We start from the raw sequence: 228,231 nt of genomic DNA, 5'->3' as shown, positions 1-228,231 counted from the left end.
CTCCTATTCATACCCTTTGTAGTCTTCTCCCACATTAGACCAGAACTGGCCTGTGTGACCAACAGACATAGCAAAGTAATGGTATGTAACTTACTAAACTAAGTCATAAAAGACAATTTGGCTTCTGTCTTTCTCACTGACCCCTGGATCACTTGCTCTGGAAGAAGCCAGCAGCCACATCTTGAGGATGCCCAAGCAGCCTATGGAAAGGTCCACTTGGCTAAGAACTGAAGCCTCCAACCAAAGGCCATATGAGTCAATCATCTTGGAAGGGATCCTCCAGCTGCAGTCAAGCCTTTAAGGCTGCATCCCCAGCTGACATCTTTTTTTTTTGTGGTACGCGGGCCTCTCACTGTTGTGGCCTCTCCCGTTGCGGAGCACAGGCTCCGGACACGCAGGCTCAGCGGCCATGGCTCACGGGCCCAGCCGCTCCGCGGCATGTGGGATCTTCCCGGACCGGGGCACGAACCCGTGTCCCCTGCATCGGCAGGCGGACTCTTAACCACTGCGCCACCAGAGAAGCCGCCAGCTGACATCTTGACTGTAACCTCATGAGCCTTGAGCCAGAACTACCCAGCTAAGCCACTCCCAAATTCCTGATCTACAGAAACTGTGGGAAAACAAATGTTTCTTGATTTAAACCACTAAGTTTGAGTAATCCGCTATGCAGCAATAAGTTTTAATTTTAAATACACAGTTTTAATTTTAAAATTAAAATTGGTAATGGGAATCTATCTGTAAAATTCTATTTAGATATAAATTACTTAAGGTATTGAAGACTTCTACAGCTTCAGAAATTTGATCTTTCAAAAAATATATTTTAAGTCAGCAATTTCTTAGCACTTTAAAACAAATTTTTTAAATTAAGTTAAAAATGTAAAATAAGTTAAGTATAGATGAGCAAAATAGAATATTGAAATGTTTTAATTAGTTAAAATTCTGAAAATTTGACCATATTTATATTTATTTATAGTTTTAAAAAACTGATTTCTAAAGCCATAAAGTCTATAATGCCTTTATTGTATCAATTTTACTGTGTTCAATTAATACCTTTAGAAATAAATATTTCTATGAACTAAAAGTTCAGTATAAAAGCCCATCAAAAATCAGACTTGCTAAATGTGAAGTTCAAAAGCCAATGAGATACCACAACACAAATAAACCTGGAAACATAATGTTAAGTGAAAGAAGTTGGTCACAAAAGAGTATGTATCTTATGATTCCATTCATATGAAATGTTCCGAATAGGCACATCTACAGACAGAAATTAGGTTAGTGGTTGCCTAGGGCTCAGGGGGAATGGATGTAACTACCAATGGGTATGGGGTATCTGGGGGCTCATGAAACTGTTCTAAAATTGTGATGATGGTTGCACAGTTCTGAGAACATATGAAAAACCAGTGTGCTTTAAATGGGTGCATTATTCAGTATGTGAATTTTCTCTTAATAAAGCTCATTTTTTTTTTTGAAGAGAAGGTTCAAAGAATAAGAGTTGCTAAATAGCAGAGGATAAATATATCTTTTGACAGCAGCACAAAGATTCTTTCCCAAGGAATATAATGTCTCTGGAAAATGATTGCTAAACAATCTTCTCTTCTATAGGCCACTGATAACTGGATGTACCCACCAGCAGCTGAAACAGAGAGGAGCAGAAAGCAGTGAGACGGCTGTGAAAGGACATCAGTGTGGCTCTCTAGGCACTTTCAAGTCTGCTTTCAAAAGGAGTCCCCCAAGCTTGGCTCTACAGTATAGCAAGCCTCACCTTATAATAAAAGGGGTTGCACTATTAAATGCTGAGAGCAGGAACTCAATAAAGATTAGCTATTATTCTTTAAAAAGCCAGGAAGGGAGGGAAGGAAAAGACAGTTAACAATCCAATCAAGTTCTCTTGAGAGAAACCTAATGCCAGATAACAAAAAACAGTAAAGATATCATATATAATTTCTATGATGATAGAAAAAAGTATGACTATAAGAGCAAATTATAGCAAAAGAAAGCTACATGTTATACATGTAGGCAAGAATCCTTACTTACGATAAACAAGTCGGGAATAAGTCATTGATTATACTGACTGAAATGAAACAACAGAAAGTTTAAAGATTAATAGTAGGTTGGATGATGTCCCCACAAAATTCATGTCCACCCACTACCTCAGAATGTGACTCTATATGGAAATAGGGTCTTTGCAGATGTAATTAGTTAAGATGAGGTCATACTGGGTGAGGGCAGGTCCCAAATCCAATGACTAGTGTCCTCAGGAGAAGGAGAGAGGACACACAGAGACACATAGGGAAGAAGGTCACGTGAGGATGCAGGCAGAGATGGGAGTGATGCTGCCATAGCCAAGGAACTCCACGGAGTGCTGCCAACAACCAGAAGCTGCAAGAGGCCACAAAGATTCTTTGCTAGAGCTTTGAGAGGGAGTATGGCCCTGAAAACACCTTGATACAGGTCTTCTGGCCTCCGGAACTGTGAGAAAATAAATCCCTGTTGTTTAAAGCCATGCAGTTTTGGGTACTTTGCTATATACGACAGGCACAGGAAACAGATAAACATGCCATGAAGTGTAGCCACCAGGCCAGCAGAGGGCACTGTCTACCACCAATTATTACATAAACAAACGGGCCCAGAATAATTGCTGAGGTTTACAGAGAAAGCCATACAAAAAGTGTTCAAATATAATTTAAACACTTGTACCTTTCCAATGATGATAAACAAGTTAAAATGTATCACTTTAAATAATTTACCACTATTATCATCTTACTGGTTAACCTGTGACCTTTGCAACAACTTGGCTGGGAGCTGCTTTTCAAGAACATCCTTGTCAGGCGTCATTTCACACCCACAGGAGGTTATCTGTAGGATAAATTCCCCCAACAATTTCCCTCCAGGAAGAGATGTATATTTTAAATTTCAATAGATAGGGCCTAATTCCTTTCCAAGGAGGTAATACTACATTACATACTCACTAGAAATGCACAAAAATGGCTGGTTTTCCCCACCCTTGGCCATACTGTTCTAGAACGAGCAGTGACGTGGGTCCCAAGAACAGGGCTAAGGGCTCTTAGATCCACATTTCTCAGCGCTGGTGCTTCACCAGCCTGATGGTACTAAAGATCCCTGACCTCCCCAAAACCCTTCTCCAGCCTAGCATGGGCACAGTCGATTCAGGCACGGAGCCCAGCCTTTCAGACACCACACTGAACTGATTCATACCACATCTGCAGGGAGAATGTCTTGCTCCAAGTCAGCAATGTTTACAATAAACAGCACCCCTTTTTATGTCACTGTGAACATAGAGGCCAGAAAGCAATTCCAGGATTCCAAAGGGACAGACACTACGGTGGCCTCAAGAATAGCTCTCTCACCCGTGCATATACACTTGACTAATGTTTGACAAGAATACTCACCAGAGAAAAGACATTCTCTTCAATACATGGTGCTAGGAAAATTCATTATTCACATGTTAAAAAAAAATGAAACTAAACTCCTATCTTAACACCATTCACAAAAATTAACTCCAAATGAATTAAAGACTTAAATGTAAGACTAGAAAGCATAAAACTCCTAGAAGAAAATGTAGGGGAAAAGCTCCTTGACATGGTTCTTGACAATGATTTTGATGGATTTGAAACGTAGAGCACAAAGCAACAACAACAAAAAGTGGGACTTGTTTCAAACTTAAAAGCTTCTGTACTGCAAAATAAACCATCAACAAAACGAAAAGACAACCTACAAGGTGGAAAAAAAAATTTGGAAACCGTTAGCTTATAGGGGTTAATATCCAAAAATACATAAAGAACTCATACAACTCAATAGCAAAAAACAAATAATCCAATTTTTAAATGGTCCAAGTACCTGAATGGTCATTTTTCCAAAAAAGATATATGAATGGCCAATGCGTACATGAAAATGTGCTCAACATCACTGATTATCAGGAAAATGCAAATGAAAGACATGAGATATCACCTCTCACCTGTTAGGATGTCTATTATCAAAAAGACAAGAGATAACAAATGCTGGAGAGGATGTGGAGAAGAGGGAACCCTTACAGACTATTGGTGGGGATGTAAATTGGTGCAGCCACTATGGAAAGAAGTACAGAGGTTCCTTTAAAAATTAAAAATAGTACTGTCATGTGATTCAGCAATTTTACTCCTGGGTATTCATCTAAAGGAAATGAAAACATTATCTCAAAGAGATGCGTGCACTCCCATGTTCATAGCAGCATTAATTACAATAGCAAAGACATGGAAACAACCTAAGTGTCCATTAATAGAAGAATGGATAAAGATGTGGTGTACATACAGTGGAAGATCATTCAGCCACAAAAAAAGAAGGAAATCCTGTTACTGTGTTTGTGACAACATGGATGAACTTGGGGGCATTAGGCTAAGTGACATAAATCAGAACGAGAAAGAAAAATACTTTTTCTTGTATTTCTTGTAGGATCTTGTACGTGGAATCTAAAAAAAAAAGAACAGATTGATGGTTGCCAGAGGGGAAGGGAGGAATGGTGAAGGGGATCAAAAAGGTTTAAAAAAAACACCAGAACCCATAACTTCTGAATACGGCCGTTTAGATGGTGGGAATTTGGATATGGCAAAAGAGCCTACTTCTGCTCAGATCCACCAACCAGGTCATGAGTCAGATGGTGTCAAGCAGCTTCTTCCCCTTAATTCATTTCTCCTCAACCCTCAGGAAGGTATCAAAGTTTTTTCTAAACCAGTATTTTCTTACGATTTGTTCACAATTCAAATCCTTTGTGTGATGCCATACTGGGTACAAGTGAGGGGTGTTTTCACTCCATCCTGGAGGTAAGGGGAGAATCCTCCGTGTTAACTGTATTAGTTTCTGATTGCTGCTGTAACAAATTACCACAGATTTAATGGTTTAAGACAACACAAATTGATCAACTTACAATTCTGGAGGTTCGAAGCCCTAAAATCAAGACATCAACAGAGCTGTGTTCTTTCTGAAGCCTCCAGAGGATAACTCATTTCCTTGTTTTCTCCAGTTTCTGGAGGTTACCTGCATCCCTGGGTCCCTGGCCCCTCCCTCCATCTTCAAAGCCAGCAATGGGAGCATCTTCAAATCAGTCTCAGTCTCCTTCCCTCCCTCCCTCTCGCTGCTTTTATCTTATATCTCCTTCTGCCTCTGACCTTCCTGCTTACCTCTAATAAGGAGATTTGGGATTACATTGTGCCCAGCAAGATAATCCAGGGATATCTTCCCGTCTCAAGATCCTCCATTTAATCACATTTGCAAAGTCCCTTTTGCCATACAGAGGGACATCCACAGTTCTGGGGATTAGGGCTGGACATCTAGGAGGGGGAAGGGGACTGTAACCTGTGCCATTTTCGAAACTTTTCTCCTCCTTTCTCTCAAAAACCCCTAGCTCTTTTTTGAACATTGTGTCACTTTTAACCAATTAACTCTCCTCTTATGTAACCCAATGTTCCCCAACCTTTGCTGCACATTGGAATCAGAGAGCTTTTAAATCTCCCAACGCTTGGGTAACACCCCAGCACAGTTAAATCACGATGTCTGGGGATGGAGCCAGGCATTAGCACATTTTTTTTTTAAGATCCCCAGGGCATTCTAATGTGAAAAATTGGGGAATGACTGCTATGAGCAACAGACTTTCTCCAAGCCACCCTAAGTACCCCTTCATCGACCTGCTGCATAATTTGAGGGGCCCAGTGCAAAATGAAGATGCGGGACAAGTGTTTAAAAAAAAATCAAGAATTTCAGGACAGTAACAGCAAAGGGTGCAGACCCTGAGGCCAGCACGTTGGTCAGTGTTTTCTTCCCTCCTCATCTCTGAGGAGGTCAGTAGCTATGTGCAGGATCCATCCAGCGTCTTGGCTTCCCAGTTCCTTGACCTCCTTCACACCAACAAGATTTCCCTGTCCCCTTCATGTGGTTCATCTGTGCAACCTCTGAGATCTGGATCTCAAAGCATCCCACACTGACCCCCAGGACCCGGCTTGGCTCCAATCTCCAAGCTTCGCCTTCAGGGGAGCCCTGCCCTCGGAGACCTCTGTTCCATCAACCCTACTGTATTTCCCTTATTATGAATTTCCAACCCTCTCGTGTCCTTTCTTCTGTCCTTAGAGGCCATAGCCCTACACTACAATCCTTTCCTTGCAAACATCTTTCCCTGTGCTGTGTGAGCCTGGCAAAACACCAACCCTCCAACTTCCTCCACCAGTTGCACTAGGGACTGGACGATGCTGGGGGGAAACTGAAAGAGACTGATTGTGCTGTCTTGACATTTATGACCACAGGTCTCATATGGGCCCCCAACTCTGCTGGTCAATGATGCCTAATTCCCTAATAAATTCACTTTCCCGTTCTGCAAGATGGCTATGCCTTCCTCAAGTTTCCTAAAAGAATCCTTCTTGCTAATGACCTCAAATCACTCATCCTTCAAAGAGAAAACAGTACCCTCAAGGAGAACCACCCAACATCCTACAAGTAGAGCCACACACGCTGATGTTTAGATGATTACTATTGTATAAAAACGCTCTTTCATCTCTCTCTCTCCCAGCTTTAAAAACTCTTTTAAAAGAGTTCAAGTCATACAAAGTATGTTCTCGACTACAACAGAATTAAGAAATCAATAACAGCAAGATATCTGGATAATCCCCAAAGAGTTGGAAGCTAAAAAATATACTTCTAAATATCCTTGGTCAAAGAAGATGTCAAAAAGTAAATTAGAAGGTATTTTAAACTGATTGAAATTGAAAACACAACATATCAGTGTTTACGGGATGCCACTAACGTAGTACAGAAAGGGAAAGTAATAGCCCTTAATGTCTATATTAGAAAAGAAGATCTTAAATCAATGATCTCAGCTCCCATGGTTAAAAAAAACAAAAAAAACCCCACAACACAAACCAACTAGAAAACCCAAGGTGAGAAGAGAGGAAATAAAGATTAGAATGGAAATATAATATAACCAGAAAAAACAGAGAAACATATCAATGAAACCAAAAGCTTCTTCCTTAAGATAATAAATAAATAAATAGTTCTAACCAGAGAGATCAAGAAAAAGATATATGAAAGACACAAAATACCAATATCAGGAATGAGAGAAGTGGCATCACTCTTGATATTAAAAGGATTGATAAGGGCATATAATGAACGACTTCACGTCAGAGTCAACAACTTAGGTGATATACACAAATTTTTTGAAAAACATGAATTAAGCTCACTCAAGAAGAAACAAAAAACCCGAATAGCCTTATATCTTTAAAATAGAGTTCCAAATAATCTTTAGGAGAAAAAAGAAAATACTGGGTGAGCCCCAGCAGGTGCCCACCTTCCTGACCTCACCTGTTGGCTTGATGGAGAAAGTGGAGTCAAGGTGACAGATACAGGCAGCTCAGCCAACCTGTGCTTGGGTAGAGCTGAGTCATAATGAGATCGTAGCTCTCCATAAATCTAAAAGTCACTAATCAAACACACTCAGATCAAATGCACTCAGATTACACTAAAGAAGGTGGGTGGGAGAGTTCTAATTGCTTGTCCACACCGTGACACACCTTTGGAGATTCATTTTCAGTTGAACTTTGTGGCCACAAATTTCACTTAGAGAAAAAAAATGCATATATGTATCCTCCTTTGACAAACCTAAAATGCACACACTTAGCACCCGTAGGAGTTGTGTAAGATGAATAAAAACATTCTGGTAAGAGGCTTCACCCACAATGAGAGTTTCATAAACATTCTCTCCCACTTGGGGGCACACACAGCTAGGATCCCACACAGCTAGGTACCCTGCCCACACCTGTAAATCTGTTCTTGGGACCTTTTTTTCTCTCATTCCTCTCTTGAGTTTCTCTTAGGCAAGGAATGGGATCTATGTCCTGAGAAGCAGTTACCATGTCGAAATAATTTCACTGTAGTCAAGGAAAAAGCGAACATCCTCATTTTGCAGTGGATGACGGACGCACGCCCAAGAAAATTACTCAGCACTTGTTTTTCTCCTTTTGGGGTTCTCGTACAAGTTTCTTCAATCCAACTGCAAGGAATCTCTAGACCCTATCGACCCGTCACCGTCCGCTTTTGCTTTAGGGGAACAACGTCTCGACCCCGCAGACCACAGCTTGGCTCAAGAGGCGGGATCAAAAGAAGGCGCATCGCGGGGGACGGGGCGGACCCGGGAATGGGGCGTTACGAAACCTTCAGGAACAGACGGCCCCTCCTCGGAGGGGAGGGACCGAGGGCCGGAGCCTCGTTCTGTGCAAGTCACAGCGCTGGAGCCTAGAACACAGTTCTTCCTGGCTTCTCTGACTGTGGCCGGGCCTCCGCAGCGCGCGCCGCCCGTGGCCCACGGCCCGGTTCGCTCTTCACCCAACGGCCCCGCGCGCCCAGCACCCGGCCATGCCGTCCTACACCCGCGTGGCGCTGGTCACCGGGGCCAACAAGGGCATCGGCTTCGCCATCGCGCGCGACCTGTGCCGGCAGTTCCCGGGGGACGTGGTGCTCACGGCGCGGGACGTGGAGCGGGGCCGGGCGGCCGTGCAGCAGCTACAGGCCGAGGGCCTGAGTCCGCGCTTCCACCAGCTGGACATCGACGACCTGCAGAGCATCCGCGTCCTGCGCGCCTTCCTGCGCAGGGAGTACGGGGGGCTCAACGTGCTGGTCAACAACGCGGGCATCGCCTTCAAGAGTAGGTGTGGGGGGCGGGAGGTCCCCGGGCGCTCCGAGGGTGCCAGACAGTGAGCCGCATACGCCCCCTACCCGCCCACTTAAGTTATGGAAGGCAGAGCCCGCCCCTCGGGATGCACTCAGCTCTGGCCTCCCACGGCTGGTTCTCGCTTCCCACGGAGTCGCGGGAGCGGTTCGTTTAGCTCAAGACCCGCCCGGGCGCCGGGCACAGTGCGCCCCGCCCGCCTGCCGGCCTCTGCGGGCCCGAGCACGCAAGGGCTCAGCCCAGGACCCTCCCAGAACAGACAGCTGCTGAGGTTTGCAAGAGAATCGGTCTCCTGCGAGGGGACCACGCCCTGCTAAGCTCATCAGCTTTCTAATGCAAGAAACATTTTCTCTGCGAACGGTCTCCAAACTCACTTTGGGCTTTCTCTTTCCTTGAAAGGGCGCATTCATAGATACGGGGAGGCATCTGCTCGGGACAGGAAGTGGATCTCGGGAGCACGATTAGTGCGCACGTGCACGCGCTAGTGGACTTGAGAGAGCTTTAATGGAGCTTTTTAATGGGGAGGTTTGATAGGCTCTGGCAAAAAGGAAGCGAGCGTGGTTCCCACCCCCAGGGAAGCTATGTTTGTTATCAAACATATATAAGTGTGGTCTGAAGTAGCACCTTCCTTTGGGGCCGGGGCGCGGGGCGCGGGAGGGGGGAGATCAAGGAGATTACTTATTCTTATTATTCGAGTAAGAAAGTTAGCCATCTGCCATGTGCCGCGGGTAGAAATAAACAGGGCAGCCTCACTTACAACCTAGTGGGGAAGAGAAATCTAAGAGGCAGAGCGGAGGAAAACGAAGTATTGTGAAGCGTTAAGTCTTCATCCCCTTGGCCTTGGGCCCTCGGCAGCGCCCTGCACCTGCAACTCGGTCTGCGGGCTTTCTGGGAGCGCGGGCGGGGGCGGGCGGTGACTGACAGCCCCCGGAGCCGACGGCTGGGGAATTGGTGGATAAATACCCGACTTCCTGGAGGACACACGGAGGAACGCTGACTTCAGCTGGAAGCTCTTGCCCCTCAGAGTGTGGGCTGTCGGCCAGCAGCGCCTGCCCCGCTGGACACTCGCTGGAATCGCAGAATCCCCAGCCCCGCCACCGCACGTGCTGCGTGATAATCTGCATTTTAACAGAATCCCCAGGTGCCTCCTATGCCCATCCAAGACTGCGAACTTTGATCACTGCTGCTCGGAGTGTGGCTCGCAGACCAGTAGCCGTGGCGTCACCTGGGAACTGGTTAGAAATGCAAATTTTGGAGCCTCACCCCGGACCTTCAGGATCCCAAACTCTGGAGGCGGGGCCCAGAATGCTGTGTTCTAACAGGTCCCGCAGGTGCTTCCCACACACGCTCCAAGTTTGAGAACCACGGATCTCGTGGTTTAAAAATTGTTTTAAAGGTAGTTTGTTTGGGGGAACTTCCCGGACTTCCCTGGTGGCGCAGTGGTTAAGAATCCACCTGCCAATGCAGGGGACGCGGGTTCGAGCCCTGGTGCGGGAAGATCCACGTGCCATGGAGCAACTAAGCCCGTGCGCCACAACTACCGAGCCTGTGCTCTAGAGCCCCCCCCCCCGTCCCGCCGAGCCCGTGCTCCGCAACAAGAGAAGCCACCGCAATGAGTAGCCCGCGCACCGAACGGAAGAATAGCCCCTGCTCTCTCCAACTAGAGAAAGCCTTCCCGCAGCAACGAAGACCCAACGCAGCCAAAAATCAATAAATTTATTGTTTTTAAAGTTAGCTGGTTTTGTCTTTCATTAGAGGTAAGATCCACTTTGTCTTATGAATTTTAGGAGGAAATGCATCACTTTGTTTCCTTCTCTTTTTTGAAAGTTGATGATCCGACACCGTTTGACATTCAAGCTGAGATGACACTGAAGACAAACTTTTTTGCCACGAGAAATGTCTGCAGCGAATTACTACCGATAGTGAAACCTCATGGTAAGTCCAGCTTTGTGGACTGTCAGGCTGCCTCCCCTCGGCAAGGTGTGACCCACCCGCCGGGGGGTGTGGCCGGGGGGCTGTCCCCCAGGAATCACCCAGGGGTGCTATTTCTCTGTAGGGGGGAAAATAGAAAACTGCATGATTTTCTCATAGTATCTGGCCCCTCATCCGAACATTTCAGCTTTATTGAAAGATATGTATACCCCACTCCAAGTTTGTGGAAGAATTAATTCCCTTTTCCCCCAGAACTTGTATGTTTGTATGCAGGCAGGCATGAGTGAACTTAGGTGTGTAGAGATGCATGTATGTTTAGATACCTGATTCATTTGAAGTTTATCCTTGTGTAGGAAGGAGATGGATCTAAATGTACCATTTTTCATATGGCTACCCAGTTGTTCCCTCAACATTTATGAAAAGTTCATCTTCTCCCCCACCTCCAAAAAGAAAGATGTGTATGATACATGGTGATGCTCTTGGGTCCCAAGTCATGAAGTGAATCCTAGAAGGATAAGGTGTTTCAAGTCCCCAAAGGCCTCTTGCCTTTGAGCAACTTCAGTGAGTCTTTCTCAGTTCCCCAAGGTGGCCGGGCCTCACCCAGTTCACCTGGGGCTTGGGGAAAGTGTCTGTTCTCTCATTACTATGAATTTTCCTCTATTCCTTTCTTCTTGCACCAACCTTTGCCAAGCTGGTTCAGAGCATCCAAAAGAAACTTTTCTTTATTAGGAAATATCTTTCCCACATTTTCAAGTATTCAGTGAATAACTTTTATTACTTTTCCCACAAACATTTATTGAGCGCCTACCATAATCCAGGCATTACTCTGGTGCTGGGGATACAGTGGTGAGTATTGTGGGCATGGACAGTCCGGTCCATGGAGCACAGAGTCCAGTGGGGAAGACCACTGCTGACAAACAAGCCTAGCTGTGTAAATTACAACTGTGCTGGGAGGTGGGGAGAGAAGCCTTGCTTCCCTGAGGATTTTCTTTCCCAAGAAATCAACTGTGATTCTTAGGAAGAAGAACTCTGTGATTCTTACTAGAAACATGCTTTTCTTAATTTAACATTTTGAAGAAAGATGATCTCCAGTGCAAAAGTATTTAAATTTAAAAAGATGCATGGTGAGAGTCCCACCTGTCTGCCCCTCCCCATTCTCCACAGGTGATTCTTGTTACTGGTTTCTTAGTGGGATGGGATCATAGAAAGCTCACAGGTAGAGCTTCAGGTACTGGCTCATAGAAGCCTTGGGTCCAGGGGCATGGAGTTGGTGAGTGTCCAGGGTCAAGGGGATAGAATTTTTAAATGCAAATCTAAGCAAAAATAAATGTGTGTGTGTGTGTGTGTATATATATATATATTTGCTTCCCTTTTTACAAAAAAAAGAAAGGACATTAAGTATAACGTTTGCCACCTTGCTTTCTTCACTTACTATATCTGGGGCTCTTATTCTTTTTTTACAGCTGCATAGTATTCCATTGTAGCTGTGTGTTTTACCAAGTATCATGAAATCTTCCTATGGATTTTAGAATCATAGAATTTGAAAGATGCAAAGTATTGAAAAAAACTTACATTTTTAAAGTACATTTATGGTATCTGTCTACACCTTCACTTTATAGAGAAGGAAACTGAGCCCCAGAGAAGTGAATACAGCCAGGTAGTAGTAGAGCTGGAAACAGTATCCCAGTTTCCTAACTTCACCCCTCAATCAAACCAGGATAATTAGTTCTAGTTAGGGAAGGATTATAGCACCAAATGATTGTGAACCAACCATTTTGAAAGGTGAAAGAAGTCTTTGGGGAGGGTGGGGCTCAGGGACCAACCCAGTGCTGGTGAATCACTGTCTTTAACCAGTTTTCTGTTAACAGTAATTCCCAAAGCGGGAATCTTGGGTTTGCAACACATTGAGAATAGTGGTGACTTTTCAATAAACGTCACTCTAGAGGGCAAAACGCTGAGCACCGCTGCCCCTTGGTTTGTTGGGAGTCACTTTCTCCACATTCAAAGCTGACTTAAAAGCCACTCTTTATTTAGCTTTATAATATCACTTTAAAGAAAGTTAACCCGCTTGCTTATTGGTTCAAGATTGAGTGAATAGGTTAAGCCACTAGGGGGAGCTACTTGCCCACTCTTGCTGGAACGCAGTAGGGGTTGTTTCCGGACCGTGGAGCCACCTGGACCTCAGCCAAGAGTGGTGGTGATAGTGTGGGCTGAGCCCTTTTCAGGGCTGATTGGGCCCATTTAGCTGTTGCAACTGTCACCCCTTGACCTCTCCCCCAGGGGTGTGCCTTGAGATCAAAGAGGACGCCTCTTCCTCTTAGGAAGATTTTTATTTCCATCGAAGGCATAGAGTAGCTCCTGTAATTTGTTTTTTCTTTACTTTCCTCCTTTCCTGTTTGAATTTAATTCCTTGTAGCAGCCAAGCGTTTGAGTACAAAGCTGCTTAGCAAGTAATGAAGAGCATAACTTCAGCAAAGCAGAATTCCTGGCCAAAATATTGAAGTGAATCTAATCATAAAAAAAAAAAAAAAATCATGCCAATCCAAACTGGGGGAAATACTATAAAATAAAGGCTTAGAGTCTTTAAAAAGATCACTGTCAACTGCTCTAGTCTAAATAGACTAAAGAGATAGGACAACTAAATGCAATCCATTTATCCCTCCAGGGTCCATGCAATCCATTGGACCCAGGATGAAAACAAACAAAAAACCTATAAAGGAAGATTATTGAGACAATTAGGGACGTTTGAATATGGACTACAGTTTAGATAATAGTGTTGTACGATGATTAATACGATCACATTTGCGGTTCTGGAAGAGAATGCCCTTCCGTATACTACAGTGTTTTAAGGCGAAGGTTTATGGTATCTGCCTACAATTAAGAGAAAGATAGAAAGCAAATGTGGCAAAATGTTGACAGTTGGTGAACTCAGCTGAAGGGTATATATATGGGTGTTTATTAAACCATTCTTGCAACTTCTCTGTAGGTTGCAAAGTTTTTCAAAGTTAAAAGTTGGGAAAAAGGGCACCCCTGGTGGTGCAGTGGTTGGGAGTCCGCCTGCCGATGCAGGGGACACGGGTTCGTGCCCCGGTCCGGGAAGATCCCACATGCCGCGGAGCGACTGGGCCCGTGAGCCATGGCCGCTGAGCCTGCGCGTCCGGAGCCTGTGCTCCGCAACGGGAGAGGCCACAACAGCGAGAGGCCCGCGTACCGCACAAAAAAAAAAAAAAAAGTTGGGAAGGAACTATGTTATTACCAGAGAGAGACAGAGAGAAGGAAGGAAGGAAATAATATACTGAAGAGTCTTGGGTCCCTGCGGGCTATGTGAGATGCTTATGTACAAGGACAGAGTGAGGGCATCTCTGTATCGGGCTGGGCCCACAAGAATCTCCCAGCATGTACACACCCCACCAACAAATGTGTACCTGTGGTGAATGCCACTCAGAAAATGAAATAGAATCCAATTATCTTGTTGGATGCAAAGAATATGGATTCAGTATAATATGTGAGAAAATAACCCCCCAAATTTGGTGCTTTTTGATGTTGGACAGAATGTGTAAATTCACACGTTCACTGGTTTGGGGATTTCTATCAATGCTTCAAATTATTTTCTAGTTTTTGGCCTTCATATTTTATTTTATGGACAGATCTGTATCATTAGTAGCTGTGAATCATTGCTAATATGAATATTAACTCACTAATTATATTTAATTATTTGTTAACTATGGGCTAAAAAAAGGAATGAAAATCAAAACTGGGATGGAGAATCAACCCATTCCACATGTGAAAGTATCCATCATTAAGGATAGACAAGGGTCATTGGCAAGGGATTGCTTAAACCTGATTTCGGCACTCAGGGGTACAGAGGTGGCCCCAGGACCCTAGGAAATAATCTAAGGGTGAGGGCGCTGTCCCCTGGAAAGCAAGTTCACAAGTACCTGGAAATGTGTGTGTGTGTAGGAGGGTGTGTTTTATAAAACTACCTGGTGATTCTACTACAGACCTACCTTCTGCTCACCTAATGAATCACTGCTCTTTAGCCCCTGTTATTGACAGAAATGTGTTCTTCCTTTTGGGAGAACAAGGGACAAAAAGTTAAAACCCACTTGTGCATTCTTGAGGCATTTTTGAATACCTTTGGAGGTTTTTTTTTAATGCCTTCTAGAATCTTTATTTTTTTTAAAGGGCTTAAAATGCTTGGCTATTTATTTATTTATTAGAATCTTATTTTTTTTTGCAGTACGCGGGCCTCTCACTGTTGTGGCCTCTCCCGTTGCGGAGCACAGGCTCCGGACGCGCAGGCTCAGCGGCCATGGCTCACGGGCCCAGCCGCTCCGCGGCATGTGGGACCCTCCCGGACAAGGGCACGAACCCGTGTCCCCTGCATTGGCAGGCGGACTCTTAACGAATGCGCCACCAGGGAAGCCCTAGAATCATTTTTTAAATCAGCAATTACACCTGCCCCATGACTCAATCATGTTTGTCAGTAGTCAACCAACGATTGTTTATTTGTGATATGCTTCTATATTTTTCTTATTCTGTTTCAGGCAGAGTGGTGAATGTCAGTAGCTTACAGGGTTCCAAAGCCCTTGAAAATTGCAGCGAAGATCTGCAGGAGAAGTTCCGATGTAAGACACTCACAGAGGAAGACCTGGTGGAGCTCATGAAAAAGTTTGTGGAGGACACGAAAAATGAGGTGCATGAGAGGGAGGGCTGGCCCAACTCTGCTTATGGGGTGTCCAAACTGGGGGTCACGGTCTTATCGAGAATCCTGGCCCAGCGTCTGGATGAGAAAAGACAAGCGGACAGGATTCTGCTGAACGCATGCTGCCCCGGGTGGGTGAAGACGGACATGGTGGGAGCTCACGGCTCCAGGACCGTGGAGGAGGGGGCTGAGACTCCCGTCTACTTGGCCCTCCTGCCTCCAGATGCCACCGGGCCTCACGGGCAGCTAGTCCGGGACAAAGTCGTCCAAACGTGGTGAATGTCTGCTTTGGCACTTGAGGCTTAATAAATGTTTGGGGAATGAATGAATTCTGGTGTTGTAGTCCGATTCTGTTTCTGTCCTTGCGGGGCGTCGATGAGAAAGTGTCTAGTTCTGGGACTTTCCTGGTGGCGCAGTGGTTAAGAATCTGCCTGCCAATGCAGGGGACACGGGTTCGAGCCCTGGTCCGGGAAGATCCCACATGCCGTGGAGCAACTAAGCCCCTGTGCCACAACTACTGAAGCCCGCACACCTAGAGCCCGTGCTCTGCAACAAGAGAAGCCACCGCAATGAGAAGCCCGTGCACCGCAACGAAGTGTAGCCCCTGCTCACCACAACTAGAAAAAGCGCGCACACAGCAACAAAGACCCAACACAGCCCAAAATAAATAAACTTATTTTTTTTTAAAAAAGGAAAGTGTCTAGTTCTGCAATGGAGCTGAGCAATTTTGCTCTGCCCAAGCTCTAGCCTGAGAGGGAGATGCACATAGTCCGGTGGTTCTCAAATATTAGAGGGCAGCCAAATCACTTGGAGGGTATGTGAAAACATTGCCTGGAATTGGGGCCCAAGAGTGGGCATTTCTATCAAGTTCCCAGGTGCTGCTGGTATTGGGATGGCACTTAGAGAACCACTAACCTCCTGAGAGGTCCCAGGGCTGCAGAGTGGGTCCCAGCCACGTTCCAGGTGTCCCTTGCTGTTTCCAGGTTGTCGACTCTATAAGGATGGTGATTTATCCTGTTTCCTTAGTTCTGCAACCCTGCTTTATATCTCATTCTGTTTTCCTACATTTGAGTACATTGAAATTGGTTCTTACACTTATGAAGTTGTGTGGCTCGAGGGACTCGGGAGGAATGTCCTTCTTTTGTTGGGTTATGGTTTTTTCCGTAATAGGTTTTCCGTTTGGGTTTTGCATCCTGTGTTCTTCCCAGAACGTTTACAAGGTTGCCCCGCCACTCTTCATCTAGTTCATGCCTGGGCAACTTTGTCCAGACCATCTCTTTGCTCTGACACATGCAGATATTTTCTCCTTAGCCTATTCTGCTCCCCTGTAAGATACAGCCCAGGGTGTTCTTCAGATGCCCCTCCCTGGGCCCCTTTTGCGGTCTCTCTGACAACAGGCAACCCCACTGCTTTCAAATGAGATTGGTTTTGCAAGCAGCCTCCTTCGTTCTGGTTATACCCTGCAGAAAAAAGACCTGGCGACCAAAGGTTCTTACAAAAGACAAGAAACATACTTGCAAAGAAAGTTTGCTAGGGAGTCAAGACTTCAGAAGGAATGGGTAGCCAAACAACAAAAATGCAACAGGGGGCTTCCCTGGTGGCGCAGTGGTTGAGAATCCGCCTGCCGATGCAGGGGACACTGGTTCGTGCCCCGGTCCGGGATGATCCCACATGCCGCAGAGCAGCTGGGCCCGTGAGCCATGGCCGCTGAGCCTACGTGTCCGGAGCCTGTGCTCCGCAACGGGAGAGGCCACAACAGTGAGAGGCCCGCGTACCGCAAAAAAAAAAAAAAAAAGATAAAGAAAAGCAGCTACAGCGTGGCCCAAAGAGAGATGGCCCCTCTTCTCACAGTGGCATCCATTCCCCAGCTTCAGACCATCCCTGAGATCCTAGGTTCTAAGAGATGCTCTAAGAAACCCTTGTATCCTTTAAAGAAGTTTCCCTTTTCCTTAAGCTGGTCTGAAGTGACTTACTGTTGCTTGCAACCAAAAGAAATCTACCGAACAGAAGTGCATGAAAACGTTTCATAGTATGCTATAAAGGCAAAAATATCATGAAGTGAGAACCCATGGCGTGCTAGTCCATATGTCACGCTTAATACTTTCCTGACATTGTTTTATTTATTTATTTTTTGCCATACGTGGGCCTCTCACTGTTGTGGCCTCTCCCGTTGCGGAGCACAGGCTCCAGACGCGCAGGCTCAGCGGCCATGGCTCACGGGCCCAGTCGCTCCACAGCACGTGGGATCTTCCCGGACCGGGGCACGAACCCGTGCCCCCTGCATCGGCAGGCGGACTCTCAACCACTGCGCCACCAGGGAAGCCCCTGACATTGTTTTACATAATTCTCACAACAGTCCTTTGAGGTAGGGATTAATGTCATTTTTTCAAGTGAGGAAATAAAGGCTTGGAGAGGCTGATTAACTTATTCAAGATCACACAGCTAAGAGCCAAGAGTCAGAATTGTATCCAGGACTGTCTGACAGAAAACTTCCTTGGTGCCTAGCACTTGGTACATCCAGCTTCACTATGACGAGTCTAAAGACCACAGGCAACTCCCTTGGTGTAAAAATTAAGGAAGATGATACATTGAATCTAAGGGATTTGTAAGCCATATGGTTATTAGATCCCCAAACCAGCCTCTGTGTGAACTTTTCCATAAACTAGATACATGAAATACGGTCTTAAAGTGGCATATTTTATTATTTATTTATTTGGCCGTGCCACACGGCATGTGGGATCTTAGTTCCCCAACCAGGGATCGAACCTGCCCCCTCTGCAGTGGAAGTGTGGAGTCCTAACTACTGGGCGGCCAGGGGATTCCCTAAAGTGGCATATTTTAAACGGATTATCTCATACGTGTTTTTAGGCACCAAATGGTGCCAGAGATCCCATCCACATCAGCTTCCCTGTGATATACTTTTCTAGGTTGACACCCGTGTGGGAAACCCACACACGGCATCAGCTTTAGACCTGGTCTGTAGACTTTGCCCTCACCTACTGAGCTGTAACAGGACTGTGACAGCCCAAGAGCCCAAACAGTGATACACTGAAGATCAAAGCAGGTGATAATGACGATCCTGACAAAGGTTTACTCGTTACTGCAAGTCAACCACGAAGTGGGAACAGCATCAACTTCAGAACTATGCAAGATTTCTACAAAGATGGGTGGAGATGAGACGGGCTTGGAGGGTCACCAGTATCTGCACAGGGAAACTCAGAATGAGTTTCCCTGGGCCAATCTTCCTGATAGGTGGGCCAGCCTGACCCATTTCCTCTGATTTACAGTGCTTTCTTCACTCTCAAAAGGGGTAAAATTCTGATTTAAATTAAATCTGAAGTGCCCTAATTAGTTTGAGTATTATTATGCAAGGAACCTATGCTATTTACATGTCTTAAACAGATGAACACAGCTCAGTACATCAAGGGTGACAAGACAGCTTGACCCAAGTAAACAGATCCTTGTAAGAATAAACTTTTAAATCTTAGTGCTGTACATTTACATATAATCCTGATTATAAATGGAGTTCTTTTAAGGGTTTACACTACGCTTATTTGTCAAAGTTAATTTATATTAACCTCCCACACACCTGGCATTCTTCAGAGCTAGGTGACCTAACTATAAGGGAAGTGTTTTATTTTATATAAATGCACTAGGACAAAGTTGTACATGGTGGTTTGGGCACAAACTGATTCTCTCTCCTTAATGGTGGGTATGAGCAGTTCTTTTATCTCTGTTAGTTCAATGCCATGTGCAGTGTGGCTAGGATTTGAGAAACCTAAAAAAAAAGAAACACCTGTTTGTCAACTTTGTTTTTGTAAAAATGGAGCTTATCGCATCTTCATTAGGAAATCAATTTTCATGAAATTAATTCTTTGTCTTGCAAATGCTCAATCCTTTAGTTTTCTTCTGTTTTTACTTTAAGACCATTCCTAGAATTGACCATTAGAGGATTTACATCTGGGTGGAGATGGAATCAGAATCAGAAGCCTGGCTGGTGAGAGGTCCAGCATCCCAAACTATTAAAACATTCTTGATGTTTGGGGGGAGGTGATAGATCCCCTCGGGAATCTGATACAAACTCTATACTCTTTCTCCAGAAACATACATAAACACAAAATATTCTACACAATTTCAACGTGTTCATGGACTCCCCACTCCCACCCCCCCCAAACTCTTTCATGGATGGCCTAGCATTTATGGGCCCCAAACTAGGTCTGAAAATTCCCAGGGGACAGTGAGGGGTTAAATTGTTAGAGGCTTCCATAGAAATCACAACCTCAATCAACAGGTGGCACTGCTTTGGTTGGCTGCGAGCCGGAGCTGGTGCAATCAGGATGCTCAGGTGAAATTTGCCCGAGTCCCGTCATCAGGTGCTTCTTGCTCTGCACCTGTCACGCCAGGTTGGGTGCGTCTGGACTGTCCAGGTCCGAAGGCTCCTGAGGATGACAGGAAGGGGTTAGAGTTTATCTGGAAGCATGAATGCTCTTTAGACTTGATGTGAGGTCTCCTTTCTTAGCCAGAGCCCACATTAAGAAGCTCATTCCAGGAATTATCCACCTCACCTTCTCAGATGCCAAGGGTCGGAAAAGTGCGGCCTGTGGGGCCGGCGCACCTTACCAGGGTCCCCAAACCTCCAGCGGCCCGAGCGTGTACAGAAGGGTTCATTTCGCTTCCTCCCCGAGAGTTTGGGTGTAGTCCCGATGGCCAAGTGCCATGGTGCCCACCTTTCTCGGGTCCATCGGTTCTCCTTGTCTGTAACTCCAAACCTCTCCTTGGGCCGGCTGATTCACTGACCGACGTCCCCTTCCATTTGGGTGTGTCGGGGGAAGGCCCAGATGAGAGGCGGAGCCAAACCTCCCCCCAACCTGTGCGATGTCTCCCCAGAAGCAGACCCGCGGCGAGGGCAGGAGCTAGTTGTTCTCGCTGAGAGCGACGCCCGCCGCCGGGAAGCTGCGGGAGACTTGGGGTGGGAGCCCTGCGCTCTGGAGTCCGCGTTCAGGACCCGCCCCCGCGCGCTGAGGACCCGCCCCCGAGACCCACCCCGCCAGCCGAGGTACCGCCTCCTGGTCCCGCCTCCCAAGCCAAGGGCCCGTCTTCCGGGCCCTGACCCGAGCGTCGAGGACACTCCCCGGCCTCTGCCCCACTCACCGAGCGCTCTACCTTAGCCACGCCCCCCACGCGCCGAGGGCCCGCCTCTCCGCCCTGCCTCGCCCCTTCCGCAGAGAAGCCCCTCCTTTGGCCACGCCCCTATATGCCAAGGGCCCGCCTCCCGGCCCAGCCCTTCTAGGCTCCTCCCCACGCACCGAGGGCCCGCCCTTGTCCCCGCCCCCAAGCGTCTAAGATCCGCCCCCCCGGCCCGCCCAGTGTCCTGGAGCCGCGGCCGCTGCGGCTTGGGAGCTGCGCTTCCTCCGCCGTTCCGGCTGCCGGCCGCGCCGCAGCTGCCGATCGTTTAACCCTTGGCGTCCTGCTGGGCTCCTCCGCGCCTCCCGTGGGCGCGCCCGCCGAGAAAGGTCGCCGCCGCCGGTAAGTTAGGCCGGCGCCTTCGGCCGCCAGGCGAAGCCGAGGGAGCCGGGGCGTCTCCTCTTGCGGGTCAGTGAGCGGCAGGTGCTTCCTCTCCGGGTGCACAGGGTTCGGGCGGCGCCTTGGAGGCGGGCCTGGTGTGCAGGTGGCTCCCCCGAGCGCGGCCGGGGCCCACCGGCGCTCACTGCTGCAGTGCGGGGGCGGCCCTAGCGAGGCCGCTAGTGGGCGTGGGCTCCGGCCCCGGCCCAGCAAGGGACAGCCCGGGAGGCTAAGCGGGGTCCCCTCCCAGTTCCCCCGGCTCCCCGCAGCGAAGGAAGAGCGGCCGGGCCCGGCGTGGCCTCTCGTCCGGCAGGTAGAGGTCAGGTGGGTCACGGCCCGGCCGCCCCTCACCGCGGCCGGCGGATGCCGAAGCCGCGGCTTTGTTTGCTCGAGGTCCTGGTCGGGGAGCAGGGCTAGGGATCGAGACCTTTATAAGATGAAGGCTTTCCTGTTAAGGGAAGACCCCCCAAGTCTTCCCGACTGTCCGCAGGAGAAGGGATCCCAGCCGTAGTGCGCGCTCAGCCGCCTGGCCCCTCCGTCTTGCAGGATTGCCAGCTGCTGCCTTCCTGGATGGTCTTTTACCAACTCAGTGCCGCTGCTTATGGGGTCTGTTACCCTCAGGTGTTTCCCTAACCTGGGACAGCTGCCCTACACTTGGGAGAATCTTTGCAGCATATTTTGGTAAGGCAGTGGAAGCGCTCCTCTCCCCCCAAGGCTTTCTCCCATTATGTGTCTTACATTTTTGCCACCTCAATTTAATTACCACTCTGAAAGACCCGATTCAAAATCATGTGCCTACTTGATTAAACCACTTATAGAGGAGCGTTTCTGTGCTGTGACTGAGGATCATTATCGACTGATGGCGCATGGGAGGGTGACTCTGACACTTTTCACTCACCTATGTTTTCATTTAACTCAGAAACGGTCCTTCGTGTAAACCTCTTTAATACTAACTTCTTTTGGATCTAGACAGTTGATTTTTCACTCAAACTTGTTTTCCTAAGAAATTAAGAAGGGTTAAGGTGAGAGATCCCCAGCTGACATTTTCCGTTTTCTGGCGGATTCATCTGGTCTGATACGCCTGTTTATACGACTACTCCTTTGGGTGTAATTGTGAGGAGGCTGTAGGACTCTGTCAGTCTTACTGAGCTATTGAGTCTCTCACAGAAAAGGTATCCAGAGTAGATTGCAAAAACATTGTCAAAAGAGGTCTATAAGGGCTGCACTATTAATTTTACCTGTAGCTTAATGCAGTCGAGGCTCTGTGGCACCTGGCTGGCCTGAGCTGGAATCCTAATTCTGCCAGTTGCTTGCTATGTGACCCCAGCCATTTTCTGGAGGGCCTGATTCCCAGTATCCTCATCTGGAGGCTGATAATACCCATCTCTTAGGACTCTTGTGTGTTGCATGAGAGAAATACATGCAGAAATGATGGATTTGCCAAGCCCCCCCCCCAGAAGACTCGCTTACTAGCATAGTATCAAGTGCCCCATATTTTGAAATAAAAGAGCTTGCATATTTCCAAGCTTCTCACCAGTGCTGTTAGTTACACTGAATAGTACTTTCTTCTTACAGCCAACCATAACATTGAACCGCTCCAGTTACCTGCTCTTACCTGGCTGACGCCTTCCTAACCGTAAGCAGTGGTACCCCTCTGCCACCTCCCCTCCTAAACACATGTTATTGCTGACAAGGCTCTCTTCCTGCTGACAAGCGCCCACACCTGTGGACTTTGAGGACGTCTCTGCTGGTAGCTGGGCTTCCTCTGCCCTTCTTGCCAGCATCACTCTGTTACATCAGCCCACCCTCCATCACTGTGCCGCATTAAACTGAAATTACATGTTTAGGTATTTCCTCTTTTATTAGGCTCTGAACTGTGAGAGTAGAACCCTGCCTTGTTCATGTTTCTTTCTCCAGTGCGTGGACACCTAATACAGTGAACAGACTGCATGGAGTACTGCAGTGGTTCAGAGACACGGGATTTCAGACCTGTACATTTCCTGGAATTAAAAAAAAAAAAAAACTTATGGACCGTTGGGATGTACTAATGTCTTATCTCTTTACTTGGCAAAACAAACTACACCTCTCATTACCATCCTTGATAATTTCAAAAAGTATGAAGGCTATTATTTCAGCAAAAGGGGCAGGCCTTTCCAAGAATGAGCAGGCGATCTTGCTGTGTGCCTATGCATAGCACAGTATATTTTTGCAGAGAGGCCCAGCATGTGCAAAGGCTCTGTGGTAGAATGAGTTGTCTTAGGACAAGCAGAGTGCCTTGAGGAGAGTCAGGTGGAGCCTTGTAGGCCACAGAGTGGGGTGGGGGGAGTGTGGACTTACTGTAGGCTTAATGGGAAGAGTTTAAACATGGTGGGGAAGTGCTTTTTGTTTTAAGAGGACTTGGAGTGCTGTGTGAAAGTACACTGGAGAGGGGCAAGAGTGAAGGAGAACCCTTAGGGAGCTTCTACATCAGGCTTGCAGGAGAAAGGTGGCTTGCACAGTGGAGAGTCCATGGGTATTTTGGAAGAAGAGCCAATGGGACTTGGGTTGAGTGTGACAGGTGAAGAGAAGGAAGAGTCCAGGACGATGTTGACGTTCCCATAGATGGTGGGGCCACTTTCTGAGGAAAAGAAGACTGGAGAAGGAGCAGGTTGAGCAGATAGAATCAAGAGTAGCGGGTTTTTTAACACGGAAGCAACTTAAATGTCCACAGACGGATGAATGTATAAAGAAGATATGGTGTATATACATGCAATGGAATATTATCCAGCCATAGAAAAGAATGAAATAATGCCATTTTTAGCAACATGGATGGACCTAGAGATTATCATACTAAGTGAAGTAAGTCAGAAAGAGACAAATACTATATGATATCACTTCTATGTGGAACCTAAAATATGACACAAATGAACTTATCTACGAAGCAGAAACAGACTCACAGACATAGAGAACAGACTTGTGGTTGCCAAGGGGGAGGGGAGGTAGGGGAGGGATGGGGTGGGAGTTTGGGATTAGCAGATGCAAACTATTATATATAGAATGGATAAACAATAAGGTCCTACTGTATAACACCGGGATCTATATTCCATATCCTGTAATAAACTGTATTGGAAAAGAAGAAACAAAGAGGGTTTTTCAAAAACAGTGTTATTGAGGTATAATTTACAGACCATAAAATTCATTCATTGAAATATACTGTTCAGTGATTTTTAGTAAATTTACAGAGGTGTGCAGACATCACCATAATCTGATTTTAGCGCATTTCCATTACCCCCCAAAAGAACCCTTGTGCCCATTTGCAGATACTCCCCAGTTCGTACTCCCCACCCTAGGCAACCACTGTTTAATCTACTTGCATCTCTACAGATTGGCCTATTCTGGGCATTTCATATAGATGGAATCATACAGTATGTGGCCTTTTATGACTGGCTTCTTCCACTAAGCTTGTAATTTCCAGCTTCATCCACCCCGTCACATGTTTCAGGACTCTGTTCCTTCTCATTGCTGAATAGCATGCCATCGTGTGGCTAGACCACGTTTTGTTGATGGACACTCGAGTGTCTAGTTTGGGATGCACCTGGTTTGAGACACGCGTGCCATATCCGGGTGGAGAAGTCAAGGAAACACTTGCATGAATTTGGGCCTTGGAGGGGGAGGTTCGGGAGGTTATAAATCTGTGGGTCATGAGCATGAAGATGGTATTTGTTAGTTAAAGGAATGGAGAGATCATTGAGGGTGGAGAGAGAGAGAGAAGGCCCAAGCTTGGTGCCTGGGAATGCCAACATTTGGCAGTCTTGTAGAGGAGGATGGGCCTGCAGAGAAGGTACAGCAGAGATGTCGGTGGGCCAGAGGAGTGTGGGCAGACAGGAGGCTGTTTGGAGAAGGAGGAAGTGGCCTGCTGCACAGCCCTCCTGAGAGGTGAATGAGGAAACAGGGTCCACTGACGTTGGCAACTCGAAAGTTGTGTTGGCCTTAAGAAGACCGCAATGGGTCCAGAGCAATCGGAAAGTGAAGTAGAAGATATCATGGGAGTCTTACAACCTCACTGTGGCCAGTAAATGAAAGATTGAGGCTTAAACATCACGTTGTCCCTGCAGTTCAGTTTCTTCCGTCTGCGATATCTGGCTTTTTATTTGACTGACAACATGCAGCTCGGTTAGCCAACTAACTCCAACTCAGGGGATTTAACCATGTCACCATTGCTCTGTATTTCTCTCTCAGACCACGTCCTAGTGAGATATTACTTAGGTTCATAAATCAAACAGGATTGTGTTTGGTTGTGAGTAACAGAAAACTTGATTGAACGGCAGCTTAAACAAATTAGCTCTTATGTGCAGAAAACAGTAAGTCCAGGGGCAGAGTGTCCAGGGTTGGTATGGCACCTTCTTAAAGCCATCTGGGGCCTCAACTGCTCTGTCCTTCCACTTATGCAGGGAAGTCGTGCCTTAAAGATGGCTCTTTCCTCGCGGTTGCAAGATGTGGCTTCAGCTCCAGCATCAAACCTTTGTTTCGGGCAGAAAGAAGGGGAAAGGTGGAGGACAACAGGCCAGAAGAGTCCCCCACCAGCAGCTTCTATTTGTCCAGCACTGTCATACGGCCATCTAGCTGTAAGGGAGGCTGGGGACTATAGTGCCGCCCTGAGCAAAATGAGGGTTCTCTTAGTGTGGAAAAGGGGGCAAGGAATTTGGTGTGGGTGCCTGCCACACTTTAAATAGATCTTCATCAGATGAAGACTAGAGAAGGGAGGCAAGTGGAAACCCTAAGGCATCACCTTTGAGAAAACATTGGAGTATGGAGCTTGGCGACAAGTCAAGAGAACGATTCGACATTTCCACGCCTTGTGGAGTGCTTTTCAGAGCTGTAACTTGTTTGAGTAGACTGATGGCTTGACCTTCAGGTGTTTTTTTTTTAAATGAAGGAGTAAAAACAAAACTTAAGCATGTATTTCTATATGTTATAATGTATAAATGGTGGATGTTTTCAAAAACGCAAATCTGCAGCATCTCATGTTTCCTTTTGTCACATTGGGGATGAGAAGAAAAGGAAATGGTTGCTGTTGGCATCGGGCTCAGGTAGTCGATGTCTCAGGCTTTGCAGTAGCTGCAGTGGTTCATATATAATGAATGCATCTAGCCACAGGAAAAAAAAAGAGAATCCATCAAAGAATATACAAGGGCCAGAATAAAATGATGACTGCTTGGGCCCTGGTGTGACACACCTCCAGGCAGACTCCTCACCCAGGGGCATAGAGCTGTCGGGGGCCTGGCAGATAATTGGCACTTAGTAAATGAACAGGCACGCCGTGGGTTTCTGACACCACTGCTGTCAGACGCTTCACCCTTAGGTCCTTTTTTTCCTCCTGGTTTTCTTGTAGAATATTTCCAGTCCTCTCTCCGAGTCTAGTTGTAGAGGATTGAATTCCTAAACCAACTGTTCAATTAAGACCATAGATGGGCTTTTCCTTAGGTTTTGTAAATGCCCTTTGCTGGGGGGGACCGCCTGCGTTGAGAATTACCAGTCAGCAACAACATGCAGTTAGCCACTTTGTGACTTGGCTCCTAGAATTCATTTTGTCCATTGAGTGGAACTCTAGCGTTTCATTTCTTTCTGCTCTGTCCATTTGTCTCCCTCGGAGTCCAGGAGGGCCGGAACCGTTTATCTTTTATCTGCCATCGTGCCTGGCTCAGCAGCCTTGCTAAATATTTGAGTTGGATCGCCCAGCACGTTTGTGCATAGGAACGTTTGTGGCCCTGTGTCCCCTGGGACTCTGGGCTGGGAACGCTTTTCATCCTCGAAGAGCTGCCTCATTTGTTTATTCACTGATTCCCTCTTAGATACCTTCTCTGCTGCGAGAATGGACCCAGAAGAGCAGGAGCTATTGAATGATTACAGATACAGAAATTACTCTTCTGTGATTGAAAAGGCTTTAAGAAATTTTGAGTCCTCCAGCGAATGGGCGGATCTCATATCCTCACTGGGCAAGCTCAACAAGGTATGTGGGGCAGGGAGTGGATTGCAGGGAGGCAGGGACACAGCTGTCCTTTTATTATTTCAAGGACTTGTCTTTTTAATATTACACTACATGCAGATTACAGCCATTAGATAAGAAAAACCACCCATAATTCTGTTACCCACCCACTATTAACCTATTGGTGTACGTACCTCCCCTTTCAGCCCTTTTTTTTCTGAGCATAGACATGCAGTGTGGATATAGTCGATAGAACAGCTGAACAGTCTGTTTTCTCAACAATATTTAGGTCTGAACAAGATAAATTTATAAATTATCCAGTTATTTAAAGATGAATTGTCCTTCGTGTACTGCTTAGGATCTTTATGGCTTTTTCTTCTCCAGTCTACTTTTTTCACCATTTTACTGCAAACTGGTAACTCCTAGAAGAATAAAGGATGAAATAATTACAGAAATCTGCCCAGAAATTGTGCATGTGTTTGGACGAGGGAAAAGGGGTTGCGTCTGAGAAAACCAAAACTCGTCGCATGTGGTCTTGACCTCGTGTTCTGTGGATGGGGACCATTGTATTTTTCCATCCTGCCCAGAAGGAGGGTGACACAGTGATGCTCAAACACTCAGGCGACCACTGTGACCTGTAGGAAGAAGATACCTGGGCTCGAAGAGGCTGTGCCTGGCTCCGTTACTGTCTGGCCAGGGCTCCTGGCTGTGATACCTGACTTTGGAGCCCGAGTGCCATACGGGAGCTGGGAGATGTCCAGCCTAGTCTGGGAGGTCCCCATTCCCCAGGTAACACACACCAGGGGACTCCATAACAAACCTCGCTAAAGAGAAAGAATCTGTCCGTTTACCTCTTCAAGGGACCAGGGTAGGGGGAGTGAGAATGCAAGCAGCCTGACCACGGGGGCAGCGCCTGGGCAGCCGTCCAGCACCAACCTCCCGAAAGCAGCTATCAGCACCCACAGATGGCAAAGAGGAGATGGGCAGTTCTTACAGGCAGTGGCCGGGAAACTGCACGGTCTCTGCAAAGTGTATTTACAACATGTGAACATCACGGCTGGTGCTGGCTGGGGTGGAGACGTATAATAAAACAGCAAATAAGGGCTTGAGAGTGCTTTGGCTGTAGAGCTCTGACTCAGGACTTTTTCTAGCTGAAGGTAACACTCACTGTCTTAAACGAAGGTGGGTTGCCTTTCCAGGGGAAAGCGAGAAGCCCTGGAATGGGACTTGGACAGATTCGGGTTCTTCTAGATGTTTCTCTGTTTTAGTACTTGACTCTCCTGGAATCTAAAAACAGCATACTTTTGGGGAGGGGGGTGTGTTCATTATTTTCTTGTTGAGTTAAAATTCATGTAACATAAAATTTACCGTTCAGCCATTTTAAAGTGTGCGGTTAAATGGCTTTTAGTACATTCATGATGCTGTGCGGCCATCACCACTACCTAGTTCTAGGACATTTTCACCACCCCAAAGGAAACCCTCTCCGTTACTCCCCTTCCCCTGTCCCTGGCAGCCACTAATCTACTTCCTGTGTCTATGAATATTTCATACAAAAGGACTGGTACAATGATGTGATATTTTGTGTTGGGCTTCTTTCACTTAGCACGTTTCCAAGGTTCATGCACGTTGTAGTGTGTATCAGTACTTCATTGCTTTTTATGGCTGAATCATGTTCCATTGTATGAACAGACCACATTTTGTTTATCCATTCATCAGTTGGGTTTCTACCTGTTGGCTCGTGTGAATAGTACTGTATGGATATTCATATACAAGTTTTTGTTTGAACACTATTTTCATTTCTTCCGGGTTTATACCTAGGAGTAGAATTACTCAGTCATGTGGTCATTCTATATTAAACTTATTGAGGAACCACCAAACTGTTTTCCTCAGTGACTGCCCCATTTTACATGCCCACCAGCAATTTATGAAGGCGCCAATTTCTTCTCAGTCTCAGTAACACTTATTTTCAGGTTTTTTGTTCTTTTTGTGTGGTACGCGGGCCCCTCACCGTTATGGCCTCTTCCGTCGCGGAGCACAGGCTCCGGACGCGCAGGCTCAGCGGCCATGGCTCACGGGCCCAGCCGCTTCACGGCATGTGGGATCTTCCTGGACCAGGGCACGAACCCGTGTCCCCTGCATCGGCAGGTGGACTCTCAACCACTGCGCCACCAGGGAAGCCCTCAGGGTTTTTTTTGATGATAGCTATCCTAGTGGGTATGAAGTGGTATTTTGTGGTTTTGACTTGCATTTCCCTAATGACTAAAATTTTGAGTATCATTTCATTTGTTTATTGGCCATTTGTATATCTTCCTTGGAGAAATTCCTATTCAAGTGTTATGTCCATTTTTTAACTATGCTATTTGTCTTTTTGTTGTGATTTGTAAGAGTTCCTTATATCAATACATTCTGGGTACTTGTCCTTTACTGGATATATGATTTGCAGATTTTTTTCTTCCCATTGTTTAGGCAGTCTTTTCACTTTTTTTTTTTGCGGTATGCGGGCCTCTCCTGTGGCCTCTCCCGTTGCGGAGCACAGACTCCAGACGCGCAGGCTCAGCGGCCATGACTCACGGGCCTAGCCGCTCCGCGGCATGTGGGGTCTTCCCGGACCGGGGCACGAACCCATGTCCCCTGCATCGGCAGGCGGACTCTCAACCACTGCGCCACCAGGGAAGCCCGATAGTGTCTTTTGATGCACAAAATTTAAAAATTTTTGATGAAGTCCAATTTTAACGTTTTTTCTTCTGTTGCTTGTACTTTTGGTGAATATCTAACAAACCATTGCCAAATCCAAGATCATGGAGATTTACCTGTGTTTTCTTCTAAGAGTTTTATAGTTTTAATTCTTACATTTAGGTCTTTGATTCATTTTAATTTGTGTTTTGTTTTTGTTTTTTGTTTTTCGTAGATGAATATCAAGTATGTAGTAAGGATAAAATTAACTCATAGCACACATGCAATTCAAACGTGTAAAATTAAACAATCTACCATTGGGAAATGCAAACAACATATGTGCCAAAACTTCTAAAAAATACATGGTAAACACAATAACCCATATTATTGTATATAACCAGGGATATTAGATATCTCTGGGATGGAAGAGGGGTGGGTTTGGGGCATGTGCATGCATTCTGATGTTCTGGAAACATTTTCTTTAAATTTAATTTTTTATTTTATATTAGAGTATAGTTGATTTACAATGTTGCATTAGTTTCAGGTGCATAGCAAAGTGATTCAGTTATGCATATATCCATTCTTTTTTAGATTCTTTTCCTATATAGGTTATTTCAGATTATTGAGTACAGTTCCCTGTGCTATACAGTACGTCCTTGTTGATTATCTGTTTATATATAGTAGTGTGTATATGTTAATCCCAAACTCCTGATTTATCCCTCCCCCCACCTTTCCCCTTTGGTAACCATCAGTTTGCTTTTGAAGTCTGAGTCTGTTTCTGTGTGTAATTAAGTTCATTTGTGTCATTTTTTTTTTTAAGATTCCACACATAAGTGAGATCATATGATATTTGTCTTTCTCTGTCTGACTTACTTCATTAGTATGATAATCTCTAGGTCCATCCATGTTGCTGAAAATGGTATTATTTCATTCTTCTTTTACAGCTGATATTCCATTGTATATATGTACCACATTTTCTTTATCCATTCCTTTGTCAGTGGACATTTAGGTTGCTTCCATTGTCTTGGCTATTGTAGCTAGTGCTTCAGTGAACATTTCAGTGCATGTATCTTTTCTTTTTTTTTTTTTCTGGCCACGCTGTGTGGCATGCAGGATCTTAGTTCCCCGACCAGGGATCAAAACCGTGCCCCCTGCATTGGAGAGAACAGTGTTAACCACTAGACCTCCAGGGAAGTTCCCCACCCCCTTTTTTTGCATGTGTCTTTTCGAATTATGCTTTTCTCTGGATATATGCCCAAGAGTGGGATTGCTGGGTCATATGGGTCATATTTTTAGTTTTTTAAGGACCCTCCATACTGTTCTCCATAGTGGCTGTATCAATTTACATTCCCACCAACAGCGCAAGAGGGGTCCCTTTGCTCCACACCCTGTCCAGCATTTATTGTTTGTAGACCTTTTGATGATGGCCATTCTGGCTGAGTTAATTTTTGTACATGGCGTGAGGTGGGGCTCCAACTTCATTCTTTTGTGTGTGGAAATCCAGTTGTTTTGCGTGTGCAAAGCCATCTGTTGAAGAGACTGTTCTTTTGAAGGGTCTTGGAATCCCAATTAACTATAGAGAGATGGATTTAATTCTGGACTTTCATTTTTTTCATTGATTTATATGTTTATCCTTATGCCAATACCACACATTTTGATTATTGTAGCTTTGTAGTAAGTTTTGAAGTGGGGAAGTAAGAGTCCTTCAACTTTGTTGTTTTTTTTTAGAATTGTTCTGGATTCCTTGAAATTCCATGTGAATTTTAGGATCAGCTTGTCAATTTCTGCAAAAAAGCCAAGTGGGATTTTGATAGGGATTGCATTGATTCTGTAGATCACTTTGGGGAGTATTGCCGTATTAACAGTATTGTCTTCTAATCCGTGAACACAGAATGTCTTTCCATTTATTTAGGAACATGTATATTTTGAGGTAGGTAAAATTATAAACTTGGAAAGTGCAGTTCTTGAGCACTGAGGTATTCTGTGAAACAGGCTTTGTTTCAGTGTCCCTGAAAAACTTTCAGAAATGCTTAATCATTTTAACCCAACCCAGGTTATTGAGTACAGTTGAATCTTTCTTTAAGGAGCTTTGAAAGCATTAGCCATTCATTCTTTCAGTGGCCATCTGAGTGCCTAAAATGTGCCAGTAGGTGCCAGGGTGCAGCAGAGAGCAAAATTGACAAGACCGTGCCCTCATTCTGGTGGGGATGGGGGAAGCTGGATGATAAAATAGACGTGTTGTTAGGTGGTGATGAGTGCTGTGGGAACCGTGAAGAAGGGAAGGGAGGGTGAGGGTTGCTGAGACGATGCCGTTTGACCAAGCCCAGAGGCTCTGGTGTGTCTGAGGCCAGGGAGGTTGCCCAGGCGAGGGATGGGGAGAGTGTAGGAAACGAGGCTGCAGAGGAAAGGGGTGGGGAGGACGTCTGATCGTGTCGGTCCTTTAAAGCTGGAGTCTGACAGTGGCCCCTGAGCTGGGGGCGGCTGCCCGGCAGAGTGCCACAACCTGGCTTCCCTTTTAGGTGCTAGAACCATTTCCAGCTGCGCTACTGGGTGGGGCCGGGCAGAAGCAGGGAGACCATTTAGGGGCTGTTGCTGTAACGTAGATGGGCCAGCAGGGACGTGTTTGGATTCTGAATGTACTTTGAAGGTGTTGCTAACAGGCTTTGTTCGCGGAGCGGATGTGGGATATAAGGGGAAAAGAGGAGTCCAGCATGACTTGCAGGTTTCTGCAAGGTTTTTGGCTTGAGAAGCTGAAAGGATGTGATAGGGAGGCTGGGCAGGGAGACCAGGGGCTCCTGTTGGAAGGTGTTAGTTTTTTTTTTTTTGCGGTACGCGGGCCTCACACTGCCGCGGTCTCTCCTGTTGCGGAGCACAGGCTCTAGACACGCAGGCTCAGTGGCCATGGCTCACGGGCCCAGCCGCTCCGTGGCACGTAGGATCCCCCGGACCAGGGCACGAACCCACGTCCCCTGCATCGACAGGCGGACTCCCAACCACTGCGCCACCAGGGAAGCCCGAAGATGTTAGTTTGAGCGTCTGGAAGATGTTTCAGTGTGACGTCCATGGGCTGTGGGATACGAGTTGTATTGGATAAGAGTTTTAAAAAGACAACTTTTTGTTGTCAGCCAATTCCATGTAACCCCGCTCCTGTGTCCTCTTTGCTCCAGCTTCCTATCCTCTGCTGCAATGATTAGGTAATGAGGGTGAGTGGCCCCCTTGATGAATTTGCAAGATGTCGGTGGGATGAGGGCGACACCATCATCTGTCCCTCCCCCAGCCTTGCCGATGACAGCTGACATCCGTAGAGAGCGCACTGTGCTGAGGACCTGGTGTGCATCCTTGTATAGACTTACAGCATGTCTTGAGATTGGACCCAGACTAAGCAACTTGTGCAAGATCATAGCCGGCAAATAGCAGAGGGAGGACCCAGACCCTGTCTGCTGGCCTCCAACACGGTGCCCTGGAGCAGGGCCCCCAGCTATTTTCATGTCAATATCTGTGGCTCACATAAGGGGTCAGGGATGCACCTCTTTGCTTTCTTCATTAGCCAAACGAGGCAGATCCGATTATTAGCCCCATTTTACTGGTGAAGTTAACTAACTTGCCCCATGTCATATGGCTGCTCAGTGGTTGTTAGGGGTTGAATTGTGTCCTCCAAAATAGACCTGTCGTAACCCCCAGTATCTCAGAGTGTGGCCTTCTTTGGAGATCTGATCTTTACAGAGCCAGTCAAGACGAGGTCATTATCCAGGATGACTGTGTCCTTATAAAAGGGGGAAATTTGGACCCAGACACAGACATGCAGAGAGGGAAGATGCCATGAGAGAATGAAGGCAGAGATCCGGGTGATGCAGTTAAAAGCCAAGGAATGCCAAGATTGCCCGCAAACTGCCGGAGGCTAGAAGAGCAGCCTGGAGCAGATTGTCCCTCACGGCCTCGGAAGGAGCCGGCCCTGCCGACACCTTGATCTCAGACTCCCGGCCTCCATTTCTGTTGTTGTAGGCCTCCCTGCGGGTGGTGCTTTGTTACAGAAACCCTAGCAACCGATACAGTGGTAGAACCACTGTGTACTGAACACTGAGGTGCTTGGGACCCAGCACTGAATACACGATTCCTGCTCTCATGGAACCTAAGGCTTTGCTGGTAGCAGACAGACAGCGGATAAATACGTGCCGTTGGGGGCTGAATGCTAAGAGGAGAAGTTAACGAGGAGAGCTGGTAGCGAGGAAGGAGGATGGGATGCTAGTTCAGGCAGAGACGGCTCTCTGATAATGTGACATTGGAGATTTGAGCAGAGGCCCAGATGCGTCGAGCTAGCTGGTGGGGAGGCCATCTGGGGCTCGGGCCCGAGTCCAAGGTCCAGCAGGGGGCGGGTGTGGCTGGAGAGGAGAGGTAGCCAGGGCAGGTCACCGGGCTTTGTCCTGCGATGGAGGGACGCCACTGAGCTTCCAGGAAGGCTTTGAGCAAGGTGACCCATCGCTGCCTTTCTCCCCAGCTGATGCATGGGGAATGAGCCTGATCACGAGAGCCTGTGGGTGGGAGTGGGCAGCCTCAGCACCCGGATCAGAGTTACTGGACGTGGAGGGTTTGGGAAGGTGCTGGAGAGAGCAAGCCTTGATCAGCTTAGCGATCGCTTACTTCTGGGAGACTCGCGACTTCTGCATTCAAGGGTACCTGATAGGAGTTGATGTGAATAAAAAATTTTCTTAAGGCTTTTGTGATGCTTAGACTTCTTGGACTCTTGTGTGGACACACAAATTCAGTGAGTGAATTAGTGACGAATTAGTAAAAAATGCAAGCAGAAACAATATCGTGGTGTGCAAAGTTAGGTGCAGTTGTGTTGTAATTAAGGTGGACGATTGCAAGTTATAAAACATAAACCATATACTCAACAGCAGAAGTGTATCTGGCTCAACTTGACAAGAGAAAACTGAGCCCCAAGAGGTTTTGGTTTGTCGGACTATAGACAGGTTCTAATTATATTATTTCTAAAACTTGCTAAACTTTCAGTATCATTTTTAGAATCTTTCTGTATTATGGAAAAGTTTATCTTTTATAGCTTTATGTGTATCAACCTGAACAGGGTAATTTTTGCTTCGTTGTTTATCTGAGACTTCAAGCTGTCACCTTTCACGGATCATTTTTAGATAAATTTTAATCAAGTGCATCTGAGCCCTATGAACCCAACCACTGTACCAAGCCTGGGGTAGAACTTTGATTATGGAAATGAAGGATAGTTTATTTAAACTCTGTACATTTAAAAAACCTTAGCACTGAAGCTTCTTTTAAAAAAAAATCATAATGGTTCTGAATGGCCAGATAGCAGATGACATGCATGAGTAGCAAGGGAAATAGGTCTTGGGTGTTGTTAAGTGTTTCATCTTCTAAAGTCTTAATGCTGAACGACAAGCACCTGCTTTTTAAAGCGGAGCCTCCTTGTTGTGGCATGATGGGAAGAAGGTGGCTGGAGCTCGGAGACCAGGTGAACTGTTCCGGCTCTTTACAGATCAGCTCCAAGACCTCGTCTACCTAAAAACTTGATGAGTCTCGCCTGGATCCTGACGTTTACCCGCACCCTGATAACTGCTTCTCTGTTAAATAGCATTAGTTCAGATAAAGCCTCTTTAGTTTGGGGTCTTTGTTAGTTTGCTAGGGCTGCCATAACAAAATACCACAGACTGGGTGGCTGCAAGAACAGAACTTGATTTCCTCGAAGGTCTGGGGGCCGGAAGTCCAAGATCAAGGTGTCGGCAGATTTGGTTTCTTCTGAGGCCTCTCTCCTTGGCTTGCCGACGGCTGCCTGTCGCTGTGTCCTCTTCTCCTTGTGTGTCTGTGTCCTAATCTCCTCTTCTTAGAAGACCACCAGTCAGTCATATTGGACACCACCTATATGACCTCATTTTACCTTGGTCACCTCTTCAAGGACCCTGTCTCCAAATACATCCACATTCTGAGGTACCGGGGGTCAGGGTTTCAACATACGAATTTTGGGGACACAGTTCAGCCCATAACAGGGTATGATAATGAACTGCAATTTGTCCCTCCACATAGCAACTGTTTAAAAAAGTTCATTTCTGGTGAAGCCCAGGTGGGTTTTCATCACGTGCCTCATGGAAGAGTAGAGCGTTATTTATTTAATCTTTTTTTACTGCCCTGGAGCACTGTGGAGAACTTCAGCTCTTGTAGTGTAGTAATACAGGATGTGCCCAGAACTTCCTGTAGTAATACAGGATGTGCCCGGAACTTCCGAGTCCCTCAGGGCAGCCTTCCGGACTGCCTCAGTCCCCTGGGGCTGCTGTGACAGTACCACAGCCTGGGGGCCTTATCGACAACAGACATTTATTTCTCACTGTTCTGGAGGCTGAAGCCAAGGCCAAGGTGTAGGCAGATTCAGTGTCTAGTAAGGGCCCTCTTCCTCGTTCACAGTTGGCTGTCTTCGGTTGTGTCCTCACGTGGTGGAAGGGGCAGAGATCCCACTCTCGAGGGCTCCACCCTCATGACCTAATCACCTCCCAAAGGCCCACCTCCTAAGACCATCACACGGGGGGACACAGACATTTAGACCATGACCCTGATGACTTGTGCCCCACGTGACTGCACCTCAGCGGCTCTGTACCAGCTTCTTTGTGGGGCTCTTTGCGGGGTGTCTTTTAGGGGAGTCCAGCCCTCCAGGTTGGGCTTCCCCATCTGTCTCCCTGTGAGGACTCTTGCAGTCCTCCTCCCACTGAGACACAGTCAGAATTGCTGCCCGTGATCCCTGCTGGACCAGACTCTGCTTAGCAAGTGAGCTGGAGTCAGGCCATGAGCCCCTCTCAGCCCACGTGATGCCTGCTTCCATCTTGTCGACTCACTTTTGGGCCCCCATCTGGTAGAGAAATGGTGTCTCAGTTTAGGGCATTTATTTTAGTCATTTTCCAGCAACCTATTGCTGCTGTCTGGGGTGGTGACCTTGAGGGTAGAAGGTGTCAGATAAATGGGGTGTCAGGGTCATATTGGAAAGACATGGGCCTAAATGCCTTCTGAGAAGAGACCAAGCTTAAAGGATATTGTTGGCAATTACTGACTCCTTTCACCTGTAAATAAAGTAGATCCTGCACCTCTGCCGGAGAGTGGCGAGCACAACGCCCACTTGTTTCTGGCAGTGTTCTGATCTTCTTGGCACTGGGACTTGAGAGATGCAGCTAATAGAACTCCCGTTCCTAATGCGTGAAGGCTGCCCCATCCTGTGCCACTGTTCTATCATCCTTCTTTTTGTGGGTGATGCCCTAGGTGGCATCATTGCTTCTTACCCTACCCCAGGTTCTCCAGAAGGAGCTGAGAACTAGCAGGCGCTTTGCTGTTCAGTGTTGAGAGAATGGCCTCACCGTGAGCCACTCAAACACCATAAGGCTGACATGGTCCTTCTGGAAAAGTGCATTTCTTTTTGCTGAAGGGAGTCTGATAGGCTGCCAATAATTGATAGCTAGGATAGTCTATTTATTTTGCATCTGAGCCAAGGATTTTTTTCTTTTTCTCTTTTTTTGCTGGTCTTCCTTTCAGATCTGCTGGAGGGATGGAAATAGTTCAGATTTGGACAGGTGAATTAGTCTTCCAGTAATCTCATGACAAAAGCTCATCTGAAAAAAAAAAAGGCTCATCTAGCAGAAGTGAGTTTATGGATAAGGAAAAGGGCTGTGGTTTCCTTGCGTGTTATAAACAGTATCAAAAAAGCTAAGAAACCAGAAATATCATGTCAGGACTGAACTGTGTCGTCCCCCCCAATCCCCGCCTCAGCCACCAAATGCATACATCAGATCACCCCCTAGTGTGACTGTATCTGGAGATAGGGTTTTCAGGAGGTAAGGTTAAATGAAGTCATAAGCGTGAGGCCCTAATCCAGTAGGACTGTGGCCTTAGAAGAGCGAGCTCTCCCCTCCACATGAGGACACAGCGAGAAGGCACCATCTACAAACCAGGAGGAGAACTGAGTCACTCAGTACCTTGATCTGGGACTTCCAGTCTCCAGAATGGTGAGAAATACATTTCTGTTGTTTAAACCACCTAACCTGTGGTATTTTGTTACGGCAAACTAACACAGAAGGAAATAAGTTTAAGCTGGGCTATTTTTCAAAAAGGACGACTGATTGAACATGAACACCAATATACAAGCTTGCATCTGAGCAGGCATTCCCATTTAGTTATCTTTTTAAATGATCTTCTCTTTTTTCCCTTTTTTTTTACAATTTTGTTGTACAATAAACTACACGTATATAAAGTGTATAATGGATGAGTTCTGATGTGTGGATATCCCTATGAAACCATCACCATATAAGATAATGAGCATGTATCCGTCACCCCCAGAAGTTTCTTCCTGGCCTTTTGTGGTCCCTCCTCCCTCCCTCCCCTCTCTCCCCCATCCCCAGGCAACTGCTGATCTGCCTTCTATCACCATCGACTAGTTTGCATTTTCTAAAATTTTATATAAACAGACTCATACGGTGTATACTCTTTTTTTTTTTCCTGGTCTGCCTTCTTTTCGCTCAGCCAAGCTTTCTGAGAGTCATCCAAGTCCCATGTATTGATAGTTTGTGCCTTTTTACTACTGAGTAGAGTTTTATGGATATACACCATTTATTTATCCATTTGCCTGTTAATGGACATCGAGTTGCTTCCAGTAGGTATATATTTAACTTTAAAAAACTGCCAAATTGGGCTTCCCTGGTGGCGCAGTGGTTGGGAGTCCGCCTGCCGATGCAGGGGACGCGGGTTCGTGCCCCGATCCGGGAAGATCCCACATGCTGCGGAGCGGCTGGGCCCGTGAGCCATGGCCACTGAGCCTGCGCGTCCGGAGCCTGTGCTCCGCAACGGGAGAGGCCACAACAGTGAGAGGCCCGCGTACCGCAAAAAAAAAAAACCTGCCAAATTGTTTTCCAAAGTGTCATTTTACACCAGCAGTTACAAGGACTCCAGTTCTTCCGTATTCTTGCCAACACTTGGTATGGGCAGTCTTTTTTTTAAATTGAAGTATAGTTGATTTCCAATATTTTATTAGTTTCAGTTGTACAGCATAGTGAATCAGTATTTTTACAGATTATACTCCATTAAAACTTATTACAGGATAATGGCTTTAATTCCCTGAACTGTACAATATATCCTTGTTGCTTATCTATTTTATACATAATAGTTTGTATCTCTTAATCCCATACCCCTAATTTGCCCCTCACCCCTTTCCTCTTACCTTTGGTAACCACTAGTTTGTTTTCTATATCTGTGAGTCTGTTTCTGTTTTAGGTATACATTCATTTGTATTTTGTTTAGATTCCACATATAAGTGATATCACAACACTTGTCTTTCTCTCTGTCTGACTTATCTCACTAAGAATAATATTCTGTAGGTCCATCCACATGGCTGAAAATGGCAGAAATTCATTCTTTTTTTCAGTTGAGTAATATTCCATTGTGTGTATATATGTGTATATATCACTGTGTGTATATCTTCTGTATCCACACCACATCTTCTGTATCCATTCGTCTGTTGATGGGCATTTAGGTTGCTTCCATGTCTTGGCTATTGTAGACAGTGCTGCTGTGAACATTGGGGTACATGTATCTTTTCAAATTAGTGTTTTCATTTTATCCAGCTATATACTCAGGAATAGAATTGCTGGATCATATGGTAACTCTGTTTTTAGTTTTAGTTTAGGGACCTCCATACTGTTTTCCATAGTGGCTGCCCCAACTTACATTCCCACCAACAATGTATGAGGGTTCCCTTTTCTCCACATCCTAGCTAGCATTTATTTGTAAACTTTTTGATGATAGCCACTCTAACAGGTATGAGGTGATACCTCATTGTGGTTTTGATTTGAATTTCTCTAATAATTAGCCATGTTGAGCATCTTTTCATGTGCCTGTTAGCCATCTGTATGTTTTCTTTGGAAAAATGTCTGTTGAGGTCTTCTGCCTGTTTTTTTGATTGGGTTGTTTGTGGGTTTGTTTTTCTTTCTTTTTTTTTTTTTTGATATTGAGTTGTCTGAGCTCTTTGTATATTTTGGATATTAACCTCTTGTCAGTGATATCATTTCCAAACATTTTCTCCCATTCTGTAGGTTGTCTTTTTGTTTTGTTGATGGTTTCCTTTGCTGTACAAAAGCTTTTAAGTTTAATTATGTCCCACTTGTTTATTTTTGCTTTTATTTCTTTTGCCTTAAGAGGCAGATCCAGAAAAATATTGGTATGATTTATGGCAGAGTGTTCTGTCTCTGTTCTCTTCTAAGAGTTTTACAGTTTCAGGTCTTTACATTTAATCCATTTTGGTCTTTAATCCATTTTGAGTTTATTTTTGTATATAGTGTGAGGTAATACTCTAATCTCATTGTTTTACATGTATGTGGCTGTCCAGTTTTCCCAGCAGCACTTATTGAAGAGACTGTCTTTTCTGCATTGTATAGTCTTGCCTTCTTTGTCATAGATTAATTGACCATAGGTGTGTGGGTCTATTTCTTGGCCCTTTATTCTGTTCCATTGATCTGTGTGTCTGTTTTTGTGCCAGTACTATGCTGCTTTGATTACTGTAGCTTTGTAGTATAGTCTGAAGTCTGGAAGGGTGATTCCTCTAGCTTTGTTCTTTTTTTCTCAGGATTGCTCTGGCAATTCAGGGTCTTTGTGGTTCCATATGAATTTTAGGATTATTCTAGTTCTGTGAGAAATGTCCTGGGTAACTTGATAGGGATCACATTCAATCTGTAGATTGCTTTGGGTAGTATGGCCATTTTCACAATATTAATTCTTCCAATCCAAGAGCACGTGGGTTTGATCCCTGGTCGGAGAACTAGATCCCATATGCATGCCGCAACTAAGAGATCCTGCATGCTGCAACTAAAGATTCTGTATGCTGCAACGAAGATCTGGCCCAGCCTAAATAAATAAATATTAAAAAAAGAAAAAGAAAGTTCATGATCATTGTAAATTTTTGTTTTGTTTTGTTTTTTAAATTATTTTTTGGCTGCATTGGGTCTTCGTTGCTGCGCATGGGCTTTCTAGTTGCGGTGAGCGGGGGCTACTCTTCATTGCGGTGCACGGGCTTCTCATTGCGGTGGCTTCTCTTGTTGTGGAGCATGGGTTCTAGGCACGCGGGCTTCAGTAGTTGTGGCACGTGGGCTCAGTAGTTGTGGCTCACGGGCCATAGAGCGCAGGCTCAGTAGTTGTGGCACACAGGCTTCATTGCTCCATGGCAGGTGGAATCTTCCCGGACCAGGGCTCGAACCTGTGTCCCCTGCATTGGCAGGTGGATTCTTAACCACTGCACCATCAGGGAAGCCCTCTAAATTTGTTTTAATCCTATGGAAATACCGCACAAAGAGAGCTCTGAAAATCTGCACTGTTTCTTTGTATGTAATGCAAAAAAAATTGGAAATGACCACCCTCAGTAGGGGAGTGGCAGTAGGATAAAACATGACACAACAGCATCCAACTGTAGTTACTAACTCGAAACTACATATGCAGCATCCAACTGTAGTTACTAACATGAAAGATGCTCACAGTAAAGTAAGGGGGCAAAAAAAGACAGGTCAAACCGTTCATGTATAGCGGTGTTGTGTGTGTGTGTTTGTGTGTGTGCGTGTGTGTGTATGTGTTATGTAAAAGAAGAAAGGAGTGAAGGGGGATTGTATAGGAGTGGACAAGATCTAGAAGCCCTTTGTTGTTGGCCTAGTTTACTTCCAGTTTTCATAACTCTAAAGGAGGCTCTAATGAGCATCTTTCCGCCTGTGGCTATTTTTGTAAGGTATGTCTCCCGTGGTGGAGCTGCTATGTCAGTGAATGTAGAGTTAAATCTCTGGACACACAACTTTATTTTGTGTGGACTTTATTTTGCTCCACTAATTAAATTGTCTGCACGGTGCCAGAGCCATGCCTTCCAGCTGCTGTGTTTACGTCTTTATCTGGCAGGAACGTGCTCTCCACCCCAGCCTAACCACTCTTCTATTCCAGAATTTTTCTACCATTCCCAGGCAGTCTTCTTCCAGATGAACTTCAGAATCATTTGCAAAGTTTTTAAAAACTCTTATGGGGCTTCCCTGGTGGCGCAGTGGTTGAGAGTCTGCCTGCCGATGCAGGGGACGTGGGTTCGTGCCCCGGTCTGGGAAGATCCCACATGCCGCAGAGTGGCTGGGCCTGTGAGCCATGGCCGCTGAGCCTGCGCGTCCGGAGCTTGTGCTCCGCAACGGGAGAGGCCACAACAGTGAGAGGCCCGCGTACCGCCAAAAAAAAAAAAGCATTCACTTAGGTTCCTAAGCATTGAATTGTTCTTCTTATGTAAGTCCTTCTTGTGTCTTAAATATATTAGAATTGATACATGTATTTCTGCTGTTATCAGTGGGGTTATTTTCCACTATATGTTTTAACTGGTTGTTGCCACGTAGGAAACTATCAATTTATAGAATTTGGAAACCAGCCAACCTAGTGAATTTATTTCTAAGTTTTTTCAGCTAATTGTGTTGAGTTCTTTGGGTAGACAGGTGTACATATCATCAACCAGCCCTGAGTTTGTGTTTTTTCCCAGTGTTTTGTTAGCATTTTCTGGAATAAGGTTAAATAATAATGATACTATCAGTGTATCAGTAACACTAGTGTTAGCTGCTGTAACAAAGAAGTCCAAAAATTCAGTGCCACCGTACGACTGAAGTTTCTCGCTCATGGATCAGTTCTGCATGCTGGTCCAGATTGGGCAGCTCTCTTCCATATGGTCATTCTGGAGACTCAAGCCAGGGACTCTGCCGTCTTTAACACATGCCTTCCAGAGTTGCTCTATTCACTGCCGCTCTGTCCCACAGGAAGGAGGAAGAGCGTGTAGGTGCATGCTTAGACCTTAATGGCACATGTTCCTTCCACTCATATCTTCAAGGGAGAAAAATATCGGCTGGTCCAGCAGCCCTGGCCCAGCTGTACCCTTTAGCACAGGAGGGGACTTGATTTAGGTGGGCGGTCCCCATCCCTGCTCCTACCTGGCGTGCACTAATCTTAATGGGAGTGCCTCAGCCCTGCAGATCCATCGTATTGCTTGTCTCATCAGGGAGAAGCTTGTTCCTTATTTACTAACCTTAATAACTTCTTATCTTTATAGGACAAGAAATATACGTCATTTCACTACCTCATCAGTTTGTAAGGTATTCATTGTGTTTTTCCCAAGCAGCACAGTTCTGCCTTACATTTTACTCACGTGCTTTTGGTGATTATTATCTGGCTTAAGCCAGATTCTCCCAGTGCCTGAAATATGTCTTGGAAGTAAATTTGTTGGAAGGTGTGCTGATTCAGATGTTGTGGGGTGAAGGAAGGAACACCGAGCTTGGGGGCAGAGCATCAGGGTTCATGGTCAGACTCACCACTTCTCAGTTTGGGGCAGACGTGCTGGTTGCCACCCACTCACCCCCTCTAACTTCTTGTCAAAAGAACCCAGGTATGTTTAGGGGTCAGGTGGTAAAGTGCTACAGGGTGGTAGCCCCCATCTTCCAGCCCCACTGGTGAATATTATTGTTTGAGGACTTAATCCTAGTCATTCTATTTTCCTATAGACACAGGCACATGACCTTCTCTGGCCATGAGATGTGGCCGGCCGGCTTCTGGAAAGGATTTCCTCTAATACAGAGAGACAAAAAAAGGAACAAACTTTTTTTTTTACTGCTCTCTGTAGTCATGTGAGAATTTAATGCTTGATATGTGACAGATATCTGAGGTTATGGCAGGAAAAGACTGAAGATAAGTCAGTTCACCGTTGGGAGCATATAAGCATGAAAAGGTTTGGGTTCTTTTAGGATGTCGTTGAGCCCTTGCATGAACCAAACGCAGAAGTAGGCTCCTCTAGACTGGGGTTTCTCAGCCTCGGCACCGTTGACCTTCTCCGATGGGGCTGGGGTGCTGTCCTGTGCATTGTAGGGTGTTTATCAGCGTCTTGGTCTCTGTCCCCCAGATGCCAGGAGCACCCCATCTCCCCTACTGTGACAGCCAGAAATGTCTCCAGACATTGCCAAATGTCCCTTGGGGGAAAAATTACCCCAGTTTGAGAACCACTGCTTTGGATTTTTGGTTGTGAGGTGGTAGATTTCTTCACTGAGACTTGTATAGTCAGATATCCTATTCTTTTTTTTGCTGTTGTTGGGGGGGGGTGTGGGCCTCTCTCTGTTGCGGCCTCTCCCGTTATGGAGCACAGGCTCCGGACACGCAGGCTCAGCGGCCACGGCTCACGGGGCCAGCCGCTCCGCAGCATGTGGGATCTTCCCAGACCGGGGCACGAACCCGCGTCCCCTGCATCGGCAGGTGGACTCTCAACCACTGCACCACCAGGGAAACCCAGATATCCTATTCTTTACATCCAAAAGCTTCCTAACTGATCTGCCTTGGACCATCCTTAACCAATGGGGAGCCTGTTTCCTCTGCGAGCTGATGCAGGCACACTTGTTTCTTGACAATAGAGGGGTGTGTGTGCCCTTAAAAATGCACCATGTCCTGTGCTGATCTGTGCCCTTGCCGTTGGCATTCCTGTGGTTCTCGCTGGAATCAGGCCTTTCTGGAGTAGCTGCCGATGATTTCCTGTCTCCCCATCTGCACAGGGTTCATCCTAAGTACAGAACTTCCTCGTATTTCTGAGGAGACCTTGTTCTTCCAGCACCTGTTTTATGCCAGCCACACGTCTGTCTCTCGGTTCTGAGTGTCCCAGGCAGTTTTACAGCTGCTGGGGTTTGGAGAGGAGAGGCAGCGTTGGGCTTGAGTTGATCTGGAGAGAGTAAGCCAGGCTCTCAGGCCTCGGTCACCGTTCCTGGATGTGTTGTTGGCGGTCCCCCCACCCAGAGTTGGTTCTTTCACTGTGGCCTGCTTCTGTGCACAGAGGTCATCTCAGGGACGGGGCAGCCGAGGGAAAGCACCAAGGAACGAGACCACGGGTGGGATTCAGGTCAGATCTGAATGGGCGGCGCCTCATGGGAGAGGTGTGTTCTTTGCCTCCCAACTTGAGACTGAATTGCATTCCTTGTTGCTGGGACCGCACGTGCTCTACCCCCAGTCCTGGTGCCTTCCAGTTCCCGAGGACCATGTGGGCTGGCGGAACCCAAGCACCCAGGGAGGACGCATCCCAGGCCCTGAACAGCCATTCTGAAGCCCTTCTGCTCCGGCAGTAAGGATCGGGAGATGCCACTGGGACTTTCAGTCCCAACATTTAGTCTCATTTGAGCGCATGCCGGTTCTGTTCTCCCAGGTGTGAATTTGAAAGAATATCGAGTTCTACCAGTAAAACTTTTGGGACTGAAGCCTGTTTGGAATTTTAATGAACATTTTAATTTTAAAATGTTCTTTCTTCCCTTCTGGCTCTTAACAAGTTGGTTATTAGGCTTTTGGTTTGTTTGTTAAATATGTCATTTGTATGTGGATTAAAGTAAGTTCAAAAAGCAGAAAAATAACATATTTCCAGACATTTTGTCATCTAGTATCTGAATGGTATGCTTACTTTTATTAATGTATCTATTGTATAGATTGTGGTTATAAATCCTTAATTATTTCAGTATTCACTGCATCGTGTGTGTTTCAGGGTTTAGACTGTACCCTGAAGGGCATGTTTGCCCCACGTGTCCATTTTCCTTTCCTGTGGTTTACTGTGGAACTCAGTTGCCTTGACCTTCACCTGTCATTTTCCATCATGAGCCCCCCGCCAAATAGTGATTCCCTTTAGTGAGCCCCTGTTATCTGCTTCTCACCCATTATTTTTCAAACCTAGCCTCCTCCAAAATCAGTGCCCTGTGACTCCTTTTACTGATAAAGACACCGAATGAAGCTCAGACTCTTCTTCAGCCCAGCCAGCGCCCCTGCAAAGCCCATGGGGCTGGGGGGTGGCACGTGGACATGAGGGAGGGCCGAGGACCGGCACTGCATTCAGCAAAGAATAGTCTGGAAATACAGAAAGCGCTGGGAAGCATCACAGTAGCCCCTGAAGTTCCTACGTGGGAGACAGGGAAAGTAGGTGTCAATGGTGAGAGCGAGTGACTTTTACAATCTAAATGTAATAAATTCAGAAGGGGGAGAGAGCCATATTTGAGCATGTGTGTTGTAGCCTGCTTTCTGTGAGGTAGCGAAGCGTTTGCTGTGATGTTTCAAGACGTGGTTTTCTGACCTAGTGTTAGATTCCTGAGTCGTGTTAGCCAGGAGCCTGGGATGGCCCCCGGGGCTATGTCCCACGTGCATGCGCATGTGCGTGTACATGTGGGTATGTGTGTGTGATCCTGATGCCCTGCGGGGTGGAAGTGGAGTGAATACCCTGGACACCTCTGCTCTCTTTGGAGTCTGACCTGCAGGACCAGCCTGTGAGTAGGTGGTGGCGAGTTTTCTTCGTGAGAAGCTGGGGCGTCGGCATGGGCAGCAGCTTGTGACAGTCTGGACGGCTGGTGAGGGCCCGAGCCCAGCTCTGACCCAGGTCCGCCAGTCCCGAGCCTGTGCTCTTCATCCTGTTGCCCCTGCCGTTGCCTTCCTGATCTTTCTCAGGAGTTAGGCCAGCAAAGCATTCCCTCTGCAGCAGAGCCCTCCAGGTAAACTGATAAAAATGAGTTTCTGAAACTGCCAAGCCGAGGCCCAGGCCCAGGGCTCGATCAGGTGGTTCTTCCCACAGATGGTTAGTTACTGCCACCCTGTGCCCCTCGGCCGAGGCCTGGCCTGGGGGCTGCTGCCCTCACCTCTCAGCCACGTTTTGTAAGGTCTCCGGGCGTGTAGATGCTCAGCCTTCAGTTGTCCTCCTACACAAGCAGCATGGTATTTGTTCAGAAAGTGCAAGTTAATATAAGCTACAACAATAAGGTAAAACTGATGCAAAAGAAATAATTTTTAGAAAATTAAAAGAAAACAATGCGTTCTAATGGGTCTCTGATGCAGGCGGTTGAGTGAGCCAGAGGCCCCAGTGCCCTGCTGGCAGCTTCAGTGCAAGCCAGGGCTGTGGGACGTGGATGAGGGTTGACAAATTGGGTGCACGGCCCTGCAGGTTTGCTGTAAGCATCGAACAGAGGGAAGCAGCACAGTGATTCTCCAATCGGTAACCTTTTTGAGAAGGAAGCTCTTCCTTTACAAAGGAGTTGTACTGGTGTCATTCCCCCAGTTAAACCAAAGCTAGCCTCACTGGCTACCTGTGGATCCCAGCTCCCTGAATCGGCTCTCAGGGGCCTTGACGAGGTGCCAGTCTCCCCACCTGTCTCCTTCCCTCCCTCGCCCCCCAAGCTGCTGCGGTGGCTCGGTCACTGCCATTTCAGGGAAGGCCCAATGTTCTCCGGTGTGGCCTACTTTAATATGGGAAATCCTGGCCAGTTTGTTATTGCGCAGTGTCTGTTCTGTTTTTATTCTGTCTGAAGGGCAGAATTGCTGTTGCGGTCCTCTGGCAAGTATTAAATGAGTGTTCAAGCTTGTGCCAACTGGCCAGTCTTATTCACTGTTCAGCTTCCTTTTTGTGGCATGAAATGAACATCCTTATAAAGATGACTGACTTCCAGAAGGAAGACATGCCAGTACTTTACCGTTTGCTTGATGAGAGCCATGCTTTTAAATTGGCTTCCTTACATCCTTTATAGACAAGCATCAGGCATTCTGAGGTCAGTGCTATCACTGGGAGAGCAGGTCTGGGCTATCTCTTCTGGGAACTTTTATCTATCTTTCTATTTATTTATTTAATTTTTATTGGATTATAGTTGATTTACAGTGTTGTGTTAGTTTCTGCTGTACAGCAAAGTGAATCAGTTATACATATACATATATCCACCCTTTTTTAGATTCTTTTCCCATACAGGTCATTACAGAGTATTGAGTAGAGCTCCCTGTGCTATATAAGTAGGTCTTTATTAGTTATCTATTTTATATATAGTAGTGTGTATATGTTCTTTTCTGGGCACTTTTAAAGGAAACATTTAAAAATTCATTTTAAAGGCTAGAGCATTTTAAAATATAATTTAACTCCCCTCACCCATATTGTTAAATTACCCTAAGGTTTAAAAAATTGTGATAAAATACATATAACATAAAATTTATCATCTTAACCATTTTTAAGTGTATTAAGTTACTTTTTGAGTCCTCGGGCTACCCTTTTGGAATTTTTAATCATGTTTTTTACATAGAACCGTTCTAAATCATGCCGAGTCCTGGAGAATATCAGACTGTCAGACTGTATAATGTCAGAGTAAAACAAAGTGAGACGTAGACATTGCCTTGGGTGGAGTGAAGTGAGACACTTCCTGGTCTCTATTCGCGGAGCTCAGATGTGGTTCAAACTTTTTTTTTTTAAGCTTACATTTTGTATTTTATTACTTTGTCCTAAGGTCAGTCTGCTAAGCCTGTGAATACAATGAGGTTAAAAATATTGTAATTATATCTTAAGGAATACTTTTAAAATAGTATAGTGCCTGGGTGAAATAAATAAGGAAGTTTAATTTCCTGTCTAATCATATTTTTCCTTTCTGGTTAGCACGTAAAAAAGTAATTTTGAAAGCATGGCTTCCTTGCCAATTCATCTGTTTCCCTGAGATATCTATTCTACAGTTGTAGAAGAACCTTTTTCTCTCTCTTTTTTTAAGTATACATCCTTTTCATTCAGAGTTAAAACAAACAAACAAACAAAATATATATATAGGTATATATATGTGTATATATATATATAATATTAAGCTTACTGGCCAGTCACTTTGGGTTTCTGTTTTCCTGAAAAACACAACCTGGAAATATTCCCTGAGCTTTTCTCGCTGGAGAAGGCTCTTGCCAAAGCGAAATGCCCAGATGGAGGCTGGGGACAGGAAGGCAGAGTCAGGGTGGCCTTCCCTGACCTGAACCGGGTCCAGTCATGGCAGCTCTTGAACAGCTGGGAGGGGCATGAGGAGGGAGTCAGGCATTTTCAACCCCTAAAGGGTGCGACTCAGTTCAAGGGAGCTATTTTGCCAATTAAGGGTTAAAAACTCTCACTCAGGACAGGCTGGACCCAGTCCCTGTGTCCCTTCAGGATTGTTAAAAGGAGGCCCTTTGTTCTCTGGTCGGGAAACAGTTTTCAGTTTAGTCCAAGGTGTGGAAGTCACTCGGGAATTCATGTTCCTTGCAGCTCAAGGCCAGTCCGGCAAGAGCAATTGGGGAAACACAGCGTTCATTTTTTTCTTCTTTTTTGGTGGTAAAATATATGCAACATATATTCAACAGTTTTAACTATTTTTGAGTGTACGGTTCAGTGGCATGCAGCGTGTTTCATTGTTGTGCAGCCATCACCACCATTCATCTCCAGAACTTTTGCATCTTCCCGAGCTGGAAACTCACTCCCCATTTCCTCCTCCCCCAGCCCCTGGTCACACTGCTTTCCGTCTCTATGGATTGACTACTCTAGGGACCTCGTGTAAGTGGAATCATACAGTATCTGTCTTTTTGTGTCTGGCTTATTTCACTTAGCACAGTGCTTTCAAGGTTCATCCCGGTTGTAGCACGTGTCAGAATTTCCTTCCTTTTTAAGGCTGAACAATATTCCTTTGTGCATATAGACCACATTTTGTTTATCCATTCATCCATGATGGGCACTTGGGTGGTTTCCACTATTTGCCTATTGTGAATAATGCTGCAGTGAACGTGGGTGTGCAAATATCTGTTTGAGCCCCTGCTTTCAGTTCTTTTGGGTGTGTGCCCAGAAGTGGGATTGCTGGATCAAATGGTAATTTGGTAAACAAAGCAAATGTTTAACATTTTGAGGAGCATTGCGGTTGCACCATTTGACATTCCCACCAGCAGTACACAGCGCTCAGTTTTGAAACGTCCTAGGACAGGGCTGCTCTGAGTAGAATGTCTTCTTTTTCAAAAGCAGTGGCAGCTGAGGGCATCAGGCTTGATCCCACCTCCCAGAGGGGATGCAGCAGAACCCCTCCAGGTTCCTATTGAGAAGTGTCTTTGGGAGCCTAAGGTGGGCTGGCGGCGCTGGCCAGGCACTTCACTCGTGCCCAGGCCTGATGGCTTGGGCGCTGGCGTTGACAGCCCACAGGTAGAAGAGCTTCTGAATCGAGGGTGTCTGCCTGAAGAAAGCCACCGGGCTGAACCAGCACATGGAGCTTTGACTGTGTAGCAGCCAGATGGGGAATGAATCATTATATCTAACGATCTCATTCTCTTTTAAGTTTGCCCTAAAAACATGGAGCTGTTTCCCCCATGGCCCTGCTTTAGTCCTCAGTGAGACAGAGGAAAAGTCTCACGTAGGTAGAATTTGAGATGCTACTTAGTACTACTCAGGTAGAAGGTGTCTTTGAGTGGGACCCACACCCACTTCCTGTGTAAAGTAAGTCACACTGGGGGAGGTGGCACCCTGTCTAGCGGAAGCCTTTGTTTCCAAAAGTGCTTCCAATCTACTACATGGAAAACCTTTTCACCCGGCAATTCTGATCTCCAGTCTTACCACATTTTTTTTTTTAAGATTTTTTTGATGTGGACCATTTGTAAAGTATTGAATTTGTTACAGCATTCCTTCTGTTCTGTGTTTTGGTGGTGTGGTTTGTTTTTTTTTTTTTTTGGTTTTTTGGCCACGAGGCATGTGAGATCTTAGCTCCCCAACCAGGGATGGAACCCACACCCCCTGCACTGGAAGGCAAAGTTTTAACCAGTGGACCACCCCAGGGAAGTCCCTCCGGTCTTACCACTTGCAAAACGTTTCTTTAGAGTTTTTTCATTAAATATCCTTTAAGAAATAATATTTTCTTTCCTTTTTAATCTTAAATATTTATGACTATTTACCTTTCCTTTGTTGCCTTAAAAAGAAATTTCAGGTTCTCCAACTGCACCTCTTATTATATGCAGATTTTTCTCCTTGTCTTCAGTGTCTCTTGGAATTCTCATCGTCTGTTGGGTCTGCAGTTGATTTCATCTCCAAATATACAACAGTTTGAGTTTTTCTTTTCTAATACAATGTATTCCTCAAACTTTCTTGTTAACACATCTAACTAGTGTCCTTGTTCGCTTTTGTGACAGTAAAGGATATTATTTATAAATGATTGGATTTCTGTCAGTTCTTTTAAAATGCAATGCATTTTGTCTCCATTTTTAAATCTGGTACTTAACAGTCAGCTTGTCATTATAATAAGAGGAGATGCTTGTTGATTGCTTGCTTTGTGGCAGGCCCTGAGCTAATTTCCTTAAGTGTGGTAACACGTGATGCTTGAAACTTCGTTAGGCACCATTATCCCTGTGAAACCGGAGCCCAGAAAGGTTAAGGGATTTACCCAACAGATGATGGAACTGGAATTCTAGGCTCTGACCCCCAAGCTCACAAGCTTAAACCAGGCATTATAATAGCCTCAGTCTTGTTTGTTTGTTTAACCTTTGTGTTGAAGCACATATTAAGTGCCAGGCTCTGTGGGAAGTGTGTTAACAAAATCAATATGACCCAGGCACCATTTTAGCCCCATTATTCGTGATGAGAATGGTACAGAGGGGAATCAATGTCATAGCTGCTCCAAGGAGCAGCCTTGCAAATCCTGTCCGGCCAAATCCTGACTGTAGGTTGGATGAAACCAGTTCATGATCTCTGGGTGTCTCTGCTCTACTCCTGAACCTGTGTGCTTTGATCTAACTTACCAATCTGATGGGTGAAAAGTATGGCATTTCATAGTAGTTTTTTTGTTTTGTTTTAAAATTTTAATTTTATTTATTTTTGGCAGCATTGGATCTTCGTTGCTGTGTGTGGGCTTTCTCTAGTTGTGGCGAGCGGGGGCTACTCTTCATTGCGGTGCGCGGGCTTCTCACTGCGGTGGCTTCTCTTGTTGCAGAGCACGGGCTCTAGCCACACGGGCTTCAGTAGTTGTGGCACGTGGGCTCAGTAGTTACGGCACACGGGCTTAGTTGCTCTGCAGCATGTGGGATCTTCCTAGACCAGGGCTCGAACCTGTGTGCCCTGCATTGGCAGGTGGATTCTTAACCACTGCACCACCAGGGAAGTCCCTCGCAGTAGTTTTAATTTGCATCTTTTAAATCAGGAAGGATGAGCATCTTCTCATTTTTCTAAGTATTATCTGGTTATATCCTTTGTTCTTCTCTGCATTTTCAAGTCAGACAGCTTTCTTCATCTTCAGTGTACCTTTCCCTCAAGAGGCACTGACTCCCGGACTCAGATATGCTGTGTTGCTTGGATTAACATGGACAGCATACAATGAACAATCCATTCCACATGTCCTGGTCATGCCCTCAGATTTTGGTTATGTTTCTTATTCTAATTAAATTAAATGGGGTAACACATTTAAATGAGAAAGAAATAGCAACCCGCCTTGTTCATTTGTAATGAATGGTTGTGGTTCCTTGTAATTCCATTTATATGGGAAGAAGTGTATTCATCAGAATAGGAAAGGTTATGCCATGGTAACAAACAGTCCCCAAGCTCAGTGATTTTTACAGTATTGTTGAGTTCTGCCTCAGTGGGTCAGCAGGTGGTTTCTGCTCTCTTAATTTCTCAGGGACCCAAGCTGGGAGGGGCTCCAGTTCAACCTGTGTCTCCGTGATCTTAGAGGCCAGGAAAGAAAACCCACTGGGCTTTGAGTTGGCTTCTAAAGCCTGTACCAGAAGTGACATATCATTCCACTCATCTCACTGGCCAGAGTAAGTCACGGTGCCACGCCTACATTCAAAAGGGCAGAGAAATGGGATCTGCTGCTGCACAGCCCCAGTGAGCCAAACACTTTTGGATCCCATATGACCACCTTAGGAGCTGCAGCCCATCCTTTGCGCCTCAGTTAGCAAACGTCCTTAGACTATGCTGAGCAAAAGTGAGATGGTGACTTAAAAAGCAAGAGCTCGGGGCTTCCCTGGTGGCACAGTGGTTGAGAGTCCGCCTGCCGATGCAGGGGACACGGGTTCGTGCCCCGGTCCGGGAAGATCCCACGTGCTGCGGAGCGGCTGGGCCCGTGAGCCATGGCCGCTGGGCCTGCGCGTCCGGAGCCTGTGCTCTGCAACGGGAGAGGCCACAACAGTGAGAGGCCCGCGTACCGCAAAAAAAAAACAAACAAAAAGCAAGAGCTCTGCCTGACAAACATAACAGGTGAGGACAGAGCTTAGTTCTCCTCTGAGGTCATGGAGAAAGCCCACAGCTGCAGTATCGCTAAGCCAGTGAGCCACAGACATGGTTTCCTAAAAGCTGTGTCTTCAGGACTGGCCAGCTGATACTTGTTGAAACTGGGTGGTGGGTACTTTGCTGTTCTACCTGCTTTTCTGTATGTTTGAAAATGTCCATAATAAAACGCACTCTTTCCTGTGCATTTCCCACAGTCGTTTCCTCTCTTCCTCGACACCTCAGTTCTTACCCGCATGTGTTTCCAGGTCACCTCCTCAATTTTTCTTTTTGACACGAGCACATTAAAAAAATTATTTTGTTGGCTTGCCCTTTGTTTTAAGCTATCAGACTCTTACAAATAATAGTATAAGGTATTTCTTGACGACCTCTAGGTATAGCTGGTTTTTTAGTTGTAGTTTTATTGAATTTGAGAGTTCAATTAGACCACATGCTTCTGATGGAAAATATTATTTTGCTTCTTTTCCTTTTATCTCCTACATAACCGCAGGATCCCATTTCTCTGCCCCTTTAAACATAGGCGTGGCACCGTGACTTACTCTGGCCAGTGAGATGAATGGAATAATGTGTCACTTCTGGCACAGGCTTTAGAAGTCAACTCAAAGCCCAGTGGGTTTTCTTTCCCGGCCTCTAAGATCACGGAGACCCCTCCATGAGCTGAAACCCCTCCTAGCCTGGGTCCCTGAGAAGTTACAGAGAGCAGTGTATGTTTTAGAGGGGGATCATTTTCTTCGCTCCTAGGAAGAAAGCTGTCATGGCCCTAAGACCACATGGTCCGGGGGCAGCAGTTCTGACACACGTCCTGTGACGGTCTTGCGGGATGCCTGCCTTGTAGGAGGCAGGTGCAGAGGGCCGAGAACAGCAGAGGAGGAAGATCCTGGGTGCGGACCCAAGTAGCTCACCACCGAGCTCAGCCCTGAAGCTCATGGTCATTAGCACAGCACGCGAGTCGGTGACATGTGCACTTGGAACCGGGTGGAGCACAAAGAAACGTGTTCCCCGCCCTAGAGTTGGGGACCATTCTGCCTCGGCGAGTTGGGTGCACAGCTGAGTCTCCCACGAGGAAAATGTTCAGGCAGAGCCTGCACGAGGCGGGCAGGAGCCACAGGTGGACCTGTGCTATTAGGAAGCTTGAAGCTGAAGCATTAATACATGGAGCAGGTGAATCGGGCAGGAGTCGCACCGTGGAGGCCTTTGAGCAGCTTTTTAAGAAGAGTGGACTTTACCCTGTCGGCTTTCAGTAAATATTTGTGTGAGTTGTATGGATTGTTTCACTGTAATGACAGACACTTGGTATAGAAGATTGAGTCGTGAGGACCCACCCAGTGCTCTGCGTGTGGTCGCTTGATGCCATGAAGAATGGCGTTGACCTACTCCCGACAGGGAGGTGCCCTGTTAGCAAGAAATCCACCGACCGTGTTTCTCAGATGCGGCCAATGCCCAGGGATGCTCTAGCTCAGGCCAGGCCTGTGTCCTGCTGGAGGAGGCCCAGCTCAGGGGGACTGTCATTCCATGTCAACAGGGATCTGACTCCCTCCTGGGGAACTGAATGCTGAGGACGTAGGAGTCATGGCCTATAGGTGTGTCCCAGACACTCAGGGCCACCTGGCTGTGCAGCCAGGCTGGGATAATGATGGGGAAATCCAGGGCTTCCGTGGCACACAAACGAGGGTTTTCTTGGGGACAGGAGGTCTGTGTTCTGCTTAGTCTCATGTGTAGACTAGAGGCTTCCCCAGACAGAAGCACACGGCTCCATCAGAAACTGGCCTGACAGGGACAGAGTCCCTTTGAAGGGATGCAGGGTTTCCCTTCACTGCTGGCAGCTTCCCGGCCCCGTGTCCCTGATGCTGGCTCGTGGCCCCCCTCCCCAAGCCCTCCCGCGCAGTCCCTCTGTCCTCCTGTCCTGTCACGTCCCACCTCTTACAGCCACACCGGGGCCTGCTGGTGTCTTCCTGGCCTCGGCAGATGTCCTCTCCACAAACAGTGTCACTGCTTTCTTCCTTATGTGCTTTTCCTCTTGTTTTCCAGGCTCTCCAGAGTAACCTGAGGTATTCCTTGCTGCCAAGACGGCTCATTATCAGCAAGAGATTAGCTCAGTGCCTGCATCCTGCTTTGCCCAGCGGTGTGCACTTAAAAGCCCTAGAAACCTATGAAATTATCTTTAAAATTGTGGGGACCAAATGGCTGGCCAAGGATTTGTTTCTATACAGGTACGATAGCATCCCCACCGTTTTACTTTTTGATTACCCAAGTAATCCATATTTCAGTTCACAAGTTGAGAAAATGATAAACAAAAAAATACAGAGGGGTTGTCAGTTCACCATAAAGCCATCACAGAGGTCACCAGGGCTCACCTTCTGGAGTATGTCCTCCCTGACTTTTCTCTAAGTCGGAGTGTAACGTGCATACTGCCTATCACCTGCTCTGGGCCAACAGTTCATTGTGACCGTCTCCTGACAAGCGAGCATCTCCATCACCAGTGTAGATGGCTGGCTGGCTGCTTTTGAAAACCCCCTTGGGCTGACCAGTCGCTTGGGGCTTCTGAGCAGGTGTCTCATTTTCCCTCCTCTCCCTTTTTCTGTCCCGAAGCTGTGGGTTGTTCCCTCTTCTGGCACATGCGGCGATGTCGGTGAGGCCCGTGCTGCTTGGCCTGTACGAGAAGTACTTTCTCCCGCTGCAGAAGCTGCTCCTGCCAAGTCTCCAGGCCTTCATCATCGGCCTGCTGCCCGGCCTGGAGGAGGGCTCGGAGATCTACGACAGGTGGGTCTCATCCGGAGCTGACGGCTGTGCCCATCCAGGTGGGCCGCCCATCCAGGTGGGCCGCCCATGCGGTTTGTATTTTATTTCACTGCTGTATAAGAAACAGGGTCAGTGGGACTTCCCTGGTGGTGCACTGGTTAAGAATCCGCCTGCCAAGGCAGGGGACACGGGTTCGAACCCTGGTCTGGGAAGATCCCACATGCCGCGGAGCAACTGAGCCCGTGCGCCACAACTACTGAGCCCGCGCTCTAGAGCACGTGCGCCACAGCTGCTGAGCCCGCATGCCACAACTACTGAAGCCCGTGTGCCTAGAGCCGTGCTCTGCAACAAGAGAAGCCACTGCAATGAGAAGCCCGTGCACCGCAGTGAAGAGTAGCCCCTGCTCGCCGCAACTAGAGAAAAGCCTACACGCAGCAACGAAGACCCAACGCAGCCAAAAATAAATAAAATTTTAAAAAAAGGAAACGGGGACAGAAGCGCAGAGACCCATGAAGCAGGGCGGGTTGATGTTTACATTTCTGTGGTGGTCTGCCTGACGAAATACCGTGTGTGCCTGGGAATTACCTCACTTCCAGGTGAGGGTCAGAAGGTAAGAAAGTTTCCTGGAGTCGCAGTCAGTGGGCAGCAGAGATGGGATTCTACTCCCCATATGTCACATTCTGAAGTCCTCCTCCCTCCTGTTATACGATGCTGCTTCCAAATGAAAAAGCAAGGCCACGTTTCATTGATGGATAAGGTCAAAAAGGGGTGAGGCTAAGCAGAATAGCTTTTGACAAGTTTCAGAAGCACCTTGGAGAAATTTGTCAGACTCATATGCATAAAAGTTCATGCAGTGGTGTTTGTTTGTTTTGGTCATTGCTTAGGAACAGGAGAGAGGAGAGAGGCCGTATCCATTCTGATTGAGCATGCAGAGTGTCTTGTTTTTCTGGAGAATCATGATGTGAGAACTCACTTCCAGCGCATTAACTATTCTGAGTGATTACTGCAGTGATTAACTTCTGTTCATAGGACCCACTTTCAGAGCCCACGTGCAGCCTGACTGGGGGGTTTAGAAACCTGTGTGCTTGCAAAAGTTTCCATTTGATTACACAAGAAACTGCTCGAATTTTCCCCATGCCAGAGGCCCCGGCCGTGCCACCTTGGCCTATTTGGTGTCAGCAGTGACTGGAGGGTGCAGGGGGTGTGGAGTGGAATCTCACAGTCAATCCAAATAATCAGAATGGTTTGTGGGACAGTCGCTGGTGACCAAGGGTGCATTAAAGTCACAAGCGTCTGTGCTGGGATTGGATGTGCATTTGACCGTTGGGAGCTTTCACACAGAGCAGGTGGTGGCCATCCACTTCCCAGTGGGGAATCCACCTCGGCGGTGCACTGAGTCGCTAGCATCCACTTCCCTAGGAGGCAGGGCCTGTCTCATTGCTGTTTTAAACCTTAGGGAATCCACCTGGGCGGTGCACTGAGTCACTAGCATCCACTTCCCTAGGAGGCAGGGCCTGTCTCATTGCTGTTTTAAACCTCGCGCCATGCCCTGAGGGGCTGGGTAGGTGTGTGCGTAAGGGAACAGTCAGGGTCATATGGGGTCAACAAGAGGACCTTTACCAGACTCTGTTTCTTGACTCTTAGTCTCAGGCTCTTTCTAGAGTTCTGATCCATTCACGTTTTCCTAACAGATGTGTGTACATAAATGCTTTTTTCCCATCATCTGAAGATGAACACATCGGCTCCCAAAGCGTATTGCAGTTTTTTTAATCTGTAAGAGTGAATCACACCAGGAGCATGTCAGTAGTTGGGGTGTTGTCATGTGTTCTCCTAGTTGATAAATGTTCATTTGCACAGTCACGCAAGTTGCTTAACACGGGTGTTTTCTCCCAACGTTGTGATCTCTTGACGTTGAACCAAGAGCTGAGTGAAGCTGCGTGAACCACTGAGTAGAGGCAGGTGTGACAGAAAGCCACGCCCGGCAACTGCAGCCCTCAGAGGTAGGAGTGACTGGCCTTCCGAGGTGGAGGCTGGTCTAGGGTTGTGTGGTCTCAGAACACAGCAGTCGGGTGACCGCACGTATCCGTGTCAGTTTGAGAGAGTTCAGCAATGACTCTTCCCCAACGTGCATAGGAATTGAGTCAGACACCCTCGACCCCAGCAAATACTCTGCAGAGACAGGAAGAGGGGGGGGATCTGGGTGTGGGGGGGTCGCGATGTCCAAGGCGGTGGAAAAGGCTAAGGGGTGAGTGAGTGAGTTTGGGGCTGGTGAGGACGGGTGACTCAGGGGTCTTGTGGAGGCGGGGACAGTTCCTGGTCTGTTCCTGTCAGTGAACCATAAGGGAATGGAAATTTTGGCCAGTGTTAGGACTCGTTATTCCCCCTTGCTTTCTAATAACCCTTTGATGTCTGCAGTTCACTCCTGGCCAGAATTCCTTTCTTAAAGTGCCCAAGAAGCAGCCACACAGTTTGCTGTGTTTTGCTGTATGGAGAAAACAGAATTAGTGGTATTGGGGGCGGGAGAATACTCCACTCCTGTTCTGAGAAGACGGAGGAGAGGTGGAGGTTTCCAATGGTTGGAAAGCAGGCAAAACCCGGCTCCCCAGAGATGTGCCTTTAAATCAGTGGCTCTCAGCCCGGGGTGGTTTCTGTCCCCCAGGGGATACTTGGCAATATCTGGGGACACTTCTGGTTGTTACACCTGGGGCGGGGAGGGTGCTACTGGCATCTAGCGGGCGGAGGCAAGGGGTGCAGCTGAACTTCCCACAGTGCACACGATTGCCTCCACAGCACAGGAGCGTCCAGCCCCAGGGGGCCACAGGGTAGAGGTTGAGAAAGCCCGATTTAGATAGTAGTTGAAAAATATTTATTGACCTTTCTTTTGGCCGATTCCAGGCACCATGATGATGAGCTCTGCTGGGTCTAGAGCTTTCCCCCCCTTCTTTGACATATATCCGACTATGGTGGTGCAGAGCGCTGCTGTCACTGCCCTGCTTGTTCAGATGGTCACACCCCACGCTGTTCGGTCTTGTGACAGCTCAGCTTTCCACGAGGGTCCATTCGGCAAGTGACCGCAAGGCCAGAGTCGTGCAGCGCCTGGGGCTCACGGCGCACGGCCTGTGTCCCTCACCTGCTATCAGTTGAGTAGAGGAGAGCGTGTCGGTGTCGTTAGAATGGGCTCGTGTTTGCAGGGGGCACGAAAGCAGCAGCCAGGGTGGCTGAGGAAGGATGGGAGGAGTAGGAATTGGGGGTTGGTGTGTGTGTTTTGTTTTGTTGATTGTTGGTTTTAAATAGAAAAGATTACCATTCTGGACACTAAACTGCACACTTATTTTGGAACTTCACAACTGAGGTGCTACGAATAATTCTTATTTAGTAGAAAGTTACTTAGTTTTTAACCCCAGTTATCTTGCTCTTTACTTTGCTCTCCATAGCAAAGTCCTGTCATCATTGCCATTTTCAGACCTGTAGCATCATTTCAATTTTTAATATCCATTAATTTTTAGAATAAAATGGGAATCTTTATATTTATATATAAAGCTATGTTTCTTTAATAAAGAAAACTAGCCAGTGTTCTGTAAATATTGAAGAAAGGATAGCATAAGTGGCATTCCCCAGGCTCTCGGACAGTGGAACCTCTCTACTGTGGAACCGCCCAAGTGGCCAGTGTTCCGTGGAACGTACTTTGGGGATATGCTGTCCTAGTCAAAGGGGATGTAATAGTAGTGCGTGCATTGTAGTGTTTGCGTTGGGTTTTAGCTAAGCGGTGGTCTTCTGGGATCCTGGAGAGAGGAGCACTCCGGGGGCTTCCTAAATTAATCTGTTGCTGTGGGAACCTCTCCCTAGCTCAGGACCATGCTGTCTGTCCAGAGGACACAGTGACCCATCTGCCCGACTTACTGTAACCGCAACTGCTGAACGGCGCTTCTGCCCCAAATTAGGGCCTTTGTTTGGTTGTTTTCAGAGCTGGGCAACGATAAGCTCTATTTGTTTGCTCAGCCTTGATAGAAGACCCATCGGTACCTTTAGCCACTAAACCATTCTGTGTCCTTGTAAACATTTGGGTGTTACTTGTGCTTCTTCATTTTGTTGTTTTCTCTGTATCTTTTGCTACAAATATTTTATGAGTCAAAAAGAAGGCTTAAGGAGACTAGGTTTAAGGGGAACAAAATGTATTTTTAATATCAAAAGGAAGTAGGCATTTTTTGTATGAAATGTTTTAATATACACGGAAGTGGTTATTAAAAAGTAAGCTGAAAACAGTTTGGCGTATAGTAAAAGGGAAAGAGTGGCATTCATCTGACAGTTTTTTCAGGTGTGTGTCAGACGCTCATCTGGGCATTGGGGGGTGTCAGCCAGCAGAGCAGACTTAGTGGTGACGGTGGCTGTGTGGCCTCAGTATCAGCTGTTTTCCTGTGCTGAGTTTTTGCTCAGAGACTCTCAGGTATTTTCACAACATTTGCATCCCTTTTCCCTACCATAGCTGAGAGCTGAAATGCACAGAGGTTTCACTTCTGTGCAAGTGAAATCCCTTTGTGGGAGTTTGCCTCCGCTGTCGTATCGATAGATGCTGTCACCCGGCCTGCAAGCTTTGTGTTCGCAGTCGGCGGGAAGGTGCCCCGTCAGCTGCAGGTGCACCCCGAGTGGAGAAGGGCCAGGCCTCAGTCAGTGTCAGTGGAAAAACAAGCCCGCACCCACTGATGCTGCTGCTTCTGTGAGGACGGCCGTGAAATCGCTGACGTCGTGTCATGGGAGACCTGGATAAAGATAAAGAGGCGAATAAATGTTGGTCGTCCGCAGGAGGGCTTCCTGGAGTGGGAGCCGGTGTATGGAGGTGCTGTGGGCAGAGTGATGGGAAGTCGGCTCCAGACCTTCTGGAATGTGCCGTGCGGCAGGAGGCCCGGGGAATGTTGTCCCCAGTGTTTCTAAAATCCGGTGTCACTGGGCACATTTTTGGCTGTGCTCAGGTCGGGGGTGTCTTTATCATTACTTAGGTCTTCAATCGGTCACATTAGCCTTTGGGTTTTTTTTGTTTTTTATTTGTTTGTTTGTTGTTTTGCGGTACGCGGGCCTCTCGCTGTTGTGGTCTCTCCCGTTGCGGAGCACAGGCTCCGGACGCGCAAGGTCAGCGGCCATGGCTCACGGGCCCAGCCGCTCCGCAGCATGTGGGATCTTCCCGGACCGGGGCACGAACCCGTGTCCCCTGCATCGGCAGGCGGACTCTCAACCACTGCACCACCAGGGAAGCCCAGCCTTTGTTTTTTTTTAAATGACTCTTCCTACTTTTATACAGAGTGTCTGATCTGCTCATCCACTTTGGGCAGTGGAACCTGTAAGCACCATGTAAGCGCCACGGCATCCGCAGCAAGGCCGGAGGCGGAGACGGATCTCTGCCACAGGGTGACACAACAGGTCAGATGCTGCCTCCTGGCCAAGAAGCTGCACCCCTCGGTGACATGTTTGTTTTAGCAAATTCAGTTTCAGTGACAGCCAGCAGGTGGACAAACACAGAAGGGCGAGAGATGGCAGCATCTCAAAATGAGGAAGATGGTGCTTCCCGGCCAGGGAGAGAGAGCCGCGCCCGTGAGAGCCCGAGGGATGCGCCCTAATTCTATGATCTCCCGCCCACAGGACGGACGCGCTGCTCCTGAGGCTGTCCCTGGTAGTGGGCAGGGAGGTCTTCTACGCCGCCCTCTGGGGGAGCGTCCTGGCGAGCCCGTCCATCCGCCTGCCCGCCTCGCTCTTTGTGGTGGGCCACATCAGCCGGGGCTCGCCCGGCACGGAGCAGAAGTACATGCTGGGGACCGACTACCAGCTCACGGTGGGTGCCGTGCTCCCGGCGGCGTGGCGTGGCTGGCTGGCTCCCCGGCACAGGTGTCACCAGGGCCACGGGGCGGGGGGGAGGGGAGGGGGAGGGGCGGGGCAGCGGGAAGCAGAGGCGCTCTGAGGTTGGGCAGGCGAGGAGGCAGCATTCCTGCTTAAGCTGCGATGGCGGCGTTGGCTTCTAACACCTGCGTCACGTTTGTGTATTCACGCGAGGAGGGCCCTCCGGGAGACCCCACAGCTTCCACGTTACGGGTGGCCGTCGACAGCGCTCCGCGGAGCCTGGCTGGGGTCCGCTGTTGAGCCACAGCCTCGTTTTCTTCCCCTGCCCCTGTCACGCCGCCCACTGCCCGCACAGTAGGCTCGCTCCAGCTGCTGCCGTCATCCCTGCCAACCTCCTCGCCACTGGCTGCTTTCACACCTAGGTTGTCCGTGCCCAGGCCCCTCTTCCCTGGCAGCGACCTGCCTTCTCATGACCTTGAAGAATGGGAACTTCCCAGATCTTTATCTCTTTTCCCCCAAACTTAGCATTTGTTTAATGGCCTGCAGTCTGTCACCACCTAGTGGTGGACCCAAGGCTTTGAAGTTAAAATGTTCAGAAACAATCCGTCATTAACAAAGTTGCACCGATTACTTACCCCTCTGAGTCCGTTCCTCTTTGCAAACTGGGAATAATAGAGCTTCCTCACGGGGCTCTCAGAGGAAAAGAGTGATGAAAAGGACCTCTGCTTAGGGCAGAGGAGACCCTCAATAGTCACGTTCCCTTCTTCCCTGCCCTGTCAGTACCACTTTGTTTCTTTCTCCGTTTTCACTGCCCTGCCTCAGCTTCTTAGGTCTCGTTCCTGGACCATCATGTAATTTTCTAACCGGTTTCTCCCCATCCAGTTCTTTTTTGGTTGCTAAGAGATTCACTTTGTTGAAACATAGCTTTGTTCAGATCTGTACTGTGCTTGCAAAATACCTGTTTCCTGGAGATAAAATCCATCCTCAAGAGTATTCTAACAGTCCGCTCCCAGCTCACCAGATGCCTCACTCTCCACTTCAGGCCCATTACACTCCCAGAGCTGGCTGCCTGGCCTGGCACGTCTGTGATGCTGTCTTTGCTCCAGCCAGCCCCTCGTCCTGCGCTCACGGCCTGTCCCTCCTCTCCCCCGTCTCACCGAATCTCCTGCCTGTATTACGAAAAACTCAGCTCACCCCCAAAGCTTCACTGTTCTCCCCAGTTGAAAGATCTCTCCCTCTCTTCTTCCTGGTTCTCATAGCTTTTTGTTACCACTTGTCTTATGGCTCTTATCTATTATGCAGCTGTATTACATCTATCTATGCTCAGAAAAGACACCCAAAATGTCTGCTTAATTGGTTTGGAGTCCATTTGACTGACTGTCTTTGGAGTTTTAGTGTAGCTGAAAGTTCCTGTTGGAACCTAAATGTATTTGTTTCTGGGATTATAGAATTTGAGGTCTTAGAATCTGACGATCTGGTCCAGACCCCTCCGTCTCTGAGATGGAACAGTGAGGGCTGCAGCTGAAGGTCTTCCCGATGTCACACAGCGCCCCCTAGCGTCTGGAGCTAGAACCAAGTTTCCCATATTTAGATCTTATTATTCTGTTCCACACGATATAACACGGTGGTTTCAAGATTCCCAGGAAAAATTTTTTTCATTTTTATGACTATAAAGAGTAGCCTGCAAACGATGTCCAGTGTCTCGGGCATGAAATGTTCGTGGCTTTCTGTCTTTTGTAGGTGAAGTCCTTATGTGCATCCCTGCTGGACTCAAACGTGCTGGTGCAAAGAAATAACCTGGAGATTGTCCTGTTCTTCTTCCCATTTTATACCTGTCTGGTAAAAAACCGTTTGTGTTCTTCGAGGGGAGTCGCTGGTCTTTCCTGAGGCCGTGGGGTAGACGGGAGAGGTCCGAGCCGTCTCGTCTGGAGGGGAGGGCAGCCACTCAGTGACCAGTCTTCGCTTTCAGCCATTCAGGGTCCTCGGTCATTTCTGTGAGGGTGGTGTTTCCATAGCGAAAATTGAATAGCCTCTTTCCCTGGGCAGCGTGTGAAAAACCAACCCCTTTTGAGAACCACCTCTTTAAGATAAAGCTTTTGTAGACTGGTAAGGAGGGGTCACGTGTCAGAAAGGCAATTTACTATGTCATCTCCTTGCAGCATAGTTTTCTCTTTCCTCCTCATAGGATTCCAACGAGAGAGCCATCCCCCTGCTCAGATCCGACATGGTGCACATCCTCTCGGCCGCCACCCAGACCCTCCTGAGAAGAGATATGTCTCTGAACAGAAGGCTTTACGCGTGGTTACTAGGTACTGAGTAATACGTGGGAGTTGAAAAGTCAGAGTTAAGGTGACACCTTTGAGTGCTGATTTTTGGAATGAAGCCGCAATGTTGTTGATCCATTTCTGAATCACAAAGTGTGGAAAGATAACGCGGTGACTGAATTGGCACTGGTCAGCTGAGTTCTGCTGCCTGCCCCACAGCTTTGGTTATTTTGCAACTGTTACATAAAAAAACAGAAGTAATGGGATTTTTAAAATGTTAACCGAATTCCGTTTTAAGAAGCTTGAAAGATGACAAAATAATGGTCGCTAAGCCTTATTCAAGTAGGAGTTTCATGGGATAAGACTGTGTGTGAGAAAACCCGGAAACATGGAATATATGTAAAAGAAAGTTTTGTCTGGATGGGAACGTTTGTGGCATTGACACGTTTGGGGAGATATTTGGATGACTTTGGAAGAGCGTGAGAACCCTGGTTCATGTTTCTGTGAGCATGTGTTCTTGTGAACAGACTGCAGACCTGTAGGAAAAGAGCCGTTGACTGTTGGTTGGATGGAAGGCTTCAGGGGGACAAGTCCAGGAGATCACAGGGCCTAAAATTCCCAAGTCCGTGTACCTAAGAGAAGGTGGTTTACAGAGCGATTGTGAAAAAACTCCGTAGCTTTGTTTTTTAGAAAGACTTTATGTTTTTAGTGCAGTTTTAGGGTCACAGCAAAACTAAGAGGAAGGTCCAGAGAGTTCCCACCTCCTCCCTTCTCCCCGCCAAGCACGGCCTACCCTATCACCGGCATCACTCACTGGAGTGGCACGATTATTACAGTCGAGGAACCTACACTGACACCTTATCATCACCCACAGCCGGCTGTTTACACAGGGGTTCACACGTGGTGCTGTGCATTCTGTGGGTTTAGACAAAGGTATAATGACATGCGTCTACCGTTATAGTGTCACACAGAGTATTTTTCTGCCCTAAAAATCCTCTGCTTCTCAGCTTTTTTTTTTCTCCAACCCTCATAGATCTTCTCATACCAATGTCAGAAAGTCCTCTTAACCTTTCTTCCTCTAGTTGTAAAACTTCCAGAAGTCATAGCACAGAAGCTTATGAAGCATTTCCAGAAGGATATTCACAGGCTCTTTGAGCATTTTTGTTAAAAGGATGATTTTGTTAAATGCATGGCTGCCTTCCAGTGGGGCTTGGCACACTGTATGTAGACAGGACCGGCTCCGACTTGCTTAGCCACGACCCCAGGAGTCCAGACTCTCTGCTTAGAAAGATGCTGTTCCTTGCCCTGAGGACCTTAGAGACTTAACCAAGGCTCAAAATGAGGGCATGTAGTTGAGAATACCTTGATTTTTACGTAGTGCCATACAAATAAATACTGGTTTTTAAAAATGACACTCATTCCATTAGATCCTTGTAACCATACTTGTCAAAGACACTCAGGATGAATTCTTGGGGTAAACTAAATTGATGCCCATTGAGATGGAGTTCTGCCTGTCTGATCCCTGGCCCACCACTGTCAGGAGAAAATAGGTCTCGGTTTTGCTGGATCTGATTTTGGTTTTCTGTTGGAGGAATTCTATTTTTAATAATGTCAGAGCAAAAAAAAAACAACAACAAACCAAACAAAACAAAACCAATAGGGGCTTCCCTGGTGGCGCAGTGGTTGAGAGTCCGCCTGCCAATGCGGGGGACATGGGTTTGTGCCCCGGTCCGGGAAGATCCCACATGCCGTGGAGTGGCTGGGCCCGTGAGCCATGGCTGCTGAGCCTGCGCGTCCGGAGCCTGTGCTCCACAGCGGGAGAGGCCACAACAGAGAGAGGCCCGCGTACCGCAACAAAACCCCCAAAAAACCCAAAAACCAAACAAACGAAAATGTCAGAGCATGAGACCTTTGCACAATAAGATGTACTTTAAATGTATAGATTTCTTTACAGCTCATGGTGCTTGTTCTTTTATAGGTTCAGATATTAAAGGAAATACCATTGTGCCGGAATCGGAAATCTCAAATTCTTATGAAGACCAGTCCTCGTATTTTTTTGAGAAATATTCCAAGGATCTTTTAGTTGAGGTAAAGGAGCATTTCTGGAAAGTAGATCCCAATTAGGGCATTCCTGACCATGGTTCTTCAGTGGAGTTCCTTGTGGGACCTCAGAAATAGACAGGGGGGCTGTTCCTTAGTACACGGTTGGGAAAGTCTCGTGTATGGTTGTCCCTTGGAATCTGCAGGAGATTAATTCCTGCATCCCCCTACCCCACCCCACCCCCATGGATACCAAAATCAACAGATGCTCAAGTCCCTCATATTTATAACTTGGCCTGGTATTTGCATATAACCTATACTCATCCTCATACCTTAACCCGTCTCTAGATTACCTATGATACCATCTCTAGATTACTTACGATGTAAATGCTTTGTAAATAGTTGTAGAATACAGTGTAAATGCTGTATAAGTAGTTGCCAGTGCACGACAAATTCAAGTTTTGCTTTTGGGAACTTTCTGGATTTTTTTTTCCAGAATATTTTCAACCTGCAGAACCCACGATATGGAGGGCCAACTGTAGTCACCTCGTGCTGCATGACTGCTTTTACTTCTATCCCAGAGCATTTAACAACTAGAACAACCAATAAAGTCATACTGTACTTTATATAATACTCTAATATGTGGCTTTAAAAAAAAAAAAATAGGGTCTGGCTGAGATACTGCACCAGAAGTTCCCTGATGCTGACGTAGAGGAACGCCACCACATGTACCTGAAGCCTTTCCGCATCCTTACCAGTCTGCTTGACAAGCCAGAAATAGGTAACATTAGATGAGCTTTACCATCATACACCATTAAAATGCTGGTGAGATACAATCAATGAGTTATTTAGAGTACAGTTTAATCTTTGGAAGTTCAGAATCTTGAAGTAGTTTAGTCATGCTGTGTGTTTCAGTTTTCATCATCTGGGCACCACTTAAAAGTTTTGCACAATTACTTGAACGTTTTTGTGAAGAAATTATAATACCTTTGAGCTGTTGTGCTCGTCTGCGTGCGTGCCTGTAGGGCACGTACAGTACTGACCTTGTGAGAACGTTTCTTCAATCAAATCATTTCTTCAACTGAGCCTTGATTGTATTCTCAGGCAAATAGGGGACGTTCCTCCATCTTCTTGCCTTGTGACCCTGGGCAAGCCCCTTCTGCTGTTTGGGCCTCACTGTTTTCCTCTGTCAGATGAAGGGGTTTGAACTAGACTCTGGTTCCAAAAGGGTCGCCCCTTATATACCGTGGTCTTCTGGGCACCCATTGAGGAAAGTGACCTTCTCTCCCTTCCTTTAAAAAAAAGAAACTGGGGCTTTCCTGGTGGCGCAATGGTTGAGAGTCCGCCTGCCGATGCAGGGGACACGGGTTCGTGCCCCAGTCCGGGAAGATCCCACATGCCGCAGAGCGGCTGGGCCCGTGAGCCATGGCCGCTGAGCCTGCACGTCCGTAGCCTGTGCTCCGCAACGAGAGAGGCCGCAACAGTGAGAGGCCCGCGTACCGCAAAAAAAAAAAAAAAAAGGAACTGCCTCAGTATCCATTCACTGTAAGATCTCAACATCTCATCCCTTCAACACGGTAACAGGGAAGGAGACCCCCTTCTCCGTGGGATTCATCCCTGATGGCATCATCTGAGCGCTCAGGACGTGCCCACTGTCCGGTCGCCGTTTGCAGAGAACGAGAGCTGAGGGTGTTCGTTAAGTTCCTCCTCCCTCTAGCCTCAGGATGGGGACCCTTTGTTTATGCATTAAGAGACGGGTGTGGGGCATCTGTGCAGCAGGGAAGGTGCTAGGTTCTAGGTGTACAAAGGGAAACAAGGGCTTCTGGTCGAGGGAGACGGAAGGGAGACTGAGGTCCTGGTGTGTTTTCACTGTTGTTAATAATAATGGTGACATTTTTTTGAGCAGTTATTTTGTGCATCGTTAATACGCATCTCCTTGCATACTTCTGTACCTCCAACAACCCTGGGGAAGATTTTCTTATTGTACACATTCTACAGAGGGAGAGACTAAGGTTGAGCAAGGCGAAGTCATTTGCCAGGGGCCACCCAGGAACTGGGACTCAAACTCTGAAGTCTATTTGACTCCAGAGCCTGAGCCCTCTTTGTCAGGACTCTGATGCTTCCTTGATGGCACTCGGACGGCCCATCCCGAGATGTTACTCATGTAACACCAGTGAACTTGGGTACCAGGACAGGTGCGGCCCTGGCTGCTCTTGACCGAAGTCAAAGCGCGAAGAAGCTTTTGTGCCTCCAAGCTCCACCCTTGGATATGGGTGTTTTACGTCAAGGCCTTGACGTGAGCCAAGTAAAGCATTGAGCTAGCTTGGGCTCCAGGTCATATTTTCTGGAGGGGGTGTGAATGGCAGGCTTCTGCCCCATCCCAGCAAATTCGTCCTATCTGATCATTTAGTTTTCCAAGGAAAGACACACTTGAGGGGCAAAGGAGTGGATTGATAATGTAGACTAGAAGGCATAGGAGGGTCATAGGTCAGTCTTATCTGTGCTTTGGCCACCAGGCTTTAGCCACGTCCTCATTTCTTCCCCTGGAATCCTGACCGCAAGCTTTCCTTCACTAGTAAAAAGCATTTGGCAGTGTTATGCTGTAGATAAAATACACCTGGGGCTTATCGTGGAAAAGAGACCTTTTGTCTTTGGAAGCGTAAGAGTTCAGATTATTTGCTGATTCCTTGTTTGACAGAGCTTTTGTTTTCTCTGAATCATCCTGTGTTCATTCCTCTGAATACATGAGTGGGAAGTCACGCCCTCCCTTCAGGCCTGCTGGTTGATGTTTGTGGAGCAGAAATGTCCAGCCGCCTTCCAACTGCCTATCGGGCAGGGTCCAGTTCTTTTGTGCCATCTGAGGCTTTTCTGGGTTGGTGTTATTTCTTTTGTGTCGTTCTAGCTCAGCAGTTAAAGAATTCAGAATAGGAAGTTGCCCTACTCTGTTGGTGCTTCTGTGGAGTGACGGCCTCTGGCACTCCCTGCCTCCTCCGAGAATCTTCCTGGGGCAAGTTATTCAGCTTCTGGGCCTCAGTCCTCTTGTCCCCTTGTAATCAGGACAGCCTACCTGATCGCATACCTGGTTCTGTGGCTGTTGTGAGGATTAAATAAGTTAATAGTTACAGAATGTTTAGAACAGCGGCCAGCACACAGTAAGCACTACAGAAATGTCGGCTGTTTTCACAGATGTTATTCCTCCAGCTAAAGGTGTCATTGTCGCAACTAACGTTTCCATACATTTAAGACTATATAAATTATCTATGTGTTAGATAGAGTTACTCTCAATACGCTTTATACGTTTGTCACTGGTTTACAATGAATTTTTTAAAAAACATTTTGATTATTAATTTATTTATCTGGACATTTCCTTTTCAATTGCAGGGCCTCAAGTTGTTGAGAATTTGTTTCTCGAAGTCATCCGGGCCTTTTATTCTTACTGCAGAGCTGCTCTCGGCTCTGATCTTAAACTGAGCTACACTCAGAGTGGAAATTCCCTGATAAGGTACGGGTGGGGCTTCCAACTTCACTCTTCCTCCCTCCCTAATGCCATGATTTTTTTTCTCTGTTTACCATAAATTGTGAAGTGCTCGAGAAAGTGGGGGTGCAGAGGGTCAGGCCACGCCTTAGAATAACCTGTGCTCTTAATCGATACGAATCAACTCTTCCCCATCGAGTATTGTGATGATTAAAAGGAGTTTGATCTTGTCTCTGCCCCACACTGGGAAGTACAAACCGTATTTACTGATCAGGTGTGAAAAGTTGCTCAACAAAGGCAACTGGGTCTGGTTTACAAGTGGCGAGTGACGGGGGGGGGGGGGGGGGCCGGCGGGAGGTCAGGTCAGGAAGTGGGGCGAGTGGGTGTGAGTCTTCAGGAGACCAGTCAGAAGGAGGGTAGCAGGGAGCAAGGCGAGGGCACCCCAGGGGCATGAAGGCTCTCTAGGGCCCTGGAGGCAGGGTGAGTGGGGTTTGGGAGACAGCAGACATGGCGATAACTTAAAGTGTGTAGTTAGCCATCAGCCCTGTGTTTTGTTTTGTCTTTGTACTTTCTAAGGTAGTAAAGCCTCTTCCTTTTTACTTTACTCTTAATATAATTTCCTTCTCCCTGACTCGGCATTGGGTGTATTAAAAATTTAAATCGATTAGAAGATTTTTCTGGTTTATTAATTGTTCCCTGACTCGGCATTGGGTGTATTAAAATTTTAAATCGGTTAGAAGATTTTTCTGGTTTATTAATTGTAAGTGTACCAAGAGTCTTTAGTGTTTGCTTGTTTCTAGCAGAATGAGAGTAGTTTATTGTTTTCCTGATATGAAAGTAATAATCTTCATGGTAGAGTATACCAATATTTGAAGGCATCAAGGGAAAAGATATTATCCATAATCCCACTGCCCTTCAGAGAAAAACATAAAACATTTGTATTTCTTTTCGGATTTTCAGTGCATAAGTACACAGATGTCTATCATTTATTTTTGAGGTGGAGTTACAGTACCTGTTTAGTTGCCTGTTTGTTTTTTTTTAATGCAAGTTGTGAATAGCTCTACACTCTTCTCCTGTGGAGGATTGTCGTTGCCTTTAAGTCCTCAGTAAGGAGTTACACTTATTTAAGAAATCCTGACTGATTGACCAATCTCTTATTGATTGACTTTTGGGCGGTTTCCACTTTTTCAATATTTTAAAATTGATCTCAGAGAGGCAGCAGCAGTAAGTGGTGGCTTGAAACAAGATCTTAGTTCCCTGCCCAGGAATTGGACCTGGGCAGCCTGGATGAAAACCAGGAATCCTAGCCGCTAGACCAGCAAGGGCAAGAGACTAGACTCAAATTTTCCCTGGCTCTTGCCTCCGTTTGAAAGCAAGACTGTTTCAAGGAGGCAAAAACTGTAAAAGCAGGTGCAAAGTTTATTATTAGAGGCACAGCACGACAAGTGGGAGAGCACACAGAGAAACCGTTTATTTAAGTTTCTTTTTCCACACCTGACCTGCCCTAGGACCCTCCCCGATATGTGTGTGCAGCTTTTTTCCAGGACGGATTCCAGCCCAGAGGCCCGTGGCGGGGGCCTTGGCATCACCTATTGTGGGGTGGCGGCCCCTCCTTTCTGACCCCCAAGGAGCCTTTCTGCGCACACGCCATGTCTCCCTTGCCCCAAGGATGGGAAATATGTGACCTCTCCATCTTTTACTCAGACAGGGTTTAGCCTCTCTCTGTTCCTGCCATGACTGTTATGGTAAAGTGTCCTCAGGAGACAAAGCCTGGCTGTTTACTCTGTTTCTGCTGTTATTTCTCCTTCGAAGTGCAAACAGGAGGCTGGATGTAAAGGCCTAACCTGGAGCCCATCTATGTCCTGTCTCAGGAAATGCAAACAGGAGGCTAGTTGTAAGTGTCCAGCCTGAAGCCCACCTTTTTCCTGCCCCAACAAATGTAAACAGGAGGCCAGTTGTAAATGCCTAGCCTGGAGCCCATCTATCTCCTGCCTCGAAATGACATTGTCATGATATCCTTATGCCTACATCTTTTTTTTTTTTTTTCCTGGCCGAGCTGTGCAGCATGAGGGATCTTTGTTCCCCGACCAGGGATTGAACCCATGCCCCCTGCATTGGAAGTGCAGTGTCTTAACACTGGACCACCAAGGAAGTCCCCCTTTGCCTACATTTTTGTGTACCTCTACAAGGATTTCTGTAGGATAAATCCCTAGAATAAATTTCCTGAGTCATAGAAGATGTGCATTTAAATGTTAGCCAAATTACCCTCCTAAATGGCTGTACTATGTTATTCCACCAATAGTGTATGTAATTACCTATGGCTGGACTAAAACTGGTTTTCCATATTACATTCTTTTTTACAATAGCTCTTTTTTCTTTAATTTATTTACGTATTTATTTATTTGTTTTTGGCTGTGTTGGGTCTTCGTTGGTGCGTGAGGGCTTTCTCTAGTTGCCACGAGCAAGGGCTACTCTTGCGTTGCAGTGCATGGGCTTCTCATTGCGGTGGCTTCTCTTGTTGCGGAGCACGGGCTCTAGGTGCACGGGCTTCAGTAGTTGTGGCTTGTGGGCTCTAGAGTGCAGGCTCAGTAGTTGTGGCGCACGGGCTCAGTAGTTGTGGCTTGCAGGCTCTAGAGCGCAGGCTCAGTAGTTGTGGTGCACGGGCTTAGTTGCTCTGCGACATGTGGGATCTTCGCGGACCGGGGCTCGAACCCGTGTCCCTGCATCGGCAGGCGGATTCTTAACCACTGCGCCACCAGGGAAGTCCTACGATAGCTCTTAAGCTTACTTCTGAGGGAATGGATCAGTATAAATACTGTTTAGGATGGCACGATGCATTCTCTTCCCTGTATAAGAACAGTAACACTTTTTATCTATAACCGAGTTTGTCAGTCTCTCTAGAAATAAGTTGTAAATGGTACAATGAATTCGTTTGTCAGACGTGGCATTCCCGTAATACAGGCTTTTCATAGATATATTTACAAATACCCCTCTCCCTTTACAGTACAATAAAAGAGAACAGAAATGCCTCTGAGATTGTTAAAGCAGTGAATTTGCTCATCACATCCCTAAGTACAGACTTCCTCTGGGATTACATGACAAGGTGCTTTGAGGACTGCTTTAGGTAAGTCTCCGGTTCAGGGCTTGTGAACGTGTGGGAAGGAATTGAGGGTGTCATGGTTTCGTAGCCGCTTGTTGTGGTCAGATTATACTTAGCTCGCTAAAGCTGGGTCGTCTCTGCTGAGTACATGATTGAATTCACTTAAAATCATAATAGAACTAAAAACAGTGCCATTGAGAAGGTTCACATGATACCGAAGCTTCCTTATCAAAGTCGAACTTCAGAAACTCGTCTGTGCATTTTCTGGTTAGGTCGATCTAATCGGCTTTCTTTGCATGGTGCCCTTGGAGCGCTAATTTTTTCAAGAAGCTTAGTTTTGTGGTCCTGGGACTGGAAAGAGTGTTTTTGAAATCATCAGTCATCTTAAATTCTTATTGAAATTAGTGTGTAACTGTTCAGATGAAAGCATTCATGTTCTAAGCCACTATAATCGGCTTTCCCGTCACCTTCAATCTGGTCACTTGCACCACCTCCAAATTGCTGGCGGTGGCGTGCTCAGGACAGCAAACTTTCCTGTGGAGTCCTTTCCCGTGTGATTTTCGCTGTGAAGGAGGACTGATGTAATCTCTCAAACCCCATTTTGTCCTGCGAGTCATGCTGTGAAACTTCATTCTTGTCACGTCCTTTGGAATGCTCTGTGTTCTCACAATGTCTTCAGTACCTGCAACTGTAATCAAAGCGTGACTTATTAACGTTTGCCGCGGGCCATCCCCTGGACACCCCCAGGAGAAGCAGGGCCATCCATCGTATAAGAAAGAGGAGCTCAGAGATGTGAAGTACCTTGTGTGACATTGCACAGCAGATCGGCAGCAGCTGAGATCAGAACCAGGCGTGCCCAACATCCCAGCTGCTCCTGCCATGCCCTTTGCCTCGTCTGGTGCCAGGCCCCAGCAGGTGTTCAAACCTGTGATGAGTAAATTAATTGTAATCGGATCCACGGCGGACAGCAAGGCCATGTTATACTGAGGCTAGAGTGTATTTTGGTCAGCTTAGTTCCATTTCAGAGTTACGAGGAGTGCTTTCTTTAAAAAAAAAAAAAAAAAATTAACTGTGAAACATTCCAATGTAAGAAAGGATGGGAAATGACGTCAGACACTCACGCACCCATTGCTGAAATTATAGACCACACTTGATCATTGTTTTTCACATCTTTTTTATTAAAGGAATAAAATGTTGCTACCCAGATAGAGCTAACTCCCCACCTTCCCAGCACTTTTCCCTCCTTTCATCCCAGCTTTCATCACTGTTCTGAAATTCATGTCTGTCCTGTGATACCTGTGTTTCTATAACATGTGTATCCAGAAATGATATAGTCTGTTTTGTCTGTTCAAATTTTATATAAATACTATCAAGTTGTATATAACTTTTTGCAGTGTGTTGTTTTGGGGGGTGGGGTGTGGTCCACAGCCCTGTGGAGATTTATATACACCTAGTTCATTCATCTTAGCTATAGTAGTCCAGTGTGTGAATAAACCAGTTTCAGTCTTTTCATTGTTGCAAATAGTACCCTGATGACCGTGTTGGTCCTGTCTCTTTACACACAGATACATGGGTCTCTTTAGAGCAGGCACCCAGCAGCAGAATCTCCCAGACGTAGTGGTTACAGTTCTTCCGTCCCTTACCAAGATAAATGCCAAGATAACTAAGCGATAATTTACAATGAAGAAAATTAACTCTGGTTGAATTGTACTGTGATAGCTAGACGAATCCAAAATTACTGTTTTGGGAACTAGTATGTTGACTTTTTAACTTACGTATCCAGTTGCCTACTTCTTGAAAAGGAAGTGTTGAGCTTGAGAATAAGATAAGCCCAGTGGAGTTACACTTCTCTGTGGGAGCTGAGAAATTCTAAGCAGCTCGTGGGGATGAGCTCCTGGTGACATGCAGGGAGCTGTCTCTGGTTGCTCTGACAGCAAGTTGAACAGCTGTCCTGCATTCTGTCACCAGGCCCTTTCCCCGGGAACATGCCTTTGGTTTGGGGCTGGGGGCCTGGAATTGTTGCTGTTGGTAGCTCCAGATCTGCTGGGTAGGGAATCCCACGTGGGCATGGACCACCCTCACCTGACCTGATGAAGTTCAAGTCAGAGTGAACCTGTTTTGGAGACAAGCAGATTCAAGACTTATTGACACTTGTCTATGTTAGATAGTTTTTGGCACCAAAGCTTCATTATTAGAACTGCAGGAGCTGTCTTTCATTATGGGTGGAATAGAATAAGCAACTTTATTGGAAATCATAGGAAACGCTTGAAATTATTATAAGAGAGTTGTTTTTCTTTCCTGCGACTCACGCAGACCCGCAAAGCAGAGTCACGCTGCCGGGAGACGCGTCGGCGCCCCCCCGACAGTCTCGGAGCTCTGCACCCTCCTTGTGTTCCTCCTGGACGTGATCCCCCTGGTAGGTCCTTTGCTCTAAGGAGATGGCCCAGTGCTGGCTGTTACTTACATTCTGATTAGTGTTGTTGGCCTTTTTATGAACCTAAACTTACTGAAGAAGTAGTTTTACCTAAATACATAGCACTGTGTTAATGTGTGTTTCAGCATGGAAGATGTAGCTGGATGTTGTGTCTTTTAGGTCCTTTTAATATAAGGGGTTATAACTTTTGAGCCAGTTGTAAGCTGAGCTGAAGTTATGGAAACCAGATGATGAGCTGAGTGTCATCCATCCTAAATAACGACAGTTATTTAAGAGTGAGCGTTAATGTATGTCCTTTTTTAAAATTTTTATTCATTTGGCCGTGTTGCGCGGCACGCAGGATCTTCGTTCCCTGACCAGGGATGGAACCTGTGCCCCCTGCGGTGGAAGCACAAAGTCTTAACCACTGGCTTGCCAGGGAAGTCCCAGAGAGTAAATACATTTCTTAGCTAAAGTGACACCCTTGGCTAATTTTCTCAAAAGAAATTGATTTCTTTAATATAGAAATAAATGTGGTGATTATTTTCTGCTAGAAAGAGGAAAGCCACCTGAGAGGAGAGGAAGAACGTCCATTGATTTATTTAGATCAAAAAGAAATATTATTTTGTTTTCTGATTTGGGAATTAATGTGAAACAAACTTATGCTGTAAAAAAAAATTTGAATTTTCTACTGGTTACACATTAAACCCGTGTCTCTGTTTCACAGGAACTTTACTCTGAGGTGCAAACCCAGTACCTCCCTCAGGTGCTTGGCTGCCTGGTGCAGTCTCTGGCCAAGGAAATGGAGGCGCTAAGCTTACCTGAACTCACGCACGCCTTGAAGACATGTTTCAAAGTGCTCAGTAAGGTCCAGATGCCGCCTTCCTACCTGGACACGGAGCCTGCAAGTGGAAGCTTGGTACGTGCTGGGAGGAGCCGAAGTGGTTCTCTGGGCTGAAGGAACCTTGTACCTTCCCGCGTAGGGATAAAGACTAGAAGATGTATCGGTAATATCTAAAACACGCTTCTAAAATCCTCACACACTTAATAAAAACTTTTAGTGTAGGAGCAGCCCCCAGTCGTTTCACCCTCTGCCCTGCTACTTCCTGCTAAAGCCCATCACTAAGCTAATGGTTAGACATAGCTCACCATCCAGACCTTTCTATGTGTATGTTTGTATACATGTAATTTTGTTTTTTGTTTTTTTTTGTGGTAGCGGGCCTTTCACTGTTGTGGCCTCTCCCATTGCAGAGCACAGGCTCCGGACGCGCAGCCTCAGCAGCCATGGCTCACAGGCCCAGCCGCTCTGCGGCATGTGGGATCTTCCCGGACCGGGCCACAAACCTGTGTCCCCTGCATCGGCAGGCGGACTCTCAACCACTGCGCCACCAGGGAAGCCCTGATTTTTTTTTTTTCATATAAGTGAGAGAGTAGTCCCTGGGGCTGCCGTAACAAAGTGCCACACTGGGTGACAAAATAACAGAAAGTTATTGTCTCACAGTTCTGGAGGCCAGATGCCCGAGATTAAGGTGTGAGCAGGGTGGTTCCTTGTGCGGCTGTGAGGGAGACTCCATTCCATGCATCTTGCCTGTCTTCTGGTGTTTCACTGGCGGTCTTTGGTGTTCCTGGGCTTATGGACGCACCTCCCCAATTGCAGCCTTCCTCTTCACAGGGCATCTTCCCTGTGCGCATATGTGTGTGTCCAAATTTCACCTTTTTATAAGGACACTCGTCATATTGGATTAGGACCCACCCTGACGACCTCACTTACTTGATCATCTACAAGGACCCTATTTCCAAATAAGGTCACGTTCACAGATGCTGGAGGTTAGGAGTTCAACATCTTTTTAGGGAACGCAGTTCAACCCATGACATACATTATTCCCTGATTCACTTTGGTTTTCATCCAAACACTATTTGGAGGACATCTTTCCATATCTGTGTTCACAGAGGTATCTTACTCTTTTCTCATTTCTGCATGAGAGTCTATGGTATGGCTTTAAATTTCTTGACCTCTTCCCCTATCGAGGTTATTTTGGTTATTTCTAGTTTTTCACTGTTACAGTGCTGCACTCAGCGTCTTCACACAGCCTGTTCTCAGGGCTGCAGGTGTTTCTGAGGGATCAGTTTATAGAAATGGGTTGCAGTCAAACCCATGTCTTACCTTAGAAAGATGCTACCAAATTGTCCTCCAAAAAGACTGTAAGAGTTATGGTTCCACAAGCAGTCTGAGGCCCATGGTCTTTTTTTTGCGGTACGCGAGCCTCTCACTGCTGCGGCCTCTCCCACTGCAGAGCACAGGCTCTGGACGCGCAGGCTCAGCGGCCATGGCTCACGGGCCCAGCCGCTCCGTGGCATGAGGGATCCTCCCGGACTGGGGCACGAACCCGCGTCCCTTGCATTGGCAGGCGGACTCTCAACCACTGCGCCACCAGGGAAGCCCCGGCCCATGGTCTTTGAATTATTTTTATTTTCTACTTTGTTTAGGGATTTGAAAATTCTGCCCTTGAAATCCATTTGGTGCAATGGCAGACAGGTGTGCAAACAGACTAAAAAAGCGAAGCATTCCTGAAAGACAGCTGTGTGTGTTGGTTAGTTCTGGGGGCAGATGCCTGCCCTATGGGGCTTGCATCTCAGTTTGCAAATTAATTACAGGCTGTTGCTTCATTCTCTAAGTTAGTCTTTTTTTGTTTTTCTTCTTTTTTCCTAGCTGTTACAGCTGTTGGAAAAATATCCTAAAAAGGTTGTAAGATATAAAGTTTAAGCATGTGTAGTGTACAAATATAAATAACACTATGTTTCTAAAATTGTGTGATACTGTCTCAGTCTTCCCCAAAGAGCACAGTGGGTCAAATGCTGAAAAGTTTTCAGTTTAATGCCATATAAGCTGAGTAACAGTATGAGAGGTTGATTCATTAAAGGTTGAAGTGTCATCCTTTTGGAAAAGCCACAGAATATATATACGCATATATATGTGTATGTGTAAAACATGTACGGGGGTAAACACTTTGTTCTAGCTGTCTCCCCTTGTTTCATTCCTTTGTGCCTTTATTTTACACTCAGCCCAGTTCCCTCATTCATCTTTTTACATCTGGCAGAAGCTGTTTCTGAATAACCCTGTTGGACCCTGAAGGGCCTAAATAAATAAAGTGGGCTCAAAGCCAGCCCACCCACAGAGCACAGGGCTTGGTCAGCCGCCTCGCTGGGCCGGCCGCCTTTCTCCTGCCCGCTGCGTGCCGTCTCCATTGCATTATACACGTGTACACAGGGATCCTCTCGGGGTAGAGAACTGTGATTTTGAAAAGCAGGGAGGACGCGTTCGTAGCCTGATTCAGTTGATGTTTGAATCCCTTGGTCTTTCGAGATACACGGTACAAACTTCCATTTTTTTCAGAGTCCAGTCAAAGGTGAAAACAGTGAAGTAATTTTAGGCACAAACGCAGTGCTTCCTGGTGATGAAGACGCTCCATTTCCTCCGCTTAAATCGGAAGACAGTGGCATCGGCCTCAGTGCTTCGTCGCCAGAGCTCTCTGAGCACCTGAGGGTTCCCAGGGTTTCTCCGGACAAAGAGGACGTCTGGAAGAAGGGCGGCAGCATGCAGAGGACGTTTCTTTGCCTCCAGGAGCTAATTGCCAACTTTGCCCACAAGAACATTTTTGGAGCGCAGCTGACGGCATCCGGAGAGGAAACCAAGTCGGCAGAGCCCGCAGGCCCGAGGGAGGAGGGTGGGGTGCGGGGCATGGCGGGCAGCGACTCGGGGAGGAAGAGCTCGTGGGAGGCCAAGCCCCTCGGCGGGCCCCAGTTCAGGCAGATGCTCTCAGACCTGTTCACGGTGCGAGGGTCTCCATTCAAGACAAAGAGCTTGGAGACGCCCTCGCCCCTGCCCAGCAGCCCTGGCCGCAAGGGGCGGGAGGAGTGGGCCGTGGACCAGGTGGTCCTTGACCCGGGGAGCCCGAGGGAGGGCTGCAGGGAGGCCTTCGCCGCGGCCTGCCACCTGCTGCTGGACTGCGCCACCTTCCCCGTGTACCTGTCCCAGGAGGAGACCGAGCAGCTCTGCGACGCGCTCTTCCAGCTGCCGGGTAAGAGGGCAGCCCAGCTAGAGTCCCGTGGAGGAGCCTTGAGACTCGGGCAGTGGAGGTTTAGAGACGAGCTAAAATCACAGCGGCCGAGAAGGAACTGTGTGCCACGTTTGTTTCCTTCCTGGTTTTGTAGTTAGCCTGTGCGGTTTGGATTTGTCTCACCAGATGGGAAATTGATGAGGCGGGGTCTGTATTTTTTTTTTTTTTTTTTTGCGGTACGCGGGCCTCTCACTGCTGTGGCCTCTCCCGTTGCGGAGCACAGGCTCCGGACGCGCAGGCTCAGCGGCCATGGCTCACGGGCCCAGCCGCTCTGTGGCACGTGGGATCTTCCCGGACTGGGTCATGAACCCGTGTCCCCTGCATCGGCAGGCGGACTCTCAACCACTGCGCCACCAGGGAAGCCCCAGGGTCTGTATTTTTAAACTAGGGGTGTCTAGCAAAGCCCGTCAAAAGGTCTGGGACTGGGACTTCCCCGGCAGTCCAGTGGTTAAAACTCCGCACTCCCGCTGCGGGGGGCACAGGTTCCATCCTTGGTTGGGGAGCCAAGATCCCACATGCTACGGGGTATCGCCACAGAAAAAAGAAAAATAAAGTCTGGCACATTAAAGGTGCTTATGGTAGTCAGTAACTAGACTCTTTCGTGAGACCTGCTCTTAAAGCTTTACATATTAGTTTGCTAGGGCTGCCATAACCAAGTATCACAAACTAAGTGGCTTAAACAATAGAAATGGATTGTCTCATGGGTCGGGAGGCCAGAGTCTGAGGTCCACGTGTTGGCAAGGCCATGCTCCCTCGGAAGGTGCTGGGGAAGGATGTGTTGAAGCCTCCTTTAGCCTCTGGTAGTTCCTGGGCTTGTGGCAGCCCGACTCTGATCTTTCCATGGTGTTCTTCCTGTGTATATGTCTTTGTCCAAATTTCCCTTCTATAAGGCACCTGTTATATTGGGTTTGGGGCCCACTCTGCTCATTTTAGTTTATTCAATATTTATTTATTTGGCCACGCAGCTGCGGGATCTTGTCTCTTCCTTGGCCAGGGATTGAACCTGGGCCCACGGCAGTGAAAGCTCCACGTCCTAACCACTGGACCACCAGGGAACTCCCCATGACCTCATTTTAATGAATGACATCTGCATGACCTATTTCCCAATAGGGTCCCATTCTAAGGGGTTAGGACTTCAACATAAGAATTTTTACGAGGACACAGTTCAACCCATAACAGGCAGCGTCTTAGCTCGGGCTGCCATAACAAACTGCCGTAGGCTGGGGAGCTTAAACAAAAGCAATTTATTTTCTCACAGCTCTGGGTCTAGAAGTTTGAGATCAGGGTGCCAGCATAGTCAGTTTCTGGTGAGGGCTCTCCCCTTGGTTATAGACTGCCACCTTCTCACCGTATGTTCACGTCCTGGCTGGGGGGCAGCAGTAGGGGGCTCTCTCTGTTGTCTCTTCTTAGAAGGGCACCAGTCCCATCCTGAAGGCTGCACACTCAGGACCTCATCTAGACCTAATCACCTCCCCTAAGCCCCACCTCCAAATACCATCACATTGGGAGTGAGGGCTTCAACATGGGAATGTTGGGCAGACACAGCTGGGTCCATTGCAGGCAGTGAACACTTGAAAGAAAAAAGGGATGGAGGAAAAAGTGGAAAAGAAGAAAGAGTGATTAAGTTGGTGGGAGCAGAGGGTGAAGATTTCTCCACTTGGCATTACCTTAGACGTCCCATGCAATTTGTCTCTTGGCTCATGAACTGCAAATGACAGTATACTCGGAAGAAATGCGTTTAGAATTGATAGCTTCAGTATATTTTCGGCCTCTTTTAAAGCTAATGGCATGTGCCCTACCACCAAGAGGGCTTTGAAAACACATTTTGAACTCTGCACCAAAAAAAAAATGTGATTTTGACTCTGTGTAAATTTCAAAAAAAAAAAAAAGTTTTTTAACTCAAATTTTACTATATTTAAAAAAATTTTTAATGACACGAAAACAAACATTTCGAATCATTTCAAAACCCTGAGACCGACCTTTGCAGAATTTGAATAATCTGACAAGCGCATGAAACCAGACTTGGTCTCATTTGTCCTCTGGCCCTGAATGGGCTCAGCGCATCCTGTCACCACCAGAAGGTTATCACACTGCTGTCCAGGTGACTTCCCGGATCTAAACGTCTTAGAGACTGGCTCTCAGGTTGGTGAGCGAGTTTCATGAGGTTTTGTCTGTCTCTCTCTGTCCTCTCTGGTTGGCTTCCTTCCAGGAGCTGGTGATTCCAATTTTCCGTCTTGGCTGAAATCCCTGATGACCATTTGCTGCTGTGTGACTGACAGCTACCTCCGGGATGTGGCCATCTCCACCCTGCTCGAAGTGATAAACCACTCCCTGTCCCTAGCACTTGTCATTGAAGACAAAGTGAAACGCTATAAAAGCTCCGGACACAACCCATTTTTCAGCAAGCTACAGATGGTGACAGTTCCTCCCATTGCTCCAGGAATATTGAAAGTCATCGCAGAGAAAACAGACTTCTATCAGGTATTTCCCATCCAGAGGAGGGTAGCTGGGACCCTGGGACCCTTTTCCCAGACTCTTTATTTGAAGTTGTCCCACAAGGTGTAGCGGTGGTGACAAAGAATATGGTGCCTTGGGTGGCAGCCGGTGAGGGTGGCTGGAGACCTTGCCTGCCTTGTCCATCTCTCTAACCCAGGCTCCTGGCACAGTGTCCGTCCCCACAGCAAGTGTTCAGTAATATTTGCGTTCAGTTTTAGGCTGACCGGACTCCGTCTGGCAGGATTCCTAAGTTATCTAAATATACAGAAAAAGAGACTCTGTCCTAATTTGTGAGGTTAGAGGCTTTGAGGTTATTTAGCCTCAAGGAAAACTTAGTTCGTGTCAAGTGTAAGAATGATTGTTGCTGAAGATGGTGAGCAGGTGTTGTCCATCTTTTGGGGGGACAGAGTAAGAAAATAAGGTAGTATAGGGCTCATTTAATTGCAAGAAGCTGAAAGATACTCCAGCTAGCTCATGAAAATAAAAGTGAGGTTTATTATAAAGGTAGGGGAGCCCATGGAAGTCCAAGGGCGGGAGTGGAATGCAGCTGGGTCTCACGGGGTCTCACCTGGGAAGCTGTCAGGTCCCGAGGCTGCTTGCTCTGCACATCTCCCTGCCAACCAGGACCTAACTTGGTTGCCACTTGACCTTCAGTCTGCCTCAGGACCCTCAGGCTTGATTCTCATAGCTAATGACAGTTGTATCACTTTCTAACAATTCTGAACTAACTGGTCAAGGCTATTAAATAGGCAGTCAGCGGGGCACCCTTGGGTCAGGTGCCTTCTGCCGTCCAGTCGACCACAGCAGTGACGCAGGCCAGGGGGAAGTGGTCGTGTGGTATAGACAGGGACCAGCCCACTCACTGGGGCCTGTAGATGGAACACATTTCCCCTGCAGGTGGTCAGGACAGCAGATGCCCTGCAAATTCGGAGATGCTAAGGAAGAGACATTTTAGATGTTGTATGTGGGGATGAGGTACTGGAATTAAACTGTCCTTTCAGGTCTTGACAGCCCGTCCTCTGAAAGGCTTTTGAAATGGGCTGGCTTTTCACCTATTGGAGATGAGCTCTATCTATCAAGCAAGTCATGTAATTGAGGCCACGTCTCAGCTTTGTTTCCTTTTTTTTAAAAACAAAACAAAACAAAAAAAGCATCATTTACATATAATTCATTCATTTAAAGCACACATTTCAATGGTTTTTATTATATTCCTTGTTTTCTATATGTCATATCTTTTTTCCACCTATTTCCCTTTTACTACTTTCTTTTTCATTAAGTGAATATTTTCCAGTGTAATATTTTAATTTCCTTGATGACTTTTTCAATATATTTTGGGAGTTACTTTTTTTTAGTGGTTACTCTAAGGTTTACCATATACATCTTATCAGAATTGACTTCACATTCATACTAAATTCCAGTGAGATATAGAAACATCCCTCTTGAATAGCTGTATTCCTCTTCCAAACGTATGGGTCACGTTTCCTTGTATCTTTGCATGTCTTATAGTCTTTATTGAAGACTGGACGTTTTAGGTAACATATTGTTGTAAAGTTGTACTCTGGCACCTCCCTCCCACCCCGCCAGTGACTTCTTGTCTTTTTTGTTTGTTTAGTGACTTGACTGTTGTAGTGATGTCTGTTTCCCCTGCAGTGTGAGGCCTTTGGCGCCGCTCCTTGGAGGGTTCAGCCTTAGGAATGTGCAGCCAGTCTGAGATGATAGCGATCTTAGCAAGATTCTCCTTGACCCTCTGCTTTCTATTCTCATTGACTGTCTGGCCTCTGTTAATCTCTGTTGGTATCACACCCAGATGTTAAGGTCCACTAATCACTGGCTGATTGCTCTATTGTTTTCAACAATGCCCTGGGGCATAAATTACTCCACAGTCTGATCCAGTGAAATTTACACCCCTCTCTCAGGGGTGTAATTTACACCCCTCTCTCAGAGGCCAGTCTTTGAGATTTGTTTTGACACAGGAGGATTTTTCCTAGCTCTCTGTTTCCCTGGTTATTTCTGGTAAATGAGCAGGCCTGTGGTTTAGCTTGTTGCTGTCGTGGAGCTACCAGCCTCCTCTTAACTGCTTACCACCAAAATCTCTGTTGTTTTGGAAAGCACTCCTGGACTTGAACATACACCTGTGCTCTGTTCCAAATAGACTCCTTTCCCTTATAGAGAGCTCTGCAACTCTGTTTTAGGGCTTGCCTCTCCCGCTGGGCAAATTCTCTGAATGTTATTGCACAGGAAGAGCTGCGACTGGGACAGTTGTCTGTTTTTCTTGGTGCGATATCCCTACTGGGTGCTGGGTAAGGGTGCTAGCCTCTGGTCTTCTGAGTGTGCCTCTTGTCCTCTCCTAGCTGTAACTTTTCCCTTACAAGCAAACTGGAGCAAGAATGATCTGGACCCCAGTATTCTCAGCCTGCTGTGGATAGAGCCTCCATGGAAGAGTTGGGGCAGAGGAGTAAAATGCCGGTGGCCTGTTCCTCCCAGGGAGATGCAGAAGCCTTCGACTGGGAGCTGGAAGGAGGGGGTGCCCATCTTCTTGGCCACACCCTGCCAAGCCAAGCTTGATTGAGAGGTGGATAGGGGTCATGGTTCAAGTGGCAGAGACTATTGCTACTTGTACTGGAATTTTCGTAGACTTTCTTGAGTGTTTCTTCTTCTCTTGATAATTTCCGTCGGATAATTTCCAGCAGCTCTAAATGGCTGGCTGTTTAATTTTTTTTTTATAATCTTCACTGGTTATGGTTGTAAGGCCAACTGGCCCGAGGCAGGGGAACACAATCAGATTCACAGGTTGCATCAGACCGAAATTCTCCGGACCACCCAGTTCCAGAAACTGCCCTGGAGACATTCCGGACCACCCAGTTCCAGGAACTGACCTGGGGACTTTGAACCCAGCCCAGCCTTCCCGCCTTTCGAGGGGCGGGACTGACGGTCCCCCAGGATACCCGAAAAGACCACCAAATAAGGAATACCCTGCGCCCTCCCAGATTCACCACACCACTTTCCGTTCTTCCCCTATAAAGTCTTGCCCAACCCTCGCCCGGGTGCGACTTCTCTGGCCCCCTTTCTCTCGGACCAGTGAACCTCGCCTGGGAGCGCTCCCTAATAAAGCTCACTTGAAGCTTTCCTCTGTTTCGCAGTGCCGTTTGTTAAGATCCGACCTTACAATGGTGGTTTTGCTGGTAGAGGGTCCACAGTCTGTGCAGTCGAGCCCCATTTACGATGTTGGGTCCTGGCAGATCCTGGATTTAATTGCTCTTCAGCTTCTGCCCCTCATTCTCCGTCTCCTTCTTACCAAACTTGAGTCACAGTAAAGATCCCGAATCTGCAGAACTTGGAACCAGGAACAGTGCCAACCGTAAGCACAGTGACTGGGCAGATCTTCCCTGGTCCTGCGCACATCACAAAGCTTGACATAATTACCTCGCAGGCACAGAGAAGGAAAGAGAAGAAAGAATTGAGCCCGTGACTCCTTGGAAAGCTATTAATAGAGTAAAAATGGTAGCACTCAATACTTTCCTCTTGTTTGGTGTGAAGTGTACTTTTATGAGTTCTTTCCAAAGCCTGGATTTTTATTTTGACTCAGATTTAGTACATACCTGAGTGTCTACTACTTGCCAAGCACCGGAGCATACGGTTATATATTATCAGGTTCTCAAGAGCTGGGTGTGGCTGGTACCTGCCCACATTGAGATGCTGGAATTAGGAGTGGTAATGCAACCTGCACAAGTAGCCAGGATGTGCCCCAGGTTCTTGGATTCCAGGTGTTGGGCTGGTTCCACATCCTCTAGCCTTTTTCTCATTCCCATGGGATGGCTCACCTACCAGCTTTCCTTCTGCACACAGTGCAAATGAGGATAAGGTCAGATATCCCAAGAATACCCTGCCCTTTCTAGGTTGTAAGGCAGATTGCTAACCACTAATAAAACGTCCAGAACATAGGGATTGAGAAGGCTAAGACAGATGAAGGAGCAGGTGTGTTTTTGTGATCAGTATCAAGTCTCAGAAACCCTCCAAAAAAAACTTTAAACCTTCCAGGTGGAGCATCTTACTCATAAATTTGCCGTAGGGACTGCACGTAAGGGGACTCTTAGTCGAAAGTTTTGTATCAGAAGTTTACACGTAACTTGTTAATTGGAAATCATGGTCCCCTAGATAAAAAAATAAATAATGGTTAGTGGCTCAAACCAGTCAGTGGTTAATTTGATCTGTGCAGAGAAGACAGTTTTGTTCAAGAGAAATAAATGAGCCAAAAGAAGTTCTCTGATCTAAGATGTACATTATAAAAAGTTATAATCTGTGACACATCATCTTTTTCCACGACCTGGAAGAATGCCTTCAGAAATTCCGCTCCCGGAAGTGGCCACCAGCCCTCCTTTTGAGTCTCACTGTGGTTGGGTCAGGCACCCGCCGTGCTCCCTGGGGCTTGGGGAGGGGCTGCAGCCACTTGCAGACCTCATATGTTTAAAGCTGCTGAGTTCAGGGCTGGGGAGATGAAGGACTCTATTTGGGATACAATTTGTGCCCTGAAGGTGAGCCAGGGCATCTGCCACAGCGTTGTGCACAGAAATGGGAACAAACAAGTTTGGGGAATGAAAGCTGAACGCCAGTTTGAGCCAACCCTAGGTGGTAAGGTCCTATGGTGTCTATCTCAGGATAGCGACCACCGCAAATCCACCAAACTTCCTAGAGGGTCCGTCTCTGGAACCCCAGTGCTGGCATGTAGGGAGCCTTGGTGTATGCTTGTTGAAAGGATGCCTCAGCTGATAGGTTCTTGCTTCCAGATGATTCCCCTCTGCAAGTGAAGGTCTGGGCAAGAGCTGCAGTGTCCTGAGCTAGTCTCAGACATCCAAGTTTAACCTATAACGTTGCCCTTGCCCGGATGACTCCTGAGGGGTCTGTAATGTGGTTTGGGTTTGCTTCGCTTTGTTCTGCTTGGTGGTGGTGGCTCTTTGTGTATTGAGGACTCTCCCATAGCAAATGTAGGCAGAAGCCAGTACCTGGGGGCCGGGACTGGGCTGCCACAAGGAGGAAGTGGGCGGGAGCTGCCTGTGCTCACACTGTCTCCCCTCCGTCCAGAGGGTGGCTCACGTGCTTTGGAATCAGCTGAACAAGGAGACCCAGGAGCATCACGTCACGTGTGTGGAGTTGTTCTACCGCCTGCACTGCCTGGCCCCGACAGCCAGCATCTGCGAGGACATCGTCTGTCATGCTCTCCTGCACCCTGACAAGGTGAGTCTTTGCAGCCGACAACCTCCGTCTGACATCGGTCCTGACACCGTGAGCCCAGGCAGACTTACCTATATCTGGTCGGAGGCTTTCTGGGGCTCAGTGGACATCCTGATTAACGGGCAGGCCTATGGCACTAGTAACATTTTTTTTTTTTGCCTGTGTTGGGTCTTCGCTGCTGCGCGCAGTCTTTCTCTAGTTGTGGCGAGCAGGGGCCAGTCCTCGCCCTGGTACATGGGCCTCTCACCCTTGCTTCTCTCACCCATGCCTGGTACATGGGCCTCTCACCCATGCTTCTCTTGTTGCAGAGCACGGGCTCTAGGCATGCAGGCTCAGTAGTTGTGGCACGCAGGCTCTAGAGTGCAGGCTCAGTAGCTGTGGTGCATGCGCTTAGTTGCTCTGCGGCATGTGGGATCTTCCCAGACCAGGGCTCGAACCCCTGTCCCCTGCACTGGCAGGAGGATTCTTAACCACTGCGCCACCAGGGAAGTCCACATTAGTAACATTTTAATACATTAATAATTTCAGGACTGGAAGGCCTCCAGAAGCACGAGCTGTCCCCTGTGTCATATTAAGGCTCACCAGGGAAATCTGCCCAGGCTCCCATGATGCCTGCAGGGCTTCTAGAGTTCTCAGTGAAGTAGGCAGTCATGGAGAATGTGTCGCCTTGGAAGCCCTGGCTGGCTCTGCTTTGCTGTCGTGTCCTGTTCTCTAAGCCATTCAGCCCGGCACTGCCAAAGGCCATGAGAAGGCTATGCTCTGTGTTTTCCTTCAGCCACAGGCCTAGGTGTGACCCCAGACTCGGGCTGACGCTGAGTCTGGAATATGCACTCCCCGGAAAGCACACCTGTGTTAGTGGGAGCAAGGAAGGCAAGGACCCGGGTCCTCCCTGCTCCAGGCGCCATCGGACACCAGGCACTGATGAGACTCCAGCATCTCCGCCTGGGTTGCTGCCTCTCCGCTGAGCTTGTTTGTCACTTAAATGGGTTTACTGCCACTGAGAGCAGTGCTCTGCTAGGAAATCAGGTCCCTCACTCCCGTTTCTTTCCTGCTCGAGGGCACGAGAGTGGAAGCTCTGTTTCGATTTTCCGTCATCTGGCACCTGACGAGAGAGGTCCAAGGCAGTCGAGTGACATCTCACAATCGCTCCTTTGACAGGTGAGGGGGGACTTTTTTATAACTTACCCTTAAAAGCACAGGGACACTTTGCAGAGGTGCCGGGTCAGTGTGTCGGGCTGGGGAGAGGGAGATGTGCGCAGTGGAAAACCTGACCCCATGTTCTTGATGCAGAGCGAACGATTCCTGTGATCCCCTAAGTGAATTCCGGCCAGACGGGTGTGAATACCTGGGAGGAGTTTGCTTAATTTGGCCTTGGAGGGAGGAGAAAGCCCCACGTGCCTCAGACTCACCTGAGGAGCTGGTAGAACGTGCCCCCCGAGGGGGCTTGGTAGGGAGATGAAGATGGGCTAGATCTTGACTCGGGTGGCAGCCACACTGGGTGTGTGCACCTGCGATGTCCTCAACCACATGCTGAAGACGTGAACTGTATCGTAGGCGCATTCTGTTCTACACTGGTTTTGAAAATCCCCCACCTTATTTCCGGAGCTCTAGATGCGGGGGTCAGACACACACCCTTAGAGAGATGCCAGCTGATTCTGGTACCTCCTCCCCCCCACCATTTGGGGTGAGGCCTGGGCATCGGGATTTTAAAAGCTCCCCCCCACCCCACCCCAGAGACTCTAGCTGAGAGCAGGGTTAACATCCCTGGTCCTCGTCTGCCTGGGTCAGGAAGCCCAGGCCAGGTGAAGCTCCCCGAGGGCGTCCCAGCCGCCCTGACGGTTCGCATCCCCCCACAGGTCCCTGTTCGTCGTGCTCGACAGCCTGGCCTGCACAGACGGCGCCATCGGGGCCACCGCCCAGAGCTGGCTGGTGCGGGCGCTCTCCCTCGGCGACGTGGCCCGCATCCTGGAGCCCGTGCTGCTACTCCTGCTTGAGCCCAAAACCCAGAGGGCCTCCATTCACTGCCTCAAGCAGGAGAGCTCAACGGGTGAGCACGCCGCGCGCAGGCCAGGCCAGCTCTCTGTCCCTGGGGCAGGAAGGGGTGGACCCCAGCTGCCTGGTGCAGCAGCAAGGCACTTAGAACTCCATGGTGGTTTTGCCACATTCAGAAGGTATGAAGGTACTTTGTAGGGACTTTTAAAATTTAAGAATCGGATGAACCAGCACTTAGAAATGCTAGGTGGTGGGTTTGTTATGTTCACTGAAAAATATGATTTTTTTATATTATAAAGGAAAATGTTAGTAACCCATGTTCCAATAAATATAGCTGATTCTTGGTTCTTTTGCTAGAGAAAGTAATTCAAGTGCATCTAAGGTAGGAGGAGAGAAAAACAGACCATCCATCCAAAGGTCTCCAAGGCCAACCCTTCACTTATGAAAGAAGTCTGAGGTCTGGCGTGAAGTTCAGTTTGGGTTGGGTAGGCTAGCACTTCTCAGACCTGGGACAGGAGAGTTGAGGTTGCCTCCAGGTATGAATGATCAAGAATGTTGAAATTTGCATGTAACCTACTCAGTTGTACTTTATAAAAATTACTTCTGCTCCAGAACTGTCAAGAACAAGGTAAGTGATTTCTTTTCTGTCTGCTCTCCAAGGCGCTTTCCAGCTGTTAACATATAATCAGAAATGCAGAAGAAATAGACCTTTGGGTTCTGAGAACTTTCAGAGGCATCTTTAACATAAATTTAAAAGAGTATGGGTAGGAAGAAGAAAAGAAAGGCTAAAATAAAACCGATGAGTTCATTAAATTTCAGTGACTAATACCTAGAGCAGTTTATGATCTAACATTGCTTCCCACAATAAGTGTATTTTATGACTTCCTGCAGTTTTCTAAGTGATGGTTTTACAAGCTTTGATTAGTTTGTTTAGATCACCGGGTTGTAAATATTCAGTGTTTGTCACAGTCTTATCTTACAGAGAAAAGCAGCCTAACACCTAAATAAGCAAAGATTCCTGAAGTGGTTTCCTTTCCTTACAAGGTTCCTTGCCTAAAACTGTAACTTCTGGTTTTCCTTTAGGTGCCTCCTCAAAGAAGAGGCATTTTATTACTCCACAATTATAAGAAAGTAAAATGCAAAGAAGTATAAACTAAGCACCTTCTTAAAAGTTTGCTCTTCATTAAGGGAAGCTAGATTTTAAGCATTCCTTTGCTTTAACGAGAAAGTTTTAACTTCACGGCTCATTGGGTTTTAAAAGTCTCGTGGCACTTCCTGCTGCCCCCTCTAATTGACGTTTAATGCTACCTGCCTAGTAAGAGAAAATGCGTTTTCTCTGCCACGTTCTCTCCCTGGAAACGACTAGAAGGGTTCTGCTTACCCTGCACGCTACCTCCGTGAACCTGTAGAAATCTACTTTTTAAATACTGTTGTGCGCACCAGGCAGCTCCTCTATTTCTAAAATCTTATTCTTCCTTCTTTCCTAACCTGGCTTAGTGTTCATGGAATAGATTTGCTGAAAGCTGCCTATTACAAACGTTTGGCAGTACCAAAGACGTCTGGCTTTTCACTCCTTTTTTTAAAGAGACCTGAGCACTTTAAAGTGTTGTGTATTTTCTGATCTCAGAGATACTGGCGTGCTTATTTTAAGAACTGGAATCTTCAATCGGGAAGTAAAAGCACAAGTGAAAGTCCCTCGCGGTGCCGGCTGATAGAACGCCTTACTGTCAGTGGTTCAGTAGCTATCATTCCAGACTTTTTCATAGCTGCATGTTATAGGCACTCTCCCCTAACTGGGCTTATTCTGTACAGCTAGATTCTGCAGCTTAGTCTTTTTTCTTCAATACTTAATATACTCTACACATTGCTCCATATCGTACGTGTAGAAGTATCTTTTTTTTTTTTTTTTAAGTATCTTTAAAAAACCCAAACAGGGCTTCCCTGGTGGCGCAGTGGTTGAGAGTCCGCCTGCCGATGCAGGGGACACGGGTTCGTGCCCCGGTCTGGGAGGATCCCACATGCCGCAGAGCGGCTGGGCCCGTGAGCCATGGCCGCTGAGCCTGCGCGTCCGGAGCCTGTGCTCCGCAACGGGAGAGGCCACAGCAGTGAGAGGCCCGCATACCGCAAAAAAAAAAAAAAAAAAAACAAAACCCAAACAGTAGCCCTCTGCATGCCTGTGCCGTGAGGTTTTTCAGTCCTCTTACTGTGGATGTCTTGTTTGCTTTCCAGTTTGTTTTTATTCAAGACGTTTCAGTGATACCCTCTTAGCTTTGAAGACCTTCTGCTGACATTTCTGTAGGATACCTTTTTTTGAAAGGAAACTCCCGGGAGAAAATGATAGGCATTTTTTTTTTAAATCACCCTTCCCCTAAACTCGGGATATTTATATTTCCTATGACAATGTAACTAAATGATCCAATTTCTTGAACGTTTTAAAAGGCCTGTTCACTTTGCTTGTCTGCCTTCCATCTGTAGTGTAATCTAGACTCTAGTGTTGTTGTTTCATGGGGGAATTATATTTTATTTTGTGGTTTTTACACTTCCTTCTTTTGGTTGAGGTATAGCTGATTTACAATACGATGTAAGTTTCATGTGTACAACATAGTGGTTCACAGGTTTTAAAGGTTATACTCCACTTATAGTTATTATAACATATTGGGTATATGCCATGTGCTGCACAGTATATCCTGGTAGCTTATTTCTTGTATACACAGGAGTTTGTACCTCGTAATCCCCTATCCGTGTCTCCTCCTGCCACCCTGCCCCCACTGGTAACCACTAGTTTGTTCTCTGTGACTGTGAGTCTGTTTCTGCTTTGTTACATTCATTCACTTGTTTTAATTTTTAGACTCCACATATAAGCGGTAACATACAGTATTTGTGATTTTCTGTCCGACATTTCACTAAGCATGATACCCTCCAGGTCCATCCACGTTGTCGCAAAGAATTTATCTTGTCCCTCCTCCCACAGGAGAATTTTACTAATATTGATCTTTCTGCCTGGCTTTAAGACAAAGATCACTCTAGAAGCGACTTGTCATAACTGACCCTCCTGTTCTGAAGTCGTCTGTTGTTCTGTAATTTTCAGAAGACTGGCGTCATTGGTTTAACAGGAAGCGAACCTCATTCAAAGAGGCGTGGGGCGCACCCGAGCTTCAGGAGGGTGGTGGCGAAGAGAGCGCGCCCCTGAGCCAGTTCCCAACCGTGGACCGCGAGGCCATCTGGGCCGAGGTGGAGAAGGAGCCCGAGGTATGCCCGCCAGGCCGCGAGCCCAGCGAGGAAGACCTTGCCTGCTGCGCGGACCTGCTGGACGGGGCGGCCTGCGACACCGCGGACGACAGCGAGCGCACCGAGTCCGCGGACACGAGCCCCACGGAGAGCGAGCACACGTCCCCCTTCTCCTCCCCGTCCCACGAGCCCCAGGAGCTGAGCGGCGGCGAGCTCTGCCGCATGCCCCTCCCCGCTGCAGCCCAGGGCCCCCCAGAGCCGGTGGCCAGCCTCAAGTCCACTGTCAAGTGGAGCCTGGCGCGCGTGGACTCGGACAAGACCCAGGCTTCGGAGTCGCTGTCCAGCGACGAGGAGGCCGACGCGGAGCTCCAGGCCCTGAGCGTGGCCCGGCAGCTGAAGCAGCAGCGGGAGAGGCAGGAGGCGATCGAGGCCCTGTTTAAGCACATCCTGCTCTACCTGCAGCCCTATGACTCCCGGCGAGTGCTGTACGCCTTCTCTGTGCTAGAAGCCGTGCTCAAAACCAACCCCAAAGAGTTCATCGAGGCCATGTCCCGGACCAGCATGGACACCAGCTCCACCGCGCACCTCAACCTCGTCTCCAACCTCCTGGCTCGCCACCAGGAGGCCCTCGTCGGCCAGAGCTTCTACGGAAAGCTCCAGACCCAGTCCCCCAACGTGTGCCCTCACTCGCTGCTGATCGAGCTCCTCACCTACCTGTGCCTGAGCTTCCTGCGCAGCTACTACCCTTGTTACCTGAAGGTCTCCCACCGAGACGTCCTCGGCAACCGGGACGTGCAGGTCAAGAGCGTCGCAGTTTTGATCAGAATGATGACGCAGCTGGTCTCGGTGGCCAAGTCAGCCGAAGGGAAGAACGTGGAGTTCATCCACAGCCTGCTGCAGAGGTGCAGGGTCCAGGAGTTTGTGCTGCTCTCGCTGTCCGCGTCCATGTATACAAGCCACAAGCGCTACGGACTGGCCGTGGCGGAGCGGGGCCAAGCCCAGCGGGAGGACAGCCTGTTCGAGGAGAATCTCATCAACCTGGGCCAGGACCAGATCTGGAGCGAGCACCCCCTGCAGATTGAGCTGCTGAAGCTGCTGCAGGCGCTCATCGTCCTGGAGCACCACCTGGGGCCGGTGCACGAGGAGGCGGAACACCAGGCGGACCTGTCCCGGGAGTGGCGGCAGACCCTGAGCTTCCAGGAGGCCATCAGCGCCCTGCAGTATGTACAGCCCCACCGGCTCACCTCGCAGGGGCTGCTGGTGTCCGCCGTGGTGAGGGGCCTGCAGCCGGCCTACGGCTACGGCATGCACCCGGCCTGGGTCAGCCTGGTCACGCACTCCTTGCCGTACTTCGGAAGGTCCCTGGGCTGGACGGTGACCCCCTTCCTCGTCCAGATTTGCAAAAACTTGGACGAGCTGGTCAAGCAGTATGAAAGCGAATCGGTGAAGCTCTCTATCAGGTACGGTGAACCCTTTGATGTGTTAGCTGTTTCTTTAATGACAGCTTTAGTCACAGACGGCTGATTTCCCCTAGAAGCCAATTGGAGGATAATTTCAACCTAATCAAAAGCCTAGTTAGCATCGTCATCAAAGGGGGTAGCCAGGAACTAAATGTTCAGCTCCTTTATTTTCAATTCCACATGACTACCCAGGCTAGATGAGTGTTACAGGACAAGTCAGTCTCTCTTCATTAGTTTTGCAAAACAGAAAGAAAAATGTGGATCTTCACAGACATTCTAAAACACCTGGAAACATTTTTCGAAAACGACTGTATAAATGTAAAAACAGCACAAATCATGCCTGTCCTTCTTGTAACAGTATTTCATTATGAGAGCCCCAGTTTTTTAAGATCGTGATACCTCTGTGGTTTCCGTGTTTATATGTACGATTAAAAACCTTTATGGCCTCATTCTTAAAGATTCTCAAAACCAGTTTCTCGTTTCTTCACCAAAGCATAACCTCCAAGAGGGAAAACATTTCTCCGGATTATCCACTCACTCTTTTGGAAGGTCTAACAACCATTAGTCATTTTTGTCTTTTGGAACAACCCAACCAAAACAAAAAGGTAAATCATTTTTTTCCTGAGTTCGAGACAGTTTTCATATATTGTTTTGTTTTCATTGGGGTTACGTCTGTTTCAAAGAAGAAATGTATGTATGTAATACAAACATATACGCAAACGTTAATGCAAATGAACACACATGCAAATAATGAAGTGTATGCAAATATACGTGCAAATGTATGTATGTAAGTAATGCAAATGTATGGATGTAAGTAGTGCAAATGTATGTATGTAAGTAATGCAGACGTGGTTTTGTTCTTGCTGGTGCTCTCTGTGGGCGACTTCAGCCCTCCACCAGTATAGGATAGAATGTCATCTTTTTTCCGGGTACTTTTTACTTGGCCTTATGGAGTTTGAAGACGTTTTAGCTGTTGGTTGCTCTACCGTATCTGGGATCAGATTGTAGAACGCAGCTAGTGCTTTGGTTGAGTGATTGGAAGAGTTTGTAATGAGGAGCCTCAGATGCACAGGTCTCCCTCTTTGTTTTTTTTTTTTTTTTTTTTTTTTTTTTTTTTTTAGGTCTCCCTCTTTGAAAGAAAATCATGGGTTTAAATGCTCAGGGAGGCATTTTACTTCCAGACCACACGTGGGACTTGCTCTGGAGAGTGCTACAGCCAAGACTTTATCCCACCAGCACCACTGTCCTCGTGGAAAGGGAGATGGTTTCACCGCAGTCGCAGCCGAGTCTCACATGTTCGTTTTCGTTTTTAGACCGCTGCTGTGAGTGACCCTACCAATTTGAAAAATGCCAAGAATGCTATTCTGGAAGAGCTTCCTCGAATTGTTAATACCATGGCCCTTCTCTGGAATGTTCTCAGAAAGGAGGAGACTCGAAAGAGACCCATGGATCTCCTTGGAGCCACGAAGGGATCTTCTTCCGTTTACTTTAAAACCACCAAAGTGAGAGAGCTTCCTTTGTGTGTTTACGATTTCCTCTGTCTTGTATTGTCCCACCAAAAAATAAAAATGTACAGGGTTATATACATAAATAATCAAACGTAATGTGCTCAGAGAAACCCACATTAGAAGTAAGTTGGAAGTAGAAATCTCCAGTTCGTTTATTAGAATAAGTTTCCTATTCATGGAAAGAAAAGCTTTGTGAGTAGTTTTCAGTTTATTTTTTCCCCTTGGCCCTTTTTTTTTTTTTAAGCCAAACATAAAGTCTCTGGGGGTTCCAGGTAGGGTACCTAAAGTCCTCAACCTGTTTCTCTTAAGCACCTCTACTAAGACAGCTTAGCTCTTACGTTCTGCTTTCAGTGGTGCCTTGAACAAGTGTTGAGGTGTCCTTGAGTTTTTTATTAAACCAGAAGCTCACAACCCAGAGCATTTCTAGTTCTGTTACCGAACCAAACTTGGGTCCACTCGCCTGCACGCAGTAAAGGCAATCTACTGACACCAGGTCGTGTTAAAGGAAAGTGGGGGGTTTATTTTAAGGCACCAGACAAGAAGTGTGGGCAGCTAATGCTCAAAAAAACCTGAACTCCCCCGATGGGTTTCAGGGAAGAGTTTTTAAGGGTAAGGTGAGGGAGGGGAGTTGCAGGGTGGGTGAACAGCTCACGTACAGTTCTCTGATTGGTTGATGATGAGAAAACAGGGCCGTGTCACAGGAGTTAACATCATTAATCCTCAGGCTCCAGCGGGTCTGGGGGCTACCTGTTTATGGTCATCATGCAGTTAGCTTCTTCCATTTGGTGGGGGTTTTAGTATCTGTAAAACAACTCAGAAATATGCCTCAGACACTTATCTATGTATTTCAGGGAGGAACTAAAGATTCTGTGACTGCCATATGGCCGATTTACCGTTTAAATTGTTATCAGTTCTCCTCACCCCACTGCTACGTTTGTCATCATGTGTTCACATCCTTGCAATCATTAATTCCTGAGCCAGGCTTTTGTGACTCAGGGGAGGCCTGGGAGACTAAAGCTTTTCTACAAACAAGAGGCAGGCAGAGGACATGGTGGGGAGGGGTCTGTCCCAGGAAGGCCCCCATAGGATCCTGCTTGGTTACAGTTCACTCTCTCTTGATAGCGTCCCAGCTCAGTCTCTGATTGCTGTGTCTGGTGGCTCAGAATTATCTGGCTGTGTCTCATTTAGCTGAGCACCCCTGGTGCCAGGTGCAGCCTCGGAGCTTACACTGGCATCTGGCAGCCCGGGCTGAGCAGAACAGATAGGGACACAAGGAGCCAGATCACCTGGATTCAGCTCCCTGCTCAGGTGCTTTGTGGGACCCTGGGCAAGTTCCTTAACCTGTCTGTGCTGTAGTTTCCTCAGTTGGAAACACGAAGCCAGGCATCCTCCAAGCACTCTTCATTTATTGGCGCGTTTAGTCCTCACCTGCAAGGTGGGTACTATTATTATTCCCAGATTACAGATGAGGACATTGGGATGTGGAGAGAGTGAGTGCTTTGCCCTCAATCGTGCATCTGATAAGCAGTGATGCTGGGATGAGGGTGAGTAGGGAATGGAGCCCGCCTCTGACTTCTGTTTTCTGATCTTTCTATAGTGAGTCAGGCAGTTGCACAGGTGGCCTCCAAAATGTTCTGTCAGCTCCAGAGATACCCTCCAAGGGAAATCTGCTGTATTTCAAGCTGCCACAGGAACCTGCTTAATTTAAGCCTAAAAATTAAGCTCTAGAAAGGTTCAGAAAATCCTCAGGCAAGCAGCCTGAGCCTCGGTTTCCTCCTCTGTGAAATGAGTCTGTTATTAGTAGCCTATCTCCTGGGCTGATGGAAGGATTCATTTTGGCGATGGCTAACATTTATTGAGCACTTAGCTTAAGCCCTCCCTGAAGGACCCAAGGCCTTGAGCTGGGGCCCCCGTGGTTTCTCTGGAGCAGAAACCGCGGCGGGAGGGAGAGGATGTCTCCATCCCATGGCCAGTTGTATCTAAGGAGATGCTAAACTAAGGCAGTGGGGACAGAGGAAGCCCAAGGTAAATTCATTCATTCCACAAACATTTGCATGTCTGCTGCTACGTACCAGGCCCTGCTTATCCACTAGTGGATAAGATAGAGCAAGTAAGTCCTTGTCTGCCTGGCGGATACAGACGTTAACCATCAATTTAAAAATAATGATGAGAAGTGCTACAAAGAATGCGGGGCACTCTTACAGGCTGTGACCCCTGGTCAGGGGGTTGAGGAGGCCTTCCTGAGGCAGAGGGGCTGAGCTGAGACCCAGGAAGAGAGGATTTGCCTGGGTAGGGAGGTGTTAGAGGCTATGAGACCCACAGGATTTGTAGAGGAAGGGACATGGAGGTTTCAGGAATGGAGAAAAATCCAGGCGCAGCCAAAGGGAGGGTGCTGAGTGACGTCCGGGGCCGTGCTGTGAGTTTATTTTTAGTTGGTTACATAACAAAGTTAGTTAAATGGTACATATTTCTGGAAATTGAAAAACATCCTTCCTGATGCATATTAGCCCTTCCAGGGCTGGTTGAGACAAGTGAGGCTAGGGGCTTTCAGGCTGGGAACAGTGCCGACTCCACTGCTGGGTACCCCCCCACCCCCTTCCTCACTGTATCTGCAAAGGCTTGGATGGCTGCCTTCGAGCCCTGCCCTGCTCACAGCTGCTCGGAGGTGGTATTCATCACCTCCCAAGGGTCTCTTCCTGCTCGGCTCCGCTAGCCATCTGTCCGTCCGCCTGGGCTGCCCACCGTGCCTCTCGTCCAGTTCCTCCTCCCGCGGCCTGGTGCCCGTGATGCTGAGACAAAGGCCCGCCCTGGCTCCCAGGGTTTACAGGTGCTGGTGGTGAAGTGCACAGTCCACCGTAGCCCTGATTCTACTCTGCTCTAACTCTTCGTTTTTCTATTTTTTAGACCATACGACAAAAAATTTTAGATTTCTTAAACCCCTTGACAGCCCATCTTGGAGTTCAGCTGACAGCAGCTGTTGCAGCGGTGTGGGGCAGGAAGAAAGTGAAACGCCACAGTAAGACAAAGGTAAAGCCAGAAATGAAAGCAGTAACTAACTTACTCTGACAAAATACCAGAGGGTCATGTGTGATCAAAGGTGACGCCAGGGCTTCCCTGGTGGCGCAGTGGTTGAGAGTCCGCCTGCCGATGCAAGGAACACGGGTTCGTGTCCTGGTCCGGGAAGATCCCACATGCCGCGGAGCGGCTGGGCCCGTCAGCCATGGCCGCTGGGCCTGCGCATCTGGAGCCTGTGCTCCGCAACAGGAGAGGCCACAACAGTGAGAGGCCCACGTATCGCAAAAAAAAAAAAAAAAAAAAGGTGACGTCAGAGGCCAACACGGGAGACTGGGGCAGTGGTTCCACTGTTTTATTTATTTTTTATTCTTTTATTTTTTATAATCTTTTCTTTTCTTTCTCTATTTTTGGCTGCTTTGGGTCTTCGTTGCTGCACGCGGGCTTTCTCTAGTTGCGGTGAGCAGGGGCTACTCTTTGTTGCCCTGTGTGGGCTTCTCATTGCTGTGGCTTCTCATGTTGCGGAGCGCAGGCTCTAGGCGCGCGGGCTTCAGTAGTTGTGGCACGTGGGCTCAGTAGTTGTGGCTCGCGGGCTCTAGAGCTCAGGCTCAGTAGTTGTGGCGCACAGGCTCAGTTGCTCCGCGGCATGTGGGATCTTCCCAGACCAGGGCTTGAACCCGTGTCCCCCTCATTGGCAGGCAGATTCTTAACCACTGTGCCACCAGGGAAGCCCAGTTCCACCGTTTTAAATGCATGATGTGGGCTTCCCTTGTGGCGCAGTGGTTGAGAGTCTGCCTGCCGATGCAGGGGACACAGGTTCGTGCCCTGGTCCGGGAAGATCCCACGTGCCGTGGAGCGGCTGGGCCCGTAAGCCATGGCTGCTGAGCCTGCGCGTCCGGAGCCTGTGCTCCGCAACGGGAGAGGCCACAGCAGTGAGAGGCCCGCGTACCGCAAAAAAAAAAAAAAAAAAAACAAAAAAAAAAAAAAAAAAAATAAATGCATGATGTACTCTAGCTGTGCCAGTTACAACTAGACGGGGTGTCGGGTGGGTAGGGAGTGGAGGCCACCCCCAACTTCTCTTTTCTCATCTTTCTGTAATGAGTAGATTGTACTTCTATTTAGCCTTTTTAATCTACTGTCTAATAGTCTGCTTACGAGAATGTACTTTTTGTGTGTGTGTGTGTGTGTGTGTGTGTGTGGTACGCGGGCCTCTCACTGTTGTGGCCTATCCCGTTGCGGAGCAGGCTCCGGACGCGCAGGCTCAGTGGCCATGGCTCACGGGCCCAGCCGCTCCGCGGCATGTGGGATCTTCCCGGACCGGGGCACGAACCTGTGTCCCCTGCATCGGCAGGCGGACTCTCAACCACTGCGTCACCAGGGAAGCCCGTGATAGCTTTTTTTTTTCTTTTAACTAATCTTTTTAAAGACTTTATCTTTTTAAGGCAGTTTTAGGTTCACAAGAAAATGAGAGGAAGGTACAGGGAGTTCCCGTATTCCCCTGTCCCGCACGTGCATGCCCTGCTTCCCCCAGCAGCCCCCGTCAGGGGGTTACACTTGTCACAGTTGCTGAACCTACACTGACACGTCCATAATGTAAATTCGGCTTTTTTAATTTATTAAAGTAATGCTTGTTCATGATGGTCAAGAAAATTTAAATCATCGCATTCCTGCGCCCAGACTTCAGTGTGCATTTTGTCCATTCCTTCTCCACTGACTGGTCCATCACGAGGTCCTCCAGAAGCTTGGTTCACGTGCTTCTGCAAAACCAGCACGTACTTCTTCCCTGGTCCCCTCTGTCGACCATGCAGGTTCCTACCTGGTACCTCCCTCAGAGGGTCTGCCCCACCCCCTGGACACTATCTCAGGGCCCAGCGTAGGCCCCTGTTCCCTGAGGAGGTGTGAGAGGCTGGTGGCCCAGGCCACCCACCTTAGCACTTGCTGGTGCTTCCGGGTGAGAAACCTGATACTTGCAAGTGCATGTTACCACCCTACACAACATGCCTCCCTCACCGGGGCTTGCCTGCCACAGGCAGCTCTCGTGAACCTGATTTACCTGTTCTTCTTGCTGTCCTCATACTTTGGGGGCTGTCTCGATATCAGCCTGTTTCCTCCCAATTAAACGTATCTGTTTCTACGATGCTTCCTCAGCTTGAACATACCAGAGAGACTGCCCAGCATCAGCTACACGTTTGATTCCTTATTTGTATGAGATACTGATTAGGTTACAGTGATTAAATGCTAACCTCACCCTTCATTCCCACCAGTAGAGTCCATTACCCAGTTTTCATTTAAATATTTCTTTAAAAGATTAAAACAAATCTCTTTTTCCAGGAGCAAGTATGATAGAGTACTTTCTGTGCGTCATTCTTTTTCTCGTTTTCTCTCTGTGAGCCTTAAAGGAATGATTTTTTTCTCGGCAGATCGTCCCGGCGGCCAGCGCGTCCCAGCTGACCCTCGTGGACCTGATCTGTGCGCTGAGCACCCTGCAGACCGACACGGTGCTGCACCTGGTGAAGGAAGTGGTGAAGAGGCCGCCGCAGGTCCTAGGGGACGAGGTCAGGAGCCTGGGGACCCTCAGAGGAACGCAGCACTCTCTCTAACTCCACGTCTTATAAACTGTGTTTGGGAGGGAAACAGAGGTTACAGCAGCAACTCGGAATTCGGGGGCTGTAAAACAAAGGTGTTCTTACCGGGCTCTGCGGAGATCCATGAAATGTGCTTCATGGGCTCCTGTTTTGGGGTGCAAGCCACTTGAGGTGAAGGACAGACTTCCATCCTCACATCCCACTGCAGGGTGCTCTGCCCGGTAGTGGTTCAAATCGAATAACTCTGTTAGAAAGAAGAAATGTCACTTGCCTCAAGGAACTTGCAGCTGAAAAGGCGTCAGAGTTAAACAAAGCCAGACACTAGTTAAAGGTGGAAAAGACTGATTTTATTTAGTAACTACTGCAGCAGGGGAAGGAGTTGTGCTCTGCTCCAGTTTGTGCAGAGGTGAGTGGGTAGTTTAAGCAGAGAATGAAGAGCAGGGAGGGTGAACAAGCAGGGGCTTCAGCAAAGTCAGGGGAGTGGAAAGTTACAAACAAGCAAGAAGCGGGTTGGTGGATGTAATTAGGCCATCGGGGTTTGCTGACTGTAAAGTGCAAGGTAGGTTCCTGTGCTCCCTTGGATACTGGGAAACAGGGGCCCTATCTTTCTTGATGATGGTATTTCAGAGGGATGGCTGCCAGGTCCTTGAGAAAGACATCCCTGGGTTGTAGGAGATACATATGCATCTCACAAGGGACAGAGCAAGGACTTATAACTGTAAGTTTTCTTAATAAATGCTCAAAGAAAGGGAGGTCAGGAACCTATCAGGAGTTGGCTAAACACACAGCAGATTCCTTCAGAAGCCTTGAGCTTTCTTTCTTAGGCAGGCATTTTCAGGGGGTTGAGGTCATCCCCGTAGGGACGTGGCCTTGAGCTGCTGGGAACCTGTTGGGACACCCCTGTTAGCACAGTGGTTAAGAATCCGCCTGCCAATGCAGGGGACACGGGTTCGAGCCCTGGTCCGGGAAGAGCTCACATGCCGTGGAGCAACTAAGCCCGCGCGCCACGACTACTGAGCCTGCGCTCTAGAGCCCGCGAGCCACGACTACTGAGCCTGCGCTCTAGAGCCTGCGAGCCACAACTACTGAGCCCGTGTGCCACAACTACTGAAGCCCATGCGCTGCAACAAGAGAAGCCACCGCAATGAGAAGCCCGCGCATCGCAATGAAGAGTAGCCCCTGCTCGCTGCAACTGGAGAGAGCCCGCATGCAATGAAGACCCCATGCAGCCAAAAATAAATAATAAATAAATAAATTTTTTTAAAAAAAGGCTAGGAAATTGTAAATACAGACCCTACAGTCTGACATAAGCATCTCAGGATTTGGGCTCTCCTCAGAAACATAATTCTCAGTTTTTTCTTGCATTTTCAGTAAAATGTTTTCAGGAGGGCAGGAGAGAGCGGGGAGAGGGAGGGAGAGAAAGAGAAAGGGACTGTTGAGTAATGGGAGATATTTTAGAAGCTCTGGAATCTAATGATTAACCCTGTCATTGATTACCTCATTCATTGATTGTTAAAAAAATTGGAGTGAGAATATTGAGGAATTCCGCAAAATGGCTTGTGACCAAGGGCCAGATTCTTGTACCATTTTTTTTACTGTTGGAAAGCAAAAATATTATAGGAGGAAGAAAAACTATATGATTTAAAATTCAAAAAAAAGGAGAAGAAAAAGAAGAGGGTTCAGAGGAGCCTGACTAGGTCAAGGAGAGCATCTTTGTCAACGGGCGAGTTAAAAGTCTGCATAGTTTTTACAAAGGTACAAAATACACGTCAGAGGACTTGACTCATCCTGGACGTGCTGAGAAAGAAGAGATTTCATCTGGCTGCAGGGAAGGCAGTGGCCTTTGAAGGGTGACGTGATTGAACCACAAAGTTCTTACAGTTTTTCTGCCCAGTTTTGAGGGGGGCACCTTTTCATTTATGCACAGTGACTTTGCAACAGAACAGACCATGTGGTTTAACAGTTTCCTGCCTGAGAGATTTTTGGTTTTACCAAAGCAGACCTCTTCGTTGAGAGTGTTGGAGCTGTTTTGTTCTTAATTAATTTGATAGAAAGCAGGGATTTGTTCCAACTTTGAAATAATTGCCTTGTCTTAGGTAATTTAAAATTATACAGTTAGGATCAATTTAAGAATAATTCCCTAAGTGAAAATTAAGGGAGTGGACCAAGTGATTTTGCTAAAAAATAGTTTTAATCCAACAGATATTTGTACGCCAGGGTTCATAACAGCATGAATCGCAATAGCCAAAAGGTAGAAACAACCCAAGTGTCCATGGATGAATGGATAAACAAAATGAGGTCTGTACATGCAATGGACTGTCTGTCATTCAGCCTTAAAAAGGAATGGAATTCTGACACATGCTGTACCGTGGATGAACCTTGACAGCATTATGCGAAGGGGAATAATAGACAGTATTATTGTATACTGTCTATACTGGACAGTATACTGTCCAGAAGGACAGTATTATATGATTCCACTTATCTGGGGGACCCAGAGTAGTCAACTGCATAGAGACAGAAAGAAGAATGATGGTCACTAGGGACTGCGGGGGAGGAGGGAATGGGAGTTAATGGGGACAGAGTTTCAGTTTGGGAAGATGAAAAAGTTCTGCACATGAATGGTGGTCATTGTTGCCCAACAATGTGGATATACTGGATGCCCTGTACACTTAAAAATGTTTAAAATGGTAGATTTTGTCAAGTATATTCTACCCAAATAAAAAATTTTTACAGCAAATAAAAGAAATCTTCTTTTTAGATATTAAGGTCATAACACTAAGGGTGGTGAACAAAAGCTAAACCTTGGAATCAGAGATGTGTTCAGCCATCCTCACCCCAGAGTGAGAAAGCTGACCGAGTATACCTTTAGCAGTTTTGGCTATGCCTGCCTTGGAGGAGAACTCCCCACTTGAAGCTCTTCCTCTGAAAGGCAGAGTGTCCACGCTGGGAAGGCCACTCGGGGCTTCTAACCAGTCAGTTACACACGGAGCTCTGGTCCTCTTCCTTCATTCCACGTGTTTATTGAAAATCAAGTCTGCATCGTAGTGGGGAGTCCTAAATAGTTGACACTGTCCCTGCCTACGGTCAGCCTGTATTCTCGGTGGGGAAAGAAGATAAGGCAGCCTACAGATGTACACTGTGAGGCCAGATTATGGAACTGGCCACGCGCTTAAACAGTCAGATGTAAAATGGACACGGGCAACTTCATGGCATCTGTCGGACGTCTGCCCCCAGTCTCCCAAATGCCTGGTAGTCTTGTTGCCTTTTACTCTTGAATGTAAATGTTAAAGCAATGGACCCTGAAGAGAGGGAGCAGGGTGGTGGAGGCGGGCAGCGGCAGCGTCAGGTCCTGGGTGGATTGGCATTTATATCTCTGAGCAAGTCTAGCTGGCAGGAGATTGATCTTCCACGCTGCGGGTCAGCCCCCACGGATGGGGTTACAGCTGCAGCCATGGGGGAGCTGGCCCTGCAACAGCTTTACACACAGAGCAGGCTCTTTCAGGTTTTGTTCCTTCATGTTACTGGAATTTCTGCAGACACCTGCAACTCCTGAGCTTAAAAAATAAAAAAAACCTAGATGTCGTCTGGCTGAGTGGTTTTTGGCGTTTTGAATAACAAAATTACATTTTGTGGTTAGTTTAGTTAATTGGCTCGACTTCTATAACTTTGACAAATAGCCTTTTACAAGCAAGAAGGGAAAAAATGTGTGTCTTGAAACCTATTTCTAAGTAGTTCCAGCCATTTGGGATTTAGGGAAGTTGTCTGGGCTGTTTGAGGGAATTCCTGGAGCTAAGAATTCAAATTTGGCATTGTCTCTCAACTGTAGCTCCCGAGGGCCAACTTTGGCCACCAACTTTGTGTTTGGGGGGAGGTTCAGTTATAATGCCATATCTTCCCTAAATACTTGTTAAAAGCCTGGAATGGGAAGTAGGTAAACATAAAGGGAATGACTCTGGGAGTCTGATGAGAGGGGCACTAATGATTTGGGACCTCATAGGATACATTTGTTTTTGTTTCACTTGGGGGATACTTTCTATTATTGTATTTGAAAGACTCTAGCTGCAAACATTTGCTTTGTTAGGATATAGAATCTGTTTCATTTCTGTATTTGAATTCTTTTTTAGCCTTATTTCCTACCAACTTGGAGTAATTAGCTTTGCTTTAATTTTCAGAAATCGCCCCTCGTGGATGTCCCTGTGTTGCAGTTTTGCTATGCTTTCATCCAAAGGTAATGCAGCCCCTCAAAGACGTTTCTCAATTATAGATGCTATTGCAATGATTATAAATAATTCCTCTGATTGTATTTCCATTTTTTCTTTTAACTGAAGTATCATTGATTTACAATGTTGTTAGTTTCAGGTGTACAGCAAAATGATTCCTATATATATATATATATATATATATAGGAATATATATATATTCTTTTTCAGATACTTTTCCACTATAGGTTATTATAAGATATTGAATATAGTTCCCAGTGCTATTGTTTATTTTTTTAAGATTTATTTATTTTTAAATTAATTAATTAATTTTCCTGCATTGGGTCTTCGTTGCTGCACGCAGGCTTTCTCTAGTTGAGGCGAGCGGGGGCTACTCTTCATTGCGGCGCACGGGCTTCAGTAGTTGTGGCTCACGGGCTCAGTAGTTGTGGCTCGCAGGCTCTAGAGTGCAGGCTCAGTAGTTGTGGCACACGGGCTTAGTTGCTCCGCGGCATGTGGGATCTTCCCAGACCAGGGCTCGAACCCGTGTCCTGTGCATTGGCAGGAGGATTCTTAACCACTGTGCCACCAGGGAAGTCCCTTATTATTTATTTATTTATTTAATTTATTTTTGGCTGTGTCGGGTCTTAGTTGCGGCACGTGGCATCTTTCGTTGTGGCGTGCGGGCTTTCTCTAGTTGTGGCGTGCAGGTTTTCTCTCTCTAGTTGTGGTTCGCAGGCTCCAGGGCGCGTGGGCTCTGTAGTTGTGGTGCGAGGGTTCCAGAGTGCATGGGCTCTGTAGTTTGCGGCACAGGCTCTCTAGTTGAGACGTGCAAGCTCAGTAGTTGCGGCGCTCGGGCTTAGTTGCCCTGCGGCATGTGCGATCTTAGTTCCCTAACCAGGGATCGAACCCACGTTCCCTGCATTGTAAGGCGGATTCTTTACCACTGGACCACCAGGGAAGTCCCTGTTTATCTATTTAATATATAGTAGTGTGTACATTTTAATCCCAAACTCCTCGTTTATCCCTCCCTGCCACCCCCCCCCCATTGTGTTTCTTGATTACTGGAGAGGCTTAGTTCAGAAAGTATCTGAATGGTGTCCTCATTTCCTCTCGAGGCATGGGAATACCCTGATGATTTTACTTTTTCTTTCTGCAGAGATCAAATCTGACATTTTAAAATCTGGGTGCTATAGCTTAAATACTTACGTCAGCAAAGCTTTACGTGAGGCCTGGTAAACTTTAGAAGAACCAGCTTGCATTAAATTGATACCAAAAAAGGAGGGGGGATTTTAAGGACCTCTTTTAGAAAAAGGAGAAGGGATTATTTTTGGTGCTCTGCCATGTTTTCTGCTGGATGGCTTCTGCGTGGGTTTACTATGCTGAATATTTGCATGCAGGGGTCTCAGCTATAGGAGTCCTCCAGGTGTTTCTCCACGGGTAGAAAGGACGCTTTGCTGGGCCTCGTGCAGATCTTATGGCAGGTCCCGGGCGCGGCTCCCAGACCCCTCCATCGTGTGGGGTGCTCTCGGCTGCAGTAAGGAGGGTGAAGGGAGTGTAGCCCCGTCTCAGGGAAGCCTCAGTATTCTCACATATCTCAGGGGGTTCACAATAAGTACATCTGACCACCAGCTGCAAGCTCCCTGGTTAACAAGTTCATGTTCCATGGTTATTCCGGGTCACTGTACCCTGAGGTGGCAAGAAGGGTCATAGTCCCAGGAGTCCCTGGGTCTAGGGTTGAGCTCAGACCAGCTCTTCATCCTTCACCACAAGCATCCCTGTACTTCTTTCCTGCAGGAGGTAAAGATGAGCTGGTCCCTTCTCGTGGTAACTAATGTGAATTATATCACTAGCAAGCGCCTGTTGCAGGGGCCTAAGTGATATCTGAGCCTTCCCAGCAGCTGCAGGAGCTGCGGCCTCCTTTTACAGAGGAGGCCCTGCCCAGGTCAGTCAGGAGGCAGTAAGTCAGGGACGAGGACTTGAACCTGGGGCCCTCTGGCTGCGGCCAAGCTCTGCCGTTTGTGCTGTGCAGCCTCGCTCCGTAGCCATAATCCGAGTCCTTGTTTTCCTGAGGCCTGACCTTGCCCTCTGTGACCTTCTGATGGTTGACTCTGTGTTTCCAGCGACGTCAGAGAGGCTGAATGGTAGAGCCAGACAGGCCCAGAGATCAGACAGTCCTCTAGTTCCAGGCTTTCACGTTATAGGCAAGGAAACCAGGGGCATCTGACCTGTCAGCAGGGTTGCAGGTCTCCAAACTCCAAGTTCTTGGCAGAATACCAAAATTTAGCTTGTGTGTATTGTAATTTAAAAAAGAGCAAACAGGTCAGGCGGGTATGCCATCTTCCTGTGCTTTCCAACCACCCGGATCTAAAATGTGCTTATAAGTAACATTTTGTTTTGACCTGTTCAGGGTTGGATATTTTTTCTTTCTTTTTCTTTCTTTCTTTCTTTCTTTTTTTTTAAATAGGCTCCCAGCAACAGCCTTGCAAGCAAACTTCCCTTCGCTGTTGGGTGTGTTAAAGGAGTCCGTGCAGTTGAATCTCGCTCCCCCTGGTTATTTTCTGCTTCTCAGGTACCGTGTCCCTGCACTCACATCACCGTATTTTTCTTCGGGAACATGTTTTTATTTCTGCAGCGTTCTCGGTCTGAAGCTGATTGTCTCTCAACAGCATGCTGAACGACTTTGTAACAAGAACTCCCAACCTGGAGAGCAAGAAGGATCAAAAAGATCTGCAGGTCTGTATGTGCAAGTCTGGCAGGCTGTTACTGTCCCAGGAGTATCGCCCACCTTTAGAGGGTCTCACTGGAGATAGTAAACATTGGGCAGAACCAGATCGTAGATTTGCATTTGTTCCCACATCTGATTCCCTCCGTTACTGTCTTTAGAGGACTCCGTACAATCTCCTGATGAAGGTTCTCGTATTAGACTTGACCAGTCGACCGTGCAGTTTACAAGGCACCCTCTCGCTTCCCACTGTACACAGATGTATGCGGACTTACTCTGCAGCATGATTGGAACAATACGTCTATCTTTATGCATAGATTCCTTTCCTTAGAACCTTCTCCCGTCTTTTTAAAGCAATATAGACCCACAGGAAATTTCAGAAACACTGAAAAACAAAAGTAAAACCCACCCATAGGAGAAGGAAAATCTTCTCCTTTGAGTAGAATGCCAACTATCAATAATACATAGATGGGGCTTCCCTGGTGGCACAGTGGTTTAGAGTCCACCTGCCGATGCAGGGGACACGGGTTCGTGCCCCAGTCCGGGAAGATCCCACATGCCGCGGAGCGGCTGGGCCCGTGAGCCATGGCCGCTGAGCCTGCGCGTCCGGAGCCTGTGCTCCGCAACGGGAGAGGCCACAACAGTGAGAGGCCCGCATATTGAAAAAAAATAATAATAATAAATAAATAAAATAATAATACATAGAAGTAATGAAGGAGTTAGAAAAGTCACTGTTTTGCAACCATTATAATCCTTGAGTGAGGAGCTTTTTGAGTCAAAGCCTTTAAACTGGGTTGTGTAGTTTATGGCTTTGGTGATATTACTGCTAATCGTTGTGATCCCTGGTGTTTGTGAAATATCTGTCCAGTTCCTGATTCTGAGGCACTAGAGTTCTGCGTAAAGCACAGTGACTCCTTTGGCTCAACCGGTAGAGAAGAAAGCATCACTCAAGGGCAAGTACTGCAGCCCAGCCCCTGGGTAACACCTCCTGCACTCACCTGGAAACCCTCCCCCTTCCATGGGCTGTTGCCTGCCGTGGCCCCTCCGTTTCCAGTCCATCGGCCGGACTGTGGCCACAGGCGCTACCGCAGCTGGTGCGGCTCGCTCTGCTTCTGTTCGTCAGGGGGCCAGTGGGCCTCTGCTTCCACCCCAGGATGTCCCAGCCTCCCTGACACTGACTCCTTCCTGCTGTTTCCAGGCACCCCAACTTCTTTCCCATCCATTCACTGCACTTGAAATGGGAGCTCTTCTAAGTCCTCAACCCCTTTTCTTGATCTTCTTTTAAGAATTGATTTTATTGAAGTAGAGTTGATTTACAGTGTTAATCTCTGCTGTACAGCACAGTGACTCAGTTATGCGCATATATACATCCTTCTTCACGTTCTTTTCCATGTGGTTCATCACAGGATGTTGGATATAGCTCCCTGTGCTCCACAGCAGGTCCTTGTTGTTCATCCATCCTGTATATATAATACTTGGCATCTGCTAATCCCAAACTCCCACTCCATCCCTCCCCCACCCCACCCACCTTGGCAACCACAAGTCTGTTCTCGACGTCTGTGAGTCTGTTTCTGTTTCGTAGATAAGTTCATTTGTGTCATATTTTAGATTCCACATAGAAGTGATGGCAAATGGTATTTGTCTTTCTCTGACTTACTTCACACAGTGTGATCATCACCAGGTCCATCCATCTATTCTGGTCCTTCCTCGCCGCCGTCATCCACCCCACACTTCTGCCCAGGTGCACTGCGGACAGTTCCCGCGGGTGCACCCCCCCCCCCCTTGCCACCGGCAGGCAGACGTTCTCTTGCTTCATGCCCGAACACAGCTGCTGGGCTCGTAGTGGAAGTCAGGACTGTTCAGTTCTCAGACGTCAGGGACGTACAGCCCCTCTTAGCTGGCAACGCTCGATGATACCCGCTCAGTGTTTCTACCTCTGTCCCAGCTACTTGACCAAATTCGTTCCTCATGAAACTCCTGATACGGATGACTCCTCACTTCACCCTCGAGCCAATTTAATTTGTGCAGTTTTGTTTCTTGTATTATTCAAAGATGCATTTCTAGCAAGAATCCATGGTCCTAAAGAAACCGGAAATCTAATCTGCCAGACGCGTTGTGCCGCTGTGACTTCCTATGTCTCTGTTTTACCCAAGTTGGCCAGAGAGTAGCCTGAGCCACGAGTGGCTGTTGAGCTCTTGAAATGTGGCTTGTCTGAACTGAATGTGCTGTAACTGTAAACACACAGCAGATTTCAAAGACTTAACAAAGAATGCGTAACCTCACTAACAATTTTATATTGATTATACGTTGATACTCTGTTGGATATATTGTGTTAAACATTATGAACTTGCTTCTTCTTTTAATATAGCTCCTAGAAAACTTGGTATTACCTGCATGGTTCACAGCTGCGGCTTGCATTATATTTATATCGGATGGTGCTATTTTAGGCACTTAAGATTCTTTTCCTTAACTAACTTCCTTTCCTCTTTCTCCTGACTACTCTCAGGAAGTCACTCAAAAAATTCTAGAAGCTGTCGGGAACATTGCTGGCTCTTCCTTGGAACAAACCAGCTGGCTGAGCAGAAACCTGGAAGTGAAGGCTCGGCCTCAGATCTCTCTAGAAGAATCTGATGATGAGGAAGATTTGCACGGTGGGTGTGGAAGGGTCAAAAAGTAATGCGCAGGGCTTCCCCGGTGGCGCAGTGGTTGGGAGTCCGCCTGCCGATGCAGGGGACACGGGTTCGTGCCCTGGTCCGGGAAGATCCCACATGCCGCGGAGCGGCTGGGCCTGTGAGCCATGGCCGCTGAGCCTGCGCGCCCGGAGCCTGTGCTCCGCAACGGGAGAGGCAACAGTGAGAGGCCCACGTACCACAAAAAAAAAAAAAAAAAAAAAAAGTAATGCCCAATGCCAGCTAGTGGGTCTAGTTTTGCCTTAAAAGTAAACTGGCTTTACTTCTTACAACATACACTGTATGTATACTGAACAATAGGATTCCATTGGAAGGGTCCCGAGTGGCCCATGCTACCGTGTTAAGCCCTCACTGAGCCGAGATGGGGGTCCAAGAGAGTAACTTCCCAAGATAATTTGCACGGACTCAGTGATAGAAATCTGTGTGGGATAAAGAATAGGAGAATGTATGTTTTTCTTTTTGTGGAGCCGTGGAAAGAAAACTTAGTAAATCAGCTGACTATCGTCAGGCAGTTGATGTTGTATTTCATTTCTGGCCAACACACCCCTGCCTCTCGATGACCCTTGTGTTTGGTCATTGCCTGGGTGGTGCAGATTTTATCATGGAGGCCACACAGAGTAGGCACAGCCCAGCCTTATAGTTAGTTACAGCTTCCTAGGAAAATGGTCTGGGGACTCTCAAAGGAGACTCATCTGTTTACTCGGAGGACCACTGATCAGCCAGATACTCTTGAGCAGTCTGAATTAAATGCAACAGGGTAGATTGTCAATTGCCGGTACCCTAAAGACCGCCGGACGAATGTATCATCAAGCAAATCTCAGGTTACTAGACCTGCTGCAGTGAGGGAGAAACTTGGCTGGGTCATAGGGGTGTCTCAACTCTAGGGGAAGTTTGGGGAGGATATTTATAAGGTTGTAGGGCCTTGGCTGAGCTGTTTGTGGCAGATCTTTCCAGGTGGGGACTGGGGCAGAGTTAGTAATAAGATATCTTTGCATTGGTGGGCACAGCACTAGGCGAGGGTCCAGAAGTGGATGTTGATGAGATGCTGCTCGTTTTGATAAGTGAGCCACTTTAGTTGGTTGAGTTTTTCTTTCAGAATTAGGCATATCTTAGAGCAAGTAATTATTTTTGGAAGCTCTCAGTATTATTTAACACAGACAGGAAAGTATGCCCAGTCCCAGTGTCGCTCAACACTGGACAAGAAAATCAGTTTGGTCTCAGTGTTTTTTGTTTTTTTTTTCTGGTATGTGGGCCTCTCACTGTTGTGGCCTCTCCCGTTGTGGAGCACAGGCTCCAGACACGCAGGCTCAGCAGCCATGGCTCACGGGCCCAGTTGCTCCGCGGCATGTGGGATCTTCCCGGACCGGGGCATGAACCTGTGTCCCCTGCATCGGCAGGCGGACTCTCAACCACTGCGCCACCAGGGAAGCCCTGGTCTCAGTTTTATTAACACGAGCAAAAAAATTACATCTAAGTTCTCAGTCGGAACTACATAGCACAGTGCCCACCACAAGGTCAGTGTTCAAAAGCTGCTAGCTCTGCCATATTTTATGACCTCTGTCATTATTGTTAGCGGTAGTTATATCAGCAGAAGCAAAACTGAATTTGTGGTTTTTAATATACAAAGGAAGGTGTGTCAAGAAGTCTGGGCTCTTTTCTCTTGCAAGTAAACGAAACCCACTTCAGGCGTGTAGAAGCACAGCAGCACAAAACTTTCTGGCTCATGTACAGGAAAAGCCCAGGTGTCTACATCTGGTTTTAGTCAGAGTGAGAGCTAGGTGTTCAGATGAAGTCCATCAAGTCTCATGCAAAGATTCCAGTTGGCTGTTCTGGGCCTGTGGCTGACCCAGAGGAGGAGAGGAGAGGCTGGTGCCCCGGAGCTCCAAGAAATGGGCTCCCACCCAAGAGAGGCTTCTCGTGCCGGGAGGAGGAAGGATGGTGTTAGACAGACAGGCCATAGTACCCCCTCCATTACTTCTGCCATATTTGTTTGACAGCTAGTTTTGTGGTTTACATAAGAAAATAATTATACTTTACTCTGTAATGAAGATCCTATAACTAGTATGCTATCATTTACTAATGTAAACCAACAATTATGCTTTCTCAGGCTGCAGTTATGATTATAGCTGTGGTTCTAGGGAAACAGAGCTCGTGCAACTCCTTGGCTCATCTGCCCTCAGTTATTCCCGATGTAGGTACTGATATAGGGATTAAACTGCTTCTCCACCACCAGTGCAGCTGAGCTGTGCTGAGTCAAGTGTCATTGGGCTTGGCTTTTGTGCAGTAATTAAATTTAACCTCAAGACAATACTATAGTAAAATGATTACCTGATTTTTATTTAAAAACAGAAAGCATAGAATTCCAAAGCTGGAGGTGATTTGGGGGCTCTCAATAAGACTTAATTAGCAAATTATAGAGTACCAGAAGACTCTTTGGATCATACACTATATTTTGTTTCGGTCTTGAACAAACTAAGTATGCATACTGGCCGTCTAAATCATGAAACAGAATGAAGCTTCAAATGATGTGTTTCTCCACTTAGAGTTCTTCTGTGTGCAGTGCACGTGCAGGGTCTTTCCTGTACGTTTGCGTCTGGCGTGTGCCATGCACTGTGTTCTAGATGCTGGTGATGCAGCAGGAAACAGAATGAGCAGGGCCTCTGCTCTCGTGGTGGGGGGGCTGCGGGAGGTGATCGTCCAAAGTAAATTAACAAAGGTATCTTTCAACTCTTCTGGAAATCCAAAGTTACTCCAAAATGAAAGTCTTTTTTTTTTAATGGGAGTGGGGCTGGGGGCCACTTCAGATGTTGCAGAACATGTCCCCAAGGAAGTGTCAGCTGTGCTGAGAAATACAAGGTAAGGGGGCAGCCATGCAAAGATCCGGGAAGGCGCTGCCCAGAGGGGATGGCGAGTCCTTGAGGTGGGAGTGGGCCAGGCCCAGGAAACCTGAAGATCAGCTTGGCTGGAGCCTAATGCGTGGTCGTGCAAGGTCAGGGCGAGAGCGGGGGTGGAAGGCTGTCCGGCTTGATGCAGAGCACACTTAAGAGCTTGGCCATCAGCCCGCTTGCTGTGGGACCATTAAAGTGTTTGGAGCAGTGACAGCATCTTATTGAGTTTTCAGAAAACATCAGTTTGGCTGCTGGGAGCAACGTGGGCTGCAGCAACCGAGAACAGAAACTGGGAGTTCAGTTAAAAGCATTTCATGGTGCTTTGGGCAAGAGAAGATGTTGGCTTAGAGGCATGGGCTCTAGAGAAAGGTGGACTGGTGTGAGTGCAGCGTCAACAGAACTTGCCGATGGATTGGAAGTGGTAGTTTAAAGAAAAAAAAGGCAAACAAGGATGACTTTGGGGTTTTTGTTGTTTGGTTGGTTGTTTGTTTTATTTATTTTTGGCCGCGTTGGGTCTTCATTGCTGAGCACGGGCTTTCTCTAGTTGCGGGCAAGCGGGGGCTACTCTAAGTTGCGGTGTGCGGGCTTCTCATTGCAGTGGCTTCTCCTGTTGTGGAGCACGGGTTCTGGGTGCACGGGCTTCAGTAGTTGTGGTTCGCGGGCTCTAGAGCGCAGGCTCAGTAGTTGTGGCACACGGGCTTAGTCGCTCCATGGCACGTGGGATCTTCCCGGACCAGGGCTCAAGCCCTGCGTTGGCAGGTGGATTCTTTTTTTTTTTTTTTGCAGTACGCAGGCCTCTCACTGTTGTGGCCTCTCCCATTGCAGAGCACAGGAAACACTCTCTGGAGTGTTTCCAGAAACACTGTGCTTCTGGAAAGTGCTTCTGGAAACACTCTCTTCTCATAGTTTCCATGACTCCATGTTCTCTTGGTTTTTCCTCCTACGCTGCTGACCTTTTCTGATTCCTTCCCAGACATCTCAAATGTAACACATGCAAACCCAAGCTCCATCTCCCTCTCCAAAATGTTCTTGCTTCAGACTTTTCCACCTCAATCAATTGTTTAAACCCAAAACCAAAGTCATGGGACTTCCCCGGTGGCGCAGTGGTTAAGAATCCGCCTGCCAGGGCTTCCCTGGTGGCGCAGTGGTTGAGAGTCCGCCTGCCGATGCAGGGGACACGGGTTCATGACCCAGTCCGGGAAGATCCCACATGCCGCGGAGCGGCTGGGCCCGTGAGCCATGGCTGCTGAACCTGCACGTCCGGAGCCTGTGCTCCGCAACGGGAGAGGCCACAACAGTGAGAGGCCCTCGTACCGCAAAAAGAAAAAAAAAAACAGAACCGGAGACAAGGCAGAGAACACGGATATAAATGTTCCAGGTTAATAACGCATAGCGGCCAAACTGAGGGCGTTTCTGTTTGTTTACATTAATTTTCTAAATGAAATATGAGATGAGGTTACCAGCTGAGGAGGGACAGGTATCGATGGTTATGGAGGGAGGAGGTGAAAGAACTATGTTGGAGACTGGGAAAGCCAGCACAGCGCTGAGGGACATGGGGGAGGGTTATCTAGTAGCATCAGGTCATTTTTGAGTTGCACAGTCATGAAGTAAAGTGAGATCTGTTTCAGAGTAGTCTGGTTTTCTCCAGAGCATTTAGCTGCATAGAACTACATAGGCAATCATTGGGTTTAGCCAGCTTTGCATTTTTCTAAGTGAGTGCTTCAGAGGGAGAGAGAAGCACAAAAGTGAAGGATGTTTGCAAGGTGGACGATAGACCACGGGTGTGGGTGGGGAGATAGAAAAGTGAAGACCTGGGGGGATTGATAGGTAGTTAAGGACGTGAACTCAGGGGGTTGGAGGCTTGTGCAAGGTTTCAGGAAATTGTCAGAGCAGCATTCCAGGAGTAAGTGAGCAGGAAAGGTAAGATGTGGTCACGGTGGGGTGCTGGAAATGGAGACTTTGGAAATTCATGAGGTCAAGGGTATGATGGTGACAGTGGCTGGCTGAGCTGGAACAAAATAAAAGCTTGCTGGAAAAGAAAAGACTAAGGGGCTCAGAGGCCAGGATGTTAGAGGGGATGTTGAAGCTCCAAAAATGGTGATGAGAATAGAAGCGGGGAGGAAGACAGTGAGTTGGTGCTGATTTATTTGATCAAAATACCCAGATTCTTAGTTGCTGAAGTTGAACACGTTAGCAGAGAAGAATACGTAACATGTACGTATGTACAGAGTCAGTGTGAAAGGCGGGAGCTCATGACTCAAGTTCATCTGATGCTTTGGGGGCATAAATGGTGACCTACTGTCCTGATTAAAACACACATTCCTCTTTCAGCAAATGCTGCTGCTGCCACTTCAGCGATGGTGTCTGCGTCTGCGCCTTCGGTGTACAGCGTGCAAGCCCTCTCCCTCCTGGCAGAGGTACATATGCATCTGGCTTGTCATCCCCCCACAGAAGTGAGGCTTTGTGAGGGCGTTCATTCTCAGGGGCCAGGGCGCACGGGCTGCACCGTCCCGGTTGAGTTCATAAGCCAGAATTGGCCTCAAGCTGCCCCGTGGAGTTTTCTTGTTAGGCTGTGTATACCCCGAGAACTAAATTTTGTATTGCCGCCTGCTTTAGGAGATTTCTGTTTTCTGGCGGTCCTGTCCTTCTAGGTTCTGGCATCCCTCCTGGACATGGTTTATCGAAGTGATGAGAAGGAGAGAGCGGTGCCGTTGATCTCACGTTTGCTTTACTATGTTTTTCCTTACTTACGCAATCACAGGTAACGCCACCTTCTCCATTGTACCCCACCCACGTGTGGAAAGGTAGCTTATGGGAAATGTGTCCAGCGGGGTTCCTTGCACCACCTCTGACCTGGGCCCTTTCCCCTTCCCACCCCTTTCAGTGCCTACAATGCCCCCAGCTTCCGGGCTGGCGCCCAGCTGCTGAGCTCTCTAAGCGGTTATGCCTACACGAAACGAGCCTGGAAAAAAGAAGTCCTGGAATTATTCTTGGACCCGGCCTTCTTCCAGATGGACACTTCTTGTGTGCAGTAAGAAATGCTGTCCTGATAAAAAAAAAAAACATGCCCTGAGTCTTCAAGTGGAAAAGTGTTTGGGTTTCTGTAATTAATTCTCATTCCTGAAATGGAAGCAGAGCTAGCATCAACCCAAATCATAGGACACCACTCACAGGTTAACTGTGTATTTCTGGGAACAGAATTAAGTCTTCTAAAAACTACAAAGGTGGCTTTTTTTAATCAGGAGAAGAATTTCAAGTAAGAGAGCACATTTTTCCTGAAGAGCATTGCATGGGGTTCCAGCGGTACTTGGTCTAGTACTACTTTATCTTGTAATCACAAAATGCTTGACCAGCATTAAGATGACGGGGCTCCATGGTGACACTGCGGTGTCCTTATCCCACTTCTCGGCTTACACTCCCCGAGTCCTCACTGAGACCTTGAGGCTGGCCAGGCTCTGCGCGGGCAGTGGAGATCCGTGGAATCACAGGCACGGGATGAACTAGCTGTGCCTTTTTCTAGGAGGTCAACAGAACCACTCGTAACTCTGCCCCTGGCTTGACTGAACAGGTCTTCATTAATGGCAGGGGGAGACGGTGGAGACTGGTCAGCTTTTTTATGTGGGCTGAGGGTTTGCCCAGCCACCACCAGCGGCCATGGCTGTAATCCTGTTGCACTGTGGGGAACCCGTTGAGAACTAGTGGTATTTGTCTTCACAACCCCCATTCTTTCCATTAACACAAGTGTATGGACATCATCTGTGTGAACACATTTAAGGGCAACCCTTGTGAAAGCCAAGGTACCTTGACAATTTGTGTTTTCTTTTATGGTGAGCTGGGAATTATTCATTATTCCCTATGTTAAGGTTATAAATGAAAAGCTTTTGCTTAACGTTTCCTTATATAAAAACTATTCATCCCTTTCACTAACTTTTCAGAAAGCAGTTTTTAATACATCTTAAAGGGACATGTTCTTTTCTTGATGCTTTTAATCAGACTGTCACCCTTTGCATATTTCATTAATTTTGCTTTTTTTAATATCCAGTTGGAAGTCCATTATTGACCATCTTCTGACTCATGAGAAAACAATGTTTAAAGATTTAATGAGTAAGTTCTTCTGTTATGTGCACATAAGTCACACTTTAAAGGACCGATTCCTTTTGGTCACAATCAGCTTTTACCACGTATTTCAGAGCCCAGCTCAAACCTTTTCTAGCGCCATTTCAGCCACAGAGTGTAATGTGATGTGCAGAATATGTCGGGACTACGTGAATGAGCCTTCCTATTTCCAGTCTATTGACACGAATGCCTTCGACTACCTTTTTTGCAGTTTTATAGTGGAGAAAATACTTTTGAAAGTAATGATAAGTTGACCACAATTGGTTAGGAGTACTTTCCTGTACCTCATATCCTCTTCAAATACCCCATCACTCAGTATCATGAAAGAAATAAGAACTTTTATAAATGTAAATACTTGAGTAACAACTGCATACCCTTAATCAAGATCATGATCTTTCACCAGGGAAGATAGGAATAGTAGGCGTTTCTCATCACTTACCTCTCATTGTAGCGTCCTCACTAAATGGAACTTATTTGCTCTATTTATTCCAGCCATGCAGAGCAGTTCTTTAAAACTGTTCTCAAGTTTTGAGCAGAAAGCCATGCTGCTAAAGCGCCAGGCTTTTGCTGTCTTAAGTGGAGAGCTTGATCAGTACCACCTTTACCTTCCTCTGATCCAAGGTAAGAAGGCCTGCCCTCCCCCAGCCCACCCCCCAAAAAAGAGACAGGCCCAGAGTGGCCGACATGGCTGGAAACCAGAGGGGCCCAGGGCAGGTGTTGGCGGAATGGTCAGACGTTAAATGAGTACTCAGCAGAGGTGATTGTAGAAGAACTTTGGAAATATATCAGTAAATCTGAAACTTTATTTTAAAAATCAGTTATTATGGGACTTTCCTGCTGGTGCAGTGGTTAAGAATCCACCCGCCAATGCAGGGGCCACAGGTTCGAGCCCTGGTCTGGGAAGATCCCACATGCCGCGGAGCAACTAAGCCCGTGCACCACAACTGTTGAGCCTGCGTTCTGGAGCCTGTGAGCCACAGCTACTGAGCCCACATGCCACAGCTACTGAAGCCTGTGTGCCTAGAGCCCGTACTCCACAACAAGAGCAGCCACCGCAATGAGAAGGCCGCACACCACAATGAAGAGTAGCCCCCGCTCGCCACAACTAGAGAAAGCCCGTGCACAGCACCGAAGACCCAACACAGCTGAAAATAACATAGAAATAAATAAATTTTTTTAAAAGGCAAGACAAAAATCAATTATTATAATGCTATTATTTTTTACATTAAAAAAAAATTTTTATTTATTTATTTTTGGCTGTGTTAGGTCTTTGGTGCTGTGCACGTGCTTTTCTCCAGTTGCGCCAAGCGGGGGCTACTCTTCATTGTGGTGCACGGGCTTCTCATTGCGGTGGCTTCTCTTGTTGCAGAGCACGGGCTCTAGACATGGGGGCTTCAATAGTTGTGGCTCGCGGGGTCTAGAGTGCAGGCTCAGTAGTTGTGGCGCATGGGCCTAGTTGCTCCGCGGCATGTGGGATCCTCCCAGACCAGGGCTTGAACCTGTGTCCCCTGCATTGGCAGGCAGATTCTTAACCACTGCACCACCAGGGAAGTCCTATAAGGCTATTAGTTTTTATTAAGTTGTTTTTTAAAGTCTGGCTGTGCTTCTTCAGCACTGTCTCCTGCTGGATCCCTCCTGCAGTGTGGATACTAAGTGAGGCCAGTGACAGAGCAAGATTTTGGAGAAGTACCTGATTTTTCCTTAGCAGTCTTTTCTCTTCTTCATCCTCGCGGTATTTGTCTGCCTCAAAAATGAATGATTGTGGATGTTATACGGTTTTAAAGGTTTTTCCCCCTCCTCATAAAATGTTGAGTTGGCGAAGTGAGCATTCTGTTTTAATTCATCCTCCTCCAAGATACAAAAGAACTCTCAAACAGGAATGTGTTTTCCTTAAGACACGTAGCCTAAATGGAATATAATAAAATAAACAAGCTTTTAAGAATTGTATTAAATATATTTAATTTTTATTTATTAATAATAAATAAATAAATGTATTAAAATTTAATAAAAATAAATGTATTAAATATTAAATATCATGAAGGCTAGTATAACAAACAATTTTACAAATATTAGAATTATGGTGTAAATCCTTTTGGGGGGCTCAGACTTATTAAAGTATAATTTACATACAGTTCTGGCTATACAGTTCTATGAATTTTGATAAACACATGTAGTCACGTAACCACCACTGCAGTCAAGATTCAGAACATTTCCATCACCCCAGAAAGTTCACTCGTGCCCCTCAGAAGGCATCTCCTCCCCTTACCCCCTGACCCTATCAACCACTGAATCTTCTTTCTGTTCATATAGTTTCATCTTTTCTGGAATGTCCTATAAATGTGAATGTGAATAGACAGTATATAGCCTTTGAGACTGGCTTCTTTTGTATTTGAGAGTCATTCATTCTGTTGTATTTATCAATAGCTTATTTCTTTTTATTGCTATTTATCTATAGTATCCCATTCTGTGGTTTGTTTACCAGTTCACCAGTTGAACATTCAGGTTGTTTCCACATAGAATTATGATATAAATCTCTTACTCTACCCTCTTAAAAAATGCTCTTATAAATATCCGTCGGCTCACAAAGCATGTGTTTCTCCTAAATATTTTTATTAATTCTGAGCCCGCGTCCCTACTTGATTAACCACTTGAAAGGTCTTAATTATTTTAGGTCAAAACATTAACAGCTTTCATGGATATTAATGATGACAGTGTTTTATATTTGCAGCAATGAAAATACCATTATACTTCTACTGACATAATCGCAGCCTGTAAAGTGGGTAAGGAGATGCTCCTGACCTAACGTCTTGAATACTTAAAATGTATAAAAGTGAATATTCAGATACTGACAAATCCTTACTTGAATCACCAGCAGGAGGCTGCTTAGATCAGAGGGTGGCCAGGAATGCCGTTAAAGGTGGTGGCAGCCCTCCAGAGACTTTGCTCAGTGCAGAGTCAAAGCTGAACTTCGGTGCATACTTACAGGATTTAAAGGGGAGAAAGAACAACGGGAACCACATTTCCTCTAGTTCACAGGCGGCATCTGTGATGGTGCTTTATGCACCTGGCCATCAGACAGTGGTCCAAAAGCGCAGTGTGAAGTTCACTTTCTCAGCAGGAGAGCATGGTAGGCAGTGCATTGTACAATCCTTGCCGTGCCTTCTCACTTTTTTTTTTTTTTTTTTTTGCGGTACGCGGACCTCTCACTGTTGTGGCCTCTCCCGTTGAGGAGCACAGGCTCCGGATGCGCAGGCTCAGTGGCCATGGCTCACGGGCCCAGCCGCTCCGCGGCATGTGGGATCTTCCCGGACCGGGGCACGAACCCGCATCCCCTGCATCGGCAGGCGGACTCTCAACCACTGTGCCACCAGGGAAGCCCCATGCCTTCTCACTTTGGGAGAAACACCTGCGCCTTCTCTCCCCCATGTCCCATCACACACTCTCCTAAAACCTGGGGTGAGGCCCAGAGAGCTAAAGAGACAGTATTAGATGTGTAGAACAAGAAGAGAACAGACAATGGCCTTTTTCAATCAGTGGTATGGAGAATCTGACTATGGCAGGGTGTAAACACCCAATTCTGAGAAATCATGGCTCAGAGAGGGAGAGAGAAGTAGAGGCAACATAATATTATATACATACAACAGATATGAAAGTCAGCATAATGCTGACTTTAAATAGGAGATAGTTTGGGGGCCCTTGGGGAAAGAGGAATTTCTCCAAATAAATACCCTCCACTTTGGATAGCTCAAGTGCTGTTTTTTTTTTTTAAAAAAAAATACTACATGGGGCTTCCCTGGTGGCGCAGTGGTTGAGAGTCCGCCTGCCGATGCAGGGGACACGGGTTCATGCCCCGGTCCAGGAGGATCCCACATGCCGCAGAGCTGCTGGGCCCGTGAGCCGTGGCCGCTGAGCCTGCGTGTCCGGAGCCTGTGCTCCGCAACGGGAGAGGCCACAACAGTGAGAGGCCCGTGTACCGCCAAAAAAAAATACTACGTGTTTGAAAAAGTAGAGTGGACTTCCCTGGCGGTCCAGTGGTTAGAGCTTCGCACTTACACTGCAGGTGGCACGGGTTCTATCCTTGGCTGGGGAGCTAAGATCCCTCATTCCACACAACGCAGCCAAAAAATAAAAAATAAAATAAAATAAAAATACCTGTTTGAGTCCTTGTTTTAAAAAAGTAAAAGGAAGAAGTAAACATGTTTACCCCCTTCCGTTTTTTACTAACTGACAGTTTGCAAAGCCCTTGCCTCTGTATTGTCATCGTCCCCAGCTTCCCTAAGGTCCTGGGGTGATGGGATTCAGAACGTTCTCTGACAGTCTCGGGACATTGACTGGCCCCATGGAGCAATGACGCCCCAGTCAAGGGAGCAGAGGCATCCAGAAGCTCCTGAGTTGCACACCCTGGTGAACAGTTGAGACCAAATCAAAAGAGGCAGGAATGGGGAAGGTCTGGCATCTCTCCTCTGGGGTCCTCACCCCCAACTGATCACCATCAGGTAGCACTGGAAGAGGTCGATCCATGCACTCGGTGCGGAACTGAGCAGCTACTCACATCTTGGCTCGTAGTGACATAAATTTTGCATTGATCTCAAAAGAAGTAAATCGGCTCAAAGCAATTATTTTTTAAACAGGAGGGACGATAAAATGCTGCTTGTCTGGGGTGAAAGGAGGACAGGCTACAAAGGCCCCTGATGAGGGGATCAGAAAGGTCTAGAGGGAACACTCTGTTCCCTCTAAGCTGATGTGTGGCTCATTCCAGGGCCATTGAAGTCCTTCCCATCTTTTAAGTTTTCTTCATTGTCCTTTATTAGCTCCATTTTTACATCAGGATACTGGTGCTCAGAGAGATTAACACCTGCGTAAAGTTGCATTGCCACTAACTGGCACACCCTGGACTGAAATCTGAGCCCTCTGGCTCCCAACAGTAGGCTGTGTTCTTTAGCAGGTACCCTTTGAGGCAAGTGAGTTTCACAGATGGGAAATGGGCTCAGCAAGATTATGTGGCCAGCCTAAACGAGGTTCTGCAACCTTGACAGTGGTGCAGAGATTCTGGCTCAGGGCTTTCTCTGGCTCTGCTCACCAGGACTCCTTAAGCTTGTAAGGTTTATCACTCAGCTAAGAAAGGAATATTAGAGATTCTAAAATAGATCATCTTGGCTGAAGAATAATCTCACGAATTTAGCTTTTATTTGGAGCATCAATATGAAATATGCCCCGTGTGTACAAACCACTTTTTTTTTTTTTAATACTTTTTATCTCGAAGTAGATTAAGACTCACAAGAAGTTACACAAATAGTACCTGGTGTTGCTGTGTACTGTTCGTCCAGCTTCCCCCATGATAACATCTCATATAAGCATACTCCCTCATCAAAACCAGGAAATCGATGTGGGAATATTACCATAACTCAACTTGAGATTTTTTCAGATTTCACCAGTTTCTACAATGCATTCTTTGTGTGTGTGTCTGTGTGTCTAGTTCCCACATACAAATTCTTGTAGCCAACACCACAGCCAGGATTTAGAACTCTTCCTTCGCTACAAAGCGACACCCTCACGTCACTCACTGCTTTGTATAGTCACACCCTCCACCCAGCGCTAACCCCTGGAAACCGCTGATCTGTTCTCCATCACTTTAATGTTATATAAATGGAATCATACATCATATGTATTATGTAAATGTCACCTTTTGAGATTAGCTTTTTTCATTTAGTACAGTGCTTTTGAGATCCATCCAAAGGCAAGTGGGGTATGTTCATGGGTGTATAAAGAGTTTGATCTTTTTAAATGAGTACTAATACTCCATTTTATGGATGTACCTCAGTTCATTTATCCATTTACCTGATGGACATCTGGGTTGTTCTAGTTTTTGGTTATTAGAAATAAAGCCTAGGGGCTTCCCTGGTAGCGCAGTGGTTAAGAATCCGCCCGCCAATGCAGGGGACACGGGTTCGAGCCCTGGTCCAGGAAGATCCCACATGCCGTGGAGCAACTAAGCCCACGTGCCACAACTACTGAGCCTGCGCTCTAGAGCCCGTGAGCCACAACTACTGAGCCCGCGCGCCTAGAGCCTGTGCTCCACAACAAGAGAAGCCACCACAACGAGAAGCCCGCGCACCGCAATAAAGAGTATCCCCCGCTCGCCGCAACTAGAGAAAAGCCCACGCACACCAACAAAGACCCAGTGCAGCCAAAAATAAGATAAATGAAATAAATAAATTAAAAAAAAAAAAAAGAAAGAAAGAAAGCCTCTGGCGATCCAGTGGTTAGGACTCTGTGCTTTCACTGCAGAGGGCCCAGGTTCAGTCCCTGGTCAGGGAACTAAGATCCTGCAAGCTGGGATAAATGCACAAGGGTTTGATTACTGGGTTCTATGGTAAACGTGTTTAACTTTATAAGAAACGGCCGAACTGTTTTCCAGAGTGGACGTACCATTTTGCATTCCCATTTAAACAGTAATTCAAATGGCATTATCCTTTTTTTTTTTAACATTTTTATTTTTTAATATTTATTTATTTATTTGGTTGCACTGGGTCTTAGTTGCGGCAGGTGGTCTCCTTTTAGTTGCGGCTCGCCGAGTCCTTAGTTGCGGCACATGGGCTTCTTAGTTGTGGCTTGTGAGCTCTTAGTTGCAGCATGTATGTGGTATCTAGTTCCCTGTCCAGGGATCAAACCCGGGCCCCCTGCATTGGGAACGTGGAGTCTTAACCACTGAGCCACCAGGGAAGTCCCTCGTTATCCTTTTGATGTCTTTAGAGATACTCCTTTCATTCCTGATGTTGGTAATTTGCTTTCTCTCTGTTTTGGTCAGTCTTTCTAGAGGTTTATCACTTTTCTTGTTCTTTTCGAATAACCACATTTTAATTTGATTGATTTTTCTACATTATTTTTGTTTGTTTTGTTTCCAGTTTCATTTATTTCTGCTTTTTATTATGCCCTTCTTTGTCCTTGCTTTGGTTTTATTTTGTTCTTTTTCTGGTCTCATGAGGTAGAGGCTTGGATTATAGATTTGAGTGTTTTCTTCTTTTATAATGTAAGCATTTAGTGCTATAAATTTCCCTCTCAGCAATACTTTAACTCCATCCCACAAAATCGGGTATATTGTAATTTTCATTCATTTCTTTATATTTTTTATTTCCTTTGATACTTCTTCACCCCATATCTAATTTAGAAGTTTGTTAATTTCCAAGTGTTTCTGGTTATCTTTCTGTTATTAATTTCCAGTTTGATTCCATCATGGTCAGAGAACATTTTTTGTAGGATTTAAATTTGTTGAAGTTCGGTTATATCATGGGTCGTAAAGCAGTCTTGGTGAATGTTCCACGAGCACGTAATGAGATGTATTCTGCTGGTGTTGAGTGGAGTGTTCTACAAGTGTTTATTAGATCCTGTTGGCTGAAGGTATTGCTCAGTTCTTCTATATCCTTACTGACTGTTTTCCTAGGAGTTCTATCAGTCATGGGATAGGGATGTTGAAGTTCAGCTACAGTTGTCAGTACTTATTCTTCTTTGAGTTCCGGCAGTTCTTTCTTCAAGTATTTTACACCTCTGTTGTTTGGAGCACAGACATTTAGGAATGTTATATCTTCTTGTTGAACTGACCTTACCACTGTGTAATGTCCCTCTTTGACCCTGGTACTTTCCTTTGCTCTGAAGTCTATTCTGTCCTATATTAATAGTGCCACTCCAGCTTTCTTAAAATGTTTGCATATTGTATCTTTTTCCATCCTTTTACCTTTAACCTACTTATATTGTTATATATTTTTAAGTAGTTTTATCTTTTTTTAGAATTTATTTATTTCATTTATTTTTGGTTGTGTTGGGTCTTTGTTGCTGCGCGAGCTTTCTCTAGTTGCGGCGAGCGGGGGCTACTCTTTGTGGTGGTGCGCGGGCTTCTCATTGTGGTGGCTTCTCTTGTTGCAGAGCACGGGCTCTAGGTGTGCGGACTTCAGTAGTTGTGGCACGCAGGCTCAGTAGTTGTGGTTCGCGGGCTCTAGAGCGCAAGCTCAGTAGTTGTGGCACATGGGCTTAGTTGCTCCGCAGCATGTGGGATCTTCCTGGACCAGGGCTCGAACCCGTGTCCCCTGCATTGGCAGCTGGATTCTTAACCACTGCGCCACCAGGGAAGCCATATCGTTATATTTGAAGTGAGTTTTGTGTAAGATAGCATACAACTGGGTCATTCCTTTTATCCATTCAACCAATCTCTTTTAATTGACATGTCATGTCAGGATATATTATGCCATTTTATTTATTTTCTGTTTGTTCCTTGTTTTTCATTCATTTTGTTTCCCTTTTCCTATTTTCCTGAGGTTACTTGAACATTTTTTTGGCATTCCATTTTGATTTATTTAAAGTGGTTTGGGGGTATATCTCTTTATATAGCTTTCTGCAGTGGTTGCTCTAGGGATTACAGTGAACATAGAATATACATACTTACTGTGGTCTACTAGTATCAATATTTTACCACCATTTGCTTTTCTCCTCTCCCATATGATATAGTTGTCTGAAATACTACATTTACATACTAGAACCAAAGGAGATAGAGATACACTTTTTGCTTTCACTGTCCAACATAAATACTCAAGAGGAAAGGATATTATTTATACTCATTTATTTACCCTTTCTATTGCTCTTTAGTCATTCCTGATGTTCCATGTTTCCTACCATTATCATTTCCTTTCTGTCTGAAGAACATCATTTAGCCATTCTTTTAGTGCAAATCTGTTGGCACTGTTCTCCTTCATTGAGCCTTTTTTTTTCACCTTCATTCATCTTGGTTTGGTTTTGTTGTTGGTTTTTGTTTTTCTTTCACCTTTATTCTGGAAGGATGTTTTCATTGGAAATAGAAAAATTCTGGGTTGAAGTTCTTTTCTTTCAGCACTTGAAAAATGGCAACTTCTTTCTGACTCTATGGTTTCTAATGAGAAATCTGCTATTATTCGAATTATTCTCCCTTTTAAGTAATGTATAATTTCCCTCTGATTGCTATCAAGATTTTTTTCTTTGTCCTTAGTTTTCAGAAGTTTGATTATGTGACTGAACATGATTTCTTTGGTTTTATCCCTTTTAGAGTTCACTCAGCTTGTTTTATTTGTAGATATATGTCTTTCACCACATTTGGAAAGTTTTCAGTCATTATTTTTAAAATATTTTTCCAACCTATACACTTTTTTCTCTTTTTCTGTGATTCCAGTGCACAAATGTTAGATCTTTTGTTGTCCCACTGGTCTATGAGACTCTGTTCATTTTTTCTTTCTGATATTTTCTCTCTCCTTTGTTCAGCTCACATAATTTCTATTGATTGTGTCCTGAATTCCCCTCTTCCTCTGTCATCTCCATTCTGCTGTTGAGCTCAACAGTAAGTTTTTCTATCTTACTGTTGGTGATTCTATCTATCTATCTGGTGATTCTATTTTTTAGTTCTAAAATTTCTATTTGACTTTTCTTTGTATCTTGTATTTTTTTGCTGACACTTTCTATTTCTTATTTGTTTCAAGTGTCCATAATTGGTTATTAGAGTATTTTTAGATAGCGGCTTTAAAATCCTTTTCCAATAATTCCAACCTCTGTATTATCTCTGCATCGGTGTCTTTTGGGTATCTTTTCTCATTCAAGTTGAGATTTTTGGCATTCCAGGTTACGTTCTTTTCAATTGCCTAAGCTGCAATAAAATAAAAAATTTAAAAACCACGTGGAACCCACTTCCAGGTCATTCCTTAAGTCCCAAGGTTCCTACCCAGTCCTGCCACGTTTCCTTCACCTGTTTTCTGATAGTTGGTTTATGTATTTTTGTTCAAGGTTTTTGTTTGTTTGTTTGTTTGCAGTTAGATAAATAGGATGTATTATACTTACTCCATCTTGTCCAGAACCAAAAGCACAAACCACTCTTTAAAAATGCCAACCTGTTTGTCAAGTGTCTGATCTATGCACGATCCTTCATTTGGTCAGAGTGTTTTCAAAGGCAAGAAGTAAAAACCCACTTAAGGGCTTCCCTGGTGGTGCAGTGGTTGAGAGTCCACCTGCCGATGCAGGGGACACGGGTTCGTGCCCTGGTCCGGGAAGATCCCACATGCCGCAGAGCGGCTGGGCCCGTGAGCCATGGCTGCTGAGCCTGCGCGTCCAGAGCCTGTGATCCGCAACGGGAGAGGCCACAGCAGTGAGACGCCCGCGTATCGCAAAACCAAAACAAAACAAAACTCATTTAAGCTACCTCAAGCAAAGAGAAGTTTATTACTAATTTACTACAGCAAATCTTAAGCGGCATGACCATAGTTCAGCTATTTCCTATGGCAATTTGTCATCTTCCTAAGAAACCTCAAATTATGGGAAAAAATCACATTCTGCAAACAGTTATTTCAGTGGAGAAGTGGGGAAGACTGTTAGGGACTAGAGAGTTTACCTTTTTTTCTTCTTCCTGCAGGAATTAAAGTTTTTGTCATGGTCATCAAATCTAAACTTTACTGAATAATTCTATTTTATTCACGCACTTCACTTGCCACTCCTCACCCCCAAAATATAGTGTCATCTGCCAACCAATCTATATGATCTCATAGTTCCCTCACTCACCAAAGACTCTTCAGTTTCTGTGTCTCATGTTTCATATTCTTAGAAGAATAATTACATGTTTATTGATCACACACTGGATTTCTGGCTTGAGCCAGAAGTTGTTGCCTTTCTACTTAGCTGCAGCAGGGGAATAAGAGGAACTTGATTCACTTCATTAGCAAAAGCCACAAACTGCCGTGCCTCACAAAGAACAGTGCTGGGGGCAAACACGGGGCACAGAACCATTCTCCCAACACCCATCTCATGTATGAGGTTCTCGTCAAATGTCAAAGCAATTGCAGTTTTATTATTCCTCTTTGTCTAGTGAGAAACTCCAAACTGCATATTTGTGTGACATCTCTAAAATCTTCTTTCCTTAGAACGCCTGACAGACAATCTCAGAGTTGGACAGACATCCATAGCTGCTGCTCAGATGTTTCTTTTTTTCAGAGTTTTGCTGCTAAGAATATCTGCTCAACATTTGACTTCATTGTGGCCAATAATGGTCTCTGAATTGGTAAGTGCAAATATTTTACTCTTGAAAGCAAAATTGGAGCTTTTAGAAATGCTTTTTCAGGAATAATATTTCATATATATATCTAATTTTATCTGCAGAATTTTCAATCAAGTTGGTAGTGCAGAGTCAGCTCTTGCTTAAATAGAGATATTTTATCCTATAATCCTAGTTGCTCTCTCAACGTCAGTTATTCCAATTAATCTGTACAGTTTGATTTTTTTTTTTTTTTTTTTTTTTGGCCATGCCATGTGGCTTTCGGGATCTTAGTTCCCCGACCAGGACATGGCAGTGAAAGTGCTGAGTCCTAACCACTGGACCACCAGGGAACTCCCTATTTGCTATTTTTTAAACTGTTTTTTATCCCCCAATTTTATTGAGATATGTATCATATAGCAGTGTGTGAGTTTAAGGTGTACAACTTGATTTGACTGAAGTATATCATGAAATGATTATCACAGTAAGTTTAGTTAACGTCCATGATCAGGGATTGAACCCACGCCCCCTGCATTGGAAGCACGGAGTCTTAACCACTGGACCACCAGGGAAGTTCCTTGTTTTATTTTTTTAGATTCCACTTATAAGGGAGATCATACAGTATTTGCCTTTTTCTTCTTATTTCACTTAGTATAATGCCCTCAAGGTCCTTCCATGTTGCTGGAAATGGTAGGATTCCTCCTTTTCGTGGCTGAATAATATTCCATTGTGTATATATAAAACCATTTCTTTATCTGTTTATCTGTTGATGGACATTTAGGTTGTTTCCATGTCTTGGCTACTGCAAATAATGCTGCCCATTTTTTCATTGGATTATTTGCTTTTTTTGGTTACTGAGTTGTATGAGTTCTTTCTATATTTTGGATATTACCCTATCAGATATTTGGTTTGCAGATTTTTTTTTCCATTTCATAGGTTGTCTTTTCATTTTTTTGATTGTTTCTTTTGCTTTATTTGCTATTTTTTATGGACATATAAATTTTAAACATTAAGCTAGGTTTACTCTCTCTCAAATAGTAACTTGAATTCACATTTTTTTTAAAGATTCAGACATTCATACAGCTTGAAGAAGATCTGAAAGAGGACGATGAATCATTGAGGTAAGTAGTACAGCAGTCCGCACACATATATGAAGGTTAATAGACACCACCTTAAGACGCAGGGCTATCTAACACTAAATACTGTTTTCCTGAAGTGGTTGTGAAGGGACCAGCTATTCTGACCATTTCTTAAAAGGAAAACCTTCTTATGGACATTGCATAGGCAAAAGGACCACGGCAGATGTGAATGAATTTATAACAAGAGTTTCTTTGCAAATTTACAGAAACAGCAACAAAATCAACAGAATAAAAGTTTCAGTCTCTGATGGAAATGAGCCCTCGATGGGGGAGATACCCCAGAGTGAACTTATCCTATACTTATCGGCTTGCAAATTCTTGGACACGGCACTTTCTTTTCCACCTGACAAGATGCCGCTATTTCAGATGTAAGTCAGAGAAGACCACGTGTCTTCTTTGAAGTGGATGACTTTCTTTCCTCTTGAGCACTTTCACTTGTTCTTTCCTGTACAATATATAAGAAACCACAGCATGGGTTGCTAGTGGCCGAGGAGTCTGCTCAGAATACCAAGTTTCACATTACTTGCAACATCTGTGTTTTGGGGAATTTGGCTCACAGTAGTGTTTATGTACGGGTTTCTCTTTCTCTCTCTGTGTGTGTGTGTGTGTGTGTGTTTAGGTGGGTTTTGCTATTGGGTTCTTATAAAACAGAGTCACCCACTGGTGATCCTCACTGGGTTTGTATAATTTTTTTGTCTCTTTGTTTTTAATTAAATAAATGGAACTTGCCATCTCCGATTGGCTCTGCCCTTGTGGGCTCACATTTCCTGTAGGCTTAACACAGCTGCTCATATGTCTAATTTCATGCCTGGCCCCAGATGCCACTTCTCTCTGTCCTATTTCCCCTACAGAGTGAAATCATGTAGAAATGTTTGTGGTTAGAAATCACTAAGTGAAAGAAGCCAATCTGAAATGGCTACATACTGTCTGATTCCAACTATATGATGATCTGTAAAAGGCAAGACTGGAGACAGTAAACAGCTGAGTGTGTGCCAGGCGGGAGGGGAGAGCGAGGCAGAGCACAGAGCATTTTTAGGGCAGTGAAACTACTTCGTATGATACATGTCATTGCACACTTGTCCGAGCCTATGGAAGTTACAGCACCAAGAGTGAACCCTAAGGTGAACTCTGGACTTTGGGTGATGATGTTGAGTCAGTGTCAGTTCATCGATTGTAACAAATGTACCCCTCTGGTGGGTGTGTTGGTAGTCAGGGAGGCTGTGCACGGCGGAGCAGGCCCCAGGGCAAGTGGGAAACCTCTGTACTCTCTGCTCAATTTTGGGTGAACCTAAAACTGCTCTAAAAAAGAAAGTTTTTTTTTTTTAAGTGAGTTCCAATGTACATGAGTATGCACAGCAGCATTAATCATAACAGGCAAAAGGTAGAGAAATGTCCATCAGTTGACAAGTGGATAAATAACATGTGGTGTATCCATACAATTAAATATTCTACAATACAAAGAAATGAAGTACCGACACACGCCACAGCACGGATGAACCTTGACAATATTAAGTGAAAGAAGCCAGGCACAAACGACCATGTATTATGTGATTCCATTTATATGAAATGTCCAGTATAAAAAAATCTGTACAGACAGAAAATAGATGAGTGGTTGCCTAGATCAAAGGGGTGTAGTGGATTGAGGGGTGAGGGCTAACGGGAACAGGGATTCTATTTGGGGTTATGAAAATATCCTAAAATTGATTATGGCGATGGATGTACAATTCTGTGAATATACCAAAAGCTATTGATCTGTACACGTTAAACCGGTGAATGTGATTTACATCTCAGTAAAACTGTTTATAACTCTTTAAGTGGGCTCCAAGCCAGCATGCCTGACCTCAGATTTTTTTCCTCCAGTTACAGGTGGGCATTTGTTCCAGAAGTAGACACAGAGGGCCCTGCCTTCCCGTCGGATCTAGAGGAGAATCACCAAGAATGCAAACCCCACACTGTCAGGATTCTCGAACTTCTAAAATTAAAATATGGGGTAAATGTTTTCCCTTTTAACAGTTATATTTGTGGTAGAGGGGAGAAAGGCTAGGCAGTGAGTGAAGTACTTCATATGCTATTTGATTTTAATGACTTTGAACAGTTTTCAGAATGCCTCCTAACTGAATGTTCAAACTTGGAGATGGTTATAAATTTCATCTTTGTTTTAGCATTTATATGTCACTTTCTCATCCCAGTTGCTAAGGGGTAAAGCCTCCTGGGTGACACAGTCCTGTAGAAGTAGTCTTGCCCACAGACTCCCTCTGTGACTCAGAGGAAGAGCCTGCCGGAGAGGTGACAGTGGCCCCAGCGGGGTGGGCTCAGGGTGAAATCCTGGTGGAAGATGGCAGCTGAAGACCTAGGATTTGAGTTGATGCTGCTACCATCAGCGCTGACAGTGAATTTCATAAACGACCCATCTCTTAGCTTTCACCGCCTGCACATGCCTCGCGTGCATCTCTAACCCTTAGCAAAGCCACGTCATTGTGGGTTTTTTGCAGGAAATCAGCAGCTCCGATGAGATCACCGTGAAGAGCGAGTTCCCTCTTCTGCGCCAGCATTCTCTTTCCAGCGTTAGGCAGTTGACGCCATTCTTCAAGACTCTGAATTGTGCTTTTAAAACCCAAAGTAAACTGCCTACTGACACCCGAGGGCCTCTACTTGTGGAGTCGCCCGTCGCAGATAGCTCAAGGGTCTTGAAGCAACTGGAAGAATGTGTTGAATACGATTTTTTGGAACATCTGGAATGTTAACCTTGTAAGCCGGAACTTGTTTAATCCATTTACTGAGACTTCGAGAAAAAACAGGATATATTCAAAACAAAAAAGGAGCCAGGATAGTGCTTTTAAACAAGTGTGTCTCCGTTTTGAAAGTAAATTTCAGATCATTTTTCTGGTGGGCACCAAAATACACCTCCCTGAATGCCACGTAATATTTTTAGATCTGATTTTATGTTTCTTCCTCAATTTATGTAAAGAAGTAAAATTAATATATCATCTAATGGTGGCACAACATTTGTAATATAAAGTAAAGGATGAAGAGATTGGAGAGTTGTTTTCTTTGTTGCAGATATATGGGTCCGTGTCAGTACACCTCTAAAAATCTTGTTGACTATTATTTTAACCTTTCTCACATATGTCCCTTTAAACATTTATTTTCGTACCACATTTTAAAATGAAAATATATTATTTTCTGAAAATACTAATTGCCCGTTACCATTGCCTATTCAGCAGAGGTGTGAGCTTGCAGACGTCTCATTGTATTTAACTCATGCCCATTAAAATCACATGTTCACACTCTTCTGCTGGGTAAGAAATACGTAGTTTTCAAATGTCTGACAGCTGTAGCCTTAGTTATGGCACCCCGGAGTGCCTGGCCAGCACTTTCCATTGAACATAAAGCAATCAGCGTGGTCATGGAGCCTCTGATGCCTGAAACTATTGTCAGGGAGACTCACTCTTTGGACGCTTCCTTATTACTCTGTCATTTCTGGGATCTCTTTACCTCTCTGCAGACATTGCTGTTGATGAAAATAATCCCTTCCTAGGCACAGACTCCTCCAGGCTGGCAGCGTGTCATCCCTCTCTTTTCGAGCCTCTTTGTCTCATGCCAACTTCCTTATTTAGACTCCCTCTTGGTGCCCATCCTCTGAGGTGAGCGCCCTCACTCTGCACCAGTGCGCGGGGCTTGCCTGCCAGACCTGCCTAGCTCATGTCCCCTTTTCAGCCACCGGGGCGTCGTTCCATGACCTCATTTTCCGGGCCAGACGATGCAAACTGTCCTACCTAATGTGTGCTCTCAGATCCATCCTTTCTATAGACAAGGGTGTTTGGGAACTTGACCAACATTACTGGTTAAGTTTCTCCTAACATTCTACTACGTATTAGTTTGTGAACACTGCAGAAGCAATTTGTGTCACTAGCCCCAAGATAGGATATGGGGAGCACAGAACCACTTGGTTCCCTAAATAGGGGCTAAAAGTAAGAATCAAAAAGCACCACCATATATGGGTATTCATACAAATACGTGTTAAAAATTACATGGAGGGACTTCCCTGGCGGTCCAGCGGTTAAGACTCCTTGCTTCCATCGCAGGGAGCGCGGGTTTGATGCCTGGTTGGGGAACTAAGATCCCGCATGCCATGTGGCACAGCCAAAAAATAATAATAAAAAAAAAATAATTACATGGAAACTATGTTGTTTTTGTGTGTGTTGGGGGGGTATCTTTAAAATCATTTGCAAGGTTGGTCACTAAAATGTTAAATATTGAAGTGTAGGATTGTGAATTCAATGTAACTTATATGATGATTTCCCTGTAACTCAGGCTGTGAGGAGATAACCATATGCTGCTCAATAGTTAACATCAAGGTGGGTACATATGATCACGTATCAAAACTGACAACACTAATAGCCTATTTATATCATCAGTAGCTATTATGCCATGAAAGGTAGTTCTTGTATCTGTACCTAGATTTACAAATTTTGCTTTTTCCTTTTTTCCTCTCCAGTATCTAAAACAGCTTAATGGTCTCGGTCAATACCATATAAAATTGAATCCTTATTTATTAATAGAATCTTAAAAGGGGTTTCATCGTGCGTCTCTGTTTATCTTAGAACACTAGGACAGAAGTCTTAGAAATGTGATGTGTATCTAAGTCTTTTGTCAGTGTACACGCCACAGTGGGTGAGGGCAGAGGCTCTGAATTCAATCTGGGTTTGTTATTCAGCTTTACCCACATGCTAGGCTGGACATATACTTTGTTCCTCAGTTTTCTCATCTATACAATAGAAATATCGACTGTAACTACCCCTCAGGGTTATAGCAACTAACCCTCTCTGTGCTCCCGCTGTGGTTTATATAGTTGTTTCTTTTCACTTGACTTTTGGGGGGGGGGTCTTTTATGTCTTTTTTCTCTTCTAACTTTTTGTTTTATATTGGAGTATAGTTGATTGACAATGTTGTCTTAGTTTTAAAAGAGAAAATGGAGATTTTTTTTTTAAGGGTGAGGAAAAGCAAAATCAACAGTTCTTTTTTGCCTTCCCACTTGCAAGACGACCGCTGTGACTCATTTCCTCTCAGAAGAAGCTAAGCCATGTGTCCAACCCAAGGACCAAAGTGCCACTTCTCTGGGGGCAAGAAGTGTGCTGGGTCCCGTGCTCTAACAAAGCAGACTTTGGAACGCACGGAGCTACAGGAGGGTGTGGTGGGGACGTAGCCCTTATGAGCAGGTATGAATGGTCGTCACCACTGGAGTGCTTCCCAGGGGCCAGGCTTAGTGCTGAGCGCGTCACATGGGTGATTTCCTAACCCCCTTGAGAGGTAGGGACTGTTCCTCAGTTCTCCAAAGTCTGCAGAGCCAGGAACCGAAGCTTAGGTCTGTCTTGCTCTAGAGCGCTATGTTCTCAAGCCCAGGGCTGAGAAGTTTAAACAGGAAAACACTGCAAGGGCTGCTGCCGCGTGGTCGGGTGGGAGACAGCTTCTGAGGCCACCCCGCCCAGCGGGCTTCCTGCTGAAACAGCTCCTCCCAGAGCCTCGGCACAGAGCAGGTGGCTCCTGCCTCTCAAGGGGTGGTGAGGTGTTTTAAAGCAGAACAAGCCTTATTTTCCAGCATTTGTGTTATGCCCGGTTAAATTTAGAAGTAGAAGTAGCTGGATTCATCGAGATGGTTGATGAAGACTGTAATTAAAAGCTTTGAACAACAACCTGGGAGACCAGACAGAATCTGGCCTTTGGAATTAAATTGAGGTAAGACAATGCCTTCTGCCAGGTACCATTTGCAGTTTAGTAGGACACACAAACCCATGGACATGGAAAAGTAACACCATCAAAGAAGAGTCCACCCATTCTACACTAAGGGGCAACTGGACGTTGTGAGGATCACTACGTAGTATCTTACCATGCTTACATGTTTTGTTAAGCTGTATAGTCGTCGTTCCATAAGCTGAATTCCATCGTCTGCAATCGGACTTTGTGCTGTCTCTGAAGTTGAGTGAAGGGACCCCCTTCAACCTTTTTTCAGGATGGTTATGAGGACCCAGCAGTTAGAAATCTCAGTTGTGGTTAGAATCCAGCAACGCAGCTTTACTTAACAGGGGTCCTCTCTCTGGTGTGTGCACAGAATCATCCAGAGAGCTTGCTAACTTGCAGAAGGCTTAGCCTCCGCCCCAGAAAGTCTGAATCAGTAAGTGGGGTGACATTCGGGAATCTGCCTGTGTAATAGGTTATCTTTGATGCTAGTGCTTTCTGGACCACTCTTGGAGAAACACTAGTTTGCAGAGCCACGGGTTCACAGAGATGATGGCTTGGATGGAAATGAGGAAACCCGCAAGGCGGAGGCTTGTCTGCTTACTTCTCATCCTATACAAGTAGCTCTTTCCAAGTGGTCCTGCATCTAAATCAATAAGCCTACCTTTAAGCCAAGGCAGAAATGGACTTTAAAATTGGATCTAGGGGGCTTCCCTGGTGGCGCAGTGGTTGAGAGTCCGCCTGCCGATGCAGGGGACATGGGTTCGTGCCCCGGTCCAGGAAGATCCCACATGCCGCGGAGCGGCTGGGCCCGTGAGCCATGGCTGCTGAGCCTGCGCTCCGCAATGGGAGAGGCCACAACAGTGAGAGGCCCGCGTACCACAAAAAAAAAAAAAAAAAAAATTGGATCTAGGAAGAGTATGGCTGTTCCTCAAAGAGTTTAAAATATAATTACCCTATGATCCAGCAATTCTGCTAAAAACGAAAAGCAGGGGTCACAAAGAGATATTTGCACACTCATGTACGTGGCAGCATTATCCACAATAGCCAAGAGGTGGAAATAACCTGAATGTACATCAATGGATGAATGGATAAACATATGTGGTGTAGACATACGGTGGAACATTATTGAGCCTTAAAAAGGAATGAAATCCGGACACGTGCTACAACATGGATAAACCTTGAGGACATGATGCTAAGCGAAATAAATCAGTCACAAAAGGACAAATATGATTCCACTTACATGAGGTGCCTGAATAATCAAATTCATAGAAACAGGAAATAGAATGGTGGTGGCCAGGGTCTGGGGGAGAAAGGACTGAGGAGTTAGTGTTTAATGGGTACAGAATTTCAGTTTGGGATGAGGAGAAAGTTCTGGAGGTGGATGGTGGTGACGGTTGCACAACAATGGGAATGTAATGTCACTGAATTGTACACTCAAGGGTTAAAATGATAAATTTTATGTTTTGTATATAATACCACAATAAAGTTTTAAACCCAAAAAATACTGTGAATTTAAAGTGAGAGTAGGGGAGACAGCCAGGGCTCCCCCTTATCTGGTGAACAAGTGTCTGTGCCATCCTGAGTTTTCCCCCCAGAGTCAACCAGAAGCAGATGGGAGGTAGAATACTAAGGAGAAACTCGCCCTTCAATGTTTCAGCTTTAGAAAAAGAAGTTGCTTGGGCTTCCCTAGTGGCACAGTGGTTGAGAGTCCGCCTGCTGATGCAGGGAACACGGATTCGTGCCCCGGTCCGGGAGGATCCCACATGCCACGGAGCGGCTGGGCCGGTGAGCCATGGCCGCTGAGCCTGCGCGTCCAGAGCCTGTGCTCCGCAACAGGAGAGGCCACAACAGTGAGAGGCCCTCGTACCAAAAAAGAAAAAAAAAAAAAAGAAAAAAGAAGTTGCTTAACATTTTACCCTAAATTGAAATTGTAATTATGACTCTTGGGGCCTGATGGGATTTTCTATCCTCCTGAAGGCCTCAGCTACCTCTCCTGTCTCCTCCAACCACTCGGGGTTTCTTATCTCCAGCATTTCTTTTTTTTTTTTTAATATAAATCTATTTATTTATTTATTTTTGGCTGCTTTGGGTCTTCGTTGCTGCGTGCAGGCTTTCTCTAGTTGCGGCAAGCAGGGGCTACTCTTTGTGGCAGTGCGGGGGCTTCTCATTTCAGTGGCTTCTCGTTGCAGAGCACAAGCTCTAGGCACGCGGGCTCCAGTAGCCGTGGCACACGGGCTCAGGAGTTGTGGCTCACGGGCTCTAGAGGGAAGGCTCAGTAGTTGTGGCACATGGGCTTAGTTGTGGCGCACGGGCTTAGTTGCTCCACGGCATGTGGGATCTTCCTGGACCAGGGCCCGAACCCGTGTTCCCTGCATTGGCAGGCGGATTCTTAACTACTGCGCCACCAGGGAAGTCCCTCTCCTGCATTTCTTACATATGTTGTTTCATCCACTTGATACTATTTTCTCCTTCTCTTTCACCTGGCGAAGTCCTACTCAAGTCGTTTGTTGGTTTATTTAACAAATATATGGGAGCCCGTCTTCGAGATCCAAACTCCCTGGCCTTGCTTCTTTCTACACCTCACAGCGAGGCACTTTCCCAGTGTGGCCCTATGAAAGCACTGAATAACGTAGTAGCCCATCACTGGTCCAAGGTAAGCGCCCTTTTGTGGAAAAGACAGAGCCTATATCTTCAGTTCCTTCGGTGTCTGACATCGATGAGCAGCCAGCAAATAGCTAAATGAAAAACATAAATGTTGATTTATCTGCCCAAGGTGGTGCTGGAAGGAAGAAGAAAGGGGAGTAAAAGTTTGAATGAATGGATTTGTAGGACTAGGCAGTGTGGGCTCAGGGAACGGTGGGTTTTCCCCCAATCTTGGCCTCTCCGTCACTCTAAGAATCCCCTCCCTGAGACTCATGTGGTTTCCCTGGCGACCACTTGGGACACGTGAGGTGTTCTGCTTGGCGTGCTTTCCCCACTCTGTCCTGTTCCCAGCACGGCCTGATTACATAGCCCAACCCATCTGAAGCATCTGTGAGAACCACTCATTCTGTCTTCACCTGGCTTGTCCTTAATTCTTACTGGACCCTTTGATAACCAAACACTTCGTACTGTATGGAGAGGGCACACTTGACTCTGTGCACTAACCATACTGCTCAGAGAGCTTTGTGTTGTACTAAAGATACTACAGTGACTAATAAGCACTTGATTGTATATTGTCCCATGTTTTCCTTCCAATTATTTTGTTTGTTTCTGAATCTAAGCCAGCCTATCAATCTAAATTCCCTCAGGAAAAACACAAGCTGTTTGGGGACTTCCCTGGTGGCGCAGTGGTTAAGCATCCACCTGCCAATGCAGGGGACACGGGTTCGAGCCCTGGTCCAGGAAGATTCCACATCCTGCGAAGCAACTAAGCCCGTGCTCCACAACTACTGAGCCTGCGCTCTAGAGCCCGCAAGCCACAGCTACTGAGCCCCGCACACCACAACTACTGAAGCCTGTGCACCTAGAGCCCATGCTCCACAACAAGAAAAGCCACTGCAATGAGAAGCCCGCACACCGCAACGAAAAGTAGCCCCTGCTCGCCGCAACTAAAGAAAGCCCACCACGTGCAGCAACGAAGACCCAATGCAGCCAAAAATAAATAAATTTATTTTTTAAAAAAAAAGACAAGTTGTTTAATATGATTGGGGGCAGGGGGTGGAGCTCGTGGCCAAATGAAGAGTATGATTGGCCTAAAGGCAAGAAAATTCAATCAGAAGTTAATATGTACACATCAGTATAGTTTTTTTTGTTTTTGTTTTTTTTTGCGGTACGCGGGTCTCTCACTGTTGTGGCCTCTCCCGTTGCGGAGCACAGGCTCCGGACGCGCAGGCTCAGCGGCCATGGCTCACAGGCCCAGCCGCTCCGCGGCATGGGGGATCTTCCCGGACCGGGGCACGAACCCGTGTCGCCTGCATCGGCAGGCGGACTCTCAACCACCGTGCCACCAGGGAGGCCCAGTATAGTTTTTTTGACATCAATATCTATCTATCTATCTATTTATGACCAGTTATGAGATAGATGAAATCTCACTGCCAATAACAACAACAATAAAAAAATAGGAAAAAAAAATTTATAAGACCTCCTTGAAGACAACACTACCAAAGCAGAAAAGAAGACTTGGAGCTAAAGGGAAGGTTTACTAGGTCTTGAAGAGGAAAATTCAACATCATAAAGTTGTAAATTTTAACTTACAGCATAAATTCTAAGTTAAAGAGTAATGAAGAGAACTAACCTCAGATCTTTATATTATAAAGCTAAAATAATTGGTACCAGTGCAGGAATGGACAAGAGGTCAATAGAACAAAATGAAAGTCTATCAATGGACCCAAACACATAGAAAAGTTTAGCATATAGTAAAGGTGGTACTTCAAACCCATAGGGGGAAAGATAGGTGTCTTATTCAATAAATGGTGTTGGGATAACTGGGTACCCAACAGGGGGAAAATAAGTTGAATTCATATCTCACATCTTTCACCAAAATAAATTCCAAACAAATCAAAGATTGAAACCATGAAGAAACCATGAAAATGCTAGAAAAATTGAGGAAAAGATATTTATATAAGCCAACAATGGAGATGAAATTTCTTAGATGAACATAAATTCCAAAAGTCTAAGAGAAAGTTCTATAATTTTGACTATATAAATTTTCTTTTTAAAATTCTGCACAACAGGGGCTTCCCTGGTGGCGCAGTGGTTGAGAGTCCGCCTGCCGATGCAGGGGACACGGGTTCGTGCCCCGGTCCGGGAAGATCCCACATGCCGCGGAGCGGCTGGGCCCGTGAGCCATGGCCGCTGAGCCTGCGCGTCCGGAGCCTGTGCTCCTCAACGGGAGAGGCCACAGCAGTGAGAGGCCCGCGTACCGCAAAAAAAAAAAAAAAAAAATTCTGCACAACAAAAATCATCATAAGCAAAGTAAAAGACAAATGGCAAAAACAGAAAAATATTTCAGACATATTACAAAGGGCTAATTTCTTCAGTACTGAAAGAACTATCAAAAGAAACAATAGAAAATTGGGCAAAAGATATAAACAGGGAGTACACACACACACACACACACACACTGACACACACACTGACACACACACACAATACACACACACATACACACAATTGGCTTTTACAAATGTAAAAAGACACCCAAACTTACAATATGAGAAAAAACAATTGCTCTGAGATATTAGTCACTCACCATTTCAGGAATATCAGTGAAAGGGGGAAAACAGCCTCCCCACTTCCATTGCTACAGAGTATACATTGGTACAAGCTCTGTGGAGAAAATGGGGCAATTTCTACCAAAAGTAAAAATGGATGTATTTTTGACCTCACAATTCTACTTCCAGGAATTTATCAGATATATATGCATATGTGCAAAATGACTTATGTACAAGTTATTCATTGTAAATATTGATAATAGCAAAAAGTTTGGAGACAACCTCAGTGTCCACCAGTAAGAGACTGACTACACGAATCGCAATACATCAATGTAATGAAATGTTATGAAGCTGTAAAACAATGTGATGAAGATTTTCATGCACAACTACGGAAGTCTCTCTGAGATATATTCCATGTAAAAGTCGAGATGTGTAACTGTGTAGGTTTGTGAAAGCAACCAGTTTTCACGTTGTTTTTTTTTTCTTTTTTTAATTTATTTATTTATTTTTGGCTGCACTGGGTCTTTGTTGCTGCGCGCGAGCTTTCTCTAGTTGGGCTGAGCGGGGACTACTCTTCCTTGTGGTGCGCGGGCTTCTCATCGCGGTGGCTTCTCTTGTTGCGGATCCCGGGCTCTAGGCGGGCAGGCTTCAGTAGTTGTAGCACGTGGGCTCAGTAGTTGTGGCTCGCGGGCTCTAGAGCGCAGGCTCAGTAGCTCCGCAGCATGTGGGATCTTCCTGGACCAGGGCTTGAACCTGTGTCCCCTGCCTTGGCAGGCCGATTCTTAACCACTGCGCCACCAGGGAAACCCCTTCACGTTGTTTTTGATTTAGATCAATTGGTTAGAGATTTTATTTTCTTCAGATATTCTAACTCTTGTATGGAATTTTAAAATTTCTCTTTTCTTGTCTTAGTTTGGGGTGCTAAAATAAAAATACCATAGATTGGGTGGCTTAAACAAGAAACTTTTATTTCTCACAGTTCTGTAATAGGGAAGTATAAAGTCAAAGCACCTTGGGAATTCCCTGGCGGTCCAGTGGTTAGGACTCCGCCCTCTGTCTGCTGAGGGCCTGGGTTCAATCCCTGGTCAGGGAACAAAGATCCCACAAGCTGCACAGTGCGGCCAAAAAAAAAAGCACCTTCCTGGTTCTACCTGCTGTGTCCTAACAGAAGGGTTGAGGGATCTCTGTAAGGTCTCTTTTATAAGGACTATAATCGAATTCATGAGGGATCCACCCTCTTGACCTAATCACCCTCCCAAATGCCCCACCTCCAAATACCATGATATTGGTGGTTAGGATGTCAACATATGAATTTTGGGGGGAGACAAACATTTAGTAAACAGCACTCCCCAAAGAAGGTAGTTTTTACCATAAAAAAATCACATCAAACTCAGCTTTGACATTTTTAAAGATAAAGATTTCCAAGTCAGCTTGAGTTTCTCTAACACAAGCACCAGAGGTGTGCAACAGAGCATTTACTTTCCTGAAAAAGCCCCTTTTATACCAACCCGGTTTAAGCTTAGCCTGTACATGTTTGCCTCACATTTCTTCCATATGAGTAAGCCTTGAGAATGTAGAACTCCACAGTATGTTCAATTGTGTTAAAAAAATATTAGGAGTGGGGAGGCAAGAATTTGTATGTACAGGTAAGTGTTTGCTTGTACATGAATAGACTACTGTCTATTCCTGTTGCTATTCTAACAAATTACCACAATTTAGTGTCTTAAAAACTGCAGAAGGGGGCTTCCCTGGTGGCGTAGTGGTTAAGAATCCGCCTGCCAATGCAGGGGACACGGGTTCGAGCCCTGGTCCAGGAAGATCCCACATGCTGCGGAACAACTAAGCCCGTGCATCACAACTACTGAGCCTGCGCTCTAGAGCCCGCGAGCCACAACTACTGAGCCCGCATGCCACAACTATCGAAGCCCACGTACCTAGAGCCCATGCTCCACAACAAGAGAAGCCGCCGCAATGAGAAACCCGCGCACCACAATGAAGAGTAGTCCCCGCTCACTGCAACTAGAGAAAGCGCATGCGCAGCAATGAAAACCCAAAGCAGCCAAAAAAAACCCAGCAGAAATGCATTCTCTTCGAGTTTGGAGGCCAGATGTCCAAAATGAACTGAAACCAAGGTGTCTGCAGGGGCTCGTGCTCCCTGTAAATTCTGGGGGCCCTAGAAGGCAGTTTCCTTGCCTTTTCCAGCTTCTGGAGCTGCATTCCCTGCATCCTTTGCTCATGGCCTTTCTCCACTTTCAAAACCATCCACATAGCATCTTCAAGTCTCTGGAGAGATGCTTCAGTGGCCAAGTAGTCTCCTGTGACTAAATCTCCCTCTGCCTCGGTCTTACAAAGACACTTGTGATCGCATCTAGGGCCCACCTGGATATTCCAGGCTAATCTCATTTCAAAATCAACATTGCCGAACATCACATAGTTAACAAGCGAATACGTTGGATTTAGGCCCAGACAGACACTACACTATACTATTAAATTAAAAAAAAATTTTTTTTTTTGCAAAGTGCTAGTTGAGACTCACCAAATTGATTTCACAACTCACTAATGGGCTACAACTTATTGAATAAACAGCCAAGAGACAGTAGATTCCACAAGAGTGGAATCCTCTATTTTGCTCATCACTGCATTCTTGGAGCCCTCACTTTGATAGACACAAATTAGGTTCTCAACAAACAGTTGATGAAAGAGCTTCTCACATAATAATACAATCTGAAACCTGGAGGAAACTGAGAAATTACCCAGTCCAGAGGATTGCAAATGGTATTAACTAGCATTCTTACTTAGGTGTTTCACATGTCGTTTACCCTGTGGACAAAGAATGTCATCTGCCATATCAGTAAAGAAAGGATGTTGTGGCCATCAAGCCATCACCCACTGTACACACTGAGGGGATTCAGGATGGAGAATAATAGGATACTGTCACTAGAGAGTTAAGTGTACATCAAAGTGGTGATTTCAATAAGCCCAGACTCTTGCCTCTCCCCATAGCTAGAAAAGCACTAAATTCACTAACTGGAGATGTCTGGTTTTCTTTAATTAACAGTAATCTTTTGATGCTCCGACTACCTGGGTTTTTTGCAAAAACCCCTATATATCCTGGCTCCCCCTTACATCTTCAGAACAGTCCCTCAGAGCTAATGAGAGGCTGTCTCCTTGGCTTAAGTCCTCGGTATATCCACCGAATAAAACATAATTCTCAACCTTTAGGTTGTGCTTCTTTTTTTTTTTTTTTTCAGTTGAGAACCCAGTGGTCAGTAGCAAGGGTGGCAACAGAACACAGGCTTTTTTTTTTTTTAACATTTCCTCATTCATTTATTCAAAAATATTTGAGAACCTAAAAACCTCAAATTGGAATAATTAGATAAAACAAAAATGCAAGTTGCAGAGGAACTAGACTTCCATATTGTAAATAGTATTGGGTTGGCCAAAAAGTTCCTTTGGTTTTTAAAATAAAAGACATATTTTTCACTTTCACCAAGAACTTTATTGAACAGTGTATTCACTGTTTTGTTCCACTACCTTCTGCCATTTTTCAGGCAACTTCATAATTCCATCTTCCCAAAGATTTTTATCTTTTTGAGCAAAGAACTGTTCCAGATGCCTTTTACAGTCTTCCAGGGAATGGAGATTTTTTCCATTAAGAGAATTTTGTAAAGACCGAAATAAATGGAAATCCAAAGGTGCAATGTCTGGTGAATATGGTGGATGAATCAGAACTTCCCAGCCAAGCGGTAACAGTTTTTGCCTGGTCATCAAAGAAACATGTGGCCTTGCGTTATCCTGATGGAAGACTATGCGTTTTCTTGTTTTTTGATAATGGCTTTTTTTTTTTTTTTTTTGGCTGTGTTGGGTCTTCACTGCTGTGCGCAGGCTTTCTCTAGTTGCAGTGAGTGGAGGCCACTCTTCGTTGCGGTGCACGGGCTTCTCATTGTAGTGGCTTCTTTTGTTGCGGAGCACGGGCTCTAGGAATGTGGGCTTCAGTAGTTGTGGCACGCGGGCTCAGTAGTTGTGGCACACGGGCTTAGTTGCTCTGTGGCATGTGGGATCTTCCCGGACCGGGGCTTGAACCCATGTCCCTGGCATTGGCAGGCAGATTCTTAACCACTGTACCACCAGGGAAGTCCACTATGCATTTTCTGTTAACTAATTCCAGACTTTTCGTTAAGTGCTACTTTCAGTTGGTCTAACTGGTAATAGTACGTGTTGGAATTAATCGTTTGGTTTTCTGGAAGGAGCTCATAATAGAGGACTCCCTTCCAATCCCACCGTATACACAATATCATCTTCTTTGGATGGAGACTGGCCTTTGGTGTGATTAGTGGTGGTTCATTTCACTTGCCCCACGATCTCTTCTGTTCCACACTATTGTACAATAACCACTTTTCATCACCTGTCACAATTTGTCGTAAAAACAGAACATTTTTGTTACATTTCAGTAGAGAATTGCATGCAGAAATATGGAAATACAGTCAAGAAGGTTTTTTTTGCTTAACTTATGTGGAACCCAAACATCAAAGTGATTAACATAACCAAGCTAGTGCAAATGATTTTCAGCGCTTGATTTGGGTATTTTGAGTATGTTGGCTATCTCCCGTGTGGTATAACGCTGATTGTTCTCAGTGAATGTCTCGATTTGATCGCTATCAATTTCAACTGGTCTACCCGACCAAGCAGCACGGTCCAGTGAGAAATCTCCAGCATGAAACTTCGCAAACAACTTTTGACATGTTCAATCGGTCACAGCACCTTCTCCATACACTACACAAATCTTTTTTGGTATTTCAGTTGTGTTTTTACCTTTTTTGAAATAATAAAGCATAATATGCAAAAAATGTTGCTTTTTTTTCATCTTCAATATTAAAATGGCTACACAAAAATTCACCAATTTTGATGTTTCTTTTTGTTTTTTTTTTTTTTGCGGTACACGGGCCTCTCACTGACGCGGCCTCTCCCGTCGCGGAGCACAGGCTCTGGACGCGCAGGCCCAGCAGCCATGGCTCACGGGCCCAGCCGCTCCGCGGCATGTGGGATCTTCCCGGACCGGGGCACGAACCCGCGTCCCCTTCATTGGCAGGAAGACTCCCAGCCACTGCGCCACCAGGGAATACCAATGTTGTTTTTTTTTTAAGTGCACGCTGATATGACAGCTATCACTGTGCAATCTAACAAAATTGTTTCAAATGAAGTTAAGGACAACTAAGTGCTACTAGAGCCATCTTACAGAAAAAACCAAAGGAACTCTTTGGCCAACCCAATATTTAGCATATAGTAAATCTGAAGTAATGTACGCCAAATTGTTTATATGTTCTGGTAAAGGTATTGGGGTAAATTTTATGTTTTATATTTCTGTACTATTTGAATTTTTACAAAGAAAATGTATTTCTTTTACAATTATAAAAACGCAGTGAATATTTTTAAAAACCTTTTAACTGTTTCTTTAACCACAGTATCTGACAACCCTTGACTTATTCATTTCTTTCTTTCTCCCTTCCTTCCTTCCTTTCTTTCTTTTTTTTGCCACGCCTCATGGCATGCGGAATCTTAGTTCCCTGACCAGGGATGTAATCCCTGCCCCCTGCCGTCTTAACCACTGGACCACGAGGGAAGTCCCAACTTATTCATTTCTATACACTACTAACTTAGCCCAAGGCCCAGCTCAAAGTTGATACTGAATAAATGTGCACGAGCAAAAGGACTCAATAAGTTGCAATATGAGAAAGGACTCTTTTTATCAGGATGATAATTTTCAAGGTACATCCCAAAAGTACAGTCTTCATTAATAAGGTTTCAAATCACGTTGACACTGGTGGGCATGTGATGGCGTTCTTCAGTGTAATTCATGTCCAGCCTGGTCAAGCACCACAAGTGCACAGTTTTGGGTCACCAACGCCCATGGCACCCGGCTTCAAACTTGGGGCCCTCAAGCTGCAAAAGGAAAATCAAAAAGGAGTAGGTGTTGCTAAGAGATCTCTCTAAAATGGAGCCAGAGGCCATTGAGGAAGTGACTTATGCATGTCTCAGCCCAGATAGAATCTGACCTTTTGACCACTTATCTATCGTCTAACAAAGGTATCCAGAACATCTGCAGGATGTTCCAGAAATTCAAGATACTTATCCGGCCCTTACCCTAAATAACTAGTGACAGTCTATCCCTTAAGGACAAATATTTCCTTTATGCATCAAAGTCAATCATAATTCCTGCAAGACAACTTTAACAACCTTGTGGTTTTTGCCTTTATAAGCCTCTGACTCTTTCTCTTTCCCAAACACTCTTCCTATTTTGCTGGCACCTATCCCCAGTTGTACCTCCCAAGATCCCAAATAAAGCTCTTTGCGGCCTCCATGCTGATTACTGTTTGACAAAGCCTCTACGTTCAGTTACCGCAGTCACCCATTCGAGCCTACGGGTGCCTCACGCATGCGCCCTACTCTGCAGGGCCCCGGAGCTTGAAGCCTGTCTCTCTCGCTGTCCCGGCTCCCTTAACCCTCAGTGAGATTTACCTTCCCTGCACTCCCAATTCCACAGCGCCAGGAGGCGGAAGTGAGTGGGCGGGGTCACCCGCGCGCTCCGCCCAGGAAGTGGGAGGGACCTCGCGGGCTCTACATTTGTCGCCCGCCGCCTCCCAGTCGGATTGCGGCCGAGGCCGGTCCTGGCTTTGTAACTGGCTCAAGATGGCGGCGCAGCCACCCAGCGGGATCCGCCTCAGCGCGGTGAGCAGCCGCGAGGGGTGGAGCGGGCCGTGTCCCAGGAGGGCGGGCAGGCGGGCGAGCGAGGGGGGGCCGGCAGTGGGCGGTGGCGACTCGTCGGCCCGGCGCGGCGGCCGGGGCCGCGGCGGCTCCGGGGGAGGCGGCGGCGGCCATCTCGCTACCGACGGCGGAGCTGCTCGGCGGCGGGCAGGGCAGGGCAGGGCCGGGCGGCGCGCGCCGGGCTGCGTTTCTGTTTTGCCTCCGCGGCTTCGGGGCGGGTCGGGGCCGCGGCCCCTCCTCCTGGCTCCCTCTTGGCTGCTCCGCAGCTGTCGTCCGAGGGCGAGGCCTCGGCGGCCAGTCGGCCCGCCCCTCGGGCCGCGGGGCCTCTGACCCATCCCGGCCTGCGGGCCCGCGGAGTGTCCCGGAGGGGGAGGGAGAGGTGGTCTGCTGCCAGAAATGCCCAGCGGCCTTGACCTCCTGGCGGTGGGACGGGGTGCTGCGAGCTGGGACTAGTCTTCCTGATTCATTTAAATTCCTGCCGCTTCCCTCCAGTTAAGCCCTCGGGCCCAAATCGCTACTAGGTCACCACCGAGCTCTCCCGTTTCCCCTCTAGCCTCCGGGTCGTGTCTGTTCCGGAGCGTCTCGGGTTCTTGGGGATCCTTGAGCATGTTTTTTGTATCTGTGAGTCTTTTTCGGAGGGAGCGGTCACACAATATGAATTAAAATTTCACAGCCTAAGGTGTGGGCGTGGCCTCCCTACTTGATTCTCCTTAAAAAGTTGGCGTTGTTATACAAAAATGTACCTCTTCTCTGAAGGGTGTTGGTGCTGGCCAAAGAATTGCTGCAGCAGTCTCATTATTCGAATGGTAATACCATTGCGTTAAAAATGGTATTTTGCCCATTGACTTGCATTCATTTAGCCAGATTCCTGCCAACACCTGGTATCATTAGACTTTAACGTTTTTCCTGATGAGTGTGAAATGGTATTTTTTACGTTTACTTGACTGTGAAGTTGAAAGTTTGTCACATTTCACCCTTTTTGGTTTGGGATTTAAACAAGAAAAAAAAAACAACTTCATATCCTTTGCCCATTTTTCTATTTTCTTTTTCTTTGAGGGGTATTTTTATTGATTTGTGAGTGTTCTTTACATATTAGGAATAAAGGCTCTTTGGTTACCTAACTGGTTTATTGAATGAGATAGTATTTAGTAGATGGAAGACAGAGAGGAACTTTACTCTTTCTTACCACTGGCTTTAAACATTATTTGCTAATTCACCTGGGTGAATCTGGACAGATTCTGATGCTTTCCAATTAGCCTCAGGTACAGTTAGGTCAGACTTTAACTACTTTTAAAGCTCTTATTCATTTTAAAGCCCTGCTCTTTCCCCTCATATTGGGCCAAATTCTGGCCCAGAAAACTGTGGTGAGAAAAAAGGAGTGAACTGGGTTTTTTTTTTTTTTTTTCTTGCTATTTCTGCACTTTGATTCTTTTCCCCATTCCCCAGCTCCTCCCAAGTTGCTATCTCTGTCTCTTCAAGATTGAGAGGACAGGGAGCAAAGATAAGGGTCAAACAGTCTTGAGAGACTGGCATTGTTGTTAGCTGGCTCTCTGGGTGTAGCAGCTGTCCATGTGCTAAATCTTTCTTTTGTGGGTAATAATGGGCCATTTGGAACCTCATTGACAGAAATCTCCCATCTGCAGCTTCTGGAGTGTATTTACACTGGTCTTTTGCTTTAGGATAGGAGTTGGCAAACTGCAGTTTATGGGCCAAATCCAGCCTGCCACCTGTTTTTGTATGGCACACGATCCTTAAATGGTTGGGGGGAAAAAGATAAAAGAATAATATTTCGTTACATGAAAATTATGTGAAATAGACATTTCATTTTCCATAAATGAAGTTTTGTTGGAATAAAGGCTTGCTTATTCCTTTGGTATAGCTCTCAAATGCTAATACCATTTTGTGACTGAGAGCATTGGTTCTGGAGCTCACATGCCTGGGTTCAAATCCTGACTGATAACTGTATATGTGACCTGAAGAGTGGGAATAATAATCTTACCCGCTGGAAAGTTAGTTTAAATGAGCCAGTGCCTGTAAAAGTCTTACAAAAGTCCTGTTCACGCCATAAATACTCAGTAAATATTTGCGGCCTTTTTTTTTTTTTTTTTACTGTTAGCAGTGAAGCCTATCCATTTTTTCCAAAAACAGGTGTAGCTTCTTGAGAACAGAGTATATGGGAAGAAAATTTATGTCTTTTCTTGGAAATATGTTTTTGCTACCCTTGCTCTTTACATATAATTTGGCTGGGTTTGTAATTCTAGATTAGAAATTATTTCTTTTTAGAATTTTAAAGGCATGCTTTATTGTTTAATAGAGTCCTATGCATTGTACTGGTACTTAGGCTGGAAACTCAAGTCCGTAATATATGGAAAGGGACAGTTTTCCCTTTATTTTTCTGTTTTCTTTTGTCTCCTGTTTTCCTTCCCATTGCTTTTTCTTTCTGGGAGATTTCCTCCGTTTCATCTCCTACCTTTCTCTTACCATATATTTAATTATTATAAACACTGTCTTATTCTCTGAATATCTTTTAAAAATCTTTCTCAACAAAATATTTGTTTTTATCTCTGGGTATATTAATCATAGTATTTTTGAAGTTTTCTTTTGCTCACTGCATTGCCTCTAGTTTCTTTACATTCTTTTTACTGTATGTTTTTTATTCTAATTTTACACATTCTCAAATGTCTGGAGATGGTCAGCCTTCTACTTATATCTCCAAGTGAGACACTAAAAAAATGGATGTTCATACCCGAGTAGAGCTAGTCCTTTGGTGGGCTTCAGTGTTGGGTGATCAGGTAGAAGGAGCCAGCAGTGTTGTTGGAGCACTCTCTGTCAGTATCTGTTGACCGTAAAGAACGGAAGTGTTAGACCATAAAGTAAGTATGTTTAAAATAACTTTTAAAACTTGTAAAATAATTTTTTTTCAAGTGAGGGATAAAAAAAGCTATCCAGAATGGCCTGGCACAATTGTAAAAGAACCAGATAGAAATTTTAGAAATCATTCCGTTTTCCAGAGAGGAATTCTACATCTAGTCTCCTGCATGGCTTATATAATCCTGGCTGCTAGCTCTTCTGAAGCAGGGAAAAGGAGATAGGAGTATCCCATTGTTCAGTTTGCAGATTTGGTTTTCATTTGTTTACTATTATGGTAAAATACACATAACATAAAATTTACCATCTTAACTATTTTTAAGTGTGCAGCTCAGTACGTTAAGTACATTCACATTGTTGTACAACCAATCTCCAGAACTCTTCACCTTGCAAAACTAAAACTCTGTACCCATTAAAAAATAACCCTCCGCTCCCCCTTCCACCAGCTCCTGGCCGTTTTACCTTCTGTGAATTTGACTACTCTAGGTACATTATATAAGTGGAATCATACATTATTTGTCTTTTTGTGATTGGCTTGTTCCTCTTAGCATAATGTCCTCAAGGTTCATGCATGTTGTAGCATGTATCAAATTTTCTTTCCTTTTTAAAGCTGAATAATATTCCACTCTATGAATATACTACATTTTGTTCATTCATCGATGGACATTTGTGTTGCTTCCACTTTTGGTTATTATGAATAATGCTACTGTGAACATGGGTGTGCAGATGTCTCTTGAAGACCCTGCTTTCACTACTGTATACAAAATAGATAAATTTTATACAAAATAAAAAACAGTAAGGACCTACTGTATAGCAGAGGGAACTATATTCAATATCTTGTAATAACCTATACTGGAAAAGAGTCTGGAAAAAGTATGTGTGTATACATACATATATATATGTATGTATGTATACACACACATGCACACACATATCTTTGTGTGTGTATATATGTATGTATGTACGTATAATGGAATCACTTGGGTGTACACCTGAAACTATCACAGCATTGTAAATCAACTATACTTCAATTAAGGAGGAAAAAAAAGGACCCTGCTTTCAGTCCTTTTCAGTATATACCCAGAATTAGAATTGCTGGATCCTATGGCAAATGTCTATTTAATTTTTTGAGCCCCCTCTGTATTTTCTACAGCGGCTGCACCATTTTATATTCCCTCGAAGGGTGCGCATGAGTTCCAGTTCCTCCATGGCCTCCCCAACACTTACTTTCTGCTTTTGTTGTTGTATTTTTTGTTTTGATTTTTAACAATACCCAACCCTTTGAGTGTGAGGCGGTATCTCGTTGTAGTTTTGATTTTCATTTCCCTAATGATTAGAGATGTTGAGCATCTTTGGAGAAATATCTGAGTCCTTTGCCCATTGTTTAATCTGTTTGTAGTCTTCTTGTTGTTGAGTTGTAGGAGTTCTTTGTAAATTCTGCATATTAACCCTTCATCAGATACTTGATTTGCAGATTTTTCCCCCCATCCTGTGGGTTGCCTTTTCACTCTGTAGATTGTGTCCTTGGATGCAGTGGTCCATGGCCTGCTAGGAGCCAGGCCACACAGCAGGAGGTGAGAGGCTGGCAAGCGAGTAAAGCTTCACCTGCTTCATCTGTGGCTCCCCATCGCTTGCATTACCGCCTGAACCATTTCTCCATCCCCACCCCCCGCTTCCCAGTCTGTGGAAAAATTGTCTTCCAGGAAACCAGTCCCTGGTGCCAAAAAGGTTGGGGACTGCTGCTTTGATGTACAGAAGTTTTAAATTTTGGTGATTTCAGAAGTCATTGCTGAGTCCAATGTCGTAAAAGGTTTCCCCTATGTTTTCTTCTAAGAGTTTTATGGTTTCAGCTCTTTGATCCATTTTGAGTTAATTTTTGTTTATGGTATAGGGTAAGGCCACAACTTCATTCTTTTTATGGATATCCAGTTTTCCCAGCACTATTTGTTGAAAAAACTGTCCTTTCCTCATTAAATGGTCTTTATACCCTTGTGGAAAATCATTTGACCATATATGAGCGGGTTTATTTCTGGTCTATTTGCTGACCTGCTTTTAACCCACCTGCTTTTGATTGTCTGTGAGCCTGCCGCTGTCAGTTTCTCCAGAGAACAGACCTCCAGCCTTACGTGGTTTGCTGAGGGTAGTTGAAGGGCTGCTCAGGGTAAAAGAAGGATCTGGGGAATCTTTCTTCTTTTAAAGACTTTCACCCTATCTTGTTTTCATACAGCTTCTAGTATCTTTTACTTCAAAGGTACAAAGTCTAATTTCTAAGACTTTCTGGGGTTGCCAAGGTTCCTGACCTGCTTCTGGTTGGTTTTCTCATCTCCTGCAGGCTTCGGATTTAGCTTTTTCCAGGCTATTAAATCAGTTGTCACTAGTCTGTGCTTTCCAGTTGCCAAACTACTGACTATTTTGTCTGCTATTAGTAATCACTTCTTTGATTCTTTTTGTTCTTCTGGGTTTCTGCCCCTTTTTTTCCTTCATTATAGAGCGGCTTCGGGAGGCAGCAGAGGTAAACACTGTCCATGTGTTCAGGCTTCCATCTTATATTTAAATGATTTTTTAAATTTGTGACTACTTGTTGACTCTAAAAGTTCTACTGATTCTTTTTTTTAATATATATTATTTATTTATTTATTTTTGGCTGCGTTGGGTCTTTGTTGCTGCGTGCGGGCTTTCTCTAGTTGTGGTGAGCAGGGGCCACTCTTCGTTGCTGTGCGTGGGCTTCTCATTGTGGTGGCTTCTCTTGTTGCAGAGTATGGGCTCTAGGCATGTGGGCTTCAGTAGTTGTGGCATGCAGGCTCAGTAGTTGTGGCACACAGGCTCCAGAGCGCAGGCTCAGTAGTTGTGGCGCACGGGCTTAGTTGCTCCGCGGCATGTGGGATCTTCCTGGACCAGGGCTTGAACCTGTGTTCCCTGCATTGGCAGGCGGATTCTTAACCACTGCGCCACCAGGAAAGTCCCTCTATTGATTCTTTAAAATATCTGTGTGGTCTTCGTTGTATCTCATTTTTGTGTGTTTTTTGGAGGGGAGGATTTTTTTTTTTTTTTTTGCGGTACGCGGGCCTCTCACTGTTGTGGCCTCTCCCGTTGTGGAGCACAGGCTCCGGACGCGCAGGCCCGGCGGCCATGGCTCATGGGCCCAGCCGCTCCGCGGCATGTGGGATCTTCCCGGACCGAGGCACAAACCCGTGTCCCCTGCATCGACAGGCGGACTCTCAACCACTGCACCACCAGGGAAGCCCGAGGATTACTTTTTAAATGTCTAGTTATTTCAAGAGATTCCTGTTTTATAGGCTGATATTTCTTTTACCTAGTGTTGGGGGGTGATGTCTAATACTACTGTATCTTGTCTGCTAATATTTTCTCCTGGTGGATTGTTTCCTTAAATGTTATTTTAGATTGTGTACTCAAATATTCCCCAAATAATGTCTCTGGGAGAATCCTATGCAGTCTGGTTGAGGCTGTGTCTCCACAGTGGTTCTGCAGGTTATATAAATTGAAATGCTTAACCCAAGTGAAGGCATGCCTCTTTACAGAATTTCATGTTACACTTTTTTTGTTTGTTTTTAACCTAGAGTCCAGAGCAAAACAGAAAGCTTCCCATTGGGCATATTCCCCTCACCCCCTTTTTTACTGAGGAGGTAAGAGGGGGCAGTTACTTCAAGTGCGTGCTTCTCTTCTGCCATGTCTCCTATCCCTGAGTCACCATTAAAATTGAAACCTTTGTATTCCAGTTAAGCACCCCACTCTAATCCACATTTTCAAATTTTATTTTAGTTTTTAATTCCTTCTTTACTTGAGGCCCTTGAGGATTTTCTTTATATATGAGCTCATTTGTGCCTTTAAGGGTATACTTACCTTTTTAAAAAAACATACGCTTATAATGCTTATTACGTCCCAGATGTTCTTCTAAGCATTTATAAATATTAAGTTTTTTAATTCTCTTAATGTCTTGGTAACCTGATATTATTACCATCCCCATTTTCACAGATGATAAAACTTGAGGCACAGAGGGTTAAGTTGCTTACCCAGGATCACACATCTAGTTAAAGATACTCCACAGTCCATGTCGTGTGTGTGTGCGTGTGTGTGTGCGTGTGTGTGTGTGTGTTTGTGTGTGTGTGTGTGTGTTGGCTGTTGAAGGGTGTTTTTCTTTCCAGCTGATGACATGTTCGAGAGATGAGAATTAAGAGTAGTTGAAAATAATGCTTTTGTTTAACTACCCAAAAAGCCACTGTTTAGCATTCATCTTTTCTTACTGATGCCTTCTTTGCTTTGTTCCCCTGGGACTCTTACTCAAGAACAATGTGTGCCATGTCAGTTTGGAGTTGGTATATAGGATGAAGTTATTAAATGTAAGTTGACAGTCTGCCCACAGTCTGCCGTACATCTAAAATCAAAGTATTACAACATGGACCAAAATACCCAATTTCTAACTCCAGACTTCACACCTAACAAATTCATAAAATTGAGAGCAAAGACAGAAACTATTCTAAGGGTTTCTGGTGCTGATTTAATCGTTTTCTGCTTTGGTAGCCAGAGGCTTTACACCCCAAAGCCATGCCCCACAGTAAGATCTAGAATGGGTGAGGAGTACACTGTGTATTCTTTCATAAATGGAGGACTGGTGATTGTGCAGGGGGAGGGCCTGGGACACGACTCAGGTATACTAATTTGACAAAAGGTTTCTTGTAGAAGATGAAGTCCTGGAAATTGCTTTTCTTTATAAAAACCCTTGTTTTAGAAAGTTGGGGAATTCCTTATACACCATTATTACGTGGATGTTATGCTATAGAAAGTATGCCATAGAGGGTCTGAATTACATATGCTCCAGTTCGAAGACCACTCTTCTACAGAATACTATTTTTCACATGTGTACTTTAACCTGATAGTAAACAAATGCTTAGGGATTGTCTAAAATCGAGGGTGGACAGAGGAAAAGTAGACCTCTTTCTGACACCTTGTGGCAGCAGCTGAACACTGTAAATGCAGCTGGTTGGATTTATGATCTAATCATATTTCTAGGGCTCTTCACATGAAACACTTAAAGTGCCTCTTTTTTCCCCCTTAAATATGAGATAATCTGTTGAAAATGAACACAAAAAAGTCCTCATTTCATGGAAATACTCTGCATATTGAAATTTCCAAGCCTCAGCCTTTTTAAGCCATTTGTACATTTTTAGGCAGTTGATATCTGCACTACTCAGGAATTTAGAGAGTTCCCTATAGCATGAGGTTGATTAACATACTCTTCCATACTGTATTACCATGAATCAGACATAAAATCTCTGGAGGTCAAGAAGGTTTGTTGCATTTGAACTGTTATTTGACATTGTTTGAAGGCTTTATAGATGTATACTGTTCCAGGGCTGCAAGTTCAACTGTTGATATAATGAACTTGGAGAGACCATGAGAAAAGCCTGTTGATTAATAAACAAAGCTAAGTTTCTTAAGCTTAATGCACTAAAGGAGAAAACACCCCTTTGACAAAGTCTTAGTTTTATCTCATGGTAATTTTGAGGTAGGTCTTGTAGGGTGGATAGCTTTGGGATTGGGCACTTTATGATATGGCTCTGGATTGGTGGACACAGGAGGCAAGGGTTTTGCAGCACAGCTTGATGAGAAACTGTTTAGTTGATTTACAGCCTTATCTTCCAGGAATCTCATTTTCCGGGTTATGTCTTCCAGGTATATCCTGACACAAGCAGCTAAGTCATTCTTGCTTGGTCTCTCTTAATACTGGGACAGAAAATTATTTTGGCGTCTGTTCTCAAAAGTAAGACCTTAATTAATTTACGTGAATCATTGGTTTATTTCAGCTTTGCCCGAAGTTTTTACATACAAATTCTACTAGTCACACTTGGCCATTTAGTGCGGTTGCTGAATTAATAGGTAAGTAAATTCGTGTTTCGTATATAATCTGTTGCTTGCAATTGAAGTTCTAAAAAGCTTTTTATTGAAAAATAGTATGCAGATGTGCTTTTAAAAAAAACCAAAGTGTATCTCAGCGATAACATTGGTAAAGGTTACCTAGCATAACAACTATTCAAACTGATGTCAAGTTAATCAGTGCTCAGCCTTCCCTACTCAGAGTATTTCCCTATATTACTATCAAAGTATTTTAATTTGCAAAGTTCCTAAAGCATTTATGTTGAAAATATTTTTAGTCCATTATAAAAGAAATACGTCTATTGCCAAAAAGTGAGAATTATGTTTTTTTTTTAATAGTCTGAAAATATTTATAACAGTGGATTAATTTTTCTGGTGTTAGTAACTAGGAGGATTACATTATGTTAGATTTGTGATAATAAATTCTTGGTCTTTTCAGTAGATAGAATGATCAAGGTATAAGATTATATTTAAAAGTGTTTTAATGAACATGAGGAAAGAGGCAAGGTTGTGTTCAGATTTGCATTATGGGTCATGATTTTTTTCTTGGTAAAATTAGTGCACATGAATTCTTGGGAATTCTTTAGATTCATTATCAAGAAAGGGTCCTATGTTGGATGTGCAAGGAAAAGAAAAGAAAGAAAATTTGAGAACCCTTCTTTTCTTTGGTGAAGTTAGATTTTCCAGAGTCTCTCAGCTAACATGTGCTGTTCAGATGTAGACTCTGAAGTGCAAATGAGATAACGTTGCAGCTATTCACCGTCATTCTTTTTCATGGCAACGGGAGGAGCTACTTAGCCTGGGGTTGTTCATCATAGTGCTTCACTAGCTTTGGGTTTGGGCAACTGAAAGTCATGGTGCTCTTTGTGGTGTATCGGATTTTTAAGTTTTTTTATGAAGCTAAGGTGGTTGATATAAAAGATTATTTGATTTTAATTGAAGACTTACAGAAGGATAGTTTGAGAACCATTATTTATATTATAATGAAGACTTGAAAATATACCTCAAAAGTATTTTTAGTCAGGGATATTCTGATAGATCTTAGATCGTTCACAAGTTGATTTTATTACTGCTACTGTTGAAAACTTTTTCGTTTTTCTTTGATATATTCCTCATACTTACCTATTCTGAGAGAAACAAGTATGCTAGGCAAGGGTGTTAAACGGTGAGGTGTACAGAGATTAGAAAAATGTATCAGCCACCAGAAACTTCTGTCAGATTGAAAAGGGCTACAACTTGAAGAACTGGGTAGAAGTGAACCTTCACCTGTGTGTATAGGTTAGCATACTGCTTTCTCATTTATTCAGTAACTATTGTGGACCTTCCGTGTTAACTTGCAGTGCTGTTGACACTCAGCTCTCAGTTTCCCTTTTGATAGCTAAGCTAGTTCTTTGGGCAGAAGAAGACTTTCCTGTCTTGATCATCTCTTCAGTGCAGCGATTCTTCTGGCTTTACACATTTTCAGTGTAGTGGGTACCAGTCTCTGCTCTCTATATAACAAATGGAGGGCTTTAGATAGAGTTAATTCTGTAATAGTCAATGAACAATATATAGCATGGTACAGTTTAGTTTCATGTTGTCAAATCTTAGGAGTTCTAAAACATTTCAGCTTTTAAATTTTCCTTAAAATATATTATTCTGTTGCTTGTCAAAGTGTTGTTCTGAACTAATTGCTCTTCTTCAAAATGCAGAATCAAAATTTCGCCAAACTTTCGTTTCTCAGATAATGCTTACGATCCTGATGTGAATGCTAAACAGATATGGATTGACAAAACAGTGATAAATGACCATATATGCCTGACATTCACTGATAATGGGAATGGTATGACTTCAGACAAATTACATAAAATGCTGAGGTATGTAAAGTGTCACACTCGTTAAAATCATTGCTTTTACCTAGTTCAGGTGTTTCATGTGTCATACTTAGACCCTGTAGTTTTTGTTTTTTAAACATGAAATGCTATACCCACAGTGTGCTCTATTCTCCTAAGTCTTCTGTCATTTTCTACTACTGTTAGATTATTATTTATTTATTTATTTATTTATTTATTTATTTATTTATTTATTTTTTGCGGTACGCGGGCCTCTCACTGTTGTGGCCTCTCCCGTTGCAGAGCACAGGCTCTGGATACGCAGGCTCAGCGGCCATGGCTCACGGGCCCAGCCGCTCTGCAGCATGTGGGATCTTCCCGGACCGGGGCATGAACCCATGTCCCCTGCATCGGCAGGCGGACTCGCAACCACTGCGCCACCAGGGAAGCCCTACTGTTAGATTATTAAGCAGTCCCTGCCATTCTCATCACCCGCTCCCCATTTCTGACTTATCTAAAATTCCACCATTCCTTTAGAGTTGTAGCACATTGACATCAGTTGTTTGTGCTTTAGTGGAAATAGTTTTAGCTACTATTTCCTATAAAACTTACCACTTTGGGGAATGGGGACTGGTAATTTTAAAGTGACACAGAGGATGAGGAAGTAGCATAGTTGTAAGGGCTTGGGCTCTAGGATCACAGAATAGGATGTCAGGATGAAGCCAACTGTGCCTGAAATAGAAGCTAAGATACATAGTACAGGTATGAGGTAGAGGGAGGATTTGCCTCAGGGGCCTTTCTACTGTCTCTCAAATACTCCTTACTCTGATAAAATGTCAGGTTCACCCGATCGATAATCATTAATCATAGTACGGCAGGCTTGCTGAGAACAAGAGAATCCTTCACACTTAGAGGAAGAGATTTCATGGGGTGAAATCTCAAGGTCCCTGGAGCCTAAATTATAATTCAGCCATTTAGCTGGGATGTGCCAGGCAATGAGCTCCTGTTTTAGTATGTGTAATCTTTACATCCCTATAATGTGGATTTGGTTTCCTTCTTTTCAGAGATAGGGAAACACATCAATATAGGTTAAAAGTAATTTGCCCAAGATTGTACAGCAAGGAAGGATGAGGCTAACATTCAAACTTAGGCACTTTACTTGGTATTACAGTTTTTGAATTAACATAAATGAAGATTATACATACTTATTAAATTTTTTTTTCTTTTTAGCTTTGGCTTCAGTGACAAAGTCACCATGAATGGTCACGTCCCAGTTGGATTGTATGGGAATGGCTTCAAGTCAGGTTCTATGCGTTTGGGTAAAGATGCAATGGTTTTTACCAAAAATGGAGAAAGCATGAGCGTGGGCTTCTTGTCTCAGACCTACTTGGAAGTCATAAAAGCAGAACATGTTGTTGTCCCAATAGTGGCATTCAACAAAGAGCATATCCTTTTGATTTTGAAATTGAAACTATGAAGAAATAATCTGAACCATTCCATCCTTCTGCCCTCCTCCAGATTCTTGTTTTTTAATCATACCTTCCATTCTAGCTCTTCTTCCTATCCACTGCCTCTACTCTACATCTGGGCTAAATGTTTGTCCCTTTGTTTTCTCTGTTGGAATTGTGCCATGGAAATCCTTAGCATAAGGCGATTGCATTTTATGTTAAGCTTCTTTATTTCAGTCTTTTTGTGGTCTGATAAGCTTATGATCTGGCTTGATATTTTCACCAAAAAATGAAAAAGCAAGATATCCTTAGGAAAATGTCTTCTGTATAAACATTCAAATATTGGAAATAATTAAAGTAGGAATAATAATAAACTTCTTCATACTTCATCCTTCTTGGTGTTCATTTGAAATCACACTATTATTTTAAAACTTAGAAAATAATTTAGGAAATGGTTTTTCAGTTAGTTTGAGTTGGTTTCCATATCGTAATTGTGAAAAATACGCCATTGGTCTAAGTCTTTAACTTAGGATATACGACAGATAATTAATTTAACAGAATCGAAAGCGAGTCTTGCTGCAATTCTGGAACATTCTCTGTTTTCTACGGAACAGAAATTACTGGCAGAGCTTGATGCTGTCATCGGTAAGAAGGGGACGAGGATCATCATTTGGAATCTCAGAAGGTAAACGGTAGACCTCAGCTAGTTGTTAACCATTTGGGAAGTAAAGCACATGTGTGGGAATAATTTCATTACATTCATGCTTTGTCACACAAGAGTGCAAATATATTGGAAGGTCCTCATTTTATGGCATAGTTAATGATTTACCTTTTCCAAGGGTATTTTATTGAGGCTACTTTGGCTTCAATTTGAGATAATTTCATACTACTAAAAATAAATTTCCTAGCCCTGCCATTCTGTCTCCATAGCACTCTATTTTCGCTCTTGGTTATACCATCCCTCTCCTCAAAAAAAAAAGAGAAATGAAACGAAAAGATAAAGCCCAGCCAACAAGTCCCAACTTGAGAAAGTTAGAGAAATCTTTGTCTGTTTGGTTAATTACATAAAGCTAAGCACAATTCAGCATCTGTTGAGAAAAATAATACAAATGAGACTTCTGTGTTGCTAAATCTTTGTGAGGATAAAATCCTTTGCAAATAAAGTTTTAAAATTTAGGATAAATGTGTGATATTGAGAGATCTAAGATCTGTTGAACCATAGGAATAAAGCACACATAGTGATAATCCTAAAATCCTTTAATTCTTGTGCTTTTTTGACCACCTGTATTCCGTTTTTCTTTTATTTTCTTTTTCTTACTTTCTTCCCTGCCCCTCCCATCCCCCCCACCATTTTTTCTTTAACTTTTAATTTTGATATAATTGTAGATTCATATGTAGTTGTAAGAAATCTCATGTACTCTTTACCCAGTTTCCCCCAATGATAACTTCTTGGAACACTACAGTACAATAGTACTGTTGATACTGACATTGATACAGTCAAGGTACAGGACAATTTCATCAACTCAAGGATCCCTTTTATATCCACACCCACTTCTTCCTTAATCCCTGGCAACCTCTAACATGTTCTCCATTTCTGTAACTTTGTCATTTCAAGAATATTCTGTAACTGGAATCATACCGTGTGAAACCTTTTGGGATTAGCTTTTTTCATTCAGCATAATTTTCTGAAGATTCATCCAGGTTCTTGTGTGTCCGTTTGCTTCCTCTTACTTGCTGAGTGGTAATTGCATTATATGGATGGACCACAGTGTGTTTACCAATCTGGTTGTTTACAAGTTTCATTTATTACAAATAGAGCTATAAAACAGGGGTTCCCAACCTTTTTGTCATCAGGGTCCGGTTTCATGGAAGACAGATTTTCCACAGGGTTGGGGGGTGGGGTTCAGGCAGTAATGCAGTGATAGGGAGCAGCAGGTGAAGCTTTACACCTCCTGCTGTGCGGCCGGGTTCCTAACAGGCCCAGGGGTTGGAGACCCCTGCTATAAAATGTGTGCACAGAGATTTTTGTGGGAATATGGTCATCATTTTGTGGGCTAAATGCCCAGGAGTGTAATTGCTGGATCATATGGTAGTTGCATGTTTATTTTTTTAAGAAACTATCAGAATGTGGCTCTATCATTTGACATTCCCAATGGCAATGTGTGGATGAATACAGTTCTTTTCTGTACCTTCTAGGTTTCTTTTCTCCCTCTCTCCCTCCCTCCAACTCCTCTGACCTTAACTGCCACCACATGTTCGTGTTTTGTTTTGCTAACTAAAAGTTTTTTGCTTGCTTATCTTATGGTGAAGTTAAAATTTAGCTCTTATAAAAAATTATTTTTGCAGCTACAAAAGTGCAACAGAGTTTGATTTTGATAAGGATAAATATGACATTAGAATTCCAGAAGATTTAGATGAGACAGCAGGGAAGAAAGGGTACAAGAAGCAAGAAAGGATGGACCAAATTGCCCCTGAGAGTGACTATTCTCTGAGGGTATGTATTTAGCTCTCTTTGTGGGAGTGAGAAAATCATCAAATAATGGAAATTGTTAACCACTTGTATTATAAATGCTGCCAGAAATCTCTAAGTATCTCAGACATGAACCAACTTATTAAATTTGTCTTGTGTACACTGCTTGTTTTATTTGCTTAGAAAAGTTTTTTAATTGCGAAGTCATGGATAGCCTATACATAATGCACGTTAGTATAATTTTGTGATAAATATCTTTGAGATTTGACCTTAGAGATGAGAATGTTTTTAAGATTGAAGGAATTAATATCTCAACATAACAGCGTTGATATAATAAGAATATTAAGTTTCGGGCTTCCCTGGTGGTGCAGTGGTTAAAAATCCGCCCGCCAATGCAGGGGACACGGGTTCGAGCCCTGGTCCGGGAAGATCCCACATGCCGCGGAGCAACTAAGCCCATGCACCACAACTACTGAGCCTACGCTCTAGAGCCCACGAGCCACAATTACTGAGCCCGCACGCCTAGAGCCCATGCTCCGCAACAAGAGAAGCCACCACGACAAAGAGTAGCCCCCGCTTGCTGCAACCGAAGAAAGCCCACGCAGCAACAAAGACCCAACGCAGCCAAAATAAATTAATTAATTAAAACAAAGAATATTAAGTTTCTTAGTCACTATGATAAGACATATAATACTATTCCCTTTTTTTTCCTTCTTTTTGTTTTTCTTGGCTGCACTGTGGCATGTGGGATCTTACTTCTCCGACCAGGGAGAGTGGTCCTAACCACTGGACCACCAGGGAATTCCCCTTTTCCCTTTTTTTGTACTAAAATTATTTCATAACCCCAAGCTAAGGATTCATTTGACGTTTACAAGTATACTATGTAGTTTTTTCTGAGATTCTAGCAATTACAATGGCAGCTATTACTATTCCTTGATATACCCCAGTGTGTTAGTGAAGTATGTCCTAGTTGTTAAGAAAATCTTAACTCAAGAATATACAGAGGTCGCCAGAGCAGATGGTATAATGTTAGTGTACCATGAGAAAAATGTTTTAAAATATCATTAATGAATTTTATAAATGGGCAAAACACCACTAATTTTGAAATCAGGAGTCAGGAAAAAAAAATAAGAGAAATGTTCAAATTTTAGTTTTGTGTTGAACTTTTCATATATCCTCCTTGAGTTGTTCAGTTCATTTCCCTCAGAGATTTCTGATAGCTTGGAGACAGGCACAGGAGATCATATTTTAACATGTTTTAGGATGCAAAGTTTGGTCACAATTCTAAGGTATCTAAACTTCCATGTATTAAGAATTGAAAACACGTTTAGGGAATTCCCTGGCGGTCCAGTGCTTAGGACTAGGCACTTCCACTTTCATGGCCCGTGTTCAGTCCCTGGTCAGGGAACTAAGATCCCGCAAGCCTCAATGCGGCCAAAAAAAAAAGAAAGAAAAAAAAAAGACTTGAAAACACATTTAGATGACTGCTGATTTTTACAGCTCCATATGGAAGAAGTGCTGTTTGTCTACTCTGCTGAAATGTTGGTGCATTATTTATGATTTTTTTTCCTTTTCAAGCTTATAATAGTCCCTTTTGTTTATATTAGATTTTGCTTATTTTTGCCCAAATAAAATTTATTGATGCTTTAAAAATCATAATAGCAATATATAGTTTTGACAGGAGAGTCAGAAAATAGTCCTTTTTGTACACATAAACATTTTTAAAATTAAAATGAGACCATACTATACATGCTGTTTCTTAACTTTTTTTCACTTAACATATCAACATCTATGTAGGTCAGTAGATTGTTTTCTGTAAGTCATTTTTACTGGCTACAGTATATTGAGCTTGTTTTTAATAAAAAGTATTCAGATATTAACTAATACACCTTTATAGTCTATAGTATTTTATTGAAGAGTTAATATGTCTTTTATCAAAGTAAGGCGGTAGCTTCCTTTTTAAATACATGCATAAGTAATGTTGAACAAATCCATAGATAATTATGTGGGAAGGACAGATAATTGTGTGTCTTTGCAGGCTTACTGCAGTATATTATATCTAAAGCCACGAATGCAGATCATCTTGCGTGGACAGAAAGTGAAGACACAGCTAGTTTCGAAGAGTCTTGCCTACATTGAACGTGATATTTATCGACCCAAATTTTTAGTATCCTTTATTTTGCTTGTTATGATGCTGCATATAGATACGTATCAGTCAAATGTATTTCCCTTCCCCCTTTCTCCTTTTATCCTGATAGAGTCAATCCTCTCCAACTTTTGCCCTTTTCTGCACCTTTGGACTCAATAATGGGGGCTTCCCTGGTGGCACAGTGGTTGAGAGTCCGCCTGCCGATGCAGGGGACGCGGCTTCGTGCCCCGGTCCGGGAAGATCCCACATGCCGTGGAGCGGCTGGGCCCGTGAGCCATGGCCGCTGAGTCTGCGCATCTGGAGCCTGTGCTCCGCAACGGGAGAGGCCACAACAGTGAGAGGCCCGCGTACTGCAAAAAAAAAAAAAAGAAAAAGAAAAAAAAGAAATAGGAAGGGTGGTTTAAAGGGAATGAGGTGGTGTGTTCAGAATTTTCCTTAACATTTAAGACTAATAAAACTGTGAGAATTACTTTTGGATTCAACTGCAGAAATAAAGATCATTATGGGATAATGATGTATCACAGAAATAGACTCATCAAAGCTTATGAAAAAGTTGGATGTCAGTTAAGGGTAAGTTTATATCTGAAAATGTCTGTATCTTTTATAAAAGTTAGGATAACAGGGCATCCCTGGTGGCGCAGTGGTTGAGAGTCTGCCTGTCGATGCAGGGGACACAGGTTTGTGCCCCGGTCCGGGAGGATCCCACATGCCGCGGAGCGGCTGGGCCCGTGAGACGTGGCCGCTGAGCCTGCGCGTCCGGAGCCTGTGCTCTGCAACGGGAGAGGCCACAACAGTGAGAGGCCCGCGTACCGCAAAAAAAAAAGTTAGGATAACGTTATCGGGTCAAATGTGTAACAATGTGCTTTTTGCCTAATGACTTTTAAATGTCAATGTTTTTAATAACATTGGTATGGCACTTGACCTTAGAACGCTTTTATATTAATTTGAGGACAGAACATTTTATCTCTTTTACAGATGAGGGAATTGCGGCTGATAAGTAACCAGCCTTAGACCTCAGGCACAGGTGCAGATATTTTCTCTACACTTGGAAAAGGATCCTTGACTCTTTTCATACTAGAATAAAATTGATTGGTTTTAATTAGTTGTTGACTCAATAGCCTAAAAAATAGTATCTGATAGGTGATTTACTTTTCTGGAGTTAGTTCCTGAATATATCAGAGTTTTCCTCCAAAGCCACTTCCATTGTTGTAGAATTCAATTTAGGGTGGTGAACATTGCCCACTATGTTGATCTGTTTATCCTTTACCTGTTTTCACAGAAAATTTTTTTGTTGTGTGTGGGTGGGTGTTAAGAATTTGTGATAAATTCTGAAATTCAGCTTTGTTAAAGGTTTTAAGTCCAGGCATATTTTGTTTTCCAATTCTATGATGTTCATTTTCTATTCATTTTATTTCATTCTAAATTCTTTGCAACAACATGGATGGACCTGGAGCATAGTATGCTTAATGAAATGTAATATGTCAGGAAAAGACAAGTACTGTATGTTACCGCTTATATGTGGAATCAAAAAAATAAAACGAGTGAACGTAACAAAACAGAAACAGACTCACAGACACGGAGAACAAACTAGTGGTTTCCAGTGGGGGCAGGGTGGCAGGGGGAGATAGGCGTAGGGGATTAAGAGGTACAAACTACTATGTATAAAATAAATAAGCCACAAGGATATATTGTACAGCACAGGGAATATAGCCAATATCTTATAATTTTAAATGGAGCATATAAAAATATTGAATCACTGTGTCATACACCTGAAACTAATATAGTATTGTAAATCAACTATATTTCAAATTTTAAAAAAGTAAATGAGGGCTTCCCTGGTGGCGCAGTGGTTGAGAGTCCGCCTACCCATGCAGGGGACACAGGTTCGCGCCCTGGTCCGGGAGGGTCCCACATGCCGCAGAGCGGCTGGGCCTGTGCGTCCGGAGCCTGTGCTCCGCAACAGGAGAGGCCGCAGCGGTGAGAGGCCCGCGTACCGCAAAAAAAAAAAAAAAAAAAAAGTAAATGAACTTTGTTGGGCTCTTCTTTATAACCACTGATTTCAATTAGAAATATAAATCCAGAAATATGACAACCATGATACAAGGTGTCAATAACTTTTATTTAAAATGCTAATTTTTATTTATAATTGGAATAGAAATTTTTTTTTTTTTTGCGGTACGCGGGCCTCTCACCGTTGTGGCCTCTCCCGTTGCGGAGCACAGGCTCTGGATGCGCAGGCTCAGTGGCCATGGCTCACGGGCCCACCTGCTCCGTGGCATGTAGGATCTTCCCGGACCGGTGCACGAACCCGTGTCCCCTGCATCGGCAGGCGGACTCTCAACCACTGCGCCACCAGGGAAGCCGTGGAATAGTAATTTTTGCCAGAAATACTCTATAATTCTGAAGTTCTGAATTTCACTGGTAATTGGAAATGTAGTTTTGGTAATAGGCCTTATTTCTCAAGTGTTTTGACTTAAGGTACATAATCCATTTTTCCAACCCAGTTAAATTTGCATTATATATAATTTCTGGTTAAGTTTAACCTTGTAAAAAATATGCTTTTACAGCCAACTTTTTTTTTTTAAATAAATGTATTTTATTTTTGGTTGCATTGGGTCTTCATTGATGCTCACGAGCTTCCCATTGTGGTGGCTTCTCTTGTTGCAGAACACAGGCTCTAGGCGCACAGGCTCAGTAGTTGTGGCACACGGGCTTAGTTGCTCCACAGCATGTCGGATCTTCCCGGACCAGGGATCGAACCCATGTCCCCTGCATTGGCAGGTGGATTCCTAACCACTGTGCCACTAGAGAAGCCCTACAGCCAACTTTTAATGTTTTTCTTTACCAGAAGATGGACTGGTCATAGTATTTGGATTCAGTAAACATTTATTAAATACTTGGTATGATTTTCCACGCTAGATGCTCATCATAAAAAGATGAAAAGGTACAGCACATGCCCCCAGAGCTCTTTCTGATGAGGGGAATGTGGTATATCCTTGGAGCAGCAGAAAGGGCTTCTTGTAGAAAGTGGTGATTGAGATGAGACTGAGTTGATTTACTGTTTGGGGAAATCTGGCAAGAGCTTTCTAGACAGAGAAAGGAATGTCTGCAAAGGAAAAAAAAGAGGCTTCTGAGAGGATGGCATCATTAAGGGAGTTGTTATGCCTGGACCAGGTGGTAAGTGGGGAATGGGAGAGAGGAAGATGAGGCCAGAAAGGAAGTGAAAAAGAACTAAGATTGAAGGGTTCTGTGGTTTACAAGTTGTATGAAATGAGGAACCACTGATGGTTTTTAGTGGAGTAGCATTATGATTAGGTTTTCATGGTTTTGTCTATAGTTGCATCTATGAAAATTCTCAGAAGTCAGTATTCCATTTTTTCTCTTTATACTTAGACTCAGCTATAGTCGTGAACAAAATACATGTGTTAATCACATAATCAGAAAATGACTCAGATACTTTGAGTTCAGTGTTTTAGCTAGCAGGTTTAAAAAATAACCTAGGTCAGTTGAATTAAAGTTCTTACTTCATCACAATAAACAACTGAATGTGTAACTTTGGATAAATGTCTTTAATTTTTCTCTAACGAACTTACGGAATATTATGTGCCAAAGCCTTTGCTAGGCACTATGGATACAGGAAGGAGTTACTTGTGGTTTTTAGTAGCTAAGAAATTGCATCCCAGTAGAGGGGATCTTTTTTCCCTAGTATAAAATCGGGAATGATAATACTTGTTGACATGAATACTTGATAACAGTGGAAGTGGTTTTGGAGGAAAGCTGTTGTTACATATTTAGGAGTTAGCTCCCAGAAAGGTAAATTACCTACCAGACACTGTTTTTCAATCTAAATGTCATGAGCATCAGATAAAATATAGGAAAATGTTTCATGCAGATCTTAAATCTTGGTGAAGGGATAATTGTTTGAAGCATCATGTTTCATGTTTAAAATGCCAGTTTTATTTTTCAGGCAAACAACATGGGTGTTGGAGTAGTGGGGATTATAGACTGTTATTTCCTAAAGCCGACTCATAATAAACAAGATTTCGATTATACTAACGAATACAGGTATGTTACCTATTTAAATGACTGACTTCTTACTATTTATTTTGGAAATACTTTCATAACTTTTTCTAAGCTGGATTTCTTTCTGTTTTGTGGGAAGCTTGCATAGAAAACACATGTAATCATTTTCTCATCCCTGGGGATTGTATTCTACTCTGTCACAAATAGAAATATATTCTCCTCTGTCTTTACTGATGAAGAATTTTTGAGATTTGTACTAAATAGAGGAAGTTCCTGCTTTCTTGGTAACATTTTTTTGTGTAATATAAAATCCAGAAACTTTGATCTTGGATGGGAACTTTAAGATAACTTAGTCCTATGTACTTGAGACAGAAATGCTCATATCTTTTAAGAGTGATCAGAAGCCATAAAATAAATATGACCATCAATTTTACTTGTAAATTTAGGAAGCACAAACAGTTGTCCTAATGAGCGTGTATTATGAAGAAGAATGCAAACTTCATATAAAAACAAAGTGGAAGGAGGGAAATGTTAAAGAGCAAAATCAGCAAATTAGGAAACACACAATAGAGAAAATCAATAAATATTCAGAGTATAGTCCTGAGACAGAAGCTACCCCTGTTATTTGAACAGGGAAAATATAGGGAGTTGTTAACCAGAATAGTAGAAGGTGATCACTCAGAGAGGTGAAAGAGGACAGTAGATGTCCAGAACTAGCTGATAGAAAAGAGCAGCTGTTACCTCTAGGTTGAAAAAGAGTAGACAATAAAGGAACTAAGAGAGGATCCCGGGTCCCTGATGTCAGAGATTCAGATCTCTTTGTAGAGGTCATAACAAACACTAAGAGAGGATCCCGGGTCCCTGATGTCAGAGATTCAGATCTCTTTGTAGAGGTCATAACAAACACAGCAACAGGCCACCTGCCATGGCAAGAAGCTTGCCAGAAGGCCTGGCCAGCCTGGGTCTGTAGACATGGCCTGCTGTTGCCAGGGGATGTGGGTGGGCTTGGGCTGGAGCTGTTCTGTAGAGGAGACCTGTCTGTGCCCAAGGGTGTGAGTATATGCTGGAACTGGTTCCTGCTGCTGGAGGGAAGAGCATGGCCTGAAAGCACAGCTGGAGCTCCTTTGGGAGGCCATGAGCTCCAGCCAAATAATAATGAAGCACCAGACCTGAAGGCCATGTGTCTTGCTGCTCTCACCTGGTAGGTTCATTGCTCCGTTAACCCAGTGTAACATTCCTCAGGCTGGCAAAGGATGAATGTTTACAGGATCAAGCTCCATTATCACAAAACGGAACCCAAAAAAACCCTGTTTGGAACTGGAAGACAATAAGTTGATAATTGACACAATCAAAAGCCCAAAGTTTGTTTTTTGGTAAGATTAACAAAGTCTATAAGCATCTGGCAAGACTAAGGAAAAAGAGAAAACAATAATCATCAATATCAGAAATGAAAAGGAGGACATTACTACAGATCTACAGACAGTAAAACATAGAGGGGCAGCATGAACAATTTTAGACCATTTTAGATGATATGGACACCTTCCTTTCAAACTGAATCAAATTAAAAATTTCCCACATACTTTCAAACATTTAACGAAGTGGCGGCGCCAGCTTACACAATCATTAAAGGTTTTAAGAGACCACATAACTAGTAGTGAACTCACGAATGCATTACAAGAAAGAAAATTTATGTCAGTCTCTCGTGATTAAGATATAAAAATCTTAATTAAACAGCAAATACCATTTAGTAACTTGTAAAAAGAATAATACATTAAAACCAAGTGGATTGTATTCCAAGATGGCATGGGTGGTTTTTACTATTCAAAATTCAATGTAATTCATCATGTTATAGAAAAATCTCATGGTTATTTTCATAGGTACAGAAAAAGCACTTGAGAAACTACAGTATCAATTTGTGATGTAGGAAAAAAGGGAACTCTTACAAAACCATTAATAGAAAGGGCATATTAGCAATACCGACTATTTAGCAAAAAACAGCAGTTCCTAATGGTGAATTATTGACAGCTTTCCCCTTAAGAGTGGGAGTAAGATAAGGTTATCAGCTATTCACCATCGTTCTTGAGGAAATAACCAGAACAAATAAGGCAAAAAAGAAAGAAATGAAAGAATAAGCGTTGGAAAGGAATAAATAATTTTCTGTAGGTGACAATATCAAGTATATAGAAAGTCCCAAATAATCTGCAGTGTAATACAGTCTAAGGTTGCTAGATAAGAAGTATTCAGAAGTTTGTTTACCAGCCAGAAAAAAAAAACCAACCATGAGATTCAAAAATTTTTATACATAATAACATCAAAAAAGCAAGTGCTTTGGAGTAAATAAAATATGCGAAGACCTCAACACACTAAAAACTATAAAACATTGTGGAGTGAAATTTCAAATCTGAATAAATAGGTATACCAGGTTCAGGAGTTGGTAGGCTGAATATTATAAAATGTCGTTTTTTCTCCAAAGTAATTAAATACAATTCCAGGTTAAAAGAAAAATCCCAGCAGGTGTGTGTGTATGTTAATAGGCTTAATTTAAACTTTATGTGGAAAGTCAGAAGACCAAAGATAGTTAAGACAAAGAACAACAAATCATACTACTAAATACCAGTACTTAAAAAGCTGTAGTGAAAGTGTGGTATTAATAAATAGTCTAGTGGAATGAATAGAGAAGCCAGAAACAAATCCCTGCTTTTTATACATATGGTCAGCTGATTTATGACGAAGGTGTAGTAGGAAAATGATCATCTTTCTAAAAATGATGGTTCAGCTACCTGTATGAACAAAATGAACGTTAACTTCTCCCTCTTATATGAAGCAAAAAATCAATTGCAGATGGATTTTAAGCCTAAATGAGAAAGGCAAAAACAAAATGAAAACAAGAATAGTTTCATAACCTTTAATTTAGGTGGTTTTTTTTAAACAAGGTGCAAAAATATTGATACATTAGATCAAAATGGAAAAATTATCTAAAATGAATAAGATATAGCAAATGTTGGTAAGATGTAGGGCAGTTGGAACTCCTGTATGTGCTGTTGGGTGTAAGAATTGTTGATCATTTTTGAAAGTTATTAGACTGTATTGAGTAAAGGTGGACATCAGTGCCCACCCCTGTGACCCCGCAGTTCCACTCCTATAGGTGTATTTTCAACAGAAATGGGTGCAGTCTCATGAATTGAGGAATAGAGGTGATAAGAAAAGGAGATGAGGAAGAACTGAAAAAGTGATATGAAAGGTGAACCATGTTTGGGAGGGGAGATGATACATTCTTATTCGGATGTTTATGTGTTGTTATAGTGGGGCTTCCTAGTGGGGAAAAATAGAGATAATGAACGGGGATAGATATGTCTAATATTAACCTGTCAGTACAGAATTTCAAATCTTGATTTTTATTTATTTTTAAAAATTTTTTAATTAATTTATTTTTTGGCTGCGTTGGGTCTTTGTTGCTGCGTGTGGGCGTTTTCTAGATGCGGCGAGCGGAGGCTACTCTTCGTTGCGGTGCGCAGGCTTTTCGTTGTGGTGGCTTCTCTTGTTGCGGAGCACGGGCTCTAGGCTCGCGGGCTTCAGTAGTTGTGGTGCACAGGCTTAGTTGCTCCGCAGCATGTGAGATCTTCCCTGCCCAGGGCTCGAACCCGTGTTCCCTGCATTGGCAGGCGGATTCTTAACCACTGCGTCACCAGGGAAGCCCGAGTCTTAATTTTTAAAAGCTTTATTTACTCTATTGAAGTATACTTGATTTACAATATTATGTTAGTTTCAAGTGTACAGCAAAGTGATTTGGTTATATGTATATATGTACGTCTATAATCTTTTTTTATTCTTTTCCATCATAGTTTATTGTAAGATATTGAAATAGTTCCCTGTGCTGTACAGTAAATCCTTGTTGTTCATTTTATATATAGTAGTATGCATCTGTTAATCCCATACTCTCAATTTATGCCTCCCCACCCCCCCTTCCCCTTTGGTAACCTTAAGTTTGTTTTCAAAGTCTGAGTCTGTTTCTGTTTTGTAATAAGTTTGTACTATTTTTTAGGTTCCACATATAAGTTGATATATAATATTTGTCTTTGTCTGACTTACTTCACTTAGTATCATAATCTCTAAATCCATCCATGTTGCTGCTGATGGTACTATTTCATTCTTTTATGGCTGAGTAATATTCCATTGTATATATTGATGTATACACCACATCTTCTTTATCCATTACTCTGTCGATGAACATTTAGGTTGCTTCCATGTCTTGGCTGTTGTAAATAGTGCTGCACACGTGGGGTGCATGTATCGTTTTTCCCCCCCTCACCCCTTGCCGTGCCATGTGGCATGTGGGATCTTTGTTCCCTGACCAGGGATCGAACCCATGCACCCTATATTGGGAACACGGAGTCTTAACCACTGGACTGCCAGGGAAGCCTCAGGTGCATGTATCTTTTTGTTTTTTAATTTATTTTATTTATTTATCTTTGGCTGCGTTGGGTCTTCATTGCTGCGCGCGGGCTTTCTCTAGTTGCGGCGAGCGGAGGCTACTCTGCGGTGTGCGGGCTTCTCATTGCGGTGGCTTCTCTTGTTGCCGAGCGTGGGCTCTAGGCGCGCAGGCTTCAGTAGTTGTGGCATGTGGGCTCAGTAGTTGTGGTGCACGGGCTTAGTTGCTCCATGGCATGTGGGATCTTCCCGGACCAGGGCTCAAACCCGTGTCCCCAGCATTGGCAGGTGGATTCTTAACCACTGCGCCACCAGGGAAGTCCTATCTTTATGAATTATAGGTTTCTCCTGATATATGCCCAGGAGTGGTGTTGCTGGATCATATGGTAACTCTTATTTTTAGTTTTTTAAGGAACCTCCATACTGTTTTTCATGGTGCTTCCACCAATTTACATTCCCAGAAGCAGTGTAGGAGGGTTTGCTCTTCTCCACACCCTCTCCAGCATTTATTATTTGTAGACTTTTTGATGATGGCCATTCTGACCGGCGTGAGGTCATGCCTCATTGTCATTTTGATTTGCATTTCTCTGATAATTAGTGATGATGAGTATCTTTTCATGTACCTGTTGGCCATCTGTATGTCTTCTTTGGGAAAATGTATATTTAGATCTTCTGCCCAAGTTTTGATTGGGTTGTTTTTTTGTTATGGAGTTGTATGAGCTGTTTGTATATTTTGGAAATTAAACCCTTGGCAGTTGTATCCTTTGCAAATATTTTCTCACATTCCATAGGTTGTCTTTTTGTTTTCTTTGCTGTGCAAAAGCTTGTGAGTTTGATTAGATCCCATTTGTTTATTTTTGCTTTTTTTTTTTCCCTTGCCTTGAGACTGACCTAAGAAAACATTGCTACGATTTATGTCAGTGTTTTGCTTGTGTTCTCTTCTAGGTGTCTCATGGTGTCATGTCTTATATTTAAGTCTTTAAGCCATTTTGAGTTTATTTTTGTGTGTGGTGTGAGGGAATGTTCTAACTTGATTGATTTACACGCAACTGTCCAGCTTTCCCAACACCACTTGCTGAAGAGACTGTCTTTTCTCCATTGTATATTCTTGCCTCTTTTGTCAAAGATTAATTGACTATAGGTGTGTGAGTTTATTTCTGGGCTTTCTATTCTGTTCCATTGATCTATATGTCTGTTTTTGTGCCAGTAGCACACTGTTTTGATTGCTGTAGGCTTGTAGTATTTTCTGAAGTCCAGAAGGGTTATGCCTCCAGCTTTTTTCTTTTTTTTTCAGGATTGCTTTGGCAATTCTGGGTCTTTTGTGGTTCCATATAAATTTTAGGATTATTTGTTCTAGTTCTGTGAAAAACATCATGGGTAATTTGATAGGGATCACATTGGCTGTTTTAAATTTAAGATGTTACACTGACTATATCTTGCGTGTGCAGACAGTTCCTGGCACAGTAGGTACTTAACTCCTTAACAAATGATTATTCAGTTGTGACCATAGTCATGTTTATCTCAGTAAGTCCTGTTGATTTGCTTTTTTACTGACACCTTATTGTGGGAAAAGTGAAAGTCTTAATTGTGGGACAGAAGCTATTTTGAATTATACTTGCTGGTAATGGTTGCATACTTTTATAAAGCAAACAGCTGCATTCTGGTTTGCATTGAAGCTTGTAAGTTTGTTGGTTGGGGTGAAGTTCAGAAAGCCTGTGGTTTTCACAGTAGCTGGTCTGCAACACACTTCCTCAACAGAGGACCCAAAGTGTTAGTATTGTCCATCTTATTCCTAGATGGTCCTGGCTCTGTTCTATGAACTTATCTACATCCTTAGAGAAAATTGCCATTACTTTAAGTTTTCTTAACTGTGCCTTTTGGAGGCCCCTCCCCCCGTGTTCACATGATCAGTACCAGGTTGTTTATTCTTTCTCTGTTTGTCAAAGATTTAATCTTTTTTTTTTTCTTGAATTGATTTTATAATTTACTTTTTTTTAAGGCTTACAATAACAGCACTAGGAGATAAGCTCAATGATTACTGGAATGAAATGAAAGTGAAGAAAAATGCAGAATATCCTCTGACTTTGCTGGTTGAAGATATACAGTAAGTACATTTAAAAAATAATAAATATCAAGATGTGATATTGGAGGGCATGGTGATTCTACAGTGTTCATAAACTTTTTAATCTAATCCATAGTAAGAAATAAATCCCACGACTCGAAAGCCTTTTACAAACTAAAAGAATATATACATTTAAGTTATTCAGAGATGTGCTATAATAGAGGGTAAAATGTAATACAGTTATAAAAATTGCTTGAATTACAGTAATAGAACTTGCCTATTTTCTGTACTTTGAATGGTTTATTGTGCTAATAAGTATATTAGATTTGACACTGTAGACGCTAACTTAACATAAATTTCAGGGCAAGGCATTTGTAGTATTTTCTAAGTTTTTTAGTTTTTATTATAGAAACAATGTAATAGTACGCTATTAAACAAGACTAAGTCACTTTGTTTAAATTGGTCTGTCACTTTTAACCTTCAGTGGTAGCCAAAATTGTTGTTTTTAAAATCTTAACTCACTGTCAAACGTTCCGGAATTTTCAGGGACGGAATTAAATAATAGGAGCATTTTGTGGTAGAAATGATGTGGAAAGTCTAGTGAAGTACTTAGATCCATATTTCCATGCTCATATTTAGTTGCTATTTTGTTACAGGAAACGTCCTGATCAGACATGGGTTCAATGTGATTCCTGTCTAAAGTGGCGAAAATTACCAGATGGGATAGATCAACTTCCAGAAAAATGGTATTGCTCCAATAACCCTGACCCACAGTTCAGGTACCATATAGTTGGTAGTAGCCTTTTTGGAAAGGCAGAAAGTACTGTTCAAGGTGTATGAATAGGCGCTGGTGACGTGTTATTCCCATGTGATTTTTCTGACTAGAAATTGTGATGTTCCAGAAGAACCTGAAGATGAAGATTTGGTGCATCCCACTTATGAAAAAACCTACAAAAAGAAGTGAGTGTTATATTAATGTATGGTGGGAAAATAATACCCAGATCATCAACAGTGGTGTGTCTGTAGCATTAGTTGATATTTCTCCAAGATAAAGCAATATAGCCAAAAAAGATTATGACTCCAAAAACAAAGATAGGATGTGGCGTGCATAACATCAAGTGCTTTTAAAGTTTATACTGTGAGTACCTGCTGTTTATTGCTGTCCTATCTACAAGATACTTTGAATATACAGTATAGTTTTGTTCTTTTGGACTACACACCAGTGAATCAAAAGTGAATACTGCCCTTTATGAGCTCATGGTCTAACGGGGAAAGTGAGATGTGTGTATTATCAATTTGAAGTTGACGACTCCCGTAAAAGGCATGATCCAGTCCTGTGAGGAACCCCATAAGTAGAAATTACTTCTGGTTGGGGATGGGGAAATGGATCAGGAAAATTCATGAAGGACATTTTTGTAATAGGCCTTGAAGGAAAGGTAGGATTTGTTGGGTAGGAAGCAATGGTTTGTTCAGCTTAACTACAGTAAATATGTGAATGGGGATAATGGAAAATAGAGGTGGGAGAGAGAAGCTGGGGAACGATAGTGAACCACGGGGAACGTTAGGCTTACGTACTGCACATGGAAGGCTGAGTTGATGAAGATCTTCTGGGTGGTTTTGATTTATAGTACAGTGTTCTTAAAGATAAATCCAGTAGCAGGAGTGGAAGACATTAGGGTGTTGCTGAGATAAGAGGTGGAAAGTACTTCCCTGCCTGAGGCCTTACCACTGATTATAACGAAATTGAAGCAAAGTTCAATGTACCTATCTTATTGACTTAGTAGTAAAATGGCAAGTATGTCATTCGAAAACAGAATTGAAAAATCATAATGAAGTAAATTTAAATACATTTTTCTTTTCTCTCTCCTCTTTTTTTTTTTTTTAAGAGACAAGGAAAAATTCAGGATCAGACAACCGGAAGCAATCCCTCGGGTAATTAGGCCTTCCATTTTATAGCTGTGTCTTGTATTGTGTTGTGATTAATTTAATACTCTATTTTTTTCTTTTTTCGGTATGCGGGCCTCTCACCGCCGCGGCCTCCCCCGCCGCAGAGCACAGGCTCCGGACGCGCAGGCCCAGCTGCCACGGCCCACGGGCCCAGCTGCTCCGCGGCACGTGGGACCCTCCCGGACCAGGGCACGAACCCGCACCCCCGGCATCGGCAGGCGGACTCCCAACCACTGCGCCACCAGGGAAGCCCTAATACTCAATTTTAAGCTTAGGAGTTACATAACAAATTGAAGCAGTCTCGTTCATTCAGTTCACGTTTCTCTTCTCTTCCTGTACCCCTTCTTACCCTCTTTCCCAATACTGACTTCTAACCCACAACTTCAGTCAAACTTCTCAATTTTATTGTACAGTTGGGCATTTTCTGAGGAAAGGCAGATATTCTTTTAAGAATCTTACTGTTGGGCTTTCCTGGTGGCGCAGTGGTTGAGAGTCCGCCTGCTGATGCAGGGGACACGGGTTCGTGCCCCGGTCCGGGAGGATCCCACATGCTGCGGAGCGGCTGGGCCCGTGGGCCGTGGCTGCTGAACCTGCGCGTCTGGAGCCTGTGCTCCGCAGCAGGAGAGGCCACAACAGGGAGAGGCCCGCGTACCGCAAAAGAAAAAAAAAAAAAAAAAAAATCTTATTGCTAGGTAGACAGTCAAGGAAAAGTTCATAGGAAGACCCAGGAAGCCACATGGTAGTACTAACATGGACCAAAGCTGTAGTGTTGACCCTTCAACCATAGTGTACGGTTGATTTACAATATTATATTAGTTTCAGGTGTACAACATAGTCTTTCAGATTCTTACAGATAATACTCCAATAAAAGTTATTACAAAATAATGGCTATAATTTCCTGTGCTGTACAGTATGGCCTTGTTGCATTTATATATTTATATATTTATTTATTTATTTATGGCTGGGTTGGGTCTTCGTTGCTGTGCGCGGGCTTTCTCTAGTTGCAGTAAGCGGGGGCTACTCTTCGTTGTGGTGTGTCGCCTTCTCATTGCAGTGGCTTCTCCTGTTGCGGAGCATGGCCTCTAGGTGCACGGGCTTCAGTAGGTGCAGCACATGGGCTCAGTAGTTGTGGCTCGAGGGCTACAGAGCTCAGGCTCAGTAGTTGTAGTGCACGGGCTTAGTTGCTCCGCGGCATGTGGGATCTTCCCTGGCCAGGGCTTGAACCCGTGTCCCCTGCATTGGCAGGCGGATTCTTAACCACTGCGCCACCAGGGAAGCCCATATCTATTTTATACATAGTAGTTTTTATCTCTTAATCCATACCCCTATCTTTTTTTTAATATTTTATTTATTTGGTTGGGCCAGGTCTTAGTTGCAGCAGGCGTGCTCCTTAGTTGCGCCTTGCCGGCTCCTTAGTTGTGGCGAAGTCTTAGTTGCAGCATGCATGTGGGATCTGGTTCCCTGAACCCAGGTGCCCTGCATCAGGAGCGTGGAGTCCTAACCACTGAGCCACAGGGAAGTCCTTCCATACCCCCTACCTTTTTTAATGCTTAATGGTGTTGAGCTTTTTCTGAGTGTATAAATAGGTAGTTGTACTTCTTATATCAGAAGTTGTGGTCTGTTGCAGTTGTGTATGTGTGCTTATCATTACATTGAAATGTTTTCTTGTGTAAAGGCTGAGGGTTTGAGGGTGAGAACAGAACTGGGAGAAAAAGAATAGTGGGCTTACTTTGGTTTTTAAAGGCAGTGTCTTCGTGACTTTATCCTCAATTTCTTTCTCTTAGAAAAATAAGGTTTTATTATATGTCTATACGTTCTGTATAGTCCGAGATCAGCAAATCTTTCAGTAAAAGGCCAGATAGTAAATATTTTAGGCTTTGTGGACCATATACAGTCTCTGTGGCATATTCTTTCTTTGTTTTGTTGTTTTGTTCATGTATTTAAACATGTAAAACCATTCCTAGCTCACTTGCAGGCTGGGTTTGGCTCTTTGGCCTGTTGTTGGTCACTCCCTGGTCTGGTGTAGCACAAGGAGTTTATGGGGTTAGGATAGTTCTCAGTGCGTCCTGGGATGACGGAAAGGGGAAAGAATATCTTGTGTTTGGAACATGACACACTTTAAAAATTTCTTTAAGATCAGTTTTTTTTCCTTCAACAGATTCCTGCTGAACTCTTGTTTCCAACAACTCCTGTGTCAAGTCAAAGCTTTCCTCCCGTTAAGGAAAATGTTCCAAGAGGACATCTTTCAGAAGCGGCAAATACTTATGCAACGAGACTTATAAATAATCATCGAGGTTCACCCCAGTCTGAACCTGAGAATAACAGGTCAGTGGCTAAAATGTGTTTTTCCATTTGGGGAATGAATATTAAACAGCTTTACTTGACACTTCAATGCAGAAATATGCTTCTAAGAAAGTGTAGTTGACATCCATGTGAAAAGTCTTAAGGACAAGTTACTTTGCTTTCATTGTCTGAACTTACCCCCACTCCATTTACGTTACCTGTTTAAATCAATTAAAAGAACATTAATTGTTTTTATTGTGGAGATTGATCAAATTGTCACCTCTTTGAAATTCTGTATAGTATGAAAATTCCTGCTTTTAAGATTATCAGTATCTGAGTAAAGAAAAACCTGAAGCAATTAACAGTACAACGCTGTAATGTCAAATGTGACCCATACGTTCTTAGCATAGCCCATGACATGCTATGCACTTCGGATGAGTGGATGGAGAAGGAAGAGGAAGAAAGGTGTGAGTGATACATGAATTGGACAGTCAGCTCTTTTGACTGGAGTGGTCGGGAAGGCTGTATGGTGAGCTGGTACTTAGGTTGGTCCCTGAAATTCTGAAAGCAGTAAGTGCTCTGCACGGTGGCCCATTCAAAGGGGATAGAATGGACACAGGTGAAAAGGCGCGTGATGCCAGTGAACTAGTACATTAGACTGACTCCATCTGATATTTGTTATTGAAAGAGAAACATTGAAACAAGATTCTCTGAAATAGTGAGGCCAGCCGTTCCGAGAGGTTTTGTAGCCTTCATTAAATTCTTAAAAGGATTTTTGAAAATTCAGAAAAGATTAGAAATTGTCTTAATGCATATATACATCAGAGAGGGCATGTTTTGAAATAGTTTGCTGTTTATAGCCTACATTTTGAGGTCTTAGTTTGTGGCTGAATTGCTACTTAACTGAGAACATGTGTGAATTTTTTTTTAACTAGTCTCCATAATATTGGCTTTTCTTCATAAAGATGGTTACAGACAAAGTAAGAAAAAGTAAAATTTGTAATGTTACAGACGTGATCATGGAATTTAATTTCGGATATGACTGCCATCAAAATGGAAGAAGAGAATAGAGTAAAACTTTTCATTAAATTTAAAAAAAATATTTATTTTATTTTTGGCTGTGTCAGGTCTTAGTTGCGGCACACGGGCTCTTTGCTGCAGTGCGTGGGCTTCTCTCTAGTTGTGGCCTGTGAGTTTTCTCTCTTTGTTGTGGTGTGTGCTCCGGAGCACATGGGCTCTATAGTTTGCAACACGCAAGCTCTCTAGTTGAGGCACGGGGGCTCAGTAGTTTTGGTGTACGGGTTTAGTTGCCCCTCGGCATGTGGGATCTTAGTTCCCTGACCAGGGATCGAACCTGCGTCCCCTGTATTGGAAGGAGGATTCTTTACCACTGGACCACCAGGGAAGTCCCCTTCATTAATTTTTAAAGCCTGTATTTATTCTTAAATTCATAGAGCCAAAGTCTGTGGAAAGGTGTACCTAAACTAAGTCTTGAGAGAGACAAATAGGAATTGGCCTGGTAAGAAAAATAATAGGACAGTTTCCAATTAAATGCTTAACTCCGTTGATCCCTAGACAGTCTCAGAACTTGGAAGCATTGGGAACTTCTGAAGGTGGAAAATAGGGGTGAGAACAGGAAGCTTGTATGAAAGTTTAAGGAAGAGTAGTTCCCTGGACCTCTTCCCAGCCTGCGAAGTCCAACAGTGCTGCTTCTCCTCCTCTGTCAGAAGGCAGGGAGTTTACTTTCTGGAGCAGTTTCTACTGCTGAAGATGTGGGTGAGCCACTGTTTTGGAAGCAGAAGTAAGGGAAAGTTTGAATACTGAGTGGAAGAAATCCCCCTCCCTTCCTTGCCTCACTGGGCTCCCAAGAGAAAAGCTGTAGAAGATGATGACAGCCTGAGCATCCTTCACATTCCCAGACCTTACTGCCTCTAGTCTGAAATAGAAATATAGCCAAGGATCCCCAGATGTACAAAACTGAAACAAAGGGAGTAGAAGAAACCATGTGAAATTTATTGAGAGGTGGGTAGATGTTTAACAGATAAATCTCCTAGAACAAAAAGATAAATGGTTGGAAGATAGAAAAAAGAAGAGACGACGTACTGGAGGGGCCAACATCTGAGTAAGGACATTTCAGAGTGGGAAATCAGAGAACAAAGGGAGAGAAATAATATAAGAAAGACTTAATTGCCACTAAATACACAGCATAGTGGCTGGAAAAGGTAAGAAACATCTCAGAGAGGAAAAACACAGGCTATATTCAAAAGATCAGGAATCAGAATGGCAGGAACAATGAATGGTAGATAACAATGGATTGATGCTTTTAAAATTTTGAGAAAGTAATTCCCAACCTGGAAGTCTATATTTTTCAAGCCAGCAGTGAACTTGAGAGGTGAATAAAGATATTTTCACCATGCAAAATTTCACATTTCTTTATGTCATATGTACCCTTTCTCAAGATTTTATTGGAGATTATGTCCTCTCCATATGAGAGAGTAAGCCTAAGAAAGGGGAAAATCCTTCTTGAGAAATGAGGTCTTAACACATAAGGCCCAAATAGCAAATCAGTACAAATATCCTTCTAAGTGGGGCAAAAAGTAATCAATTGGTGATAAATTCACAGAAAACTAAGCAGATGAAGAAAATGAGGCAATTTTTAATGTAGGGGAAATTGTTTTCCATGAAAGGATAGGGCGTGCTTGTTTACTTTGTGGTTCACCTTTCATCACTGAATGTTTATAAAAATTCTGATGGGCAAACGGGAATGGCAGTGTCATTCACTGAGCTCTGGAATTCAGAGAGCAGCCCTGGGGTGGGTGGTGGCATTCTGTTTGGACATGTTACATTGAAATGCCAGAAGGCATCAAATGAAGAGCTATTTGGCAGTATAAGGATGTGCTACTTTTTTTTTTTTTTTCTTTTGCGGTACGCGGGCCTCTCACTGCTGTGGCCTCTCCCATTGTGGAGCACAGGCTCCAGACGCGCAGGCTCAGTGGCCATGGCTCACGGGCCCAGCGGCTCAGTAGCATGTGGGATCTTCCCGGACCGGGGCACAAACCCGTGTCCCCTGCATCGGCAGGCGGACTCTCAACCACTGCGCCACCAGGGAAGCCCAGGATGTGCTACTTTTAAAAAGAGGTCTCAATAGTTGTTTCCTTATCTGTAAAAGGAGAAAATAATCTCTACTTCATTAAATCATTGGGCAGTACTGTGTAATATATCTTTTTTTTTAAAATGAACATGGGTGTTTCTTAGAATTTCAAGATAGATTACTTCAAGGTCGTCTATTTTTTCCATATCTACATTTTATAATCTTATATTTCATATATAAAATTTTTTCCAGCCTGAAACGGAGACTCTCTACTCGTTCCTCAATTTTGAATGCAAAGAATCGGAGATTGAGTAATCCAGCATTTGAAAATTCTTATAAAGATGATGATGACGAAGATGTCATCATCTTAGAAGAAAACAGTACTCCCAAGCCCGCAGCAGACGATGATATTGAAGTGAAATTGCAACAGAGTCACATGGAGCAGAGCGGTATTCAGGGGGAGCCTGTGGGTGATAATGAACCGTGTGGCCAGACTAGTTCAACAGGCACCTCATCATCCAGGTGCAATCAGGGAACCACTGCAGCCACCCAGACTGAAGTACCAAGTTTAGTCGTTAAAAAGGAAGAAACTATTGAAGATGAGATAGATGTCAGAAATGACACAGCCATACTGCCATCCTGTGTGGAAACTGAAGGAAAGATACGTGAAACCCAGGAAATCTTTGACAGATCTGCTGGTGATGCTGGTTGCCAATTAAATGAACTAAGAAATGAGCTGCTTCTTGTCACCCAAGAAAAAGAAAATTATAAAAGACAGTGCCACGTATTTACTGACCAAATCAAAGTGTTACAGCAGAGGATACTGGAAATGAATGACAAATACGTGAAGAAGGAAACTTGCCATCAGTCTACTGAAACTGATGCTGTATGTTTACTTGAAAGTATTAATGGTAAATCTGAAAGTCCAGACCATATGGTGTCTCAGTATCGGCAAGCTTTGGAAGAAATAGAAAGGCTGAAAAAACAGTGTAGTGCTTTGCAACATGTAAAGGCTGAATGCAGTCAGTGTTCCAATAGCGAGAGTAAAAGTGAAATGGATGAGATGGTTGTGCAGCTTGACGATGTATTTAGACAGCTGGACAAATGCAGTATCGAGAGGGACCAGTATAAAAGTGAGGTGAGTTACATCATTCAGCACAGTGAGAGTCGTGGGAGTCCAGGGGCATCTAAAGCTTAACTGCCAGTTGCTAGGTGGGCATAAATCACTTAATCATATTTCCATTTACCGACTCCACTGGTTCTCAACTGGGAGTGGTCCTTCTGGGGGCATATGAAAATGTGTAGGGCAGTTTCGGTTCTTAAATGTCTTGAAGGGATGGGCATTGTTGGAATCGAATGGGTGGGAACAGGGTCTGGTAAATGTTGTGTAGTGCGCAAGGACACTGCTGTGCAGTGAGGGATCATCCTGCTCATTCCCACTGGGACGCTCAGTTACTAACATGCCAGGAGTTCTAGTCCGTTATTAATAAGCCTGCAAATAATCACACAGGGTAGATGACAATACCTTATTTTATAGAGGTACCCTGTATTACTTATGATTAGGTTCCTTTGAAGGTGACATAAAACCCCACATAACAGCAGCAGCTGCACAGTCATCAGAGACACAGGCTCCTTCTGCATCGTTGCTTTGCTTCTCAAAGCAAAGCACTCGGACCACTGCGCTTGTGGGAGATGGCTCTTCAGGTCCAGCCAACGTATATCTACATTCCAGGCAACAGGAAAGAGAAGGGGTGCAGTTTCTGAAAGCTGCTTATATGCCATCTGTCAGACCTTAGTCACCTGGCCAGTGGATGCCTTGGAAATGTAGTCTTTATTTGGGGGTTCTTTTACTGAGGAAGGAGGAGCCCCTAGTTCAAATTTGGGTAGCTCCTTTGAAAAATATTTTACGTATTATATTTACATGGTGTTTGAAAGGAGAGTTTCTCTGCTAAAAGGAATTTGGAAACGACAGTATGGTACCGAATTGCCCCTTCTTCTGGAAATACTGCCGACATAAATGCTTATTCAGACATTCCGCTTGATGTGTTGGCTCAGGAGCTAGATGACAAAATACATAAAAAATATAAGCTTTCTGTTGTAACTTACTGCTGGTGAGTGTGCAAGAAGTGAAAATCACTATGACCTCAACATAATTTGGGCATTTTTATCTTGGTTTTTTCAGTTTTTAGGTCTCATTTGTTTTTTTGTTTTTGGGGGTTTTTTGGCGGTACATGGGCCTCTCACTGTCATGGCCTCTCCCGTTGCGGAGCACAGGCTCCGGACGCGCAGGCTCAGCGGCCATGGCTCACGGGCCCAGCCACTCCACGGCATGTGGGATCTTCCCGGACCGGTGCACGAACCCGTGTCCCCTGCATCGGCAGGCGGACTCTCAACCACTGTGCCACCAGGGAAGCCCCCATTTGTCTTTAGTCATGCTTTAATTAACATTTTGTATTCTTCTAATGTAAAAAGATATAGAGCTGAAACTAAGCAAATGAAGCTTTATTTATAGAAAGCTATTGTGTTTTGTGTGTGTTTTTTTGGTTTTCTTTTTGGAGCGGGGAGGTGCCCTAATTTTTTTATGGTAATAATTTTCATCAAGCAGGATTTTGTACATTTCTTAGCTTAAATTTGCACTTTGACATTAGTATTTTTAAATTGTACAGTTATAAAATTAATTAATTTTTTGTCAGGTTGAATTATTGGAAATGGAAAAATCACAAATCCGTTTGCAGTGTGAAGAACTGAAAACTGAAATCGAACAATTAAAATCTACAAGTCGACAAATTGGAGATGTGTCAACGTCAAGTAACATCGAGGAGTCTGTAAATTATACTGATGGGGAAAGGTAATGAAATGAGGCATTTGGCTAGGGCTGCAGTTCTGGTTAGCATGATACTTATTTGCTAGTGCACATCAAACAGATTGTTCTTGCAAAAGAAGTTATTGGCTGCTGTGATCCCAACGTTCTGATAGACAGAGATACAAAAGAAGTACATGTCATCATTGTTCCCTTCAAGGAACTAACAATTTTGTGAACTTAAATGAAATAGGAGTTTCAAAGGAATTAAGCTCTGATTGGTCAGAGTGGTTTGGAATGTTTTTTGGGAAAAAGTGAAAATTGAGCCAGATATTGAAGGATGGGCTGAATTAGGCAATGACTAGAAGACAAGGGTCTATTTCATGAAACTTACTTTTTGACCTTGATTTCTTTAATTTCTGTACTTGGCACCATTTCTTTATGGTTTGCTACCTCATTTTACTACATGCCTTCCCCAATTTTAACTTTTAGGAAATCACAGAATTACTAAAAATTGCCATTACAGGTGATTCCTAATTACAGGTGATTAATTAGGAAGAAGTTCTGTGAAAATAAGAAAACAGTAAATGAATGATTACCCTCTCTCAGGACGATATTAAATGGGCTTGGGGTTCTGACAGAATTGGTGGTCTGTTGATAACCATTCAAGAGAGAAAAAAAAACACACAAAAATAGTCATTAAAAATAGTGCAACTCTTCTTGCTAATATGATAAAACTTGATACCTAAAATGTACTATTGTTGAGAAATAATTTACCATCCTTACTTGACATTAATTATATTATGACTTAGTTTTTTAGCTTAAGGTTTTAAAGGATTTCGTTAAATCTATTCATGGAAATAGAATGAATAGATCAGTACATATAAGCATGGGGGGGCAAGGGGTCAGAAAAAAAAATCCCAACTGGTGTTTCTGAAAATGGGAACCACAAGCATCTGTGGTGCTTGTGAAAATGCAGATCCTTGGACCACAGTGCAGTTGATTAAATTGGAAACCTTTAAACAATCTCCCAGATGACTCACTTGCACACTAAACTTTGAGTAACTGATGATCTTTTAGACCTGTGCTTTCCAAGACAGTATAGGCACATTTGGCCACTGACACTTGAAATCTAGCTAGTCTGAATTGAGATGTGCTTTAAGTATAAAATACATGCTGGATTTTGATGCCCTGGTATGAAAAAATAAATAAATAAAATGCCTCAATATTTTGGTTATATGATGAAGTAATATTTTATATGTAACTAAAATTTATTTCATCTTACTTTTTAATGTGGCTATTTGAATATTTAAAATTGCATATGGAGCTCACAATATTTCTCTCAGTCCTGTTCTGTGTACTAAAATAGGGATTTGTGATGTGTCCTGTAGAGAGGAGGAATTAGCCAGGACAGTCAAAAGACTTAAAGGATAGGATAGGTCAAAGATGGTTGTAGGGTCATACTGGTCTTTTTCTATTTTTTCTATAGAAATGGGCCTCTGATTGAAGATGAGTGGGAAAGCTTGGATAAAAAACAGCTGTTATGGGCATGATGTAAAATTTTATCAAAGGTCCAATGGAATCTTAACATAAGCTCACAAAAAACATATTTAAAATCACATTTTTATGCGTTGTCAACCCAAGGATGAGCAGCTCGCTCCTTCAGAGATTTCCACCCTAGAAACATCAGTATCTAAACTAAATGTAGACTTCTTATATTTTGGGAGGGGGCAGAACAAAAACAACTGTAACATTCTCTTGACCTAGGCGTCTCAATCTTTGACGCAAAGGCTGCTTGCTGTGTAGTTGTAGAAATTTGAAGTCTAGAATGTGGATATTCAGATAGATACAGTATAGAAAACGGAAGGAATGATAATGATCATTTAATCCAGGGCTTCTCAGTGTTTATAATAAATGCATAGTAAAACGGATAGTTAGTGAACTGTAGCATGTGATAGGTTCAGAGAAACCCTGCATTTTATTTTTTTTAAAGGCTTTTTTTTTTAAAAATAATTTATTTATTTGGTTGCACCGGGTCTTTGTTGCAGCAGGTGGGCTCCTTAGTTGCTGCTGCAGGGCTCGTCAGTTGCAGCTCACCGGCTCCTTAGTAGTGGCATGCAAACTCCCAGATGCGGCATGCATGTGGGATCTAGTTCCCTGACCAGGGTTTGAACCCAGGTGCCCTGCATTGGGAGTGCAGAGTCCTATCCACTGCGCCACCAGGGAAGTCCCAGAAATCCTGCATTTTAAAAAGTCTTTTTACCATTATTTAACCCAAAGTTGTATAAGCTCATTTGACCACAGGACCATTTCTTTTTCCTTTTATACTACTATGGATATCTCATAGAACATGTTTTAGGGAACAACTCAATTCACTTTGCTCAAAAGGAAGCTGAACTTCAAAGTGACACATTCTTATTCTTAGACCAGTGTTCTCACTAGTGTATCATTATTGTTTTCCAGGTGATAACAAGATTTTCAATTGTAAATAACATCTTGTAATTTATGTATTTTACCAGTTCATCTTTTCTCCAATCTCGAATTAAAATTGTAATAGTTGGAACCAAACAGAGCTGCTAGTGTTTTGAAGCACTCTGCATACCAACAGATAAATATTATACTTAGTTATTAAATTATGGATTATTAAGTTAAATGAATTGTTAAATCTAGTTCTCTTGAGGAAGTTTTGCTTTTCATTTAGTTTGTGTATCATTCTACAGAGATTCCATTTTAATGTTTCCCTTAAATTATAAGGCCTACCTGAATATTAAACTGTATTGTTATAATGTTCGTCTAATAGGTGTAATGTTTGTATTTGCAGCCTCAAACTTCGATCTCTTCGAGTTAACGTAGGACAGCTCCTGGCCATGATTGTACCTGATCTCGATCTTCAGCAAGTGAATTATGATGTCGATGTAGTTGATGAGATCTTAGGACAAGTTGTCGAGCAAATGAGTGAAATCAGTAGTACTTAAAGTGTATTTTATGTGAGATACTAAAAAATATTTGCTCCATCTTTCTGGTTGTATAGCTTTCAAAATTTAAGCAACTTTGTTATAGATATGATACGTAACAGACTGAAGAACCGTAATCTTTTCTGTATTCTATGCATTCAAGTGTGGACACAAATATTGTGGACACATTATCACACCTTTTGAAATGCCTGTGAATCATTGGTATTGAGCAGCTACATAGCTAACTCATGATTCTGCTTTGAAATGTAAATATTTATAATTAAGTCACACATATTTTCTTATTACCCTAGAGGACTCAAGTGTTTTTCACCAAGAGGTTTTCAGGTTTCCCCTAACCTTTGTGCAGTCTTTTCTGGTTCCCCAGAGTGTATTTTTCTCTGACTTGAGGGCTGTGCCATAATACAAATGGAAATGTTACCTTTGATTTTCTTACAGAGAAGTTTAAAACAGGGTTTTTAAAAATGGAATAACACTCCCGATAAGTTGTAAGTAATTGAGCATTAATGTTTCTTTTCTATAAATTCTTATCTCCTGAAATATTTTATTCATGAAAATAAAGTAAGCAGAAACTCCATCCATTTTGCCAGGATTTTTTTGTGTGTGCTGAGATTGCCGATCATGGTTATTAAACACAAAGTGTTTTTACAGAAAAAAATAATGATTTTTAGTATAAAAATATAAAAACATTAAATGCCCCACCACATTTACTTGGAAGCCCATTTTTGGCTGCTTAGTCCGCATGGAGTGGGCACAGTGATTGTTCACTATTTCTTTTTGTGAAATTTCCTGTACAGCCTTTTGTAGGAGTACTACAGGTTAATATGAGTTGAGGAAGACAATCTTTCTCCAACAGCACTGCATACCTTTTATTATATTACAAACCTAAGTGTTTTATATCCTGGAGTTAAGCAACGAACAACCTAGGATTATAGTATTACATGCCATAAAAATTATGCTTTACTGGTCCCGTGTTTTGTGCAATTATAAAGAGATGGCTTTCTATTAAGTATAACTGTATATATAATTAAGAATCTTATTTTCCACAACTAAAATGTGCATTATTTTTTTCAAAGTTTTATCATTGCTATTTATTTTTACTTTTGTTTCTGAACATTGAATACATGTTCCTTTTGTATGCTTAATTACATGTCTGTCATGTACAATATTAAATTTTTACTGTACATTAACTTCTAGAAAAAGCAAATAAATTTTTATTTGCTTGATAAAGTAATTGAAAGTGTATTTTTGGTATGAAGCTGGTTTTCTGTCACAGTTGTATTTGCTCAAATTTTAAAATATCTTGTAATAAAATAAAAATATATATGATGGCTCACACTTCAGATACTACTTTTAAGGAGTTCTGTATTCAAGTTATATTTTGAAAAGCAAGATTGTGTCTGTTAAGACCCTCAAGTTGAGCTCATTTTACTATATTTATTAGAAGTTACATTTAGAAGATATAATTTCTAAAAATTTAGAAGTTATATTTACTTCCATTAAGGCTCTAAGACTGGGCTCACCTTGAGAGTGTGTGCGTGCATTTTCCACTCAAAAAGAGACTTTATTTGTGTAAGTCATCTAAAGAAACCTTGCCTAAATGATAGCAGCTGTGTATAGCATGTCTAAGTTTGTGAATATTTATGTAGCACTTATTTCTGGAATTTGCTATTTTTCCCTTCCTTTTGGTCAGCTATATTCTTGCAAAAATACATATTTTATATGGCTGTTAACTGGCTTAACGGCAAAGTTAATCATAGATTTAGAGAAACTTGCTTGCTAAATCGATTCGTTGGAAATACTTACCTAATATTCACTCTTTAAGAAAACATTGCCAAGATATGACTTTGTGGCTAGCAAATTTAACAAGAATGTACATGGGCTTTCATGTCATCTATTGAGGTAGCGATACCTGTCTTTTTTTGTTAAGTTAAATTTGTTCCTACCTATCTTTTTTTGTCAAGTTAAATTTGTTCAAAGGCTAGCGTGGGGGAGGATAGTGTGGCTTAAACTAATTATTTAAAACTTAAAAGCAGTGTGAGGACGTAAACCAGAATAGTCCACAGTCCCTACAAATAGGACCTCAGCTAAGACCACAAAATCAGTAAAAGCTAATTTTCACACAGCAGGAGAGGCGTGGCATATGGATGTGGCCTTTATTTGGGCCTCAAATTCCTAATGTGGGCAGGAGGTGCTGGTGACTCTGCCCATGGTCTCAGACACTTGATTCCTGCTGTCATACAGCCCATTAGGTCGTTATTTGTCATGGAGGAATAATTAAAGTGACATATACTGATGGTTCTTACCACTCACTGACTGCATTTTAGAATCACTTGGGCGGTTCTTAGGAATCCCAGTGTGAGGATGCAGCCTGTACTAATTAAGAGTTTTGGGGATTGGACCAAACTGTCAGGCTGCTTTTCTTTAAGGCCTCCCAGTGCACCGTCAGAGCTGAGAGCTGTTGATATATACCCTCCAGTGATGAATGTTTGTAAGTGTTGAACTCAAGTGGTTCCTGAAACAAACTCAGGATCTGCATGACCACTTTCTCACTGGGGTAAGCAAGGACAGGGAGAGGGAAGCAGAGTTGATGCCCAAGTTAGAAATGTGAATACAACAGAATGATATAAAATGAAAAGTGTTTTCTTATGTCCTTCCAGAAAATATTAGCTGCCTACATACACACATTCATATATATATGCATTCAGTTTATATTAAATTTTATATCTTCGTATTTGATTATATATTTGTATCAAATCTACACAGGTATCACACCATATAATTGGTAACATTTCCATATTACTCTTTTGAACAGCTTTAGTAGCATTTTATGACATGAATATGCTCCCAGCCCTCATTTATTTTTCGTCTTTTGATATTACTACAAAAGATGCTGCTGTGAAAATACACAGCACACATACTTTTTAAAGTATATCCAGAATGTAAATACCTTGTAGTGAATACTGATAGGTCAAAGTGTATGCCGTGTTAATCTTAATAAATGTCGCCATCCAAAAATGGTTGCGAGTATTTATACTCCTATGAAAAATAGATGTATAAGTGTGTTTTTTCCTATCTCCATCAAACTTTCTTATATGTGGGAAAATGGCAGCTTGCACTTCTTTGTCTCAGGTTGAACATGTTTTCATATGTTTTATTGGCCATTTTAATTCCTTTTTCTGAGTACCCTGTCATATTCTCTGCCTATTCTTTTCTGTTGGGTTCTGTGGTTTGTTGCTTTAAAGAAGCTAAATGCCTGTTAATGTGGCCACAAACACTACCCAGACAACTCCTAGCTTTCAGAAGTTGGTTCAGTCTTACTTTGCACAGTGTCACATAGACTCATTGGAATGGAGTGAGAGACCCACTGGATTCATGTCTTTTTATATGAGGCTGCCCCTTGAACAACTTGGGGCTTGTGGGCTCTGACCCCCATTTAGTCAAAAATCCATGTATAACTTTTGACTCCCCCAAAGTTACTAATCACTGTTGACCGGAAGCCTTACAACAATGAACAGTCAATTAACATGTTTCGTCTATGTTACAGGTATCATTTACTGTATTCCTAGAATGAAGTAAGCTAGAGAAAAATTGTTAGAGAATCATAAGGAAAATACAGTACTGTACTGCCAAATTCATCATCTGTTTACAAGATGGACCATCTCAGTATGTACATCTGTATTATCTTAAATGATAGACAACACTAGATGTTACGTGTACCCATTGAAAATGAAAAGGTGATGTGAAAAATTCATTTATTTACAGGTATAATGATTCATGCACTGGTAAGAAGCAGCAAGGAATATGATTGCGTTTTGGTAGCCTGGTGTAATCAATACAGTTGCTTCACGGTTGCCTAGCCTATACGCTAATCGTTATAAAATTTATTTATTTTTGGCTGCATTGGGTCTTTGCTGCGTGCGGGCTTTCCCTGGTTGTGGCGAGAAGGAGTTAATCTTGGTTGTGGTGTGCAGGCTTCTCATTGCGGTGGCTTCTCTTGTTGCGGAGCACAGGCTCTAGGCACGTGGGTTTCAGTAGCTGTGGCACACGGGCTCAGTAGTTGTGGCTCACAGACTCTAGAGTGCAGGCTCAGTAGTTGTGGCGCATGGGCTTAGTTGCTCTGCGGCACGTGGGTTCTTCCCGGACCAGGACTCAAACGCATGTTCCCTGCATTGGCAGGCGGATTATTAACCACTGCGCCACCAGGGAAGCCCGTTATAAATTTTTTTTTTTTGGCTGTGTTGGTTCTTCGTTGCTGCACGCAGGCTTTCTCTAGTTGCGGCGAGCAGGGGCTACTCTTCGTTGCGGTGTGCAGGCTTCTCTGAAGTGGCTTCTCTTGTTGCGGAGCACCAGCTCTAGGCGTGCGGTCTTCAGAAGTTGTGGCTCGCGGGCTCTAGTGCACAGGCTCAGTAGTTGTGGCACGTGGGCTTAGTTGCTCCGTGACATGTGGGATCTTCCCAGACCAGGGCTCAAACTCGCAGGGTCCCCTGCGTTGGCAGGCGGATTCTTAAACACTGCGCCACCAGGGAAGCTCGTTATAAAATTTTTGTGGCATACAGTATTACAGTTATATTCTTTTTTTCAATAGTTTTTCTTTTCATAGATTATTATTTAATTTATTTTTGGCTGCGTTGGGTCTTAGTTGCAGCATGTGGAATCTTCATTGAGGCCTGTGGGATCTTTCGTTGCAGCATGCGGGCTTCTCTTTAGCTGTGGTGTGTGGGTTTTCTCTTCTGTAGTTGTGGCGCATGGGCTCTGTAGTTTGCAGCATGCAGGCTGTAGTTGAGGCGTGTGAGCTCAGTAGTTGTGGCATGCAGGCTTAGTTGCCCCGTGGCATGTGGGATCTTAGTTCCCTGACCAGGGATCGAACCCATGTCCCCTGCATTGCAAGGCGGATTCTTTACCACTGGACCACCAGGGAAGTCCCTACAGTTATATTCTTAATACAGTATTGGAAACGTTACATATTTTTAAAAACCTCTTACCTGTGATGATATGCGGTTTCTCCAGTTACGAGAGAAGCATAATGTGTGGTAATGTAATTCTTTGAAAGCAAAGTTATAAAACAAGAAACGTACATTAATTTTATATTAAATATCACCCCCCTTATACCTATGTAAGGATAGACTAGTATCTACATATATTCTGAGCATTCATGATATACCTAAATTTTTCTTATGTTTGTTTATTACGTGAAATCGTGCATTTTATTATATATTTATTTTGAAGTATAAATGATTTACAATGTCATGTTTCAGGTGTACAGCACAGTGATTCAGTTTTATATATATATATATTTTTTTCAGATTCTTTTCACTTATAGGTTATTACAAAATATAACTATAGCTCCCTGTGCTATACAGTAGGTCCTCGTTGGTTATCCATTTTATATATAGCAGTGTGTATATATTGATGCCAATCACCTAATTTAACCCTCCCCCCAACTTTTTCTTAAATTTTTAGATATTTCTAGTTATGCACTTCATCTGCATTTTTATTTTTTTTATTATGTATTTATTTATTTTTGGCTGCATTGGGTCTTCGTTGCTGCACACGGTCTTTCTCTAGTCGTGGTGAGCAGGGGCTACTCTTGGTTGCCGTGCATGGGTTTCTCATTGCGGTGGCTTCTCCAGTTGCAGAGCATGGTCTCTAGGCGTGCAGGCTTCAGTAGTTGTGGCTCACGGGCTCAGTAGTTGAGGCTCGCGGGCTCTAGAACACAGGCTCAGTAGTTGTGGCGCACGGGCTTAGTTGCTCCGCGGCATGTGGGATCTTCCCAGACCAGGGCTCAAACCCGTGTCCCCTGCATTGGCAGGTGGATTCCTAACCAGTGCGCCACCAGGGAAGTCCCTGTATTTGTCTTTGGGACATTGGTCACGGCTCACAAAAAGAATGACATTAATATCCATCCACTTGGCATAGAGGAAAATATATATACATTGCTTTTTTAGCATTAATTTTGTGGTCATGAAGTTAATTTACATATACTGGCCTCTAGGGAGAAAGTCAAGACCCTTGAAGACAAGTCTTGGTAAATTCAAGCCATTCAAATGCAGGTGAAGTTTTTAGGTGAGTGTGGTCATAGAGAATGAATTAACCATTACAAAACTGGAGTGTGAATCACAAGTAAATTTCCTACACAGGCATTCTAATAAGAATGGGCTGAGTAAATACAATTACCTATCTCAAACATGTAACCTCAAGGTTCAGTATTAATTTCTTGCAAAGCAGTCAGGACTCATTATGGTAATGATATATAGAATAGACTCAAAAGACCTTTTTACCCCAGCTTGGCTAATATTTAGGTTATGAGTATCTTCAATTATGTAAATATTATCCAGAATTCAGCTGTATCTCCATAGCAAAGTGTAATGGTGCTTTATATTCACAAAGTACATGAGTCATCAGTCTTCCTCATTCCTGTTAAATGCTGTTGAAAACTGGCCTGTGTTTTGAACTGTGTGGCCTATGTTTTGAAAGTTTGTACTGTGATCTGAAGCAGGGCTGACTGGAAGTAATTTGATGTGGGCTTTTCTTTTTTTTTTTTCTGGATAGGCAGTTGTCCCATGTCTTTGCGATTCCCTTGGTGGAGTATCTCAAACTGTGGTGTTCATGCTGTCTGCATGACGCTTTCTAGACGCTAGAAAGCGCTCTTCCCAACTTGCTGTGTGACTTTACAGTGTGAGTTGTCTAACCAGCTGACAGCCAGAGAAGTGATGCAGTCTGACATAACTAACTATACCTGTTACCTCTTTTCCTGGGCAGAGAATTACAGGGGTCTAGGACAATAATAAAAATCATTATATATTATAATACTTACATATAATTATGTTATATAAAGTATATGATAATAGTATTATACACCATATTCACCATCATCACTTTAACCAGTAGTTTCTCATTTCCCACTAATTTACTGTGTCCTTAAATTGATTTTTTTCAGTATCAGATATTTTAAGCTCTGTAAAGGGAATTTTTTTTTTTTTTTTTTTGCGGTGCGCGAGCCTCTCACTGCTGCGGCCTCACCCGTTGCGGAGCACAGGCTCCGGACGCGCAGACCCAGCGGCCACGGCTCACGGGCCCAGCCGCTCCGCGGCACGCGGGACCTTCCCGGACCGGGGCATGAACCTTTGTCCCCTGCATCAGCAGGCGGACTCTCAACCACTGCACCACCAGGGAAGCCCCCGGGGATTTTTTTTTTAATTTTTTTTTTTTTTTAATTTTTTGGCCATGCCAAGTGGCTTGCGGGATCTTAGTTTACCGACCGGGGGTTGAACTTGGACTCCCAGCAGTGGAAGCTTGGAGTCCTAAGCACTGGACAGCCAGGGAATTCCCTCTATAACGAGAATTTTCAATTGCATACAAAAGTAGAGAAACTGTTCATTGCAGCACTATTAACAATAGCCAGGACATGGAAGCAACCTAAATGTCCATCGACAGAGGAATGGATAAAGAAGATGTGGTACATATATACTGTGGAATATTACTTAGCCATAAAAAAGAACGAAATAATGCCATTTGCAGCAACATGGATGGACCTAGAGATTGTCATACTGAGTGAAGTAAGTCAGAGAGAGACATATATGATATTGCTTATATGTGGAATCTACAAAAGGGTACAAATGAACTTCTGTACAAAACAGAAATAGAGATACAAATGCAGAAAACAAACATGGTTACCAGGGGGTAAAGTGGTGGGCGGGAGGGATAAATTGGGAAATTGGGAGTGACATATACACACTACTATATATGAAATAGATAACTGGGCTTCCCTGGTGGCACAGTGGTTGAGAATCTGCCTGCCAATGCAGGGGACATGGGTTCAAGCCCTGGTCTGGGAAGATCCCACATGCCGTGGAGCAACTAGGCCCGTGAGCCACAACTACTGAGCCTGCGCGTCTGGAGCCTGTGCTCCGCAACAAGAGAGGCCGCAATAGTGAGAGACCTGTGCACCGTGATGAAGAGTGGCCCCCGCTTGCCACAACTAGAGAAAGCCCTCGCTCAGAAACGAAGACCCAGCACAGCCAAAAATAATAAATTAATTAAAAAACAACAACTAATAAGGACTTACTGTATAGCACAGGGAACTCTATTCAATATTCTGTAATGGCCTATATGGGAGAAAAATCTAAAAAAGTGGATATATCTGTAACTGATTCACTTTGCTGTACACCTGAAACTAACATAACATGGTAAACCAACTAGACTCCGATAAATTTTTTTAAAAAAATAGAGGAACTATTACAACGAGCTCATGTGTGCCCATCACTCTGCTTCAACAATTTCCAACTCACGGTCAATCCTGTCTTATCTGTGTCCCCATTAACTTATCCCTCTGGTAATATTTGTGTGTGTGTGTGTGTTGTAAATATGAACTCATTAATTTTTTTATTGTGGAAATATATACATTACATAAAATTTACCATTTTACCATTTTTAAGTGTATGATTCAGTGGCATTAAGTACATTCACATTGTTGGGCAACTATCACCACTATCCGTTTCCAGAACTTTCTCATCATCTCAAATAAGCTCTGTATCCACTAAACAATAACTCCTCATTCCCACCTGCCCCCCTGGTGGCCTCTACTTTCTGTCTCTACGAATTTGCTTATTCTAGGTACCTCATAGAAGTGGAATCATAACATATTTGTTCTTTTTATTTTTAATTTATGTATTTTTGGCTGTGTTACTTCTTTGTTGCTGCGCGTGGGCTTTCTCTAGTTGCAGCGAGCAGGGACTACTCACTGTGGTGGCTTCTTTTGTTGTGGAGCATAGGCTCTAGGCACGCGGGCTTCAGTAGTTGTTGCTCGCAGGCTCTAGAGCGCAGGGTTAGTAGTTGTGGCGCACGGGACTAGTTCCTCCGCGGCATGTGGGATCTTTCCAGACCAGGGCTCGAACCCATGTCCCCTGCATTGGCAGGCGGATTCTTAACCACTGCGCCACCAGGGAAGTCCCCATATTTGTTCTTTTGTGTCTGGTTTATTTCACTTTGCATAACGTTTTTAAGGTTCATCCATCTTGTTGCATGTATCAGTTTCATTCCTTTTTAAGGCGGAATGATATTCCATTGTATGCATGTACCATATTTCGCTTATCCATTCATCCGTCCATGGACATTTAGGTTGGTTCCACTTTTGGCTATTAATGCTGCTATGAACACTGCTATATAAATATCTAATTGCATCCTTGCTTTTACTTTTAATTCTTTTCGGTACATACATAGGAGTGGGATTTTCCTTTTTTCTTTTTTTCTCTTATGTGTGCTTTTCAAACAATCAGATTATTTACAGTACATATTAGTCATTCCCAGTCCAAGTTCTCGAAATCCTAGCCATGACTCAAGAGAGAACATCTAAAAACTACATATCTGGATTACATTATCCTAGCTTTCTGTAGAAAACAGGCTTAAGGAGCCTCCTGTCATTTTTGTCAACATGAGACATCCATCTGTAGACAATTTCTATACCTTTCATGAAACCAGCTACAAGCATCAACCAGCATTTATATAAGAATCCATGTCAATTCTTTTTCCTAAAAATGCCGAAAGAAAATTGTTTTAAAAAGCCAGGAAGAATTGGCTCCTCAGATGAACCTGTATGTTCCTTTGATCAATTAAGGCTATGCATCACAAGGGATTTTTTTCCTGGCCTTCTGGGAAACTCACAGATAAAATGTCACATTTGGAAAATTATCCCATTTCAAAAGGCCTGCTGCATCTATTTCTGCCTTCTGATTTACAACCTCACTTTAAAATGTTAAATTCTGTTCTTAAAAAGTGTCTGTAGCCACATCTGCTAATTGAGGTATACTGTAAGCAATCCAGGTACTGAACAATCACATAGTTTTGAATTCTCCAAAACGATCTAGAGCCAATATATATCTTAAAAATATATAAAAAACACAAAATCTCAGTTTTTCTTTGCAAAAGGAGAAAGAGACCTGGTTGAATTCAGGGCCAAGATATCCAGAGAGAGAGAGGAGGGGAAATGTGAAGAGTGGGAGAGTCACCTAGGGGAGGCTGGCAAGCTGTCTTCTGCAAGGTTGCACAGGGTAGCACTCATTTTACAAAGCCCCTTGGCCTTGAAGGCCCAGAAACCTGCTGTTAGTCAGCACAAGGAGATTGTCCATTTATCCGGGCCAATCTCATCTCAGGAAAGCTCCCAGAGTAATGTATGCAACCAGGATTCCAGTTAATTTAGAAGGAGAATTGAAACTGCCTTTGAAACTTATGTGCATATGACCTGCTTATTCATGTCCAAAGGTTTCTGGGTCATTGACCCATCCATCCTTTCCCATTCATTGCCAGGTCCCATTGCTCCTCCTTTGTGCCTCTGTTGTCAACGGTGAGTTTCTTTACCCTCAATTCTCATTTCCCAGAGCTGCTCATCCGAAACTCTATCACTTGAAGCCCACTTTAAATGCCTCCTTCTCTTCAAACTTCCTTTGAGCCTTCAAATTCAAAATAACCTCGTACTCAGAACTGTAAGAGCACATTGTTCCTTTCATACTCCTTTTCACTTTATTTTTTAATTATAATTATTTGTGTACATGACAGGAAGCCCGAAGACCGTTTCTGTGGTTTATTTATGTTTGAAACACCAGTGACCAAAACGGGGGCCTGATACAGGTTACAGCTGTCAAATATTCGCTGCACCAGTGAAAGACTTGGTAGTCTTGGGCGGGTCTCAAGAGTTACAGCCTCCCCACCTGTCCTACAGGACGGCTCTTCTTTTCCTTTTACCGGACTGTAAATTCTCTTGAGGGTAAGTCTGAGTCAGCTTCGCTCTCCACTGTGTATCCAGGGCTGGCACAGGGTTCCGCATATAGCAGATGCTCAGTAAATGTTTCCTAAAAGAATGAATTAACAAGGGAATAAGTGATTGAACGAATGACTCGATGGACTCCCCATTTCTTCCACCTGTGCATCTGTCCGCAGGGAATTAATAAACCCGCGGGAGCCAGCCCAGATTCGCAGGACTCGCGGCGCAGGACCCGCGGCGCTGGACCAGCCTATGCGGCGGGGCGGGGCCTCCAGGGAGTCCCGCCCATGCGGAGGCGGAGAGTCTCGGGAGTCCCGCCCATGCGGAGGCGGGGCCTGCAGCGCGCGGGAAGCGGCGCGCGCGGCGGCGGGAGCTGGCGGCCGCGGGGACTGACCACGTCCCTATAGGTAAGGCTTCCCCGCGCTGGCTTCCGCGTCCCCGAGGTTTCCCGGCTGGACCTGGGGGGCGAGAGGCTCTCGCTGAGGGCCGGCCGCGAGGACCCGGGATAGCTCCTGAGAAGCGCGCGTCCGCGCGTCCGATCCCCGCCCCGGCCCCGAGCGGCCTCCTCCTAGGCAGGTCCGGTCCCGGCTTCCCGGGCCCAGCGGGAAGGGAGCTGCCTTCTCGCCTCCGGCCTCGGTCCGTTCCCCTGGCAGGCCCCTCCCCTGGGCGGCCTCCTCCCTCCAGAGAGCCCCCTCCCCCGCGGTCCCGGCCCCTTTCCCCGGGTAGCCCCCTCCCACGCGGCCCACTCCCCCAGGCGGCCCGCCCCCAGCTCTCCGGGCTCGCCCGGCAGCCTCCACTAAGCGGGCGCGGGCGCCCAGCCAGGCCCGGCCCGGTGATTTGATTTCCTCTGCCCGGGTGTCCCATTTTGCTTTTCCGGAGGTAGCAGGAGAATAAACTGAACAGCCACGACTCAGCGAACCATTTTAGGTGAAACTTGCTAGGTGTTAACGTCAGACGTCAACAGTAACATCCTCTCCCAACGCAGCGTGCGTTTTTAACGGTTAGCAGAGTTCCTGGCTCCTACTAAGCGCTCAGTACATCGATCCTGCTATAATATTCACCTCATTACCGACGATTTTCAGCTTTCCTCTGTCTTTGGAGAAAGAACGGTCCCCGAGGAACGGTATTCTGTCCCTTGAAGACTCAGGAGGATGAAAGTCATCACTTGTGAGATCGCCTGGCATAACAAGGAGCCAGTGTACAGCCTGGACTTCCAGCACGGAGCCGCCGGGAGGATCCACAGGCTGGCCTCCGCGGGGGTGGACACCGCTGTCAGGGTAAATGGGGCCGAGGCAGAAAGGCCCAGGGAAGCACTATTGAAGCAGCATTCTCCACTCTTCTATTTATAATGAGTGTCAACAGGCACACACTACTTAGTTATGTAGCCCAGAGGGCTAAATTCTCAGGGCCTTGAGTCAACAACGAAAGCAAAGGAGAGCACCTTTCTTCCTGGGGTCCTGTTACCTAGAGCGATGTCACCGGATGCCCATTGCTGTAGAACCCTGAGCCAGTTTCCTCCTGGGAAACAGTTTGCACAAGAAAGAGGTGGGAGGCAATGGGACTGTAGGTTTATGTTTCAGATAGGAGTTCCTTCCTCTTACATTTCAAAAGAAAGACTAAATTTTCTTTCTGAAAATCAGCGTAGTGATGTTTTCGTCGGTACAGTATGGTGCGTGCTTGCTATACGTTTTCTCTGAATGAATGTGTTCGTATCAGCAGATCTGGAAGGTAGAAAAAGGACCAGATGGAAAGGCCATTGTTGAATTTTTGTCCAATCTTGTTCGCCATACCAAAGCTGTCAATGTCGTGCGTTTTTCTCCAAGTGGGGAAGTTTTAGCATCAGGAGGGGATGGTGAGTATTGTACTTCAAGATTCTTCAGAAACCAGATTCCCATGTAGTCTCATATTGAAGAGTGAGATTTGAGCTAGACATACTTTGTTATTTTAGAGGTCGCTTGACCCTCTCAATCTGTCATTTAGATAGTTTAGTAAAATAATGTTGTGGGGAGTGTGAAGGGGTGGAGGATGCAAAGCTTAAACTGAGAAGACCTGTTTGAAAACGGCCGCTTTCCCACTTGCTCCCACTGGGCTGATCGGAGACAAGTAGGTAGGTGCTTACCATTCTAAGTCCCAAGGCAACTGGCCTGGCCTTGTTTGGCTGTCAGTTTAGCATCTGTAAGTGATCACAGTCAGTTCCATGTCTCTGTGTAATTAACGAATTAATTGGCTTAGGGAGTATAGTCTAAACAGCCCTCTAAATTATGTTTCTTTGGTGGGAGTAGACTGATTCATATTTTCTGCCTGCGCCACGCGTCATGCAGGATCTTAGTCCCCCGACCGGGGATTGAACCCGTGCTCCCTGCAGTGGAAGCGCGGAGTCCTAATCACTGGACCGCCAGGAAATTCCCTTTCTGCTTGTGCTTAAATGGCATCAAATGATACAGAAGAAGTAAATCTTTTTATCATGCTCTAAAACTAAGATAGTCTAGAAGTCAGAATAAAAAGAAAGAAGAAATCTCAGATGTTGTTTGAAGAAGGAGGGAAAGAAGCCTTGTCGAATTCAGTGCCCTGCTGTCCAGTGTTTCCGTCGAGGGAGGGGGTGGGGAGTGGCAGCAGCACAGGGGGCAGTGGGGAGGCTGGCGGGCCGTCCTCTGTGAGGCTGCACAGGGCAGCCCAGGTCCTTTGGCCTCGAGGGCCCGGAAACCTGTCATCAGTCAGTCAGCACATGGAGAGTGCCGGTCCGTCAGGGCCAGTCTCATCTCAGCCAAGCTCCCCGGATTCCAGTTAATTTAGAGAGAGAACGTGTGTGTCCACACCACCGGCTCCTTCGCTCTCCTCCTTCGGGCATTCCTCGAAGGGAAGCCACGTCTTGGTCAGAAGGTTATGTGGTGAGTGTGGCGTCAGAACGTGGGGAGCTAGAGGACTCAGACAATTGGTGACATCACGCTAAGGTATCTGACACGTCCATGGTGTTAACAGCTGACACATGCATGGGCTTACCATGTGCCGGGCATCGTGGGGTAAGTGCTTTATGCATTTGCCTCATTTGATGCTCACGGTAGCTGATGAGCTAGGCACTGTTATCCTTCTCATTTTATGGGTGAGGAGACCGAGGCATCAAGATGGGAAGTGACTGGCCGTAGGTTACACAGCTAGGAATGATTTGCCACCCCTTGCGTTGGTGCCTCTGTTGTTTCCTTATTCGGCCACTTACAGGTTATGCCTGTGGATTTGTTAATGTAGTCAGTTGCTTTGCAGTAGTGTTTTGCTGGCCTGGGGACACTTCTGTTTAAGGAGACCTTGTATAGCTCTGATCTGGTATGAGTTTGATTTTGGAGTTTTTGTTCGGAAGGCAAATTTGCTTTTCCTGCCCCAATTCTTAGAAGTAAATCCTTGTGGCCATAGTGTCTATTGAACAACATAGATATTATTTAATACCCTAAAAATCCAGAAGTGAAGGAGCCATGCTTTGTAAAGCGTGGCTTATCTTTAACTGACTCGCTCCACAGATGCTGTCATTCTTCTGTGGAAGGTTAATGATAACAAGGAACCAGAACAGATCGCTTTTCAGGACGAGGATGAGGCTCAGCTGAACAAGGAGAACTGGACTGTCGTAAAAACCCTGAGGTAACCTCGGGAGGGGCCTGGGAGGGATTTATCCTTACGACCTGGATGCATTAAGCTGATGCGCATTTTGACTTTTTTTTTTTTTTTGTGGTATGTGGGCCTCTCACTGTTGCCTCTCCCATTGCGGAGCACAGGCTCCGGACGCGCAGGCTCAGCGGCCATGGCTCATGGGCCCAGCCGCTCCGCGGCATGTGGGATCTTCCCGGACCGGGGCACGAACCCGCGTCCCCTGCATCGGCAGGCGGACTCCCAACCACTGCGCCACCAGGGAAGCCCGCATTTTGACTTTTATGTCTCACTTAAAACTTTTACTTATGCAAGACAGTGATACGGGCATAGTTTAAAAGATAAAAATATGATTAAAATGGATTTTCTTAGTTTGTCTTATAAAATCTTCCTTAGTAAACTTGAATCAATTTTAAAGATACAAATATCCTTGAAGGTATTAGTTTATAGCTATAGCTAATATAGCTCTAGTGGAAATTCCTAAAGTCCCACTGTAATGTATGGTCCCTGAGTTTGCTTTTAAATTTTTGACAATTTTTTCTCTCCTTGAGACAAGAATTGCTTTTTCTCCTCTTTGGATTCTAGGGGCCACTTAGAAGATGTGTATGATATTTGCTGGGCAACCGATGGGAATTTAATGGCTTCTGCCTCTGTGGATAACACGGCCATCATATGGGATGTCAGTAAAGGTAGCTGATATGTTTTTGTTATTATCGGGGGAAGGACTATTCTAAGTGTCTAAAAAGCCGAACCTTTAAAGGCTTCAGAGGAGTTTTTTTAGTGAACTGGAATAGGTGTTTGGCAGGACAGGTTAGGGATTAGCCCCATATGCCATGGATCCACTGCATTTTTAAGGGCCCAGTCAGAATGTATGAGGCTTAGCAGTGGTGTCATGAGTTGCTGGTGCCAAAGCAAGGTAGATCGCACACGCCTGGGGGTGCAGACATGACGGGGCCGGCGGGGCGGCACACGGCTGATCCCTGCCATCCTGGAACTTAGGATCTCAGGAAGTTAGCAAGTCATAATCAGTGAGGCATTGCATGCTCAGTGTTGGGGTCGGTGGGATCAGGTTTCCATTTCGGGACATCAAGGCAAGCCAAGGACACCTCACTGCTTTGAAATAACCTGTTCACTGGTTGAGGGGACAATAAACATGTGAGAAGTTACCGTAGGATGAAAATAGCAGTGAAATGCCAAAAGCCAGTGGTGGCTGACGCCTGACCACTTTTGCCCCCTGCAGTCCTGTACTCAAGCTTGATGTCTTCTCCCAAACCTCTTTTCTTCTTTATCTGCTGATTCTCCTGCAACCCAAGTGCCCAGGTCGGGAGTCAGGCAGCGGCATTGGCATCCCCTGTGTTGTCAGCGCTGCATCAGCCCAGTTTTCATCCACGCTGTGGAGGCCTCTGTTCTTCGTTCTGTGCGGTGCAGCTGAAGCGTCCTCTCTCTTGCCTCATTTCCGTCATGCTCTTTCTCATCAATCCCAGACACTCGGCAATGGGGAGGACCAGTGTCACTGTCTTCTTTTTCCCAAATCTGGCCATGTGTTGGATAATTTCAGTGTCCGTTGACACTCCATCAGCACCCCCTGAAGCCAGTTGTACCGATCTTGAACACTGCCAGCAGGCTGGGCACTCTTGCAGGTGCTGGAGGATGCGTGAATACAATGGCTACGTCCTAGTAGGGTGTCAGACGAATACACAAACGTATGATGCCAGGAAGTGATAGCACTCTGAAGGGGTCCGGGAGTGATAGGGTGATCTGGGAAGGCTTCTCTGAGCTTGTGGAGTTTGAACAGAGACTGGAATGAAGCCGGGGAGCAAGCCGTGTGCATTATTTCATGGGAACGGCAGGTGCAGAGGCCCGGCGGCCGGAGCTGCTGCTTGTGTCCCAGGAGCAGGAAATCGCCGGACGGCTGGAGCAGGAGGGAGGGGGGACCTGAGGCTGGAGGGTGGTGGGTCCAGGCCACAGGGTCGGGTCTCAGATTGCAACCAAGGTGTGACCACGTGCTGCTGATGGGTTTTAAGCAGTAGACTAATGTGATTTCGCTTATTTTTTTGAAAAATATTTATTTATTTATTTACGTATTTATTTTGGCTGCGCCGGGTCTTAGTTGCGGCACACATGCGGGATCTAGTTCCCCGACCAGGGATCGAACCCGGGCCCCCTGCCTTGGGAGTGCGGAGTCTTACCCACTGGGCCACCAGGGAAGTCCCCTACTTATGTTTTAAAAAGATGTCATTGGCTGGCATGTGGCAAACTCTCCCAGGACAGCACAGCAGGTAGCAGGGGGTGTGGGGGGGAGGAGCGGTTTTGAGGAGCGTGGAAATCAAGACCACGTCCTAGGCCTCCATCGTTTTTTTTTTTTCTTAACGTGTAACGTGGGCAAAATTGTTTAAAGTCAATACGTTTTTATTTATGGAAGTTCACATGCTGTGATTCCTTCTGCCCATCACCTTAGTTCCTCCAAAGTCTGTGTCGTAATCTTCAAGGTGGCCCTTTAGAAAGAAGGCCTGCTTGATCCACGCTTGTCCTGTCGGCCAGTCCACTGTTCTGCAGCTGGGCTTCTCTGAAGGCCTGTCACTTAAGTGCTCTGACAGTGACGTCATAGCCAGGCGTCCTGCTCTCCTGCCAAGCCGCCTCCTTCAGGCCCCTCAGCACCCCTGCTTCCTGCTAGAGCCCTCAGGTCCCCCGAGCCCTCTCGATTCCTGCTCTGCCGGCCCGTCTGACCTCTTATTTTCTCTCTCCACTTTGCTCCCCAAGGGGATCATTTATGTACATAGACCCTTTTCTTTCACCCGACGGTACCAAGAAAACCCCAGCCCAGGACTGGTGCTACAATACTGACAGTCTCCTGGTCCCGGGCTGAGAACAGCTGGTCACAAACCGGCCACCCTGCATATTGGCCCGCTATAAATTCGTCCTCACCAGCCTCCGATGGGGTCCTGGGGTCCCAACCCCTTTTGCTTGTGAGGTTCGATCCCACTCCTGTTCTCCCCGGCAGCTCCCCCAAACCTCCGTAGGTCTCCTTAGTCTTCTTCTTCACCCCTGGACACCTTCATCTCAGCAGACTCCCCTAAAGGCCTTCAAGAAGGGGAGGGGGAAGGAAAGTTAGCCTGACATTTGTGCAGTGTGTAAAGTCACCGCCAGGTCACTGGCGACTTCAGGGCCAGGGTGGGGCAGGCAAGGAGCGGGAGGGAGCCCACGGCAGAGGGTTGAGTGAGTGGTCGGGAGAGCGAGTGACGGGGTGTAGACCGCTCCCCACAGAAGAAGGTTTTGGCTTTTGTTTTTTTGTTTTTTTTGGCCTCATCATGCGGCATGTAGGATTTTAGTTCCCCAACCAGGGATTGAACCCGCCCCTTGCAGTGGAAGTGCGGAGTCTTAACCACTGGACCGCCAGGGAATTCCCTGGGTTTTGTTTTTTTAAGACTGGCCAAGGCTTCCTAACTCCCTCCTCTTTTTATCCGGGTAATCTCTGTGTGCTACTGGTTTTATCTTCTAAATGTTTCCCCCAAAGCCCTTTTCCCATCCCTAGTCACAATGCTCTGGTTCAGGCCCTCATCTCTCACCTCATCTGCTGTCACCTCCTAACTAGTGACACTTTTCTGTGCTCTCTTCGACCCTCAGTTTCATCTTTATAATGCAGGTCACTTCCTAGCTCAGCGTTGCTCTGAGCCACACCATGAACCCCCAGAACCGTTTCCTTGCACACGAGGGTCTTGCACACACCAGCAGTCTCGGCTACTTGTCACTGCTCCAGTGGCCTAAACTGACTTTCACCCCGTGGATTTGCTCAGAATACCTTCTTCTCTCCTCATCGGCCCCATGTATCCTGCCTGACCTGGAGAACCAAACTCTGAGCTCACTCCTTCTCGACCTCACCCCGGCTTTGTTAGCTGCCCTCTTCTCTGCGTCGTGTCACAGTGCGCATGCTGGTGGTGGGTCTGTCCCCACCATGAGCTGTGAGCTCCCTGGGAGGAGGGGCCATGTGAAGTCATCTTTGGTCCCCAGAGCCTGACGTGGAGTTTGGTAGAGTCTAAGTTACCAACTGCTGAATTATGGAACGGCCTAAAGGAACAATACTTAAATTGTAGTTTATGCCATTTGTGCATTAGTGGGTTTTGGTAATGTGTGTGTTGTGTGCTTTATTCGTAGGACAAAAGATCTCAATTTTTAATGAACATAAAAGTTATGTACAAGGAGTAACCTGGGATCCTTTGGGTCAATATGTTGCTACCCTGAGCTGTGACAGGTAAGTTAGTATTTGGCAAGTTGTTTTCATCTCTGTTTGCTTGAAATTTTCTTCAGAGGTATTTTTGTTACAGCTTAACCAATGTAAGCCACAGTCTGGCTTTGATTCTTTCATTCTTGGTTTCATATAAAGCATTTTGTTTTACTGCTATTCTTACAGCATAATAAGAAGTTGGCAACTAATTAGGACAAGAGCCTTACACGAAGTTAGTACTTAATAAATCTTTATTGAGTGGGTGAGTGAATGCAGAAATAGCTTTGAATTAAATTTAAACTTCTTGGGCAACTTTTAAAGAAAAAGTCTTTTATAAATATGACTTAAGCAAGAAGAGATAACTAGTGGTAGGGTTGGATAGTTATTTCATTTTTTTGATTAGAGTTTACTGCTATAGTGATTTTAACAACTCCATTTAAATTAATATGAAAATAAGATACTTTGTCTTCTCTGAAAGGAGGTCTTGTTGCTGTGTTTACTGGTACATTTAAACACAATATATTTTTTTTTAATTATTTTATTTTTGGCTGCGTTGGGTCTCCGTTATTGCACTTGGGCTTTCTCTAGCTGCGGCTAGCGGGGGCTACTCTTCGTTGCGGTGCACGGGCTTCTCATTGCGGTGACTTCTCATGTCGCGGAGCACGGGCTCTGGGCACGCGGGCTTCAGTAGTTGTGGCACGTGGGCTCAGTAGTTGTGGTTCACGGGCTCTAGAGTGCGGGCTCAGTAGTTGTGGCACATGGGCTTAGTTGCTCCGCGGCATGTGGGATCTTCCCGGACCAGGTCTCGAACCCGTGTCCTCTGCATTGGCAGGCGGATTCTTAATCATTGCACCACCAGGGAAGCCCTAAACACAATAATTTAATTGTGTTCCTGGAACAAAAAATTAAAAAAAAAAAAACCAGGGATGCCAAGCATATCACTCACCAGTCATAATAGTCCTTTATAATATTTATCCAACTACTTTTAACTATAACAGACTGAATTTCAAATGGCGCTGGAATGAAAGCACTAAGGAAGTGTTTATTTTTCATAGAATCTCCTGTAACATTCCAAATGTCATTTATTTTCTGGTATACGTGGGTTTTTTTGTTCTTTTTTTGTGTGGCCATGCCGAGTGGCTTGTGGGATCTTAGTTCCCTGACCAGGGATCGCACCTGTGCCCCCTGCAGTGGTAAGCACAGAGTCCTAACCACTGGACCGCCAGGGAAGTCCCCTGGTACATGTGTTTTATTCAGGCAGTCAGGAGTGAAACAATTTGATTAGCTCAGGGAATAATATGAACTACCAACAACCAATTTACTGGCTGCTGCTTCCCTTACTCCTGCAAATCCCTGAGGGCGAGACCGTTCCACACAAAATAAACTTCACTGCAGTCATACAGATGGCCACTGAGCCAGATGCCCAAGACCTGAAAAATAAGGCCAGGCTTACAAGTTTATGTCCATTGACAAGTTGAAACATTCAATGGAGAATGAAATTATGACGTATTTCCCCACTTAGTTAGTGATATCCTTCTGGTTGTTAATATTTGCCTCTGTCATTCAGTTAAGTGTGAAAGTCATTGGTCAGTGGTTTTGCAGGCCAAAAGTTGTTGAAGCAATCTTCAGTTCTGGTAATAGATTGTTTCTCTGTGAAACATAATTCGTTTACTAGAAGAGATAAATCAGAGTTTTCTTCTTTATTTAGGATCCTGAGGGTGTACAGCACACTGAAGAAACGTGTGGCTTTTAATGTCTCAAAGATGCTGTCTGGAGTAGGGGCTGAAGGAGAGGTACAAAATGTTTTGACATTCCATCTTAGCCGTACTGTAGTTGGGACTTAGGAAGTTGTGAGCTCCTCCATCGCTCGTAGCTAAACCCCTGGTTTCCAGGACCCGACACCTGAACTGCAATATGACTTCCTCTTAGACCACCAAGTCTCAGTGTGGCGGTCTGGGCTGGCCTGTACGGAGGTGGGGACGTCTGGGGGCCAGGGGAGAGGTGATGGTGGAGGACAGTGTTTCCAACCCTGGCTGAACTATGGAGTCACCTGGGAAGCATGTAAAGATATGGGTGCCTGGGCCCGACCCCAAGAGCTGTGATTCACTTGGCTTGAAGCAGACAGGGCCCCCACGGTCTGAGGTGCAGTGAGGTTCAGGAACCACTGACTAGGAAGACCACAGCACTAGGCAATAGGAAGGCAGGTGGATCCAGCAGCGGCGATACACCTTCTTGGCAGGTGGAGGGGGACTCTCTGGCCATCGGGCTGGTACTCAGGAATGGAAAGGATTTTGATTTTTGAAAGAACTGGTAAATGAAGATAGCACTCTAATCCTAGTAGGTGAAAGGGAGCAAGTTGGTTACTATAACAAAGCAGATAAACAACAAGGTCCTACTGTGTAGCACAGGGAACTGTATTCAATGTCTTGTGATAAGCCAGACGGGAAAAGAACATGGAGAAGAATATACACATGTATAACTGAGTCACTTTGCCGTACAGCAGGAGTTAGCACAGCATTGTAAATCAACTCTACTTCAGTAAAGTTAAAAACAGACAAACAGCAACAACCAAAGCAGAGATGAGGTGCAAATCCAGTCCTGGGAAAGCACGTAAGGCAGAGTGGGCTGTGTGCGCTGGCCGGCGCTGAGAGGTCGGCTGGGTAGTTAGGAGAGTCATGCTTGGTTGAGGATTAAACGCTTACTGTTCATGAAGTGTCAGTGCATGGTAGCAAGAACTGTTCCACACAGGTGTTCAAGAAATGTTGTCTGAAAAGATGATAGGATTACTATTTTCTTTTTAAAAAGGGTTCATTCGGTTGGAGATTCTAAATATAAACACACAGATAACAAGCAAAGGGCTCCTAGTCACCTTCCTGCCATTTCCCGGTCTCATTCCCCAGACAGACCACTGTTGACAGTGTGGTGTGTGCTCTTACAGATGGTTATTTGTATAATAAGTATAGAACCACACAAACACGTAGACAGACAGACACACACACACACACACACACACACACACACACACACACAGACACACAGCTTTCCTTAACAAAAATGGGAGATCAGTTCAAGAGTGATTGCCCTTGCAGACTTGCGTGATTATTTGATATGTAATTTATTTCAGTTTCATTTATTATTATGTCAGTAAGAAATGACAACGTATAGAGAAAGAAATAGAAATTGGTAAGCCTTTATTGTGAATGCGAAGGTCTGGAATAACGTTTAGACTCTGTGTGCCGCAGGCGAGAAGTTACCGGATGTTCCATGATGACAGCATGAAATCATTCTTTCGTAGACTTAGTTTCACTCCTGATGGATCTTTGCTCCTCACACCAGGTGTGTTTAACAAAGCTTTTGATTTAAGGGCATGAGAGCAGCGGTGGTGGTGTCTGTGCTCCTGATTTTGTGATGCTCTTTGCAGCTCAGGGAATTCTGATGAAAGCAGTGGTCCCCAACTTGTCCGCACATTGAAACCTCCAGGGAGCTTCAAAAAGTGCTGGTACCTGGGTCCCACTCCCAGAGATTGTGTTTTAATTGGTTTGGAGTGTGTGGTCTGGGTTTTGGAATTTTAAAAAGATTTCTAGTGATTTTAATGTACAGACAAGTTTGGGAGCCACTAGACTAGAGTGATAAACATACTCCCTTAGGCAAATTCAACTTAAAAAAAATTTTAATGAGTGCCTTTTCCCTAGACATGTATATGGAGGTCATCGTTCTAAAACTAATGATAAAGTGCCTTTATCATTTTTATTCTTAATAATGAAGCAGCCTGTTGTGACAGGGTCTAGGCACAGACAAGTCCGGTTGGAATAACTTGTGGGAGTGTAGTGGTCAAGTCTGACAGGTCAGCAGAATCAGCAAAGACACGTCAGGGTCATTTTCAGCAGGAGGGTGAGAGGTTGAGTCCAGCAGGATTATCCAGGGCAGTGCTGTTGCCAACATGGTCTCAGAGGAGACCGTCCCCTGCTCTCCATGGCGCAGATACCATCCTGTGTATGATACGATGACATGACCCGGGGCTGGGCCAAATGGGAGGGCACAGGTCAGGTTTGCCACTAAGTGTCCCAGCCAGGCTGGGCAGAGGAGACCCCAAGAGTGTGTGAATCATACACACATGTGTGGGTTAGGCTGTAAAAGGACATTGGGGAACACGTGGGAATGACATTGGCCTAGGGGGGGTCCCAGGACCAAGAATAAGTAGTTGCATAAGTCTATTGAAAGTTGTTTACTAAACTCAGTAGCAGGTCCTTTCCTAAATGGCAGCTCCAAAAATACTTTCATTTAAAATCGGGTACCAGATGGGTTATCTGCTGCCACCATTATTATTCTTGGTGGTGTTAATAAATGCAGGAAATGAAATTACAGAGATTGGAAGAAATAAAACTTTGTGATAGGTTTGTGTTTCTAGAAAATCCAAGAGATTTAAAAAATACTCTCAGAATAAAAAAAAGAATTTGATAAGGTGGCTAGATATTATAAAATACATAAAATCTGTATCTGCTACAGTAGAATAAGTACTTAGAAATGTGAAAAGGATAATTGTTCCATTCGTAACAGTGCAAAACGCAGAAGACATGGAAATGCATAGGAAAAAATTTAATAAGGCATAGAGCCTTTATGAAGAAGACTAGAAGGTCTTATTGATGGTTATAAAACAAGTTCTGAACGAATAGAGAGATTTCGTGTTCTAAAAATTCACATGATAATTGATTTCCAATTAGGATCCCATTTAAGGTTTTTTTTGTTGTTGGTTTGTTTCGGTTTTTTGGTTTTTTAATTGGATGACATCTCGGATTTGTTTAGGAGAGTAAATGCAAGGAATAGTAAAAAAGTATGAAAGATAAGAATAATACTTGAGCAGGCATTTTCCTGTCTAAATGTCAGAGATTCTGTAGTGCTATTGTTATCAAATCAGTATGGTATTGGTACAGGAATAAACATATAGCTTAGTGGATCAGAACAGAGAATCCAGAAATAGATTCTGGGATAAAAGGGAATTTAATAGGTGACCTGAGTGGTATTTCAGTGGGAAGAATGGATTATTGAGTGAATAGTTCTGGAGTGTCCAGCTGTCTGGAAAAAAATTAAATTGGACTCTTAGCTTATCAGATAGATAAGGTGGGCTTCCTTGGTGGCGCAGTGGTTAAGAATCCGCCTGCCAGTGCAGGGGACACGGGTTTGAGCCCTGGTCCGGGAAGATCCCACATGCCGTGGACCAACTAAGCCTGTGCACCACAACTACTGAGCCTACACTCTAGAGCCTGCGAGCCACAACTACTGAGCCTGCGTGCCACAACTACTGAAGCCCACACACCTAGAGCCCGTGCTCCACAACAAGAGAAGCCACTGCAATAAGAAGCCCGTGCACCACAGTGAAGAGTAGCTCCCGCTCACCACAACTAGAGAAAGCCCACGTGCAGGAACAAAGACCCAGTGCAGCCAAAAATAAATAAATAAAATAAATATATTTTAAAAATAAATAAATAAAATAAACTGCAGGTTAATTTAATACTTAAAAATGGTAAAAATGTAAAACTCTTGCAAGAAAATCTAGGAGGACATTCTAGGACTGGGGAAGACCAAACTAAGACTGGAAACCCAGCAGCTCTTAAATGATAGATACTTTGCTGTATTTGAATGTAGAGCTTTTGTATGGCAAAAGACGCAGTAAGCAAAATCAGTAGTCGTACGACGGGACTGGAAAATAATGGTTATGGTACAGAAAAGAGAGCACTGACAAATATCATATACAATGGCTCTTCCAAATTGGCAAGAAGAACAAAAAGACAAAAGGAGAAAAACCCAAAAGAGAAAAACGAGAGAAAGGTACAACAAGGCGGCTCATAGAAGAGCAAATCTGGTGCAAAACTGGCACACACGGGGAGGCGTTCGGAAACCCGACAGTCAAGGCAACGCAAGTTAACGTGACATCAGTAGGTATCCCTTTATTCATTACAGGCTGGAAAAAAGTGAAAATATCTGTCGCTGATGGGCATGTGTATGGCTGTTGCTGGAGAGAGTGTGGATTGTTAGAGCCTTTTGGGAAGGCAGCCTGGTAACCGTTTAATGCATGTACTCTTCAGCCAATCCGCCCCTTGTCTGACATTCACTTCCTTAAGAAATGAAAACAGTACATAAGAGTGTATGTCCAAGGATGTTTATTGCAAGCGTAGCTTTTTTTTTTTTAAGGACACTTTCTCTTTTTAAAAATTAATTAATTTATTTATTTTTGGCTGTGTTTGGTCTTCGTTGCTGCACACAGGCTTTCTGTAGCTGTGGCGAGCAGGGGCTACTCTTCGCTGTGGTGCGCGGGCCTCTCATTGCAGTGGCCTCTCCTGTTGTGGAGCACAGGCTCTAGGTGCGCAGGCTTCAGTAGTTGTGGCGCGTGGGCTCAGCAGCTGTGGCTCGCGGGCTCTAGAGTGCAGGCTAAGTAGTTGTGGCACACGGGCTTAGTTGCTCCGCAGCATGTGGGATCTTCCTGGACCAGGGCTCAAACCCGTGTCCACTGCATTGGCAGGCAGATTCCTAACCACTGTGCCACCAGGGAAGTCCAAGCATGGCTCTTAGTTGTAAAAAAACAAAAACAAAACAATACTCGTTAACAGAGAATGGGTGAATAAATTACGGTATTTTCAGACCAGTGCATAGTAGGTAGCTACTGAAGAGAGGATGCTTTAGTGTCACGCAGGTTAACTGTCATGAGTAATTGACTGAGAAAAGCAAAATGAGCAAAAGTATAAATAATACCCCATTTTGTAAAATAGATTTAAAAAACCCACCATATGAATATACAAGCGATTGAGTTGTAACTGGTTGGAACAGTTACGTGAGCATGGGGGAAATATAGAATGACCTGATGGTTTGTTAAAATGGATTACTTGGGGATGGAAGGATGGGGTGAGATGGGAAGAGAGTAGAAAGACTACTGGCTGTGTCTGCTGCCCCCCACCCAGCGGGTATGAAATGGTCACGTGGAAGATTACATATGTGTGTGTGTGTGTGTGTGTGTGTGTGTGTGTGTGTGTCAGGAAATGTTAACGTAAAACAGGGAGATGTTCCCAAGAGCAACTGTGTGTGACGGTCATTCTCCAACAGGATCTGACCTGGTTTTGAGTACAGCCTGAAGGTGAGTGTAGAAGGGCTCTCAGATGTGGGCTGCTCCCCAGGGCAAAGGCAGCTTCTGCAGGGGCTGGAGATGTCAGCAGAGGGCTGGTCTCCTGGCAGCCTTTGGGCTCCATCAGGCTGATGGGAAAAGGCCTGAGTCTCAGGTTTTGGGTGGCAGCTGAGGTCAATCCAGGGGACAGAGAGCCGGGGGTCTGATCATAGCACTTCACTAGCAGGAATTGGCTGGATTCGCAGGCAAAGGCCTGCTGTGGTCAGGGCTCCCTGCTTTATGTTCTTCCCACCCAGGCCTGGAAGGGGCTCTGGGGCAGCTGAGCCCCTTGGGGAGGTGACAGGTGGGTAGAACTGGAGTAAAGGGCTGAGCCCAGGCGGGGACAGGGTGTTGGCATCTGTCCTCAGTCACAGAAACATTGTGCAGGTAGTAATGTTCCGGGAGAATCTTTCACAAACCGGACCTGATGCTCATGCGCCTTTGCTGATGAACAGTTTAATAACACACGGCCTTGCCTTCCTCTGCTGCTTCCCCAGCCGGATGTGTGGAATCGGGTGAAAACGTAACAAATACAACTTATGTTTTCTCCAGGAAAAATCTTAAAAGGTATGCAATTGAAGAAATATTTGAAATGTTTACCCTTTCTTTTTGCTTTTGTTGAGTGACGGTGCTTTTTTGCAAAACCGCGATTCATCTTGCAGGCCTATCGCCCATCTTCCGTGTCCTGGGAAGGCGACGCTCGCTGTCCGCTGCTGCCCCGTCTACTTTGAGCTGAGGCCAGTGGTGGAAGCAGGTACCTTAGAGCCACAGGGGTGTGTCATGTTCTCTGAGGCAGGTCACCAGGGTGGGTGGGGAGAGGTGAGTATGTGGGTTGGTTCAGTTTGGTCAGTCTTGAGAGCAAAGACTGATGTTATCAAAATACGTGTCAGATTTTGCGTTGTCTAGAATACATTTTCTTTGCTGCAAGCAACTTTAAAGGGCTAAAAATACTAGCTTTGTTTCTCTACTGAAGCAGGTTGAATGTCATTTATTATTGATTTCCTATGCAGTGAAAATTATGGAAAAATTATATGAATTGGATTTTTGTTTCACTGTTTTTTCACCTCCGGCTGCTTTTAAGATTTTTCTCTTTATCAGTTGGCTTTCAGCAATCTGATTACGGTGTACCTGCTGCCGTTTTCTTAATGTTTCTTGTGCTTGGGGTTCATTGAACTTCTTAGATTTACGAGTTTATAGTTTTCATCAAATTTGGAGAACTTCGCCAGTTATTTCTTTAGATACTTTTTCTGTCATCCCCCCTCTCTCTCCTCTTCTTCAGGGGCTCCAGCTACACACGTATTAGAAGTTACCCATGGCTTACTGATGCTCTGTTACTTGTTTCTTTCCTCTCTGTGGATAGTTTCTACAGCTTGTTTTGAGTTCACTGCTCTTCCGTGTCACCTGCCCTTGGTGCCATCCAGTGTATTTTCTATCTGTGACGGTGTAGTCTAGAACTTCTAGAGTTCAGCTTGGGTCTTCCTCACGTACCTCTGCTTTACACCTTCCCTCTTGCATCTTGAACACGTGGAATACACTTGTTATAATAACTCTTTTAATGGCTTTGTGTACAAAGGATTGGTTTTGATTGATTTTTTCTTCCTCATTATGGATCATATTTTTCTGCTTCTTGGAATGCCTGATAATTTTTTTTTAATTAATTAATTTATTTATTTTTGGCTGCATTGGGTCTTTGTTGCTGCACGCGGGCTTTCTCTAGTTGCATCGAGTGGGGGCTACTCTTCGTTGCTGTTCGCGGGCTTCTCATTACGGTGGCTTCTCTTTTTGCGGGGCACGGGGTCTAGGCGCGTGGGCGTCAGTAGTTGTGGCTCGTGGGCTCTAGAGCGCAGGCTCAGTAGCTGTGGCGCACGGGCTTAGTTGCTCCACGGCATGTGGAATCTTCCCGGAACGGGGATCGAACCCGTGTCCCCTGCATTGGCAGGCGGATTCCTAAGCACTGCGCCACCAGGGAAGTCCATCTGATAATTTTTTATTGGACATTGTGGATTTTACCTTAGTGGATGCCGGATATATTTTCATCCTTATAAATATCCTTGAGCTTTATTCTGGGATGCAGTGAGGTTGCTTGGAAACACTTTGCGTCTTAGGGGTCTTGCTGTTAGGCTTTGTCAGGTGGGATCACAGGGGCATTTAGTCTAGGGCTAATCTCTTCACTACGGAGGCAGAGCCGCCTGGATGCTCTAATTGACGCCCATGAAGTGGGCGGTTTTCCACTCTGGCTGGTGGGAACATGTGCTGTTTCTAGCCTTGTGTGAGCTTCAGGGGTGGCTCTTTTATTAAAAAAAATTAATTAATTTTATTGAAGTATAGTTGATTTACAGCGTCATGTTAATTACTGCTGTACAGCAAAGTGATTCAGTTATACATATATACATTCTTTTTTAATATTCTTTTCTGTTATGGTTTATCATAGGATATTGAACATAGTTCTCTGTGCTATACGTAGGACCTTGTTGTTTATCCATTCTATATAAAAAAGCTTACATCTGCTAACTCCAGTCTCCCACTCCATCCCTCCCCGACCCCCTCCCCCTTGGGAACCACCAGTCTGTTCTCTGTGTCCGTGATTCTGTATCTGTTTCACTGATAGGTTCATTTGTGTCATATTTTAGACTCCACATATAAGTGATATCATATGCTATTTGTCTTTCTCTTTCTGACTTCACTTAGTGTGATAATCTCTAGTTGCATCCATGTTGCTGCAAATGGCATTATTTTGTTCTTTTTTATGGTTGAGTAGTATTCCATTTGTGTGTGGGGGGGGGCACATCTTCTTTATCCATTCATCTGTCCGTGGACATGTAGATTGTTTCCATGTCTTGGCTATTGTGAATAGTGCTGCTATGAACATAGGGGTGCATACATCTTTTTGAATTATAGTTTTGTCCAGATATATGCCCAGGAGTGGGATTGCTGGATCATATGGTAGTTCTATTTTTAGTTTTTTGAGGAACCTCCATACTGTTTTCCGTAGTGGCTGTACCAACTTACATTCCCACCAACAGTGTAGGAGGGTTCTCTTTTCTCCACACCCTCTCCAGCATTTATTGTTTGTAGATTTTTTGATGATGACCATTCTGACTGGTGTGAGGTGGTACCTCATTGTAGTGTTGATTTGCATTTCTCTGATAATTAGCGATGTTGAGCATCTTTTCATGTGCCTGTTGGCCATTTGTATGTCTTCTCTGGAGAAATGTCTGTTAGGTCTTCTGCCCATTTTTGGATAGGGTTGGTTGGTTTTTTTTGTTGTTGAGTTGTTATGAGCTGTTTATATATTTTGGAAATTAAGCCCTTGTTGGTCACATCATTTACAAATATTTTCTCCCATGTAGATAGTCTTTTCATTTTGCTTACGGTTTCCTTAGGGACAGCTCTCTCTTTCCCGTGGCCCTCGCTCCAGCCCTGGCTAGTTTTCCCGCGTGCGGCACTGGTCAGCACTCAGCTGAAGGCTCGAGGCCCTTGGGGCTCTGGCTCCGCCCCTCCACCCACGCGCTCCAGTCGCCTGGGCCTCCTGGCCTCCCAGCTCAGGACGTCTGCCAGGCGCCGCCTGCGTTCCCTCCACCTCTGCTGGGCCTGGAAACTCCAGGCAGTAAACGGAGGTGATCGTAGGGCTCACCTCTCTCGCTTCCTGTCTCTGAGGGATTGCTGTTCTTCATGGCCTAATGGATAGTGTCTTAAAAAAAACCCATTTCAGTATTTTGCCTGGTATTTTAATTGTTTCAGGTGAAGGGTCAGTCAGGTCTCTGTTACTCCATGGCCGGACGCAGAAGCTGTTTTTAAGTTTCTAATCCTTTATGTGAATGACTATGATTAACTTGACAGCATTAAAACATCACTTCATGAGATGCTTCTATGTGACCCTGATGTTTCCTTATCAGGCGGTGACCCCTCAGGGTGACTTGCCTCATTCACACAACTTTTTCTTCTTTTCTTTTTTTTTAAATTGTATTTTATTTTATTTTTTTGCGGTACACGGGCCTCTCACTCTTGTGGCCTCTCCTGTTGCGGAGCACGGGCTCCGGACGCGCAGGCTCAGCGGCCATGGCTCACGGGTCCAGCTGCTCCGCGGCATGTGGGATCTTCCCGGACCGGGGCATGAACCCGTGTCCCCTGCATCGGCAGGTGGACTCTCAACCACTGTGCCACCAGGGAAGCCCTCTTCTCTTCTTTTTGAACCGCAGGTGCCCATGAGTGTTGAATCATAACACAGTGTCCTCATTGGTTCCTGCATGGGTCTCCTTAATTCTTATATTCCTATATAAAATAATACAAAAACTGAATTCTTCCGTAAAACATTTAGTAAAGTTACATCACTTACGTCCCTGGGGAGAGGGCTTTTGGGGAAAATTTGTTTTCTTTGGGAACTTTGCTTTTGCTTGTTTGACTTTCTGTTCCTGATTTCGCCCGTCCCCAGAGCCAGGTGTGGAGCTGGTGAGCCTGCCCTACCGCCTGGTGTTTGCTGTGGCTTCTGAAGACTCTGTGCTTTTGTACGACACCCAGCAGCTGTTCCCGTTTGGTTACGTGTCTAACATACATTACCACACCCTGAGTGATATTTCCTGGTGAGTGGATGGGGGAGACAGCGTACATTCCCCTGGAGTTGCCCCTCGGGTCAGGGAGCATTTCATCCTACAGTTGGCTTTTTTGGCCCTTATTTACCAGTTTATTTAAAGGAATCAACGTAAAAAGGAAAGCTGTTTCTAACTTGCTAAAGTACTGCTTCCTGTTGTGACTGCAGTGGGTGTTGATGCCATGCAGACTGTGATGTGGTTCATCTAATTCTCATAAACCAAGGGGAGGCCCGGTGTCCCTGGTGTTGTGGGGACTCGCCAGGCCCTCTGGGAGGAAGCCCACACACGCGGGCCCCTGCTGCGCAGACAAGGAGGGGCCCCAGAACTGTGCCCGTCCTGAGGGGTCACTTTGCCCTCGCCTTTCTGCCTGGGGTTCTCAGCACCCCTGGGCTCCCAGTTCTGTCTCCACTGTGTGCTCGGGCCCAGGCTGGGCCTGGCCACCTACCATCTACTTCTTGCTCTTTATCACTCTTTATCTTCTTTTCATCTTCTTTTTATTTATTTATTTATTAAAAAAATTTTTTTTGCGGTATGCGGGCCTCTCACTGTTGTGGCCTCTCCCGCCGCGGAGCACAGGCTCCGGACACGCAGGCTCAGCGGCCATGGCCCATGGGCCCAGCCGCTCCGCAGCATGTGGGATCTTCCCAGACCAGGGCATGAACCCGTGTCCCCTGCATGGGCAGGCGGACTCTCAACCACTGTGCCACCAGGGAAGCCCTCATCTTCTTTTTATCTTGGAGGGGAAAAAAAAAAAAAAAGGTCATCTCACCTTTATTCCGGTGAATTTGATGACGAAGCAGGGGTGGGTTGGGAGGGAAAGGGCGTGAGGGAGGAGCCCGCACAGATCCTTTCTCAGCCGTGTTTTTCCCTTGACGGCTTTGCCTTCAGACAAAGCTTGTGAGTATGCTTGAACTTCCATTTCCTAACCAGTGATGAGGGTGCTAAGAGTGGCCTGTAGACTTCGGTAAAGTTTCTCGCTTTCTATTCTGTTTCGGGAACGCAGGTCCAGCGACGGGGCCTTCCTGGCCATCTCTTCCACGGATGGTTACTGTTCCTTCGTGACGTTCGAGAAGGATGAGCTCGGAATTCGCTTGAAAGAGAAGCCAGTTGTGTGTGTGAGAACTCCCGATACAGCGAAGAAAACCAAGAGTCAGACACACCCAGGGTCTTCGCCAGGACCCAGGCTGGGAGAGGGAACCGCCAGCAGCAGAGTCCGGGACCCCAGCAGCCCCTCTGCAACGCCCCCTCAGGCGAAACAGTCTCCGGCCCCCACGGCGGCCAAGGACACCCCTGTGACCGCTCCCGGTGCCAGAGGCTTCCTGGCAGGGCCCTCAGAGGAGAAGACCCTGCAGCCCGGCAGTCAGAATGTGAAAGCCCACCCATCCCGGAGGGTCACTCTGAACACGCTGCAGGCCTGGAGCAAGTCAACACCCCGGTGAGAGCTGTGATGGGAACAGAAACTGCCTTGCCTTGTCAAAAGACAGGATAAGCCGAAAGCCCCTCTCATAGGTGAAATCCCACACAGCTGCCAGAGAGATGTTTCCTAACATCAGACCTGAGAGTGCCGCTTCCTTGCTTACAGACCTCTGTTGGCTCCATTTCCTCCCCGTCTGGTGAGGTCCCAGCTCTTCGCCCGACCCGTCACCGGCTCTGTGGCAGCCTGCCATCCAGCACGGTGACCCCTCACTCTCCTTCGTCCCGCGTGCTCTGAACGTCAGGTCCCCAGGGCATGCTCTGCCTTTGGAGGCCTCTGTGCCTCCACCCTCTGGGGACGCCCTGGACACCTGCTTCGCTGGGTGACACTAGAGTCCTCCCAGAAGACCCATTTGGATGTCCCTTCAGCCCTTTTCTGTGTCACAACACGTCGCATTCGATAGCAGGTGTTTGATTTATGCTTCTGTTTCCCTAGTTAGAGTACAGGCCCCCCAGGGCAGGAAGCGTGTCCCCGTTCTTTACCCGTGTTCTCCTGCCCAGACGGTAACAGGCACTTACAATAGGTAGGAAGTCAAAGGAGTACCTCCTCCACAGGGTTTTGGCGTGTCCAGCAGACTGGCTCATGGTGAGCGGCACCTCGGGTCTGAATAGCCTCCAGGTGGCGCTGCTGTTGTTTTCTCCCCTGTTCATGCCCGTCTGGCTGGTGAACGTGCCCGAGCTCACGGCTGGCACCGCAGAGCGGACAGAACTGCCCAGCATGGCCCCTGTCGTCAGGCAGCAGCTGGCCTCCAGGCTTCCTTCCCTGGACACCTGTGATCCTGCACACAGCCTTCTCCCTGGCCCACCGCCCAACACTGGGAGGCGGCCTGGGGAAGGGGCCAGGGGGAGGGGGGATGAGGGGAGCACTGCACGCCTCCCACACGCTCTGTCACGTTCACGCGACTTCATTGGCAGATCAATAATGTGGTTTAGGTGTAATGCTGGGCTCTTTCTGTATCTCTTCCTACAGACTAGCAATGTTGTTTTGAAAATTAATTTATTTTTGGCTGCGTTGGGTCTTTGTTGCTGCATGCGGGCTTTCTCTAGTTGCGGCGAGCGGGGGCAGCTCTTCGTTGCGGTGCGCGGGCTTCTCATTGCGGTGGCTTCTCTTGTTGCGGAGCACAGGCTCTAGGCACTCGGGCTCAGTAGCTGTGGCTCGTGGGCTCTAGATTGCAGGCTCAGTAGTTGTGGAGCACGGGCTTAGTTGCTCCGCGGCTTGTGGGATCTTCCTGGACCAGGGATTGAACCTGTGTCGACTGCATTGGCAGGCGGATTCTTAACCACTGCGCTGCCACGGAAGTCCCTAGCAATGTTTTTAAAATTTATTTTTAAGTGGAGGAAGGGAGTGGGAAAGTGTTCTTTGAAACATTTTCGGTATTAAAGTTTTTCCCCTCTTAATTTCTTGCGAACTTCTTGCAGTTATAATTTAAAAAAAAAATAGTTGTTGAGAATTAAGACTGTGGATTTTAAAAAAGAACCATCTATATTTTGGAAGCCATGTCTGATAGGCTTATGCAGGAAACATCTAGCAGAGTGTTCAGCATGTCATTGGTAGTTCAGAAAACACGGGTTTTGAAACTTAGATGACTGGTTAAGGTTTAAGCTGACTCTTACTTTTATGTGATGGTTTAACTTAATACATGATCCTTAGTTACTAAGTAAGGGGGCATATTGACATTATATTCAATGCCTTGCATGATATGAGCTGAAAGTTTTACATGTTTCCTTTGACATTTGGTATTGTATGCAAACCATTCCGATGATACTAATGGCCTTTTACTTCTGTTTTTAATCAAGGAGAATAAACTTAATACCCTTGAAGACAGATACTCCACTGAATTCTATACCAACCAGCGTAATTTCCAGCCCTTCCACAGAAGAAATTCAATCAGGTAAGTGATACTGTTACTGGTTTAGTATAATTAAAGATAGAATACCATCTCTTTGGGAAATGAGCACCACCTAACTTGAAGTCAGTTCTGAGAAAGCAAGGATGCATCTTACCAGGCCTGTCGTTTAAACCCACTGATTGCGTGTGTATTCTCATCCAGGAGCCCACCCTCCCGCCAAGGCGCTCCCTGCTAGGCAGACGGTGGATTTGGGAGATGGGTAGAGCCGGGCTGGTTCTCAGCCTCGGCAGTGTTGGCATCTGGGCAGGTCATTCCTCGCTCTGGGGCTGCGCTGTGGGTGCAGGATGATTAGCAGTGCCCCTGGGTGCTGGTACCCATCCCCTGCCCCGACTTGTGACGCTCTAAAATGTCATCAGACACTGCCCACTGTCCCTCGAGAGGCACAGTCGCCCCGGGTTGAGAACCACTGGGGTAGACCTTCTCCTTAGATCCATAGAGGACCTGGCCAGGCAGTTCAGTTCCTTGTCTGCGCATGAAATTCAGTTTGTAAACGTCAGCTCTTAACTTAAAGACATCTTCACTCACTTGTCCACCCTGTGTGTGCTCACATCTTAGAGATGCCTGGAGACCTTCAGGTCAGTTCCCCGGAGCTTAAGCGGCCGAGACTCAGTGAGCACAAAGAAGGTCCCCAAGGTCTGGACCCCTGATGAGACCTGTCATGTGCCTGAAGGCTGCTAGGTCTGGGGACCCCCGTGTGCCCAGAGAGGGGCGAGACCAACCTGAGACCAGTGGAATCAGACGGAGCCTGACGGACACTAGAAAATGGATTTCTGTAACAGAAGATACGCGTGGACCAATTTTCTCCAGAAATATGTTGGCTGTTGTATTTAGCATACATTTTTACCTCAGATATGTGAACATTTTAATAGACTAAATTCTCTTTTTGATGAGTTTCTGAGACTGGAACAGTTCAATGTTACCTAGTGTGAAAATCAGTAAATCCCCCCCTTGGAATACTTGTGTGAAAGTACAGACACTTTATGGGTGGACTCCTTCCACAGCTAGAATTAGAGGAGAAGGTGGTTCGAGAAGGTTTATTCTGTTGAATTTTAGAGTGTTTGATTATTAGATCACTTTAGCTTCTAAATAGTTGATTAACTTTTGGAAGTTTGTTATGTTTGCTTTCTGATTTTAAAGGTGGTAATGCACATTCTAGAAAGTTAGTAAAGAGTGAAGTAGAAAAAACGCGTTGGAGGTGGAAATCACCCATCTCACCACCAGAGGGAACCCTTGTTACTGTTTCGGCATATTTCCTTAAAATTTCTGTTTTTATTAATGTTATTTTATTTTGGGGACGGGGGGAGAGTTGAGATTTTACTTTAGATACAGTTTGGTATCCAAATAGGTTAACTTCTTAGACTGATTTTTCAAAGCAAAAAAAGTACCTTTCCTTAGCAGTCTGTGCCTCTGCTCTCGGTCCCTGGGATGCTGGCATGGTCATTTCCCTCTTGGGAGCAGACCAGACTCATGGGCTGAGACGTATGACGTGCTGTCGCTGCAGGAGGCCTCCCACGTTTGGAGTCTCCTCTTAGCGCAGGAGACTCTGGTGATGTGACCAACAGGTGGTGATGGGTGGAGCCCTAGAAGCTGGTGCGGCTGCTTCACGTTGAGGAGTTTACAGATGATTTCATGGCCCTCGATGCTCTTCCTCTGGCACGATGAACACGGTGAGTCCCGCAGGTGAGGCTACACCCAGGACCCCTTCCCTGTCTGAACCAAATCAGAGGGCAAGTTTGGGACCCGCCGGCCCAGGCTCTGGCAGGGAGCCGCTGGGGATGGAAGAACACACTCTTGTCAGCTCAGGTCAGCAGCAAAGAAGAGAGCTGGAAAGAAGCGTCAGCTTGTTGCTAATCCACAGCCCAGTTAACCAGAAAAAGAGTCTGCCTCTCTCTACACGGGAAAGTGGCAAGTGGGATGATTTACCACGTGGAGAGCTGGCAGGTGAATCCATGCAGAGTTGTAATAGTGCAGGTGTGGGTCACGTTCAACATGAAGACATTTAAAAATGTCAAATAGCAGCTGTTTTGACCAGTGGTTCTCAACCTTGAAGTCCCCCAAAGACCTGCCGGACATCAACACCCGGGTCCTGCCCTCCTTGGTCTGGGGCCCAGTCTGAACATCGGGCTTCTTTAAGGCTCCTCTGGTGATTTGAGGCACAGCCAGGATTGGGAAATCGTGAGAGGAAAGCTTTCCCCGGAGGTGGCGTCTGCTGGTGATAAATGCACTTGCGCCAAAAGCTTTTCCAGGCTACTTCTCTGGTTCATCACCGACTGACAGCAAAGCCTCTCTACCCGGGCTGCCAAACTGAAAGGATAATGTGTGAGATGCTGTCAGCTCTTCAGAGGAAAAAGGTCTTTTTACATTGCCTGCGGCTGGAGCACGGTGTGTTTTGTAGGGGTTGGTCCCCGTGCAAACAGGAGTCGTCATGGGTCCCTTGTCCCTGTGAACCGGCTGGCTCCCCGGCCACCCCCAGTGGAGGGGCGACGGGAATGGGTGGGAGGGGGCCGGTGCTCCTTCAGCGGAAGTGCACATTGATAGGCACCATTGCCTGTCTGTCAGCTGTCTCCTCGACTGTAAATTACAGACTCGGCAATAAAAGCCCAGGCGGTGTCACCTTCCGGTCCTCGTCTAAGGCCACCTGCTTCCATCTGGGTAGTGACTGGGGAAGGGAAGCCTTCTGCGACAGGAGCCTCGCCCGCCCCGCCGGGTGGGCAGTATGCCCGCTCAGGGCTGTCCTGCATCTGTAGTTGGGTGGGGCTCGTGTCTGAATCCTGCTGCCAGGTGAGGAGACGCGGGAGGGCTCGGGGAGAACTTGATGGGGTCCGGCAGCGAGGGAGGGCCGCCCTGCCCTGGCCTGCGCACTGGCGAGAGGAGAGCTGGCAGGGCCGCCGGCGGCAGACGTGAAGGCTCGTCACGGGCCAGGCTGCAGCCATGGGCAGAGGGGCGTCCCCAAGCAGGCTGTCCACCAGGGCAAGGGCCCCCCGGTGGAGAGAGGCAGAAGGGCCAGCAGGAGGGTGAGTCGCAGCCAGTCCTTGGGCCCGTTTTTGTCCCCTGCAGCCCCGTCTGTCATCCTTGCCGAGAGCACTCACTTCTGCATTTTAACAGTGCTGTTGACCCTTCTTACCAAAATATTGCCGGTGTCCCTTTAAGTAGGTCGTGAGTCCTTGAGGAGACGGGGGGGGGGGGGGGGGGGGGGGGGGGGGGGCGGGGATCTGCCAGTACTCCTGCATCTTCCCTTTCGGGCTATTTTGCTGTATTTCGGTCTCAGCTCCCTCTCACCCGGTTGTGTGTGTGTGTGTGTGTCTCTCTCTCTCTGTCTCTGAGGGACAAATTGCTTCATCTGAGGAAGTTTCTTCACAGCTCTGAAAACTGCCTCCTTTGGCAGGGGAGAGGGCTCAGAGAAAAGGCAGGAGGGCGGAAATGAGAAACAATTAAAGGGCTGGAGGGTAAACCAGATCCTTGCTTATGGAGGCAAAAGGCACCTGTGCTCACACGAACTCCTGTGGCCACTGGAGGGCACTGTCCCCACTGGATCTGCCTGGTGGTAGGGCTGCCTTGGCTCGGAGCCTCTGCTGCCACTCAGCCCCACCTCCCCTGAGGGGTCCACATCTATGTCAGGCTTGGCCAAAGTGGCCTTGGACACTGGCTTCAGCCCCTGGCGGCCAGACACGAAGGGGAGCATCATTCAGCAGACGGTCGCGGGAGAGGATTGCGGAAGTAATCCACGCGTCCACGTGTTCATTTGTTTGTTCATCTGTTCATTCAAGAAATGCTTACCTGACACCTTCTAGGTACCGGCGGATACATCAGGGCACAAAACAGACGAAGCTCTCTGCCCTCCTGCAGCTCACATTCAGACTGGGGGAGACGAACAATAAAGCTAATAAATATATATTAGAAGATGACTATGGAAAAAAGAAAGGTGAGGGGTGTTAGGAGAGCTGGGTGGAGAGTGGCTGACAACTTAAAGTGGGAGGACCTCTCGGGAAGGCGGAAACAGAACAAGGGAGAGGACGAGGAAGGAAGGAAGCAGGTCAGGTGTTCTAGGGTTTCCCAGAGGCAAGGAGTCCTTCTCTACTCATCTCTGATGCATTCTGGGGGTTGGGTTGGGTGTCTGGGGGTTCCCTGGGTGATGGGGGCGAGGACAGCCTGCAGCCCCTGCTGGTGTGGAGCCCCACCAGCTACTCGGCCTCCCTGTCCCCTCACGCGCACCGCTGGGAGTCGGCCCAACACCTGCCTGTGCGCGTCTCCGGGGGTGCTGGTCGGGTGGTCCAGACCAGGCTGAGGTTGACCGTTGCTGTGATTATCATTGAGGTCGGGAAGGCTCCCTGTCATATTCCAGCGGGAGTGAAATCTTTCTGAGTTGTGAATCTCTGGTGCAGCTCGCATCCCAGATCAAAGGCCGAGCCATACATCACCCAGCTGTTTCCTTCCACTTCCTGCTTTTTTTTTTTTTTTTCGCGGTACGCGCGCCTCTCACCCGTTGCGGAGCACAGGCTCCAGACAGGCAGGCTCAGCGGCCATGGCTCACGGGCCCGGCCACTCTGCGGCATGTGGTATCTTCCCAGACCAGGGCACGAACCCGTGTCTCCCGCATCGGCAGGCGGACCCTCAACCACTGCGCCAGCAGGGAAGCCCCCACTTGCTGCTTTTAAGCAAGATCTACGTGGCTTTAACAGCTAAATCGCGAGAGGCGGTGGCTGTTTTCTTCAGTTTGGGCCTGAGTCCTGCCCTTGTCAGCACAATGTCAGCATGCAGAGAAAAGAACTCACTGGCCTGGATCCCTTACACAAGTCCTATACTTTCCCTCTGGTTTAGGCTCTGAGAGACACTGTAGCAACAAGTATGGCCTCTGTTAAGAAGCTGTTTGCGTGACTTCTCTGGCGGTCCAGTGGTTAAGAGTCCGCGCTTCCATAGGAGAGACACTGTAGCAACAAGTATGGCCTCTGTTAAGAAGCTGTTTGCGTGACTTCCCTGGCGGTCCAGTGGTTAAGAGTCCGTGCTTCCATAGCAGGGGCCACGGGTTCGATCCCAGGTTGGGGAACTAAGATCCTGCATGTGCTGCGTGGCGCTGCCAAAAAAAAAAAAAAAAAGCTGTTTTAAGAACAAATGCTTAGTGATGATTGTCCGGGGTCCACACTCCGGCCTCTTTTCTTAACACCCCAAATGACTTGTGTCGCCTTCTGTCGTAGAAGGTTACCTGGAAAGGCATGTCAGGTGTAATAACAAGTCTTTGTAATAACTCCAGGTCTCTCTGCCTTTGGTCGGCGCCCTTGGCAGGTCTGAGAAGCGCCTGCCTGGGAGGAGTGCAGTGCTGGGTGTCGGCCCTCCAGGCCCTCCTTCCCTCTTCTCTCCCCATGTCCTCCTGCCCATCAAGTACACGGAGCTGGCAGCACCCGTGCTTCCCAGCCTGGCCCTGCTCCACATCGCCAGCAGGGCTTTACAGACAAAACAAAATAAAACCAACTCAGGCCTAGGCTCGTGACCCCGGAATCAGCTTCTAAAGGTGAGGGAGACACCCAGCCGGGCATGTGCATTGTAAAAACCCGAGAGATTCAACGGGCAGTCAGCACTGAGAACTCGTAGGAGTTGTGAAATCTGAAGATACACCAGTGACAGGCAGTTAGAATTCTTTGAGCTCATTGGTTTCGTAAAGAACCTCCATATTCAGCTACTCAAGAAGAGGGTGGGTCTTGAAGAAAACTTTGCCCCCCAGGTCCAGTGTCACTGCTGCTAACCCAGCAGTTACAGGAATGAGGAGACTGTGTTACTGGAGCCTCCCTCAAAGCCAGCGCCGCACAGTGGCCTCCCGCCTTCTGAATGTGGTTGCGGAAGTGATGAATTTCGATTCCTGATGGAACGAGTACTCCAACGAGCCACTAGAGGGCGATATTGCTAGGCCTTCGCTCCACTGTCACATTTATTCACTAATTTCATGCATTTTTAAAAAAGGATTTTTAATCCCGTTGTTATGGAAGTAGTGTATTATATATTACGATACATTTTTCATGTTTATTACTTTCTAGGTAATTAAACGCTATTTTGTTGTTCCAAAGAGTTCTATAAATACAAGTCATATGCTGGCAGAACACTCCGGGAGTGTTTCACACACATATAAGCTAGATTTAGAAGGTATTTATATTCAGTGTAGTCAAAGGTATAATGCGTTGGAAGACACCTCAAAAAGGTTTTTAAATTTTTGAACCAAAAAAATAGTCTTAATGACATTTCTCTACGTTAGCAACAAATGTAATATCCGCCGTGCCTCACAACTACACAAAGATATATGCACAAAGGTTTGTTGCACTGTTTTGAAATGGAAAACAGGGCTGAAAATCAAGTGTCTGCCAAACGGAGATTAATTAAATTACAGTATAGCTGGGCTTCCCTGGTGGCGCAGTGGTTGAGAGTCCGCCTGACGATGCGGGGGACACGGGTTCGTGCCCTGGTACGGGAAGATCCCACATGCCGCGGAGCGGCTGGGCCCGTGAGCCGTGGCCACTGCGCCTGCGCGTCCGGAGCCTGTGCTCCGCAACGGGAGAGGCCACAACAGTGAGAGGCCCGCGTACCGCAAAAAAAAAAAAAAAAAAAATTACGGTATAGCTATATGGTGGCATGTAATGCGGCTGTTAGCTGGACCACGTGCACTGCTGTGGAAAGATGTTAAGTGCAAAAACCAAGGTGAAGTCTGATTTGTCACATTCCCTGAGAGCTGAGAGGGGCCTGGCCCGCGAGACTCAGGGAAAGCAGGCACCATGCTGGGATCGGAGGAGTGTTTGTCTCTGGACCTTATCCTCGGGAGCAGAGCAGGAGGGGGACTTCTGCTTAGGCCAGTCAAGGCCCTTCCAGCTTTAGATTTCAAGCCAGCACATAACAATTTTAGCGCTCATTCCACACGCTCGTGCGTGGAAGACTGGCGAGGGAGTTGTCCTTGATGGAGGCGGGGGAACTTAGGCCAGGAGACCAAGTGATTGTGGGGTTCTCCCCACAAATGTGGCTGCCGGAGTGTGTGGGATGGTGTGAAGGGGGTGTGGGATACATGACCAGGACAGTGGGAAGGGTATGGACTTTGGAGCTAGAAAGCGTGGGGTTTTAATTCTGTCTCAACTGCTAAGCTGCTGTGTGACCTGGCACGTTTTATGTCACCTCCCTAGGCCTCAATCTTCCCATCTGTGAAATAGGAATCCAGCATTTCAGTGCCTCATAAGGTCGTTGAAAGGATTGAGTGAGACATGTACCTTCCTCTTAAGCTGAGAGTTCCATTTTCTCAGGGGAGAAATTTAGTGATTTCTGGGGAGATATTTAACCACTATGTTAGGGTTCTCCAGAGAAACAGAACCAATAGTATGTGTGCGTATATATAAATATACACATATATTTATATATGTATATAAATATACACACACATATATATGTGTGTAAATATACACATATATGTGTATTTATAATCATATATAATACACAAATGAGAGGGAGAGGGAGAGAGATTTATTACAAGAAATTGGCTCACACGATTATGGAGGCTGGCAAGTCCAAAATCTGCAGTGTGGGCCTGCAGCCTGGAGATCCAGGAAAGCCAATGCTGCGGTTCCAGTCCAAAGGCTGGCACATGGAAACCCAGGAGAGCTCCCTCTTGTTTGGTGAGGCTGGACTTTCTGTTCCATTC

General features: G+C 45.2%; 5 protein-coding genes across 14 annotated transcripts; 4 read left to right on the top strand and 1 right to left on the bottom strand.

Annotated features, from left to right (window-relative positions):
• The first annotated feature begins 8,189 nt into the window (after nucleotides 1-8,189).
• CBR3 (carbonyl reductase 3) lies at nucleotides 8,190-15,670 on the top strand. Its single transcript, XM_022552955.3, has 3 exons — nucleotides 8,190-8,680; nucleotides 10,532-10,639; nucleotides 15,184-15,670. The coding sequence occupies exons 1-3, from the start codon at nucleotides 8,392-8,394 to the stop codon at nucleotides 15,618-15,620; spliced, it is 834 nt and encodes a 277-aa protein (XP_022408663.1). The 5' UTR covers nucleotides 8,190-8,391; the 3' UTR covers nucleotides 15,621-15,670.
• A 5,029-nt stretch (nucleotides 15,671-20,699) lies between these two features.
• On the top strand, nucleotides 20,700-131,923 carry DOP1B (DOP1 leucine zipper like protein B). 8 transcript variants are annotated; one of them, XM_089910270.1, is made up of 38 exons: nucleotides 20,700-20,867; nucleotides 22,479-22,539; nucleotides 26,735-26,892; nucleotides 54,638-54,819; nucleotides 55,199-55,369; nucleotides 60,980-61,169; nucleotides 62,915-63,013; nucleotides 63,360-63,483; nucleotides 65,417-65,526; nucleotides 66,145-66,259; nucleotides 68,860-68,980; nucleotides 71,958-72,077; nucleotides 74,367-74,469; nucleotides 75,194-75,385; nucleotides 77,861-78,545; nucleotides 80,794-81,065; nucleotides 86,160-86,312; nucleotides 87,367-87,467; nucleotides 88,166-88,356; nucleotides 91,390-92,989; nucleotides 93,483-93,594; nucleotides 94,303-94,491; nucleotides 97,402-97,524; nucleotides 99,930-100,064; nucleotides 104,267-104,322; nucleotides 106,761-106,865; nucleotides 106,963-107,029; nucleotides 109,525-109,669; nucleotides 114,928-115,013; nucleotides 115,248-115,357; nucleotides 115,481-115,627; nucleotides 116,639-116,700; nucleotides 117,205-117,333; nucleotides 127,638-127,774; nucleotides 128,813-128,868; nucleotides 129,093-129,254; nucleotides 130,747-130,876; nucleotides 131,379-131,923. In XM_089910270.1, the coding sequence occupies exons 3-38, from the start codon at nucleotides 26,755-26,757 to the stop codon at nucleotides 131,628-131,630; spliced, it is 6,870 nt and encodes a 2,289-aa protein (XP_089766396.1). In that variant the 5' UTR covers nucleotides 20,700-20,867; nucleotides 22,479-22,539; nucleotides 26,735-26,754; the 3' UTR covers nucleotides 131,631-131,923. The 8 variants fall into 8 exon arrangements, 7 of the variants coding, with proteins under 7 accessions (XP_089766396.1, XP_022408750.2, XP_089766397.1 ...); XM_022553042.2 differs by lacking the exon at nucleotides 22,479-22,539; XM_089910269.1 differs by lacking the exon at nucleotides 20,700-20,867 and having other exon boundaries at nucleotides 20,967-22,539.
• A 12,810-nt stretch (nucleotides 131,924-144,733) lies between these two features.
• On the bottom strand, nucleotides 144,734-148,049 carry LOC149749268 (uncharacterized). Its single transcript, XM_089910275.1, has 2 exons — nucleotides 146,337-148,049; nucleotides 144,734-145,760 (listed from the first exon to the last, which is right to left on the bottom strand). The coding sequence occupies exons 1-2, from the start codon at nucleotides 146,915-146,917 to the stop codon at nucleotides 145,688-145,690; spliced, it is 654 nt and encodes a 217-aa protein (XP_089766401.1). The 5' UTR covers nucleotides 146,918-148,049; the 3' UTR covers nucleotides 144,734-145,687.
• Nucleotides 146,413-188,164, top strand: MORC3 (MORC family CW-type zinc finger 3). 2 transcript variants are annotated; one of them, XM_022552809.3, is made up of 17 exons: nucleotides 146,413-146,546; nucleotides 155,273-155,345; nucleotides 157,066-157,198; nucleotides 158,384-158,598; nucleotides 159,139-159,286; nucleotides 160,948-161,095; nucleotides 163,110-163,238; nucleotides 163,668-163,790; nucleotides 167,188-167,285; nucleotides 173,671-173,775; nucleotides 174,390-174,512; nucleotides 174,619-174,693; nucleotides 175,620-175,665; nucleotides 177,839-178,005; nucleotides 181,307-182,192; nucleotides 183,748-183,902; nucleotides 186,676-188,164. In XM_022552809.3, the coding sequence occupies exons 1-17, from the start codon at nucleotides 146,508-146,510 to the stop codon at nucleotides 186,827-186,829; spliced, it is 2,817 nt and encodes a 938-aa protein (XP_022408517.1). In that variant the 5' UTR covers nucleotides 146,413-146,507; the 3' UTR covers nucleotides 186,830-188,164. The 2 variants fall into 2 exon arrangements, with proteins under 2 accessions (XP_022408517.1, XP_022408518.1); XM_022552810.3 differs by lacking the exon at nucleotides 146,413-146,546 and adding an exon at nucleotides 146,791-149,455 and having other exon boundaries at nucleotides 157,034-157,198.
• A 9,715-nt stretch (nucleotides 188,165-197,879) lies between these two features.
• On the top strand, nucleotides 197,880-221,463 carry CHAF1B (chromatin assembly factor 1 subunit B). 2 transcript variants are annotated; one of them, XM_022552941.2, is made up of 14 exons: nucleotides 197,880-197,992; nucleotides 198,668-198,862; nucleotides 199,305-199,437; nucleotides 201,095-201,212; nucleotides 201,804-201,907; nucleotides 205,371-205,467; nucleotides 207,149-207,233; nucleotides 208,683-208,776; nucleotides 213,091-213,160; nucleotides 213,256-213,347; nucleotides 217,026-217,173; nucleotides 218,186-218,617; nucleotides 220,453-220,547; nucleotides 221,121-221,463. In XM_022552941.2, exons 2-14 carry the CDS (start codon nucleotides 198,737-198,739, stop codon nucleotides 221,210-221,212), a joined length of 1,686 nt encoding a protein of 561 aa, XP_022408649.1. In that variant the 5' UTR covers nucleotides 197,880-197,992; nucleotides 198,668-198,736; the 3' UTR covers nucleotides 221,213-221,463. The 2 variants fall into 2 exon arrangements, 1 of the variants encoding a protein (XP_022408649.1); XR_016392950.1 differs by lacking the exon at nucleotides 221,121-221,463 and having other exon boundaries at nucleotides 218,186-219,062.
• Nucleotides 221,464-228,231: the final 6,768 nt, after the last annotated feature.

The sequence above is a fragment of the Delphinapterus leucas genome, chromosome 4 (assembly GCF_059928025.1).
Source record: "Delphinapterus leucas isolate spDelLeu-1000000601 "Yukka" chromosome 4, BTC_Dleu_Yukka2, whole genome shotgun sequence".
Taxonomy (NCBI): domain Eukaryota; kingdom Metazoa; phylum Chordata; class Mammalia; order Artiodactyla; family Monodontidae; genus Delphinapterus; species Delphinapterus leucas.
This window is presented reverse-complemented; position numbering and strand designations above follow the sequence as displayed.

What these genes read in the sequence shown, in the direction of transcription:
- MORC3 (XM_022552809.3), top strand. Translation starts at nt 146,508, where the DNA reads ATGGCGGCGCAGCCACCCAGCGGGATCCGCCTCAGCGCG. An exon ending in AACCCTGACCCACAGTTCAG is followed by an intron (nt 174,513 to 174,618) that starts GTACCATATAGT and finishes TTTTCTGACTAG; the next exon opens with AAATTGTGATGTTCCAGAAG. An exon ending in GAAAAAACCTACAAAAAGAA is followed by an intron (nt 174,694 to 175,619) that starts GTGAGTGTTATA and finishes TTTTTTTTTAAG; the next exon opens with AGACAAGGAAAAATTCAGGA.
- DOP1B (XM_022553042.2), top strand. Translation starts at nt 26,755, where the DNA reads ATGGACCCAGAAGAGCAGGAGCTATTGAATGATTACAGATACAGAAAT. An exon ending in GCTTTACGCGTGGTTACTAG is followed by an intron (nt 63,484 to 65,416) that starts GTACTGAGTAAT and finishes GTTCTTTTATAG; the next exon opens with GTTCAGATATTAAAGGAAAT. An exon ending in TGATGAGGAAGATTTGCACG is followed by an intron (nt 109,670 to 114,927) that starts GTGGGTGTGGAA and finishes TTCCTCTTTCAG; the next exon opens with CAAATGCTGCTGCTGCCACT.
- LOC149749268 (XM_089910275.1), bottom strand. Translation starts at nt 146,917, where the DNA reads ATGGGTCAGAGGCCCCGCGGCCCGAGGGGCGGGCCGACTGGCCGCCGA. An exon ending in GAATTGGGAGTGCAGGGAAG is followed by an intron (nt 145,761 to 146,336) that starts GTAAATCTCACT and finishes TTCCTTTTGCAG; the next exon opens with CTTGAGGGCCCCAAGTTTGA.
- CBR3 (XM_022552955.3), top strand. Translation starts at nt 8,392, where the DNA reads ATGCCGTCCTACACCCGCGTGGCGCTGGTCACCGGGGCCAACAAGGGC. An exon ending in CGCGGGCATCGCCTTCAAGA is followed by an intron (nt 8,681 to 10,531) that starts GTAGGTGTGGGG and finishes CTTTTTTGAAAG; the next exon opens with TTGATGATCCGACACCGTTT. An exon ending in ACCGATAGTGAAACCTCATG is followed by an intron (nt 10,640 to 15,183) that starts GTAAGTCCAGCT and finishes ATTCTGTTTCAG; the next exon opens with GCAGAGTGGTGAATGTCAGT.
- CHAF1B (XM_022552941.2), top strand. Translation starts at nt 198,737, where the DNA reads ATGAAAGTCATCACTTGTGAGATCGCCTGGCATAACAAGGAGCCAGTG. An exon ending in GGGTGGACACCGCTGTCAGG is followed by an intron (nt 198,863 to 199,304) that starts GTAAATGGGGCC and finishes TCGTATCAGCAG; the next exon opens with ATCTGGAAGGTAGAAAAAGG. An exon ending in TGGAGCAAGTCAACACCCCG is followed by an intron (nt 218,618 to 220,452) that starts GTGAGAGCTGTG and finishes TTTTTAATCAAG; the next exon opens with GAGAATAAACTTAATACCCT.